The 288,358-nt window shown below is 38.2% G+C and overlaps 1 protein-coding gene across 6 annotated transcripts; it reads right to left on the bottom strand.

Annotated features, from left to right (window-relative positions):
• Positions 1 to 74,322: 74,322 nt before the first annotated feature.
• PTGER3 (prostaglandin E receptor 3) lies at positions 74,323 to 274,993 on the bottom strand. Of its 6 annotated transcripts, XM_054482787.2 has the most exons (5): positions 273,858 to 274,987; positions 240,392 to 240,571; positions 196,322 to 196,413; positions 177,052 to 177,078; positions 74,742 to 74,823 (listed from the first exon to the last, which is right to left on the bottom strand). In XM_054482787.2, the coding sequence occupies exons 1-4, from the start codon at positions 274,752 to 274,754 to the stop codon at positions 177,075 to 177,077; spliced, it is 1,173 nt and encodes a 390-aa protein (XP_054338762.1). In that variant the 5' UTR covers positions 274,755 to 274,987; the 3' UTR covers positions 74,742 to 74,823; positions 177,052 to 177,074. The 6 variants fall into 6 exon arrangements, with proteins under 6 accessions (XP_054338781.1, XP_054338782.1, XP_054338789.1 ...); XM_054482806.1 differs by lacking the exon at positions 196,322 to 196,413 and having other exon boundaries at positions 74,323 to 74,823; positions 273,858 to 274,993; XM_054482814.2 differs by lacking the exon at positions 177,052 to 177,078 and having other exon boundaries at positions 74,362 to 74,823.
• Between the last annotated feature and the right edge of the window lie 13,365 nt (positions 274,994 to 288,358).

The following is a 288,358-nucleotide window of genomic DNA, read 5'->3' as shown; positions in this document are numbered from 1 at the left end:
AAACATCCTGGTGTTGGGCCCCTTACATCAGGTATCCAGAGATTTTTTACACCTCCAGTAGAAGGAGTAAGAGCCTATGCCCATAGAATCAGCAAGAAGCAGTTTCAGAAGATGGACCTCTCCCCTTCTGCAGCCCCCTTAAGATTAAGGAGTATATAATCTCTGAGAGAAGAATGAAGGAGACCAGCAGGACTTGCTTTCTGGTCACAACCCTGCTGACCAAAACAGGATCTCACCCATATAGGATGAAGTGAAAAAAATGGCAAGAACCAGCAGATGGCAATAAAAGCAATCCCTAGCTGCCCTCATTTCTCATTAGCATATGACATTCCCACCAGCACCACGACAGTTTATAAATGCCATGACAGGCCAGAGGTGGTGGCTCACGCCTGTAATCCCAGCACTTTGGGAGGCCGAGGTGGGTGGATCATGAGGTCAGGAGATCGAGACCATCCTGGCTAACACGGTGAAAACCCATCCCTACTAAAAATGCAAAAATTAGCTGGATGTGGTGGCATGCGCCTGTAGTCCCAGCTACTCAGGAGGCTGAGGCAGGACAATCGCTTTAACCCAGGAGGCAGAGGTTGCAGTGAGCCGGCGTTGTGCCACTGCATTCCAGCCTGGGCGACAGAGCAAGACTCCATCTCAAAAAAAATAAAAATAAAAAAATAAAATAAATAAATATAAAATGCCATGACGGTGACCCAGAAGCTATGACTTTATTCCATAGCAATGGCCTGGAAATTACTGCCCCTTTCCTAGAAAGTTCTAAATAACCCATCCCTCAATTTGCATTAACCTGCCCCTTAATTTGTATGTAATTGAAAGTGGGTAGAGGTGAGTAACCATACAGTTGCCAACAACCCATACATTGCAGCCTCTGGGTGCACTGCCTATGAGTTAGCCCTACTTCACAAGGAGCAGTACCGTTTAATAAAAGATTGCTATCTAACAACACCAGTTTTCCCTGGAATTCTTTTCTGAGTGAAATCAGGAACCCTTCTGGGCTAAGCCCCAATGCTGGGGCTCACCTGTCTTGCGTCAGACCCATCAATTGATATGAAATGTAATTTATTTCAGGCAGAAAAATATTTACCCTGTTTCATTTTCCCTAGCTCCTTGGAAAAATGTGTTTTGAGTTTCAAGTGAGCAAAACTTCAATGTGTCTGCCATTTTGGGGAAGAAGTTGTAACTTGGAGTGAAGGTAGAGGGATTTATTATGAGAGCTTTGCTAGCAGACATCTCATTCTTTAAGACAAAATCAACACACAAACATAATTGGTGAGAAATACAACATAGTGGTTAATATCAGTTAGCTTTAGCATCAGAGCTTGGTTTAAAATTCAGTTATGTTTTTGACAATTGCATGACTCAGGGATGACAGATTAATCCTCGCTTATAAAATGGAGATGATAAGACCTATCTGAGGAGAATGTTGTGTGGATAAGGGAAATAATTGCTCTAGATCATTTATCCTGTTCCCATAACATACTAATAGCTGAATAAACTGTGGCTTTTATTATCACAAATAATAAAACTAACTGAAGGCACCACATTCTCTAAATAGTGCTCCCTGCTCTTTAAGAATTCAACAGGTTTACAATTTATTCATATCTCCCCTATAACTATGTGACATGTTATTAAATTGATCTAACTCTCTGAACCTATTGATGAAATGAAAACATTTAATCCTGTCCTCAATCAAGTACATGCCTAGGCCACTGTAAAGACACAAAGCTCTGAATTTCCAGGATGTAAGTGGAAGTAAGTCAGTGAACCTAAATTGTGACTCCTCTTGCTGGGAACATTCGATGACTAGAGTGAAGAGCTGTGTGCTGGCAAGAATATGGCCCTGTAAGATGCTGGGAAATTTTTCCTAAAATGGTTCCATTGACTGCAGCCTGAACTCTCCCACCCCAAAATACTCCACAACAAATCCTCTTCTCCAACCAACACTGATTTCAAAATTATGTGAAGGAAAATGCCAACAGAGTAAAATCCAGAGTGATCTTACTCAATTAATATTTTCTGGTACAAGTTAATATACTTTTTTCTCTTATAAATAAGCTGAATGGCATAAAGATAATTCAAGATGAAAAAATTACAGTAATATTTTTAGCATCATGGCAAGCAGCCAGTTCCTCCAAATTAGAAATGCAAGATAAAAGTAGAAGATATTCAGTTAAATGTGATTTTAAGATAAACTATATTTTTTTTTAAGTGAAAGGATGTTCTTAGTCAGTCTTGGCCCTTGTAGGTGGACTTAGAAAAATTGCCAGGGGCACCTCCGATGACCAGGCTCCATGTTGGATGTATATGTACAACATACACATTTAACTGGACATCGTATATTTTTATTTGTTAAATCTGGCAACTCAAATCCAAATGAACTGAATTATAATCACCTTTATAGTTACTTGTCATACTTAATTACCCTTTAAAAAATTATATTCTGGGACACCTTTCAGATATCTTCTGGTACTTGTTTATTATTTTAAAGTGATGACAAATTTGTAGATTAGAAAGTTACTGAATGTAACCACTTTTATGCTTTTTCTCCTTATGGAGTCATTATTAATATAAATTGCCATTTATATTGCTATTTATATTAATAATGACTCCATAAGGAGAAAATTAACTTGCATAAAAATAAAGCTTAATTCTTCATAGGCAAGCATGAAATAAACATGCCAGTATAGGCTTCTGGGAACCAGAGAGAGAAATTTTAACTTCATGATTGGAACCAGCTGGACATTTTAAAAAATTTTAATGACCATGACCATTTAGACACAAAGAAACTTCCAATTTCAAATCCTGGACAGTTTTTACCAATGATGTCACAACACAGTACTAATATTTGGGGCTTCAAATGAAAACTTTATCGCGTAGGGATAGATCGAAATTTGAAATTTAACCCATGCTGATTTTAGACAGTGCCAGATTCATACTATTAAAGTTTCAATACTTGTCTTACCAGATGATCTTCTGGTAGCTGATAAGAGATGAAACCTGAGAAATTCATTCCAAATCCCAGTGAGCAGTCATACGGCCCTTTCTCAGGACAGTCTGAAAAAGTTCTATAAAATTTCCCTCTCACAAGGGGACCTATTTGTTCATCTGAATTATGCAGTGTGTGAGAAAAGATTTGCTAAGATGTAGCAATTTGCTTCAACATGTGACCTTTGCTTGCCGAGGTCTCTCAAGCCTTGGGGACAATTTAAAGGCAGATAGTAATCTTGATGATCTCTGGCCCCTAAACTCCTCACAGAGAGATTCCAAATCTCTCTGCATTTCCTGTGCAGTCCCTAGTGGGACTTACTCATTGATTCAAAACGAGTAAGACTCAATTCTTGACCTCAAAAGTGTGGTAGGAACAATATGGCTGTTGTCTTGGTCATCACCATTCTCCATCCATGACTGTTGTGCTCTGCTGCCAATGCCTCACGGCCGTAAAACTGACGAAGCATCTCTAAGCCAGGATCCGCATGACTGGTTGCAGAGAGTTCATCTCTCTAGGTGGATCCTGGTAAGCAAGCCGCTGTTTGATATTTTGCAACATCCCTCTCAAGGAGCCTAGGACAAATCCCCAGTGCTGGGTCAGAAAATATTTCAATGGTTCTTATTGTGTCTCGTTGAAAAGAATCCCTCTCCTCTGATCTTGCACCCAGTGTCCCAACTGTGCTTCTGTGCATCTCCATTCTTTTTTTCACCACAGTGAGTTTCCTACTTATCCAGGGCACTCTGTCAGTCTTTTATATATTGTGACTCACTTTAGAACCTTAGATTATATTGTAAGTTTAAGTGTTTCCTTTGTTTTATCCAAAATTACTAACGTACTTATGTAAGTAACAATCTTCTGGATCTACTGTTTTGTTCATTCATCGCTCTATTTATTCAAATAATATTTTGGCTAAACAATTTCAAGCCAAACAATTTGATTTCTGCCCTCATGAATCTTGTAGCTCAGTAGCAGACACAGGGGCAGCAGAAATATCATTTTAAAAAAAACAGTATCTGTTGTCTTCTCAGTTCTCTCTAAATTTTGTTGTCCTGAAACTTCTCACACATTAAAAGAATAACATTAATTTTATTCAGAAAGAATGCAGTTCTTGCCTAGAAGAAAGGGATATTACTTGAGTTTGGGTTTCAAATTAGACTTTTAAGTACATTTAGAGCAGTTGTCCTGAAAGCTAGTTTTACTTAAGAAATAGATTTTCTGAATCCTAAAAATTTTCCTTTAAATATCAGAGACTAAAGCTTGGAAGATTGAGGAGAGCATAAACTATAGAACAGGGAGGACTGTATTCCTCAATGGAATCACTGAAGTTCCAGCCCTGTGAAGAAGACAAAAAAGTCCTTTCAGGGAGGTGTGAGGAACTGGAGAAAGATTGAAAAAGGGTAAAACCAGGTGAAGATGCTACCTGGGCCTCCTCTTGCCTCAACATGTATCATCTCCTAGGCCTTGCCTCAGAGTGGGAATCAGGAAGAAGATAGTAAGTGTGGAGAGAATGAAAGTACATTGCACCAAACCAAGTAAACAGAATGAGATGATCTAAGTTGCTGCTCGTGGAAGTGATCATCAAGATTCCCCATTCATCCTTCTTTCTGGGCATATGGCTCCCTGAAATCAGGCATGGCCCATGGGACTTCACTTTGGACAATAACATGTGAGCAGAAGTGATGCTTTTTACCTCTTAGTAGAAGCACCAAAGACACAAGATTCTGCAGGCTGTTTTCTGCTAGGCAGCCGAGAAGGACATAGACGGCACCATAACAAGATATGGAAGACTGGCAGCTTGGATTCCTCAGAATGCCGAGCAGCCATATTTGGTTTCCATCTATCCTTTCTTTATTCTATTTCTCAATTTGTACTAAGCACAAGAGGAGGAACCAAGTGGTTTTGGGTGGAAATCATGAATTCAGTTTTGAATATATGAGTGTGTGATGCCTGAGACATCGAAGAAAATATGTTAAGTATGCAGATGGACATATAAATACAGAATTCATAGGAAAGATCTATACAGACATAAATTCATATGTAGAAAGGATATATAAACCCTGTCTCCCACCCCAACCACATTTCTTTCATTAGAAAAGATATTTTGAATCCAGGAAGGATTTACCTTATGATGATCCCATTTAACTGATACTAAGTACTTAGAAAAAAACTGTAAACAAAAGACTTTACTTTCAAAACATACAAAACAGTATTTTTATTTATGCATGCATGGAGAGAAACCAAATGATATTTCCATTTATCTTTTTTAAACTTGACTATAATTCTGTTTTAGCTGCAGGTGAATCCATTTATTCCAAATAGTGATACTGAATATAAATGGAAACAAATGAACTCCATATTCCTTAATTGATTTATACCCGTATACTGTGATTTAAACAGATAAAAATAGGAACATTTAAAAATATATAAAGTAAACAAATGCTTTCCTAAAAGACCTAAACTTTAGATTCTACAGTTTATCTTTCATAAAGAGACAGCTCCAAATTATGAGAAAGTTGAGGGTAAACCAGTAAGCAAGCACCTAGGTATTTGTGTATATACAGAGGATATGGGGAAAGTGAGCACACAATGCCACAAGGCAATGTGTTTCTATTTGAAATGAAAAGAACTAAGTTGTTCCCTGGTTTTCAGCTTGCTATTAAGATGAGAGCACCATTGCCTAGTGACCTTAACCTCATCATAGAAACAAAAGAGATTCACAAAAGCAATCATGATAGTGAAGAAACGTGAATTTTAAATATTCAAGCAATGGTGTTGGGACTATGGTGGGGAAGGGAATGTCAGGAAGAGAAAGCATAGCTATTGGATGTATTAAAATAAATTTATGTGGAAAGGGTGGCGTTAGATGTGGTACATTTCCAGAAGATAGAAGATATAGGGGCAAATTTTGCTTTGAAGCAAACAAGAGCTTAACATTTTTTTTTTTGGCTTCCTAGAGTAATGTATCTCCATAGCAAAAATTTTTGAAAAATATAGAAAAGTAAAGTTTAAAAAATCACTCATAAGCTCTTCTCTGAAAGATAATCACTGTTCATATTTTGTGCACATACATATAAATATGTACATATGTTTATTCACTGGTTCATTCAGTAATTGTCTACTAGGCACTTGTGTTCCAGATGCTCCTTTAGGCAGTCCTGTAATTGATGCAATTCTCTACTATAGTACATTTAGGTTGGGTTCACTATCTTTCTACTATACTGAATATCTTTAATATAAATTTGTATGTGTGGCTCTGATTATTTGTGTAGTTAATATTCTTAAAGTAGACTTTCTGAGTCAAAAGATATTCTGAAATTACTTCCTCCCAAATGATTGATTTACTTTTTCATTAGCAGTGTAGAAAAGAATTATTTTCAACTACAATTGCAAACATCATCATATTTTTGGTTAATCTGTGCTGATGGAAGTTAAAACACATATATTTAATTTTCATTTTTTTATCAATAAGGTTGAAGATTTTTGTGTTTTTAATGAATTAGTATATCATTTACATTTAAAGTTAAATGTAGACTGAAAGTTTATATCCCACCAAATTCGTGTGTTGTAACCTAATCCCCAATGTGATGGTATTTGAAGTTGAGGCTTTTGGAAGGTGATTAGGTCATGAAAGTGAAGCCCTCACAAATGGCATTAGCACCTTTATAAAAGAGATGACAGAAGTGCCCTTGTCCCTTCCACCATGTGAGGATGCAGCAAGAAGACACTGTCTACGAACCAGGATACAGGTTCTCAGCAGACACTGAATCTGCTGGCACCTTGGTCTTGAACTTCCTAGCCTCCAGAAATGTGAAAATAAATTGCTGTTGCTTATAAACCACCCAATCTATGGTACTCTGTAATAGCAGCTCAAAGGACTAAGACAGTTAAGTAAATTTAAAGAATGTATAAAATCTTTATAAAGAAAAAAGAGAAAATAAGCTCCAAATGCTCATCACCCATCTTAAGAAAATAAATACTTTTATTACCTTTCAAACCTCTGTGCACTTTAGTATATCCTTCCCCCTCCAAAGAAAGTACTATTCTCAACTTTGAGTTTATCATTTTCTTTTCTTTTTTGAGATGGAGTCTCAGTCTGTCACCCAGGCTGGAGTGCAGTGGCACAATGGCGGCTCACTGCAATCTCCCCCTCCCGGGTTCAAATGATTCCCCTGCCTCAGTCTCCTGAGTAGCTGGGATTACAGGCACCCACCACCACACCTAGCTAATTTTGTATTTTTTAGTAGGGACAGGGTTTCACCATGTTGGCCAGGCTGCTCTTGAACTCCCAACTTCAGGTGATCTGCCCGCCTCGGCCTCCCAAAGCGCTGGGATTACAGGCATGAGCCACCGTGCCCAGCCGAGTTTATAATTTTCTTACTTTAGCATTTTACCACATACATTTCTATGTCAAATGACATAGTGCTTATTTTTGTATTTTAAAAAGCCGTATGAGTGGTCTCATACTGTACAAAAACTTTCACACATACCCCAAATCTCCTTTGTAGTCAACATTAAGAGACGTAAGCTTGTTTTTTTATATAGTTGTATTTCATTCATTTTCACTGTTAAAGTACAACGTATAATATACAGTGTTATATGGAATGTTTTTTAGCCTTTCTACCATTAATTAACATTTGAGTTGTTTCTAGTTATATTAGTCCATTTTGCATTGCTATACAGGAATACCTGAGGCTGGGTAATTTCTAAAGAAAACATGTTTATTTGGCTCATGGTTCTGCAGACTGTACAAGAAATGTGACCCCAGAATCTGCTTCCGGTAAGGGCCTCAGGAAGCTTACAATCATAGTGGAAGGTGAAAGGGGAGCAGGTGTGTCACGTGGCAAGAAAGAAAGCACGAGAGAGAGGAGGAGGTGCCAGTCTCATTTTAAACAACCAGCTCTCGTGAATAGAGTGCAAACTCACACATTACTGCAGGGAGGGCACTAAGCAATTCATGAGGGATCCACTCCCATCACCCAAACACCTCCTACTGGGCCCCACCTTCAACATTAGGAGTCACATTTCAACGTGTGATTTGGAGGAGACAGACATCCAAACTGTAACACTAGTTTTGTGATATTATAAAGTATGTTGCTTTGAATATTTTGTATGGCATTTCTATCCATATATATGTGCAAGAGTTTCTCTATGGAATAGTTGTGGGAGCTTAATCCCTGTGTCATAGAATGAGTGCATTTGTAATTTAAAAAATAAGTTGTCGTTATCATTTTATATTGATTTACATCCCCACAAAAAGACTTAAGTATTGGTACAAAGTCGTACCAATTTACATTTTTACCCAAAGACATAGATGTCTAGTTGTTTCATATCCATGCCAACACTGAGTATTTTTATTTTTATTTTTAATTTTTTTTAGAGACAGAGTCTCATTATGTTGTCCAGGCTAGAGTGCAGTGACTACTCATACACATGATCATAGTGCACAATAGCCTTGAACTCCCGGGCTCAAGTGATTTTCTTGCTTTAGCCTCTGAAGCAGCTGGAACTACAGGTGCATGCCACTGTGCCTGGCCTAACATAATATTATCAGATATTTTCAGATTTTCCAATTTGGTGCATATAAAATACTATCTCATTGTGAGTTTGTTTTGTACTTTTCAGATTACTAATGATGTTGGACATGTTTTTTGTGTGTGTGTTTGGCTAATTCCTATTTTCTCTACTTTTCCTTTTGTCTCCCCCCTCTGCTTCCATTTACGTGTTAGTTTGACATTATTGCATTATCAAGAGTACCTAACAATAGGATTACATTCCATTATTGTTATTGTTGCCTCATCTGTTGCAATAACTGGGAATCAGATGTATCTTTAAAAGCTGATAAATCAAGCAATAGAAATTAAGTGTATTTAATAATACAAAGAGCAACACTAAGAATTATAGTATTAATGACTATCGATCACACTTAACATAGTGAGTTTTATGAGAAAGTGTTTAAAATATCCAAGGAGATGTTGACTTCCATTTTATAGAAATTTTCCAGAGCATGGAACCAGATGGGATCATTTTTACATAATTTTAGAAAGTTAGCAAAATCTAACCAAAAAATAGTACTAATCAATTATTCTCTAATTATGAGCAGAGACACAAAGCTACAAAATGAGATATTAGCAAATAGATTCTTAAAAAAAAACTACATGAAAAACAGGTAGAATTTATTCCTCATATACAAAAAAATTAGTATTACAAATCCTACTTATGTAATGTATTTAACAATAGGTCAAAGGAAAAAAGCCACAAAACCAATTCAATAACATCTGAAGCCTGAGAGGAAAATGAAAGACAAGAGGCTGTGGCTCCAGCTGTGTCTGCTGACAACAGGATAAAAATGGTTGCATTGAGAGTGAGCTGCATTTTCACCAGGCAGAGCAAACTGGGAGCAAAGCTGTGTGTTTCTTGGAAATCAAAAGAGGACTCCAAGAAAAGAAGCTTTTAAGAGGACTGGCTGGAGAGTCAAAGAAGATCCATTAGCTTCTGGACCACTGAAAACCTAAGGGCTGATGGTGGGGGGTAAGTGGCCGGCAGCAGGGAGACATTTTCTGTATCTAGGATGGTATAGAAAAGACCCCCACTGGACAGATCTACAAAGAACAACTAAAGAGTCTCATGGTGGAACAGGTCAGCTCTGGACATCAGTCAAATCCAGGGGAGCCTCTTATACTGGATTGCAATTGTGTTGGGCATGTACAACTGTGTTCTTTTTCTCTAATGGCTTCTTTCTTCTGGTCAGTCTCTGGAAGGGGTGAAAGAGTGAGAAATAGTAGCCAGCAAGTGTGGAAAGAGATGTGGAAGAGAGAACGGGGAAACAGTGAAAACAATTGCATTTCCCCCACTTTCCAAATGTAAGTTATCCAGGTTAAATGTAGGCCCCACCTGACTAGGCAAAGATTTTTTCCTTTGTTGTGAGTTTGAAAAGAACTAAACATCATACTGAAGTGGAATTATTGAAATTGGATAGACCCGGGTTCAAATCTTGACTCAGTTATGTAACATCTTGTGAATTTTGACAAGTTCCTTAACTCCACTGAGTCTGTTTTTATACCCATACAGTGGATGTAGGATTGTTATGAACATTAATTGAAAAATTACATATAAAATAAGTGTCCAGCATAGTTCCTGGCACATACTAGTGCTTGAAAACTACCAATCCACTTCATCAATTTGTGTTATGCCCTGCATGGGCACATATTTGCCTTGATACTCTTCAAAATGTAGAAGTACCCACAGAAAAAAAGTCTCAGTTCAAGCACAGTATTATTAATATTCTACTGAGTACTAAGTATGGTCGTTAATAGTCTAATATGAGGAAGTCAAAACAGTCTCTGGAAAAAGTCTTTCTGCAAGCTTTTTGAAGCTTCAGGGGTTACTACAAAGACTGGAAAATCAATCTTGAACTCAGCCTTTTAATTTCTTTTCATGATTACTGTTCTCAAATGGAGAATGCAATTAAAATTAATGCTGTCTTAGTTCACTTGCTCAAAATAAACATTGATCAAATTCTATGTGAAGGGTCTGTAACATCTCTTCTATAATCATTTTAAAATATATTAACAGAGATCTGTGTATTGTAGAACAAAGGGGACTGTTTCTGGGAGACAGGAGTTCTGAGTTCTGGCTCTAGCTCTGCCGTGTTCTGTGTGACCTATGAAAAGGCACATCTTCTGTTTGAGTCTCCTTCTCCTCTGTAAAATGGGTACATTAATACTTCACAGGAGTATTTAAGGATCACACACGTCATGCATGTTAATGGCAAAAATTACAATAAACTTACAATGAAATATTATCATTGCTACCTACATTCCTGAAAAAATCTGATTAATACAAGCCTCCCAGATATCAAGATCATTGGGACTTCACACAAATATGTTATAATGCTTATTGTTATTATGGTATCAAGCGAATGTTACATGGAGTACTCAGAGGGCTAACTAGCTTACGTTATAATGAAGGTTATTTCTTTCATTTTTTGATGACAGCCAAAAAGAGAGAGATATGAAAGTAGTGTTCACATACTGCTGAACATTAAACATATTTATTAAATATTTATACCCCAAATGATCTAAAATGATCAGAAACTGAGATATGATACATATAATTTTGTACTCTTTTCCAAACAGCTTATTTTTGCTAGAGTAAAATGTCAGTCCAGGCTTATAGTTTGTCAAATGTACCATTTAGATTTACTTAATTTTTCTCCCCAGAGACTTCTCTGATGTCTCAACAAACTGTCAACCAGGAAATGGTTTACTGCTACAAACATTAACTTAGCTCTTGTCAAAACCTGTTAGCCATGACAGGAGCTCTTACACTTTTATGGAACTTCTAGATTTCAGTTTAGATGGAAATAAAAAATATTCTATTGCTATAGCATAAATCTGCCTTTAATAGCCTAAGTGTTGAATTGTGGCTATCAAAAAGAGTACACAGTGTGCATAGGGAATAATTAACATTTAAATAGAAGCATAACTATGCCAGGGATTTTTTTTATCAGCCATCACAGGGTCATAAATTTCACATTATAAAAGTTTGTCCTTCTACCAGCCTTCATTGGGCTAAACAAAATGTTCACTCTTAATTTCAGATCATGAAACCAGCAACATTTATATCTAGACTGATGCCAGAGGAGGTAAAATTTCCCTGAAGGGGGAATAGAAGTTATCTGCTACCCTGATAGAAGGACTGGCCCAACTGCATGCTCATACTTGCCATCAATAGTTACTAGATGAGAAAGAAATGAGAAATCACCTTTTTGACAGGATTTGAGACATCAAAAAGGTCCTATTTTGCTGGCTCAGAGAGCTACTATTTCAGGGATAGTAGACTTCAGAGGTAACATTTCTCAGGATTACCTAAAACAAAAAGGGTAAGAAGATGCAAAGGAAATCCTTATGAAAAGAAGCTCAAGTTTCTCTTAACAAATATTTATTTACCCATTTTTCTTCCTCTAAATATCCAGGCTAACTGTGTTTCATTCAACATTCAACAAATATTTATTGATCAACTAATAGTTTTTTTTTTAATTCTTTAAGACATTGGTGACAGAGGTGGATAAGGCACAGTCCCTATTTTTAAAGAGCACACTATGTTTGGGAAAGAAAAATGTGTAACCAAGCAATCAGGAAATAATAGGGTATGATGGAAAAGGCCTACTCAATGCTATGGGAGAACAGAAGCATGAAAAATCTATATTGCTAAAGGGTTTCAATAAATATTTCACAGAGGAACCAACATTTATTATGAGTCTTGAAGGTTAAATAAAAGATGATATTCCAGGAAAAAAGAAATTGATTGTGCAAAAGCATGGAATATTAAAAAGCACGGCACCTCCAGGAAATAAGTACGTTTGTCTGGATGACAGTTTTATTAGAAGAGATTGTCAACTGCCAACTCTCAAGATCACATGTTTGATCAAGCAAAGACAAGTTTATTTCTTACTGTAGTAAGGGAAGCCACTGACTACCTTGGCGGAGTCTTAGTGGTGTTTTGCAAGGGAAGAATCAAAATTGGCATTTGTAAGGATTTAGAGTCTACTTTAAAGCATGTCTTTCAGTGAAGTGGTCTGATTGGTACTGAAAGATGTTATAATATAATAGTGTATAATTAATGGACACAGTAAAGGGAGTACACTGAAGAGTCTTTAAGAGTAAATAATCATTTGTTGAGCCCAGCTTAATAATCTATTGTTTCGAGAAGAGGCTATTTACTTAAAGAGAATGAATTGATTTTTCAGATAAATAACTTTAGGAGATTCTGAAATAAACAGTTATTTGCAACTCCATCTTCCTGGGCAAGGATTTCCTGGAATAATTAAGTCAGGTTAATGCACAGGTTGAAAAGTTAAATTGTGTTAATATAGACAGTAAGCTGTCTGGGTGTATATGCTTTCAGTTTTCAAGAATAGAAATAGACAAAGTTTGAAACAGAATTTGAGGCTGAATCGGGCCATTTTGAAGAATTTGAAATGGGAAAAGAAAGGGAAAGGGATCAAGCTTCACCCCATGCTAAAGTGCCTTAAAAAAGTTAATTTTTATAGCAATCCTATAAGACAGTTATTATTATACCCATATTCCAGATGATGCTGAAGCTTAGGAAATTTATATTTTTAAAAATAATCCTTGCCCAGTGTCTCTTAAGGAACAGCGGAGCCAGATTTCAAACCCAGTCCTAGAAGACCCCAAATCCTTTTGCTCTTTCCCTTACATAGTGTATTTTCAGTAGACCATAATGTAAAGTAGACTACTTTCAGTAGACTGTAAAGTAGAGGTCCAAAATGAAAAGTTTTCTTTTAGAGATTGACTACTCAAGGTGTGGACCCATGGACCACCTGGTTGTTTATTAGAAATGCAGAACTTGAAGCTTTGCCCCAGAACTACTGAAACAAAATTTGCTAACAAGATCTCAGGTAATTGTTGTGCGCATTAAACTTTGAGAAGCAGTTTTAGAAAACTTTGTAGAGTTCTTGAGTTGCCATCTCCATGAGGTGAACTCTTGTTGCACAATGGAATTTTCTGCACTAGTTTCTAGCCTTGTCTTTTTTCCCTTGTCTTCCTCATCTATGACAGGAAAATGAAAGCAATAGAGACTTTGTTAGCATAATATGCTACGGAAACTCTGCTATGGAAGTATAATTAATTTAGCAAGAGTTGCTTTTCTTATAGATGTTCCTCCCTTAAGACTTTGAACACTTGCATCTACTCTTAGGTGGAAAGTAAAACCTACCGTCTAAGATGGAGCTCCTCTCCAGGACAGAACTGAGACTCTGGATTAGGTGATGAAGCAAGGAAGAATAGAAGGGAATAAAAGACCAAAGGAAAGATGGGAGGAGGAAGAAATGGGGGAAAAGACACTGGAGACCAAACTTCAAAGAGACTACTAACTATCCACCAAGAGACATTAGTAGGGACTTTTTGGGAAAACAAATGTTTTATATCATCTGAATCTATGTATGTTGGAAATAATAAGATCATAATATTTCCTTTTTGTAAATTATTTGTAGCTGCTTAGTAACTAAGTCTTTCATCACTTTCTTCATTTAGTCACTCATCAACACGTTTCTTCAATGCCTACAATATGACACTGTTCTAGGCAGTAGAGATACATTCCTTAATGAGACAGATAAAATTCATGGCTTCTTGGTTCTTATATTCTTGTGGGAAGAAGAGAGAGAGAGAATTAATATGGGGAAAATATGATTTGAGATGTCAAAATTAGAGAACTTCTCCAGGTATAGTTATAAATAGATACTAAGACTAAGAGGACAAGTAGCATTTGAAATCAGTATTTTGGTGAGGGAAGTGGACAAAACCAGGGAGGCTGCACATCTAACAGAATGATGCATCACCATGCCTTATTTCCAGTCAGTATTCAGCACTCGGATGGGCATTGCAGCTCAGATGGGAGGTGAAAAGGGAGTGTTCCTTGTACCCTGTGGGCATTTTGTGGTATTACTCAATTTCTTATCTACAGCATTCTCTTTTTAGGCTCTACACACAAGGCACTCTTAATTTTCCTGCCTTCAGATCTTGTTGCTCAACCTCTCTTGTACATTTTTTTCTGGGTGTTAAAAGTAACAAAAAATATTTGCCCAATTATCACCTAAGAAAGCCTCCCAGCAGCCCCTGGGACATTTTCTGTGTGACACATCTCTATTCTTCTTCTGTGGGACAACCTGCAGAGTGGCCTAGTTGTTCATCTGTGACTGGGTGATGTGGCCCAGTGATGTGGTAGACGTTCTAACCCACTTCCCTTAAGGCAAAGGTTTTTCACCGTGTTCACTCTAGGTGTGTGAATAATGATAATTGTGTTCTGTATAGTGTGTGACAGTTTACAAGGGCTCTAGGTGTATGAATAATGGTAACTGCTGTTTGTATAGTGTGTGACAGTTTACAAGGGCTTTCATCGCATGGTCTAATATTGTTATTTATATATTACAGCTAAGAAAATGGGTATACAAAGACAGTAAGCATCCTTCCCCAAAATCTCTATGCCCAGGAAGTAAGTGCCATATCTTCTGATTTCCAACCCGTCTGTTCTTCCCACCCTTCCAATGCTGATACTCCATCATAGTGAGTCCCTCTTCCTCTCCTTCTGCTGGCTTTTTCCTCTCCTTGTTATAGTTTGGAATTTTTTAAGGCTAAAGGAAAAGAAAAGAAAAATCAAAGAAAAGATTAAAAGCCATTCTTAATTAACTCCTTACATTATCTTACCTTACCTTTCATTTTCAGTGCCTTGTTTATAGGCATGAAATGCTTAGCCTTCTTCTATCACCATTTTAAAAAATAAAAGTAGCGTTATTAGAACCCCCTTCACAAATTGTAGACAACATTGCTAGTCCTATTGGCACTAAATAGGACTAGTTTGTGACTTTAGATCTCAAAATAAACTAGGTCTTTTTTTTAACTTGTCGTTGTTTTATATACTAGTGTTATTTGTTAAAGCCATAATTAGGAGATAATGTTTGGCTTTGAGAGGGAATCTACCCACACATATCTCTCTGAGCACAAAAGCTTCAGTAAAACTTACTTTAAATTTTATGCATTCTTACACTGAATTTTCCTGCCTTCAGGTCCCTTTGCTCAACCCCTCTTGTAGGTTTTTTTTCTTCTGGATGCTAACAACAACAAAAAAGCATGCCATATATCTGCGCAATTGTCACTAAGAAAGCCTCCTAGAAACATGACTTGCTGCCCATGGGGCATTTTCTGTGTGACACAGCTCTCTATTTAAGAAGCTTTAGCTCCAGAGCTGTGGCTCACTCCTAGAATCTCAGCATTTTGGGAGGCTGAGGAGGGCGGATCACCTGAGGTTAAGTGTTCAAGGCCAGCCTGGCCAACATGGTGAAACCTCGTCTCTACTAAAAATACAAAAATTAGCCAAGCGTGGTGGCATGTACCTGTAATCCCAGCTACTTGGTGTCTGAGGCAAAAGAATCGCTTGAACCCAGAAAGCAGAGGTTGCAGTGAGCCAACATTGCACCACTACATTCCAGCCCAGGCAACAGAGTGAGACTGTCTCAAAAAAAAAGAAAGAAAGAAAGAGAAAGAAGCTTCAAGCTTTAGTGAGACTTGACTTTCAGAGTGACCTGGTTCTTCATCTGTGATGGGTGCTCCCCTGAAAAAAAGGTCATTCAAAAAGAAATCTCTTCCTCCTCAGGAAACTTTTCTTTGATAGCTGAAGTATTGATTGTTTAGCCAATTGCTGAAACTTGAGACAAACTTCCATGAAATAAATCTAATAAAGTAGTCCACAAAAACAAATTGTGGTAAGGATGAATAAAATATTATTAGTAATCTTTTAGAGATGTTAAAGAAAACCTTTATGAGATTGTCATTACTACTCTTTTTAGTACCAACGTATTATTAATTAGAGCAAATGTTTGACTTCTCTGCAGTTGCTTCAACTTAATTTGAAAACACATTTAGTTTGGATGTTGAAAGTAAATTTAGTAATGCCTTAATATTGAATTTTTACACCGATGCTCAAGTGTATTCAGTGTATAAATCATATTTATCTGCCTCCGTAAAGTATTTAGAAAAAATTGAGGCAATAATATTGATACCTAAATGATAAGCACATGGATCTGCTTATTTGTGTTTTTTTCTTAACCATCTCATCAAGATGGAGTGCAAAGGCATGTAGCAAAGTTCTAGAAAAGAAGGTCTACATTCAAGAAAGGTTCCAGCAAATATCCTTAAAGCCATTTGAATGGAATATTTACCTTGAATAGATTACCTTCAAAAATTGTATCTTGTTTCTGTAACTGTAATAAATGGTACAACAGAGTGAAATTACCCATGAATGAAGGAAGAAAGTCTGTTTTATTTATCCTTGTGTGTATAAACCTAGGGTAGTGCCTGGCTTAGATGAGGTATTTTATATATATATATGTATCAGACTGAATGGATATATACTGATATATTGAGCTTTATTCTTTCCAACATACCCAGGAACTACTAATTATGGAAAGAGGAGTTTTCCCTACACACACATACCCGACACTCCCTTAACTTTCTAGTCCTACACTTACATTCTGTGGCCAAACACGAGCTTCACCAGCTACTGTGCTGCCAGAATCCAATGAAGATGAAGTCGAGATGGAGGTATTGCCAATATTTGAAAAGCAGATGCCCTTTGCTCTTGCTTCCACACCTTTCTCAGACCCTATAAAATCACACCAGGATTAAACTCACACGTTCACTTATATCTTTCCTATATGATCATTTTTTGCAATTTTTAAAAATTGTGACAAAATACACAAAACATACAATTTATATCAATTTTTAATATTTTTCCCATTACCTTTGATGTTCTGCCATGCTACTTTGATAGTACTGGGTGTTTTTTTTTAAATTCTGCTCCACATGTAGGGAGATTTTTCAATTTGATGGCTGAAATATTTCTTCTAGAAATTGTTAACATTTGCTTAAATAACAGCAATTTATTGTCTCAGAGTTCTGGGGGCTAGAAATCAGAGATCAAGGTGTCAGCAGGGTCCATTCCTTCTAAGGTCTATGAGGGAGAATCCATCCCATGACCCTCTCCTAGCTTCTAGTGGTTTGCTGGCAATCTTTGGCATTCCTTGGCTTCTCTTGTATTACCGTGACATCTGCCTTCATCTTCACGTGGTACTCTCCTTGTATGTGTGTCTACACCCAAAATATCCCCTTATTTCTTTGCCAGAGCAATCAGGCAAGATAAATAAATAAAAGGCATCCAAATAGAAAAAGAAATTGTCAAACTATCTCTCTTTACTAACAATATTGATCTATTACTCCACCAAGAGCCTCCTGGAACTGATAAATGACTTCACTAAAGTTTCAGGATACAAAATCAATGTACAAAAATCAATAGCATTTTTGTATGCCAATAACATTCAAGCTGAGAGCCAAATCAAGAATGCATTTCCATTTACAATAGCCCTCCCCCAAATAATATACCTAGGAATACATTAAACCAAGGAGAAGAAAGACCTCTACAAGGAGAACTACAAAACACCGCTAAAAGAAATCAAGATGACACAAACAAATAAAAAATATTCCATGCTCGTGGATTAGAAGAATTAATATTATTAAAAAGGCCATACTTACCAAACCAATCTACAGATTCAACACTATTCCTATTAAACTACCAATGTTATTGTTTACAGAGTAAACAAAATTCCTACTATTCTAAAATTCATATAGAACCGAAAAAGAGACTGGATAACCAAAGCAATCTAAGCAAAAACAAAACAAAACAACAACAACAACAAAAACAAAGCTGTAAGCATCACATTACATTCCTTGACTTCAAACTATATTATAAGGCTAAGTAGTCCAAACAGCATGATACTGGTATAAAAACAGACAAATAAACCAATGAAACAGAATAGAGAGCCTGGAAGTAAAGCTGCACACCTATAGCCATCTGATCTTTGACAAAGTTGATGAAAATATGCAATGGGGAAAGGACTCCCTATTCAATAATTGGTGATGGGATTGCTGTCTAGACATATGCAAAAGAATGAAACTGGACCCCTCTTACCATATATAAAAATTAACTCAAGACAGATTACATATTTAAACATAAGACCTCAAACTGTAAGAATCCTAGAAGAAGCTAGGCATGGTGGCTCACAACTGTAATCCCAGCACTTTGGGAGGCCGAGGTGGGTGGATCACCAGAGGTCAGGAGTTCGGCACCCACCTGGCCAACATGGTGAAACCCCATCTCTACTAGAAATACAAAAATTAGCTGGGCATGGTGGCGTATGCCTGCAATCCCAGCTACTCGGGAGGATGAGGCAGGAGAATCACTTGAACCTGGGAGGTAGAGGTTGCAGTGAATCGAGATTGTGCCACTGCACTCCAGGCTGGGTGACAGAGTAAGACTCCATCTCAAAAATAAAAAAAGAAAGAAAGAAACAAAGAAAGAAAGAATTCTAGAAGAAAACCTAGGAAGCACCCTTGTGGACATTGGCCTTAAAGCAATTTCAACAAAAACAAAAATTGACAAGTGGGATCTAAGTAAACCGAAGAGCTTCTGCACAGCAACAGAAACTAACAACAGAGTAAACAGACAACCTATAGAATGGGAGAAAATATTCACAAACTATACATCTGACAAAGGTCTAATATCCAGAATCTATAAGGAACTTAAATCAACAAGCAAAAAACAACCCCATTAAAAAGTGGGCAAAAGTCGTGAACAGACACTTCTCAAAACAAGGACATACAAGTGGCCATCAAACGTATGAAAAAGTGCTCAGCATAGCTAATCGTCAGATAAATGCAAATCAAAACCACAATGAGATACCATCTCATATCAGTCATTATAGCTATTATTATTATCTTTTTAATTATACTTTAAGTTCTGGGATACATGTGCAGAATGTGCAGGTTTGTTACAGAGGTATACATGTGCCATAGTAGTTTGCTGTACCCATCAACCCGTCATCTAGGTTTTAAGCCCCACATGCATTAGGTATTTGTCCTAATGCTCTCCCTCCCCTTGCCCCCGACCCCTGACAAGCCCCAGTGTGTGATGTTCCCCTCCCTGTGTCCATGTGTTCTCATTGTTCACCTCCCACTTGTGAGTGAGAACATGCAGTGTTTGGTTTTCTGTTTTTTTTTTCTTGAGATGGAGTATCGCTCTTTCTCCCAGGCCGGACTGCAGTGGCGCGATCTCTATCTCGGCTCACTGCAAGCTCCACCTGCCGGGTTCAAGCCATTCTCCTGCCTCAGCCTCCCGAGTAGCTGGGACTATAGGCACCCCGCACCATGCCCCGCTAATTTTTTGTATTTTTAGAAGAGATGGGGTTTCACCGTGTTAGCCAGGAAGGTCTTGATCTCCTGACCTCGTGATCCGCCCGCCTCGGCCTCCCAAAGTGCTGGGATTACAGGCGTGAGCCACTGCACCCGGCCTGGTTTTCTGTTCTTGTATTAGTTTGCTGAGAATGATGGTTTCCAGCTTCATTCATGTCCCTGTAAAGGACATGAACTCATTCTTTTTTATGGAGGCATAGTATTCCATGGTATATATGTGCCACATTGTCTTTATCCAGTTTATCGTTGATGGGCATTTGGGTTGCTTCCAAGTCTTTGCTATTGTGAACAGTGCTGCAATAAACATACATGTGCATGTGTCTTTACAGTAGAATGATGTATAATCCTTTGGGTATATACCCAGTAGTGGGATTGCTGGGTCAAACGGTATTTCTGATTCTAGATCCTTGAGGAATCGCCACTGTCTTCCTCAATGGTTGAACTAATTTACACTCCCACCAACAGTGTAAAAGCATTCCTGTTTCCCCACATCCTCTCCATTATCTGTTGTTTCCTGACCTTTTAATGATCGCCATTCTAACTGGCCTGAGATGGTCCCTCGTTGTAGTTTTGATGTGTATTTCTCTAATGACCAGTAATGATGAACTTTTTTTCATATGTTTGTTGGCTGCATAAATGTCTTCTTTTGAGAATTGTCTGTTCATATCCTTTGCCCACTTTTTGATGTGGTTGTTTGTCTTTTTCTTGTAAATTTAACTTCCTTGTAGATTCTGGATATTAGCCCTTTGTCAGATGGATAGATTGCAAAAATTTTCTCCCATTATATAGGGTCCCTGTTCACTCTGATGTTAGTTTCTTTTGCTGTGCAGAAGCTCTTTAGTTTAATTAGATCCCATTTATCAATTCTGGCTTTTGTTGACATTGCTTTTGGTGTTTTAGTCATGAAGTTTTTGCCCATGCCTAGGTCCTGAATGGTATTGCCTAGTTTTCTTCTAGGATTTTTATGGTTTCAAGTTTTATGTTTAAATCTTTAATCCATCTTGAGTCAATTTTTGTATAAGGTATAAGGACGGGGTCCAGTTTCAGTTTTCTCCATATGGCTAGCCAGTTTTCCCAGCACCATTTATTAAATAGGGTATCCTTTCCCCATTGCTTGTCTTTGTCAGGTTTGCTGAAGACCGGATGGTTGCAGATGTGTGGTATTATTTCTGAGGCCTCTGTTCTGTTCCATTGGTCTATATATCTGTTTTGGTATCACTACCATGCTGTTTTGGTTACTGTAGCCTTGTAGTATAGTTTGAAGTCAGGTAGCATGATGCCTCCAGTTTTGTTCTTTTTGCCTAGGATTGTGTTGGTTATATGGGCTCTTTTTTGGTTCCATATGAAATTTAAAGTAGATTTTTCTAGCTCTGTGAAGAAAGTCAATGGTAGCTTGATGGGAATAACATTGAATCTATAAATTACTTTGGTCAGTATGGCCATTTTCATGATATTGATTCTTCCTATCCATAAGCATGGAATGTTTTTCATTTGTTTGTGTTCTCTCTTATTTCCTTGAGCAGTGGTTTGTAGTTCTCCTTGAAGAGGGCTTTCATGTCCCTCTAAGTTGTATTCCTAGGTGTTTTATTCTCTTTGTAGCAATTGTGAATGGGAGTTCACTCATGATTTAGCTCTCTGTCTATTATTGGTGTATAGGAATGCTTGTGATTTTTGCACATTGATTTTGTATCCTGAGACTGCTGAAGTTGCTTATCAGCTTAAGGAGATTTTGGGCTGAGACCACAGGGTTTCAGAAATATACAATCATGTCATCTGCAAACAGAGACAATTTGACTTCCTCTCTTCCTATTTGAATACCTTCATTTCTTTCTCTTGCCTGATTGCCCTGGCCAGAACTTCCAATGCTATGTTGAACAGGAATGGTGAGAGAGGGCATCCTTGTCTTGTGCTGGTTTTCAGAATGAATGTTTCCAGCTTTTGCCCATTCAGTATGATATTGGCTGTGGGTTTGTCATAAATAGCTCTTATTATTTTGAGATATGTTCCATCAATACCTAGTTTATTGAGCGTTTTTAGCATAAAGAGGCGTTGAATTTTATTGAAGGCCTTTTCTGCATCTATTGAGATAATCATGTGGTTTTTGTCATTGGTTCTGTTTATGTGATGGATTACATTTATTGATTTGGGTAAGTTGAACTAACCTTGCATCCCTGGGATGAAGTCAACTTGATTGTGGTGAATAAGTTTTTTGATGTGCTGTTGGATTCTGTTTGCTAGTATTTTATTGAAGATTTTTTCATCGATATTCATTAGAGATTTTGCCCTGAAATTTTCTTTGTTTCTGTGTCTCTGCCAGGTTTTGGTATCAGGATGAGGCTGGCTTCATAAAGTGAGTTAGGGAGGAGTCCCTCTTTTTCTATTGTTTGGAATAATTTCAGAAGGAACGGTACCGGCTTCTCTTTGTACCTCTGGTAAAATTTGGCTGTGAATCTCTCCGGTCCTGGGCTTTTTTTGGTTGATAGGCTATTAATTACTTGCTTAATTTCAGAACTTGTTATTGGTCTATTCAGGGATTCGACTTCTTCCTGGTTTAGTCTTGGAAGGATGTATGTGTCCCAGACTTTATCCATTTCTTCTATATTTTCTAGTTCATTTGCATAGAAGGGTTTATAGTATTCTCTGATGGTAGTTTGTATTTCTGTGAGATCAGTGGTGATATTCCCTTTACCATTTTTTATTGTGTCTATTTAATTCTTCTCTCTTTTCTTCTTTATTAGTCTGGCTAGTGGTCTACCTATTTTGGTAATCTTTTCAAAAAACCAGCTCCTGGATTCATTGATTTTTTGAAGGGTTTTTTGTGTCTCTATCTCCTTCAGTTCTGCTCTGATTTTAGTTATTTCTTGTCTTCTGCTTGCTTTTGAATTTGTTTGCTCTTGCTTCTCTAGTTCATTTAATTGTCATGTTATGGTGTTGATTTTAGATCTTTCCAGCTTTCTGTTGTGGGCATTTAGTGCTATAAATTCCCCTCTTAAAACTGCTTTAGCTGTGTCCTAGAGATTTTGGTACATTGTGTCATTGTTCTCATTGGTTTCAAAGATCTTGTTTATTTCTGCCTTAATTTCATTGTTTACCCAGTAGTCATTCAGGAGCAGGTTGTTCAATTTCCATGTAGTTGTGCGGTTTTGAGTGAATTTCTTAATCCTGAGTTCTAATTTGATTGCACTGTGGTCTGAGAGACTGTTTGTTCTGATTTCCATTCTTTTGTATTTGCTGAGGGGTGTTTTACTTCATTATGGCTATTACTAAGAAGTCAAAAAATAACAGCTGCAGAGAAAGGGGAACACTTATCCATGTTGGTGGGAGTGAAAATTAGTTCAGCTAATGTGGAAAACAGTTTGGAGATTTCCTCAACAACTTGAAACAGAGTCACCATTCAATCCAGCAATCCCATTACTGGATATATATCCAAAGAAAATAAATCATCCTACCAACACGACACATATACTCAAATGTTTATCACAATGCTATTCACAGTAGCAAAGACATGGAATCAACTTAGGTGCCCATCAGTGGTAGACTGGAAAAATAAAATGTACATATGCATGATGGAATACATATGCAGTCATAAAAAAGAACGAAAGTGTGTCATCTGCAGCAAAATTGATGCACCTGGAGGCCATTATCCTAAGCAAATTAACAGAGGAACAGAAATTCCATCACTACATATTCCCACTTATAAGTGGGAGTTAAACATTGGGAACTTTGGTATTTATTTATTTTTTGTTATTATTATTCTTTTTTGATGGAGACTTGCTCTGTCACCAGGCTGGAGTGCAGTGGCGTGATCTCAGCTCACCACAACCTCTGCCTCCTGGGTTCAAGCAATTCTCCTGCCTCAGCCTCCCGAGTAGCTGGGACTACAGGTGCACGCCACCATGCCCAGCTAATTTTTGTATTTTTAGTAGAGACGGGGTTTCACTATGTTGGCCAGGCTGGTCTCAAACTCCTGACCTCATGATCCATTCACCTCGGCTTCCCAAAGTGCTGGGATTACAGGTGTGAGCCACCGTGCCAGGCCAACATTGGGAACTTATGGATATAAACAAGGCAATAATAGACCCTGGAGACTAATGGGGGGACAGGGGTTAAAAAAACTAACTGCTGCTTACCATGCTCACTATCTGAGTGACAGGATTACTCATGTCCCAAACTTCAGCATAATGCAATATACCCATGTAACAAACCTGCACATGTACCCTCTGAATCTAAAATAAAAGTTGAGATTATAAAAATAGAAATAAAGAAAAAAATGAAAAAAAAATTCTCCTTCTTATAAGGACACCAGCCACATTGGATTAGGGGCCTGCTCAGTCCAAATCACATCTGCAATGAACTTATTTCCAAATGAAGTCACATTCTGCGTTACTAGGAGTTAAGATTTCAACATATGAACCTAAGGGGTGGGGACAGGGACACAATTCAACCCACAGCAGAAACCAACAGTGTCTTCTGTTTGATCCATAGTCTGGTGCCCATGTTTCCAATCTCTGGTCTGTCCAGTCTTCATATTACAAAACCTACATCACGTACCTGCACCCTCACTGTAATGAAGGCTGGAAATCTAGTTTCTGGAGTTCACCTTAGGAAGATGAGACTCACAGTGTGGGATCCTAGCAGAATGTAGAGAGGTTGTTCAAAAATATGAGGATCTACAGTTCATACATATACATTATAGCTAGGTCTCAATTCCAGCCCTGCTCCTTCTGAATCTTCAGTTAGTTACTTAATCTCCCTGGTCTTCAATTTCCTCATTTTTAAAATGGGATTTTATGTGGCCTAAATGTTAAGGACTTAACATTGTGTGTGTACATAAACAGAAACTCCACAAATGCTGGATCCTTTTACTTCTGTTCAGTCCTCAGAAGCCTTAGAACTCTTCATTTCTTAAATGGTCTTCATCACATTCTCCTTTGTATTGTCTTGTGACATGTTTCTTTCTGCATTGGTATCAGAAAAGAATACATGTCAAGCTAAAAAGGCAAATGTAAGCATTCTTTATTAAGGATGCATCATAAGCTGTTTTCTTTCAGTGAATGGAGTGTTTGTTTGATGGAGAAACACACCTTTGTAAGCAAACCTTAAGATTATATTGTGACTACATGTTTCTTTCTGCACTGGTACCTTTGTTGCTTGTCATAGTTCTCCCATTGTATTGTAAGTTTCATGAGCCAGGGGCGTTGTTCTAGACTCGTACTTCTTACGTCATTTGTGGTGAAGGACTAGTTTTATATATACGTGACTAATCCTTCACCACAAATGATTTCATTCTTTTTTATGACTGTATGGTATTCTATGGTATATGTGTATTAACACATTTTTGAAGGACTACTATATACATATGGTACATGCATATACACGTAGTAGTCCTTCACCACAAGAGTTACTAGTTTTATATATGTTTTATATAATATATATTAATTTATAAAAGTAGTTGTGTATGTTATATATAAAACTAGTTATATGTGTTCTATATATTAATTATATATAGCTAGCTATATTAATGATATTATATATTTATGTTATATATTATATATAATTATATTTAAAACCAGCTATATATAATTATATATATAGCAAGTTACATATATAACTAGCTATATATGACTAATATATAATATATAGTAATATATTATATATGTAATAAATATACATATTATAAATAGTTAATTATATATAACTAGTTATATATATCATCTTCAATCTATCACAGACCAATATTTTTATAAAATATAATAAAAACAATTACTGGAAAGATGAAATTTTTTTAAAAGTCATATGAAATAGAAGCAAGCCCCAATTTTTTTATTTTATTAAATTTAACAAACATAAAATTACTCCACAAAGTGCTAAAATTGTCTAAATGCTCACCTTTAGTCTCTACCATAAACTCATTGCAGATAAGGAACCAACAGTTTCCTGACTAGCACTGGTCTGTGGACCATACTTTAATGGATATGTCCTGGACCCCTACTCCTCAGAATGTGATGCCAGGACCAGCAGTTTTAGCCTCACCTGTGAGCTTGCTATAAATGCAGCATTTTAGGCCTTACCTCAGATCTACTGAGTAAGAACTTCCTCAGTGAATTTTGAGCACTATCCTCAATCATTCTGATTCCTGAGTTCAGAGTCTCCCATAAAGCAAGTGCACAACCAAAATCTATTAAAGCTATTTGAAAGTGGAGATCCCCCAAAAGGAAATAATATGTGACTTTCAGTACATAAGACAAGGATTTTATTGGGATCCTATAAATATTTGTTGCTTAATAATTAAAGAGTTTTTACAGATCTACTCCTATTGCCCCAAAATTAATTTTTATATGAAAAGATGATTTTATATTTTCAAAGTATATTATTAAAAGTTATATTGTTAACACGTTGATATGGTTTGGTTCTGTCCCCACTCAAATCTCATCTTGAATTGTAACTCCCACAATTCCCAAATGTCATGGGAGGAAACTGGTGGAAGGTGATTAAATTATGGGGGCAGGTCTTTCCTGTGCTGTTCTCATGATAGTGAATGAGTCTTACGAGATCTGATGGTTTTAAAAATGGGAGTTTCCCTACACAAGCTCTCTCTTTGCCTGCTGCCATGCATGTAAGACGTGACTTGCTTCTCCTTGCCTTCCACCATGATTGTGAGACCTCCCCAGCCATGTGGAACTGTAAGTTCACTAAACCTCTTTCTTTTGTAAATTGCCCAGTCTTGGGTATGTCTTTATCAGTAGCATGAAAACAGACTAATACAGTAAATTGGTACCAATAAAGTGGGTGCTGCTGTAGATAACTGAAAATGTGGAAGTGACTTTGGAACTGGGTAACAGGCAGAGGCTGGAACAGTCTGGAGGGCTCAGAAGAAGACAGGCAAATGTGGGAAAGTTTGGAACTCCCTAGAGACTTGTTGAATGGCTTTGACCAAAATGCTGATAGTGATATAGACAATAAGGTCCAGGCTGAGATGGTCTCAGATGGAGATGAGGAACTTGTTGGGAACTGGAGCAAAGGTGGCTCTTGTTATGTTGCAGCAAAGAGATTGGTTGCATTTTGCCCCTGACCTAGAGATCTGTGGAACTTTGAGCTTGAGAAAGATGATTTAGGGTATCTGTCAGAAGAAATTCCTAAGCAACAAAGCAGTCAAGAGGTGACTTGGGTGCTGGTAAAAGTATTCAGTTTTAAAAAGGAAACAACATAAAAATATGGAAAATGTGCAGCCTTGCAACACGATAGAAAAGACAATCTCGTTTCTGAGGAGAAATTCTAGCAGGCTGCAGAAATTTGTGTAAGTAATGAGGAGCTGAATGTTAATTCCCAAGACAATGGGGAAAATGTCTCCAGGGCATGCCAAATGTCTTCATGGCAGCCCTTCCCATCACTGGCCTGGAAAATGTCTCCAGGGCATGCCAAAGGCCTTCATGGCAGCCCTTCCCATCACTGGCCATGAGGAAAAAATAGTTTCATGGGCCTGGCCCAGGGTCCCTCTGCTGTGTGCAGTCTAGTGATTTGGTGCCCTTCATCCCAGCCACTCCAGCCATGACTAAAAGGGGTTAAGGTACAACTTGAGCCATGGCTTCAGAGGGTGCAAGCCCCAAGCCTTGGGAGCTTCCATGTGGTGTTGACCCTGCAGATGCATGGAAGTCAAGAATTGAGGTTTGGGAACCTCTGTCTAGATTTCAGAGGATATATGGAAACACCTAGATGTCCAGGCAGAAGTTTGCTGCAGGGGCAGGGTGCTCATGAAGTACCTCTGCTAAGGCAGTGTGGAAGGGAAATGTGGGGTTGGAGCCCCCACACAGAGTCCCTACTGGGGCACTGCCTAGTGGAGCTGCAAGAAGAGGGCCACCTTCCTCCAGACCCCAGAATGGCAGATCCACAGATAGCTTGCACCGTATGCCTGGAAAAGCCACAGACACTCAATGCCAGCTCATGAAGGCAGCCAGGAGGGAGGCTGTACCCTGCAAAGCCACAGGGGCTGAGCTGCCCAAGACCATGGGAACCTACTTCCGTAAGTGTGACCTGGATCCAGGACATGGAGTCAAAGGAGATAATTTTGGAGCTTTAAAATTTGACTGCCCTGCTGGATTTCAGACTTACTTGGGGCCTGTAGCCCCTTTGTTTTGGCCAATTTCTCACATTTGGAACTGCTGTATTTACCCAATGCTATACCCCCATTGTGTCTAGAAAGTAACTAACTTGCTTTTGATTTTACAGGCTCATAGGTGCAAGGGACATACCTTGTCTCAGATGAGACTTTGAGCTGTGGACTTTTGAAATGAGTTAAGACTTTTGGGGACTGTTGGGAAGGCATGATTGGTTTTGAAATGTGAGAACATGAAATTTGGGAGGGGCCAGGGTTGAATGATATGGTTTGGCTGTGTCTCCACCCAAATCTCATTTTGAATTGTAACTCCCACAATTCCTACATGTTGTGGAAGGAAGACAGTGGGAGGTGATTGAATTATGGGGGTGGGTCTTTCCCGTGCTGTTCTTGTGATAGTAAATGTGTCTCATGACATCTGATGGTTTTTAAAATGGAAGTTTCCCTGCACAAGCTCTCTCTTTGCTTGCTGCCATCCATATAAGATGTGACTTGCTCCTCTTTGCCTTCTGCTGGGATCGTGAAGCCTCTCCAGCCATGTGGAACTGTAAGTCCATTAAACCTCTTTCTTTTGTAAACTGTCCAGTCTCAGGTATGTCTTTATTAGCAGCATAAAAAGGCACTAATACACATATGTATAGGTATATGTATGTGATTATCAATCTGTCAGTCTGTGAAGTAAATAGAGGAAGAACATTAGTCTAACAGTGGATAATTTTCCATATTTGTTTTATTAACTCAATACAAAGATGAATGGAGACAGATTCCAAAACTGCAATATATGGTAGTGAAAAGGGATTGGCTTTTAAGTCAGAAATGCCTCCATTTTAATGCTGATTTATTGTCTATTATTTACTTTTTTTCTTTGGCCAAAATGTTCTCATCTGTAAAATTGGGTGATTATTCCAGTTTTGTGGAGTTGATGTAAGTTTAAAATAGTTTATATAAGGCACAAGTGGAATACCTCTTATATTATTAGTACCCAATAAACTTTTCCTGGAAAGAGAGAAATAAATTTAGATTAAAGTGTTTATATATTATTTGATGAGGCAATTGGAAGAAGTAAAATGCATACCATGAAATTAATGACTGTAAAGTATATAAAAATTGAGTGTGGAAAAGAAATTTAATTTGGCAAAGAAATATGTAGTAGTCATTTCTTGAATACTTGTAAGCTCTGAGAAATTTAAAATGTCTGTCACTGTGAGTCACAAGTTGTAGGTGCTCAATGTTTTCCTTCTCCAAGGTAAAACTGAAAATTCTGTTTAATACAAATCTGCCTTATGTCCATGGTATCTATTTCAGTGCCTTCCTCATAAAAGATGCTGTCACAGGGTCCTTTGGGTGTCACTTCTCCAGCTGGAAACCTCTGTGGCCAGCAGCACCTCTGCTTGAGTTTTGCTTATGCCTGCTGGGCTTGTTTCGCATGCTTGACCTGGCAGGCTGTGCTTGGCTCACACCACAGGCAGCAACCTGAGATGCTGCATTTCTACACCTCTCAAGGGCAAGCCAGGTATGGTGCAGCAAAGGGTGTGTGAGTGCGGTGTCCGGCCACTGTGGACAGCCAGGCATGCTGGCTGCTGCAGCAGGGCAGGCAGCTACAGGTGCTGGCACAGGCACCAGCTTTGTATGAGGTTACAACTGGGCCAGACGTACTGTAAGCGGTTTCCATTGAGGGTACCAGTGACTGGTGAGGGGAACATGGTAGCAATCAAAAGCTTGGAGACACGAGGAACCGCCGAGCCCTCAAAAGGGTGTTACAGCATGTCACGGCCGTGCTCAGGGAGCCCTGAGGTCTGGACTCCCAGAAGGGCCACAGCTCTTCTCTCCTTCTCATCACCCTCAGAGCGGCAAATGGAAGGGCAAATGGGGGGGGGTATGTTTCAGCCTGTTTGTGTTACCACTCTTTCAGTCCCACTGCCCCGCTCCAGCCCATGGCTCCTAGCCCTGCTGCTGCTTCCCATTGCATGGGGTGGCTGCCTGGCTCTGGTGGAGGGCAGGAAGACTATAGTGTTACAGCAGCCCTGGCTGGGGAAATCCTGAGGTCTGGGCCCCCAGAAGGGTCACCACTCTTCACTACCACAGTCTGAGAGCATGTTATCCCTGCAGCTCAGCAAGCCAGCCAGGAATGTGTTACAGCTCCTTTAACTCCCTCTGTTCAGCAGGTCTTGAGTTCTTGTTCAGCACCCAGGAAGAATGAAGTTACATGGACAACTGGAGGGTCAGCAAGGTGAAGAGCAGCTTTATTGAGTGACAGAACAGCTCTCAGTGGGCAGGAGACCCAAAGTGATTAGCTTCTATCCACAGGCACGTAGTCCCAAGGAGTGTAGAGGAAACCTGAAGTGGTTAACCCCTATCCACAGGCACGTAGTCCCAACAAGTGTAGAGGAAACCCGAAGTGGTTAGCTCCTATCCACAGGCACGTAGTCCCAACAAGTGCAGAGGAGACCTAAAGTGGGAAGCTCCTATCCACAGGCAGGTAGTCCCAATAAGTGTGTGAGTCTGGCTGTATGTGGGGTTTTTATGGGCTCAGAATGAAGGATGTGCATGCTGACTAGTTCTTGGGTGGAAGGGCATGCTGATTGATCCATGAGCAGCCATGGCAGGCCTGGAAAAAGCATCATCCGATTGGCCGAAAGGCATCAAGGAAGTTCTCACTCAGGGTCTCGTACTTTACCTGGAACTGGCAGCCCAGCCCCCAGACTTTAGGCCATCCCTGGCTTGAAGGTGATGTTTCAGTGGGGACCCACCCTTGCTGCCTAGGAACCTTTCTGCCTTTTGCCACCATCAACATGCCATCCATGGTGCCCAGGCTGTCTGCACCAAGGGGCACCTGCAGGCCTGCCTTGAGCCACCCTTAGTCCCCCAGCCTCCCTCCTGTGCTCATTGGCACCCAAAGTTTCAGCCTTAGAGGTTATTTTTGGGGGGGGGGCCGAGGAAGCAGGGGGCTGGCATGTCAGCACCATCCTGAGTGTGCACACACCCAGCCAGGTCACAACAGTGCCTGGGCTTGGCTGTTGAGACACATCCATAGTGGGTGCTGGCAGCAGGGAGAGGCCAGGGAGTGGGAAAAGCACTTCCGAGCCTGCAGGGGCAGGGAGCTTCCTGGGTCCCTGGGAGCTTCCTGGGTCCCTGAGAGCACAGGGATGCCCCGGTCCAGAGCCACAGCTGAGTGACTGCAGCTGCACCCAGGAGTGTGGGCTTCCACACTGCCAACTCTGTAGGGTGTGGGGCTCCCACTGGGATCACCTGTGCCCTGCCCCTGCCAGCTCCACGGAGCATGCAGCCCTGGCTGTGACTCCCCTGCTACAGCTGGTGTCCTCACAGTGGCTGCTCCAGACAGGCCACTGCCACCATCAATGCTTTATACATTTTTTTCTAGAAGAAAGGATTAATTCTTTGTTTTCAGGGGCTATGTTTTTTTCTTCTTATTCCATGGTTCTCTCATCAGTTTCCTACAGCAGAGCTTGCCACCAATGTGCTGCTGTAGCCTAGTGAGCCACAAGTAATGTGCAAATTTCCAGAGATGTTGATCCCCCAGACTCTGGCAGCCACTCAGGGACTCTTAGCCTCTAAGGAAGTTCTTACAGCTACTGCAGCCTCTTTATGTTTATTCTAGTATTACGGTGTTCTCTCACAGAAGAGATTGGGAAACATGGGCTCATCCTATCTTTGTTCCTAACTAGAATCCTAACTTGATATACATGTTTCTCTCCTATAAAGAAGCTCTTTGAAATGAGACCTGAATCAGCTATATGTTGTCTCCACTTCCTTCCTCCTAGACAATTGCAGTGAATTTTTGGGTGAGTTTAGGTGACATTCTCAACAATCACTTCTATTATCAACTTGACGCTCATCGCTAACTAAATGTGTTTTACTTCCGTTAACTTTTCAAATATGCCATGCCACAATTTATGCTGAAAGTCACATATTGATTTCCTTTTGGGGGCGGTCTCCACTTTCAAACAGTTTTAATAGATTTTGGTTGATCACCTGCTTTATGAGATACTTGGAACCCATTGAGACAAGGGATTCGGGATGATTGAAGACAGCGCTCAAAATTCAATGAGTAAGCATGGGTAGATATTAAAAGGATTATATGTAGTGTATTAGTAAAGTTCTTCCTTATTCAATTTCCTTTCAGTTCTTAAAGAGGAAGCCACAGTTTGGTGTTGGTATGACTTTAACAACTTCTCAACCTCAAGCTATTTTCCAGTTAAGTTTTTGTTTTTGTTTTTTTAGTAGGCAACAGTTTCCAACTAGAATTAAATAGCTTGATTTGATATAGCAAATTCAAGTACATGGATATGGCAAATAATATGGAAATACCTTAAATACACAAAACACCAGTATAACAGAAAGGGCCTAAGTTGTTAATCTGAAGACCCATAATTAGAAAACAGCCTGTTGATTACTCAAACAAGTTAATTAACCTCCCATTGCCTCATTTCTTTTTCTCATTTGTAAAATAGGCATAAGAGGTAGCTATCTGAAAGAGCATTTGTTGGGGATTAAATGAAATAATGTCTATGAAAGGACTTTTTAAACTGAAAATAGTTATAAATATGTTAGCTTATCACTTATTGATACATCATAACTGGTATTTTATATTATGATTTATATCACAGTAGTTCTAAGAAAGTCCTACAAATTGCAAGATGCATGATATGAGTATGTTAAATTTTAAGAACTTGTGCATAGCAGCAATAATAATGATTTTATAAGATTTAAGAAAATCTTATAAATATTGATAACACTGGTGTCAGAATTATTTTCAAGGTTTATTATATGCCTATCTAACTGCAGAATTAGCTGAATATTACTAATGGAGACTATTTGGAATGAGCTTCACAAATTAATAAGGTCACTAGGAACTGCAGGCTGTTAAAGACCTCCTTGGGCCAAGGATGAAAGAAAATCAAATGGGACGGAAGAAAGCAGGTGGGTACTCTGAGGAGAGGTAATCAGAGAACTGTGTTCTGCAACCATCTGGACTACTTGGAGCTTCACCAATGTAACCATGGAAACTATAAGGAATATGCTCAGAAGCAGGAAAGCATAAGTACCCAGAGACTCTGTGAGCCTGTCACAGTGCAAGAGAACCAGGCTATGTGTGTTGAAGTGGTCTGCTAAAGGACACGGTGGAAAAAAGGGGGAGATTTGGACTCTCTTGGAACCTGTGGAAGAGAAAGCCAACTGGGCCACCACAGACTTGTTTACACACCAGATGCCTGATGGATCCTTTGAAGATGGATACCTCACTGTCCAGTAAATACTCCTTTACTGGAAGGAATATATATTTGAATCTCACAACTAGTCTTTTAAGTGACTTTTGACACCAGTCAGATCACACTCTAAGTGAACAAAGATCATAGGAAAGAAATATTATTATTTCTCACATCTGCAAAAGCTATAATGACAAAGGTCCCAGACCTTCCTACTACTTGTGTAAAAGTTTTGGAACTCACAAATTCAAACCTTATGTTACTAAATAGTCTACTTTTTAAAGCTTGAATGATTTTAGTCATGAATATTATTGAACTATCAATCAAACCAACTGCATCAGTAGGACATTCCTTATGGCATCAAGTTTATTTCTAGCCATAGCAAGTATACTTCTAGCTAGTGGTTCTCAGAGTGTGGGGTGGAGACTCTTGTATGTCCCCAAGATCTTTTCAGGGATTCAGTGAGGTCAAAACTATCTTAATCATCATTCTAAAATGTTATTTTTTCTTTCCTTCTTATTCCCTCATGAGTGAAGAATGACATTTTCCAGAATCTACAGGAAGTGTAATACTGTGACAGATTGAATGCAGAAGCAGATGTAAAAATCCAGTTATCTTCTATTAAGCCATAAGGGAGATTTGCAAAAATGTTTAACAATGCTATACTCCTCACTAATTTTTTTTTGTTTTGAAAAATATATTTTTTATTTAAAGATATTTACGTTAACATTAATTTATACTAACTTAATGGGTTTATTATTGTTATTTCAAATAAAAGTATCAGTTTTAATTTTTACTGTGGAGCCTAGTAATACATAATTAACACACATAACTACTTTTGGATCTTCAATACTTTTTATGAGCACATGGGGTCCTGATACCACAAAGATTGAGATCCTCAGGGATAAGCTGTTATTAAGCTGCCAGTACCCGCAGGACTAATTTTGTCTCTGGTTTGAATTTTCTGGTATTGGCTTGAAGAAAGGTAATCTATTATAACTCTATTAGCAATTTCAAACAGGTAGCAGCTGGATTAACATTTGTGAATATAAGTGTAACCTGCAGGACACCTGGAGAAGAGCCCATTTTATACCAGCTGCTGAGTTGCTCTGCCTACCCTGAGCCTCAGAACCTTCATTGCAGCTAGCCTTTGGGTATTACCTGTTAGATATCGAATTAGAGCAATGCTTGAGGAGATTTTTAGATGTGTGATTTTAAAACAATAACCAACGATTGGATGTGAAATGACTGTATCTGTAGTATGGTATGCAAACTGGAGACAGGTGATATGGTTTGGCTGTGCCCTACCCAAAATCTCATCTTGAATTATAATCTTTAAAAACCCCACAGGTCAAGGGCAGAAACAGGTGGAGGCAATTGGATCCTGGGGGTGGTTCCCCTCATGCTGTTCTCGTGATAGTGAGTCTCATGAGATCCGATGATTTTATAAGCACCTGACATTTTCCCTACTTGCACTCATTCTCTCTTTTGCTGCCCTGTGAAGAGGTGCCTTCTGCTGTGATTGTAAGTTTCCTGAGGCCTCCCCAGCCGTAAGGAACTGTGAGTCAATTAGACCAATTTTCTTTATAAATTACCCCGTCTTGGGTACTTCTTCATAGCCGTGTGGGAATGGACTAATACAACAGGTTTCTATACAATGAGGCTAGATCAAATTACAAATATCACAAATACAAGGACTGATTATATAGCAGAGCTCTGACAGTGACTTAAATCCTTCCTCGCTAGAAACTAGTGAAGTACCTAGGGAGGAGTCTCATGCAGTGATAAGGAGTTCGGGTCCTAGAGTCAGGCAGAGCTGGGTTTGAATACCGTGTCCACTACTAGTTAACAGAGTGAACTTGGGAAATTTAATGAACAAATCTGTTGAATGAGAAATAAAAATAGTTTCACTTCATGGAGTGGTTTGGGAATTAAACGAGACAATGTACAATGTGCTTCATGTACATTATTTCATGTACAGCAACTTTGAGACCTCAATGCTATTATGTTTCCATTTTACAGACAGGGAACTGGCATTTAGAACAGTCAAATAATTTTCCAAAGGTCCTGCTGTTATGTGGCGAAGCACAGATTTGCTTTTGACAACCCTAACTATAAAATACCATATTATTGTGTCTTCTCAACAACAAAAATTAGAAAGTAGCAAGTTTCTTCTTCTCTTTTCCACAAACACCCAGCAGTGTTTTAAATACACAAAATGTAGAGTTTCCTATAAAGAAGGCAAGAAAATGGCAGTAAATTCAGCATAGGGGAGAAGAGAAAGGTGCTTCTACTATTCCCCCAAGGTATGGGAAATGGCAATTTGTCTTTTATAGAGGTTTTGTAGACAACCTCTTTTTGTATACACATAACACATAAATATTCCACAAGTGTCCCTTAATATGCTCTGGGATAGGGTTGAGCATTTGTGACAGATGTAAATATCAGTTTATATAACTAAATGATAAATGATCTTAAGAAAGAGGGGAAAATGATTTCCCCATAAAAACTCACTGAAGCATTCTAGATGAAAGGACTTGAAGTAGCGAAGGCTCATCCTTCATTTACTGCCAGGTCATCATGCTGGGTACTAGACACCCTTTAGCTGAGATGTTCTGCACTCTTACTATTTTAATGGAGATGCAGAGTAGTTATGAACGTTTCTCGGATCTTACTTTTAAAGAAACAATTCTACTTAGAGCAATGTTGTTCCATTTATATACCAGACACATTTAAACAACAACAAAAATATAACTTGATGCTTTTGGAAAAAAAATGTTTATTGTAAATTATTGTAGTTTATTGCAGTGAACTAGGTATTATGCAGTTAATAATCTATGCAGTAAATTACATTATGTGGATGTACGCAGCCAGGAATTGTCTCCATTTCTGGATTGACCTACAATTACAAATAACAAATAGCAATTACAAATTGTAACCTATAGTTACAAATATGTGTTTTACATTTAATCTGTTTGGTTACCTATCACTTTTCTATTAACTAGATAACAGATAATCATCTGATATTTCCTAGAGCTACTTCCCCATCCCCTCCCCTCCCCTCCACCTTCACCCCACCTTGAACCCCCACCTTTGCATTTCAGTTGTAAATGTGGCTGCTGCATGAATTAGTAGTGAACCTGACTGGGTCATGCTTCAGCTTTGAAAGAAGAGCAATGGCTTAGGAATGAATCACAGCCATTAACCATGAGTCGGTGTCTTCTTAAGCACCGTAAAGTATAAATTTGATTTTATTTTTCCACTAGGATGGAGATAACAAATCACATCTGTCCATGTAAAAGTTGGTAGTTTTATGTTCACCTGCATGGATTGATAGGTGGAGCTATCATGTGCCTCTTTCTTATTGAGGGTTATTTCTGCTATTTGAGTTGAATGGAAATTATTCATGAATCAGAGGAAGCCAGTTGCAATAGCCTCCAACTGCAATTTTCTGTTTTGTATTCTGAGGACAGCACAGTTCAAGGCTGTGTAAATGATAGGCCGATACTCTGCATTTCTATAATACCTTTTGCCAAAGAGTAGAAAATGATCCTGCATCTCTCTTTGACTTCAATTTTAGAAGTCAGAGAAATGACACGTCATGGTATTTCTAAGATTAGGTCCAAAATTATGACTTCACTCTTGCTAGTTCATACACATATACTCCCTCTAGGGGAAAAATAACTGTCAATATATTTTCTTTATGAGTAGGTCAACTATTTTTCAAAGTCGAAACGACAAAAAAGAAAGGCTCAATATGTTATAAGTAGAATTCATCCATAAGAAGCTTTTTGATGCACAAGATATTTGACACAATACAAAATAAATACCTAGTCCTATAAAATTTCTTTGCATAATCACCTACACTGTATACCAAATGCCACATAAAAATTAGAGCATCAGCACTCTCTTCTTTCCAGAACTTTAGCTTGTCCTGATTTATTCCTGTAACATTCATTGTCTTACTCTTGATATTCCCAGAGCTTTTCATCCTCCTATTTTCATCCTCACCTCACTTTTCAGAATTGACCATCGACATCAACTTCCCAGGTTCATGGGAATGTGCCCTCTTAAACACTGCTTTGATTTTGATTCTACCTTTAGCAATGCTTTCCTTGTCATCTTGGTTAAAAAAGTCTTCCACTTCAACAGAGTCCCAGCAGTCTCTCTTTTAAGACCGGCTTCATGAAGGGTAGTCTTTTTCTATTTGATTCTGCCTTTGAAACTGGCAAAACTTACAGGAAGGAAGAGAGGAAAGAAAGAACAGAAGGGAAGTAAAGATCACATACAAATGTATCAAGTAAGTGTTTTCTGAGCTAAAATTTCTTGGGAGTTACCAAGCAGCAAAAGGAAGAGAGAGGAGAAGAAAAGGAAGAAAAAGAAAAAAAAGAAGAAGAAGAAGAGGAAGAAGAAGAAAGAAGAAGAAGGAGGAGGAGGAAGGGAGGGAGGGAAGGAAGGAAGGAAGGAAGGGACTGAGGGAGGGAGGGAGGGAAAAGGGTGGGTGGGAGGGACAGGGAGAGAGGGACAGAAAGAAAAAAATAATCAAGGGCTTAACTTAAAAAATTCAGAGGTATGAGGGTAACCTCCATCTGGTTTTGTTAATGAAACTCCAACTCCACCATCAACACTAGTATTTAATTCTAACCCACATTCTGTCAGCTACTGTTTCCTGACATGTGTGGAAATGTGGGGTCAGCTGGGAATGTTTCTCAAGTCCTCTCACTTCCCACAGATCTAGGGAGATCACAGTAGTAACTCTAGGCTTTCCTCTGAGCCTCAATGTTCTGCTGAGCCATGGCTCTTTTAACCTCAAACAAAGAGAATTCCTTCCCAGTATTCACAGTAAGTGGCTGTTGGGGACCACACTCTCAAGCATCATGCTTTATCGCTGTTTGTTAATAGAAGATAGCTTAGAAAAGTACAGACTTGTATTCAAATTCTAGGCCTGATCCTTACTATGTGATATGAGGAACATTTCTTTATCTGTAAAAGTAATAACGATAATACTTTCAAATCTTTTATGAGGTTAAAATAAGAAAAGTATGTGAATGTACCTATCAAAGCGTTTGGCATTTATTGTGTCCTAAATATGTACAACACACTTTTTCTCTCAGTAACTAAAGGACAGAGATGCCAAGTTTACTATCATTATACTGTTGATGTCTTTGGCATTCAGCTTTTATTAAACCAGTGCATTATCTTTCCATAGAAACAGAATAATCACTTCATTTTGGAGGAGGCTGAACACTTTCAAAGATGATAAGATATGGTGTATCACAGTTTCCATTCAAACATCATAAAGGGACCCCCTTGAGTCAAAATGCCTGCACCTTTCATCAGCAGATGTCTGACGCCTGTTACTCTTTTGTTAAATCAGAGAGGCATCATTTTTATCTGCTGTATACCCAGGATGAAAAGTTTAGCAATCCCAACAGAATTACTCCAGGATGTGTTTCTTGCATTTCAAGCTCATTCTTTATGGGTTTAACTGATCTGAGTTCAAGAGCTTAATATGAAAATATAACTTTTTCAATGCTAAGTAACCTAGAGAACATTTTTTTTTTCTAAATATATGATTAATCTGACCGTAATGCTGCCTCCCTGGAATCAGGCTGAGGGTGAACTAGATTGCACAAAGGGAAGAAACATAAGTAAACCTTAATATATCTCTGTCTTCCCTTTTGGGAAACTGCCAATAAATGAGATAAATAAGTCAGAGTCTTAGCAGTACAGCTCTCATTTCCATCTGTAATGACTAAACTCTTTATATCTGACAATCTCTTATTCAATAAGATTTGTCAGGAAAAGAAAGCTATTTGTGCAAGATGCCTTATTTTATTCTTCAAGTCATGAACTAGAAATAGAATGATGACAGCAAATGTTTCCGGAATTAGGTATTCATATGTGTTTGGGTTAAATAAGTAATTTCACTTCAAAGGACAAGTCATCCACTTTCATTAATTATCTTTAAATTTTATCCCTACATTTCACAATCCATGCTGTAAGCATTTGTTACATCTGCTTGAAATGTCTCTGTACCCTTAACATCTTTTTTTTCTTACCATCATGATTTTTGTATAGAATACTACATATGACTTGCCTGTACTCTCTCCATCCTGCCATGTATCCTGTACAACATTTCCAACTTCTTATTCCTAAAGCACAAGTTTGGCAAGCCTCTACCCTATAACCACACTTTTTAAAAAAGGCTTTCAATCTACAGCATTTTTCCCTCAATAGCCCGTTACACAAGCTCTTCAGTTCAACCTAACTGGTCTTCTACCCAATCATTCATAAGCATGCATTACGATTCGTGCCACTGTCAATCCTCAGACTTGGAATACTTTTTCTCCTCATTCTATTCCTTTCTAGTGAAAGTTTTTGAGGATTGGAAGAAAGTTTATTTCGGTGTTTTTCCTCAGTTATGCTGATTTGGGATTAATACTCCTAAGAAATGATGACTGATATCCAGCAAAACAATCAAGGATACTGCACGGAGGAGGGCAGTACAAGTCATAGCTTCCATTTCTGAGATTGGTTAGCCTATTGTTTGAGTATATAACATCCAGCATAGTGATCCTGGTCAGGGCAAACCTGACAGCTTAAAACAAATCAACTGTGTTGAGAGAGGGTAAGTGTCTTACTTCACTAGATAAAAAAGAGCATACATAGGTAGTGCCTTCTATTTGTTTGGCTGCCTGTACCTTATGGTGAAGGTCATCATGTTATGTGTGTTTTCCATTTGTGTGTATCGTAACTTTCCTCTCAATAAATGCTGTTCTTCAATCTGATACACAAGTGCTGTCTAGTCTTTCTCCTGCTAAGAAACAATATATTACAATTTTCTTCATAGTTCACGAACTTCTGATTTCCATTCGTACACCTTGCTCTGTAAATCAGTCTCCTTATTCCTTAATCTATCTGGTACTAGATGAGACAAGTTTAAAAATGAAATTGTTTTGAAGAGAAGTCTTTACAGCTAGCTGCCTCTGGACATTAATCCATAAATTAATATAACAATAAAGAGGTTAAGTGATCAACCTAAGTCTCTCAGCTGTGGGTACCCTTATCTCAGTTGCTCTTTTTTTTAAGAGAACTTGGGTATCTTATTCTGGGAGGGAAGCCAGGTATCATGGCTAAATAACTGTAGGTCCTGTTGTTAAATCACAGGAGTTATCTTGTTGCTGAGCACACATTTTATGGTTATTAACTTTAGCTCTCATAAAAAGATGATACCCAGGGAGACATATGCTGGGGAGGAATAGATGTAGTCATCTATTTCCCATCAGCACATTTCCTCTAAGAAGATGTTTCCTGCTTGGAATTTAATGACCAGCTATGCTGGTGTTCAAAAAGATATTATTTCTTCTCTTTCAACATCTCTCAGAGGAGCCAAGATGGCCGACTAGGAACAGCTCCGGTCTACAGCTCCCAGCGTGAGCGACGCAGAAGACGGGTGATTTCTGCATTTCCATCTGAGGTACCCTGTTCATCTCACTAGGGAGTGCCAGACAGTGGGCGCACGTCAGTGGGTGAGTGCACCCTGCGCCAGCCGAAGCAGGGGTGAGGCATTGCCTCACTCGGGAAGCGCAAGGGGTCAGGGAGTTCCCCTTCCAGGGGTGACAGATGGCACCTGGAAAATCAGGCCACTCCCACCCGAATACTGTGCTTTTCCGACGGGTTTAGGAAACGGTGCCCCAGGAGAGTATAGCCCACACCTGGCTCAGAGGGTCCTACGCCCACGGAGTCTCGCTGATTGCTAGCACAGCAGTCTGAGATCAAACAGCAAGTCGGCAGCGAGGCTGGGGGAGGGGCGCCCGCCATTGCCCAGGCTCCCTTAGGTAAACAAAGCAGCCGGGAAGCTCGAACTGGGTGGAGCCCACCACAGCTCAAGGAGGCCTGCCTGCCTCTGTAGGCTCCACCTCTCGGGGCAGGGCACAGACAAACAAAAAGACAGCAGTAACCTCTGCAGACTTAAATGTCCCTGTCTGACAGCTTTGAGGAGAGCAGTGGTTCTCCCAGCACGCAGCTGGAGATCTGAGAACGGGCAGACTGCCTCCTCAAGTGGGTCCCTGACCCCTGACCCCCGAGCAGCCTAACTGGGAGGCACCCCCCAGCAGGGGCAGACTGACACCTCACACGGCCGGCCAGGTACTCCAACAGACCTGCAGCTGAGGGTCCTGTCTGTTAGAAGGAAAACTAACAGAAAGGACATCCACACCAAAAACCCATCTGTACATCACCATCATCAAAGACCAAAAGTAGATAAAACCACAAAGATGGGGAAAAAACAGAGCAGAAAAACTGGAAACTCTAAAAAGCAGAGTCCTCTCCTCCTCCAAAGGAACGCAGTTCCTCACCAGCAACGGAACAAAGCTGGACGGAGAATGACTTTGACGAGCTGAGAGAAGAAGGCTTCAGACGATCAAATTACTCCGAGCTACGGGAGGATATTCAAACCAAAGGCAAAGAAGTTGAAAACTTTGAAAAAAATTTAGAAGAATGTATAACTAGAATAACCAATACAGAGAAGTGCTTCAAGGAGCTGATGGAGCTGAAAACCAAGGCTCGAGAACTACGTGAAGAATGCAGAAGCCTCAGGAGCCGATGCGATCAAATGGAAGAAAGGGTATCAGCCCTGGAAGATGAAATGAATGAAATGAAGCGAGAAGGGAAGTATAGAGAAAAAAGAATAAAAAGAAACGAGCAAAGCCTCCAAGAAATGTGGGACTATGTGAAAAGACCAAATCTACATCTGATTGGTGTACCTGAAAGTGACGGGGAGAATGGAAACAAGTTGGAAAACACTCTGCAGGATATTATCCAGGAGAACTTCCCCAATCTAGCAAGGCAGGCCAACATTCAGATTCAGGAAATACAGAGAACGCCACAAAGATACTCCTCGAGAAGAGCAACTCCAAGACACATAATTGTCAGATTCACCAAAGTTGAAATGAAGGAAAAAATGTTAAGGGCAGCCAGAGAGAAAGGTCGGGTTACCATCAAAGGGAAGCCCATCAGACTAACAGCGGATCTCTCGGCAGAAACCCTACAAGCCAGAAGAGAGTGGGGGCCAATATTCAACATTCTCAACATCTCTCATTCATTCATTCATTCAATACTATTGTGTCTGCACTGTGCTAAACTCCAGAAATATAGCATTCGACAGACAGACAAAATCTTCTGTCAAAGGCCATATATTCTTAATTTGAACACTATTTAGTCACAATAAATAGTGGCATATACAATTATAGGAAAGTATAGGGAATAATGGGAGCACCTAGTAGGAAAACGTAATCTGAATCTGGGGGAAGGCAGGACATCAACGAGGGCTTCCTGGAAGAAGTAACACCTTAGTTAAGTTCTGAAACCTAAAATGCGATAATCTGAGTGAATTGAGAATCTGAGGGTGTGGGCATATGGAGAAAGAGGAAGGACAAAGGTTCAGGGCCAAGAAAGAGCATGTCATTCAAGGAATGAAAAGTTTTCATTGTGAGTAGAATGTGGGGTGGATGGGAAGACTGTGGGCAGAGATTGCAACAGACCCCACATAATGAACAATTTTGAGGCTATTTTAAGGAGTATGAACCTTATTTTGAGGACAAGAATGAGGTATTGAAGGTCCTTAAACTTGGTCTGACATGATCGTATTTGCATTATCAGAAAGATTTTGCTCTTTATACTTTTTTCTTTCCTAACATATTCAAGATATGTGTTATGGAATATATCAAGACAGACTGAATTTTTAAATTTGATTATACTGTGGAAAAGTTTGGAAACAGCACAATAAGCTCTAATGAAAGATACAAAAATCACAAATCATGAATTGGGCACATGGCATCTAAGGCACAGTAAATATGACAGTGGCCTCCTAATAACTGTTCAGAAAACACTGCTGATTTATTTCCCTTCACAGTGATATCATATACATCATATCTATGAGATTTGTTGTTGGATTAAGCAAGAAAAGGAGTCACTTCACATCACCCTGATGAATTATATCTTTTGATTGCAAGTGACAGAAATGAAACTCAATTTAGCTTAGGTATAAAAGGGAATTTATCATTCCCTCTGTTGGAAAGGCTGGAGTGATCGGAAGCAGATTCAAGTTATCTCTCTGCTTGTTGGCTTTATTTTCTCAAGCATTGTTATCCACGGGTAAGTAGGGATAACTTCTGGCTTCTCTGGTATGTTAGATTAAATTATGCAGAAGCAGACCTTGAAAGGAATTTATTAGGAAGTGTTTCTGGGAAAATCTGGTGAGGGAGTAGAGATGGGGGCAGAGAAGGAAAGGCAGACAAACTAAGGTGCACAGGTGTGAAATCAAGCGAATCCCCTTGGCTCAATCCCCCAGGAGGACTCCGAAATGGAGATTTCCCCTCGCCTTGTCCTGATAACCAAATGCTAGTTATTAGTTAAGAGCTGCTTCTAGGGAATCATAAATTTCTAAGATCTTTCAGCTAAATATGTGCACATACAAAGTGAATCTCACATCCTGAGGGCAATCCTCCAACCAAGAGGTGCAGGTGTATGAAAATGGTAAAGAGATTTATAAGAAAGTGGGTGAGGTATGAACACCATCTACTACATCTTCTCTTCCTTCCTACCACACTATCTTACTCTTACCTATCTCTCTCAAAAAAAAGACTCAAGTCTTCTAGACTCAAGTCTGATTGTCAAGCCTTAAGTTACACTCACCCTGTAAGTGTATATCATTTTATATCACTATGACACAAAGTAATGATAAAATATTTTGTCTGATCAAGTTTAGGTCATGTGTCTATATGAAAACCAGAGTAAGAGTGTACCTTAGTAGAAACACAGGGAAAGAAATACTAGGCAAACAGATACCATAGATATTTACTAAGCTTCCCATCCCACAAGTCTTATATGTTATCCTAAAACACTATAGAACTAGCTCCCTGAAGGCAAATTGCCAGGAAGGCTAAGTCCAAAGTAGTGCTGTATTAGTTTGGGCCCTTTGTTGCACAAACAAAAAAAGTCTATAATTAGATCTGGTTAACTTAGGTAGAGAAAGCATTCATAGCTCACAGAAATCTAGGAAGCATGGAGGATTAGGATTGGCAGGAATTGAGAGAGATCTTAACAGCCAATTTGCTGAAACAAGAATGATCAGATGGTGCAGTCACCACCACATACCTATGTACCTGCAATCACCAATAACAGAACCTCCATTGCAGGGCACTTGCTAACATGCCAGGGCCCGCACAGCACCTGGACACTTGTCTTCATGACACCAGATATTCTCCTCCTCTGTAGCTCTAACTGACCTATGTTCACAATAAATATATCTTGAATATATTTTATTTACATTCTCCTATGAGTTGGACAGAGGGACATGTGATCTAGAAGGCAGCACTAAATCTGTCTACCAGTTCACAATCTGGCATTCTCAAATTGAGAAAAACATTTTAGAACTCATAACAAATGCATTTTTTTTATTCTAGCTACCCTTTTTCCTGGCTTATAGAATTATGACTCTAGGGTCAGTGCAGTGTATGAAGAGGCAATAATTGGTGCTTGATGTACCCAAATCATTGAGGAAACAATACATTATGTGTTTTCTTTCTTGGGCATTTGTTTTACAGACCAATGAACCTATCTAGAGTTCTAAGCCAAAGAAAATGACAAGTGTACGTTGCCTACCTTTAGTACACATCACAGAACTTTCTTGAAACACAAAACCCTTTGTCTTCCTGGAGGGAATGAGAAAATCACAGCTTGCTCAACTAGTCTGGTCCTTGGCACAATTGTGGAAGTGAAATTGGGTTCAAGAGCCGTAGTCTCCCCTTTGTGTATTATTCTCTCTCTTCTCTGGTGCCTTCATTGACTACTTTTCTTTTGACTGCCTCTTAAATGTAAGACTTCCTATGATTTTCTTCTTGGATCCCCTTAATTCTACTCTGCCCATGTCATCACATCCCCAATGATGCTTTCACTAACATTTTCAGCCATTCAACTCACAAATCTCTATGCCCAGACCTGGGCTTCTAGATTTCCACATCATGTCACAGCACTGCTATTCACCTACTTTCCCAGGCCAGAGACCTGCATGTCATCTTTGATAGCATCAGCCCTCTTACCAAATTCTTGAACAGTCTTAAATTGAAGGAGCATACACCTAAAATGGTCTTAGGTTTTTTTTAGAATCTCTGCATTCAAGGGTGCTAAATTACATCTCCTTTTCTTCCCCTGAAGACCACCTTGGGAAGGTTCTCTACCTCTTGGTTGTTTGTAAACCATAGTACTGAACAAGTTAAAACTTCACATCCGAAATCCTGTCTGTTGGTTGTCACTCTTCCTCTGACACTGTTCTTAGAAGCACATGTGAATTCTTCAGAGTTCGGTTGCCTGATATGAGAGCTATGGCTTAGCTTAGTCTTTTGTTTGTTTCTTTCTTTTAAATAATTAATTGACAAATAAAAATTGTACATATTCAAAGTATGCAACATGACGATTTGATATATGTAAACACTGTGTGAGTGTTAATTACCATAGTCAAATTAACACATCTATCACTACCCATAGTTACCATTGTTTGTGTTTTTTTTGGAGGGAGGGTGAAGACACTTAAAATCTGCCTTCTTAACAAATTTCAAGTTAAACAATAGAGTATTATTAACTATGGTCACCATGTTATATATTAGATCCTCAGAATTTACTGCATTTATAACTGGAAATTTGTAGCCTTTGACCAAAAACTCATTTTCTCTTCCCCCCAAATCCTTGTCAACCACTCTGCTTCTGTAAGTTTGAGTTTTAAATTCCACATACAGATGAGATCATACAGTTTTTGTCTTTCTGTGTCTGGCTTATTTTGCCCAGTCTTTCTTTTGGCCCCTACCCCTTATCCTTCATCCCAGCCTTTAATTTCCTGTGCCTGCACAGTCTCTTGCTGCTTGTTCAGCTGACGCTGGAGGTAAGAAGACTTGTTGGAAAGTTACTATAATAGTCCAGAAAAAGAGAGGACCTGAACTCATGAACAATAGGGGACATAATAATGGCAAAAGTAACAGTAATAGCTATTACTTTGGCCTCTCTCCTGTATGCCAGGCACTTTATTACATCCCTTCTTCTTCCGATAGTAGTTCTGCAAAGTAGGGGTCATTTTCCACTTTTCAAAGATGAAACTCAAGGAGGTTATATGTTTTTCTAAAGGATCTTATATTTAATAGGTGGCAAAATTAAAATTAAAATTTATTTCTAAAATTTTTCCTTCTTTCAGTTCCTACATTTCATTACAATACAGATTCCTGGGGGCAATGCTTAATCCTATACTTAAATCAGGATCTTTAGAGAAACATCCTGAAAACGTATATTTTTAACAAATATTTTATGTGATTATTTTGATCAGGTCAATTTGGGAAAATTAGCCTCAAATTAATATTGAAACTCCTTAGCCTAGGCCTGCAGAACCTGGCTCCTGACTATGTCTCCAGAACCTCTCCTTCCAGTTCCTAACACCAGTGGAATGTTCCAGCAATTCCAGTCCTCTCACTGTTCCCTGGAAACACTATGCATTTCAATGCCTCCAGCTCTTGGATGTACTGGTCCCTCTTTGGTGAATACTTTCTTTGGCACTTGGCCTTTAAGGTCCTGCTCCATCATAGTAGTCCCCATGAAGCCTCTGGCCAATGTTGGGCTTCTTTTCCTAACTATTCTAGAAGAGTTGCTCACTCCTTCCTCTCTGCTTCTCCCGTATCCATACCTACATCACCTATTACAATTGCACAGTGTATTACAATGTATACATTTAAATATTTGCTTCTCCCAATAGGTTGCATGAGAGTCTTATACTCCAAAGAGCCTACTACAATTAGTGCAGTTTTTAAGAAATGTGCCAGACTTTTGCCTTCCCTACTGCTGTTGGTGGGGATAGTCTGCTGCTGTCATTTTGCTTTTGTTTACATTTATCTCTGCATTTATGTGTATATCTTTTCATATAACTTCTAAGCATGTAGGCAGGAAACAGAAATTTGAACAAAAAGAGGTAAAGGTGGAAAAGAATGTAAATAGGTATTTAGAAAGAAAATACCAAAGAAAATATCCTTGTTTTTCATGACTGGTTTCAGTTTTCTTCAGTTTTCTGAAATAGGTGAGGTTACCTGCTGAGATATAATAGAAGGAGATTGGGGGAGGGGATAAAGAAGAGTGGTAAAGAACTGACATAGATGCTTATGAAAATCAGAGAAAAAAGCTGTCCCAAACTAGGTGGAGAACATAGATTTTTCCTGAGATGGTGACGTTTTCTTCAGAAGTTCTTGGAATTCCAGGTGTAGGAATGGAGAAGACAGGTACAAGGACTGACCCCAGAGTTGGTGTCTGCTGAGTGGGTGTGAGGAGAGGGGGGTGGTGCTTGGGAAATGATGATGTTGATGGGAGGCATGTTCAGGTGAGCATGCAAAGAGAGATGGAATAAGGACAACAGCACATGGCTAGGGTAAAGTAAAAGCACCAATGAGCATTTCTGAGTTACTGAAAGTATGGGGAGCTTTAGAAGAGAGGACATTTGTGTCAGGTTCCTAGTGCTGCTTTAGCAAATTACTACAAACTTAGTGGGTTAAAACAACAGAAATTTATTCTCTTACAGTTTGGGAGACTAGAAGTTTGAAGAGTTTACGGGGCTAAAATCAAGGTGTCTCCATGGCTAGTTCCTTCTGGGGGATCCAGGGAGAATCTGTCTTTCATCTTCTAACTTCTGGTGTCTACATCACTCCAATCTGCTTCCATCATCACATTGCTGTTTCCTCTTCTTTAGTAGTAGCTATCTTATAAGGATGCCTGTCACTATGTTACTGGTCCCACCTGGATAATCCATGATGACTTCCCTATCTCAACATCCTTAACTTAATTATATCTTCAACTTTTTTTTTTTTTTTCTGTATAAGGTAATATAGGTTCCAGGGTTTAGGATGTGAATATTTTGGGGGACAGGGGTGCTTTATTCAACCTACCACAACATTGTATGCAGATTGTGGGTTATTTTTGTTAAACTTTCAATAGTGGAGCGGTTCCCAGTGAAAACAAGGTCCGAAGTGTAGTCATGAGTGGGAGTGAATGAAGGTCATTGAGTCAATCAAGAAAGCAAATAACTAGAATATCAGATGAGCCATTTTTTAGGACACTGAAGCCACCAGGATATGGAGCATGCTTGGGATGCATTGAGACAGTGGGTAGTAACTTGCCCCAGGTCACAGTTTGTGGGGGGGGGGGTAGAACTGATTACCTTTATTATTTTTATCAAATATTCTACTTTAATCTCTGGGATATCTGTAAAAGAAAAGAAGACAAAGAGAAGAAGGCAGTCTCTTTGCTGTCTGTGCCAGAGCAAGCTTGATTATATTCTCCATTTGTATCCCTTCCACCACCCACTTTCCCACCTCCAGATCTATTCTCAGTCCTTCTCTGCCCTCTCAGTGCCCAGCAGGCCAATCTCTACCACTTAGATCTCCCAGAGTCTCCTGTCCTCTGGCTTCTAATTGGGCTTACTCATGGGAGGCCTCCTGCAGGAGTCAGAAGGGATAAGTATTGGTGTAGTTACCTACCTACCCCCTTCTCCAGCCCTGACTACTGTGGTTCTGCCAGAGACTAAGTATTTCTACATACAAAACTCCCTTGTGGTAAAGCCGCTTTCACAACTCCAGGTGTTTCTGGCCTCTGGTAACTCTTTTCCCTTGTTAGCTTTATCAGGCCCAGCTTCCTCCTCATTGCTTGATTCTGGGTGTTTCACCATCCGTTGTTGGTTTCCTTGACCCTGTCAATCTCTCTATAAATGATCTTATTTACACTGCCTTCCGTTAAGCCCTTCTGAATGTTTGATCTATTCTCTGCTGAGATTCTGACTAGTATAGTGTGGTATAATTCTAGCCCTTCACAATATTTTCCTTTACAAATTATCATTATAATTTGGTATTGCTTCAGAAGTCCCTTAGGTCTCCATTCTTTTGGTTAGGAAGTTAACTTAAAAAAGAAATCTCAATTTGTTTATCACTCTTGATAATGTTTTTTGTTGCTTGTATAATTTCAGCTTGTCTTCAATTACAACTAACAGAAAACATTACCAAGAGTGAATAAGCAAACTGTAGTTTATTTTTAATGACATAATAAGGACAAGTTATACCATTAGGTGCTGACATTGGTTCATTGCCTTTATATTATCAAGGCTTTGGCTATGACCTCTATGATTCTTCGGTTTTCCTTCATGGATACAAAATGGCTACTAGAACTCCAGGCTTCATATCTGTATTCCAGACATGAAACAAAGGAAAATATGGCACCACCCACATTTATCCCATTATGTTTTCAGAAAAGCAGTTGCTTTCCCAGAAGTATTCTCTCTTCAAAAGACATCTACTTGTGCCATATGTATCAGAATTGGCATGACCAGCCACCCCTAGATGCAAGAGACTGGGAAAGAATCAAATTTAACTTTTCCTATAAAGGATATGGGCAAGGGAAAAGAAGTTTGGAAACAGAAGTTAATTAAGCAGGGATGTCATCGACACTATCTTTCCACATAACCTTAGCAAAGCATTTAAGAGCATGCATTCTTTTTTTTTTTTTTTTTTTTTTTTTGAGACAGAGTCTTGCTTTGTCACCCAGGCTGGAGTGCAGTGGCGCGATCTCAGCTCACTGCAAGCTCCCCGTCCCGGGTTCACACCATTCTCCTGCCTCAGCCTCCCAAGTAGCTAGGACTACAGGTGCCCACCACCACGCCCGGCTAATATTTTGCATTTTCAGTAGAGGTGGGGTTTCACCGTGTTAGCCAGGATGGTCTTGAAGGAGCATGCATTTTAAAGTCAGAGTGCTGAGTTCCAACCCTAGTCTACAATATTCTATCTGTGTGAATTTGGGAAATTACTTACCCTCTCAACGCTTCAGTTTCCTCAACTGCAAATGGAGATAACAAAGTTATTTTTCTATAAGGGTTATTATTATGACCAAATGAGTTAATATGTGCAGCATTTAGAACAGTGCTTGGCACCTGGCGAGCACTACGTAAGTTTTTATGTAATTTTAGCATTGTTCCTACCAAAGCACACAAAGAGGAGGCCACAAGAAATAGAAAAAGTGGGGGCCAATAAGAAATAACATGAACAAAGTTTAGGCAAATTGTGAAGTTGAAAATATTCTCTCCTTTTCTCTTCTCTTTCCCTTCCATTCCTAATCATAACCTTCCAAGGCTTACACAACCACCCAGATTTCTATCCCCGTCTTGCCATGCAGAACTTGCTACCAAGCTTACTGCATGCATTTGCATTGCACCCAACAATCAGTCCACAGATATTTTTAGGTTATTACTTTGTTTCAGGGGCTGGGAAAGAATCATGAGTAAAACAGCTGTGGCTCTGTCATGGTGTTTCTTACAGTGCAGTTGGAAAGATGATATTAAAACATAGTTAGACAGAGAATTAATTGGTATTTGATACAGGCAAAACCAGAGATTTTAAGTACCCTTTGAGAGCATCCTAATCTTAGGAGCCAGAGAACACTTGTCTGAGGAAATGAGACTTATGCTAAGACCCAAAGGTGAGGGAATTAGCCAGGTAGAGAGGTGGGGTTGGGACAGAGGAGTAGAGAGTTTCAGTAGAGGAGAAGGCATAAAAACCTAGAGGTTAGTGTGTGTGAGAAGCTCTGGACCTATCTCTCCCTCTTCTACTTCATCAAGAATGTCTTTCCAGTCTGTCTCACTCCCTCTGAACTGCTACTAGTTAATAGTTGACTGTGAGTTATTTGGTGAAACTCTAACTGCTCAGGACATTTATGAACCTCAGAATTTTCTCTTCCCAGTTTCTTGGAGGAAAAAAAAGACGCTGATGAGCTATCCATACTAAAGTGTTAAATATTTCTAAGTCTTGATATACTCTGCTTTCAGTTTATTGATATTTGAACAAGAAACTTCTAGGTACATCAATGTTTGCTTCATAAAGGGAGACTTTGATAAGTGGGAATTTCAGCTTTTTAGGAATTTATTTTGTTGTAGGGAGTTGATGGGGATAAGACCAGATTATTTATGTGATGCAATAAAAACCACATTGTCTGAAGGTAAACTTGTAATTATCTCAAGCATGTTGGCACTAATAATGACATGAAGAACTTTATGATTTAGTGTTAATTGGAACATAATCATTCATTATTCATTAATACAATTAAAGATTTATAATATTTACTTTTTATGAGAATCAAAACTTTGAAATACTATTTAGAAAATAAGAATGGAAATGGGTTTTAATTTTCAAGACTAGACAACAGTGAATACAAAAACATAATTTTTATTATTTTTCTCATTGCTGAGCTGTGCCTTAACCTATAGTCAGCTCTTTCAGCAAAGCAATTGCTTTCTGAGTTGTGTTGTCCCTTCTTTACTCCAGAGCTCCCATGTGGCTGGCAAGTGTAGGGAATGCTGATATCTGTGACTTCTATTTCTTTCTGAGGGAGAAAGATAAATTTTAAATTTTGTAATGTTACATCTAATCGTAAATAAGCAGAGGATGCAAAAGCCACATTTATGAGGATCTAAGGATTAAGGGGACTCTTGAGTGTTGTAAATAGTCAATGCAGATTCTTCAAGATGACTTTATTAAATTAACATAGAATGCAGAAGCACTTGTCAATATCACACAAGGTATCAGATTGGATTAATGAAAAATTAATTTGTTCTCCACTTCACATCGGCTTCACAAATTTGAAACTCCTTCAAATGATTGTCTTCTTTGTGTTATTTACAGCTAAGCATTCATAGTTATTCTAGCTCCCCTCCAGGCTGATAGCTCTGACTTCTCATTCATGAGTTATATCCCATTGTTTCTCCTCTACCACAGTTATCTGCATTTCCCATGATATATGTATATATTTATGTGTACCTTGCCTTATTCCAGAATAACTGACACACTTCAATATATTGGACACATTACATACTAGATTTTATGATAACTTTTGATTGCTCAGAGGCTGTTAAAAACTTTCAATATTTTCACTTGAAAAAGGTAAATATTCAGATTTTTTAAAAAGTTTTTGGTTCTTGCAAACTATACAACCTATTTAATAAGCTGGTTATATCTGATGCAGAGGTGTAAGTCTGGTTAAATTTCAAAAGTCTACAGCTATTACTAGGGAAACCACGGTCTCTTTTGTCAATTAGCTCTTGGGGTAAAAGTTAGCTTCCTGAGGAACCTCTAATTGGTAACTCCTTGTCCTAGAAAGTCTGTCAGAGATGTGAATGTGTATCCAATGGCCATTACCTCTCTTGTGGCAGTCGACGCTAGCTACATGCAACAGAAATTCATTTCTCCAAGTGCGAATAACAGAAGATGTTGAGACTTTCAACTTGGGAGTAACTGGTATTCCATAGTTACTGATTTAAATGGGTTTAATTTTAAAAGCAAATAGAGAAAAATTGCAAGGGACATTTTAACTGCTAGTGACCAAAAGCTGCATACAAACTTCAGCTTTCAAATATTAAATGATGATAGTCCAACATTTTATTAAAGCAGAATAAGAAAATTCAAAATTAAAACATTACTAAATCGTAACTCAGTGTTTGTATTTAAAATTATTATAGTGTATGTGTCAATTTGTAGTAAGTACCACATAAATGGCAATACCCAAATTGTATACTATTATTTCCGTCTCCTCATTATCCACATCAGAGAAAAGTGTTATTGATACTATTTGTTCATCTTTTACATAAAAAATGTATTGAGCTTATAACATGACCAGAAACTATCTGAGGCATTGTTGGTACAGAACATAGTCTCTGTCCTGAAGAATTTACTGAAGTCAAGTGGTATAATCAGCCAAAAAACTCAGAATTTACATAATCAGAAAAGAAAAGTTACTAAATAAATAAAGAGAAAAAACAACAACCACAACAATCATAACCAAAACAACATTTAACCAAAACAACAAACACTGGAAAGAAGGTTAATATAATTTCAAAAGTTACTCAATAATACTTAAAATGTTGAGTTGACACCCAAAAAAAAAGAGACATGCGAAAAAGAAAGTATGGCTCATATATAGAAAAAAAAATGTCAGTAGAAACTGTTCTTGAATAAGTCCAGATTTGGACTTACTAGAAAAAGACTTCAAATAATCTATTGTAAATATGCTCAAAGAACTAAAAGAAGCCATGTATTTTAAAAAAAGGAAAGTATGATATAAGAATATCTCACTAAATAGAGAATATCAATAAAGAGACAGAAATTATATATACAATACTACACATTACATATATCTATCTATCTATAAAGTTTAAAACCACAGTAATTAAAAGAGAATACTCAGCAGAGAAGCTCAAAAACAGACTTAAGATAGCACCCTCCCCTCCAAAAAAAAGGAAACCGTAAAATCGAAGATAGATCAATTGAGATGGCCCAGTCTGGGGTACAGGGAAAAGATAATCAAGAATAATCAACAGAGACCTGTGCACACCATCAAGCTTACCAACATACACTCAGAGGGAGTTTCTGAAGAAGAAGAAGGAGAGAGAAAGGGGTAGAAAGAATATTTGAAAAATTAATGGCTGAAAACTTCATCCAGTTTGGTGAAAAACATTGATCCAGGAAGCTTAAAAATTCAAAGGTGAGAACCGTAATAAGATCTGTTTCTAGACATGTTATAATCAAACTATTGAAAGACAAAGAATCCTGAAAACAGCAGAGGGAAATATCTTATCACATACAAGGGATCCTCAATAAGATTAAAACTGATTTCCATCAGAAACCATAATGATCAGAGGGCAGTGGGATGATATATTTAAACTGCTAAAGGAAAAAGACTATCACCCAAGAATTCTATATTCAAATATCCTTCAAAACTGAAGGATAAATTAAAACATTCTCAGAGAAATGAAAACTAAGATAGGTTGTTGTTAGCAGACTTGTCCTACAAGAAATATTAAGGGAAGTCCTTTAGGCTGAAATAAAATGACAGTAGACATTAACTTGAATCCACATGAGGAAAGAAATAGTACTCATAAAGGAAACAATATGGTAGTTAAAAGACAACTGTATAACACAATAATTATAAAACATGTTTAAAGGCATATTATATATAAAGATACAATTTGCATAACAATAACACAGAGAACAAAAACAAATGGATGCATATTGGACCAAAGTTTTCATATACTGTTGCAATTAAGTTGGTACTAATCCAAATGATGTTGTTTTAAATTAAGATGCTAATTGCAGTCCCCAGGCAACCACTGAGAAAATAACACCAAAATATATAATTAAAGAAACTGATAGAATTAAAATAGTACTGATATGGTTTGGCTGTGTCCTCAACCAAATCTCACCTTGAATTCCCACATGTTGTGTGAGGGACTTGGTGGGAGGTAGTTGAATCATGGAGGCAGGTCTTTCCCATGCTGTTCTCATAAAAGTGAGTAAGTCTCACGAGATCTGATGGTTATTATAAGGGGGAGTTTTCCTGCACAAGCTCTCTTTGCTTGCTGCCATCCATGTAAGACGTAACTTCCTCCTCCTTGCCTTCCACCATGATTCTGAGGCTTCCCCAGCCACGTGGAACATAAGTACAATTAAACCTCTTTCTTTTGTAAGTTGCCCAGTCTTGGGTATGTCTTTATCAGCAGCATAAAAACAGACTAATATAGAAAATTGCTACCAGTAGAGTGGGAAGCTGGTGAAAAGACACCCGAAAATGTGGAAGCAACTTTGGAACTGGGTAACAGGCAGAAGTTGGAATAGTTTGGAGGGTTCAGAAAAAGGCAGAAAAATATGGGAAAGTTTGGAACTCCTTAGAGACTTATTGAATGGCTTTGACTAAAAGCCTGCTAGCGATATGGACAATAAAGTCCAGGCTGAAGTGGTCTCAGATGAAGATGAGTGACTTGTTGGGAACTGGAGCAAAGGTGACCCTTGTTATGTTTTAGCAAAGAGACTGGCAGCATTTTGCCCCTGCTCTAGAGATTTGGGGAACTTTGAAGTTGAGAGATGATTTAGGGTATCTGACGGAAGAAATTTCTAAGCAGCAAAGCATTCTAAAGGTGACTTGGGTGCTGTTAAAGGCATTCAGTTTTATAAGGGAAGCAGAGCATAAGAGTTCAGAAAATTTGCAGCCTGACAATGTAATAGAAAGGAAAATCCATTTTCTGAGGAGAAATTCAAGCTGCTTGCAGAAATTTGCATAAGTAATAAGGAGCCAAATGTTAATCCCCAAGACAAGGGGGAAAATGTATCCAGGGCATGTCAGAAGTTTTCACAGCAGCCCCTTCAAAGCACAGGCATGAGTGTGGTGACCTAAGAGAAAATGATTTCGTGCACCCAGGGTCCCTGTGCTGTGTGCAGTCTAGGAACTTGGTGCCCTGGGTCCCAGCCACTCCAGCCATGACTAAAAGGGGGCAAGGTACAGCTTGGACTATTGCTTCAGAGGGTAGACACCCTTAGTCTTGGATGCTTACATGTGACATTGAGCCTGCAGGTGCATGGAAGTCAAGAATTGAGGTTTGGGAACCTAGATATCAGATGTGTGGAAATGCCTGGATGTCCAGACAAAGTTTGCTGCAGGGGTAGGGCCCTCATGAATCTCTGCTAGGACAGTGCAAAAGTGTAATGTGGACAGTGCAAAAGACTCTGTGGAGCCCCCACACAGAGTCCCTACTGGGGCACTGCCTAATGGAGCTGTGAGAAGAGGGCCACCATCCTCCAGACCCCAGAAAGGTAGGTCCACTGACGGCTTTCACCATGCACCTAGAAAAGCCACAGACACTCAATGTCAGCCCATGAAAGCAGCCAGGAGTGGAGCTATACCCAGCAAAGCCACAAGGGCAGAGCTGCCCAAGACCATGGGAACCCACCTCTTACATCAGTGTGATCTGGATGTAAGGTATGGAGTCAAAGGAAATCATTTAGGAGCTTTAAGATTTGACTGCCCTGCTGGATTTTGGTACCTGTAGCCCCCTTTTTTTGGCCAATATCTCCCATTTGCAATAGCTGTATTTATCCAATGCCTGTACCCCCATTGTATCTAGGAAGTAACTAACTTGCTTTTGATTTTACAGGTTCATAGATGGAAGGGACTTGCCTTGTCTCAGATGAGACTTTGGACTGTGGACTTTTGAGTTAATTCTGAAATGAGTTAAGACTTTGGGGGACTGTTAGGAAGGTATGATTGGTTTTGAAATGTGAGGACATGAGATTTGGGAGGGGCCAGGGCCAAATGATATGGTTTGGCTCTATGTCCCCACCCAAATCTCATCTTTAATTCCCATATATTGTAGGAGGTACCTGGTGGGAGGTAATTGAATCATGGGGGCAGGTCTTTCTCATGCTGTTCTTGTGATAGTGAATAAGTCTCATGAGATCTGATGGTTATTAAAAGGGGGAGTTTTCCTGCACACCTCTCTTTGCTTGCTGCCATCCACGTAAGATGTGACTTGCTCCTCCTTGCCTTATGCCATGATTGTGAACCTTCCCCAGCCATGTAGAACTGAAAGCCCAATTAAACCTCTTTCTTTTGTAAATTGCCCCGTCTTGAGTATGTCTTTATCAGCAGTGTGAAAACGGACTAATACAGGTAAAGTGGAAAATGTCTATTTAACACAAAAGAAGGGCAGAACAGATTAGAAGAACAAGAAAAGTATAAGATATATAGAAAAAAAGTAAAATGGCAGATATAAATCCTACCTTATGAGTAATTATATTAAATGTAAAGGAATTAAATACTCTAGTCAAAAGCAGAAGTTGGCAAAATGAATTAATAAAACATGGTCTTACTACATATTGTCTAGAAAAGACACATAATCAGACTCAGCAAAAGTATAGAGTAATATCACTTTTGAAAGAGATGGAAATATATTAAAATATCAGCAACACAAATTCTACAATATACAAAAATGTAATGCCTCATAACTAGTAAAGATAGTTATATACTAGGGAAGTCACCAGTTCAAAACAATAGCAATTATTGGACAAAAACTCATACAATTATATCAGTATATAAAGAATAAATTACAAAATTCAACAGTAGTTCATGATTTTTTAAAACACAACTGGCAAGAGTAGAAAACTTGATTACAAAGATAAAAGATTTCTACCAAAAAACCTGCATCACATCTTTATTTATTCAGATTATAAATATTTATTTTATATCCACATTTATCAGATACTTGTCTTAAGCATTGTGATATAGCAATAAAAAGAATCAAGACCTTGTTGTCATGGAGCTTGCAGTCTACTGGTTAAACATTTCTTAAATATTTGTTACTATTTAGAAGAATTCTCATTGAAGTCAAAAACAAGGATGCCTACTCCTGCTCTTCAACCAATTAGAAAACATAAGAGAAAAAATATCCTACTAAAAATTGTCCAAAATTATGAATTTCATTGGAATTGATCAATATAACAATTGCATGAATTTTGTGGGGGCAATTTAAAAATATTATTAAAGGTCATGTAAAAATCTGAATAAATGGAGATTTATGCCATGTATATGGAAGACTCAATATCATAAAAATGTAATTATTTTTCATTGAACATGAGAAGAGAATTCTAAAATTAATATGGAAGACTGAAGGAGTAAGAAAAGTCAAGACTCATTTGAATGAGGGCTGGGCTGCTAGATACCAAGATTTATTACAATGTTATAAAAGTTAAAATAGTTATATGTTAGTATAGTAATAGAGATATGTAATGGAGTAGAGAATCCCATAATACATAAATATATAAAGATTTGATAGAAACGATGCTATAAAACAGCAAAAAAAATGGTGCTGGTGAAAAAAAAATAACTAGCTTGTCTCAATTGAACAAAATAAGAAAGTAAGAAAATGGTGTTGGAATTAATGGATTTCCATTAAAACAGTGAAATTGGCCCCACTTTCACCCAAAACACAAAAATTAACATCAGAGAAATAAAAAACTTAACTACAAAAAATTATTAGAAGAAAATGTGGGAGAATATATGCTACCATATGGTTGGAAAGGTATTTTTAAATAAGGCACAAAAGCACTAGCCATGTAAGAAATATTGATAAATATGGCAAAATTAAAATGTAAAAATTTGTATTTCAAAAGATAAGATAAAGGTAAAAAAACAGTTACAGGTCTGAGAGTGGATATTTGCAATATATACATAACAAATAATTATTACCCAGAATGTGTAGTAAACTGCAAATCAATTTTTTAAAAGAAACACTTACATTTACCAAACAATATTACTTTTTTCCCCTTCATCCAGGGTTTCTCTAAACATCTGAATTAGAAGAAATCATTCTTAGACTCTTAAATTCAGGTTTTTAAACACGTTTCTTAAACATCAGTCATTGACTGTTTATCCTGCTGCTTAGAATATGGAAACTGTGTATCTTTTTATTATGGGCAAATGCAAGAAAAATGCTTATTTTAATTAAGGTAGATCTAGATCCTTCCTGTCAGAAGATTTATCGGGTACATAAATATATCTTACATATGTTGTAGTTAACTTAATTGTCTGCATCTCAGTACTGTTATCCTCCTGCCACTGGGTTTAATTACATTGCATTATGACTTGTAATTAAACAGAACAAAACATCATTACATGATTAGTTGGTTTTATAAGGCCTTGAAACCTTTTGCTAAGAGCTCTTGTTTGTATTACAGCTATTTCCACTATGATCAATGTTCATAAAATTATTTCTAATCTGTGAATTGTCAGGTATACAGTTGCAAATTGCTTGATATTTGAGCTCAAAATCCACGAATGTGCTTTGATCTGGTTGGGCAAAAACCTTCTACTCATGTAAATGAACACCATTTTGTATCAATCTTATTTTAAAATTTGTTCTATTCCAAATGGGAGTACTGAAAGTCTTAAAGTAACAAATGGTAAACTCATTTTGACTAAACAGTATTTATTATACAATTAACATAAAAAGAAGTTGCCATTTAGAAGCAGCTGAGTTGTGTCTTTCAATGAATCTTGATTCTGCCAGCGCATGCATCTTGTACACCTTTCCATGATGCCATGAGCAGTGGCATGAGGGTGAAAATAGATTGAAAGGTGCTTAAGCTATACCTGTGACCATAATCCAACATTTATATAATTGTGAAGTACTGTACACATCTTTCGGTAAAACCACCACGCAGTTGTATGCCTAGACTTCTTGCACTGACATTTTATTCCTCCCTCCAACTTTTTTTTTTTTTTTTTGAGACGGAGTCTCGCTCTGTCGCCCAGGCTGGAGTGCAGTGGCCTGATTTCGGTTCACGGCAAGCTCCGCCTCCCGGGTTCACGCCATTCTCCTGCCTCAGCCTCCCGAGTAGCTGGGTCTACAGGCGCCCACCACCGTGCCTGGCTAATTTTTTGTATTTTTAGTAGAGACGGGGTTTCACCGTGTTAGCCAGGATGGTCTCGATCTACCGACTTCGTGATCCGCCCACCTCGGCCTCCCAAAGTGCTGGGATTACAGGCGTGAGCCACTGCGCTCGGCCCCTTCCTCCAACTTGACGGTCATACTTTCAAGCTGTCCTACTATCAAACCCTGCTTTTTTTCAGAGGCAGTGTATGCCAATATATTGACATACACTACTTAATCCCAGGAACTATTTTACATATGCTGTGTCATTTAAATCTCACAACAACCTTGTAGGTAGGCTATTACAGTCTTACAGACAAACAAACTGACTCAGAATCTGATAAATTTTTTTGCTTAATAGAAGCTGGCTAGAAAGTGACACATCTGCTATTTAAATCTAGTTGTTTCTAATTCCAAAGCTATTAACCATTTTTTTCCCTACTGTTTTGACTTTTATGAGGTTGTTTGTTGTTGAAATTAAGTGACAAACTCATATCTATTACATGAACACTGAGGTTAATTGCAGGGTGGCTTCATCCAGCCAGTGTAACTCCATGTGTCTATAAACCCCCCGTCAAGGAATGGTGAGGATGAAACTTTAAGATCCCCCCTTCATCTAGGAGTTGAGAAGGGTAGATAAGATTCTTGGATACTAGATATTTAAGAACTTTCTCAGATGAAAGGAAGCTGGGAACAAAGTAAGAAAGAATACCTTTTAGGATTCACAAAATTATGAGAAGTCAGGCACATACGGTAAGTCAGCTTTTTAATGTATTTGCTCCTTTTCTTATTCATTGACCTGTGAAAGGAAAATATCTTGGACCTCCAAGATCACTAAGGAAAACTCAAGCTGGATATTGCTTAGGGCAAACCTGCCTCCCATTCTATTCAAAGTCACAGAGCATTACAAGAAGCGTATTATTATTATGCTTAAGTCAGAATATTAAAAGAGGAGCCCCAAAATATCTCTTTAGGTTCATCCCGCTTAATTCACTTTGACTTTAGGCAGGATTTGCAATGAATTTTCTATTCACAAGATAAATTTCTAATGATTGTGCTCCCCATCCTGTAAAATAAAAATATTTCTCTTTAAACTTTTATTTTGAAATAATTTTAGATTTACAGAAGAGTTGCAAAAGTAGTACAGAGTTTTTACATACCCTTCATCCAGTGTCCCCAAATGTTAACATTTTATATAAGCATGGCATATTTATCAAAACTAAGAAATTAACATCAGTACATTCCTATCAACTAAGCTTCAGACTGTTAAAATTTTATCTGTTTTTCTACTCATGTTCTTTTTCTGTTTCAGTATCCAACTGAGAACACCACATACACCTAGTCATCATGTCTCTTCAGTCAGAGGACACAGCATTTAATGTTGAATAGTAATAATGCCAAAGATGTGGAAGACTCATGCAAGGTTGTTGTGGGTGGAAGAGAAAGCATATTAATCAACTTCTTAAAATTTCATAGCTAAAAAAGAATTTGAGTCTTTCCAGGAGGAAACAATATTGGAAGAACCCCAGGAGTCTGTCTTCCCAATTGCCCTGTTTTCTACTTCTCCTAAGGATGAGATGAGGTGAGTATCACTGTGGTGCAAGACAGTAGCCTCTTGCTCCCTCTCTAACATGTCCTCAAGCAGTGCTTGCTTTCCTCTGCTTACTCCTCTGTGCAGTAAACTCACTACAGAAGAGCATTTTTAGCTCTGCAAAGGGAAGCCCACAGTCCTCCAGCGGCTCTCCCTGTAAGTAGAAGGATGAGTCAGTTCATATTAGGTAGTACAGAGGTTTAGGGTTAAAAGCTAATATTTTGAGACTCACAATTCCACGTTTTTTTGTGTTTATTTTCATACTAGTTAAAATGTAAAAAGATCAAGGGGTATAATTAGCACCTGCAGAACCTCCAGCAGAGATTGCCATCTAGGCTCTGCCATCTAGGCTAGGCTTTTTTGGTATAATGTTATAAAAGGTAACCTAAATTGTTGAAAACTGTTTTCTTTTAAAGACATAATTAAGAAACGTTTCTGTAAAATAAAGCACTAATATATTATCAGAATTCTTTATGCAACAATTTAGTAACCATATTGTATATACATGTATATTCTGACTAATACACTTTTATATGTACTTATGTGTCTATGTACATACACATACATAAACTTATGTGTGTATATATGTACTATGTATGCATATACACATGCATATACACATATGTACATATATATACATACACATAGATGCTTATATACAAATATACACACATATGCAAATATATACATATATATTTTTTATCCCATGAGTCATATATATTGGATAGGGTAGGTTGTACTATGATAACAAACTGAAAATCTCAGCAGCTTAACACAATATAACCTTATTTTCTACTCAAATTAGGTAACTATTTTTGGTTGACATGGGACTCAACTCTAGAGTCAGTCAGAAACCCAGGCCAACAGGGGCTTTACTATGTGGTAGCTGCAACATTTAGAACACGAAACTGTCTCGATCACCAAAAGAAAGCCTGGATAATTGAACACGAGATATCCACAATCACAGCCACACATATTAAAAGTAATGGAAAAAAAACCACAATTACTTTTGCACCAACCTAATAATTTTCATTTACAATTTATTGGCTAGATCTAGTCACAATACTTTATTCAGTTTCATGGAAGACAGTAATCACATCCTCTAGGTATACAGAAGAGGAGAATAAAATATTGGTAAAAAATATGTATAGCTATTTGGGAAAAAAACTACCTATTTGAAATGAAACTATTTTCCTTTGTGCATAAGTCAGGGTAAGTAACACCAGTAGCTATAACAAACAACTTTTAAATTCCAGTGACTTGAAAAATGCTTGCTATGTTAATTATGTTTATTATGTTTGCTCATTTGATGACATAATGCAGTTGGCAGGAGATCCCTGCTCTAAACAGTCAGATTGGGACTTTAAAGCCTAACATTTTATGACATAATAAACACTGGAAAATGACAACAATAAAGAAGTGACAGTATTTTTCCTGTAGATTCAGCAAGTAAGGTGATTCAACTACTTTGTCCTTTAACAAATTAAGTGAGTAGCACTCTGAAGGGGATTGCTCAGCCACTAATCCCCTCAGTGCTGAAGTACTGTGATTTTTTTTTTTTTTTTTTTTTTGGGTAGAAAATAGCAGACTGATTCATAAACAGTTTTCTGGAAGAATAACGTAGTCATTCTGGCTTATCTAAGTTCTGGCAAGACCTGTTATAAAAAGAGTACTTTAGAGGAGTTTTGTAAGAAAAATTTATTTCCTTAGCTTTCCTTCCTTATCTTCTATCTCTCTTGCCTTGTACTTAGTGCTAAACATTTCAGGTAGTCGAACACATTTGCTGCCGACTGCAGCTGAGGAATTCTCATACCTCTTGTGTCCTTAATATATAATATCCAATTCCTCAGCATGAACAGCTTGAAGTTTGGGGCTATTTGTTCTCCCTTTTCTTAAATAAACAAACAAAAGAAAACCTAACCCAGTAGTTTCAAAACTTGAAAATAACTTGTAGATTGAAAAAAAACTAAGATCCACGAAACTTCAACCAGGATTTATTTGAAATTATGTGGGACCATTTAAATATTCCACAGAACTAAGAAAAATATGTACAAATTTCTTTCAAAGTTACATTATCCTCAAGGTAAGAGTTGTTTGGAGAGATTCCTGGTCTCGTGTGAGAAATTCTTGGTATCCATTCTGGTCCAGCCATCAGTTATCTTTCTGACCTTGAGTGAGAATTGTCTATTAGATCATTCTCAGCCCTTTCAGCTGTAATGGTTTGTAAGGTGTTGACTAAACTGGCTGCAGCAACCTCTATAGTGTCCTTAAGGCTCCTAAGTTTTCACTGTGTAACCAGAACCATGCATCTGAAATAGTTGACTAGCAATCTGGATCTGTATTTTTATTAACTCTACAGTTGGTTGAGTTTAATTGCTGTGCCAATGTTCCATGTTTAAAATCACCTGATGGCAGGCCCTTGGTTCACCTCATTCTCAGTGCTATGTATTCACCTCTTTGTAGTTAATTGCAAGATAGAAAGTAGAATAACTGAATAGGAACAAAACCTGAGAACTCCATTTTATAGAGTATTTATACAAATAATCTATGTCTAGGCAGAAGAAAAGATATCCAGAAACATTAATCCTCTAGCTGAAGTAAATAGGGCATTATAATTACAATGATAAAAAACAAAGGCAATGGCAGAATGGAATAACAACCATCTATCAATTCTGGGAACAAAAAGTGCAACACCTGACCAGTTCAAGCATTTGGTATCACATGACCTGATGTCTGACTATATTAGTTAAACCTAATAAGACAGATACACTTTAATGGCAAAGATGGTTTGTTCTGTTTTTCTGGTATATTCACCAGTATCAACTAATTATGGATTGAGAGCACATTATTCAACTTCTCCAAATCTATTTAAAGCCTCTGTAAAATTACTGGGTTTGCATTCGATGTCCTTAAAAGTTCCTTTTAGCACTAATCATCCAGTCCATTTCTCATTCTTTGATACTTATGTCATCAGAGTCTTGGGAGCAGACAGCTTTTCACGTCTTCCATTCAATACAGTATCTCTACATAGAACCAACAGTCTTTGTTCATTCGTGTTTTAACAGCATGCTACTGGGATTATGATCTTATGTTTTGATTTCTTCTTCCTGACTTCTGCATGCATTTATGTAATATTTTTTAGCTGAATAACTTACAGTGGTAGATTCTGGATCAGCTTTCTTATTCCCCGACTATGGTTCCTAGTTCCAGTTTTATGTAAAAAGGTTAGAATGAATCATGAGCAAGTTGGTGCTTTTGTTTGCAACTTGGGAGCTCTGACTCTAAGATGTCTGGGTTTGGAGCACTTAAAGACAGTTGCACACATTAGAACATGTTTTTGAGGGCATGAATTGTTTACCAGAATGCTTGATTTATTCTCCTCTCTTCACATTGTTTCAGAAAAGTGTTGCATATCTCCTTTACCCTGTGTGATTAAATAAGTGAATGACTGTGTTCATGATGAGGTGGAATATAAACAGGTACAATGCTTCCCTGGGGTATCATTCTTAGGTGCAACTTGTGAAATCTTTAGCTGTCTTAATTCCAGGAGAAAAGACAAAGGCACATTTAAGTGATAAATGTGTTGTTATAAGGCAAGATCACATACTAGCATCACATAAAGCCTTTGTATGACGTCTGGTTGTTCAGGCATATATGACACATTGAGTACAGATGATTGAGCACAGCAATTGTGTGAAATCAGATTAATATGTCCCAAAGTATCCATTATAGAACTATCTCAGGAGGAAGACCATCATTTTAATGACCAGGAGTAGAGGTAAATAAAGGTCAAGTAAGAATGGAGCATATCTGAATTGCAGCTCTCTTGACAGAAATTTACTATGATTACCATAAACTTTCTATCTTGTTTTCATAACATTTACCCCTCCTTATTTTATGTCTTATTGTCACCACTCCTCCCAATAACACAACTATAAAGTTATTTTTCACCTTGGATTTGACTCTATACAAATCCTCTGAGCATTTTCATCTTGAGTGCTGAGAGGGTGTGTTTTCTTAAGGTTGTACTAGATAATGCCATCTTGCTACTATGTAGAGCAGAAACTTTCAAGAACAAAGAATAGCTTTTTAGGAAAGGCTTAATCAGTTGTGTTTCTTAAACTGGGTGATGTACTTAGGATCACTCCATGAGATTAGAAGCCAGTCTCCTGCTCAGCAAAGCTCAAAATGACATGGGAGCAATGTAGCACTATCCACTGTTAAGGTACAACTGACCTTTCTATTGCTCTTGTGTTACAAAAATGAGGGACATTATTTTAATTTAAATGTCAACATTCAAACTTGAAATGACATAGTAAGCATAAATATTCACCATGATATACATCAGAGTCCTTGACTCAAGGGCAGTAGATAATATTTTCCACATTATCTTGACCTTCTGGGTATATAATATCAATCAAATATATTTAACAGAAAAAATTCCTAAGCCATTATGTTTGGTTTTCAGGTTCATAAAGAGGAGAATGATGGTACTGAATTTTGCCTGAGTCTGGGTAATTCCCTAGCCTCATGGGAAGCTGTGTTTTGCCTGAATCCATTATTTTTTGTTCATTCTACTATACATGTCATACTTACTATACTCCGGGATCTGGGGATGTGGGGTGAATAAAGCATGTTAATTCAGGTCGTAGTCAATTCCTAAACACTGTAGATTGATGTATTCTGAAATGCCTCAGTGCATTCATTCATGAAAAAATATTTATTCTGTCCTAACTACCTACAAGGAAACAGGTGCGTGATATACATCAGTGAAGTGAATAAAGATTTTAAACCCTTATGGAGTATACAGTTGATATGGTTTGGCTCTGTGTCTCCACCTAAATCTCATCTTGAATTGTACTCCCATAATTCCCATGTGTTGTGAGAAGGACCCAGTGGTAGATAATTTGAGTCATGGGGGTTGTTTCTCCCACACTGTTCTCATGGTAGTGAATAAATCTTGCGAGATCTGATGGTTTTATCAGAGGATTCTGCTTTTGTATCCTCCTAATTTTTTTCTTGCTGCTGCCATGTAAGAAGTGCCTTTCACATCCTGCTATGATTCTGAGGCCTCCCCAGACATGTGGAACTATAAGTCCAATTGAACCTCTTTTTCTTCCCAGTCTTGCATATGTCTTCATCAGCAATATGAAAACAGACTAATACAGTAAATTGGTACTAGTAGAATGGGGCATTGCTGAAAAGATACCCAAAAATGTGGAAGCAACTTTGGAACTGGGTATCAGGCAGAGGTTGGAACAATTTGGGGGGCTCAGAAGAAGACAGAAAAATGTGGGAAAGTTTGGAACTTCCTAGAGACTTGTTGAATGGCTTTGACAAAAATGCTGATAGTGATATGAATGATAAGGTCTAGGCTGAGGTGATCTCAGATGGAGATGAGGGACTTGTTGGGAACTGGAGCAAAGATGACTCTTGTTGTGTTTTAGCAAAGAGACTGGCAGCATTTTGCCCCTGCCTTAGAGATTCATGGAACTTTGAACTAGAGAGAGATGATTTAAGGTATCTGTTGGAAGAAATTTCTAAGCAGCAAAGCATTTAGGAGGTGACTTGGGTGCTGTTAAAAGCATTCCATTTTAAAAGGGAAACAGAACATAAAAGTTCAGAAAATTTGCAGTCTGATGATGCAGTAGAAAAGAAAAACCCATTTTTTTGAGGAGAAATTAAAGCTGTCTGCAGAAATTTACATAAGTAACAAGGAGCTGAATGTTAATCCCTAAGACACTGTGGAAAATATCTCCAGGGCATGTCATAGGTCTTCACAGCAGCCCCTCCCATCACAGATCCAGAAGCCTGGGAGGTAAAAATGGTTTTGTGAGCCAGGCCCAGGGTCCCTGTGCTGTGTGCAGCCTAGGGACTTGGTGCCCTGCATCCAAGACACTCTAACCATTGCTAAAAGGGGACAAGGTATAGCTCGGCTCATGGTTTCAGAGGGTGCAAGCCCCCAAACCTTGGCAGCTTCCATCTGATGTTGAGCCTTCAGGTGCACAGAAGTTAAGAATTGAGGTTTGGGGACCTCCACCCAGATTTCAGAAGATGTATGGAAATGCCTGGATGCCCAGGCAAAAGTTTGCTGCAGGGGTGGGGCCCTTATGGAGAAACTCTGCAAGGGCAGTGCAGAAGGGAAATGTGGTGTCAGAGCCCCCACACAGAGTCCCTACTGGAGCACTGCCTAGTGGGGCTGTGGGAAGAGGGCCACCATTCTCCAGACCCCAGAATGGTAGATCCAATGACAGCTTGCACTGTGTGCCTGGAAAAACCACAGACACTCAACTCCAGCCACCCATGAAAGCAGCCAGAAGAGGGTCTATACCCTGCAAAGCCACTGAGGCAGAGCTGCCCAAGGTTATGAGAACCTACTTCTTGCATCAGCGTGACCTGGATGTGAGACATGGAGTCAAAGGAGATCATTTTGGAGCTTTAGAATTTGACTGCCCCACTGGATTTTGGACTTGCATGGGCCCTGTAACTCCCATTTGGAATGACTGTATTTACCCAATACCTGTACCTCTGTTGTATCTAGGAAGTAACTAGCTTGTTTTTGATTTTACGGGCTTGTAGGCAGAAGGGACTTGCCTTGTCTCAGATGAGACTTTGGACTGTGGACTTTTGGGTTAATGCTGAAATGAGTTAAGAGTTTGGCAGACTGTTGGGAAGGCATGATTGGTTTTGAAACGTGAGGACATAAGATTTGGAGGGGCCAGGGATAGAATGATATGGTTTTGCTCTGTGTCCCCACCCAAATCTCATCTTGAATTATACTTGCATAATTTCCATGTGTTGTGGTAGGGACCCGGTGGGAGATCATTTGAATTTTGGGGGTGGTTTCCCTCATACTGTTCTCATGGCGGTGAATAGGTCTCACAGGATCTGATGGTTTTATCAGGGGTTTCTGCTTTTGCATCCTTCTCATCTTTTTCTTGCCACCTACATGTAAGAAGTGCCTTTCACCTCCTGCCGTGATTCTGAGGCCTCCCCAGCCACGTGGAACTGTATATCCAATTAAACTTCTTTTTCTTCCCAGCCTTGGGTATGTCTTTATCAGCAGCATGAAAATGGACTAATACAACAGTTTACTGGGGAAAAACAAAGAATAAACAGAAAATGTAATTTTAAAATTTTATTAAGTGCTAGAAGGCAATAGATGTATTTTTTTTTTTTTTTTTTTAAAAAGCAAAGGAGCATGGTAAGGGGACTCAGGAGTATGGCACTGAGGGAGCAGTGAAGAGGGCCACATACAGTTTACAGTATTAAGTGGGGTTGTCAGGGTAAACCTCTATGAGAAGAATACATTTAAGTGAAGAGTTGAAGGAAGTGAGTCAGTTCGTATGCATACTTGGGAGAAGGTCCAGAGGAGGGAATAGCCAGATCCATTGCCCTAAGGTAGAAGAATGCCTACCATGTTTAAGGAGCAACAAGGATGGCCAGTGTGGATAGAGTGAATTGATTCCTAACATAAACATGTGAATGTCTTCTAATACCCAACTCAGTCTCTGAGGGTTGAAAGATTGGGTTCAATTAGCCTACAACATGATGAAAAAGGAACCATAAATATTGAGCATCTAATATATGCCAGACACCTTACATGTTTCCTCATTTCATCTTTATATTAATGTATTGAGGCAGTTATTATAATCACCATTTTACAAACTGGGATAATAACATGTAGGTAAGTTATATGATGAGACCAGTGTCACAAAGCTGTGAAGTAGTGAAGATGGATTCGTAGGATTCCTTCAAATCCTAGGCTTTTTGGCTGCAACATCCAACCTCACTAGTGTTCATTGTGTTGAAGTTCAATTTCTAAACAAAGTAAACTGAAAATATCTAAGGATTACTAAAACTCAGCTCCAGGGATAGCAAACAGTTGGCTACTAGGTCAAGTGACTGGGGCTCCCTGTTGTTTTCTCTCTCTTACCCATTTTCCAGCATTGCTTTTCCTGTTTACAGGAAGAGAAGTTATTGAAGGTGACCTCTGTACAGATCACAGACATCATTAGTTGCAGACAAGTCTTTAAAATGACCCTCCAAAGAAAGTCACATGACAAGTCTCCTGTATGCTAAATAGTGTTCCCTTCAGGGCACATTCCTGAGGAGTCATCTGATAGCACCTGCCTCCTTCTCCTCCCAGCATGTAACTGCTACGGGTCATCTGATAGCACCTGCCTCCTTCTCCTCCCAGCATGTAACTGCTACGGGTATTCTGGGAGCAGTCAGCTGGGGTACCCAAATAACAGCCATTGCCAGCAGCCCCCTCAGCCAGCTGCAACCAAAGGTTGAAATCTACCTATAATAATATCATATTTTAACCCTACATGCAGCTTTTAGCATAAACTGCAGATGTTTATTCTATGAAATTTCAATTTTGACCAGTGTGAAATTTGTAATCCTTTCTTCCCTAAAGATATACGTTATCTGTTTTCTGTTAAATCCTTTTGTTACCTGTGCTTGACCATCTCTGTAATTGCACTAGATAATAATAATAAATTGAGATTACAGTTTTCTGCACACACGTGCATCATACACACACGCTTATTTACTTACTCATGCTCTATCTTGTTTCACGTAAAACACATAAAAATGTCTGTGTACATATAAGGTGACAAGATTAAAGCTGAATCCACTGACTAAATAGTTGAGGTTTGAAGAGGAAAGCAATGGCAAGTATATTGGTAGGAAAGGTAAAAAGAATTAAAATCAGTTTTTTGGAGATCATGGTATAGACAGGCTCTCATGCCCACACAGTTAACTTCCTAGCATGAATTTGTGCTACTGTGTAAAAGAGGTGAAAAAGCTAGTAACATGGAAAAAATTGGACCTCCTTGTGTTCAGTCTTAGCAGAGTGTTACCAACAAAACCAACACAAATCCAACTCTGATTAGACCTTTGTATTAGTCTGCTTTCATGCTGCTGATAAAGACATCCCCAAGACAGGGCAATTTACAAAATAAAGAGGTTTACTGGACTTACAGTTCCACATGGCTGGGGAAGCCTCACAATCATGGCAGAAGGCAAGGAGGAACAAGTCACATTTTACATGGATGGCAGCAGGCAAAGAGAGCTTGTGCAGGGAACTCTTGTTTTTAAAACCATCAGATCTCATGAGACTTACTATCATGAGAACAGCATAGGAAAGACTTGCCCCCATGATTCAATCGCCTCCCACTGGGTTCCTCCTACAACATGTAGGAGTTGGAGAGGAGATTTGGGTGAGGACACAGCCAAACCATATAAACCTTCAAAAAGAATGAATTCAAATTCCATCCCCTATTGTGTGATGAACCAGACACTGAGAAGCTCTCCAGTGGTAGCACAATTAGATTGTGGCTAATGTATTACAAATATACCTTTTGAATGTATTCCTGGCTGTCATGAAAATAAGAAAATAAGCAGCTCTTGACAGACAATAGTCTTTGTTCTTGGAACTACTTTATGTCTGAGTATCTACTGTAGTGTCACAGATTATTATCCTTCAGGGACCTTGGAGGAGCTACTACTCTTTCTTATGGAGAGTCCATAAGATTTTTCCCCTGTTAGGTAAGGTGTCATTTATTTCTTGGTGCTTTCACAATTTTTTATTTTGTCTTTAGTTATCTTCTTATTTTGATGTGTAAACTTTATAGTTTTAATAGTATGATCATGTAAGAGAAAAAATGGTATTTATGAATTTCAATCGTTCCTTTAATTCAGGCTTGTTTGTTTAAAAAAACAAATAATTGAAATATTTGAAGATTAAAACAGAAACTCAAAATTTTATTAATTTAAGGAGGAAAGAATTCAAAATTGAAGTCCCAAATAAATCATTGTGTATACAAAGATTTAATACAAAGCTTTAATTACAAGGCTTTATTAGCTAGCTAGTTAAATGATATTAAGCTTGTGGCTGGTAAATTAAAAGAAAATAAGAATCAATTTTACTTGAAAATAAAAGCTTTTGGAAAAAGGTATGAAGCAAGAAGTTTATCTACTCCCTCTTATATTGGACATTTGCAAGAATGATTTTAATTATTTAGTAAATCCAGACATTAAGAATTTGTAGTAAAGAGTATACACTGAAGCTATGGGTATTCTGGGAGCAGTCAGCTGAGGCACCCAAATAACAGCTGTTGCCAGCTAATAGAAATATACTTACTATTAAAACAAGCAAACAAACAAAGAAATTTGGGAAAAATCAGGCACAAACCACCAAAATGATTTATTTCTTTTAATTGTGATGTAGGCTGACAGAATGAAAATTAATAATCATAAAATTTTTAAGTGAAATTATTAGCCTTTTGCATTTTTTGTTGCACAGAACCCTAATCCAAGGGCATTTACTTTTCAAGCCAGATAGGATTTTGCCAGTTTCCCAAGCTAACTCCCTGATGATACAAAAATAAACTAATGAATGGCTCAGAGTTTAAGAGCCTTTCTCCAAGACAATTTGTCTTATTGAAATAATTGGGTGGCCCAGAACTCTGAAGAATGCTTGTCATTTTTCAAATAAAATTACTCATATTTTTGGACAGTTTTAAACTGTTCATTTGCACTATTTTTCTGTCTAATATGACATACCATTTGGAATCTAAATTTTGTTTTTATGTTATAATTTTGCTTTAGAGAAAAAATATATATTGCATACAAATATGGACTGGGTATGTTTATTGCAAGCTATTTTTTCTTCCATATTTGTTATTATGAGTAAAAACTTCTATGATTCTTAATACATTGCATTTTCTTGTAAAAAATTTATTCTTCAATATGTAATACTTACACTTGGATGTTACCATCCTTCTTGGGCTATTATTATCAAATATTAAAATATTACTTTCATTTAAAGAACTTCAGTAAGAAGAGAATGAAATTCAGGGCTTTGCACATGAAGCCAAGCAGATGCCTGTGTTTAAAAATAATAAACATAATGAAAAATTTCAGTTGAAATCTAAATAAATCTATGCATTTGCATGTGCCTTTATTTCTCTAGTCTATGTTAAGAGAAAAGCCAAATAGAAAGATAGGAAAACAAAACAAACAAAAAACCCTCTGACCCATATATTACAGTTTTAAAAGGTGCATTCACTAGATCTCAATATTTAAGAAGGCATTGCTTCTTAAACTTCCAGAGGAATTTGTATGTTAACACCAATTTTGTGTGTGGAGATGATGTATTAATATGATCTGGTATGTCTTAGAAATGTTTCTCTTTTTTTAAACTGATTATGACACCCACCCATTTCAATAAATTAGCATTATCATCTCAACCAAATCGTCTTGCAGTGACATCAGATTCTCTTATTAATGCATGAGCTATGTTTGAAAAGTAATTAGAATTAATATTTCTGTTTCCTATCATCCAAATTAGCATTAACTGCACACATAACATTTTGTTTACAGCTCAACAGACATGTAATAATCCTAGTAAAGACATGGATAGGAAAGGTCCAGAGGAAGGGAAGAGATAATATGTATGCTGAAAGGAGGGAAACCCCAGTTGAACTTAAAACTAATTTATGGAATGTGATCATATTTGACAAACAGTTTGTCCATAACGGCAGGAAACTTCTACTATTTTTTTTTTTTTTTTTTGAGATGGAGTCTTGCTCTGTCATCCAGGCTGGAGTGCAGTGGTGTGATCACAGCTCACTGCAACCTCTGCCTCCCAGGTTCAAGCGATTCTCCTGCCTCAGCCTCCTGAGTAGCTGGGACTATAGGTGCTTGCCACCACGCCTGGCTAATTTTTTGTATTTTTAGTAGAGAGAGGGTTTCACCGTGTTAGCCAGCATGGTCTTGATCTCCTGACCTTCTGATCCATATCCCAAAATGCTTGGAATTACAGGCGTGAGCCACCGTGCCCAGCCAGACACTTTTACTTTTAATACCTTTTTGCATAAGTGTCAATGCTTCACAAACAAGGGATGTTCCATGAAGAAATCTGTGTGGTGGTAGCAGGGATGAGGTGTGGTTAGAGATGGAGATTTGGGAAAATGGAAAGTATAGTAAACTGCCTGTTTCCCAGGCTGTTTCCAAGAACAAAATCTGAACTGTAGGGAGAGAAAGGGTTATGGAAATAGAGATAGAGATCGAGATAGAGATAGAGATCGAGATAGAGATAGAGATAGGTAGAGCTAGAGCTAGAGCTAGATGTAGACGTAGAGCTAGAACTAGAGCTAGAGATAGAGATGAGGTGGAGATATAAGTATAGCTAGAGCTAGAGGTAGAACTAGAGGTAGAGCTAGAGATAGAGATGAAGTAGAGGTAGAGACAGAAGTAGAGCTAGAGCTGGTACCAGTACTAGAGGTGGAGGTAGGGATAGAGCTAGACATAGAGGTAGAGGTAGAGGTAGAGGTGGAGCTAGAGGTAGAGATAGAGTTAGGGATAGGGGTAGAGCTAGAGCTATAACTAGAGATAGAGCTAGAGGTAGAGGTAGATGTAGAGATAGAGATGAAGGAAGAGGAAAGGGAATAGAGATTTTTATGAGAACACATTGTATTTAATAAATATCAAAAAGAATCATTATCTAGAATATATTTTTAAACACTCACAAATCATTAAGCAATTGACATAAAACCCAAGAGATTATCAATGTTATAAACAGACCATACACAGAAAAAGAAGATAAAATGATTAATAGGACTTGTAAAGCTCCTCAACCTCACATTTCATTCAGTAAAATATATAATAGAGTAACAATAAAGTACTATTTCACATTGACAATGATATGGTTTGGCTCTGTGTCCCCACCCAAATCTCACCTTTAATTTTAGTTCCCATAATTCCTATTTATAATAGGAGGACTTGGTGGGAGGTAATTTAATCATGGGGGCAGTTACACTCACGCTCTTCTCATGATGGTGAGTTCATTCTCACAAGATCTGATGGTTTTATAAGGGGCTTTTTCTCCTTTTGCTTGGCATTTCTCTCTCCTGCCACCATGTGCAGAAGGACGTGTTTCCTTCCCCTTCCACCATGATTGTAAGTTTCGTTAAACCTTCCCAGCCACGCAGAACTGTGAGTCAATTAATCTTCTTGTCTTTACAAACTACCCAGTTTTGGGTATTTCTTCATAGCAGCATGAAAACAAATGAATACAGTGAAGGATGTAGAAAATTAAAACATCATAGATGTTGATGTAGATATACTTGGGGAAAACTCTCATATATGTGGGCATAAGAAGATGCACATGCTCTTTGACCTGGCACTTCCAATCCTAGATATTTCTTTTAGAGAAAATCAGGCAGATGGGAGCAGGCAAACATGTATGAATGTAATTTTTATTTTTATTTTTGCAGTGCTCCTTGTCATGAGAGTGGAAATCATTTTCCCTTGGCGGGAGATTGTACAAACAAATTATGCTTTATTCAAATTATGGAATACTCTATAGCAGTTAAAATTAACAGTTTAGAGCTCCATGTTTCAATGTGGATAAATCTCAAGAAACATAATTTTCAATAAAAAAATGCAAATTATACATATGAAAATGTATATGCAAATATAAATTCACAAAACAATAGGACATAAGTTTAATTGATGTATGTAGATATAGTAAAAGCACAAAAACATGTATGGAAACAGGACATAACAGCTTCTGGATAACAGTTATATTTGGGGGTGGGCTTGGGGGAAGAAGTAAAAGAGAATAGGTTGGGAGGTGGGGTGTTTCTGTGATTTTTTTTTTCTTTTACAAAAAGAGGGTCATGGAACTTCCAGTGATGTGATCCTGGCAGAAAGGCAGGTTTTAATTTCCCCAAAATTCCTCCTGGAAAACAAACAAATCAATTAGGATAGCCAATAATAAATGCACTGTTAATATCTTAAATAAAAATCAAAGGCAATACTCATAAATTTCAGATTATGAAGAGGAGTGGTAAATCACTTACAGCAGTATAACAAGAACAAGAATGAAGTTGTGTGGCAGTAATAGTGAAAAATGAATAGGGACAACCTATGTATGCCACAAACTTGGGGTATAAAAAATTTTTCTACAAACATCTACTAAAAGAAGAAGATCCTATTTTCCTTGGGTGGAAAAGTGGGAAGACGTGTGAGAATGCCCAGTGAAACTGGGAAAAGTCCTCAGAATCTTCAATTTGCAGATAAGATTAAAAAACTGCTTGCAGACATAAAAAATCATGGTTCTAGGCTAATTTCAATTTATAGTTAAATGACCACAGAGTTAAGCCACTAGCTAATTTCCATTTAGTGTTAAAAGACATAATAAAGAATTAGAGAAATCCAGAATGGGAGGCATTCTATAGAACAACTAAACTAATTTCTATAAGTCAATGGCTGGAGGAAAAGGGAGCAGAGGAAGAACTATTCTAAATTACAAGTGCCCTAAAAAACAAACATATCAAAATGTGGACCTTGTTTAGATTTTAATTCAAATAAGCCAGAAAACACATTTTTGAGAAAATCCATACATTTGATTAAGACCAGGTATGAGATTATGCTGAAGAAACATTATGAGTGATAATAATATTGTGGTTTTGTAGTGGGCCATAATTTTTAGAGTTATACTGAATTATGAAGGGGTAAAATAATACCATCTGATATTTGCTGAAAAATACTTCAAATAAGAAAAAGAAAAAATGTGTTTTAAATAGGTTAAGTGATCCCAAATTACAGTAATCTAAACAGTGTGGTACTGACATAAGGGCAGACGTATGGATCAATAGAATAGAGGTCCCAGATAAACCCCTGTGCACGCACTCAATCAATCTTTGACAAGAGTGCCAAAACCATACAATGGGCTTAAAGGGTAGTCCTATCAATAAATGGTGTTGAGAAAACTGGATATCCACATGTAAAAGAATGAAGTCGGATCCTTACTTTACACAATATACAAAAATAAACTCAAAATGAATTAAAGACCTAGGCATAAGACCTTAAAATATAAAACTATAAGAAGAACACAGGAGAAAAATTTTATAACAGTGGATTTGGCAATGTTTTCTTGGATATGACACCAAAACCACAGGCAACAAAAGCAAAAATAGACAAATGAGAGTACATCAAGCTTAAAGCCTTTTGCACATGAAAGGAAGCAATCAGTAGAGTGAAAAAGTAACCTACGAGATGGGAGAAAATATTTCCAAATCATATATCTGATAAGGAGTTAGATTCAGAATATATAAAGAATGCCTCTAATTTAACAACAAGCAAATAGCCCAGTTAAAAAAATGGGTAAAATCCTCAAAGAGGTATTTCTCCAAAGATTTATAAATGGCTAACAAGTGACAAGATATTTAATGTCACTAACCATTAGAGAAACGCAAATCAGAACTATAATGAGATATCACCCATTAAGATGGTGATATGGTTTGGCTCTGTGTCCCCACCCAAATCTCATGTCAAATTGTAATCCCTACATGTCAGAGGAGGGGCCTGGTGGGAGATGATTGGCTCATGGGGGCAGATTTCCCCCTTGCTGTTAGTGTGTTCTCATGAGATCTGATGGTTTAAAGTTGTGTGGCACACTTCCCCCTTCGCTCTGTCTCTATCCTGCTGCACCATGGTAAAATGTGCTTGCTTCCCCTTTGCATTCTGCCATAATTGTAAATTTCCTGAGGCCTCCAAAACATGCTTCTGTACAGCCTAGGGAACTGTGAGTCAAACCTCTTTTCTTCAATTACCCAGTCTCAGGTAGTTCTCTATAGCAGTGTGAGAATGGACTAATACACATGGCCACTGTCATAAAACAGAAAATAGCCAGTGGTATTGAAATGTGGAGAAATTGCAATTCTTGTGCACTGTCAATGGGAATTGACAATGCAGCCACTATGAAAAACAGTATAGAGTTTCCTCAGGAAACTAAAAATGCGATTACCATATGATCCAGAAATCCCACTCTGGGTACATATCCAGTAGAATTGAAGACAGACTCTTGATGACATATTTTCATATCCATGTTCATTACAGCATTATTCACAATACCAAAGAGGTGAAAGCAACCCAAATGTCCACTGACATATAAATGGATACAGAGAATGGAGTATATACATACCGTGGAATATTACTTAGCTTAAAAAGAGAAGGAAATTCTGTCATGTGCTATAACATTGATGAACCCTGAAGACATTATGCTAAGTAAAATAAGCCCAGTCACAAAGAGACCAACACTGTATGATTCCACCTGTATAAGGCATCTAAATTGGTCCAACTCATAGAAAGCAGAATTGTGGATGTCAGGGGCTATGAGGAAGCGGAAATAGAGAGTTGTTTTTCAATGGGTATAGAGTTTCAGTTTTGCAAAATGAAAAACTTTTAGAGATCTATTGCACAACAATGTGACTATTGTTAACACTATTGAACTATACACTTAGAAATGGTCAAGATGCTAATTTTTATGTTAAACATGTTATGTTAAAATGTTTCTACCATAATTTTAAAAATAAATAAGTTCTGCGAATGCGACAAAATATTGATAATTGTTTTATCTTGGTGATTGGTGTATCTAGTACTACTTTAGTGTCCATATCAAAATTTTTTTTGATTTTTAGGGAAAAAGAAATCTGAAACAATTATGTCAGAGTATTAGTATCTGTTCATTCAGGGAAGGGAGCAAATGGGTGTTTTCTGTATGTTTGGAATATCTCATCATTGATAAAATCCAAAAGTAATAGCAGTAGACAATTGGCAACATAGAACGTTAAGTTTACCCAGTTTGAATCTATGGGTCATAATTCTCAATTATCTGGAGAGACAATCATATTAACTAGTCTAGTGAGACCAGTGGAGATTATATAATCCAAATAGAGTTGTACTGGGGAAGTGGGGTCAGTTCTGAGAGGAGCGATATGAGCTTTTAGAGTTTTCAAAAAAATGTTTACTATAGATTAAAAGGACAAGAAGGATTTTCATGGTAGATAAAAAGTTTGGTAATATGGCCTGGATGTTTCATAGCTTGATGTCACTATCTAGTTGTGCCACTAAGAGATCCAGAGACTCTTATGCTAGTTTTTTCACTTCTCTGAAAGAGAAAAAAATGCTTGTAGACTTCCAAGGTGTCTATCACTATACTCTGATAGCTGAAGATTATAAATAATATTTTTATTTAGGAACTGTTAACAAAGTTGTCAGTTATCTTTATGACCTAGCCAAGATAACTCATTAGCTTTTATACAATGTGATTATTGAAGACATAAAAAAGCTACAAAAAATTAGCTGGGTGTGGTGGCAGGGGCCTGTAATCTCAGCTACTTGGGAGGCTGAGGCAGGAGAATCACTTGAGCTGCTGAGGTGGAAGTTGCAGTGAGTCGATATTGTGCCATTGCACTCCAGCCTGGGCAGCAAAAGCAAAACTCCATCTCAAAAAAAAAAAAAAAAAATGCAGACATTGATAGTAACATCAGCATCAAAACAGAATTGCTTTTCCCCAATTCAAATAGGTCACAAATGATGATCAAAAACCTAACTAAAGCAAAACAATCAATTACTGAAGAAATTTGCTCTGTAACTTTATACCAACTCTTTATTATGGGTTTTTTTTCCATTTTTTTAAGGTTAGAAGGTGTTTCAGAATGTGACTTAATAAGAATTTCTTAAAAGCTTAGATTTTTTACTTTTTATTTTGAAATAGTTGTGGATTCATAATTTGCAAAATGGATAGTTCTTGGGTACCCTTCACTCACTTTCTCTCAATGGTTACATCTTATATTAACTATAGTACAATGTCAAAACTGGAAAATTGACATTGGTACAATGTGGTGTATAGTTCTGTGCCATTTTTTCGTATGTATGCATTCCTGTAACAACCGCTAGAAGCAAGATACAGAATTCTTCCACCACCACAGAGATTTGTTGGTGTTAATATTTTACCAATTTATGTCAAATGTAGAAAACTTGTCTTCTTTTAAGTCTCTGTACCTATCTTCCCAACCCATTTATAATATAGTTGTCTTAAATGTTTTCGCTACATACATTTAGATTCATATTGGAAAATATTGTACTTTTAGCTTTGACTACTAAACTAAATTTAGAACACACAAGAGAAGGAACGTCTTTTGTATTTACTTATATTTGTTGTTCTTGATGTTTTAAGATTCCTTCTCTAAGGGGTTTCTTTAACCATTGTTTTAATATGTGGCTTGTGACAAATTCTCTTAATTTTCATTAATCTGAAAATGCATTTATTTTCATTTCTGAAGGAAAATGTTGCCAGATACAAAATCTGGGTTTGACAGTTCTTTTCTTTCAGGACTTGAAAATTGTTGTACCATTTCCTTCTGATCATTGTGATTTCTGATGAGAAATCTACTGTCATTCAAATTGTTTTTCCCCCTGATATTTCAGGTGTCATTTATTTCTTGGTGCTTTCAAGATTTTTTTGTTCTTAGTTTTCTTTTTGTTTTGATGTGGATTAGCATGGATTTCTTGTGTTTGGATTTCACTCTTATTTATGTATTTATGTATGTATTTATTTATTTAGAGACAGAGTCTCACTCTGTCACCCGAGCTAGAGTGCAGTGGCGTGATCTTGGCTCACTGCAAGCTCCGCCTCCCGAGTTCACGCCATTCTCCTGCCTCAGCCTCCTGGGTAGCTGGGACTACAGGCGCCTGCCACCACGCCTGGCTAATTTTTTGTATTTTTAGTAGAGACGGGGTTTCACTGTGTTAGCCAGGATGGTCTTGATTTCCCGAACTTGTGATCCACCCACCTCAGCTTCCCAAAGGAAAATATTTTCTTAACTGCAATTTTAATATAACCTAAACTATATATTCTTGGCGCTTGTTCACAAATAATTCATGACTACAGTTGGCAATAGTAATAGAAACATACTCATCACTCACAACACATAAATTCAGGCCAGTTTACTGGGGATAATTTCTGCTTATGTATTATCTTTGTTGCTTTATTAAACAAAATTTTATATTTTTACTACAATATGCTTAGAGAAAAGATAGTCATAAAATACAGTGAATGTCTCAAGAACCACTGATATATTTGCTCAGCCGATTTGGAACTCTGTGACCCTAGAAAGTTCACTTACTCTCTTTATAGTTCACATCTTAATTGGTAAAATGGGATGATAGAGGCAATGACCTACTGAGCTCAGGGATTAATACAAAACACAGATTCTTTTTGTTTGTTTTTGGCACAACATAGCTTTTGCTTATTTCATTGCTCTTTAGTATCACCTATAGAAAGTACACAGAAAAAGGAAACAACGTTGAAACAAATGCATCACTTTTAAACTTTAGTTCCTAAATGTACCAGTAATTATAATTGAGGTGTGAACTGCAGTCACTTTTTCTAAGACGAACTTTCTAAATTTCTATTATTCTCTGAAAACCTCGTTTCTGTTGGTATAGTTTTCCTATTATTAATAAAGACATTTGATTCTGAGTTTTAGCAAACAACCTGACATAGTGAAAGGGGAGAGTGTCCTGGAAAAAGCAGGGACCATGGAATTAGGAAACTGATATTTACCACTGACTCTGGGCCAGTTTATTAAATCTCTTCAATCCTCAGATTTCTTATCTTTCAGAAAATTGGGACCAACAAAATATACCCTAAAAAGATTATAATGAGAATTTGAACTACATTACTGGTCAGATGAAAATGACATAAAACATTTTTATCAATATGCCCTGGAGTCCAGGACCTGTGTTCTTTCTCTGAGTACCTGAGTAAGCTCCTACCAACATTTGGTTTTTCAGTAGTAAAATAGAGGTAATATCTGTTTCAACTACCTCACAGAGTTATTCATTGAACAAAAAGCAATAAAATTACTTTTATTTATTGCAAAATGCTATAGAAATAATTAGTGTTCACTAAGGTTTTATGGAAGTTTAAAAATTATTAGTTTTTTAATATTTGAATAGACTTGCTTAGGTTGAAACTTCAATAAGGTGTTAGGTATCAGACACGCAGAGTTCAATGATCTGCCTTGTGTTTTTCTCCACTGCTTTCTCATTTTGCTACTAAGGGCAAGCACCAGAGTTGGCCTGTGTCAGAATTGAGAATGAGGAGTGGGCTGCCTTTGCTGCTTCTCACTGTCCCCCACTTTCTCTGCAGTGCCCACTGTGAGATGCTCCTATTCTCATGCTGAATTTCATCCTTTTGCTCATTACTTCCATAAATTATTCCTTAGAAAGAGCAAAGAATGAATTAAATAATTAATTTGAGCATTTGCATAACAATACAAAACTATCCTTTTTAGAGATTTGCCACATGATTTTAGTTTTGTGAAAAATATTAGAGTCATGTATCTATTTAATCAGCATTTTCCATTCAGTGTCTTTATGGTGCCTAGTCTGTCATATTCTCATTAGTTTTCTTTTTTTCAATTCGTCAATGGCTTCACCTGTGTGCCTTACAATTATTTAGCTCCGTTTTTATCAACTTCAAGAAGATTTGCTTATATTGCAAGATTTACAATTTTAATTGGCACTATATGTAGTTGGCACTGGAATTTTATTGTATTATTAGGTATTTACAGTATCTGGCAATCAGAAAGAAACAGATAAAAATGCTTTGACATAATGGGCAAAAACACAGACTAGTGATTAATTCATCAGTGAACGTATCTGTGTTATTAAGACCTTGCATTCTTACACAACTGCCAATTGCAGGAACTCATAAGAAAGGCAGAAGGAGGCTAGCTATGACTCTATTTAAAAAGTACTACTATTATTATTCCCATTTTACACATGAGAAACTGAACCTTATCCATGTTGAGGAAGTTGCCAAGAAAGATGTTTTGTATGGCAGAATCAGGACTTGAATCTGTATCGGTTTGACTTTCCGAGTTCTTCAGACATCATAGAACTTACTATTTGGTAATGTGTTTTTGAGGAAGAGCAAAGAAAGAAGAAATGAGTCAAGATAATAAAACTGTTAATTAAGTGTACAATTATGTGACCTAGACTATGCGTTTTTCATGAATTCAGAAAGAGTATAGGACTGTAGTATTAGAGTGGGTTGGGGGGAGTGGGCGCTGGGTTTGCAGATCATTTGGTAATGTCCTCATTATTTGGATGAGGAAACTGAAGTCAAGACAAGTAAAGTGATTGCCCCAAACTGACAAAAATGGCTCTTACAACTAGAACTCCTACTTTTTTCTGAGATAAATTTGTAACTAATTAAAAATAATATATATTCTAATTGTGAGATTAGAAATTTTTAATAATGTACAACAGGCACTCAAATAATATTTTATTCAATGTCATTTTATTCAACTTCATTTCATTATAACATTGATGAGAAAAAAATGTGATTCCCCATCGGGGCTACTGTCTGTGTGGAGTTTGCACATTGTTCTGTCCAGGATGGGTTTCTGCTTGGCTACCTGAGCGGCCAGGAAGGACTTTGGCCACCTGTGACCAAGAACTGAAATAATAGGGTAAATAATTATCTTACTTGTTTGTATTAATCTTTCTTAAATGAATGTATAGCTTACATTTATCTCAAGGTTTAAGATTAGAAGGGTTTTGTTTTTTAGTTAGAAGTTTGGTGACATTTTTGTAAGCAGAAATACGCCCTAAGAATTTATCTTTTTTTATATTAATTAGCCTATGGTAAAATTGACTTCAATAGTCATCATTTCACTTGAAGTTACAGTTTTCAAGAACCTACCAATAATGTTACGTGAGACCTTATTGTACATCATAAAGTTTTTCAAACTGGAGAAGAAAAGACCATGAAAGAGAACAGAGACTTAGTACTATGGTGACATGGAAGAGGCAAAGAAAAAAGTAGAATGATTCACCCATTAAACCTGCCTATATGGAAATTTATATAAGGCACTGTTGGGTCCTGTAGCTAAGGAATTATTAAGTAGCTTACACAGTCTGTTAGGGAACAGAGACACTTCTACAAAGAATACTATAATGGAGTAAGGACAATTTAAAAGGAAAATCAAAGAGTGGTATGGCCACTAGGAGTGGGAAGTTATTAATTCAGCCTAAGGCATACCCACTGATCTTATAATGCTTCACAGAAGTGATAATTAAGTTTACTGGGCATCTGAGGGGCAGGGAGCTATTCCAACTAGAAAGAACTGCAAAGGGATAACGTATTATAAAGCAAATATGTTAAAGGAATAGCAAGAAATTCAAAGAGGTCCTAAATACTTATGCAAAAGCCTCAGAGATGCGTTTTGAAGAATTTTTGGCTTGTGAAAATTGTAGAATCATTCTGACCACAAAGGTTTTGCTCATTTCTAATTTTGCTTAAGTCTAAAATCCTTCAGAATACATTTCTAATTTTCTGGTGTTAGCATTAGCAGCCTCCACATTAACATTCAAAGTTTAATAATCGGCACAACCTGTAAGTGTTGACCACCCGTGACTAACTGCTGCATCACCTTGGCTATATTTTGCTTTTATGCCTTTGAAGAAATGTGTAGACTTTGCTAGGCTACTTACTTTTCAGTTATAAAGGGAAACATTCACATTTTACTCCATAAATTTGCACAATCATTGTGTGTCAATCAAACATAAATAAAACTTAAAGAGAAAAGAATCCATTAGAATTAACTGAAAGAGAAAAGAATCCATTAGAATTAACTGAAATATCACTGACTAAATGTGAGCAGATGCAATGAGAATCTTCATGGTTCCATTAGCAAAAAAACAAAAACAAAAACAAACTTCTCTGTATGGTATCTGCAGCTTGCTGTGTGTTTCTCTCTCAGAATATTTATCATTCATAAAACTTACTTAGTGTTTTTTTTTTTGTACAGAAAGCAAACTCTCATTTCTTAACATTTTTATGCTTCTGTGGAACTCTTTGGCTGTTAAAGTTTACATAAGAACTTCTATTTCATAATAGCTTACTGTTTGGTCCCTTCCCTCCTTGGATCTCAGGATAGACTAGGTCTAGAGGGGAGGGATGACATCTTAACCATCTAGTATTTCCAGTATCTAGCACTTAGTAGTTGTTTAATCAATGAAAAGTGGATGATTGAGAATAAATGAATAAAACTGTTGTGAAAGCCTCATTAATCTGAGGATCTATATATTGTCCAGGGTGGGCCTGGTAAGAAGTAAAATTTAGTGTCTAAGAGAGATTACCTGAAATATTGGAATTTTAGAGAACCAAAATTAGCACATCTTTTTTTCACCCACTCCTGAATTTATGAAATGAGATACATAAAACAAATGGAGATTTAAACATACTAAATAAAAAAATATTAATAGTAACTGGTAAGTTCTTTGGAGATCATGACTTACATCTGTTGTCAAAATAGTTTACAGATACTTCATCCCAGGGTTAGGCAGATTTATCTCCAAGTCATCAGCTTAGCTGGACACTGCAGGGCTATTATGTGATAGGCAATAGAAATATTGTGCTGAAAAAGTCCTGCTTTCATACTGTTGAAGTGAAGTGAATGGATAATTTCGATATAGTGTAATGGTGAACTATAGGGAATTAAGGGAGGACAGGGGAGAGTCTCATAGCTTTGACTTAGAAGGCTCAAGGAATGAAATATCCAAGATGTGTTTTGAAGGAAGGATAAGAGCTGTCTAATAAAGAAGGGAATGTTCTAGACCAGAAAACCAAACCAAAGAAAACAAACATGAAGTGTTTGAGGAACAAAGCTTTTTGTTTTTAATGATCAGAGGGTAGAAGATGAATGGAGGGAGAGAAGACAAGGAGGAGGAAAAGAGGAAAGAAGGGAGTAAGAATGAGACAGGAAAGCTTACTGAGGATGGATCAGGAAGGGCTTTGCAAGCAATTTTATGTACTATCCACTGGACCCTCTCCTAAGGGAACAAACAGTGGATAACTGAATGGTTCTTAGCAGGAGGACGGCACAATAGATCTTTCACTGTGTGAAACACTAAGAAAGATTGCCAAATAAACATATAGGAGGCTTGAACTCCAGGGGAGGCAGGAAAGTTGGAGAGAGGTCAACAGATCGGAGACACTTGTAGGATGTAAAGTCAAGAGGATTGGTGGTAGGTTATTTAAAGAAGGGGGCGGCCGATGCCCAGGTTCTCTGTCTTAGAGAAAGAGATGATGGGCCATAACATGAGCTACAGTTGCGTCTACTTGCTATGGATTTATTTGCTAAAAGAGGATTTTTTTTTTCTCAGTCTCAGCTGGAACAAATGCTCTCCCATGTTCATCTTTGCCCAAGATGTGATCCGGAACAGTTCAATACAATTAGCAACTTCAGTTCAGATCATTGGCAGGATTGAAATAGCAAAGTGTGATATCACCTACAAATTAAGATGTATTACTAAGCATCCTCAGGGTGCTTTGGATCTGTATGATTAGCTTCCCCATTGATCATGTGTTCAGGCCAAATTTCACTGTCCTGTCTTCAGAGAATACAGATGACTAATAATCCAGATGTAGCTGGTTAGAGGATTCTACTGCTAGAAGAAAATTTTGACTCTACTAAAGCCAACTCTCTTCAAAATCATAGATCATGAAAAAATCTTTAAAGCTATTTAGGACAATGTTTTCAACCCTGGATCAAGATCCGTTCGTGAGTTATGAAGTCACTTATGTGGGTTGCATCTTGCTTGCTTGTCTTAAAAACTGAACTAGAATGTAATAGACTAGAATAGAAAATATCAAAGCACATCACATATATAACAAATGGATTTTTTTTTGTGAAACAAGCATGGATGGGATCAGAGAAGAAAGGCATTTTGGTAGCAATAACAACCTGAATGAAGGTGGAAAGGTAGGAAAACATAAAGAATGTGTGGAGAATATCAAGTAGCTCATGATGGCTATGGTGAGTATAGATGTAGATGATTTGTGGAAGATAAAATTGGATAATCACTAAAAACCCATATTATATTGGGACATGAAAAACAACTCAGGAATTAGTATGTCATTCAGTAGGCAATGGAGAATCATGGAAGGTTCCTGAGCAGGGAATCTACATGATGGAAAGTTTAATATGAGAGCAGTGGGGAGGATCATTCTTTACAGAAATCAGGTAGCAGTTGTAGCAATAATCCAGACACAGGGAACTAAAAATCTACATGTCAAATTTCTTCCTACCTCAGAGCTTTACACATGCCATTCTCTTTGCCTGGGTCACTCTCTACCACAGCTTTTACCACCTTATTCTAGCTATTTACTTCTAGTTTGTTTTATATTAGTCAAATTTTTTATCTAAGAGAAATTTTCTGACCTCCCCAAGACTCCTATTATGTATATCACTCTTTTGATCAGGTAATTAATGTGTTGTTATTTCATGTCTGTGTCCTCTGCTAGAATGCAATGTCCATAAGCAGAAGGAGTCTGTCTTGTTTACAGCAGTTATCTCTAGCAATTAGGGTGCCTTGCACACTGTTGACTAATAACTTTTTGCTGAATAAATGAAGGAGCTGTGACAGTTACCATAGAAAAAAATTAAACATGGAGGACATTGGAAAGGAAAATCAGCATGACTCAGGGATTTACTGGGTCTTACACCAAGGGAATGGAAAAGCCAGAGATTCAGTCATTCCTCTGTAAACAAACATTTGTTCCACATACACTGTGTGTAAGGCACTGGTGCTGGGCCCTGGGAACATGGAGATGAGTAAGACATAGTTCCCTCAAATCGAGATGCTCACAGTTGGCAATCAGCAAATTCTTATATAATCCTTACTATAAGCCAAGTACTTTTTTGTTTAAAGCACTTTATATACATTAATTGGACAACAACTGTATGAGGCAGATACTATTATCATTCCCATTTTATAGGTAAGTTTTGTAGAAATTACGCCAGGGAGAGATTAAATAACTTGCCTAAGTTCACACTGGTAACTGTCAGAGCTGGGATTTGGTTGCTTTTTCCTAACTACTAAGCTGTATTGCTTCTTTGATTTTCGCAAAGTGGCATGATAATAGATAGTTCAGAATACCTGGTCCAGAGGTAGCCCAGAAAAGAAAGTGGCCATCTATCCAGAAGGGAGAGTCAAGGAAGGGGACGTGACAGTGTCATGTGCAAAGAGTGATAGGGAAAACATTCTAGGTGATAACATTTCAAGGCAAGAAAATATGAAAAAACATGATGTTTTGGGAGATCTACAATCCGTTTAGAATTTCTGAAGAATTCCTGAAGGGAGAGGACAACAGATAAACCTACTGGTGAGGTCAGCAGGAGAGGTTTGTCTACCACCCTAAGGCATTGAGACCTAATTCCAAAGGTTGTCAAGAACATAGGAATATCATAAGCAGTAGGGGTGTGGTGAAGTGGGATATGATCCAAAATCAGACTTGCTGATTAGGAATACCACCCCAGCAGTAGTGAGGAAGGATAGGTTTAGAGTGTGAGCTGGAACTAGAGAGACAGATTAGGAGGTGACTGCAATCAGCCAGGCAAGAGATTATGAGGGACCCATTTAAGGAATTAATAGTGGACACAGAAAGGATTTAAGAGCACTGCAGAACTTGGAGAGTCACTGGATGTTGGGAATAGAAAGGAAGCAAGCTAAGGATCTCTTCAAGGTTCTTGACTTATACAATCAGGCCACAAAAAGATAGGTGGGACAACAGAGATGAAAGATGGTAAGTTATTTTTGGAGCATGTTTCATTAGAGATAGGCTGACTTCCTGGGTAAAAAGTCCCGTACTTGGCAATGTGGAGTCTTTACTTACTAAGAAGTTTGAAGCTCGCAAGTGTTAGTGGAAGTCGTGGATGTGTTGAAGACATGGCGGGAAAGGACAAATCCAAGAACCAATGGAAAGGCTGAGCACAGAACCTTGAAGGACCAATCACAGTAGGGGTGGGAAGAAGAGGAGCCTGAAGAGAAGAGCAGAGATTGCATGACTAGAGAGGCAGGAAGACACTCATCTAGAGCCGCATCAGAGAAACAAAGATGCCACACCTTTCCTGGACTGTCATCTGGGAAATTCCTACTCATTTCTTCTTCAAAGTTCAACTCAAGCACTTCCTTCTCTGGGCAGCTTTCCTTGACTTCCCCCTTCCATGTAAAAGCCTGTTTCCCTTTGCTGCCAACTGCTACTTGTGTACAACTTGAACTTTAAAGAAAGCACCCCTTCATATCCTTCTGTCTGAATGCCTGTCTTAATGCTTGGCTGTAAGCACCTTGGGGGTTCCATATCACATTGCTCACCAGAGGGCTTGGCCTGTAGAAGATGCCTAATACATATTTGCTGAGTGAAGCCCTGTAGGAAACATTGAGTATCATTAAGACTTCCTCAGAAGAGCCACTGCAAAATCTGTGCCAACTGTTAATGCTTCTAGAACACAGACTTACTTTCAGTTTTCCAAATAACCCATGTTGGTCTCAATGGAAGCCTTCCTATTAATTACCTTCTGAAGTCCTAATCTTGCTTCAGAGGCCAATTACATCTTCCATGGGTATATTTTCACTACCAACCCAGAGATCAAACCACCATCAAAGCCCCCGAGTCCTGAATTAATCACCCTTCTATACAAACTGTCTTATGCATTTTTTTAATTGCACAGACCAATGATATGCTTATCTCTGTGTCTTACATCAGGATGACCAGACTATGAGCTTTTCGATTAAAAGACAAATGTCTTGAAGATCTGTGGCTCCAGCAGTTATCACAGCAGCCAAGCATTTGGTAAAACCTTGGGAAATGGAAGAGGAATTAGATGGTGCCTTGATTTCTGGCCGTCAAACGGGCCACTGTCAGAGGGCACTGGCAGCTCTAGCAGGCTGAGATTGCTTGAGGTGTTCCCACAGCCTGAATCATAGGCCATTTGTGATGGAACTATAATTCCAACCTGGACTTCTGCATTTTTCCCAGGCAGCGGGATAGGAGGTACATGCTCTTACTTCTGGATCAGCTTCTCTGCTCCGAATGCCTTACTGGATTTTAAACTATCCTCTCTGTCTCCATGCTAAATTACAGCCTGTTCTCCTTACCACATCAGAGGTGTGTCTAAGAAACAGCTCTGCTCAAAGCATGTTATACAAGGTTGTTCACAATTGCCTCAACCTGCTTTACAGTTGTATATCTGCCACCAGTCCTGGTTCACCACCACACTGTCAACACAAAACTCTCTGCTGTTTCCTGAATAGACCACGGACGCCCCCATACTAGTGCTCTTAGCTCAGGCTGTTTCCTCTTCTGCAAATTCCCTTCTCCACCTCTAAGAGTTCTAACTTGTCATGCAAGGCTCTTGTATTATCTACTTGATAAAGAGTTCTCTAATCATCCAGGTAGAGTTCTTCTCTCTGCATTACGTTGCAGGCTTTTAAGAATGTACCTTTATTATGACACTTATCACACTATTCATATTTATTTGTTTGCTTATTCCTCTTCCATAGTTTAATATTCTCACTTTGAGGGCAAATATTAAAACCTTCAAGGAAATCTACAGGCTGTTTACTTGCAATTAAAAATGTCTGGGCCAGGTGCGGTGGCTCACACCTGTAATCCCAGCATGTTGGGAGGCCAAGGGGGGGCAGATCACTTGAGGTCAGGAGTTCGAGACCAGCCTGGCCAACATGGTGAAGCCCCATCTCTACTAAAAATACAAAAACAAATTAGCCAGGTGTGGTGGCAGGTGCCTGTAGTCCCAGCTACTTGGGAGGCTGAAGTAGGAGAATCGCTTGAACCTGGGAGGCAGAGGTTGCAGTGAGCCGAGATGGTGCCATTGCACTCCAGCCTGGGTGACAGAGTGAGACTTCATCTAAAAAGAAGAGAAAAAAAAGTCTGGAAAGATAAAAGTCCTGACATGGTCAGTAAATACGTCCACAAGGCCAGGCTAGATCTTAAGGAAGCTCTCCTACTTGGAGTCACAAGACAGAAACTTGCAGGTACATTATTTACAGATTAACAAAATCCTTCAGAGGCTCAAGTTTATCTATGCTTAGATTGCAAACAGACAGCATTTGATTCACAGTCCTGTCTTCCTCATCCACAATAGACATTACTAAAAACCATGAGAGGCAGGAGTCTGTAGGCCTTCCAGATTAATTTTATTTGCTGTTTTGGCCTATAAGATAAAAGTCAAACTCCTAAGCAAAACATACAGGGTTATTATACCTTAGATATACCATGCTGTTGTATATCCCAGGCTTTTGCATACACTGTTCCCACTGCCTCCAATCTGTGTACCTTTGCCCAGTCCTGTTTTTCCTATCAACAATTTAGTTCATCTAGTATACTCCTATGTCACCTTTACAATTCCACTCAAACCTCACCTCCTCTGTGATTCCCACCTTCACTTTCATGAGAAGACTTGGGCTTTTCCTCTCTATGCTCATGGTGTTTCTGAATACTTCTGCTACTTATAAATCACTTATAATTGTCTATTTCCTTATTGTTTTCCCTTTGAGACTGTAGTTGTTGATTGTAGGTTCTGTGTCTTATCTCCATAGCTTTAGAATATGACACAGTGTCTGTTTATTATTTACAAGCTGACACTGAGTTCCCCTGGAGGTGGGCACAAAGTAATGTACAAATAGAACATAGAAATCCAAACAGATGTCATTAGGGAAGCTTGTGTGCAGGTAGAAAGATCACAGCCACTAAGATTGTGCTCTGGATAATAATGCCTTATCTCCAGAGAGGCAGGACTGTCTGAGTGAAAGGAAACTCTTCCTAGGAAGGATCTAGAAAATCATGAAGACTTCTAGAACAAGAATGAAAATGGAAACCAAAATAAAAATGGAAGCCCTATTCTATAAAATGGAACATCAGTGGAAACTCATGCATGAGTTCCAATCATCATCAGAAGAATGAACCTCAAAAGTTCATAAATCTTGAATTATAGCTGCTCTGTAACCATACAGGAAAGAAAAAATACCATGCCACAGTGGGAGGTTGTTGGAGCCCCAGGAAGTGGCTCAGGAGATTGGGTGGTAGACAAGACTGAATGGGCCCAGCTGTAAGAAGCGGGTGTATTAGGCCATTCATGCTTCCCAGAAGCCGGTTCCCCAGAAGCCAAGCAGATGCCAGTGCCATGTTTTAAAGCCTGCTGAACCATAAGCCAATTAAACCTCTTTTTTTAAATAAATGAGCCAGTCTCACGTATTACAGCCTGCAGTACATTCCAGTGCCATGCTTGTACATGCTTTACTCATAATGGAAGGCAAAACAGAAGGCACTTCATATGGTGAAAGCAAGAGCAAGATAGAGTGTATGTGTGTCGGGGCAGGGGTGGTGTCACACTTTACAACAACCAAATTTTGCAAGAACTCACTCACTATCATGAGAACTGCACCAAGTCCTGGGGATCTGCCTCCATGCATGACCAAAACACCTCCCATCAGGCCCCATCTCCAACATTGGGGATTACAATTCAACATGAGATTTGGGCATGGACAAATATCCAAACGATATCATTCCACCCCTCTTCTCCACCCCTAAATCTCACATCCTTCTCATGCTGCGAAATACAATCATGCCTTCTCAATAGTACCCCCAAATCTTAACTTGCTCTTGCATTAATTCAAAAGTTCCAAGTCTGAAGTCTAAGTCCAAAGTTTTATCTGAAGGTAAGTTCCTTCCACCTATAAGCCTGTAAAGTCAAAACAATGTATTTACTTCCAAGATACAATGTGAGTACAAGCATTGGGTAAACATTCCCATTCCAAAGGGGGAAAATTGTCCAAAAGAAAAAGGCTACAGGCTCTATGCAAGTGTGAAACCCAGCAGGGAAGTCAATAAATCTTCTAGCTCCAAAATAGTCTCCTTTGACTCCATGCCCTACATGCTGGACACAGCAGTGCAAGGTGTGAGATCCCAAGGCCTTTGGCAGCTCTGGTCTGTAGCTTTGCAGGGTTCGGTCCCTGTGGCTGCTCTCATGGGTTAGAGTTGCATGTCTGTGGCTCTTCTACACTGAGGGTGCAAACTGCCAGTGCTTCTTCCATTCTTGGGTCTGGAGGATGGTGGCCCTCTTCCCACAGCTGCACTAGGCAATGCCCTAGTGGAGATTCTATGTGGGGACTCCTATGCCACATTTCCTCTCTGCACTACTTGAATAGAGGTTCTCTGTGAGGGCTCGCCCTGATAAGCAGCTTGGACATCCAAGCTTTTCTATATGTACCCTGAAATCTAGGTGGAGGGTGCCAAGCCTCCACCACTCTTGCACTCTGTATACCTGCAGGCTTAACACCATGTGGAAGCCACCAACACTTATGGCTTGCACCCTCTGGAGCTGCTTCCTGAGCTACTCCTGGGCCCGTTTGAGCCATGGCTAGTGCTGGAGCAGCCAGGATGCAAGAAGCATTGTCCTGAGGTTGTGCAGGGCAGCAGAGCCCTGGGCCTGGCCCACAAAATCATTCTTCCTTCCTAGGTCTTTGATCCTGTGATGGGCTGTCTCAAATGTCTCTGAAATGCTTTCAAAATTGTTTTCCTATTATCTCGGCTGTTAGCACTTGGCTCCCTTTTATTTATGCAAATTTCTCTAGCAAGTGGTTTCTCTGCAGGCTGCTTGGATTCCTCTCCAGAAAAACGCTTTTTCTTTCCCTGCCACATAGCTAGGCTGAGAAATCTTCTAAACATTTATGCTCTGCTTTCCTTCTAAATATAAATTCAATTTTAAGTCATTTCTTTGCTCTGGTATCTGAACATAGGCTGTTAGAAGAACTCAGACCACATCTTGAACAATTTGCTGCTTAGAAATGTCTTCCTTCAATCTAGATACCGTAGGTTGTCACTCTCAAGTTCAAACTTCCACAGGTTCCTAAGGCATGGATACAATACAGCCAAATTCTTTGCTAAGGAATAACAAGGGTGACCTTTGCTCCAGGTCCCAATAATTCCTCATTTCAGTCTGAAATCTCCTCAGCCTGGATTTTGTTGTCCATATTACTATCGGCATTTTGGTTACAACCATTTAATGGGTTTCTAAAAATTTGCAAAGTTTATCTCAACTTCCTGTCTTCTTCTGAGATGCCAAAACCCTTCTAACATCTGCCTGTCACCTAGTTCCAAAGCTGCTTCCACATTTTTGGGTATCTATCTTTATAGAAATGCCTCACTTCTAAATATCAATTTTCTGTATTAGGCCGTTGTTGCATTACTCTAATGAAATACCTGAGACTGGGTAATTTATTTTAAAAAAAGATTCAGTTGGTCCACGCTTCTGCAGGTCACACAAGCATGGTTCTGGCATCTGTTTGGCTTCTGGGGAGGCCTCAGGGAGCTTTTACTCATGGTGGAAGATGAAGTGGGAGAAGGCACTTCACATAACAAAAGCAAGAGCAAGAGAGACAGTAGTGGGTGGGTAGGTGCCACACTTTACGGCAACCAGATCTCATGAGAACTTGCTCACCATCATGAGGACAGCACCAAGCCATGATGGATCTGCCCGGATGAACCAAACACCTCCCATCAGGCCCCATCTCCAACACTGGAGATTACAATTCAACATGAAATTTGAGCAGGGACAAATATCCAAACTATATAACTGGAGAAGCCTCTGCCAAAGTTTTGAGATAGGGCTGACAGCAGAGACTGTGTCCATGTCAGTATCCCTCGCATTGAGTTCATAACAAATGCTCAAGAAACGCTTGTTGAATTGTTAAGTCACGATTTTTTTCACCATGGGCCCCTTGGTGAGAGAACTGAAACCAATCATTAGTCCCAAATCATTTGAGAAGGGTAGAGGAAAGCAAAAATGAGGAGAGCCCGAAGCCATACTAAGAATTTTAATGTGAATGCAAACCTTATTACCTAATGAGCTAGAGGCATCATTAGATGCAGAAATATCAACCTTCCTCTATCCTGAGCTGGACTTACAATTTTTTTTTAATCTTAGGGCTTTTATAACCTGAAATGGGTACAACTACTAAATCCATACCTAGGGTCATTCAATTTTCAAGGTGCTATTTTGGCTTACCAAAAGTTAAATTATGCTCTCTCCTCCCACATTCCATTTGAGAAGTCTATCTGTCAGATTAAGATACTTTCATCAAGGTCACTAGACTGCTTGTCAAAAGTCTTTTAATGTCAGTCACTCCAAGAATTATAAATAGCTTTGGCCTCAAACACGATTGTGTTGAGAGAAGGGAGGGAAAAAAAGGAAAGGAAATGTGACAGTTGACTTTTTAAAAGCCATTGACATATTAAAACTTTGAATTGCTTTTTAAATTTTTCTTTCCCATGAGTTTGAGGTTTATTGGACACATTGATCTGAATGGGCATGGGCCCCTTTTGAGAAAGTTGTAGGAGATGGTTGGTATTTTTCTTGGTTTGTATGTTCATATTGTTCTTAATGAAATGGTTAGGGGTATTTCTCTTGAAGAACTATTAATAGTCTATATTTTTAAATCTTGTAAACAATTGTGCATAACTGATAGTGTTTCCCTCTGTAATAGTTACATATAAGCTTTGTGTCAAAATTTTGCTTGACTTCTTACTAGAGTGAGACATTTTTCAAACTGAATAAAAATAATGACCATTACTGAACACTGACTATGTTCCAGGTACTGGACTAAGCACTGAGCATACACCTATTGCTCGCTACTTATAATAACAAATGAATAAAATTCTACCTTTGGTCTCCATTTACAGATGACAGAAGTGAGACTTGGAGAAATTAAGTAAGATGACCAAAAGTTAACTCAGACCTCATTCTATTTGATGCCAAAGTTTGTGTAGCATATACGACATCTAGACCACAAACTCCAATATACATGAAATAGCCCCTTTTTTATAAAATTAACTAAAATTGTTCTCATAGTCTATTTTGCTAGAGTGGTAGAGAATTCAATTGCAGTCACTACTGGGACTTGCCACACCATAGAGTTGTGCTGAATTCCTAAAGTTAGTTATAGGGAGTGCCACATCATCCGAGATGTAGTCATTGGTCCATGGTCCACTGGGTACCATTGAGAATCTCTCTGTTCCAGACTGTGTGATCCTTTCCACTAACACATAGCACCTCTCTGGGGTGGTATTTTGCTACTGAGAAATGCCTGCGCTCTTGAGTTTGACCCTCTTTTTGGTTCAGGAGACATAGCTCCCTCTTCCCAAGCTTCTGAAAGTATTCTCTCTATCCTGCATCCTCAGGATAATAGTGGCATAGTTTTTTCAAGAAGTTCTCATATGACCAAAAAAAAAAAAATCTCTTTTAAGTGTCTTTTGGTTTTCCACCCTGTAAAAATCCTAGAGGCAGAGCAGTTCTAAAATTCCAGTTGAGAGGTAGGAAAATATAGGAAGAATAAATAAGCTAATATTCCACAAATTATTCTGCTATGTGCCTTCTTTCTTTGGGTTTACCAGATATAGTTTGGTCTGAATAGGTATGGTCCATTGATGGAACATAATGAGCTTTGATTATTGTGTCTTTTCTTTGCAAATCAATTTTCTAGCACCCACTGCCAGAAATGGTTGTATTTCTTAGAAACCATGGTTTATTTTTATTTCATGGACATGGTGAGTCATATAACAGACTACATTTCCCTTTCTGCAGGTTTTTTGGAGACATTTTGATCAGATATGTGTCTGTGTACTCTGATATTCTTACAACATATTTTCTAGACTAAATTGTATAAAATTTAGAGAGATTTGTTTTGTTTATTTTATTTTAATTTTCATAGGTATTTTTTGGGAACAGGTGGTGTTTGGTTACATGAGTAAGTTCTTTAGTGGTGATTTGTGAGGTGGTGTTTTTTTTTTTTTTTTTTTTTGAGACAGAGTCTCGCCCTGTCACCCAGGCTGGAGTGTAATGGCACTATCTCGGCTCACTGCAACCTCCGCCTCCCGAGTTCAAGAGATTCTCCTGCCTCAGCCTCCTGAGTAGCTGGGATTACAGGCACGCACCACCACGCCTGGCTAATTTTTTGTATCTTTAGTAGAGACAGGGTTTCACCATGTTGGCCAGGCTAGGGTTTTGGTGCTTTTAAAATACTTTGTATTATTATATATGTCAGGACCTGGGAGGGGAGATACGTAATGAAAGTGGTCTCTTGTTTGGTCTCTTCTTAAAATTTTAACCTTTCTGTTTTGAAAACATCTAGTTTCCAGATTTTTATGTTTCATAAAGAAATATGGCATTATTACTAATAATAGTACTTGTTTTAGACCTGATGTTACAAATACCAAAAAACAAACAAACAAACAAACAAAACTTTGTGTCTCTTTAAGTATTTGTTTTTCTTCAATGGAATTTGGGGAAGAAGGTTGCAGGTCAGACCAAGGAAGTGGAGCTGGGGCCAAACTGCAGCAAGCAGAGCTCAATGCAGATCTGCATGTACTCACACTTCCTCAGCCTCTAGGCAGCACGGCAGACCTGAACTTCCCCACCCTTCAGGACCAGAGAGAATTGAATTTATTTCTACTTAAGTTCCAGTAGGTTGCCATGCTCTCTGTGGGCACTCAATAAATATTGACTCAATTGCGTGTTGCCATGGGTTATCTTCCTTCCTGTCTTTTCCCTCCCCAGCTCCTCTGGCTGGTTCCTTGGGTTTTTAAAAGTTATATACATTTTTTTCAGTGTTTCATTTGTTTTTATGTCATTGGTTTTCAGTGTTAGGCCTCTCTGTGTTATAAATATTACTTCTTTGTGTTTGTTTTCTCTGTCTGGTTTTTGCCTCACAACTTGTCTCTGAATCTGTCCTTCTTTGTTTTCTTTCTTTGAGACTCTTTCTGTTTCTATATTCCTCATTTCTATCTCTTTCTGTCTCTCCCTCTGTCTCTGTCTCTCTCTCTGAAACTTCCCCATACCCCTTTCTATACTTCTGTTTGTTCCCTTCCAGAGCTGTCATCAAATCATTGCATTTTCCCAGGAGAAATTGAACACACTAACAGATTTGTATAAGCGCTCAGAATAATTCATTTTATGGTTTTTTTTTTTTTTTTTTTTTTTTTTTTTTTGCTTTGAAACAGCAGTTTCAGTCCCTAAATATAGCAACTTGGGAAAAGTAGATCAGTGTCTATGTTGACCATAATACATTCTAAATCATACAGAGTGATTGAATCAGCTCTCCTTTGGGTTTTCTATTTGCCTTCTGCCCAGACAGGATTGCATTCCTCTGCGCATTCTGACACAAATGCAGTGACATTTCACCAGGCAACTATTAGCCTAGAGGGAATACTCAGCTTCTCCCTTCCCCTAGTGTTTTAAACCTCATTCCAATAATTTGGCCTAAGATGTTGGCACAGAAATACTGGTTGCAAAAAGTCCTTGGAGACTGATGCTGACTTTCTGCCTTCTATGTCTCAATTTTAAGGACAAAAATGAGACATGGGTTTGCAATTGCTTTCCTTCAGCCACTTTCTGGTTAAGACCTGAAGGGTGTGATCAACCTCCCTGGGGTTTGACAGGTTACTCTCCTGCTGTTGACATTAAAATTAATTCTCTAAACATCATTTGTGCCTAGAAAGGTAACAAACTAATCAGTACTTAAGCAAGTATATGGAAGATTGAACTTTTAAAGTGGCATGGATAGACTGTAAAAAAGGCCTGTGTCCTTGTTTTAGGAGAAGAATACAATTTCTTTTTTCTTCTTCTTTTTATTTTTTAAATTTATTTTAGGTTTAGAGGTACATGTGTAGGTTTGTTATACAGGTAAATTGCACATCACAGAGGTTTGGCGGACAGATTATTTCATCATCCAAATAATCAACAGAGTACCTGTTAGGGAATTTTTCAAATCTCTCCTTCCTCCCACCCTCCAACCTCAAGTAGGACACAGTGCCTGATGTTACTTTCTTTACGGTCATGTGTACTCAATGTTTAGCTCCCACTTATAAGTTAGGATGTGGCATTTGGGTTTCTTTTTCTGCATTAGTTTGCTTAGGATTATGGCCTCCAGCTTTATCCATATTGCTGTAAAGGACATGATCTAGTTCTTTTTATGGCTGTGTAGTATTCCATGTTGTATATCCATCCATGGGCATTTAGGTTGATTCCATGTCTTTGCTACTGTATGTAGTGCTACAATAGACATACGCACACTTGAGTCTTTATGGTAGAATGATTTATATTCCTTTGGGCACATACTCAATATGGGATTGCTGGGTTGAATGATAATTCTGTTTTAAGTTCTTTGGGGAATCACTGCAGTGCTTTCCACAATGGCTGAACTAATTTACATTCCCACCAGCAGTGTATAAACGTTTCCTTTTCTCCACAACCTTGCCAGTATCTGTTGTTTTTTGACATTTTAGTAAGACCCATTCTGACTGGTATAGATGGTATTTCATTGTGGTTTTGATTTGCCTTTCTCTGCTAGTTAGTGATGTTGAACATTTTATAATATGCTTGTTGGCCATGTGTATGTCTTCTTTTGAATAGAGTCTGTTCATGTCCTTTGCCTACTTTTCAATGGGGTTATTTGTTTTTTGCTTATTAATGTGTTTAAGTTCCCTATATATTCTGGATATCAGACCTTTGTTAGATGTGTAGTTTGCAAACATTTTCTCCCATTCTCTAAGTTGTCTGTTTAGTCAATTGATAGTTTCTTTTGCTGTGAGAAACTATCAATTGAGTAAACAGATAGACTAGAGAATGGGAGAAAATATTTGTCCAGTTTTGTTTTTGTTGCAATTGTTTTTGGTGTTTTCATAAACTATTTGCCAGAGCCTATGTCCAGAATGATGTTTCCTAGGTTATCTTCCAGGGTTTTCATGTTGTGGGTTTTACATTAAAGCCTTTAATCCATCTTGAGTTGATTTTTGCATATGATATAAAGAACGGGTCCACCTTCAATCATCTGCATATGGCTAGCAAGTTATCCCAGCACCATTTATTGAATAGGGAGTCCTTTCCCCATTACTTGTTTTTGTCAACTTTGTCAAAAACAAGATGCCTGTAGGTCTGTGGCTTTACTTCTGGGCTTTCTATTCTGTTCTATTGGTCTATGTGTCTGTTTTTGTATCAGCACCCTGCCCTTTTGATTACTGTAGCCCTGTAGTGTAGTTTGAAGTCGGGTAACATGATGCCTTCAGCTTTGTACTTTTTGCTTAGAATGGCCTTGGCCATTCAAGCTCTTTTTTGGTTCCATATGAATTTTGAAACAATTTTTTCCAATTCTGTGAATAATTTCATTGGTAGTTTGATAGAAATTGCATTGAATCTGTAAATTGCTTTGGGAAGTGTGATCATTTTAACAATATTGATTCTCCCTATCCACAAGCATGGAATGTTTTTACATTTGTTTGTGTCTTCTCTGATTTCTTTGAGCAGTGTTTTGTAATTCTCATTATGGAGATTTTTCACTCTCTGGTTAGCTGTATTCCTAGATATTTTATTCTTTTTGTGGTGTTGTGAATGGGATTGCATTCTTGATTTGGCTCTCAGCTTGGACATTGTTGGTGTATAGAAATGCTACTGATTTCTGTACATTGACTTTGTATCCTGAAACTTTGCTGAAGTTTTTTTTATCAGATCTAAGAGCTCTTGGGCAGAGACTATGGGTTTTTTTAGATATAGAATCATATGATCTACAAACTGATATAGTTTGACTTCTCTTCCTATTTGGATGCCTTATATTTCTTTATCTTGCCTGACTGCTCTGTCTAGGACTTCCAGTACTATCTTAAATAGGGGTGGTGAGAGTAGATATCTTTGTCTTGTTCTGGTTCTCAAGGGAATGCTTCCAGCTTTTGCCCATTGAATATGGTGTTGGCTATGCGTTTGTCATAGATGGCTTTTATTTTGAAATATGTTCCTCCAATGCCAAGTTTGTTGAGGGTTTTTAGCATGAAGGGATGCTGACTTTTATTGGAGAGCTTTTTTGTACCTATTAAGATGATCATGTTATTTTTGTTTTTAGCTCTGTTTATGTGGTAAATCACATTTTTAAATTTGTGTATGTTTAACTAACCTTGCATCCCAGGGATAAAGCCTACTACATCATGGTGGATTAAGTTTTGTTGTGCTGCTGGATTTGATTTGCTAGTATTTCATTAAAGATTTTTGTATCTATGTTCATCAAGGACACTGGCCTGAAGTTTTCTTTTTTTGTTGTATGTCTGCCAGGTTTTGGTATTAGGATCATGTTGGCCTCATAGAATGAGTTAGGGAGGAGTTCCTCCCCCTCAGTTTTTTGGAATAGTTCAATAGAATTGGTACCAGTTCTTCATTACAAACCTATGGATGTCATAGGTTTGTAAGTCTGGTGGAATTCGGCTGTGAATCCATCTGGTTCTGGGCTTCTTCTGGTTGGTAGGCTTTTTATTACTGATTCAATTTCCAAACATGTTATTGGTCTGTTCAGGGATTCAGTTTCTTCCTGGTTCAATCGTGGGAGGTTATATGTTTCCAGGAATTCATCCATTTCTTCTAGATTTTCTAGTTTGTATGCATAGAGGTGTTCATAGTAATCTTTGAGGTGTTTTTGTGTTTCCGTGGGATCAGTGGTAAAGTACCCCTGGTCATTTCTGATTGTGTTTATTTGAATCTTCTTTCCTTTTTTCTTTATTAGTCTAGCTCATGGTCTGTCTTAATAATTTTTTCAAAAGACCAATTCCTGGAGTCATTGATCTTTTATGTATTTTATTTTGCATCTCAATTTCCTTTCATTTTGCTCTAATTTTGGTTATTTCTTGTCCTTTGCTGGCTTGGGGTTGGTTTGCTCTTGTTTCTCTAGTTTCTCTAATTGTGATGGTAGTTATTAATCTGAGATATTTCTAACATTTTTATATGAGCATTTAATGCCATAAACTCCCCCCTTAACACTTCCTTAGCTATGTCCCAGAGACTCTGGTATATTGTATCTTTGTTCTTATTACTTTCAAAGAATTTCTTCATCTCTGCCTTCCTTTCATTATTTACACAAAAGTCATTCAGAAGCAGGTTGTTTAATTTCCATTCAATTGTATTGTTTTGAGTGATTTTCTTAGTATTGATTTCTATTTTTATTGTGCTGTAGTCCGTGACTGTATTTGGTATGATTTCTGTTTGTTTTTTAGTTTGCTGAGAATTGCTTTACATCCTATTGAGTGGTTGATTTTAGAGTATGTGCTATGTGCAGATAGGAAGAATGTATATTCTGTTTTGGGGTATAGTGTTCTGTAGATGTCTGTTTAGTCCATTTGGTCAAATGTTGTGTGCACGTCTTGAATATCTTTGTTAGTATTTTTGCCTCAATGATATGGTTAATATGGTCATGGAGTGTTAAAATCTCCTAGTATTGTTGTGTGGTATCTAAATCTCTTCACAGGTCTGTAAGTACTTGCTTTATGAATTTGGGTGCACCTGTGTTGGGATATATATGTAGGATAATAAGATCTTCTTGTTGGATTGAACTCTTTATAATTATGTAATGCCCTTCTGTCCTTCTTTTTGTTTTTTGTTTTGTTTTGTTTCGAGACAGAGTCTCACTCTGTCACCCAGGCTGGAGTGCAGTGGCATGATCTCAGCTCACTGCAACCTCTGCCTCCCAGGTTCAAGCTATTCTTGTGCCTCAGCTGCCTGAGTAGCTGGGATTACAAGCATGAGCCACAGAATCTGGATAATTTTTGTATTTTTAGTAGAGATGGAGTTTTACCATTTTGGCCAGGCTGGTGTCGAACTCCCAAACTCTAATGATCATCCCACCTTGGCCTCCTAAAGTACTGGGATTATAGGGGTGAGCCACCACGTCTAGACTCCCTCTTTGTTTTTTGATCATTATTGGTTTGGTGTCTATTTTGTCTGAAATTAAAATAGTTACCCCTGCTATTTTCTGTTTTCCATTTGCTTGGTAAATTTTTCTCTGTTCCTTTACTTTGAATCTATGGGTGTCATTGTCTGTGAGATGGATATCTTGAAGACAGCATACAGTTGGATCTTGCTTTCTTATTCACCTTGTCACTCTGTGCCTTTTAATTGAGGTATTTATTCTGTTTGCATTTAAGGTTAACATTGATATGTGTGGCCAGGCGCAGTAGCTCACGCTTGCAATCCCAGCACTTTGGGAGGCCGAGTGGGTGGATCATGAGGTCAAGAGATTGAGACCATCCTAGCCAACATGGTGGAACCTTGTCTCTACTAAAAATATAAAAGTTAGCTGGGCATGGTGGTACATACCCGCAGTCCCAGCTACTTGGGAGGCTGAGGCAGGAGAATACTTGAACCTGGGAGGCAGAAGTTGAAGTGAGCCAAGACTGCACCACTGCACTCCAGCCTGGTGACAGTGAGATTTCTTCTCAAAAAAAAAAATTGATATGTGTAGGTTTTATCCTGTAATCATATTGTTGGCTGGTTATTATGCAGACTTGATTGTGTGGTTGCTTTATAGTGTCAATGACCTATATACTCAAGTGTGCTTTTGTGGTGGCTGGTGACAGTCTTTCCTTTCCATATTTAGCACTCCCTTAATGACCGTGCAAGGCAGTAACAAATTCCCTTAGCATTTGTTTGTCTGAAAATGATATTATTTCTCCTTTGCTTATGAAACTAGTTTGGCTGGATATGAAATTCTTGGTTGGAATTTCTTTTTTTTTTTTTTTAAGAATGCTGAAGCTGGGTGAGGTAGCTCACGCCTGTAAACCTAGCACTTTAGGAGGCCGAGGTGGGTGAATCACCTGTGGTCAGGAGTTCGAGACCAGCCTGGCCAACATGGTGAAACCCCATCTCTACTAAAAATAAAAAAATTAGCCAGGCATGATGGTGGGCACCTGTAATCCCAGCTATTCAGGAGGCTGACGCAGGAGAATCTTTTGAACCCAGGAGGCAGAGGTTGCAGTGAGCTGAGATCGTGCCACTTCACTCCAGCCTGAGTGAAAGAGCAAGACTCTGTCAAAAAAAAAAAGAAAAAAAAAAAGAATGCTGAATATAGGCCCCCAAGGCTCTTCTGGCTTGTAGAGTTTCTGCTGAAAGTTCCACTGTTAGCTTGATAGGGTTCCCTTTGTAGGTGACCTGCCCCTTCTCTCTAGCTGCCTTTAACATTTTTTCCTTCATTTCAATGTTGGAGAATCTGACGACTATGTGTCTTGGGGATGGTTGTCTTGTATAGTGTCTTGTAGGGGTTCTCTGCATTTTCTGGATTTAAATGTTGGCCTCTCTAGTGAGATTGGGAAAATTTTTATGGATGATAACCTCAAATATGTTTTCCAAGTTGCTTGCTTTCTTTCCCTTTCCTTGGGATGCCAATGAATTATAGATTTGGTCTCTTGGTCTCTTTACATAATCCCATATTTCTCAGAGGTTTTATCCATTCTTTATTGTTTTTGCTTTATTTTTGTCTGACGGAGTTATTTCGGAGAAGCAGTCTCTCAAGCTCTGAGATTCTTTCCTTAGCTTGGTTGATGCAGCTGTTAATACTGGTTGTATTATGAAATTCTTAAAGTGAGTTTCTCAACTCTATTAGTTCAGTTTGATTCTTTCTTAAAATGGCCATTTTATCTTTCATCTCCTGTATTTTTTTATTATATTCTTTAGATTCCATGGATTAGGATTCAACTTTATCCTGAATATCAATGATCTTCATTTCTATCCATATTCTGAATGCTAGTTCTGACATTTTGGTCATCGCAGCCTGGTTAACAACCTTTGCTGGGGAACTAGTGTGGTCATTTGGAGGTAAGAAGACATTTTTGCCTTTTTTGTTGTTGTTGTTGTTGCCAGAGTTCCTGCACTGTTTTTGTCTCATCGATGTGGGCTGATGTTTCTTCAGTCTTTGAAGTTGCAATCCTTTGGATGGGCTTTTTGGTTTTATCTTTTTTGGTGCCCTTGAGGGTTTGATTGTGGTTCTCGGTGGGATTAGACAACTGGCTTCAATTATAGTCTGCTCCTGGGTCTTAGAGGAGACCCCTCCAATTACTGTCTCCATGACTGTGTTTCTTTTGTTGGGTGTTCTTGTCCACAGGACTTCCTTAGGCAGAGGATGCAGTTAGCAGACAAGCCATTTCCTTGCTGGGTTGGCCCTAATATGTTGTTTGAGTGCTTCTCAGGGAAACACAAGGTTGCACCTGTCTACAGAGTTTAGGCAAAAGCAGAACCACTGAGCTGGAAGCTCTAGCAGGTGTGGCCCATCTTGCTATGAGAGGCAGGGGTAGGTGGAGTTGCCCACCCTGCCATCTGGGTGTTTCCAGGGCAACAGGAAACTGCACCCCCAACAGATTTAGACAGAAGTGGAACCTCTGAATTGGAAACTCTGGCAAGCATTACCCACTTGGCTTCCAGTGATAGGGGTTGGTAGGGTCACCCATCTTGCCATCTCAGTGTTTCTCAGGACAATGGCAGGCTTTGCCTGCTAGCTGAGTTCAGGCAGAAGAGGGTTTTCTGGGCTTGAAGATCTAGCAGGCATTGTCCGCCTTGGCTACCATTGGCGTGGGTGTGTGGTGTCACCCACCCTACCATCTGGGTATTTCTCAGGACAACAGAATGCTGCACCCTTGGCTGAGTTTACATAGAAGTGGGACTGTTGGGCTGGAAGCTCTAGCAGGCATTGTCTACCTGGTTATCAGTGGTGGGGGTGGGTGGGATCACTTGTTCTGCCATCTGGGTGCTTCCTGAGACAGCAGGAGGCTATGGCTGCTGGCCAAGTTCAGGCAGAAGCAGCACCACTGGGCTGGAAGCTGGTACTGGGCCCTGTCCAATGAGATGAGGATAGATCAATCTTATTTCTCCCAGACACTGCAAATGTGGCCTCTATTGGAGCTATGGTGCCAGTGTTGGTCTGCTTTGGGGCCAAAGGCTTGCAGAGGCCCTCTTGGACTCAAGAGTTGCCTCCACAAAATGACCAGGTGGCTCTCTACCTCAGTTTATTATCACAGATGGGAGTGTGGGGGGCCAGAGGGATTCTTCCATTCCCAGTCTTACATCGGTCCCTGTGGAGAGTGCAAATCTTTTAGGGAGCTCTCACTCACTCACCCTTTACCATGTGGGAGAGGTTCTCCTGGTTTCACACTAAGCCAAGATAGGCTGGTTTCCAGCTTTGCTTCTCTCTGCTCTGTGTCCCCTGCTGCCTTAATGGATCCCAACATGGTTTCTCAGATATTTGGCCTGCAGGGTCAGTGTTCACTAGCCCTTTTGTTTCCTCTCTGAGAGCAGCACATCTGAGCTGCTTCTAGTCTATCATCTTGGACCCTCTAATCTCTTTTTCTTTGAGCTCTCATTATTGAGGGCCTTACTTGTTCCAACCACTTTATGCAAAATATCTCAATCCTTATAGCAACTCTAAAAGTTAGTATGATGATACCCATTTTGTAGATGAGGAAACTGAAGCTAAGAGAAGTTAAATAACTTGACAGAGGTCATACAAAATAGCATAGTTGAAACTTGTTGAACATGAGTATTTCCTGAGGGCAGTTTTTATGCCTAGCAAAAAACCTATTTAATGTAATTTTGGTGCAAAATTAGTGTTCAATTTATTTAAACTCTTGTTCTTCTTAAGCTTTTATGTTAGTTTATAAATCTTATTAACACATTCATAAATATAGCAAATTTTATAATTACTTTGAAGGAAGATTTCACAACTTAATTAAATTCCTTAAATATTTAAGCACATTTATTAATGTAATATATTTCTATTTTCTTTTTAAGTGTACCAATTAGGCGACCTAAGAAACTTCCCAAGAACTTAAGTCACTCTTATAAGCCTAATAAATTAAATTTATAGGTATGATGAACCTGAAGTTCTCTTAAATGTTCCAAGTAAGATTCTAATCTGAAATTACAAGCCTAAAGCAATTACTCACCCATTTTAGCTTGGAATTACAATGTTGACCTGTTATTATAAAAAGTCCAATTTTCTTAAATAATACTAGTAACTAAAATTCTAATAGGCACATATTTCTAAATAAAAACATTTTAGAGTTGTGACTTTGACATTTTCATGCTCTATAATACTAAATGTTGCCATCATTAAAAGATCAGAACATGGCCAGGCACGTTGGCTCATGCCTGTAATCCCAGCACTTTGGGAGGCCAAGGTGGGTGGGTTACTTGAGGTCAGGTGTTCAAGACCAGCCTGGCAAACATGGTGAAACCTTGTCTCTACTAAAAATGCAAAAATTAGCCAGGCTTTGTGGCACATGCCTGCAATTCCAGCTACTTGGGAGGCTGAGGCAAGAGAATCACTTGAACCCAGGAGGCGAAGGTTGCAGTGAGTGGAGGAGGCGAAGGTTGCAGTGAACAGAAATTGCTCCACTGCACTCCAGCCTGGGTGACACAGCAAGACTCCATCTCAAAAAAAAAAAAAAAAAAAGGATTTTGAGACACTTATGTGTAATGCTGTTGTGTAGGACACCCTGATTCTTATTTATCTGTCTCAGTGTCCTCTGAATTAGACAAAATTCTGATAGCCTCCAAGATATCCACCCCCTGGTATACACAAGCTGTATGATCATCTCCCCGTGAGTGAGCAGCATGGGTTATAACTCCCATGATTATGTTACATTATATTGCCAAAGGTATTTTCCAGATACAATGTAGTTTCCTAGTCAATTGATTTTGAGTTAATTAAAAAGGAAAAGTTCCTGGGTGGGTTTGATTTAATCTGGCAAAACCTTAAAAGAAAGCAAGAGCAACAGCAGCAGCAGCATCACCACTTTCCTGCTGACCTTAGAAGATGATCTCAAGTCTCAAACGAGACCACAGCCCCGGCTGACACTTTCATTTCAGCCTAGTGAGACCCTGAGCTGAAGACCAAGCTAATGCATACCCAGATTCCTGCACAGAAATTGTAAGATAGTAAAGCTGTGTTGCTTTAAATCACTAAATTTGTGGTGATTTGTTAGGAAGCAATAGAAAATTAATACACTCTCTAACTGGGGTGGTCTTATCATCTGTGTCCCTTAAATTCAGTGTATACATGTGTAATTCTGTCCACTTACAGAGATTGGAAACCCCATACAGGTTGCTATCGAATTTTGCATCATTTTCTGGCTGAGATATTTAGGTGTCTTTCTATGTAAAGGAACTCCATCACGTTCCTAGATTATTGTAAATAGGAACATGAGGGGAATCCTCTATATTTGTTGTATGCTTCCTTTATTTGGGACACAACTATTCTAGATATTAAAATCACATCCCATTGAATTCTGTATATTTTTGGCACTTTGTCTAACTATTCCAAGATCATTTTCCTGAAAATGCAAGAGCCAAAATTTGTCTGATTCTAAACAGTTAGACTCTTTTTACTTCTTTTAGTGACCAGGAATAAGTTTTTGAGTTTTGAAATAATATTGATATTTTTATTGTTCCATTTCATTCTGAGAGCATTCTAAAACTTCTCTGGTTTGGACTTCTGAGGTTCTCTGTGGTTGCTCTGAAGCAATAGTAGCTGTATTCTAACATCATTACTCATTCCATCCATAAAAAATGTGTAATACTCCATCAAATGATTTTTAAGTCCATCTGTGCATTTATTCATTAAACTTTTCTTTTAACAGTACAATGCTAATTAACCCATGTATGTACATAACACTCCAAGAAAGATACAAAGAATATAATATACCATTTCTGTTCCATAAGACTTTATGATCTAGTTGGAAACAAGATATAGATGCAAAAAATTTTGCATACAAAATAATATGGGTTAAGTGATACATATATTATGTCATATGACTGATACAAAATGTAAGTAGAGATGAGAGTAAGTTTAAAAACTTCATGGAACAAGAGTGTTTAAGCTCATCCACTTATTCATTCAACAAGCATGAATTTAGAAACTTTAATGCATCGGGCACTGTGCTAGGCTCTGAGGGCCCAAGAATAAGGTGCAGTCACTCCCTTCATCAAGCTTACAGTCTAGCTGAGGAAACAAAAAAAAAAGGGAAAAGAAAAGAATAAAGATATACAATATGATAAATGCTATTACAGTGTTGTGTACAACATGCAATGCAAGCCAAATGGAGAGGGAAATAATGCTGGCAATGAGGATGGGAGGAAGCGTATGGCAAAGGAGCTTTCAAAGGGGGTATTCTTGCTGTCCTTTTGTGACCATTTCTTGTGCTCCAAGAATGGCCCTAAGCACTTTTATACTAATAAACCTCATATGATCCTCACAACAACTTCATGTGATCAGAGATTTCTAAAGACTCTATTTGTCTCCCCCATACCCACCCACCAAATTCATATGTTGAAACCCTAATCCCCAGTGTGATGATATTTGGAGATATAGCTTTGGGAGATAACTGGGTCATGAAGGTGGGACCCACATAATGGGATTAATACCCATTTAAGAAGAGACAAGAGAGAGCTTGCTTCCCTTCTCTGTTTTCTCCATCATTTGAGGATACAATGAGAAGACTGACACGTGCAAACCAAAAAGAGGGCACTCACCAGACACTGAATCTGCTGGCACCCTGATCCTGAACTTACCGGCCTCCAGAACGGTGAGAAACAAATTTCTGTTATTTAAGCCACCTAGTCTGTGGTATCTTGTTATAGCTTCCCAAATTGACCAAAACAGGGATACAACACCAATGGGGATTAGTTCCTAAAGAAGAGACTGAAACCATCGGACCACAAACTCATCATCCCTCTGCCTGGGACACCATCTCCCAGATACCACAAGGCTCACTTCCTCATTCATTTATGTTTCCATCTAAATGTCTTCTTATCAGAAAAGCCTTCCTTGATCAATCTGTCAAAAACACAACCTCTCTCCTCTCTCTCTTCTCTTCACTCCCACATCATTCTCTGCATCTTTACTCTGCTTTAGTTTTCATCATGGCAATTATTAGACATTTTCTATCTCCCCTAACTAGAATAAGGCTCTCATGAGGACAGGAATTTTTGTACTGTTCTTTATCTCCAGGGCTAAGCACAGATCCTGGCACACACTGGATGCTCAATAAATATGGCTGAATTCATGAATGAATGAATGAAGTGACTTGCCAAGGTCATACTGTTGGTATATGGCAGAGGTGGTCCTTGGATCAAGATCTGTTTGACCACATTGCCCCAGTTCTTAAATACTTCTCCTCACTGTTTAGAAGGAAGAATAAGTTAACACTAGAGACAGAATAAGTTGCAACATAGGGGATGTGAGAAGGAGGGTCCTGAAGATGAAACCAGGGAAATAGTTTGGGATCAATAATGAAACATCTGGAAGTCTTGGAAGAGAAGTCTATAATTTTTCCTTTAGGCATGAAGAAAAAGCTTACTGAGTGGAGTTATGAGCCCCTCAAAGTACTAATGGTGAGGGCTTGAGAACAGCTGAGAGGGGAAAGGACATTTATATGGACTCTAATAACACTTTGGATCTTGTTGCATTTCCATTGAAATTCTACAGAATACTGCTATCTCAAGGGGACTAAGTGGATAATTTAGTAAATATATTCCTTCCTGGCACTTTTCATGCATGACTTGGTATAGTCTGTTAAAGGCTTTAGCTTTAGGTTATGGTCTGCTTTGATCTCCAAGCTCTTTTGCTGATTTTCTGCATGTTGCTGGTTATGCTTATTACAGTTCTTTCTCTTCCTTCAACCCAAATGTGTGTAATTTGTCCTGTTGCTAACATTCCTGCCTCCCCCATTTTTGGTGGAATGAGGAAGGCTCAGGTTTCTAAATCTATAGTTTTTGATATTTTTTTATGGCATGGGAAATAACTGAAATCTGCTTCTTTTCAGTGCAATTCTAGGTTCTAATATGATAGATTTGTTTATTGCTCCTATATATACTTATTTTTCAACAAAGTCTCTAAATAATTTTTCTCTGTATATAAATTTCAAATTCTTGACATCTTCTCTGTGGTGCATTAGAGAATATAAAGCAGATTTTAAAAATCTGTTTTGCTTGTGAGCTGGCTGATTTATATTAGCTATTATGTTCTAGCTGGGTGGTTATGCTGTTTCTTAATATTCCAAAACTCATATTAAGACCCAAACTGCAGACCAGTATGTAAACAAAAGCAAAGAGTAGAAACATATTTTCTTTCTTCCATTATGTTTGGATATAAGATTCTATTTAGATCTTTCTGAGTAACTCAAAATAGGTATGGGTAAAGGCAGCTTCATATGTGTTTGTTCCTGACTGGAAAGCAATGAAGCAATAACACTGTTTCTGTCTTTCATTTTGGTGTTAAAGCATGCAAAGCTGTGGGAGTTGACTATTTGAAAATCAGCATAAGAGTACCATGTACACTAGCAAGCTTTCTCCTGGCTTTTCTCCAAGCTGAGTTTCCAGGAGCAGAGAACAGACCCAACAAACCCTCTTAGCAGATGTAGCTAGCAGTTATGGTTGTGTTGCAGTAGGCACCTCACAGTCATGAAGGGGCATCAAAGTGATGGCCTTTTATGAATTCAGGCAGATCCAAAGACTCTGAAAAACCACCATTTAAAAGGATAAATAATAGGCTTCTGGAGACAATTAAAAAGGAGGTTAGGGAAGTTCAGGAACATCAAAATGTTATCTATGTAGATCCTGTTTTTTTCAGTCTCCCAGGTATTTTAAAAATTGCATATATTTAAGGTGTACAACATGATGTTTTGATATACATTTGCATAGTAAAATAATTACTACATTCAAGCAAATTAATGTATCTATCATTTCACATAGTTACCTTTGTGTGTGTTTTAAGAGCCCATAAAATCTGTCTTAGCAAATTTCCAGTATACAATATCATTAACCATAGTCCCCATGCTATAATTTAGATCTCTAGACTTATTTATCCTACATAACAGCAACTATGTTCCCTTTAACCTACTTTCTCCCTGTTCTCCATCCCTTCTCAGGCTTTTAAATTCATCTGAGATGTGAAAAAAAAGCACAACCTATGCTAAGAAACTAGGCTTTGGTTTGTGAATTTCGGGATTTTTTTTCTGATGGAAAAGACTGTGGGGCGTAGGATGTAGTTGTGCTGTTGTTTAGCCATAGATTTGTGCAAATTAGAAAAAGATGTCTGTTTCTTTGGGATTCGCCTTCCCTCTCCTCTGCCTGGCACCCTCGTGGTATGAATAATGTGCATAACAATTTGCAGCAGCAGCCCTGAGATAGGGTGGGCCATAGTGCACAGCAGGAGTGTAGTAGGTTTTTTAGAAAAGAAAGTGCGTAAGAACAGCTGAATTTATGCGGTGTTAAAGATTTCCTCCCTTTTCATGCCCCATTGGCTTAGATTTACCTACTATACCTAGATATATGCTAACTAGCTCTTTAGCGACAGGCAAATTAACCCCTCAAATCTAAATCAGCACCAGTACCTCAATCGGATTTCCACTTAAGATTGTGCTCTGTTGGGAGGCCGAGGCGGGTGGATCACGAGTTCAGGAGATCAAGACCATCCTGGCTAACACGGTGAAACCCCGTCTCTACTAAAAATACAAAAAATTAGCCGGGTGTGGTAGCGGGTGCCTGTAGTCCCAGCTACTCAGGAGGCTGAGGCAGGAGAATGGCGTGAACCCGGGAGGCAGAGCTTGCAGTGAGCCGAGATCATGGCACTGCGCTCCAGCCTGGGTGACAGAGCGAGACTCCATCTCAAAAAAAAAAAAAGATTGTGCTCTGTTTTTGTTGGCTCATATTTTATTTAATTTATGTTAATGATAAATATAATTTTGATTTCCCTGTTGGACAAGTTTAGCATAAAATGCAAAGGCAACCTAAAATTACATATAAATATTAACATGACTCGCATTCAGAGAAAATTAAATGACCAAAAGAAAAATAAAATAAGAATCATGATGACAATTGGACAGTATATCAATGTTCAGATTAGGTTTCTACACTAGGCTAGTGTTTAATTCTTTTCATATGGCTTATGATCTATAGTTTTCTTCTTGCAGTGATCAATATGTTAGATAATTGCTGATATGACATCTAGGTAAAACCTTGAGCTGAGGAGAACCATCAGATCACTGACTTCTCTTGAAAGCCCCACGTGTCTGTGAGGACTTGTTCTTAGGCTTCTTCCCTTGGGTCAGTTTACTTTTTTTTACTGTTAGGAGCCACTTCCCATCTTGCTTAATTAATATAATTGCTCTTCTCCTGTCCTTCATCTCCAGATGTTACTCTTGACCCTTTCTGAGTTACTTATTTAACTGAAGTACATTAAACATGCATGAACACTTCATGTCTTTCAGAAACTTTATTTGGCATTTCCATGTTGTACCACTTCAATTCAGCTCAATTCAGTGATTACGGCTTAGTCTTTTATACACAGACCACTAGACAAGGTCCTGCAGAAACACAGAGTGAAGGAAGCATAGACCCTCCACTCAGTGAGCATTCAACAGACAGCAACAAAAGTGATAATAACAACTGCCATTTATTTAACAACACTTATTTTGTTTCAGGGCTCTATATCATTTTCTCTTTTAACCCTTATTTCTGACACCCCTGTAACATAAGTATTCTTATCATTTTACCACTGACAACACTGAGGCTTATAGAATTAAGTGATCCTCTTAAGATCAGAAAGCCAATAAGTGATGTGAAATTTGAAATGACCCCAAAATCTATCTTCTAACCTCTGTAAACTAGTGGAGGATGATTTTAAAAAAAAAGTGGACATCAAAACAACTATAATACAAAATACTGGTCCATTAACTTATGCTACAATCTACCTTAAGTATCACCCCTTCCAAATTCTCTCTTGTGTATGTTATCTCGGTAAACGGCACAATCATCCACTCAGCTGCATGGTTCGTCTAACTTTATCCTAACCAGTTACTTTGTCTTATCAGTTTTAGCACTTAAATATTTATCTCCACAAACACTATGTTTTCTTACTGTAACAGCCTGTTCTCACACACAGCCCTCCCTGACCTATCCTTCATGGTGCTATAAGGGAAATTGGTTTTTATCATGTTTATATTAAAAACCTTTTAATCACTCTTCTTAGGACAAAGTCCAAACTCCTTAGGCTGGCATAAAAAGCCCTTCAAGATATGGCTATGGTTTTTCCCTCTGGTTTTATCTCTAGAGTTACCTGCAGGAGCACCCAGTTATATATTCATAGGAATTTTTGTTTGTTTTGTTCCTTAAGTACCTTAAACATAATAAGCCCTCTTACTTTCTTCATACCTATTGACATGCTGTCCTCTCTGGAACCTGATTCTTGAGTGCAGTTGCTTTTACTCAACGTGCAAAACTCTGCTTCACCTTCTCCAGGCTGGGTTTTCCTAAATCACTCACTACCTGGCTGTATTAAGTGGCACTCCTTTGGATTTCAACTGTAACCTTCAATTCCACTGTCATAAAACTCACCCCATTCTGTGTCAACCAGCAGTGCCTTTGTTGTCTCTGGCCTTAGACCACGACCTTCCAGCAGCAGGGACTATCGTTCATCAGCATCACTATCAAACAATCATAAGGATTGTTTAATGAAAAAATAAAGACACAATAATTTCCAAGTTATTTCTATTTGATTTTGGAATGCATTTCCTGAATTCCCATTTGGTGTAAACACACCCACTCACAAACTGCAGATGCCACCCTCAGACGTACAGTCAGATATTAATGAAGCAGCTAGAAACATTTCAATGAATTTTAAAGGCTCAACACTCCTAGCACTGCTCTGTTTCTCAGTTCTTGCTATTCTATTCTCTCCCTCATTCACTATAATTGATAAAAGTCTATCTTAAGAAAAAAAAAGAAAAATTTCTCCATTTTTAAAATAGGAGGATATCAATGATCTTTACTGCTGCCCCAAGGGTATAGAAATGGTCAGTGTCATATAATACACCCATTTGTGGTTTTAGATCAGATACCCTCCAGGGCAGGAACTGTGTTCTTGATACAGTCTGCTTATTTTAGAGCTTGCAGGCTTGCATAGCATTCTTCTTCTCTAACAACAATTATAAAAATAGCATGGACTTTCTTGTAATCTTAGTCATAAGCTAAGGAAGGAAAGATTACAAAATTCTGCCAATTTAAGATGATTGATGGAGACCTTAAAAGGTCCTAATAAATGCTTTATATAATATGGAAAACCATGTATGAGACACATGTGCCACGAGTCTTAGGAAAAGACATTTCAAATTGCACTTAGAGGTAGTAATGCTGTACGGAAACAAAATCTTTACTATGAAATCTCACTCAGCTGAAAGGGGAAATCCACAACACGGCTGAGTTAATGTTGAAAGGGCTTCCTAGACCAGCTACTTACCTCTTTATAATTATCTAGGAATAAATACTTTGGAGCACCTATTATGTAACCTCTTGTGAAAAATACACAGAGGTGAGGTTGTAAAATATGGAGTTTCAGGGGAAAAAAAGCTTTGGAGGAAGACAGACCTGCATTTCAAACCCAGTTCTATCACTTATGAGCTATCATTATTGCTCATAATGAATGTGATTATGTTGATAATCATATTTGATATCAAATATGATTTGATATGTTGATAATCAATTTGATATGTTGATAATCATATGTTGATAATACGTTTGGGCATATTCATTAACCTCTCTGAGCTTGAGTTTCCGCATGTAAAATGTTGACGATAACCCTACCTCACAGGTTCCTTCTAAGGTTTAAACAAGATAAGGTGTTCAAAGTGCTCAGCACAGTGCTTGGCACAGAATGAATAGTAAATGGTGACTGCCATCTGTTGACATGTATTTAACACAGCTGGCACCAGGTATGACTAGTGTCAAATGAGAAGCATATACAGAAAAACTGTTAGGAATGAAAGTGTGCTTATAGTGTTCATAGATAGATTGTACTAGCTATCCAAGGAGCAACATATCCTCATCCCCTGTCTTCTTCCTCTACAAATTGTAACCTCCTTAGGAGGTGGCTCACACCTGTAATCCCAGCACTTTGGGAGGCTGAGGTGGGTGGATCACTTGAGGTCAGGAGTTTGAGACCAGCCTGGCCAACATGGTGAAACCCCGTCTCTACTAAAAATACAAAAATTAGCTGGGTGTGGTGGGGCATGCCTGTAGTCCCAGCTACTCGGGAGGCTGAGGCAGGAGAATTGCTTGAACCTAGGAGGCAGAAGTTGCAGAGTTGCAGTGAGCCAAGATTGTGCCACTGCACTCCAGCCTAGGTGACAGAGCAAGACTCCTTCTCAAAAAAAAAAAGAAAAGAAAAAGAAAAAGAGTAGGAACATTTCTTACTTCACCTTCATATCTTCCTAGCACATAAAATAATACTGCATCCACAGCAGAACCTGTAATACATATTAAATAATATCTGATCTATGTGCTTTCTGTGAGTAGGTGATTGCCTCTTGGAAAGCAGAAACAATGTCCAACTAAAAAAAAAGTTTCATTATTATTGAGTACAAACTAGAACTAAACAAGGAACAAATAGAATCTAGTTGACCAGCTTTTCTCAGATCCTCATTCTCCTCATGCAATATGCCATAACTGTGTGGTTTGAGGTTAGAAGCTGATAATTTACCCACTATGTGCCAGGCACCTTGTACCACCTAGCCTAATTTCCTAATAATCCATGTGGGGTAGATACTGGTATCTCCATGGTACAGATGAGAAGCTGATGCTTAAAGAGTCTGAAACACTTGCCTAAAGTCATGCAGCTAAGTGCCAGTGCTCAGATTTAATTCTAGAACAGCCTGCTGCCTCCTGCCACAGGACACTGCCTCTTGTTTCAGCTATAGGACTGTGGCATGGAGAAAGACATCAGGATAAGGCCAATGTGCTGGGAATGGTAGTAGGGTCTTTCTTCTGCACATCTTTCCTTGTGATTCCTGAGGAGCTGAGGAGTCTACATCATCAGGACTTTCCCCAGCATCTACCTTATCCAACTAGGTGACAAGATCACAGACAAACCATTGTTTAAGTTAAATTCTAGCTTTTAAGTTCATATGTCAGTGTTCATGCAGAAATGTGAAATGCCTTTTACATGAGTAAGAACTCTTCCCTGAATAGTCAGGACTTTTCTGTGAATTTATAGGATTTTATTACACAAAGTATTAAAATAAGTCAGGAAAAAATTCCTTTGAAAACTACTGCCAAGATGAACGTATGCAAATGTTCCAAAGTCTATTGCTGCTAGGAATAACAGCAACAGAGAAAATTCATTTGTTGGTTGCTTCCTTGATATTTTAATTACATCTTCTATATCCTCCATACCCCATTCAACATTTTCTTAAATCCTACAATATTTATTAAAAATAAAATAAAAAATTTAATCTACACGTAACAGCCTTATTACAAAACAATTATTAAATGTCAAGAACCACAATTTGGTTTTGGTCGGAATGAAAAATAATATTTTAAAGTGTCTGATAGGCGGGACGTGGTGGCTCACGCCAGTAATCCCAGCTCTTTGGGAGGCCGAGGTGGGTGGATCACCTAAATTCAGGATTTCTAGACCAGCCTGGCCAACATAGTGAAACCCCATCTCTACTAAAAATACAAAAAATTAGCCGGGCGTGGTGGTGGGCGCCTGTAATCCCAGCTACTTGGGAGGCTGAGGCAGGAGAATCACTTGAACCTGGTGGGCGGAGGTTGCAGTGAGCTGAGATCATGCCATTGCACTCCAGTCTGGGAAACAAGAATGAAACTTCATCTCAAAAAAAAAAAAAAAAAAAAAAAAGAGTGCCTGATAAATTTGTTTTCTTATGAAGTTTTGTAACAATCATCATTTTAACTCTGTTAACTACCAAACAGCCTTTTGAGCCTGCAAGTCTGCCAGAAAACTACATTGAATGCCTAGTCTTCTACATGACCTTGAATAGTTTATTATATTTCAGAACACTTTGGTTGTCTGGTATGAAGCGTATTTGGTTTTCTTCTACTCTTGCTGAAGGCAAACTCATTTTTTTTTTCCAAAAAGTATGTTACATAATTATTCAACTCCTGGAAGAAAATTAGAATATTTTTAGTGAAGTGCTATTATGGATAACAATTCCTGTGGAATTGATCAAGTCTCACCTTTAGGCAAAAGTATATTTAGTTTACTGTTTGCTTCTTGAAAGTCCCCTCCCTACTCATCCCACCCTATCTCCAGTAGAGGTATGTGAATCCTTATAACAGTCTTAAGGAGTAGATGTTAATTCCATTGTATAGGAGATAAAACTAACACCCAGGGAGTTTAAGTATTGTGCCTGAAATCACACAAAGCTGAATGGCAAAGTTGGGGGGTTAAACCACCTATATCTGACACCAAAATCCAATCTTTTCACCTACAGCATGACTTTCTTAGTATTCCCTTAGTTTTCTCTCAAAGGTTTTCTCTTGACATCTCACTGAGTGGTGGGCTGTTTGATGATTCAAATATAACGGAGTTCTAAGGATATCAATCCCTGCTGTCACTAAATGACTCTCGATTATTGATTTCAATTGATTATTGATTTCAATTGATTATTGACATCTCAATACTGAGTTCCCCCCAGCACCAGGAGCAAGAGCATAGCATTTAACAAAAGAAATGACAAATAGGAGAAATTACAAATAATATTTAAGCCACAATTTTTACTCATTCTTTTCTTATTTTCTCAAAATATTTGACAAGTGATAGTCCACACTCTTTGTGTATCAAGCTTTCTGGACATTTATAAGGCAATGAGTTGCTGGTCATGAATAGCAACTCAAACAGTCCAAGCTTCATGTGGTTAGTATTCTGCCAGCTTGAGGAAACTTGTCTTTGGCCACAAATAAGAGAAAAGTAGTCCGAAAATTTAAGTGGCTGCCTATGATTACTCATTGCCTTTGAATAGTGGTTACTTCTCATGGTATACAACTACAAAATCATTTACATAAAATCCAGTGTAAGGGCTGATTAAATCAGCATCACTTTGTAAACCAAGTGAACAGACACAAAGCTGAAATTCAGACTCCAGATCCTGCAAAATATAAAAATAAATAAAGATGCTTTAGAATGCTTGGCTCAGTCCCCGATGTGAGATTTCACAAAAACAAGTTTCTGTTTCACAGAAACAACCCATAGCATACTTGCTGAAGAAATTTCAGAGAACAAGAAAGGAATTTGGTCTGACATAATTTTAGGTACAGAAGTGTGATGTTAAGGTAACAGCATAAGCTCTTGTTTTGATTGTATCTGTTATCACATGTAAGAACTATGGTTTCAAAGCTTAGGCTAAGGTGGTTGCAAAAGAGGTTTAAGCGGTGGACAAGCAGTTGTACTAGACCAGGAGAACCAAAGAAAACTTTTTCACAGATCCCTAGTGGTCGGTGGCAATGTCTCTGACAACCTGGAGTAAGATTAGGAAGAAGAGTGCTGCGGTGCATATGTTCATGTTGTCTGGTGTAAGATTCCAGCTACTCTTTCTGGGAAAGACTGCCCTTTGCAGTGAAATGATAACATTCCTAAAATTTTAGGAGTTAAAATATCTTTTCTTCAAAATGATGAAGACAGTAGGATGCATGTATTTTCTCTTTTTTTTTTTAAATGTACTTACTTAATTAAATTACTAGTTGGCTACTGTTAAGAGTTAACTTGTGTCCCCACAACAGATATTGAAGTCCTAATCCATAGTATCTATGAATGTGGCCTTATTTGGAAATAGTGGTTTTGCAAATGATGAAGTTTCGAGGAGGACATTAGGGTGGGCCTTAATTCAAGACTGGTGTCCTTATCAAAGGGGGGACATTTGGACACAGAGACAGATGTATACAAAGAGGAAGATGATGTGAACACACAGGGATAATGCCATCTACAGGCCAAGAAATACCTAGGAATGCCAGAAAACTACCGGAAGCTAAGAGAAGCATGGAACAGATTATCCTTCCCAGTCCTCAGTAGAGACCAGCCATGCTGACTCCTTGATCTCAAACTTCCAGCCTCTGGAGCTGTGAGACAGTAAATTTCCATTCAGCCTCCCAGCTTGTGGTAAATTGTTACAGCAGCCCTAGGAAGCTAATACAGCCTTCTTAGGTCAAATTCTTATTTTTGTTTTTATTTGTTTTGCTTTTTGAAATTCTACTAGTTCTTAAAATCACAGGGTCCGAAAACCCTTATCAGGGGTGGCCGTAAGGTCCCATCCAACCCTAAGATTTTATGATATTTTACACTGCAACACCTCTTTTCTAATTTTTTGACTAGGCGTTAGTGTTCCTCCAGGACTGGAGCTTTTCAGACTCTCCTTGACATAGCAGAGTACAAACAAGCACAACATTTAGGTGTTTCAGACCCAAACCCGAGAAAATATCCCACAATATGGCTTGATAGTCTAAATGCGGATGCTGGATTTCTTTCCCTGTAGTTTGAGTAGGAGTAAAACTCTAGGCACTCCTTGTATAGGATGTAAAAGTTAGATGTGCCTCCACCCATGGATCCGATGAGGAACGGTGTTTCTCAGAAGCTTAGGGATATGTGCCTGAGGCCTGTGGATGCCGCTTCCTTTTTATATTTGTATCATCAAACAGCCCACCACTCAGTGGTCTTGAGAGCCCATTCTCCTTTCCTTTCTCCTCCCAGGCAAGCTACATAAGAGGAGGTTAGGGACAGTGAGTTATGTTTTAGCTGATTATGCTAGAATGCACTGGTGTCACGTTTCCATTGCTTGAGGGGGTTGAAGTGTTCTTTAGCTTGAAGAAAATCTAACCGGGAATCCATCCACTCATTTATTCATTTGTGAATTCACTCAATGAATAGTAAAAGAGAGGAGTTCTAAGGATATCAATCCCTGCTGTCACCAAATGACTCTATAACTACAATAACCACTAAGTGATGAGAACCTCTACCCTCGTTGAATAGAGGAGAACACATGGGATCAAATAATTGAACCACAGCTGATGGTCCTGGAGCTGATGAATGTCAGCAACTTGACCTCAGTTCTTTATGACTCCCACATGTCTGCTCTTTCCACTTTATCAAGCTGCCTGCCCGTACAACCCACCAAACTGGTATATATCGTAGTATCATAAGACATGTCTCCCCTTCAGGAGCTCATTTCTTCCAGTCCTCTTTGCCTCCAGCCAAGGTCCATCACTTCACAAAAACCTGGTTAAAAGCTCATCTGCTCCAGGAATGTTTCCTGGTTTCCACCTTTACTCAGTTAACCCTTCAGCACCTAGAACTTAAATTGTGAAATAACTGGTTGTTTGTTTGTTTTGCATTTATTGAGATGCTGTGCTGTTATTGACTTCAACGTGTTTTTGTTTGATTTGTATCTACCTAAAATATCATTAGTTCTTCAAAGAAAAAAGCTGCATTTCCCTTGATTTCCCTTGTTTCTAGTCCCAACCTTTCTGCCAAGGAGCTATACTACTTAATCTATTTGAACATATCACTTAAAGTATTTGAACATGTGGTCCTCACTGATAAAAATAAAAGTGGGGGTTGGAGAGTGGGTAATTGGGAAGAGGGTCTCTATGGATATTTTTTACCTTAATAGTGTGATTTAGTGTCTCCTATGCATCCCAGTCCTTTGCTGGCTCTGGGAATTTTCCATTTGAGGCTTGTTTCCCAGAATCCTCATGTGAGGGGAACTGTGGTCTTGTCAAGGAGGACTTCTCCCACATCCCCACTGGGCAACCCAGGCCAATTCTACTGAGTATGGACTTGGGCAACACACACTGATGTCCATCTTGGTCTTCCTGTTTTTCTCCTTTCCCCTTTTCCTTGGTATTCAGCCATAAATACAACTCCAGACCAAGATGGTAGATTCTTCTCCACAGCCTGCTCATCTCTACAGACATCACTCCTTCTTCCTAAAATGCTCGTATACTCCCTGCCCTTTGGTTAATTCCTACTCCTCTAAGACTTCATTATTCCTCATCTCCTCTCAAATGCCTTCCTTGACACCAGTCTTCCATCAGTGCTGCTGCTACAACTTGTTAAAATATTTACCCCTCTGCACTGTAACTGCATCATGCAGAAAGAACATAGTATAGTGGTTATGAGCACAGTCTCTTGGTTACAGACTGCTCAGGCTGATAATCATCACTGTGCCACTTACTAGCTATGTACCTTGGACAAGTTAGTTCTTTCTCTGTTCCTCAGTTTTCTCCTCTGTAAAATGAGGATAATAATAGTATTTATATTCTGGAGTTTTTTGAGGCTTAAGTAAGTTAATGCATAAAAGCACATAAAATAGTGAACATATTACCTAGTTAATAATATACAGTGATATAATCTCATGTTCCTTTTTCTCTCTAAAATCTCAAATAAGGAGATACAATTTTCTTATAACATCAAAGTTGCAATGTCTTAAGATCTCTGTTTTATGTTCCTCTTTCTTAACTATTGCCTCTTTCATCATTCACCTCCCATCTGAGCATCCTCTCTTTCCTATAATTGCCTGGTGTAATAATACTCACCTACCTTAGCCTGATGCTTGAAGAATGCTCCAAGAAATGGACTATTCTCATGTAAAAGCAAAGGATTGGATTTGTTGCTGAAAGATTAAAAGGCATAATATATGTGAAAATGCTCCAGGTAGAATCTGTCTCAGGAACAGCTTGTGAATTCATTAGAGGAATGTTTATTAAACATCAGTTCTGTTCCTAGCATTATGTTACTGGGTGCTGGGGATTCAGTCCATGCTTTCCTACTGTTTACTGTCTAGTGGGGAATAGAGACAATCACACATACAGTTGTGATACAATGTAATGAGTTGTGTAGGAGGGAGAAAAAAACACTATGGTAACTTGGGGTGCATATGTATAATTCACTCCAGGAACAGGAGAAGGCTTCCCAAAGGAAATGGCACCCAGACTGAGTCTCAAAGCATAAATAAAAATTGATCAGCCTTGGAAGAGGAGAAGAATATCCCAGGCTAACAGGAAATCTCATGAGAGAAGACATAGAAGCGTGAATCACTAATGTGTTTTGAAGCAATTGCAAGGAGTAATGAGGGAGTGAGGGGTTAGAGGAGATTGGTATGAGCCAGATTATATGGTGCTTTTATGCTTCTGCTTGGATTTTACTCTGCAGGATTTTACTCTTAAGGATCTTTTCAAGAGTTTTAGGGAGGGAACACATAGAACTACATTTGGGTTTTATACTAGTAGCCATGTGAAGAGTAAGTTGCAGGGGACTAGAGTAGAAACAGAAATCAGTTTGTAAGGTTGTTACAATAACCCCCATAAAAATCCTAAGTACTGGAACTAAGGGACATAAGCAAATAAAAAGGCTGGTGAAGAGATTAGTAGAGAAAATAGATAAAAGTTCACACCAATTGTCATAGAGTGTAATTGTACTATATCCTGCAATGACTCAGTATTAGACTTTTCAATACTTCACTAGACTTTCTAGATGCAATGACTGTAATGGTAGGAATTTTGAATATGTCAGAAGCAACCTGTGAGTTAAAAGCATTCTGAAAACACCTCAGCCACACTTCTGTGACACTAGCATTTCCCATAGAGGTGCAAACTTGGACTGAAAAACCTAAAGCTACCAATTTTCTTCCTTATTTTCTTCAGCATGTTGTTGTTTTGATACAAAGCTTGTTTCAGATTGCCTTTACTTTTGTCTTTATTTTTGTCTTATTTTACTAAATGATTTAACTTTAATTTATTATCTTAAAGACGACTGCCCCTATTTCTTTGCTGGGTGACTGCAAAGCCCCCAGCTCCTATCATGACCATGTTTCCTACTCTGTCAGTGGTCAGGCTGTTGGAGTTGGGGAGAAGGGGTGTTCTCTACTATGTATACGATAGGGCTGGACCTTGAAGGACAGCTGCTTTGTATTCTCATTCTGAGTGTCAGCCTCTTTTACATGCAGGAAAAAATGATAGAGTGCTTCTGGCTCTGAGTGATGGGAAATGTAGATTGAACTCCTAGAGACTATTTCAGTATGCTTTTATATCTCTTTTGTTGGCAATTTTATATCATAGTTATATTAATATACAAATGATGAACTTAGAGAGGAAAGAGGTTGTAAACACAGTGTGTTGAGCATTTCTTTAAAGATCCTATTTCTTTCCTGTCCAAGGCGAGATACAAAATGTAATGTATGCAGCTTGGCACATCCATTAAGACAGGTATGGCCTTTCAGCTCTATATTTCATTTTGAAGGCAGAAGAGGAATGAGAGAAGAAAGCACAGCCTTCTGTAGGGCACCCCCATTATACAGAACTTAGTGTACTCTATGAAGAATGTCACACATGCACTGGGAGGTGATCATAATGCATGAACAAATTTATCTTGGATAAACCTCTCCAAGCCCAAGTTACAAAGCAGTGAGGGTCAGGACTTGATTTTTCTGCTATTTGATTATTTATTGCAAGTATGTATGATGGACCAGTAGGAGGAAACAGATAGGAGTGTCTTAGACATACTTCAAGGGTATGGCCCAGAAATTATTATTTAGTGAGGTTCAAATGGACTTCTCCTGGGAGAAACCATGCCGTATGTGATAAGACCGATGTCCAAGCCCATAGGAAAAACAGGAAGAGAAAACCCCTTAGTCTCCTGGCTGATCCCCAGAGATCTCATTCTGAGTTCAGAGGTTTAAGTGGTAGGCCTGAAACTTGGGACACTGGTGTATGTGGACTAAAGTTAACTGCTTTTGGAGTGGGTCAGGCTTCTGTCTTGTTCCGCAAATGCTCGCAAATCTAAAGCTGTCCCTAAATTCGCAGAATGGGACTAGAGGAGCTGTAAGAAAACGCGTCATCATCAGCTGTTATGTGGAGGTTGGACATGAAGAACAGGAATTATGAAATATGTTGGTTTCAACCAAGAGTTTATTTGGGCTTCCCTGGATATTGTGTTGGTAAAAAGAGAGATTATGTCCATTAACATACTACCACGAAATTAAGTTGTATTATAGTAGAAATAAGAAATCAGAGGAATTCATTGTCAATTGATGTTGTGCCAACTCCCAAAATAGTTATTTGCATTAACTGATTTATCCACCTTTTTGGAACACCAATTATGTGCCAGATGCTGCACTGGCACCATGATTATTGTGAAGAGCAAAGGCAGTGCCTACCTTCAAAGAATTTACAGTTTAAGGAATATGTGAGTATAACTATGTAATCTAGGAGATTCTGAGACAGGTGTTTGCTTCAAAAGGAAAAGCTTTTGAAAAATCATGAAGGCAACTGTGTACCTACCACATACAGCATTGGTAATGTTTAGGAAATGAGACAAAAAAGTCAGTCTTCTGTTTACTTTATCCCAAACATAATTTTGGATTTTAAACATAAGATGGAATAAGGATTTCACTACAAAAAGGATAGGGGAAAATAAAGAGAAAAACCAATTTATTAAACTTCAAAAATATCAACCTAAATCAAAGCTCAGGGCAGAGATTTGAGGAGAGAATAGAGACTCAAACAGCTTCTCTGTACCTTCCCCTACCTCAACCAGGAGTTAACCAAAATAAGATGATATCCGAAATATCAGTTATTACTGACAGTAAAGGTATAGACCCTCCACCAGAAAAAAATATATTTTCACAGAAGAAAACCTTCCTTAAAAAAGGAAGAAAAGATACCTATAAGTCAATTTTTAAAAATAACAATAATTACTGCCACCACAATAATAATAATAAAGAAATGTCCAAATAGGGAGAATAAGACAAAGTTATCAGTAGAATTTGCACCACTGAAAAGGCAGTAAGACTCTGCAGTTTTATTTCAGCTGCCTCCACAGGGTAGTAGACCAGGGAAACCTGAGGGAAGAGGTTGTCAGGTGCCATGAAGTTCTACATGATTCCATGAGGTTCACCAACCTCTGCTGAAAAGGTACCACATGTCTGGCAACTGGCCATAGGCAGTAGGTGGTACAAAGATGAATGAGTCACTATCTGTATCTTGAAGACATAAGAAAAACAACACTCAATTTCATGGAGAAGCAGACAGGTGCTCAGCTACAACAGTAAAGGCCACACTGTGATAAGTGCTAGAATCAAGACAGAAAGCCCAAAAATCTAACAGATTTGGAGAGAAAAGAGAGAGCAGTCTTTCCTGATGATTAGAAATACTTCACAGAAGAGGGTGGAAAACAGTGTTGAGTTCCAGAAAGAGAGGAAAGGCATCAAAGGAATGGCACAGGATAGGAAAGTACAACAGATATTCAGAAAACACCAGAAAGTTCTGTGTAGTTGGTTAGGGCAGGAGGCAGAGCTGACTTATGTACTGGACAACTTATTTACCAAATCAAAGATTTGGAACTGAAATCCACTAGGAAGTGGCAGTCAGTGAATCAGAGAGGGGGATATTGAGCCTAAGAAAAGAGAAACACTCATAATACCTGTAGTGGGTTGAATGCTGGCCCCCCAAAAGATATGCCTCATGTCCTAATTCCCAGAACCTGTAAAAGTTAGCTTATTTGGAAAAAGAATCTTTGCATATATAATAGTTAAGATCTTGAGATGAAAAGATCATCTAGGATTATTCAGCTGGGTCCAAAATCCAGTCACAAGTGCCCTTATAAAGAAAGCAGTGGGAGATTTGAGACAGACACAGAGGGGAAGGTGTTGGGAAGACGAAGGCAGAGATTGAAGTATTGTGACTACAAGCCAAGGAACACCACGGAATGCCAACAGCCAGCAGAAGCTGGAAGACGCAAGGAATGAATTCTCTTCTAGAGCCTTCAGAGGGGGTGTGACCCCCACTGTCACGTTAATTTTAGGCTTCTGGTCTCCAGAACTGGAAGAAAATAGTTTTGGGTGGTTTTAAGTCACCAGAGTTATGGTAGTTTATTACAACAGCCCTGGAAAAGCAACACAACACCTCAAAACTAATCATTATAAGTGAGATAGTAATGACTAACATAGATATAATGCCTTTTGATTTACAAATCTTTGTACAGATAATTTTATTTTATTCTCATGACAAGACAATGAGGTAGCAATTATGGTTTCTTTTTTCCATTTATTGTTGAGGAACCTGGGCTTCAAAGAAATAAAATCACCTTCTTTAGTTAATTCAAACTTCTATCTCTAACTCTAACTCCCTGTTTTCACTACTAACCCATGCTTCTTTGGTAATGAATCAGTCCTCACAGCTATCACTTTTCCCACTCATACATGGTTGACAGCTTTAAATGGCATCCAAGAGGCTTTTGCAGGCCCAGACTGGGGAATAAACCAGAGGAGGAGGGAAAAAGAGAGAGGGAACCAAAAGGGATCACAATTAGGGTATTCTAAATAAGGATAAAAACAGCCTTTTTCCAATTATCCTGAGTTTCAGCTACTGACCCTTGTAATACTGGGTAAGATTTCAAACTCCTTGAATCTCAGTTTTCTCTTCTGTAAGATGAGCATAAAAATTCTTCCCTCGGTTGGTTTAAAGATTAGATGAGTGATATGGTTTGGCTGTGTTCCCAGCCAAAACTCATCTTGAATTATAACTCCCATAATTGCCATGTGTTGTGGGAAGAACCCAGTGGGAGGTGATTGAATTATGAGGGTGGATCTTTCCTGCATTGTTCCTGTGATAGTGAATGAGTCTCATGAGATCTGATGGTTTTAAAAACTGGAGTTTCCCTGCACACATGCTCTCTTTGCCTGCCCGCCATCAATGTAAGATGTGAATTGCTCCTCCTTGCCTTCTGCCATGATTCTGAGGCCTCCCTAGCCACATGGAACTGTAAGACCAATTAAATCTCTTTATTTTGTAAATTTCCCAGTCTCTATGTCTTTATCAGCAGTCTGTCTTGATCAGTAGTGTGAAAACAGACTAATACAGTAAATTGGTACCAGTAGAGGTGCTGAAAAGATACCTGAAAATGTAGAAGTGACTTTGCAACTGGGTAACAGGTGGAGAGGTTGGAACAGTTTGGAGGACTCCGAAGAAGACAGAAAATGTGGAATAGTGTGGAACTTCCTAGAGACTTGTTAAATGGCTTTGAGAAAAACACTGATAGTGATATGAACAATAAGGTCCAGGCTGAGGTGGTCTCAGATGAGATGAGGAACTTTTTGGGAACTGGAGAAAAGGTGACTTGTTAAGTTTCAGCAAAGAGACTGGCTACATTTTTCCCCTGCCCTAGAGATTTGTGGAACTTTGAACTTGAGGAAGATGATTTAGGGTATCTGGTGGAAGAAATTTCTAAGCAGCAAAGTATTCAAGATGTGACTTGGGTGCTGTTAAAGGCATTCAGTTTTATAAGGGAAGCAGAGCATAAAAGTTCAGAAAAGTTGCAGCCTGACAATGCAGTAGAAAAGAAAATCCCATTTTCTGAGAAGAAATTCAAGTTGGCTGCAGAAATTTGTATAAGTAGTGAGGAGTGAATGTTAATCCCCAAGATGATGGGGAAAATGTCTGCAAAGCATCTCAGAGGTCTTCACAGCAGCCCCTCTCATCACAGGCCTGGAGGCCTAGGAGGAAAACATGGTTTCCTGGGTTGGGCCCAAAGTCCCTGTGCTGTGTGCAACTTAGGGACTTGGTGCCCTGTGTCTCAGCTGTTCCAGTTGTGGCTTAAAAGGGCTAACATAGAGCTCAGGCTGTGGTTTCAGAGGGTACAAGCTCCAAGCCTTAGCAGCTTCCACATGGTGTTGAGTCTGGGAGTGCACAGAGGTCAAGAATTGGGGTTTGTGAACCTCTGCCTAGATTTCAGATGTATGGAAACACCTGGATGCCCAGGCAGAAGTTTGCTGCAGGGGTGGGGCCTTCATGGAGAACCTTCTGCAGTGCAGAAGGGAAACGTGGGGTCGGAGCACCCACACAGTGTCCCTACTGGGACACTGCCTAGTGGAGCTGTAAGAAGATGACCACTGTCTTCCACACCCCAGAAAAATAACTCCACTGACAGCCTGCACCATGCACCTGGAAAAGCCTCAGACACTCAACGCCAGCCCATGAAAGCAGCTGGGAGGGAAGCTGTACCCTGCAGATCCACAGGGGCAAAGCTGCCCAAGTCTATGGGAACCCACCTCTTGCATCATGGTGACCTGAATGTGAGACATGGAGTCAAAGGATATCACTTAGGAGCTTTAATATTTGACTGCCCTGCTGGATTTTGGACTTGTATGGGGCCTGTGACCTCTTTGTTTGGCCAATTTGTTTCATTGGGAGTGGCTGTATCTACCCAATGCCTGTACCCCCATTGTATCTAGGAAGCAACTAACTTGCTTTTGATTTTACAGGCTCATAGGATCATTGTCTCATTGTCTCAGATGAGACATTGGACTGTGGACTTTTCAGTTAATGCTGAAATGAGTTAAGACTTTGGGGGACCGTTGGGAAGGCATGATTGGTTTTGAAATGTGAGAACAAGAGATTTGGGAGGGGCCAGGAGTGGAATGACATGATTTGATTGTGTCCCCACTCAAATCTCATCTTGAATTGTAACTCCCACAATTCCCTCATGTCATGGGAAGAACCTGGTGGGAGGTGATTGAATTATGGGGGTGGCTCTTTCCTGTGCTGTTCTCATGATAGTAAATGAATCTCATGAGATCTGATGGGTTTAAAAATAGGAGTTCCCTGTACAAGCTCTCTCTTTGCCTGCCACCATCGATGTAAGATATCACTTGCTCCTCCTTGCCTTCCACCATGATTCTGAGGCCTCCGCCGCCATGTGGAACTGTGAGTCCCATTAAGCCTCTTTCTTTTGTAAATTTCCCAGTCTCAGTTATGTGTTTATCAGCAGTGTGAAAGCAGACTAATACAATGAGCTATGTATTTTTTCAAAACTTTGAAAACTGTAAGGACAATGCAAAATGTGAGTTATAATTATGAGAGTAAAGGGAAATGGTGCAGAAGAGAGGTACAGATGTAACAGTATATTAGTATCACCTGGGGAACTTTAAAAAGTCATGGATGCCTACATTCTACCACAGAATTATTAAATCAGAATCTCTAGGAGTAGGCCTCAAGCATCATTATTTTTAAAAAGCATCCCAAATCAGTCATATAACTGCAGCCAGTTTTTGAGAACTCCTGCAGGAGTGGGAAAAAATGAGCTCTGGCGTCAATTGATCTAGGCATAAATTCCATATAGTAATTTTATAATTTGTACGTTGTAAATTGTGTGATCTTGGGCAAATTACTTTCAAATAGGAATAATAATACTTGACTCATAATGCTGTTGTGAGGATTGAATTAAATGTGTATAAAAGTGGGATAGTAAGTTCAAGTTAGTTTGGTTTTCCCCATTCTGTTCATATCTATAAGCCATTGGAAAGACAAAAGGAAAGAAGGGAGAGGGAGAGAGTTAGCATTTGACACATACATGCATTTCCACAAATTGGCTCCAAATTGCATTTTCTTAATTTGAGGTAAGTTCATGTACAAATGTAGCTTTTGCATTATGAATGCAGATGTTAGCAAATGCAATCATCATATAGAACTATTTTCTCATAAAATTAATAGGTTCCCAGGGGTTACATAATTCAGATTAACTGTAAAACCAAGTGTTTCCTCATTAATCAGTGCCTCAGGGAAGTGACAAGTGTTTCCCGTCTTAGCAAGTTGTATTAGATTAGAGTCACAAGACATCAGTTCACTAAATATGAGGTGCCTATAATGACCAAATGTCACTCACCAATAGTAGAAAAGTTCAAATATTGGTAACAATATGGTAACAGCTTTTGCTGTTGTTTCGGTTTTAGCTATGGAAAATCACCTCTACATTGCAAGGCATTTCAGGGTCCAAACTAGCATTTTCATCTTCATTCCTTAGTCTGAAATGGGTTGGGTTACAGGATGAAGGGCATACACTAGCTTATGCAATATCTTCAGAATATTAGAGATAAGGGGATAATGAGAATTACAAGAACAGTGGCACCAGCTGGTGGCTGTTAGCGTCATAGATAACAGAGAAAAAGAATGGACAAGCTCTACTATCAATCAGGACATGATGCGAAAGCCAGAAGCCTTCAAAGAACCATTTGCCATTCAAAAAGCAGCTCTTGGTATGCTACTGGCCTAGTGGTAATTGAGCCTGCTCATGGCACATCAAGTAATTGTGTGACTGGGCTGCTCATGATGAGCTCTTTACTGTCAGATCTTGCAAGTCAGTAGTTTGGGCAGGCACATCAGTAACACATCATAAAATGAATGGTACATTTGCGATCAGGCATGAGCATGTCCAGTGGGAGTAACTAAATTACACAAATTGGCAGATAAGTCCCATATATTACTTAACTTGTTAAACCAATGTGTCTCCCTCAGGTCACACCTGAGACCTCACAGAGAGTTCCCATAACCAGCTATCAGGGGACGAAAAACCCAGGTCTGTTTCAGAGATGGTTGGCTCAATATTTCATATGAGCTGAAAGTGGACTGCTTGTGCAACACAGCTCCACCCAGGGTGGCCAGGAAAGAGAGTAGTGAGGGGAAATTCTCACTACTGTGGGCAGAGCTTCAAGAAGTACATCCATCAGGTCATCAGCTTGTGTAGACAGTGTGAGTGGAGCAGGTTCACTGTTGATTCTCTGACCGTATCGTCTCTCCCTTCAGTTCATGCAAGATAGGCTTCCAATATTCGGCACTTGCATTCCTTTCATTCTCTGATTAATTATACCCCACTTTGTCTACTTGTGCAATAGGCTGGAAGTGTTGGAAATGAGTACCTCCCAGGGTGTGGAATACAGAGAGGCAAGGTGGGGTGCCCCCGAGGAGACAATTATTTTATAACAAAGATTGTAGAGAATTCCCAGCGTATCATGACGATAAACATCTGAATGATTTTTTGGTCAATTTTTCTGCTCTTTTAGAATCATCTACACAATTCCATTATTGCCAGAACCTGAGGCAGAGATTTCCCAGTGCTCTAATCTGGATGCCATTGCTCTTAGGAGCAGCTCTCAGCCAATGACTGACCCACCAGGACAGGAGGCGGTGTACTGCTACCCCAGCTTCTTCTCCCCTGGAGCAGGATGTATCTGATGCTTGTGTCTGTACTGGCTCCCAGAGTTTCCTCAGTAGGATTGAGCTCCAGGTACACTAAGTGATAACTGACTCAATAGTGCACCCATTATTGGCTATTTTCCCTTCCTATTTCACTTTCCCACTCCCCTGTTGGACTTTCCTCCACCATCTAAATAACCTATTTGTATTCAGATCCTTGTCTCAAGATCTGCTTCTATGTGAACCCAATTAAGTCAGGTATCTATAAGGATAGTAAATGCACATGTCTTTTGCCCCAAGATATCCACTTCCAGGAATTTATCCTAAAGTTATACTCACAAATATGCCCCAAATGCATGATCTTTATAATAATAGTAGTAAACATCATTAAGTCCTTACTATATACTAGGCATTAGAGATTTTTTTCATGTCATATCTCACTTAATACTCAGAAAGCCCTATGCAATTACAATTACATATCCATTTTTATGTAAGAGAAAAGTGAGGCATACAGAGGTTGACCAACTTAAGAGTATAGGAGCTAGTAGTGCAGAGCTAGGACTCAAAACCTGGAAATCTGCTTTCAAGGCCCATCCACTCACTCTCTGTATAAGCATGCACATGAGGAGGCTTATTTCTGCATTGTTTACTACATCTGGAAACAATCCAAATGTCAATAGGAGGATGGTTACATAAATTATGGGATGTCATGTAATAAAATATTTAGAGCTACTATAAATAAAGCTTATATACTAATATAGAAAGAAGTCCAAGATATTAAGTGAAAAATGCAAGGTGCAGAACACCAAATTACACAGGCTTCCAATCTTGCAAAGCCCAAAGAGCTATGTGTATGTGTATATTTCTGTGTGTGTTAACCATCACAGGTAATAGTTGTTCCCTTAGGAGAAGCCTGTGCATTGAGCATGAGAGGGAGACATAATTTACACTGAAAGCCATTTTTTATTGTTTTAATATAAGTATATATTACTCTTTCAAAAAGCCATATGAAAAATATTGTGTAATCAAGCTATATATGAATTTACATGGAAGAATTCATTCTTCCTGGAAGAGTCTCAGAAGGCCCCATAAAAGGACATACTGTGTGAGTAAATGCAGAAGACCTCTCCCAGCAGCAGTATTTTTGAAGCTCCTCAAGTGTGAGTTCACAAGATGCTGGGTAACTGTACAGTTTGTTGTGTAGAGTTGGCAGGAAATGAGGCTAGGAAGGTTGAGATAAGATAATTTGTAGATACATTAACTCACAGCTGAAGTGAAATACCCAGGCCTGTCAATAGTTACTTGACAAAAATATTTTTCTGTGGAGTCTTTATAATATCTTTGAAGGCCACGTGTGCCACATGGGATATTACAAGAAAGGAAAATAAAAAATGTTTCAAGAAGGCTTCCTATAAAGAGTATTAGCTTTCTTCACTCTCGCTCACTTCAGAGGGTTAAGAATCAGAAAGAACTGATTTGAAATGCTTACTTAATCACTTACCCACTATGGGTTCAATGTATTCATCTGTAAAACACATATTATAAGAATACGACCTTCGTAAAATTAATGTAAGGATCAATTGAGATAATTCATGCAAAGCAGTTACTATAATACATTGCTTGGGATTAGCCGGCACTCAGTAATCATTACATGTTACTATTGCTAATAAGTGCTGACAAATAGCAACTGCAACATGATCACAACCTTACTGATATCGTAAGGAACTGAAAACAGTGAACGGAAAGTACTTCTCTAGGAAAATGAAGGTCTACAGTTTTACTCCAAAAGAAAACCCCACGCTCAAAATGATCTCATTGGCTTTCTCTGAAGCAAAACCCCAAATGACATCCAGGTTCTGCCCAAAGCCACAAGGCTGCCTGACAGCTGTGGAATCTGTCAACCTCAACATACGTGCCATAATCTCTGGTCCACCAATTACGCCCAGGTTGGTGAACCATGACTGATGGTGTTTGTGACTTTATTTTTTATTTTATTTTATTTTTCTAGAAATGGAGTCTCACTCTGTCAGTCATCCAGGCTGGAGTGCAGTGACATGATTATGGCTCACTGCAGCCTCAAATGTCTGGGCTCAAGTGATTCTCTCACCTCAGTCTCCCAAGTGACTGGGATTACAGGTATGAGCCACTGACTGTAGCTTTGAATGAATACCTTAAAAAATTCAGAATATTAATTTCGCCTAGGAAAATACAATGATCTAAAAACTGTTCAACCTAACTTTATGTTAAAAAATTATCTCAACCATTCTTTCTGCTGAAGATGCTTGCAAAGAGGCAACATTTACAAAACAGAATAAACAAATTAAGCAAGCATTGGTTAGAAAAAATGTCAATGAGCCACGTTCTGGTTGTAAAATTCTGATTAACTGGTCAGGGCCATGGCTCACGCCTGTAATCCCAGCACTTTGGGAGGCCAAGGCAGGCGGATCACGAGGTCAGGAGTTTGAGACCAGCCTGACCAACATGGTGAAACCCCGTCTCTACTAAAAAATACAAAAATTATCCAGGCATGGTGGCATGCCTGTAATCCCAGCTACTCAGGAGGTTGAGGGAGGAGACTCACTTGAACCTGGGAGGCAGAGGTTGCAGTAAGCTGAGACTGCGCCACTGCACTCCAGCCTGGGTGACAGAGCGAGAGTCCATCTCAAAAAAAAAAAAAAAAAAAAAAATTCTAATTAACCATAACAAATGCCACACATACACATGAATGATGTTACTGGTGTCAAATTGATCATTCTAGATTGAGAACAAAAAGTGCTTAATCTGAACAAAGTATCACACTGGTTGACCTGCAGAGAGACGAGCAAACAAACTCAATTAGAGACTCTTTTCTTCATACCTCATTGTCAGACATTTTTTTGTACTCAGTCATACTAATGCATGAAATTTCTCCCCTTACAGTTACAGTGACATTTTTGTTTTCCAAACCAAAAACTGGAGCACATGTTCTGATAAGATCAAATATTCTTACGGGAACAACAGAACACGTTGTCTTAAAGAAAAATTTTCTCCCCAAGTTCTAGAAGTCTGGTAGTACCCAGGTGACAGTTATAGATAGGTTTTTTGTCTGTTCATACTGATCTTGTCCCTCTAAAAATGGCAAGTATTAACCTTTAAATTAAAAGTACTCAGAAAGTGTGAGTTCTCTGAAGACAGGGAAAAAAGTGGGAGAAGACAAAAAATGTAGGATGGCAGAAACTGACGGCATCTTTTTAAGAGGAGGGGAACTAGGAAGACAGGAACTTATAAAATGAAGGTTTTTAGCCAATTCTATTAAAAGCTTAGACAAGGTTAGATTTCATGAGACTGAAAAACTCAGAGGAAATCATGTTACGACATAACTAGAAATAAAATTTTATTTGTTTGTTTTGAACTCCACAATGAACAAAAAGACCCCAGATGATAAATGTTTATAATCATTTTTCACTTTCAGCACATTGCCTTCATCTTTTATTAAAAATTTCAGGGAGAAAAAGAAATCCACATTTTGTTGCAGACCTATAAAATTTTTTGTACTTTCATGATCCCAAATATTCACCATCATGATCAAAGAAAAAAAATCACTCCCCAGAAAATAGCTGATAATGACATCAAAAATTACTCTCATGTTTCATTGAGATCTAAGCATTTTGTGCTGACTCATAGAAATATTGGTGGACCTGCATGGCCATGGATCAAAGAACTTGAAGTTATCGTAACTGGGTGTTCTTAAGTACATAACGTCATTACAAAATGTTACAAAATTATATGAAATTTTCCCATCTTCTCAAAGTCTACACAGCTTTGAACTCTGATTGCAGGATCTAGGATACCATTCATTTTCTCCTCAATCTAAAGCCTAACTCTTCCCATCTTACATATGAAAAGCAAAATAGAGAATGTTTCTGATCTATGATCTTTGAAAAATACTGTAACATAATCAACAGCTCATTTCTTGAACTGGTTCAAGTGAAATTTCATATATGTTTGTATTTGTTGTGGCTCAGTTCAGTGGGATGATAACGGAAGTGATGTATTCAATGACCAGTTTATGTTAAATTAAAGGGTTTGTTTATCATTGCTTTTCTTTCTTTCCCACTGACTATCATATACACATAACAGAAGGGGTTGGAACCACTATTTTAAATCTCAAAATGAAAGGTACATGTAGAGAATTTCAGAGCTACAAGATTGAAAAAGGCCACGTCCTCAACATCATGGAAAGAACATATAAGCCCTGTATTACTTACACTCAGTCTGAAACATGCAAAAACCCTTCTATTTTGTCATGTTTTTGTTTTTATTTTCTAGCCTCTATAGATTTATGTTCCAGCATCTTTGTTGAAGAGATGATCTTTCACCATTGAATTGCTTTGGCACTTTTATTGAAAATCAGTTGACCATGTAAGTGTGAGACTATTTCTTAATTCCTATTCAGTTTCACTGATCTATATGTCTATCTTTATATCAGTATTACAATACTTTTTATTCAACTTTAGCTTCATAATAAATTTTGGAGTCAAGTAGTATAAGTCCTTTAATTTGGCTTCTTTTTTGAAAAATTGTTTTGGCTACTCTAGTTTTTTGATATTTTCTTATGAATTTTATAATCAGCTTATAGAAAATGCCTGCTGGGATTTTGTTTGAAATTGCCTTGAATTATAGATAAGTTTTGAGGGATTTCCATCTTAGCAATATTTAATTTTTCATCTTGTGAACACAATATATGTCTCCACTTATTTAGGCCTCCTTTAAATATTTCTCAGCAATGTTTTGTAGCTTTCAGTGTACCATTTTTTTGTGAATCTTTTATGAAATTTATTCCTATTAATATTTCATATTTTTGACGCTATTATAAATGGTATTGTCTTCTAAATCTAAATTTTTAGTGGTTCATTGCTAGCAAACAGAAATGAAATTGATTTGTAAATTTTAACCATGTATTCTACAGCCTTGCTACATTCACTGGTTAGTTCTAGCAGGTTTTTAAAAATTCTTGAGGACTTTTTACATAGATGATGAAGTTGTGAATAGAAAGTTCATTTTTAAATGCCTGATCTGTATTCCTTTTATTTCTTATTCTTGCCTTATTATCCTGACTGGAATCTCCAGTAAATGTGAACTGAAGGAGACAGCTTTGCCTCATTCTCAGACTTGAGAAGAAGACATTCAGTTTTTTACCACTGTGTATGATATTAAGCCACAGAATATTATTCATGCCTTTTATTAGGAAAAAGAAGTTCCCTTTAATTCCCAGTTTGCCAAGAGATTTTATAGGGGAATAAATATAGATTTTTTTCAATGTTTTTTCTTCATGTATTCAAAAATCATGTGGTTTTTCTTCTTGAGTCTGTTAATATGATGAAGTACCTTGATTTTTGAATGTTAAACAACCTTGTTTTTCTGGAATAACTCCACTTAGTCATGATTTGTTATGCTTTATGTATATTATTGGATTTGGTTAACTAATTTAACAAAAACGTCTGTGTCTATTTTCATGAAAGATAATGTTACGTAGTTTGCACTCTTGTAATGTCTTTTTTGAGTTTTGGTATCAGAGTAATGTCAGCTTTATAGAATGAGCTGGAAAGTATTCTATGGTCTTCAATATTTTGTTTACTTGACTGCTAGTTTGGCCTTTCTTATAGCATATATAAGTATATATAGTATATATATATACTACATATAATATACATAATATCTGTATTCTAATATTATGTGTGTGTGAGGGAAATGGATGAATGTGGCTATGAGGAAATGAGAACAGTACATCTGTTTGGGGATGAATCATTTGAAGGATGAGTTGTGTTTGCTGAATATTCGGAGTTAATGGAAGCCATTGTTCCTCTGTTACCTATAAATTGCAGTAGACATCTAGTCATGAAATTGCTAGGATTTGATTGCAATAACATGTGTAAATCATTTGGCACATTGCTGGAACGGAGTTGGATCTCAGTAAATGGTTGTCATATTTTCTTATAATTATCAATGTAATTCCTGCCATCAATGACATCATCATAACTATTTTCATAATTTCTACCATTTAATAATAAAAATATGAGCATTTCACAAACCAATTTATAGCTGTTTGTCATTAAAAAACATCACATCTCAGGCCCCTTACTCTTCTCATAAAACTTGTCACAGGACTCCCAAGGCTGGGATTCTATAAAAGAGCAGTCTGTGATCATATCTCTGATAGGATTTGATGGGCTTCCTGATCCAAATTAATCTACTCAACTGAGGTGCAATACCTAGAGAATCAATCATCCTCTGCTTCAGCTGAGACTGTTTTTAAGTTTGTTAATATATTAAATAATAGCTTTCTAAGCATTAGTTAACTGGGATGATTTATATCAAGTAGATGCAACTTGAAGAAAATGAGAGAGGTGGCTCTGAGGAGTAAAGTAAGGTAATGATCACAGGGGGCACTGAAAATGGATGCAATTGAATAAATACTGGAATCAAGATTAGGAGACCTGTGTTTAAGCCCTAGTTTAGACATTTATTAGCTGTGTTCAGTCATTCAGTCAAAAATTTATTAAGCGCCAAATATATGCCAGGAACCTATGCTAGGCGTAAGTCACAAGTGGTAAACAGGACACTTACGGTACCTGGGACTTACTGACCTTGCTTTAACCTCTTTGGGACTTCTGTTTATTCTATCTACCTCATAAGCTTGGCATGAGAAGCATTTACATAAAAGTACGTTGTAATCTGCTTTATTAGAAAAAAATCAAGAACTGCATAGATTATTCCCATGGGTATGTGAGCTTCAAACTTAGATTTTTTTAAATTGTCATTTTCTGTTACAATCAATGTCCCCCTCACTAGGCTATGAATTCTGAGGAGAGTGGTCTTATATATCTCTTTCATGGAATGTGTTAAATTATCTATGCCTATTGAATAAATGAATGAATGAACACATTAATGCATGGAGAGTTTGGAAAGGAAAGATACTGGCTAAGAATCACAAAGACCTTAAAAGAGATCATGAAAATGATGATGACGAAACAACTGAGAAAGAAGAGATGAGGATGCAAACAGAGCATACTGGTTAAGGTCACTGAATTTGAAGTCAGATTGTTATCTGTTTAGATAGTTTGGAGAGCCTGACTGTCTTCTGCCTATTGGATAACAATCTTAAAGTCACAATAAACTTTACTTGACGGTTGAGGAATTCCCAAATGTGTTAGCAGTCATTAAGTGACTCAAATATAATTGTCCATTTGGCCAATTTCAACCAAAATTTAAAGCTATCTCAAAACCATTTTCTGAATAGGGTGTCCTTTCCCCACTGCTTGTTTTTGTTGGTCTTGTCAGAGATTAGATGATCGTAGATGTGCAGCTTTTTTTCTGAGTTTTCTGTTTCATTGGTCTATGTGTCTGTTTCTCAGAATTGGCCTTGGCAAAAAATTTTTGGCTAAGTCCCCATAAGTAATTGCAACAAAAACAAAAAGTGACAAGTGAGACCTAATTAAACTAAAGTTTCTGTGCAGCAAAACAAACTATCAACTGAGTAAACAGACAACTACAAAATGGGAGAAAATATTTGCAAACTGTGCATCTAACTAAGGTCTAATATTCAGAATCTATAAGGAACTTAAATCAACAAGCAAAAAACAAATAACCCAATTTAAAAAAATGAGTAAAGACCATGAACAGACCTTCTCAAAAGAAGACATACAAGCAACCAACAAACATATGAAAAAATGCTTACCACCACTAATCATCAGATAAATGAAAATCAAAACCACAGTGAGATACCATCTCACACCAGTCAGAATGGCTATTAAAAAGTCAAAAACAACAGTTGCTCCTGAGACTGCAGAGAAAAGGGGAACAATTATACACTGTGAGTGGGAATGTAAATTAGTTCAACCACCATGGAAAGCAGTTGAGAGATTTCTCAAAGAACTTTAAACAGAGCTACAATTTGACCCAGCACTCCCATTACTGGGTGCATACTCAAAGGAAAATAAATCATTCTACCAAAAAGACATATGCACTCATATGTTCATCTCCATGCTATTCACAACAGCAAAGACATAGAATCAACCAAGGTGCCCATCAGTGGTGGACTGGATTCAGAAAATGTGATACATATATACCATAGGATACTACACAGCCATAAAAAAGAACAAAAATCATTTCCTTTGCAGCAAATGTTTGCAGCTTGAGGTCACAATCCTAAGAGAATTAACACAGGAACAGAAAACTAAATACTATATGTTCTCACTTGTAAGTGGGACATTGAGTACACATGGACATAAATGTGGGAACAATAGATACTGCAGATAACTGGGCGTGGGGGAGGAGGAGAATGTGGGTTGGAAAACTACCTATTGGGTACTATGCTCACTACCTGATTGCAATATACCCATATAAAAAATCTGCATATATAATCTAAAGTAAAAGTTGAAAAAATTTTTTAAAAAGCTAACTTAATTTGTTTAGATATTAATATGACTTTTAAATTCACAAATGACACATAATTATACATATTTATGGGATACAATGTGATGTTTCAACACATGTATACATGATATACTAGTCAAATTGCGGTAATTACCTTACCCATCACTATAAACATTTATCATTTCTTTGTGACAACATTTAAAATCTTCTCTCTTCTAGTTATCTTGAAATATACACTACATTGTTATTTGCTAGAGTCACTCTACTGTGTAATAGAACACCAAAACTTATTCTTCCTTTCTAATTGTAACTTTGTACACATTGACCAGTCTTTCCTGGTCCTTCCACAACCCCTGCTTTCCCCCTCTCTCCTCAGCCTCTGGTAACTGGTATTTCAGATTCTGCTTTCAGAGTCAGCTTTTTTAGATTCCACATATGAGGGATCATGTGCTGTTTGTCTTTTTGTGCCTGTTTAATTTCACTTAATATAATGTCCTTCAGGTTCAACTGTGTTGCTTCAAATAACAGGATTTCATTCTGTTTTATGGCTACATAGTATTTTATTGTGTGTGTGTGTGTGTGTGTGTGTGTGTGTATATATATATAATCAATTCCATAGAATGGCATTTATGCTGATTCTGTATCTTGGCTATTGCAAATAGCACTGCAATAAACATGAGTGTACATGTCTCTCTGACATACTGATTTCACTTTCTTTGGATATATACCCAGTAAAGAGATTGCTGGATTATATGACAGATCTATTTTTATTTTTTTTGAGGAACCTCCAAATTGTTTTCCATGATGGCTGTACTAATTTACATTTCCACCAACCACGTATAAGAGCTCTTTTTTCTCTGCCAGCATTTGTTATTTTTTGCCTTTTTGATAATAGCCATTCTAACTGCAGTGTGGTGACATCTCATTGTAGTCTAATTTGCAATTTCCTGATAATTAGTAAAGTTGAATATTTTTACATACATCTGTCAGCCATTTGGATTTTCTTCCAATAACTATCTACTTTCTTCTTTTGCCAATTTTAAAAATGGAATTATTTGAGTTCTTTTGCTATTGAGTTATTTGAGTTCCTTATATAATCTGGATATTAATGCCTTGTCAGGTGTATAGTTTGCAAGTCAGGTGTATAGTTTGCAAATACTTCTCCCGTAGTAACTAAACAGCTTGGTACTGACATAAAACCACACATAGGCCAATGGAACAGAATAGAGAATCCCAAAATAAATCCATGCATTTACAGCCAACTGAATTTCAACAAAGTCACCAACAACACAATACATACCGGGGAAAGGATAGTCTGTTCAATAAATGGTTCTGGAAAAACTGAATATCCACATGCAGAATAATTAGACTAGACCTCTATCTCTCCATCATATACAAAAATCAATTCTAGATAGATTAAATACTTAAACGTAAAATCTGAAGATATGAAACTACTAGAAGAAGACAGGAGAAATGCTTCATGAAATTGGGCAGGGCAAGAATTTTTTTGAATAAGGTCTGAAAAAGCACAGGTGAGCAACAAAATCAAAAATACACAAATGAGATTACATCAAACCAAAAACCTTCTTCACAGTCAAGGAAACAATCAATAAAGTGGAGACTACCTACAAAGTCAATCTAATTTGGAAGCTGTTCACTTTTTTCCCAAACAAGAATCTACCTTTTCTCTAGAGCATCTTAATCAAGGCAATGATCATTCCGGACTTGAGTCACAGAAAATAGGGTTCAGAATTCTCAAATTCAGACCTGGTTATCCTTCTAACTTGCTGTACGATCTTGAGCAAGCCTCTTCACAATCTGGGCCTTTCTCTACTCACCAAAACCCAGAAAACATTAGAATGGGTGATCCTGTAGCTCCTGACAGCACCAACATGTTGAATTTTGAACATGAACAAATAGCTTTCCAATTTGTTATGTATTTCTATTGAAGTTCCTGAAGCAAATGATGATTGCTAATATATAGGTAGCTCTCCCTATATACTAGATACATGGTATATAAATGCCTAAGAAAAATGAAGCAGAGAATTAGGACAATTTGCTATTACATTAAGCCTGCAATATCCATTTCAATGAAATAGTTATAGTTTCTTGGACACGTATTCAGAGATACAAATAGAGGCTCTAGTTTGCAGTAAGAAGTAGAGCCATGAATGACAGAGCCTGGGACTCCTGCCTGGGCTTATTTGAAATGACACTACATTCTGTTCAATTAGGCCATCTGTAAAGCATGGGTTCTATATTTCTTTTATCCCTCTGCCCCTGCCAGGCCCATTGCAATTTATTTCTCTAATAATGTAAACCACCACCCAACTTTGTCCAGCAATTTAGTCTGTTGGGATCTAACCCAATCCAAATAGACCCTGAGTTTTGAAATAATGAAGAAGTAATAATTTTGTCAGTTCTTTCCTTTCTTAAAAGGAAATTTCTCTCTGTATATTTAGATGGAGGTGTTTTGGATTATGCCACAAAGAGTCTGTTCCCTGATATTTTCTAGTTCTCAGAACTCATCATGAAATATCTTTCCTTTCCAGTGACCTGAGAGGAGTTGAAAAATCTGGGAACACAGCTGGTCAGTAAATACAGAATAGAAAGCATATCTTACAAAGCATATTTACCTAGAGAAAACTCCATTTAGATTTTAAGCACCAATCTAATACATCTCATTGTATGTATTTAAATGTATTGAATGTTATTTCAATTCAGGTAGCAAATATTGTGATGACTAACCCACAGTGACTAAAATTCAGTCAGTTAAGTGGGCATTTGTAATCTCTGCTTCTCCTGAAGAAAAATCTCTTTTTCACTTTGAGTTTTACTACAACTGGAGGATAAAAGAGGATGAATATAAGATATGGCCATTGCTTACTGAATCTGTATTTAATGGAATTACTATTCTATACTCTGTGCAGTAGAGAGGAAAATCATTAGAAGCCAGAATAATTTCAGGGAGAGTTCCATTTGTATTGCCCTAGGCTTTCATAAGAAAAAGAATTGCAGAGGATTGAGGTGAGCAACCAGTTATTACAATTGTAAAGAAATCATTGGTAAGAAATAATCTTACCAAAAGTATTGAGTTCCACTAGCCTAAGGTAAGATATCTTGCCAATTATAAAGGAGCTCTGGGTTTTACTGGGGCAAGCTTGGCTCACAGTCATTTTCTTGTCTTTTGCAAATACTCTGTTGATTCTGATATTTCCTGGGGCTGAGTTTGAGGCCCAATTAATGCTGACAATTGTCTCAATTTGTCTATTATATGTAGAAACTGTCACAAACTTTTCAGAAGAATATGGGTGACAAGGTGAAATGGAGAATATAAGTGACAAGGTGAAATGAATATTCAAGAAACAAATTAAGTGTCTCTAAAGAAACTTGAGGTTGGAGATTCATTCTCTACTCTAGACTAAACTCATCTTTCATGCCCTTCCAGACTTTCGGTTACTTCTTTCTTGTTAAAACGGCACCCTTTCAATAGGCTGGAGAAATGAAGAACTGGAGAGATTTCTAGCCCTTGTGTAACTCAGCTGTTCAGGACTTCACTTCAAGGTCCTACTGGGATTGAGCAGGGTTCCAAAATAATTTTGACCAGGGTTTCACTTTTTTAGGGTTCTGCTTACTAAAAGAAATCTCAGAAACCAATTTGAATAAAGTTATTAATGATTAATTAAGGTTTTCACTTTGTTTCCTCTCTAGATTATGTTTGCATGTTGACATATGGTATCAGTGTCTATAGCCCAAAGTATAAGTAATATGGGAACTTTAGATATAGCTACAAAGCTGGAGATTGAGATTATTTGATTAAGAAAGCCATTTCAACAACACTAGTCAAGATGGGCAGACACTTGTGAAAGAGCATAGTGTGTCCTAAGAACAAAGTAAATGTTTCTGTTTTCCCTTCTGAAACACGATCCTTAATTTGACATCAGTTGTTCATATTTTATTAGTGACTACGAAATGTGGTTAGATGAAGAAGGGCAAGAAGCACTAAAGAGGAAATCAAGAATCCTGACAATTTTTGTATGTTGTTGTCTCTATGCATATTCTATGCAAGGCTAACTCTTACTCTTACAAATAAACTAATTACAGACAAGACTACTCAAGAAGCTGGTAAAGTTTAGATACATGCAGTGCTATCACTGTTAAAATTCTTCATGTACTTTATATTTGTTCACACATATCATCATTTACATTGTAAATAAACATAATAAGTGCTCAATATGATTTTTGAAAAATGAGTGAAAAAGAGCAACTTTGCTAAGAATCTATTATGTTGTATGTACTATTCTGAGTACCAGCAATAAATAAAATTAGGAAAGTCTTCACCCTCAAGGAGCTTACAATCTAGTAGCAGAGATAGATATGTACTCAGAGAAACACAAGTGTATATCACTTAATGTAAAATGGGAAAACCGACAAGCGGCTGCCCATTTTTCAGTGTTGCTGCAAAGGGTGGGTCTTCTCTGGCCTCCCTGAGTGCCTCGCTTTCCCCATCTTGCCTTAGGCAATGCTTTCCTTTTTCTCTCTCTGCAAACCAGTTGAATGAATGGTAAAAATCACTGTTTATCTTCTCTGTAAAGTTTTAATTAATGGAAAAAAGGATTTGTGAGGCTAGACATAGGCTGTAGCAAATCTGCTGTGCTTTGTGGGTCTTTCTGTATTGTTCTGTCATAATAAGGTGAACTCAGAATAGAACATGGGCTTAGGACACCCCTAAACCTGCTTTTCAAGATGGCCAAGCAAACTGGTCAGTTATAAACTTTGCTTCAGGTCCCTAAGAAAAAAACAAACCAACAAAAACTGGATTAAGTTTCCCTCTTGTCTCTTGTATGTCCTTGGGAGCTTGACCTTGTAACCAGGTGGCAGTACTTTCTCTTGGTCTCTGCCATCACAATGGCAGCCCGGGTTCAAGGGTTAATTCCTGGCTTGGAAAATGAGTCCTTTATCTTCTGTCTATGTATTTATATGTATTATGTGTGTTATATTTATATATGAAAGAGCTTTGATTGATTGGCTTAAAAATAAGTGCTAAATCAAATATTTTGTCAGAAAAGTAAAACTTGTAATGCCTTTTAGTTCATGTGACTTAAGTAATCTTTGGGAAATAAAGACAGTTTTAAAATAAAGACAATTTTGTTGGTAAAATTAAAATTTTTTCAAAAATGTAAACATTAAGTCTAAATTATACAGGTCAGATATTAAGTTTGCTAAATGCTTTAAGGTCATAAACTGCTTCTTTGGCTTTTAAAAATTGTTCAATTTAGCCTTCCTTGGAGATATCAGATTCTAGATAAGGCCTGGGGACATGTGAAACAAGCATAGCTTCTAGCTATGCAAAGAAGGTTATAAAGAAAGATATTTTATATAAGAAAGGATCTTCTAGGTAAATTCTTGTCCTAAAGCAAAATGACTGGTTGTTTAACAAGAGGAAGCTTTATGACAAGTCAGAAAGTCCAAGCATGTTGTAGATGGTCTGTGTGAGTCATGAAAGAATTTATGAAAAGGAATTTATGCAAGAAACATTGTATAATTAATTTAAAGGTGATTGGCCTCCTAAATGCTTCATAAAATGCCACTATGACTCTTACTATACAATTTCCTTGCTTTATAGCTAGGTAAGGCCTGGGACATGTGGAGTTAGCCATGCCCCCTAGCTGTGCTGGAAAAAGCCAGCCCTTATCTGCACTTCTGTCTGGGTCCTAGGCTCCACACTAGTACATAATTAAAACCCCTTACTTACCAAGGCTTTCACCAAAAAAAAAAAAGTTGCTAAGAGTTAATACCATAACATGTATCTGAGACTACTAAAAAAAAAATCAGTTCTACACACAAGGCATGTAAAAAAGTAAAATGTGTTTTTTGTAAAAAAATTATAAGAAGTCTTGGGAATATGAATTTTTCTGCCTAGATTAAAGGGTTAAAAGATTGTTTTAAGTTAGAATAAAGCTGAAGTGTTATGGAAGTTGTGGAAGGTTTGTGAAAAATTAATTGTAAAAGAAATCCTGTGTGTGAACACACTGGCTAAAGTTAAAGGGGTATTATTTCATTTTTTCTGTATATTGAGCATTGGAATAAAAGCATAACAAGGTTTTCTTAGAGCAAAAACCTGCTTATGATCTGACCTGTAAGAAAAATTGTAAAGGATTATAAAAGGTTTATTAAAATTTTACCTATGGTCAAACTGATTTAGATTGAATATATTTGTCTATAAGGTTTTATTGAATATATTTGCCTATTGGGTTTAACATCAATAATGAACGAACACAACAGTGACATTTGGCTTACTTGGTATAAAAATCATACAAGAAGCATTGTCAAATATAAAATGGTGCTTGGTTTTTTTGGGGCTCTATTTGCATAAATGTGTTATTGGTATGTGTTCCAAAATTATGGGAAACTCCTGTAATTCTGATATGGCTTAATGTATGTTATTAATAGTTATAATTGTTATGTGAAATTGCTATATGCCACAGAAGTAATCAAATTTCCATATAAATTGTGGCTTTAATAGTGGCTGTCCTAAGACTTTTTATCATCCACAGACAATTTTTGTCCTGTTTTAATCTAACTCTTTGGAAGACGGTTTTATAGTCAACTGTACAACTCTAACAGGTGTTCTTAAATGCGGGTTTCTGATAACTTTGGAGATTATTACGTTAGGATAGAGAAAAATCTTTCAGAACACTCTTGGAAAGCTGAAATGTTCATGAATATTAAACAGAAGTTAACTGCATGGACTAAACTAATAGAAGTCTAAAGTAATCTTTTTAATTTTCCTTAAAACATTACTGATCCTTTGTTTTGTTATTCAGAGTTAGGAAAACTTTTCTTTTGAGCTATTTGTAGCTTGTAGCAATTGAATAAAGTATACTCCTATGAACAAAATTTGGAGCATATTTGTTTCTCTCTACCTGATTTGTCCAGAATTTGGAAACTATCTGTGAATATTCTTAATTTATGGCAACAAAGTTGTGTGCATGACTGCAGTAAGAATCTGTTTTCTTTTGCAACAGGACACAATTACAGAAATTGGTTATTTTACCAAGCCTTTTACTGGAATGGCATGCTTTTCTTTAAGAAATCAAATTTGACTTGTAGAGCCAATAAAAGCCCCTTGGGGAACTGGCCTCACACCTTGACTACACCGTCCCTGTACGAGGTTCCTGACCTGTGGTAAGTAAACAACGTCACAGGACCAGGAGCCCAAAGTTATCTTGGGACCTCAAAAGGAGAGGAATTTACCCACCTTGTAGGTATCTGAGGGTGCAAACCCATGGCAGGGCTTGGCTTTTTTAAAAAAAGTCTTATCTAAGATTTTTTCTATGGAACAGAGTTCCACTAAAGCCAATTTTTAAAAAGCTTATGGCAAATATTTATTCTTGCTGTACTTTATACAAATAATCAGCCAAATATAATAAAGCAAATCAATCTTACCGTGATTTGTCTTTAGTAAAAACGGGAGACTGGAGAGAGAAATTATGTTCCAAGAACTACGGTATACTTGTTATTAAATTTTAGTCTCATCAGTTATTTTTAAATGTGTTTCTGCAATTTAGGCTAACCCTGCTTATTCTTGTGAGCCAGCCAGTGATCTCTGACTGCTGCTCAGAACAAACAAGAGGGATGGGTAATGTAAAAATCTGTATGAGTATTCTAATTGTGGGCACATTAGAATCAGCTAACAGCCCCATATTAGCTTAGTTCCAACAGTTGCCCCATTCATGGAAAGCCTTCTAATTTTGCTTTCTTGAGAAAATTCTACTTCTTTTGCTTTATTCTTGTGGAACATATTGCTATTGTACTCTTTTTGTAGGAATTCAGGAGAAACTTACTAAACATTTTCTTAAATTAAACTGCTCTAAATTAAATGGCTGCTCTGTCTATGGAGTAGCCATTTTTTTTTCCTTTACTTTCCTAATAAACTTGCTTTCACTTTAATCCACGAACTTACCCTGAATTATTTCTTGCATGAGATCCAAGAACCCTCTCTTGGGGTCTGAATCCTGTACCCTTTCCTGTAACAATATGGCTAGCCAAAGATGAACTGAGACAAATTTGGTATAATTCCTAGTTCAGTTATCTGTCTGTTTTAACCTAACCTTATTGTGATGGTTAATATTGACTGTCAACATGATTGGATTGAAGGATGCAAAGTATTGTTTCTATCACCCAGTCTGGAGTGCAGTGTCACGATTTCCACTCACTGCAAACTCCACCTCTTAGATTCAAACAATTCTCCTGCCTCAGCCTCCCGAGTAACTGGGATTACAGGTGCCTGCCACCATGCCTGGCTAATTTTTGTATTTTTAGTAGAGATGGAGTTTCACCATTTTAGCCAGTCTGGTCTCGAACTCTTGACCTCAGTTGATCCACCTGCCTCAGCATACCAAGGTGCTGGAATCACAGGTGTAAGCCACCACACTCGGCTAAGCACTCATTCTTAGTATAACTTTAATACATTTTAAAATAAGCTATGTACATGTGTCACTACCAATATCTTATGCTTTGAACATTTGAACATTTGTGTATCCTGTAATACAATAATTGCACTGCTAAATATATTCTTGAAAATCATACATGTGTAACAAAAGGATATACAATATTAACCATTGTAGCATTGTAAGTAATAGATAAACTTATAAAGAAGCTAATGTCCATCAAAAAGAGAGTAGACAAATCATTTTTGATGTAGTCACCTAATGGAATAAAATTTAATTCTGCAAAAAATTAATGAACTACATACAGCTTCATGCAAAAATAAGAGTAAATCTTCAAATGTTCAAGAACAAACTAAACAACATAATATTTATAAATAAATACATATGTTGTAAATACACGAAAAATAAGGAAATTATAACAAATGAAATTTATCTTAAGTGGGATTTTGTTAGTGGAAGCAAGAGGAGGAGAGAGGTAAAAGTGAAGGTAGATGAAACAGTTATGGCAATGTTCTAGGATGTAAGTCAGTAATGGGTTCATAGGCATTCATTTCATTATTGAACTTTATAAAATATATGTTACATTCTTTAGTGAATATTAAATATTGCACTAAAAAAGAGTGAATGTAAGTAGAAATCTCAATATTGCGTTTTCGAACCACAATGTATCCCCTGGGGCTACACAGAGACTACCAAATTAGGCAAAGGACGTCACTGATACTTTTCTAGTAGGGAAATAAAATGCTCATATTTCTGTTTTAAAAAGAAAATATTTTTATCAACATTGTAGAGGAGAGACAATCCATGTGAGAGATGTTGAGGTTCTGACCCAACATAGTGGTTGTAGGGACAAATTATATGAGGTGGAGTATTTAAGAACTATTTAAGAGATAGAACCTACAGGAGTTGATGATATGTAAGAGAAGTGACAACTGTTTAAGATGACTTTTAATTTTCTAGCTTGAACAACAAATGCCATTATCCAAAATAGAGAAGACAGTAAAAAAGAAAGCATACCTATGGAATACCATGATAGAGAGGATAGCATTATATATCGGAGAGTCTGAAGCACCTACATAACATAAAAATGAACTTGTTCAGCCACATTTAGAAATATTTTCTGGATCTCAGGAGAATGGCAGGCTCTGGAAATAAAGATCTAAATATCATCAACTCATCAGTAACTAAGACCACAGAAGTAGATGAGATCATTCAAAAAAGAGCATATCAAGTAAAAAAGGAGAAGAGAGCTATGCTAGATTCCTAGAGGTCATTCACCATAAAGGAGACTCTGGAGAAACTCTCAGGGGGGTAGAAGAGAACAGGAAAATATGAAAAAGTCAAGTGGCCAATGACGTTAACTGTCCCAGATACATCAAGTAAAATAGAAATTGTAACTGAAACACAGAGGGGCTATGCAAAACCCAAACCTCTAAACCAAGCACCTTAGCTTCTTGTATTTACCCTATACACTGATTTAATGATTTTTAAGTTGTGCCTTGGAGTGTGCTAGGGCTAATTCTAATGGTTAGATGGATATTATTTTTCATTCCACAAATACTGAGCAACTTTTATCTACCAGGTACTATGTAAATAAAGTACTGTTTAAAGATTATGGCTTTAAAAATAAATTATGAAACATTTCTGTTAACAACGAAGAAATCCATTCATCATATATATATATTTATATATATGTATACATAATATTTATATGTGTGTAAGAGATATCAGTAGGGCTGAAAACTACTGCCTTGTATAGAAATTCCAAATTATAAATCATGTTAATGAGGTTAAAATACCTTTGATTACAAAAAAAAGTGGGTGGGGAGGAAGAAATGAAGAGGAAGCTGGGCAAAGTGGCTCATGCTTACAATCCCAACTCTTTGGAAGCCAAGGGGGGAAAGATCACTTCAGCCCAGGAGTTTGAGACCAGCATGGGCAATATAGTGAGACCCCCATCTATACAAAAAATAAAAAATTAGCCAGGCATGGTGGCATGTGCTTATAGTCACAGCTACTCAGGGGACCAAGGTTGGAGGATCACTTGAGCCTGAGAGATTGAGGCTGCATTGAGCCATGACAGTGCCACTACACTTTAGCCTGGGTGACAGAACGGAACCCCGTCTCAAAACAAAACAAAACAAAACAAAAAATGAAGGATATGCACAAGAGACTTTCTATTCTTGGGAAAAGGAATTGGAAACTGGAGAAACTTAAATATTTTTCTTCAAATGCTTCTGTATTGTTTGACTTGCTACAATTAGCATGCATTACTAATAATTATAATTTAAAAACAACTACTCAGTAGAAAATTTCAGAAATTCACATTGCTTCATTAGCCTGTTTTTCCATCCTAGGAATTTACAGATACACACACACACACACACTATATATATAAAATACACACACACACATATATATACACACACATATATACACACACACACACACATATATATATATACACACACACACACACACACACATATAAACACACATATTCATAACCCAGGAACTAGGGAACCCAAATCTAACACTTGACTTAAACAAAATTTCTGCTTGTTACTTTGAACTAAGTCTTCCAGATCAGAGATTTTTCAGAACTCCGTTTCTCAGGAGAGCTGCAAACTAGAGTTTTGTAAATTGACCTTGTGTGTATTATTCTCTTCTGTCATAGAAAACATATGACTTCTGTGGCATTTTTAAATGACTAATCCAAAGTTATGAAATAAAACAGCTCTAAAGACAAATAAATACAGCTGTGTTTTGATTCCACACTTTTCCTATGACATTAACCCTCAAAAGGGTTTTCCCCATTTACCTTCAAACTGTAAAAACTGTAGAGTTCTTGTCTATCATTCAGCAGTAACATCTTCGTTATTGGGCTAATCTTAAAATCTTGTGGCTAGCTTTTGCAGTTGATTTCATAATTTAAATACATTCATGTAAAACATCAGATGTGTAGATGGAGAGAATAGAAAAATAAAGTACTTAAAAATAAAATGGGTAATGACTGAAACACTTAGTAAAATATTGACTAAATAATTAACTTTGTTACTGGTCACCCTGGTTAATCAAATACTTTGTAATACACAGCACTCTGTGTACAAAATGACATTGCTTTTACCCTAAAACAGGTCTCTCTGAGCAGTGTTTATATTCATGAGCTGGAAAACAGGTGAAAAGATAATCCCCTACCAAATTCCCAGAAGTTCCCAGGGAACAGCTCTTATCTCTGTTACCCTTTAAGTTACTGATGAACGATGGAGAAATAAACAATAGTTTTAACTTGCAATTTTATCTCCAATGTTTTATTTATTCCCAAAGCCTCCAGTGGAGAAAAAGTATTTGCAGGGAAACCTCTACAGTGAGAGAGATAAATGAGTTAAATGGAAATGAAATATGGACAAATATTCTGTTTGAAGAACAAAGTAAATTAACTATTCTGAGTAACTCAAGGTAGAAGAAACCATTCTGAACTATATTACTCAAAAAATATAAGCTCTCTTATCAGCTTAAAATTGCTTCCTCTTATATTGTTCTGTTTTATGTCTCTTGATTTTCAGACCTAAATTACATTTATATCAAAAGATGAAGCTAACAGGCTAAATTACATTTATATCAAAAGGTGAAGCTTACTTAGTTCCAAACTAAGTAAAGTGTTATTTCATGTTCCCGAAGTATTTCAAACAATAACAATAGATTTTGGCTTCATGGCTCCTAAAATTGAGGTCATATATTTGCAACAGAGCTGTGTGGGACTGGGAACAAGAGGTGACTGAAGTTGGGGCATGGGTAAAGCAGACTCTGTTCTACTGACCCAGACTCCCCAGTGGCAGGGCTCAGTCACCCTGTGGCTAACAACAACCACCTCAAAAATTCCCTGCTGTTTTGTACAAAGCCTGTTATTATCTTGTCCTTACCTGAGTTTTAGTTTCTTCTCCCTCATACCTAAATCATAACTGACATTATAATTCCCACTCCTGGGTATCACTCTCCATCTCCTTACACTGTACTCATACACTCACATTCTTTCCAGTTTCCTGAGAAAATTTGGTATCCTCTTGTATTAGTCCATTTACGTACTGCTGATAAAGACATACCTGAGTCTGGGAAGAAAAAGAGGTTTAATTGGACTTAACAGTTTCACATGGCTAGGGGGGCATCAGAATCACAATGGGAGGCAAAAGACACTTCTTACATGGCAGTGGCAAGAGAAAACGAGCAAGGTACAAAAGCAGAAACCACTGATAAACCCATCAGATCTCATGATACTTATTCACTACCACGAGAACAGCATGAGGGAAACCGCCCCATGGTTCAACTTTTCTCACCTGGTCCCTCCCGCAGAACACGGGAATTATGGGAGTACAATTAAAGATGAGATTTGGTTGGGGACAAAGAGCCAAACCATATCATTCCTCCCCTGGCCCCTCCAAATCTCATGTTCTCACATTTCAAAACCAATCGTGCCTTCCCAACAGTTCCCCTAAGTCTTAACCCATTTCAGCATTAACCCAAAAGTCCACAGTCCAAAGTCTCATCTAAGACAAGGCAAGCACCTTCGGCCTACAAGCCTGTAAAATCAAAAGCAAGCTAGTTACTTTCTAGATACAATGGGGATATAGGTATTGGGTAAATACAGCCATTCTAAATGGGAGAAATTAGCAAAAACAAAGGGGTTTCAGAGCCCATGCAAGTCTGAAATCAGCAGGGCAATTTTAAAGCTCCAAAATGATCTCCTTTGACTCTATGTCTCACATCCAGGTCACCCTGATGCAAGAGGTGTGTTCCCATGGTCTTGGGCAGCTCTGCCCCTGTGGCTTTGCAGGGTACAGCCCCCCTCCTGGCTGCTGTCACAGGCTGGCATTGAATGTCTGCAGCTTTTCTAGGTGCACAGTCCAAGCTGTCAGTGGATTTACCATTCTGCGGTCTGGAGGACGGCTGCCCTCTTCTTACAACTCCACTAGGCAGTGTGTGGGGGCTCAGACTCCACATTTCACTTCTGCACTGCCCTAACAAAGGCTCTCCATGAGGGCCCTGCCCCTGCAGCAAACTTTTGCCTGGGCATCCAGGCATTTCTATATATCCTCTGAAATCTAGGTGGAGGTTCTCAAACCTGAATTCCTGACTTCTGTGCACCTGCAGGCTCAACACCACGTGGAAGCTGCCAAGGTTTGGGGCTTGCACCACCTGCAACCATGGGCCAAGCTGTATGTTGGCCCCTTTTAGCAATGGCTGGAACAGCTTGGATGCAGGGCACCAAGTTCCTGGGCTGCTCACAGCATGGGAACCCTGACCCTGGCCCACAAAACCGTTTTTTCCTCCTAGGCTTCCTGGTCTGTGATGGGAGGGGCTGCCACAAAGACCTATGACATGCCCTGGGTACATTTTCCCCATTGTCTTGGGGATTAACATTCAGCTCCTTGCTACTTATACAAATATCTGCAGCCAGCTTGAATTTCTCCTCAAAAAAATGGATTTTTCTTTTCACTGCATTGTCAGGCTGCAACTTTTCTGAACTTTTATGCTGTTTCCCTTTTAAAACAGAATGCTTTAAACAGCACCCAAGTCATGTCTTGAATGCTTTGCTGCTTAGAAATTTCTTCCACCAGATACCTTAAATCATCCCTCTCAAGTTCAAAGTTCCACAAATTTCTAGGGCAGGGGCAAAATGCCACCAGTTTCTTTGCTAAAACATAACAAGGATCACCTTTACTGTGATTCCCAAGAAGTTCCTCATCTCCACCTGAGACCACATCAGCCTGGACCTTATCATTCATATCACTATCGCATTTTTGTCAAAGCCATTCATCAAGTCTCTAGGAGGTTCCAAACTTTCCCACATTTTCTTGTCTTCTGAGCCCTCCAAACTGTTCCAACCTTTGCCTGTTACCCAGTTCCAAAGTCGCTTCCACATTTTTGGGTATCTTTTCAGCAATACCACACTCTACTGGTACCAATTTACTGTATTAGTCCATTTTCATGCTGCTGATAAAGACATATCTGAGACTGGGAAGAAAAAAGAGGTTTAATTGGATTTACAGTGCTACCCATGTAGCACGATTCTGAGGAGGCCTCAGAATCATGACAGGAGGTGAAATGTGCTTCTTACATGGTGGCGGCAAGCGAAAATGAGGAAGATGCAAAAGCAAAAACCCCTGATAAAATCATCAGATCTTATGAGACTTATTCACTGCCAGGAGAGCAGTATGGGGGAAACTGCACCCATGATTTATATTATCTCCCACCTCGTCCCTCCCACAACACGTGGGAATTATGGGAGTACAAGTCAAGATGAGATTTGGGTGGGGACACAGAGCCAAACCATGTCACCTCACTCTTTCAACTATGCCCCAATTCTCAGGGAAGCTTGCTGAATTCTACCCTTCCTCAAGACTTAGTTCAAATATCTCCTCTGGAAAGAATTTCTAAATTTCCCTTCTGTACACATATACACATAGAGATATAAAAACATACACACGAACACATACACACAACTGTAGACTGAAGGCAGAGTCAGGGGTTCTTTCAGTAACTATACTAAATTATATCAGTATCGTATGTTATATTTTAATATTATGTCTATTGTGTTATAATTATTTAATTATGTACCTGTCTCTTCTATAACTAGACCATGAGCTCCTAAAGGGCAGAGCTGTGTCTTCTCTGTATCTTACTTATTTGTATAAAGTAATACCTGGTATTTAGTAATGGCTTAATAATTGCTTGATTGAAGAGTGAATGAAGTTATTATTCTTTAAGACATATCAGTTTCCCTTGCCTCTGTGAACTCTTGCAGATTCATCTAAGACAGGAATAAACTCTGTCCTCTCTGAGTTCTCATAACACTTTTTTCTTGCTTGTGACTGACTGCTATCACTGAGTTTCCTAGATTTAATTCCATTTCCTCTACCCTATCATAAAAAGGTCACAAAAAAGATCATACCTTCTTTTAATATCTTTTCCCTCAAAGTCACTGTGCTTTGTAAAAAGTAAGTTCTTCTTAATGTTTGCTGATATCATTTAATATATTTCCCAAATATTTTCCCCAAATAAACATCATTAAACAATGCAAAGTTTTTATGCAGCACAGAGATGATCTCAGATTCATTTTTATTTGCCTAGGCTCAGCGCATAGGACGTACCAAATAAGCAGTTGCTGGGAACATGAAGGGAGAAAGTGACTACTTCAGAAGCAGAAGACCCTTGTCTTTGTTCATCTGTTGGCAACAATTTGTCCTTTGGCGAACACTGGGAGTGAAAGCAGTTATAATCACCTAGTTTTAATAGCTAGAGTCACTCTATACTTTTTCTTCCAATGCCTAGCTATCCTTAGAAATAATGACTTTGGAAGGGGTGATGGAAGTTTTTTTAACTCAGAAATTGGAGAAACATTAACTTTTTAATTTACTACCCTGTCCCCTAAATGATGACAGTACTGCCAGGCATTGGAAATAGGTGAGGCAGACTCTTTCATGGAAATTGATTGAAAAGTTGAAGTATGCTCTAAGTGCTGAAGTAAATATGCACATGGAAGAATAGGATGGCTCCTGTCCCTGAGAATAAAATCTTCAAATATCTCATTTTTCTCACAATTATAATAATAGCTCCATTTATTGACAATGTATATACGCCAGCCTTGTGCTAATCTCTTCACAATATATTCTTATTTAATTATCTTGACAGTATTGTAAACCAAAAATTACAAAACTAAACTCGTAATTACCTGGAAAAGGGAACAAATTAGAGCACACACTAAACTACCCACAAGGCAAAATAATCTCAACCAACAACTCCAACCAAGACTTTGACAAGTCACCCAACAACATTATAACAACATTAGGCTACCGCATATTGTTCCTTTCTTTTTTTTCCACAGTCATGTGTCTCTGAGTATACACATGAATAATATGCATCATCACGAAGATGCCTCAGCATAAATAAAACACATGTCTCAAAGTGACTGGCTCCCTTTCAGGAATTCAGCTACTTCTGCTAAGGAAATTTAGTTTGGCAACACTAGCTTATTTTAATCTTCTATATCCTCTGACTCTGTAGTTTCTCATTAACTCTGTGCTTGGGAAACTCAGTTTCTCACTGCATAGTTTCCATATCAGTGAAAGTGGCCTGTCCATCACTAACATAGATTTAAAAATACTAAACTATAAATATGCTCATGGATCAACTGTGGGGAAAATTAGGATGTCTCCATTGATACATAAATACAGGCCACACACACAACATTACTTTCCAGAGATTTGCCTACCTCAATGTGAAGATATAAATGAGTGTGATAGTTATGTAAGATGATTTATCAGTTCAATTATGAAAAGCATGCTTTCTAAAACACTGTCCAGATCACCTTCCCTGACAGAAGCAGCCATAACAACAGAAACAATAAAATTTCCACAAAAAACAGTTGGCCAAGTTTATTACAAGACATAATGTCAGCCGTCGAAATGATGGCTTCCTCTAATTGACCTTGTTTAACCTAGCAGCTCTAAACTTTCCCTTTTGACCCTTCAAGATAAATGTTGATCACCAGCTCTAAACAGACCCATTTTGTACAAAGCATTGTTGAAGTTACATGTGGTTTATATTCTGGAGATAGAAAAAGAGAAATAAGTCCATAGTGAGCCCACCAAGATGCCTTGATCCTAAAGTCAAGTGCAAGAAAGTATCTAGTAGACTTGAGGCAAAGAATCAAATCTATGTTTGGGAAGAAGCACGTTAAAGTAAGAAATAATTCATAAGAGGTCATAGGAGCTGTTTTCAGAAAGTTCTCATTGTCAATGACATCAGCAGTGCTTTTTTCTTATACATTTATAATATACAAGCAAATCTAAATATTCTTTAACCTCCTCTAATTTTCATCTAGTCAGTATTATTTAGACTAAGCAGAGGTATTTCTTCCTTCCTTCTGCCTACTCTTTCTTCTCAGTTTTTATTTATATCAGAAATAGCAATAAATATATCAATATACTATCTGGCATGTTTTAGCCATGAATAGAAGCTGAGGTTGTGCCTTATTGGGAGAGTCTACCTAAATTGATCTGATTTTCAATATTCTGCATGACAACTCAGTATGTAAGTTCACATTCCTTTTGCAATATTTTGGTTTGCTTTTATTGTTTACTTTTGCTTTTACTTAACACAATATTTTACAAATAATTGGGATACTTTAAAAATACTTCTATTGAGGCATTGTGTTGGTACTAAGGATACAAATATATATATATATATATGTTCCGCTTTCTACCTTTTAGGCATTCAGAATATGCATTCAAAGATATTCTCAGTGGTCTTGACAAGTACAGAGATCCATGGGATCAAAGAGATGGGGATGGGTGGAGATTTCCAAGAAATTTGAAGGAGTCTTGGTAAAACAGAGTACAGTAGAACTAGGTCTTAGATTTTTACCAAGATGAAAGGAATGGGAAGTAAGCTGGGAAAAGGGAATAGCAAGAAATTACAAAAATGCATGGTCTTTTCAGAGGAAGGTAAAAAGTTCAGCAAGGTTAGGACTAACTCTGTAAGAGCACCAAGTTTTTGGAGAATGGACCAATACGTAACAAGTTTCTAGAAGTATGAAAAACTTCTAGTATGAAAAAAGGACATCACAAAAATTCATGTGAAATAATACAAAGTGGATCTCAGAACTCTAGATAATATGAGCTCTAAACTGTGTTTTCAAAGTGTGGTCCTTGGATCAGCATCATTAACATCTGTTGGGAACTTGCTTGAATGCAAACCCTTGGGCTCCAGCCTAGGATGAAACCAAGCACTGTGTGCTTTGCCAAGCCCTCCAGGTGATTTTAGTGCACACTACAGCCATAGTTGTAGAGGTAGAAAGTGCACTTTCCAGGTGTGAGGAATAGTACACACAAAAATGTAGAGGCTGGAGTGAGAGTAGTAGTGGCATGCAGGGAGCAGGCATAGCAATGTTTTATTCATTAATTATTTCAGTTATTAATTCATCATTTAATGAAACAATTTAACTAACAAGTATAGAATGGGGATTTTAATCCCGTAGTACAATTCCAAAAGTCAAAAAAGTGTAATGTCTGGATACTTTACATAGTGAAGAAAAAAAATGACTGTAAAGGGAAGATCAGACTGAGGATCTGACAGACATTTTAAATTGCAATGGCCTGTAAAATGGAAGAGGCTTTGTATGTTCTTCAATTGGACAGCAACATAAATAAAACAGGATTTTAGGAAGTTGGCAGTAAGACTATGTAACACAAGAGAACCAAGGTGGCTTAGATAAATTTTAGGTGTTCTTCACTGTAAATTCATACTTCTCTGTAGTGGAATCTGTATTATTTGGAAGGTATCAGGAAAGACCTCACCCCCGAAGTATATCTACTTTATCCTTAGCATAATGCTTTAAATTTCACCATTGCAGAGTCATTCTTTTGAGTTTTTTCATCAGTTCCCTAGGAGAGTAAATACTGTATCAATTAAAATCCAGTAAAGAAGGAAATTGACAACTGGCTGAAAGCAGTATTTCAGTAGGAGGGGAAGGGAATGAAGGGACAAGAGCAGAAGAAAAAAAGCATCAAAAAGGGGAAGAAGTTCCTGCCCAAAATATATTTTTCCCAATTTTTACACTTGAATAGGGCTCCTTTGGCCCAAAACAAGGTTGGCGCCATTTAAAGACACAAGGAAATTAGGATCAGATCTAGAAATTTGTCTCAGAGTAAGATAGAGGCGAATGTTATGATTATAAGCATAGTGAATTTTGGGTGAGGAAGGGATAACTGGTGGAAATTACTTGAGGCAGTTGAAAATTTGGAATGAAAATTGCTGTAAGCTGATGTAGTTTTTATTTTGTGTTGCCAAAGATGTTTATAATACAGTGTTTTTGTAAAACATTTAACATCCTCAATAAACCATTTAATGGACATCATTTATTTGGCGGGCACTAGGTGTGGGGTTAAATTGAATGTGATGGCCAGCCAGCTGTTGGATGTGCAGGTGGGAGGTCTGAACAGGACAGAGACTTGGGAATCATCAGCATGTGGACATGAATTTAAGCCACATAATCCATAAAGTATGCTATGCAAAGTGGACCAAGATAAATCCCTGAGGAAAATCAAAAGGAACAGTTAGGTGAAGAAGATCCTGAGAATTTGGAATTTGGATGTACTTGAAACTGCCTTTTAGGTATCATTAGTCCCAAGGAAACTTGTGAGTTAGTCATTTGAAGTGGTCAGTCTCACATAGAATATCTGTCTATATAGTTCTGCGACTCTCTATATCCCTTTTAAAAACATACTGTTTCTGTATCATCTTACAACCATTTATTTAATGGTTAATTAAATATAAAACATGAAAATAAAGTATCCTTTTAAAGAAATAAAAGTTTATCATTGTTTATTATGTTTATGCATCATCTGAAGCAATTGTCTCATTTTGCTTTTAAGCATATTTCACTTTTATTAAAAAAAAGAAAGGTAGTTTTATAGTTTGATTCCCACCAAATGGGTAAGAGTTCTTATTTAGAGTATTGGCCTTTATTTTGAGATGAAATATGACATTTTGGAGTCGAACTCAAATTCTACAACTGAAAGACTCTACAGTCCAAATTATAAGATGTCTATTTTGAAATACTGTTTACAATCCCCTCTTTAAAGAACAGAGTGTGTGTTTTGGCGGGGTAGGGGGGCACGGGTGTCAATGTCAATTTTAGCAAAAGTCTTATTTTAAAAGCCAAATCAATCCTAAGCCAAAAGAACAAAGCTGGAGGCATCACGCTACCTAACTTCAAACTCTACTACAAGGTTACAGTAACCAAAACAGCATGGTACTGGTACCAAAACAGAGATATTGATCAATGGAACAGAACAGAGCCCTCAGAAATAATGTCACATATCTACAACCATCTGATCTTTGACAAACCTGACACAAACAAGCAATGGGGAAAGGATTCCCTATTTAATAAATGGTGCTGGGAAAACTGGCTGGCCTTATGTAGAAAGCTGAAACTGGATCCTTTCCTTACACCTTATACAAAAATCAATACAAGATGGATTAAAGACTTAAATGTTAGACCTAAAACATAAAAACCCTAGAAGAAAACCTAGGCATTACCATTCAGGACATAGGCATGGGCAAGGACTTCATGTCTAAAACACCAAAAGCAATGGCAACAAAAGCCAAAATTGACAAATGGGATCTAATTAAACTAAAGAGCTTCTGCACAGCAAAGGAAACTACCATCAGAGTGAACAGGCAACCTACAAAATTGGAGAAAATTTTCGCAACCTACTCATCTGACAAAGGGCTAATATCCAGAATCTACAATGAACTCCAACAAATTTACAAGAAAAAAACAAACAAACCCATCAAAAAGTGAGTGAAGGACATGAACAGACACTTCTCAAAAGAAGACATTTATGCAGCCAAAAAACACATGAAAAAATGCTCACCATCACTGGCCATCAGAGAAATGCAAATCAAAACCACAATGAGATACCATCTCACACCAGTTAGAATGGCAATCATTCAAAAGTCAGGAAACAACAGGTGCTGGAGAGGATGTGGAGAAATAGGAACACTTTTACACTGTTGGTGGGACTGTAAACTAGTTCAACCATTGTGGAAGTCAGTGTGGCGATTCCTCAGGGATCTAGAACTAGAAATTCCATTTGACCCAGCCATCCCATTACTGGGTATATACCCAAAGGACTATAAATCATGCTGCTATAAAGACACATGCACACGTATGTTTATTGCAGCATTGTTCACAATAGCAAAGACTTGGAACCAACCCAAATGTCCAACAATGATAGACTGGATTAAGAAAATGTGGCACATATACACCATGGAATACTATGCAGCCATAAAAAATGATGAGTTCATGTCCTTTGTAGGGACATGGATGAAATTGGAAATCATCATTCTCAGTAAACTATCGCAAGAACAAAAAACCAAACACCGCATATTCTCACTCATAGGTGGTAATTGAACAATGAGAACACATGGACACAGGAAGGGGAACATCACACTTCGGGGACTGTTGTGGGGTGGGGGGAGGGGGGAGGGATAGCATTGGGAGATATACCTAATGCTAGATGACGAGTCGGTGGGTGCAGCGCACCAGCATGGCACATGTATACATATGTAACTTACCTGCATGTTGCGCACATGTACCATAGAGCCTAAAGTATAATAATAATAATAATAAAAAGAAAAAATAAAAGAAAGTACCTCTAATTTAGAAATAAGGTATGATAACATGTTATTTAACCATGCTAGGGTTTAGCTACAGATGAAATTATGTATATAAAGCTACTGTCTCCACCAGAAAAAAAAAAAAAAAAAAGCTTCATGCTATAGAAATAAAAATAGAAAACCAGAACTTAGAAGAGGATCAGGAAGCTAATACATCAAATTCAGTGCCCAAGGGTCAATACCCAAACATCACACTTGAGCCTGAGTACCAGTCTAGACAGGGAAAAATCAAATCACTATGGAGTTTTTCAGTACAATGAACTCAAATATAATTTGTAAAGTTACCTTTACTAAAATTATAATGATTCATAAAATTTACTATAATGGTTCTCACTGAAAAAGAATTTAAATATTTTGGAAAGTACTTAATGATAATGCTGTATCTTAAAAAACATTTTCCATTTTCATTTCCTGAATTCATTAATATTATCTAAGAAATTTCAAACATTTTCAAACATCTGGTCTATTAGTCTGTTTTCAGGTTGCTGATAAAGACATACCTGAGACTGGGAAGAAAATGTGGTTTAATTGGACTTACAGTTGCACATGGCTGGGGAGTCTTCAGAATCGTGGCAGGAGGTGAAAGGCACTTCTTACATGATGGTGGCAAGAGAAAAATGAGGAAGAAGCAAAAGTGGAAACCCCTGATAAACCCATCAGATCTCATGAGATTTATTCACTATCACAAGAATAGCACAGGAAAGACCAGCCCCCATGATTCAATTATCTCACATTAAGCTCCTTCCACAACAGATGGGAATTCTGGAAGATACAAGTCAAGATTTGGGTAGGGACATGGCCAAACCTTATGGAAAATTCCACCCCGGCTCCTCCAAATCTCATGTCCTCATATTTCAAAACCAATCATGCCTTCCCAACTGTCCCCCAAAGTCTTAACTCATTTCAGCATTAACCCAAAAGTCCACAATTCAAAGTCTCATCTGAGACAAGACAAGTCCCTTCCCCCTGTGAGCCTGTAAAACCAAAGGCAACTAGTTACTTCCTAGATACAATAGGGGTACAAGTATTAGGTAAATACAGCCATTCCAAATGGGAGAAATTGGCCAAAACAAAGGAGTTTCGGAAACCGTGCAAGTCCAAAATCCAGTGGGGCAGTCACATTTTAAAGCTCCAAAATGATCTCTTTTGACTCCATGTCCCACATCAAGGTCAGGCTGATGCAAGAGGTAAGTTCCCATGGTCTTGGGCAGCTCCACTTCTGTGGCTTTACAGGGTACAGCCTCCCTTCCAGCTGCTTTCATGAGCTACTGTTGAGTGTCTGCAGCTTTTCCAGGACCATGGTGCAAGCTGTCAGTGGATCTACCGTTGTGGAGTCTGGAGGAAGGTGGCCCTCTTCTTACAGCTCCACTAGGCAGTGCCCCAGCAGGGCCCCTGTGTGGGGGCTCTGACCCCACATTTCCCTTCTGCACTTCCCTAGTAGAGGTTCTCCATCAGGGCTCCGCCCCTGCAGCAAACTTTTGCCTGGGCATCCAGGGATTTCCGTACATCCTCTGAAATCTAGGTGGAGGTTCCCAAACCTCAATTCTTGACTTCTGTACACCCACAGGCTCAACACCATGTGGAAGCTGCCAAGGCTTAGGGCTTCCACCCTCTGAAGCCACAGACTGAGCTGTACATTGGTCCCTTTTATCCACAGCTGGAGTGGCTGGGACACAGGACACCAAGTCCCTAGGCTGCATACAACACAGGGACTGTGGGTCTGGCTGATGAAATCAGTTTTTCCTCCTGGGCCTCTGGGCCTGTGATAGGAGGGGCTGCCATGAAGATCTCTCACATAGCCTGGAGACATTTTCCCCATTGTCTTGGGGATTAACATTCGGCTCCTTGCTACTTATGCGAATTTCTGTAGCTGGCTTGAATTTCTCTCCAGAAAATGGATTTTTCTTTTCTATCACATAGTCAGGCTGCAAATTTTCCAAACTTTTAAGCTCTGCTTCTCTTATACAACTGAATGGCTTTTAACAGTATCCAAGTCACCTCTTGAATGCTTTGATGCTTAGAAATGTCTTCTGCCAGATACCCTAAGTCACCTTTCTCAAGTTCAAAGTTTCACAAATCTCTAGGGCAGGGGCAAAATGCCACCAGTTTCTTTGCTAAAACATAACAAGAGTTACCTTTACTCCAGTTCCCAACAACTTCCTCACCTCCACCTGAGACCACCTCAGCCTGGACCTTATTTTCCATATTGCTATCAATATTTGGGGCAAAGCCATCCATCAAGTCTCTAGGAAGTTTCAAACTTTCCCACATTTTTCTGACTTCTTCTGAGTCCTCCAAACTGTTCCAATCTCTGCCTGTTACCTAGTTCCAAAGTTGCTTCCACATTTTCAAGTATCTTTTCAGCAATGCCCCACTCTACTGGTACCACTTTACTGTATTAGTCTGTTTTTATGCTGCTGATAAAGACATACCCGAGACTGGGAAGAAAAAGAAGTTTAATTTGACTTACAGCTCCACATGGCTGGGGAGGGCTTGGAATCATGGCAGGAGGTGAAAGACACTTCTTACATGGTGGGAGGAAGAGAAAAATGTGGAAGAAGCAAAAGCAGAAGCCACTGATAAACCCATCAGATCTTGTGAGACTTATTTACCATCATGAGGATAGCACCGGAAAAACTTGCCCCATGATTCAATTACCTCCCCCTGGGTCCCTCCCACAACACATGGGAATTCTGGGAGATACAATTCAAGTTGATATTTGAGTGGGGACACAGACAAACCATATCACCTGGGTATTACTTAGTTGTTTGTTTGTCATTTTCTTAACAGTCATGTTATAGGATCTTGCATTTGGGTCTTAGATTCATGTTTCTAACTCATGGTCACATGATCATCTTTAATTTAGTAGTAACTATCTTGAGCCTATCCTACAAAATGGGCAGGTTAAAAAAATGTAAAGATAAGTGATTCAGCATTTCCAGAAGGGAGCGAGTTATTTGCCAGCAAGATAGATGGAAGAATAAAATTGGTTGCTTCTTTTTTCAACACACTTGATAGATACTTGCAAGAGCATAGGGTTATTAATTAAATGTCTACTTCAATGACAGTGCATATCTAATGCAATACTCACATATAAAGAGTTGTCAAGTCTAAAAACTCCTCTAACTTGTAATGATTTTCTGTTTTATGATTATCTTTCTATAGAATTTGAATCTCTGAATTTTAAGGGGAAGTTTTTGTGTTTTTTGCCATTGAATACTTATAAAATGGCTAAACCACTGCTTTCATAATTTGGTAGTATTTAAACTCTTCTGTTTTGCCTAAGACCTTTTTTGTTTAGGCATAAAATGAAAATTGGAAATCACCATTCTTATGTCATTATATAAATCTATGATTACTATAGTTGACCTCATCTCCTTGTGATTCAATTACATTTTGTCACTATTATAATAACCATGAAATGTATTTTTTCAGCCCCTGAAAATATGTCTTATGTGTATGACTTACTGGATACCTCTGCTTTGATATTCCACAGATATCTCAAACCTCAGTATGTTTTTAACTGAGCCTTTCCCAAGCCATCTCCTCCTCATTTAATGTTACCAAAATCTCATCATTCACCCAAGCCAGGAATTAAGAGTTACTAGAATTTTCCTCTTCCTCCCTTCTCAAAAGAAATCAGTCAGGAGTCATGATGAGTCTATTTCTGAAATATCACTGGAATCTGTTTTTTCTTCTCTACTCCTACTAGCACTGCCTTAATTCAGAATCACTTGCCAGAATTACCGAAATAGCTTCCTCAATATTATATCTGTGCTTCTGACATTGCCTCACAAATTCTTTCTTTATAATGCTACTAGCATTACGTTTTAAAATTAAAATTTAATCACGACTGTCCTCCTTAAAAATCCTCAAATTTATAAGAACCCAAACTCCTTACTATGACTTACAAGACTGTGATGATGACAGCTCCTATGTACAAAATGCCCTTCTGTCTTTTCATAATAATAGAATTACAGCTGGGAAGGGGTTATCTAGCCAACCACCTTATGTTACAATCCCCATAACCCAGCAACCAGGAGAGGTCATGTGAATAGTTCTCAGCAATGGCAGGACAGCAGGAGTGAAGTGCGCCGCTTACTGGTTCAGACCTTAAAGTGTAAGTCTTGGGCACAGCCACCCAGGCATGATCACACAGACGAGAGCCTTGAGATGAATGGAGTCTGATCCAGGAATCACTTTGTGGAAGAGAGTTGCTGGTGGACCTGTAGCACCAACCCTGAACTATTCCTTGAGAGAGAAATAAACTTTTGTTGTGTTTGTGCTATTATATCTTGAGGCATTTTTTAACCATAATTTAGCCCATCTCAATACAAAACCTTTTATAATTCAATCCTTAATTACCTTTCCAACTTCATGTTTTACTAATTTTCAATTCCTCATTTGTATGCTAAGCTCCAGCCTTACCAGACTATTTAAAATTCCATAGATAAGCAAGGCTTACTCTTGCATTTATACCTTTGTTCCTGCTGTTCTGTCCACAGGGTTATACCGTCTTCTTTAAGGCTGGGTCAAGCATCACTACTCTCGAAAATTTCTCTTGTTTTGGGTGGATTGTGCACACTGCCCTCACCCCACCATTTATGTGTTGAAGGCCTAACTCTCAGTATCTTAGAATGTGACTGTACTTGCAGATAGGGCCTTTAAATAAGTAATTAGGTTAAATTAGGTCTTCAAGGTGGGCCTTAATCCAATTTGACTGGTATCCTTATAAGAAAAGGAAAGTTGAACATGCAGAGAGACACAAGGGATGTGCAGGCACAGGACACAAAGAGAAGGTGTTCACCTGCTAGCCAAAAAGAGAAGCCACAAACAAAACTAAACCTGCCAACATGTTGATTTTAGACTTTTCACCTCCAGGACTGTGGGAATATACATTTCGATTAAGTCACCCAGTCTGTGGGTATTTTGTTATGGCAGCTCTAGTAAACTAATATACTCCTCGAGGCAGGATGTTTTCTTCTCTGAAATGTCATAGCATCCTGAGCATACCCCATTTATCAAATATCTTTGCTATTTTTCAATCCGTGATTTACTTGTCTGTCTCCTCAACTAGTCTGTCAGTCTTTCAGGGAAAGTGACTCTGTCTACAAATCTGCTGCCTTAACTCCTGACAGTATGTTTGGAAATTCATAACAAATGGATAAATGTTCATTAGAATGGATTAATTTCTTCTCCACAACTTTCAACTTACCAGCAAGCAAATAAGCAAGTAGTTTGAGTTTTTATTTGTTGTCTACTTTCTTTACATATATGGCCAGGGTGACAATCATGTAGCCTGATTTTCATACACGATTTCATCATTGGAGATTGACTTGCCGTTTTTCATATTGTTTCATGGATATTTTTAAAGGTATAGTTTCTATACCTTTGCAGATTTACTAAAGTCCAGAAGATAAAGATGAATTTTATAGCAGGAACAAGATCTTCTGTCAGTAAGGTTGGTTGTGATGTTGCAGTGGACTGCTTTTGGTATTTTGTCAACATTACAATAGCCCTCTTTTTCCAAGAATTACTCCCAAACCAAGCAGTTGGTTTAACCCAGTCTCTATGTCATACTTGGTTGGACAAGAGTGGTCACTAGATACAAGTTTAACTAATAATGTTTTTTTCCACAAATTTTGAATTGAGAGTGAGGGAAACTAGTTTTGATCTCTTCTGAGTGGCTGAAACTGAGAATTGTTGGGTAATTATCGCATTGAGATGGAGAGATATTTGAATGAAGACAGAGACATATCCTAAATACAGATGTGAAAAGGGGGAGAGAGAGAGAGAGAGAGAGAGAGAGAGACAGCAGTGATACCAGTTAATTTTCATTTTCTCATTTCAGTTCCTTATGAGGTCTATGGCACTCCTTGCTCTTGGGTTCCATGACATTTTTATATCAAATTTCATTTGGTTTAAGCTGGAATGAATTTCTGTCATTTGCAATAAACAAGAGTACTTACTTAAATCAGTTAGATAGTATAGTTGACATATGTAATTTTGAATCACTCAAGTCATTCTTCCTTGATGCTAGTAATAATGATTCAGTCATCTTTTTTGGAGCCACTTTCTTCTATTCTAGTCTATAAAGTTCATTAGGGTCAAGCCTAGTGCAAGGTAATAGCTCAAGAAGGGACATAGAGATATATGACCTAAACTATGTCAATAACTCTATCAGCAATATTTGCTGGAACTTCTGAGAAATTGTGAGAAGTCAAAGCAATTTTTTTCCCACTGAAATTTCTCAAATAGTAAAGACTACAGCTTGAAGCTCCTGGTTGCCATGTTACCACCATGAAAAGAGTACCTTTGAGAATGAAACCAGTATAGAAGAAGTCAGGGCAAAAGACAGAAAAACCCAGATTCTTCACACGTCATTTGAGCACCAAGGTCCATGCATTTCTGAAGTCCTAGACTTTTCGGTTATTTCATCAATAAATGTCATTTTTTAAATCTGAATTTTGGTGTTGTTTGAAGCAAAAAGTCCAGGTAAACATGGATAGCATATCTTTATATGTCTTTGAGCTGGTGAAGTTTTATTATGTATACCTAACACCAAATTGAATGCCTAACCATGTATCTGAAATAAGTGGATGCTCAAGAACTTTCTGCTGAGACTGAACGAAGATGAAAAATGCTACCTATTGTGCCTTTTGTTGATATGTCTTTTTATAGCCTTACTTCTTCATCAGAAGTACTAAATCTGTGCTCTATAATCAGTGGATTTTCATCAGAGAAATTAGGTAAAAAGGGTTTTGAGTCCTTGCCACCAGAGCCAATCACAATATTTGCCTCCCAAAGGCCAAATCCTAAGTAGATTTTCCCTCTTCATTGTAGTATCTCCATTCTAAAGAGAACTTCTCATCCAAACCAGTGCAGTAGCCTCCTGAGAAGTCTCCAAGTCTCCAGATTGTTTCTACTCTAATCTGTTGGGGAGCTTAAATAACTTGATTAAAGTCCTATAGTTAGCTAGTGGCTGAGGAACTATTCGAACCCACAGTGGCTTGATTGACTTCAAAATCTTTGCTTAATCTCCCTACTGTTATACATATTGCATCACTTCATGATATAATTCTTATATTTTCTGAGTTGAAAAACAAACTAAACACGATCTCTTCAAACTTGGAGAGACGAGTAACAGTGAGACAAAAGCTGATCCAAGAAAATGCACCGAAACACACCTGTGTTGTTCTTATAGCTTTGCAGTTTTGTGAAAAGGAACACAGGAGATTTTGCTCTCATTTAGAACTGTCAGTCATGGCTTTTGCTTGAAAATGCCTGCTTTCAAATTCACACTGTGTCTCTGTCTACCAAGCGTATGTCTATTCATATGAAATCCAGAGAAAGTAACTCTACTAGACTGAACTGGGATGCATTCCAAGGACTCGGAGTCATGGGATAACAGATCTTATACAACCTAATAGGACTTGATTTGGCACAGGTAAAGTTTTTTTTATGAAAATTTACTTTCTCATATATTGGTGAGACTGAACAGATCTAGCTATATATTGCTTAAATTTGCTTCATGTCAAGTTAAGAAGAAAATACTCATAAAGCAGCCATTCCTTCTTAACAGAGAAAAGCTGTTTTTATCTTTTGAAATACTAGTTTAAGGAAGTGCATCAGTAAAACCTTTAACTTTTTAAAAAAATCTCATTTTATGATGTAAATTGAAAGCATATTTCTTATTTTGGAGAAGGCATTACTGATGTGCATAAACTCAATAGGGTTCTTCATACTCTAACCTAAAATTTTTGCCTAGGGCCGATTTTTGTGATTTCCTCAGAAACCAGAGAATGCAAAATAGTATTGAAGTAAGATGGAGGTTGATTCAGTATTGCAAAGTTAAATATTTTAAGTGCACAGCTAACATTGGAAAGGGCCTTATGCAAAGGAGATTCTGAAATTCCTTTTAGTAATTTCATGACTTCCATCGAAATGGTAGCCAATATAGGATGAGAGAGAAAATAAGAGGACTCTTGGGATTGTGTTGATATCTGCTTTCCCTAGTCCCCTCAGAGGTGAAGTCCCTGAGGTCCCTCACTTGCAGAGTCAGATATCTCTGGATTTAAGTCCCAGCCCCACCACATATCACTTTTATGAATTTACACAAGTTACTTTGTTTTCTCCGTTATTTATCATACACTTGCCTAGCAATTTCCTGAGCCAGGCCCCATTTGAAGCTCTTTATACTCTTGGAAAGCTGAAAACTTGAGCACTATCTCACTCCCAGTTTACAAATGAAGTGGGTCACAGACAGAGTTAAGAAAATTTCCCCAAATAGATGATAACAGAATCGGTAAGAACCAGAAGACAGACCCAGGAAACTTGGTTCTACAGTGCATGCTCTTTACCACTACTTAACCTGCCATGTTAAACTATGGCAAGTAATAAAACAATCTTGCTTCCTCCTGCTGTGGTGAGGTTTCATTGAGATAATCTGCATAAAACATCTTACACAATTTAACAGGCAGGCATATAGTAAGCCAGTCTGCAGAGTCTGGAATTAGTTAGCCCATTGCTGTAAAGCTGGTGTATCTGGTGGGTGCTGGGTGTTCATGGACCCACCACACCAAAATGATCTCCAATAGTCCACTCAACTGGCACAGTTTGCCTACCAGGACTTCTGCTATAGGTTTTCTATTTGACACTTCTATTTCCAATTGGACTGTGGCCCAGAACTAACCTTCAGTTCATTTGGCTGGGGTCCTGACCATTTGCATTCCAGGGATCAGATATGCATGCTCACAGGTCTTATGTTCCCTGTTCTGCTATACTTTATTTTCACTGGTTGATTTGCCCCTGCATGTCCTTGAGCAGGCTTATATAATCCAGGTGCAGTAACTATGTAAGTAGGTTTTCAGTGACCTGGGATAGCATGGTACATTAGAAAAGGAATAAATTCAAGAGTTCCAGGACTAGGTTTGTATCTCAGCCTCAGCACTGTGCTCTTGGGGAAGTCAATGATCTGCTCTATGCCTTAGTTTTCCTCATCAGTAAAAATAGGGACAAAAATTCTTACTCTCAGGGTCATTGTTAAAATTAAACATGGTAACCTCTGTGGATATATCTAACACCATGCTTAAGCTAAAGTAGGTGATACAGTTTGGCTGTGTCCCCACCCAAATTTCAACTTGAATTGTATCTCCCAGAATTCCCACATGTCGTGGGAGGGACCCAGTGGGAGGTGATTGAATCATGGGGGCTGGTCTTTCCCGTGCTAGCCTCATGATAGTCAATAAGCCTCACAAGATATGATGGGTTTATCAGGGGTTTCTGCTTTTGCTTCCTCCTCATCTTCTCTTGCTACCACGATGTAAGAAGTGCCTTTCAGCTCCCACCATAATTCTGACATCTCCTCAGCCATGCGGAACTGTAAGTCCAATTAAACCTCTTTTTCTTCTCAGTCTTGGTTGGGTATGTCTTTTTCAGCAGTGTAAAAATGGACTAATACAGTAGGTGTGCAACAACGTTTTCTTTCTTTCTTTTTCTGAAAGTAAAGGAGAGCTCCATATGTCTGGAAAAATAATTCAAATTAACCTTCACATCGGACAATGCACAAACCCAGGCTTTCCCACTACTGTAGATTTTGGTTGCTGAGTTTCAGGTTACATTGCTGAGACATTAATGCTGTTGGGGTCTGAATTTCTTGAATCATTGTTGAGTACTGGCAACTAAAATAAACAATGTGATATGGTTTAGAAACTTTGTTACGTTCTATACACTTGTTTATCTATGTGTACATGTTCTAAAAGTGTTTACATATATGTGCTATGGTTTGTTTTGTTTTGATAGGATGTATGGGTGTTTGTGGCTGGGAATCCTAAGAAACAAAATGTAAGAAAATAAATTATTTGTAGTAATCAAAACATAATTAAGTGCTAGAGAGCACAGTCATGGATTTCATCATGGCTTTTAGCATAGTGAGTGTGATGAAATGGTAGAGGTTTCCTGTAATGCCTTAGAAAAAGCCTGTATCACACTTCACTGCATAGGGACAGTAACTGCTATCATATAAAACCAACACTCTGCAAAAGTAGACATGAGCCTTTGAGATTTATATGTTGCCACTGATATGCTTTGGCTGTATCCCCACCCAAATCTCCACTTGAATTATACATGGTAGGGACCCAGTGGGAGGTAATTGAATCATGGGGGTAGTTACCTCCATGCTGGTCTTGTGATAGTGAGTGAGGTCTCATGAGATCTGATGGTTTTATAAGGGACTTTTTCCCACCCGCTTCGCTCTGCAATTCTCCTTCCTGCCACCATGTGAATAAGGATGTGTTTGCTTCCCCTTCCACCATAATAGTAAGTTTCCTGAGGCTTCCCCCGCTCTGCGGAACTGTGAGTCAATTAAACCTCTTTCCTTTATAATTTACCCAGTCTCCGGCAGATCTTTACAGCAGGCTGCAAACTAACTAATACAGTCACTAATTTGAAAATGGCTGAATACCAATTTGCAGTCATAATGGAAGTGGAGAGGCATAATCTAATCACTGAGACTTCAGTCTCACGTGCATAATAACTCCATATGCCATTAGTTTAGCAAGTGTGTTTGATTTCATGTACTTCATTACTTGTACAAGATATTTTTTTAATTATACAGAAACAGATGGGCATGTTTCACTGAAGCAGATTTTGCAATAACTGAAAAGAAAAATGACCAGAGTCATTTCATCTGAATTGTGAATAGTTTCTCAAATGGGTGTACATTCTTGGCTTGATGAAGATTATGAGTTCTTGCTTTAAGTGACTGAAAGTTTAATTGAATATTCTGATCTTGGTCAAATTGGGATCTATTGAATGGAATTCGGGAAATCTTCATCATAGTGACTGCATTTTCAGGATGATATTGCAACTGTAGGTATATTACAAAACATCACAAATTTTCTTTTCATTTTCTTATTAGTCTGAAGCATATGCATCAGGTTCAATTCTCCAGTCTTGAGTAAAAGTATCAGAAAAGGCTCCTTGTAGCTTATTGTCATTAAGGAAACAGATTTCCTGAAGAGATCTCTACCCTGGTCTCTGGGATAAAGGAAGAACAGGGAATGTCAGTGAAAAACTATACAGGTGAAGTGCCAGCCCATGTTTGACATCCATTCAAATATTAGCTTAAGATATAATAATATGGCCGGGCACGGTGACTCACGCCTGTAATTCCAGCACTTTGGGAGGCCGAGGTGGGTGGATCACCTGAGGTTGGGAGTTCAAGACCATCCTGACCAACATGGAGAAACCCTGTCTCTACTAAAATTGCAAAATTAGCCGAGTGTGGTGGCATATGCCTGTAATCCCAGCTACTCGGGAGGCTGAGGCAGGAGAACTGCTGGAACCCAGGAGGCAGAGGTTGTGGTGAGCTGAGATTATGCTGTTGCACTCCAGCCTGGACAACAAGAGTCAAACTCCATTTCAAAAAAAACAAAACAAACAAACAAAAACAAAATAATACTAGGAAGTATCTTTAATGGGGATATTCCAACTCTTTGTCATTCTTTGCTGCAACTCAGCCTGTTCTCTCTAAATGTTTCTGACTAGATAGAGCTCAGGTGCTGTCTTACAGGAAGGACCACAGCCTATCTGTGAGCTGCACTGCTTCTGCCAACCCTACTCTCTCTGTGGATGAGTCTCTTCCACAGATGTTCCCTCTAGATAGATGTCATAAAGAAAAAGAAAGGATGAATTAGAGCAAGCTTCTCAAAAGTTCTGGCTAGTATTAAAATATTTTCTTTGAGTTAAATATTGGACTGGATTCAAATACAGTTTGCATTTTATTCACAGAGCTTCTCCATTCTCTCCTCCATTGTCTCTTCAGGCGTGGGGTAAAGGAGTGTTGGGAAAAGTTTACACAGCGGAAGGGAGTTACATACAAAAACACATCTACGGATAAATATACAAAAGATTTGTTTCTTATAAAACAATAGGAACAATCTAAGTTTCTGAGGTTAAGGTCTCCTCCCTTAAGAAGTTTAGTATTTCATAATTTTCTGTGTACAAAATGCAGTTTCACATTGCCTGTGCCCTAAATTGCTTTCTGAGGTTGAATGATAGAAATCATCAAGCAACATTAAATTAATTCCACATCTCTAAGTTGTCCAAAGGGATTAAGCTCCTCCTCTTAAAGTGTCCCATAGCACCAGAGAATACTTGAGACACTGAACAGGAAAGGAAGAATATTCTAGACAGAAGGAGTAGCAAGTTTAGACTTGGAGTCAAGAAATGTAAAATAGTTCAAAAGAGTACAGTTCAAGGGAAAGAGAAATAATGAAGTTAGACAAATGGTAAAGGTCATGATGGATTTTGTAAGCCTTGTGAAAGAGTTTGGAAAGCAATGAAATGCATCATTAACTACAAAGAAAAAAACATCAAGGACGTTTTTACTGAGACATAACTTGCCAAATGATTTTATGGACACTCGAGGCATTCTAGTTTGTGTTGCTCAGATATTTCATCTATAGAGAGAGATACTGACACTGGCACAGGTAGGTGAAGGTCTAGATACTCTAGGGTAGCACTGTTCAATACAACTTTCTATCCTGTCCAATATGATTACCAGTAGTTATATGTGGCTACCAAGAACTTGAAATGTAGCTAGCATAATGGTAATTTAATGTAAGGCAGTGGATAGTGGAGGAAAACAGAAATAGGCTTGCTGGGGATTAGACGCTGGGAATATGGGCAGAACTCCAAAACCACCTCTGCAAATCCAGATCAACATTAAGAATATAGCAAAGTTCAGTTAATGTGGGACATAACAAATCTAAAGAGTAAATGTGTCAAAGTCCAGAGGCAAATTCCCAGCACATACTGGCAGGAGTTAAGGAGTGAAGGAAGACACAAAGAAGGGTCAGGAAAATTTTAACTTGATTTGTTAGAGTTATTTCAGAAGGTACAGAGTGTGATCTCCATGGATTAACTTTCAGTGGTCTTAAACAAGAAACAGATTGAAGTAAACAACTTATTGCATTTGGAGGGATTAACCAACCAAGAGGAAAACAAAGTTAAGGACATCCTGAGTGCCTTACTTCTTGCGCATCTAGAACAATCAGCTGTCTAATAGTTAATATTTTCTACCCCAAACTCAAAGCCATTTATAAATAAATTTTTGCCAGAACTATGAAAGATTCTTTTAAAATAAACAGACTCTAAAATAATTCAGGCAACTGATTACAAAGAATGGAGGCATTCCAGTAGGACTAATTCCTTCACCTCACTGGGTCACAAGTTCCTCATAAGTAAATGACAGGGTGGGTTTGCTCACCTTTCAGGGGAAAAAGGAGCAAGCTGTATTGGCAATCCACTACTTTCAAACAAAATCAGACTAAAAACATATAAGAAAGTCAAATATGCAAGAGATAATATATTTTAGAGTGGAGATTCTGTTCTACAGAGAGCTAAAACTGATTTAAATTTCATAAATATGCCTCTCCTTTTAGATATAATACCCAATAAATTCTAGCATTTCATGCTATTCTTCTTCTTCTTTTTTTTTTATACGAAGTCTTGCTCTGTTGCCCAGGACGATCTTGGCTCACTGCAACCTCCACCTCCCAGGTTCAAGCGATTCTCTCACCTCAGCCTCCTGAGTAGCTCGGACTACAGGAGCCCACCACCACGCCTGGCTAATTTTCATTTTTGTTGTTGTTGTTTTGTAGAGATGGGGTTTCACCATGTTGACCAGGCTGGTCTAAAACCCCTGACCTCAAGTAATCTGCCTGCCTCAGCCTCCAAAGTGCTGGAATTACAGGCATAAGCCACTGTGCCAGGCCCATTTCATGCTATTCTTTAAACTTACTTGCTTCCTTTGTAAATGAAGACACTATTAATCAGTTTAATTTTAATGTGTCCAATAGAAACTAAATGTTAACCATCGATTGCATGCTTAATTACTTTTACCTTTGTCTTAACTCTATTGTTCCTTACCTAACTCTTTATAACTAGTTTCTGCATTTTTACATCTTCATTTTCCACCCATTTTTGAATAAAAAAGAAAATAACAATAAAGTATTAAAATTATTTTTAACACCATTGTTCAAGAAAACTTAGAGATACTGTATAACCTATAGAAAGAAATCATAAGAAACAAACACTTGTTTGCTGATTACAAACCTCTAAATTTGGTGTTGGAAAGGTCATGTAAGAGTTTCAGTGCATAATTCACAAAAACACAGATGTATTAAAAGAGCAATGTATCAAAGTCAAGAGCAATTTCTTCTGTTCCCTGTACTTCAATATCTTTGCCTTTTAGTTTGGATTTCTAGGATATTTGCATATGATGGGGAAACATGCTAGTATACCTTCAGCAGGGAAATATATGGAGTAGAAGAAGGAGATTGATTGGGCAGCACTGGTAAAGAAAAGGAAAAGAATAACAATATTAATTGAGCACTACCCAGGTACCTAAAGATGCACTTAATTAACTCACATATTCCTCACAGCAATTCCTTCACTCATTACACAAATATTTCCTTAGCACCTCCAATGTGCCAGGCACTGCCCTTGGTAGATTCAAGGACAGACAAGACAAAGCCTGTCTCTGCCCTTGGGAAACACATATTCTAATATAGAAAACAAAAAGGTAGACAGACAAACAGAAACAAATTACTAAATAGGACAGGCACCATGAAGGAAACAAATGAGCTGAGATAGTAAATAATAGAGAAATCTACTGTAGATAGGAATATCAAGAAAAAAATGCTTCCAGAAAGTACTTAAGCTGTTAACCAAAGGAAGAAACAGAGCTGTAGCATGCAAGAGGTAGGGAAAAAAGTGGGATAGCATGTGCAAAGAACCTGGGGCAGGAAAGATCTTTATGTCTGCTGAGTAATGAGTGGGCTGGTGGGGGCAAGAGGAGAAGTATTAGGAGCATGTGTGGTGGTCTAGCTGAGAAATTAGTTTTGCCTGAATTAGGAGTTTTAGAGATGGAGAGAAGTGAATAGTACAAGATATATTTGAAGGTAGAGTCAACAGTACTTGCCACATTTACTTATTAATATTCTCACATAACAGATGAGAAATGGACTGAAAGATTCAGAATTAATTAAAGTTCTTGTAGTAAGCAACTTCATGATGGGGTTATGAACCCTGCCTTCCTTAAAGCCCCTCCTACTACATCACACTTCCTAGCTTTGTTAATTCAAGGTTAATGTAGGTTTTAGAGAGTCCTAAAAGTGGAAGTTTTTTGCCAGTCTGATGATGTTGAATTAGAATGTGTTTTAATAACCTGAACAAATTACAGATTTTCCATTCACAAACCCATAACCTTATGTCACTGAGGAGGGCACCAAATTCTACAAACACCCTTTACGTATTTCTTCTGGACCAAATGTTAAAATACTCTTGCATTTCTTCCAGAGACGCATTGCATTACCAGCATGCATATGAAAAAATTTCTGTTGACTAAAGCAGCAGTCTTGGCAATTCTGAACCATGTACTATTCTTACCATAAGTCTAAATTGGGTAGTTCGAGTGACCAACCAGTTTGTTCAGCTTTGCTAAAAATATGCCCATGTTTGCCCAAATGACCTGGCTTGCTGGTAATCTCCCACCTTTCCAAGTCAATCAACACATGGAAAGTGCCCAAGCAGGGATTAAAGAGTCACAAACTCAGCTGGAGGAGCTTGCTTTTTTAAAACACAGCGCTCCTGTAGTTATTTTCTTCATTGTTATTCTGTCTTTACTGTTGAGATTCTGGTGTATACATTAATGCTGCTCACCAGTACCTCCACTTCTTCTCTGTTCAGCACACGATAGGTTTGTACGTGCCCACAATGTGCAGTTGCCCTCTGTATCTGGGGGTTCTGCAAACTGCAGATTAACTAACCACAGATCAAAATATTGAGAAAAGAAAATAATAAAAAATAACAATATGACAATAAAAATAATACAAATAAAAAGGTGATACAGTATAATCACTATTTATACAACATTTACATTGTATTAGGTATTATAAATAATCCAGAGATTATTTAAAATGTGCAGGAGGATGTGCATAGGTTATATGCAAATACTACTCTAATTTATATAAGGGATTTGAGCATCCTGGGATTTTGGTATGGGGGAGGTGGTCATGTAACTAATCCCCTGTGGATACCGAGGAACAACCATAATTCTTTAGGTTGGCATCACATAATACTCACTCCGGCTGTAGTTAAGAGCTGCCATACAATTCTTTCCTTCTGTGTGCTGTGGAGTCTAGTGACACTTGAAGCCTCCAATAGCCTGAGTTCTGATGAGGGCAATGTGCTGCCAAGTCCCCACAGCTGATCCGCAACAGACATGTTATATGGGGGCAAAGACCTTTTGTCATTTTTAAATGCTAAGACTTGGGGATTTGTTGTTGTTGCTGCTGCTGCTACTATATATCCTAATCTTTGTGACTGGGATAGGTTCTTTCACATTCTTGATAGGAAGGAAAATACGAACTTTCAATTTAAGGAAATATGACAAACAGTACAGTTGGCAGAAAGTGAAGAGGTTTGGATTCAAATGCAACTAGTTTTAATACTATCTTTGCAACTTACTTGCTTTCTGAGTCTTCTTTTTCTCATCTGAAAAAGAGTAATAACAGTATAAGTTTGCTATAATTTAATATGCGAAGTTCCTAGCAGGATGCTAAACCACAGATGATGTTCAATGAAAGTAGCTATTTCTGTGAGGGGTAATGGTAAATAGACTAAAAGTGTAGCAAAAGATAAACCACACAGGCATGGCTGAATCTGAAGAGACTATAGAAATGGGGAACACTGTCATTCATGCCCTCGGTTCTGCCTACCAAGCATCTCCTAGTCATAGGCATGCCTTTCTGTCTCTCCTGTGTTCAACTCATGCTTTCCCTGTCCCATTCCCACTCCTCTGTCACACGCTGCTCCAAGGAAAGTATATAGAAATCACTCACTAAGATAGCTGCATTTTAACAGGAATTAAGTTAAAGGGCTAAAGCTCCAACTTAGTATTTTAGGCCTTAGGTGGAAAAAGGCAGTGGATATCTCTCACCTGAACCCAGGCTGGCCAAGAGTATCCGTCTAGCTTAATTATGTCCACTTGTTAGGTCCACTAACCTAGGCAGGTCTATTGGAGCAGTCTTTATAAAAGACTTTTATGAGGCTTCATTTTGTGAAGTTGTCCAGATCTGCTGGAAAGACTACCATTATAGTTTGGTAGGATCTTCTGTGGGGTCAGGATTGGGGACTGGCAGTACTAGTGCTGTATGTCGACATTACTCTTAAAAATGTTCAGACAGTCTTAACATAGTCTCCTCATATTAATCCTCACAGCAATCCTGCAAATGGGCATTAAGATCTTTGTCATAGATGATGGAACAGAAGCTTAAAGCTTTTAAATCATTTACCCAAATTCACGTATATGATAGGTGGAAGAGTCTATATTCCAAAACCAGTACCTCTGATTTCAAGTCTAATATCCTTTTTTCCCCTTTCACTATTACAGTTTTCTCTGTGTGAGGAAGCAAGTTCAATAGTGTCTCTTGACGGCATTTTGCTATCATGTAATACAAATATTTCTTTTTTGTTGTTACGTAGTTGGGAGTTTGAAATTCTGTTTTCTACATTCAACAACTAAAAGGAAGAAAAAACACATGACAGTTAAAAAAAAGAAACTACAAATATACTATTGAAAATGAAATTAAAGTAAGTTATTCTATATTGTCATGTTTTCTGGCTAAAATAATACCCACAGTTTCAGAGAATTTTAATCTCTGCCTATATGAAAAAAGAGAGAAGAGAATAGGGAAGGAAGCTAAGATTTTAGTCTCATTATTTCTTTAAGAAACTATAATTATTTTCTTATGGCTAACATAATTTCTAAGATCAATCTATTTGCAGTCAGTTGTAAACATTGAAAATAGTTTGAAACTTTACAGTGGAAATACATAATTTGTAGCCAGACAAACTTGAGTTTGAATTCTAATAACACCACATAAATCTATAGGCCTTGAGGAAGTAAGTTAATTAAGCCATAAATTAGAGATGAGCCTCAAGCTTCTTATCTCTGAAATGAAAGTTTATAATAACAATCTCATAGAAAGGTGGTGACTGTTACATGACATGGTGGATATAAAGCACTTATAGATTATAAGCTTTAAAAAAGTTTACTTCCCTTTTCTCTTTGCATCAGATAGATTCTCATCATTTTAGAAATAACAGGATTCTTATTCCCAAGTAATGCACAGTCAAGTGGATTTTATTCACTTAGTAAGTATTCAAAGAGAGAAAGTGGGAGACAGAGAAGAAAGATGGAGGAAAGGAAGAAGGGAAGGAAGACAAGGAGGAAGGGAGAGAGGGGAAAAATCCTAAGAAAAACAATACTAAAATCAGATGGAGACATGTTCCTTCTCTGCATGATCTAACATTGTTCTGTTACTAGAGACTGGAAGCACTTGGAGTTATCCATCCTGCCCTTGTCCTCTTTCCCCAGTAGAAATACAGGAAATAAAAAAACTTTTATAACACTTCTGATAATATCACTAGAAATTGGTCATTAGTTCTCAAAGAAGAACTTCTTGCTTGAAATATATTTGGCCCTATTTGATTTTATCATTCATTCAAGGGTGGAATTGTTACAGAAATATATTCTAGGGCCACTAATCCCATCACTATGCACAATTATACATTTATTTTTTAGACAACCGACCAGATTCCTAATGTAAACCTGAAAGACCTAAAGAAATTTTTCAACACCCAGTCTAGGATTGATCTTAACTGGACTTTGGCTGTCTATGGCATCTCAAGTAGCTATTTCCAACTTCACTGTAGAGGAGAGCAATTACAAGTTTGGGCAGCTATCTCCACCATGAGAAAGAGTTAATTTTTTGTACAATTTTGAAGTCTGAGTGAAGTTGAAATGTGAATTCATTACAGGATATTGTGAATGTTAAGTGGATCATACGAATGCAGTTCCCTCTATATTTCCTATAATGATTTGTATATACTCTAAGTAATTACAGGCATTTATATTTATAATTAGCCTTTTGGGGGAACCATTTTAGGAAAATGATTTGTTTAGCTGTGTACCAGATTAGTATCAGCCGGGTGTTTGTCAAATACCACCGTAACTGGGAAAACACAGCAAGAAGTGTTGATACAAAAAGAACTTTAGAAATATGCTTAAAGTTTCATTTTTTTTCCAAAAATAGTTGCATCACTTCTTAGAACACAAGTACATGTCTTTCAAACACTATTTTTTTATTTAAAAAGTGGGGCATGGGTACACAAATACAGTGATGAAAAAGTACAATCAATGGAATTTTACTGGCACAATGTAAAGGTCAGGATAAGACTAACAATACATGCATTAGAAACAATACTGAACAATGTTCTGAATGATCATGAACTGCCTTTAGAGGCTTCCAAAGCACCAAGATGAATTGGTGCCAACAACTGGACTATGGAGTCAAGAGACCAGCACAGGCAGTTGACCCAAACTCAAGATGAAACTTTTATAAATAAATATAGGCCGGGTGCGGTGGCTCACAGCTGTAATCCTGGCACTTTGGGAAGCAGAAGTGGGCAGATCACTTGAGGCCAGGGGTTCGAGAACAGCCTGGCCAACATGGTGAAACCCCATCTTGACTAAAAAATACAAAAATTAGCCAGGTGTGGTGGCCCATGCCTGTAATCCCAGCTACTTTTTACTCCATTCATCTGTAGATGGTCATCTAGGTTCATTCTGTATCTTGACTACTGTGAATAGCACTATAATAAACATGGGTGTGCAGATGTATCATCACCATACTGATTTCATTTTCTTTGATATATGCCCAGTAATGAGCTTGCTAGATCAAATGGTAGTCTATTTCTAGTTTTTAAAGGAAACTTTATACTGTTTTCCATAATGGCTGTATTACCTTATATTTCCACCAATCGTGTGTAAGAGTTCCCTTTCTTTTGCCAGCATGTTTGTCTTTTTGAAAAAAGCTATTTTAACTGCGGTGAGGTGATATCATTGTGGTTTTGATGAGCATTCCTCAGGTGATTAGTGAAGTTTTGCATTTTTTAATCTATCTGTTGGTTATTTGTATGTACTCCTGTGAAAAAATGTCTATTCAGTTCTTTTGCCATTTTTTATCTGATTTTTTGGGTTTTGGCCGTTGAGTTGTTTGAGTTTTTTATATAATCAGGGTATTAACTTATTATCAGATGCATAGTTTACAAATATTTCTCTCATTCTGTAGATTTTCTTTTCACTTCATTGATTATTTCCTTTGCTGTACAGAAGCTTTTTAGTTTTATGTAATCTCATTTGTCTATTTTAGCTTTTGTTGCCAGGGCTTTTGAAGTTTTATTCAAAAAACCTTTTCCCAGTTCCAGTTCATGAAGCATTTCCTCTATCTTTTGCTGTAGTAGTTTCATAGTTTGGATCTTATGTTTAAGTCTTTAATCCATTTAGAGTTGATTTTTGTGTATTGTGAGAGATGGGGGTCTAGTTTCATGCCTCTGCATGTGGCTATCCATTTTTTTCAGCACCATTTATTGAAGAGATTGTCCTTTCCCCAATGTGTTTTCTTGGCATCTTTGTCAAAAATCAGTTGGCTGTAAATGCATGAATTTATTTCTTGGTTCTCTGTTCCATTGATCTATGTGTCTATTTTTATGCCAGTATTATTCTGTGTTGGTTACTAGAGCTTTGTAGTATATTTTGAAGTCAGATAGTGTGATGCATCTAGCTTTGTCTTTTTTGCTCAGAATTGCTGTGGCTATCTGGGTCTTCTGTGGTTCCATATAAATTTTAAAATTGTTTTTTCTATTTCTGTGAGGAATGTCACCAGTATTTTGATAAGAATTGCATTGAATCTGTAGATTGGGGTAATATGGAAATTTTAATGATTGTTTTCTCCAATCCATGAACATAGAATATCTTTCAATTTATTTGTGTCCTCTTCAATTTTTTTTTCTTTTTTTGAGATGGAGTCTCACTCTGTTGCCCAGGCTGCTGGAGTGCCATGGCAAGATCTCAGCTCACTGCAACCTCCACCTCCCTGCTCAAATGATTCCATGATTCTCCTGCTCAGCTTCCCGAGTAGCTGGGATTACAGGTACCCACCGCCATGCTTGACTAATTTTTGTACTTTTAGTAGAGATGGGGTTTCACCATATTGGCGAGGCTGATTTTGAACTCCTGACCTCGAATGATCCGCCTGCCTCAGCTTCCCAAAGTGCTGAGATTACAGGCGTGAGCCACCATGCCCGGCCCCTCTTCAATTTTTTTCATCTATGTTTTATAGATTTCTTAATTGTAGCCAGGGCTGACGTGTCATTGAGATTTTTATTCAATTTTTTAAACACTTTAAGTCCCACAGACAACATCATGTCAGGTCTTTATGATTTTGGAGTTTAGATTTGGTTTCCTCCCTCTACGAACCCTTCTTGTTATAAATTGATTTTGTCACCCCCTTTCAAATTCATATATTGAAGTCCTAATTCCTGGTACCTAATGCGACCTTATTTGAAAATAAGGTCATTGTAGATAGAATTAGTTAAGATGAGGTAGGATAGGCCCCTAAATCAATATGACTGGTGTTCTTTAAAAAGTGGGAACACACACATTCAGGGAGAACACTATGTGAACCTTAAGACATAGATGGGTATGCATCTACAAACCAAGAAACTCCAAAGCTTGCTGGCAGAAGCTATAAGAAAGGGACGGAGCGGGTTTTCCCCTCACAGCTCATGGAAGAAACCAACAGTGCCAACACCTTGATCCTGGACTTCCAGCCTCCAGAACTGTGAGGTAATAAATTTCTGTTGCTTAAACCACTCAGCATGTGGTATTTCATGATGGCAACCCTAAGAAACTAACACTAATACGCTTTCTTCACAGTTGCGTCAGAAAATTGTCTCATTAGCTGATTAGTGACTCCGTTTTTATTTCTGCTTTTGTACATTGAGTGGGAATATTTGCATATCATTGATGCCAGAATCTATCCTTCAAAATGATGGCCATTTTAAAAATGGATAATATCTTTAAGCATTGCCTTGACCTTCCAAAAGGTGAAAAAAAGGGAGGCTTGGTAAGGAGGACAAGATCTGTTAAACTTGCCATTAAAAATATTATAGCAGATCTCTGGATACATTCCAGTATTAAAACACATTTGACAGAAATGTGAGCCTCAACCATACTACCAATGTTGTTCTATCAATGTCTTTAAGATGGGAGCAAAGAAGCAAGAGGATCAAGGAGGAAAATAATAAAGAATCCTTGCTATCAAGCAGAAAGGGGATTGGCCTTGATCAGTGGGAAAGTTAAAAAGGGTCACAAAATTAAACTGCTCCTTAAAAAATAGAAAAGGAGATAATGAAGTCAAGGGAAAAGCAACAGTTAGTATCTGGATTTAATTCATGCCTTCTTAGTCCTAGGAGAATTTGGGCCAGGAGAATTTCCTAATCAGTGGCTACACTCCCCACTGCTAGCTCTCTGGGCCACATTTGACAAATGTAGATCTGAAACTTTAGTATGGATGAGAATCACCAGAGGGCTTCTAAAACACAGATTGCTGTCCTCTCTTCCCACTCCACCCCATAGTTGCCAATTTATAGGTCTGGAGTGGGGTCCCAATAACTTGCATTTTTAACAAGTTCCCAGATAATGCTGATGCTGCTGATCTGGGGGCAATACTTTAAGAACCACTGGACTATATCAATGTCAAACCTGCCTGATGAGAAGAATCACCTGGAAGGTTTAAAAAAATGCAAAATCCTCGGCCCCATGCCAGACTTTCTGACTCAACCTCCAGGGAAGGGCCTAGAATTTTCTATTTCAACAATCCCTGCCTGATTAATAGGATTAGGCGAGTTTGGAAAATGCTACACCAAATCTCTATAAATTCCCTTTTTTTTAGCATCTGTCATTTTTCCACTTGCTTCCAGTGAATTTTGCAATATGGCAGTAGCTATGTGATGAGCTAAGAGTAGCACAAGTACTAGGTTCTGTACCTTGAATTTCCTAATCCCGTTGGCTGACCACAGTACCCTGCTTTTTCTTTTTATGAACAGGTGCCTTGGGAGATAGTCTTCCTTAATCCCAACTGGCCCTGGTATCATGATGTTGCCCAGAGGCCACTCTGAAACAGACTCAGATGATGTAGCCTTCACTGGTAATTCTTTGCTTATCTTTCACTCTTTCTTATCATACAACATGCGTATTTTGCTCTGAATATTAATGGTGGCTCTAGCCTCAGGCTGTTTCCTCTTAACTTTGAAAGTATTTCCGTGTGAGTTATGCTCTGCAAGTTTTATTTCAAAAGCACTTTCTCTTTATTTGGCAGGAATATTCTTGCTGGCACTTACAGAGGAAATCCCATTGGTTCAGCAGATGGCTAATGATAATTGAAGTTAACTCTTTAGAGAACAATTAGAAATTTCCAAAAGAATTGTAGTAAAATTGCTTAGGGCCCTATCATGCCCATCTGCTGCTTTTGAGAACACATAATTCCTATCTCTTAGATCCAAATTCCAGCTACAAACTCAAAGTTGAGGCATCCTGTAGATGGCTTTCTTTGGACCATCTTTGCCTTCTGGGGATTTGTAGTGATTCTAAATACAGTGACCTGACACAGTTTAGCTCTAATTTTTGCAGCAGCACTGCAAGTAGATGTTACTCTATTTTACAAATAAGAAAACTGAGGCTAAGCAACATCAGATATAGAGTCTTGAAGATTATACAACTGCCTAGTATCAGTCAGGATTCAAACCCACAGCTACCCAACTTACAAGCCTGAGCTGCTCCTCCAAGACGACTCTATTCTACTTTCGAAGAAATGCGGGGTCAGGTTTGAGAGCAACATTTTCATTTGTTATTTTTCCTGGAGTTTCCAAGATTGTGTTTAAATTCTACCAAGTGAGAAAACATTACAACAATCATCCTTAGTTTTGTTTGCTATCTCAACAGGACTCTGTGTGCTTTGATTCTAAATGTAAAATTAGCTCTGTCTGTTACAGGAAAGCCATCAACTGGGCAGTGTATTAGTTTGTTCCCTCACTGCCAACAAAGACATACCTGAGACTGGGCAATCTATAAAAAAAAAAAAGAGGTTCAATTGACTCACAGTTCCATATGTCTGGGGAAGCCTCACACTTCCTGGTGGAAGGTGAATGAGGAGCAAAGTCATGTCTTACATGGTGGCAGGCAAGAGAGTGTGTGCAAGGGAACTCCCCTTTATAAAACTATCAGATCTCATGAGACTTATTCACCATCATGAGAACAGAACAGGAAAGACCTGCCCCCATGATTCGATTACCTCCCCTCAGGTCCCTCCCACAACACGTGGGAATTATGGGAGCTACAATTCAAGATGAGATTTGGGTGGGGACACAGCCAGATCATATCATTCCACTCTTGACCCCTCCCAAATCTATGCCCTCACATTTCAAAACCAATCATGCGTTCCCAACACTCCCCCAAAGTCTTAACTCATTTCAGCATTAACTCAGAAGTCTGCAGTCCAAAGTCTTATCTGAGACAAGGCAAGTCTCTTGCCTGTAAAATCAAAACCAAGTTAGTTACTTCCTAGATACAATGGGGGTACAGGCATTTGGTAAATACAGCTATTCCACATGGGAGAAATTGGCCAAAATGAAGGGGCTACAGGCCCCATGCAAGTATGAATTTCAGTGAGGGAGTCAAATCTTAAAGCTCCAGAATGATCTCCTTTGACTCCATGTCTCACATCCAGGTCACGCCAATGCAAAAGGTGGGTTCTCATAATCTGGGACAGCTCTGTCCCTCTGGCTTTGCAGGGTACATCCCCCCTCCTGACTGATTTCATGGGCTGGCATTGAGTATCTAAGGCTTTTCCAGGCACACTGCACAAGCCTTTGGCAGATCCACATTCTGGGGTCTGCAGGTTGGCAGCCCTCCTCCCATGGCTGTACTAGGCAGTGTCTCAGTGGGGACTCTGCATGGGAGTTCCAACCTCACATCTCCCCTCCATACTGCCCTAGCAGAGGCTCTCCATGAGGGCCCTGACCCTGCAGCCAATCTCTGGATATCCAGGCATCCGCGCACATCCTCTAAAATCCAGGACGAACTGCCCAAACTTCAATTCCTGGCCTCTGTGTACCTGCAGGCCCAACACCATGTGGAAGCTGCCAAGGCCCAGGGCCTGCACCCTCCGAAGCCACTGCCTGAACGGTAACTTGGCTCCCTCTAGCCGTGGCTGGAGCAGCTGCAGGGCGCCAAGCCCCTAGGCTGCACACAGCAGGGGGGCCCAGGAATCCACTTTTTCCCTCCTAAGCCTCCAGGCCTGCGATGGAGGGGCTGACAGGAAGGTGTCCAACATGCCCTGGAGACATTTTTTCCATTGTCTTGGTGATTCACATTGGGCTCCTGTTTACTTATGCAAATTCCTGATGCAGGCTTGAATTTCTCTCCAGAAAATGGGTTTTTCTTTTCTATTGCATGGTCAGGCTGCAAATTTTCCAAACTTTAATGCTTCACTTCCTCTTGAACGTTTTGCTACCTAGAAATTTCTTCCACCAGATATCCCAAAGCATCTCTCTCAAGTTCAAAGTTCCACATATATCTAGGGCAGCGGCTAAAAGCCGTCACTCTCTTTGCTAAAGCACAGCAAGAGTCACCTTTGTTCCAGTTCCCAACAAGTTCCTTATCTCCATCTGAGACCATGTCAGCCTGGACTTCATTGTCCACATCACTATCAGCATTTTGCTCCAAGCCATTCATTCAACAAGTCTCTAGGAACTTCCATACTTTCCCACATCTTTCTGTCCTCTAAGCCCTCCAATTCTCTAGGAAGTTCCAAACTTTCCCACATTTTCCTATCTTCTGAGCCCTGCACACTGTTTCAACCTCTACCTATCACACAGTTCCAAAGTTGTTTCCACATTCTCAGGTGCCCTTTACAGCAACACTCAATTTACTGTATCAGTCTGTTTCCATGCTTCCAACAAAAACATAGCTAAAACGGGCAATCTATAAAGGAAAGAGGGTCAATTGACTCACAGCTCCACATAGCTGAGGAGCCCTCACAATCATGGCAGAAGGTGAATGAGGAGCAAAGTCATGTCTTACATAGCAGCAGGAAAGACAGCATGTGCAGGGGAACTCCCCTTTATAAAACCATCAGCTCTTGTGAGATGTATTCACTATTACGAGAACAGACAGGAAAGACCCACCCCATGATTCAATTACTTCCCAGTGGGTCCCTCCCATGACAGGTGGGAATTATGGGAGCCACAATTCAAGATGAGATTTGGGTAGGGACACAGCCAAACCATATCAAGCGGTTATTCAGATAATGTGACTAATTATCGGTTTTAAGTAACAAAAGGATGGTTTCAGTCTTGAATTATCTTGAATTATTATTTTTGCTCAAACTTTCATAGTTGATTGTTGCATATCTTCTTTCTGTTCTTTCTTTCTCCAGCAAGAATTTGTTTGTACCAGCTCTATGCCATACACTGTGATAGACACACCAGATGTGGAAGTGAGAAATATGGTTCCCATCTTGGATAGCAAAGAAGATGGACAAATAAACCAACAAATTAAACACAGAAAAATGTTTTCTAAAGGAAAGAGGTTTCTTGAAGGAAGTGGAACTTCAGTTGAAATATGAAAGGTGAGTGAGGGTTAGTCACATAGAGAAAGGGAGAAAGGAGTATCCGATGTAGATAGAACAGCATATGAAAAGCACAGAGACATGAGAGAGCAGGTAGGCATTGCTGTAAATCCAGGTGGATGTAAAAAAAAAAATCAGAACCTTGCAGGAACTAGGTTGTAGAAAGCTCTGTGGACTAAGTTTAGTTGTTTTAACTTTATCCTGAAAGTCACAGGAAAATATTAAAGATGTTTAAAAAAGAAAAAAAAACAGATTTTCATTTTATTAACAAAACGTAACTCTGGCAGCAGGTGTGGAAAATGGATGGAGGGGCCAAGTCCAGCAGAAAGACACCTGTTACTGAAGCAATGCGGATGGGAAATGATGGAGACCTAGATGTAGACCATGCCAGCAAAGACGGAGGTGCAGAATTGAGTAATACTTGTAGAACTAATGTAACTTACGGGATGATTAGATACATAGAAAGGAGATTAACTCAATCCTTTATTTTTCTTCCTTTTTCAAAAGGTTTTTTTTAAGACTATATTACTGTCTTTTCCCCATTCCCTCCATACTTAGTGTGACAGTTAGCTAATTTTATTTGAATACCTATTTCTTATTCTTTACCAGCACCACCAAGCAGCAGCATCTCCCTACCACCACCACAACAAGCAGCAAGTGTTTATGGAGCACCTCTTACTAAATTATCCTTTGTCCTGTTTTGTGACAAATTTACATTCCTCTCTGCTTTACTTTTGCTTTATCCTGTATTTTTCATTGTTCTGTGGTTTAGTGTGTATTTTCTTCTGCTCTTCCAGGACCGTAGGATTTCAGAGCTTGTTACTTAAGTTTTCAGGTTTTTGATATGTACTTGGAATTTGATTTTTTACTACTTTCTCAAAGTAATGCTCCACAAATATTTCTTATGTAATTCCAATGCATCTAAAGAGATTTAGCATTTGAGTTTTATGTTAAATCAATAAACTGATTAAAGCCATAATTAGCAATCACCAACTTTTATCTGGAAATAAACTGAAAACTGTTATTCATTTACTAAGGCTCTGGTGTACTTATTTCTGTAAAGAGAACACTATACTTTGCTCAAAGAAGTAATAAAATTTATATTTTTCTCCTGTTCTCATCTGTGCAAATTATGTTCATTTTATTGTACAGGCTATATATCTTCTGCAATACCTTCATCTACCTGCAGGTGTAAAGTTAAAATTCAGCTCTTCTGCCAAGGTAAGAAATTAAATAGCTGGCTAAAATAAGTTATTTCAGTGTATACTTCTCAGGTGATGGATTCACCAAAATCTCACATATCACCACTAAAGAACTTACTCATGTAACCAAATAACACCTGTTCCCCCAAAACCTATAGAAATAAAAAATTTTAAAAAATGAATATAAAAAAAGAAGTTATTTAATATGCATGCTTATATTTATCTATTTTTTTCATTGTTTACATTTTTTCTTTATTTCTTCTTAAAAAAAAAACAGGATGCATGCACAAAACGTGCGAGTTTGTTACATAGGTGTACATGTGCCATGGTGGTTTGCTGCACCTATTGACCCATCCTCTAAGCTCCCTCTCCTCACCCCTGACCCCCCAACAGGCCCTGGTGTGTGTTGTTTCCTTCTCTGTGTCCATGTGTTCTCAATGTTCAGCTCCAACTTATGAGTGAGAACATGTGGAGTTTGGTTTTCTGTTCCTGTGTTAATTTGCTGAGGATGATGGCTTCCAGTTTCATTCATGTCCCTGCAAAGGACGTGATCTCATTCCCTTTTATGACTGCATAGTATTCCATGGTATATATGAACCACATTTTCTTTATCCAGTCTATCACTGATGGGCATTTGTGTTGGTTCCATGTCTTTGCTATTTTAAATAGTGCTGCAATAAACATACATGTTCATGTGTCTTTATAGTAGAATGATTTCTATTTTGGGGGTATATACCCAGTAATAGGATTACTGGGTCAAATGGTATTTCTGGTTCTAGATCCTTGAGGAATCGCTATACTGTCTTCCACAATGATTGAATTAATGTACATTTTTTCTTAACAGCAGTCATGCCATGTTAAAAAAAATACAGATGTTTTCTTCAAGAAGTCTAAAAAAAGACTTCCTTGTACTACTTAAATAAGACTGACCAAACTGGCATAATATCAAAAAAGAAATGTAAATAGAGAATCAGCTGCCAACTAAATGCCACCATTACTCACAGTGTGATATCACCTACTTGTCTTAGGCATCATTCATTTATATTACAGTCTGGTCCACTGAGACTATTCATCACATTTTTATTGAGCAATTTCTATGTGCTTAGTACTGACTGTGCTAGGCTCTATAGGTTCTCTGTAGGTGCTTTAAGTCCTGCCCACAATAGCTTACAATGTGGTTGAGTATTTAAATAAAAATACAGAAATTTTTAAAAATATATCTTGTACAAATTATTTTAAAGTAAAAAAAATTCAGATAATGAAAATAAAGCTGTAGAAAATCTAGGATGAGCCTAGAAATATTTTGTATTAATAAAATAGTCAGTAAAAGCCTGGATTAATGAAAAATATGAGGACAGATATTTTTAGGATGGCAATTAAACACTTCTGTAGTCATAACTAAAAATATAATGAGAAGCGTATATTTTATACAGATCCTTAAGATACCTGCACAGTGACAATTATCTTAAGAAAAGATTTCTTTGAAATGTGCTTCCAATTACTAAGGATGTTGAAAAACTTTTTCTCTTAGTTTATTTGATTTCCTTATAACTTTTATTTCATTATTTATTTAATTTTTGAATATTTTTCTTATAGATACTAAAAACACAGACCCAAGTCAACTCTGTCTGAATTTTCATATATCCTGTGGATATATTTTATTATGTAAAAGATAATGACTCTACTTTTCTCTTCCCTCCTTGGGAGAACTTAGATAAATATACCTTCTGACGGAAGCCAAAGCTTCTAAACACAATGTTCTCTGTTCTCTTACCTATCCCTGGCTAACAGATATCGGCATGGCTTGGCATGCCTGTTCACATTACCCTGGTCCAACCTCTCTTGGGAACAGCACAGCTGAGTTTTTTCTTTATTTGTTTGTTTGTTTTCTTTTACGCTGGGTTGCACTAATGCTGAATGAAAGCACTAATGCTGCAATACGACGGGGGCTGGGTAGGCAGCAGTTCATTTCTTCCAATGCAAAAGCTGTAAGTTTAAAAGTACGTGGAATATATTATATGTATAGTCAGGACTCATGTCTATACAGCCCACTTAAAGCATATTAATGTTATATGTTTGTTTCACATATGTATCCCACAGAACTTTACAGTAGTTACTATAATTACAATAAAACTGTAGATCAAGCATCAGTTCTTCACAAGTAACTTTTTTTTGGCAAAGTTCTTAAGGATCTTACTTTATTTTGAGGGTTAATTCTATCTTTACTATAACCTCGTTGCATAATGACGAGAATTTGTGTTTATTGAAAATAACGAAAATGAAGACGAAGGTACTTGTTAAAAACCAGTGTTTTGCTGAATTACAACCCAGAGTATTTGAGTACACATATAACATAATGTAACATTATTTTCAATGAATTTAGTACACAATGGATACATTTGTCTAGATTGTAAACAAAAATGTTCTCTGTACCTGCTCAATTTTGCTGTGAAACTAAAACTACTCTAAAAACTAAAGTCTATTTTTTAAAGTATCATATATATACTGATATGTATATATAGATATATAGTTTCTCTACATCAGATTTTAAACTAATTGGACAAAGATAATTTCTCATTGTATGAGAAATTATCTTTACCAAATAGTCATTATTTTTCTAACTTTTCTAATTATTTTGTTACTTATTACTTTAACAAAAAAAACCTTTAATAAACATGCTATGTAAAACATCATGTGGGCTGGGCATGGTGGCTCACACCTGTAATCCCAGAACTTTGGGGGGTTGAGGCGAGTGGATCACTTAAGGTTAGGAGTTCGAGACCAGCCTGGCCAACATGGTGAAACCCCATCTCTACTAAAAATACAAAAATTAGCTGGGAGTGGTGGTGGGTGCCTGTAATCCCAGCTACTCAGGAGGCTGAGGCAGGAGAATTGCTTGCACTGGGGAGGCCAAAGTTGCAGTGACCCGAGATCGCACCATTGCACTCCAGCCTGGGCAACAGAGTGAGACTCTGTCTTAAAAACAAACAAACAAAAAGCACTTCTTGTGATTATTCTCCCTGGATGTAGACATTTTTAAACCAGGAAAGTTTAACGTGAAATGACAACAACCACTAACATGAACAACAACATAAAAACAAAAAGCTATCATGTTCACTTATGTTAATCTTGTACATAAATGTTACCTTTGCTGATAATTTACTTAATTAGTAACATCTTTCTAGGTGTCAAACACTACACTAGTGCCAAGAGACCTATGGAAAAAAATTAAGAAACGAGTCCCCTCCACCATGAGTTACAGTTTTGTCACATGGGAAGAGACATATACAATGAAAATATTCAAGGAATAGTACAATACAATAGTTAAAATTAGTACTATGTAACTTCAAAGTTGCAGACAGAGGTAAGGAAGAAACAAAAATACTTAAAGTATTCAAGGCCTAAGGACAAGGTGAGATCTGAACATGTGGGAGGTGGGTAGGTTTTGCATGGACAAAAATTATCGTGAGGTCTTAAAAACAAGAATAGCATCCAAAGGATGGTTGGGGTTGATTCCATTCATGACATTTAAACCCACACAGTTAGGAAGCCAGTATATAGTTGAAATTGAGATTCATATTAAATAGGTAGAAATAAGTCTGGGTAAAGAATCAATCATAGTAAATACTTTCTGAGGATCTATCGTGTAACACTCGTTTTATGTACGTTATTACAATTACCCTACAGGTAAGTACTATTATCTTCAATTATAGATTAATTTATTGAGATGCAATTAAGTTTCTCAGAGTCACAGAGCTTGTGAGTGGCACACCCAGATTTAAATCCAAGTTTGATTCCAAAACTCATGCTTCTGTTACCACATCACTTTGTCTTGTAAACAGAATATCATTGCAGCAAATCTTTCATCCCATTGTGCTGTAAGAAGGAACAGTACACCTGGAATTTTAAAAACTTGAACCTGAATTTGAATTCTTAATTATGTTAGGTATGAAAAATCGGTTAAGCCCTCTATAAACTGTACCATCTTTTGTAAAAATAAAATAGTGAATAGATGACAGCTAGTCACAGAGGTGAATGAGGAACAGATAGAAGTAACAGAAAAATGGGCATTCTTCTGATGTTGGCAAATACTATGTACTCAATAAAATTCACTGAATTGAAACCGAAGTAAAGGGATTGTGTACAGCATCAGCTTTGTGCTAGTTAAGACCATTTTAAGTATAGATTTGGAAGAAAATAGTTATAGTTTATAGCTAATTCACAACTGTTTCTGCTATTTAAGAAGGACTCTACTATTGAGTCATTATAGTTGGCAGAAACGATATGTAGTCACAGCATATGATACTACGGCAAAACTTCTGATACCATATTTTCATCGCTTCCCAAGATGTCCTATAGGTGACAGCATGGCCTTTAGCATGGTACCTACAGAGGAGACACTCAGTAAATATGTGGTGAATTAAGTAAATGAGGGGACAGAAGAAAGGGAGGAAGAGAAAAAAAAGGACAAGAAGAAGAAAGGCTGCTTGAATTTAAAAGCAGGTAACAGCATATCAGTTGAAAACTATTAGATGACTCAAGTATATCTTTTAAAAGGCCATAAAGTTTTTATTTTAATACAGATAAAATAGATTCTTCATTTTATAAAAATGTGATAAAATTTGTTATTCAACAACTATGTTATTTATTAATTTTGCCTTTGTATATGCTGCCAGCAAAGAAATATTAAGAAATCCTGACTTGGTCACGGTGAATCCGAAGGCCTACCTGGATTTTTTTTATCACTCTAACTACGCAGCTAATCATTCAACCTCAAATTTGTTTTTTATGACACTCCAAAGATGCCCTTAGCTGCATCACTCCTTTGTTGTCAAAAGCTTAGAAATAACAATTAAGCAGATTCCTGAGTTACTAAATAACACATAACTAGAATTGAGACTTAGGAACTTTTAGTTCCATGCTAAGCCCACAGGGACACAACATCTGTAAAACATTAATCATAATTGGGCACAAATATTTTTTGTCACAATTCCCTCCTGCCCTCATTTGCTTTTATATCTCATTAAGTTCATATCCTATTAATTGAATTATTGCTCTCAATATGTTGACTTTTCACCATCATAAGCTTATACCGATTTTTCAAACTCATATTGTAAAAGCAAGCTATCATGAAATGTAAAGATGTCCACTTTGGTTAAGATTCACGTAAAGGTTTGAAGTTGGAGAAAACTCCTGGAACACAGGTCTTTCTTTTCATCACTTTTCCTCCAATCATCATCTGTGAAATTCTTCCCAACTTCTTAAATGCATATTCAAAATCCCATCCAAGAAACCAATCTAATATTCAGAGGCATGGATAATAATAATAAAGTTGATCTCCATGGGTATTACTGACAAAACAATCATTAAAATAAAAAGATAAAAATGAAGAAATAATCCAAATCAAAATATATAATTCTCCTTCTCAGGTGGGAAGAAATACATAAATTCAGGGAAGCAGGAATTGCAATAAAATGTCCAACTCCGTTCTTTCATTATCTGTTAGAATAGAGAGAGAAAGATGCAATAAGCATGGATGGGGATTTTTTTTAATTTTGTGTATGGTGTGAGGAGTAAAATATAAGTAATAAATTTGTTTTAAACGTTTAAAACATTCTCATTTGAAGTAATTACATGTGTTTTATTTTTAAAAAAGCAATCGTAGGCACAATAAATGGTCAAATAATCTTGTTGTAAAAACAAGTTTCAATTAGTATATAACTCTAGTCTAAAAAGAAATAAGGAAGAATAGAAGCTGAAATAGCCAGGAAATAGAATATTTTCCTATCAAAACATCAAAGTAGGCCAGATGCGGTGGCTCATGCCTGTAATCCCAGCACTCTGGGAGGCCGAGGTGAGTGGATCATGAGGTCAAGAGATCAAGACCATCCTGGTTAACATGGTGAAACCCCGTCTCTACTAATACAAAAATTAGCTGGGTGTGGTGGTGTGCGCCTGTAGTCCCAGCTACTTGGGAGGCTGAGGCAGGAGAACCGCTTGAATCTGGGAGGCGGAGGTTGCAGTGAGCCGAGATCATGCCACTGCACTGCAGCCTGTTGATGGAGCAAGACTCTGTCTCAAAAATAAATAAATAGATAAATAAATAAAATATTGTTTATTTTTTTAAGATAGTACACAGTGCCAATTAGTATAAAGCAAATTTTATCACACATGGTTGATGAAATTTTAAATCTAATTATTTTAGGAAACAGTCTGACTACATGTATCTTTAAAGAACATTAAATATTACATATTACTTATTCCATAAAGTCTCCTTATGGTAAAATATATATATATATATATATATATATATATAAACAGTTTTTAAAAACCTCTGCCTTTCAGTACTTGGGTAATGATACAGTAACATTTTCATCAATGTGGCAAATTTGACCACAAAATTGACCATATGTTTAAGTACACTACAGTGTATTATTTAGATAGCCTATTACATAAATATTAAAATGGCTATACAAAGAACTTGCAAATAGTCTGAGAAATGCTTACTTTATGCTAAATAAAATGAGAACAAGATTAAAAAATGTATATCATAATATTAACATAAGTGTGTAAAACAAAATTAAAAAACTGTAGGAAAAAAAGAATAGAAAAACATACACTAATATGATACTGAATTTTTACTGACTAGTGAGACTAAAGTTTAGTAAGCTACATTTCTTTCTAATTTTCATCATTTTCCGAAGTTTCCATAGAAAACAGGGCTTATTTTTGTAACTGAGCAAAAGTATAATAAGATTTACTTTAAAAAATTAAAAATGGAGTTAGAGTGAACCTACCAAAAAAGAGATGGAAACAAGGGATCTCTCTTCATTTCCCTTCATTTGTTTTCTAGGGGAATCTGTATTAATAGCAAAACAGTACCCAGTGTGCACGTGTGTGTGTGTGTGTGTGTGTGTGTGTGTGTGTTATATACATAGATAGATAGATAGATAGGTAGATAGATAGATAGATAGATAGATAGATAGATAGATAGATAGATGTGGGGAAGGATATAGGATTATAAATGTGAGTTGAGTAAAAATTGTATTGACCTCATGATTTTTAAGCTATTTTCCAGAATCAACCAGCTTGTTCTTATCCTGTAAGTGGCACACTATATATCTCTATTGAAAAAACGCATTCATCTCTTCCTCTGAAAAACAGGAGATTATCTCTCAGTTCCCTCAACCATGAGGATAAATGTCTAAAGAAATTGAGCTGCTTGAATGTTCATATCCATTATAACAACTTGTACTGGGCAGAGGAGTTACTGTACCTGACATTACCCAGAGAATAAAATAAGCATGCTTTTTCACTAAAATGAAGAGTTCAACTCATTTGATAAGTCAACTGTGCTATCTCTGCAAAAATAAACCTTTTCACAGTCTTTCTTAAAAAGAAAAAAATCACACAATGCTATAATACCCAGCAGACTTTCCATTCAATTAGCCATTAATAGAAATACTAAAAAGAGGTGCTTGAGAGAAGAAACTAAAGCTCAAAATTTGATATGGCCAATCATACATGACATTTGGGATTAAGTTCTGCCTTTTAGAGTACTCATTCATTGAAGTACATGTTTTATTCAAAATAGATCTAATAAAAAATGTGACTAAGAGTATGCTAGCCATATGAGCCATATGGTGAACACGCTGGATTCTGATACCTAATTAAAATAGGAGTAGCTTAGCCTTAACATACTCCTGGAAACTGTCCTTACTATGAAAAAATCAGTGACTTACAGATTCTTTCATGGCAAGAGACTTGATCAGTCACAAGATCAGACTCGAGCCAGTTTCAAAAAACTCTTGGCTGGAGAAACTTAAGTAAAGTATTAAAAACAACAACTCCTCTAAGGAATCTAGTACTCTTAATCAGACATATATGTTTAATTTGCATTTTAATTCTCAGAGATGCTCTGCCTTTGTAGCATCAACTCCGATTAGAACAGAGAGATGGGGGAAGGCTATGCTGTAAATCCCAGCAGTTTCTAAATCTCACCTTTCCAAATGGTCACTCCGCATCAAGGTTGAGGAACACTGGCAGGGTAAGGAGGTGGAGCTGGATGCATAGTTGTTTGTGTGGTACCTGATCTGTGAACAGACAGAGGATTTCACAGGACACTTCCTTGAGTATTTTTAAAGAAAAGCAAAACCAAAACCTGCATATCAAGGTCACATTGGCTATGATCAATAAGGATGTTTTAGATATTACCTTCCTAGGACCATCTCATTTCTACTTCCGTGCTTTGACTCACACTTATTTCCTCCTACACTTACACATCAAATTCCACTTGTGGGCAGAGACCATGTCTGATATGACTGGGGAAGTTATCACAGCACTTGTTAAATGCTGAATAAGAACTCATTGACCTCAAGTAATTGGTGAAGGGAAATCTAATTCAACCACCCTCCAGCTGATTATTTTTTGTGATTTCCCATTGCTCTGGGATAAAGACTAGAATTCTTAACATGACATCAAAGGCTGTTTTATCTGGCCTCGGGATGCAATTTCAGCCTCTTTTCAAACTTTTTGCCTTTTGATCTTACGCTTTCAGGCTACACCAGCCATCTTCGAACATTATGAACAGTGTCATTCTCCTTTATACCTCAGGGCCTTTGTACTTGCACTTTCTTCTGCCTGCAGTATGCTTTCATTTCTTCATCACCTGGCTAACTTCTACTCATCTGATAGATCTCAACTTAGGGAATCACTTTGTTGGAGAACATCCTGTTGACTAGGACTTGTCCCCCACTATATGACATCTACTATTTTTTCTTTCAGGAACTCATGTTGTATGAAACGTATAGTTATGTGTGTAATTATTTATTGAATATGTGTTATTGTACCTAAGCTATAAGCTTCATGAGAGCAGGAACCGTGCCTGGTTTTGCTTACCACTGAGTCTCCAGCAGCTACCACGGTGCCTGGCACAGAAATCATGGTGGATAAGCATTTGTGGCCTGAGTGGACACTGCTGCACAGCCAGTCCTGAGGCCCATCCCTCAACAGCATTCTCCATATTACACATCTCCTAAATTCATTGGATGTCACAGCCGAAAAACGATTCCTTTTTTTATAGATTTCTCAGTAATTGTCTTATAAGAAAAAGACAGAATAAAATGACTTCATCATAAAAATTTGTTACAAGAGAAAGGAGAAAGAAATAAAATCCAGTGTTTCTTCAGTCTTTTTTAATTGGCTTTCTAAAGTTTTTTTTTTTTCTCAAAAGTTTAATTAAGATTATCTTAAACAGCGCGGCCATCTTAAGTGGCATGGCATTATACAAGCTGTCCAGACAGACATATAGTTTTCCAATCCTTAACTGTGTTAAGCAAATGGATGATTTCCGTTTTAGGTAGGCAGTGCTGTGTGAAGAATCATAAAATGCCATGTTTTCTTTGCAGCAAAAATTACACTTTGACTGATACCTATTCCACAGCAAACAGAAAAAGTTTAGTGGCAATTTGCACAGAAATTTTATGGTTCTGGAAGAGTGGTCAGACTTGGAGGAGAAAGGAGAACAGGTTTTTGGGGATTTTTAAAATTTTTTTTCTGCAAGACTTTCAAAGCCCCCTTTGTACTCCTATGTGAGAAGATTCTCCAACTGCTAAAGAACGATCTGGTTATTATAAGTTCTCACCTTAGCTGACCACTAGGTTCCTCTTCCTGCTATTATGCTGCTTGGTTCTTATTTAGAGGCCTGCTTTAACAAAGGAAATGCCCTTGGGCTTGCATTATTTGTTGGCTAAACTTTAGAAGCAGACTACAGCTGTAGGAATTTCGATATCACATACCTGTACAATGTCAAATAGTGGGAGATTAAAAAAAAAAAACCTGAAAGAAGAGGTACTGCAAGGTAGTTTGTCAAAAGCCAAGAGTTCTGAAGCACATGTTTCCCTAGTGGCACTGTCTGTGGAGCACAGAGGATTTTTAGGGCTGTGAAACTAATCTATGATTCCATAATAGTGGACATGTCATTATACATTTTTCCAAACCCATGGAATGTACAACAGCAAGAGTGAACCCTAATGTAAACTATGGACTTTGGGTAATAATGTGGTGTCATTGTAGATTCATCAATTGCAACAAACATACCACTCTGGTAGGGGAAATTGATAATGGAGGAGGCTACGCATATGTGGGGACAGAGGGTCTGTGAAAAATCTCTGTACTTCTCAATTCTGCTATGGACTGCTCCAAAAAATAAATTCCATTTTAAAAAATTATTGTATATTGGAGATTACATATGATTTGATCTACTAATAGCCTTGTTACTACTGTTTCTGACCCAAGTTTTCCTTCTCTTTAACATGTCCTTCATATTGTTTCCAAGGCAAATCTTGGCAAATCATAAATATCTATGAAAGTTTCCCATTTCTAAAAGATAAAGACTACCATATGTCAGGTGATGCCAAGCCCCTTTGCTTTTAATTTCATTTCATGCTTAAACCTTTAATACACTGATCTTCATTCACACCAAATATGGCGTGTCCTGAAATCATAAGGATGAGCAGGTGCTGATGAGCCTCTCTTAGACATATCAGCTCTTGTAGCCATAAAGATTTTCCTTTATGCTCCCTAGGATCTTCCCGCCTGAAATAAATCTTGTTCTTCTTTCAACTAAACTTGGAGCTCTGTTGTGTTCTTCCCAAATTGCCAAGTATATAAGATATCCAATCTTCCAGCAAAGTTTACCCTCCCTCTGGATGTGAGAGCCCAAAGATTTCAATTTAGACAGCTTTATTTACTAAGCTGTGTTACAGGATATTTTAAAATAATTCAGTTAAGGTGGTGCAGGCTATTTAATTGTGTATTTGGAGGGAGGGTCGGTGTTGATCTTCCAATTTGAATTTAACTCTTGGGCCAAATTATTTTCCTATGGCAATTCTGAAAGATGATTGATGTGTGAATGGGGACGTCACAGACACCAAATGGAGACTCCAGAAACATAGCTCATTTGTTTGGCCTTCTGCTATTGCTCGTTTGTGAACCCTGTGGCCATTTTTGGTTTAGCTGACCATGCCTGATGCCTGCATTCACAGAGCCATGCTGCCTCTGTGGGCTGAACACTATGCTAGTTTGTCTACGAGATTCCTTCCAAAATGACCCAGCTGTACCACAGGGTTATAGCTACTTTCCATCATGTCGTTAATAGTTATTTCTGCTCACCCACACCAGCTCACTAATTTATCCGCATCCACTGCTTGATCCTGAATAACTGAGGACTATGATGGTCTGTGCTGTCACCTTCAGAATTTTGAGGCCAGATTTGTAACATGGCATAAAGCTAGCTAGATTTTGAAGGAAAAAGAGAAAACTATCCTAGAATTCCCTCTCTTCACCTCTGATTACTTGAGTCCCTGTTACAGGTCATCCCACTCCCATAGCTATCCCCTCCCTCTTCCAACTTCCTGACCACTGGCTCCTTTCCATCCACTTTCAGATATGTGGAGGCTTCCCTTGTCTTGGGAAACCAATACACACAAACACCTGTGCTTGACTGTCTCGACTCCTTCCTACAATTGCGGTTGAATGTTTTGCCTTCCTTTAACACCAGATTCTTTAAGTGACATGCAGTCTCAGTTGCTCCTAATTCCTCTCCTTTTAGCTCCCTCCTAAACAACTGACCAGAATTAGAAGGTCCTCTCCCTTTGTCAGAAACTGTTCAAACACTTTACAAATAATAATTCATTTAATTATTTGTAATTGGTACTCTTATCATCTTCACTTGAGATATGCAGAAACTGAGGCATAGATAGGTAAACTAACTTGCCTAAGGTCACCTCCAGATGAGTGGCAGAGTGTGAATTCAAATGCCAGCAGTCTAGTTCCAGAACACATGTCCTAACCACACTCTACTGCCTCACTCCCTCCAAATTCTATAATTGGTTTTCATTCCTGTGCTAATAAAACTAGTCTCTTAGAAACTTTTGGTATATGCTCTCATCTTTGATTGTAGTACTTAGGCTAGATATACCTGTATTGCATATTAAGTTCTAGTATTTACAAACCTCCCCCCTCTTTTTATGCAAGTATAATTAAACTTCATTAAGCTGGAATGAACACATTATTCTGGTAAGGGTAGAACTAAATTTTATATTGTTCATGACATAAAATAGGGTTAATTGGTCAAATTAATAAGCAAAACATGTAAAGTAGTAGGAGCAGCATTTGACCTACTCAAGGGGGAAAATATAGATAATTTTAGAAATGCAAATCCAGGCTTCTGATATCAGAGGAGTCTTTCCTGATCCGGATAATAATATGTATAATGCACTTCTTGATTCCTGTCTTGCAGGAGTGTGTACTCTAGTTGGGAAGCAATTGAAATAACAAGAAATAATAGAAAATGGCACATAGTCACACTCCAGAGCATAGGATGGTGATGTTCACCATCATTTACTTTGTTAGAATTTGCAGAGTATATTCTGAGCACTGGCAAGTTCTTCTTAGGCACCATGCCAGCTGCCACCAAGAGGATAGTGATCCCTGTGGGCATAAACAAAACTGCACATTTTAAAGCTAAAAGGAGTCTTGGAGATGATGTAATCTAACTCTCTTATTTACAGATGAGGATATGAAGCCACATTTTTTTACAGTCACAAAGCTAGCTTGCAGCAAAGTCCTATCTGGAATCTAGCTTCCCCTTTCTGCTCTATCACTAGGCCCAATAATATATTTGTAGATTTAATCCACGCATAAATACCCTAAAACATACCTTATTCAGCAAATGCTTGTTTCTTAAAAAAATAAAAGTGTGGATAACTGAGCAGGGTTAAAAAACTAAAACATGTGAGCTAGCCAATTATATTACTCAGTGAGCCCCACAAGAGCAGAGATTTTCACATTTCTGTTTGTTGATGGACCCTCAGTGAGTAAACCAGAGTCAGCCACAACGTGGTTTAATTACTATGTGGTGTTTGAATGAATGATTTCTTCTACATGTTTTTATATACAATGTCTATAAGTGAGTAGATATTATTTCTATTTTATAGGTGAAAAAAAAATTAAAGCTGAGTGAAGTTGACTTGCTCAAATTTAGACCTAGAACCAGAACTAGAAACCAGGCTTTTGGTGCCTAATTCATGATTTAGTTGTAAAAAGATTGCTTTCATAAAAAAATTAATTAGTTATTCTGTACAGAGAATACAGACAGATTTGTCACTTCAGCAGAATTCTGAGGAAATGGGTACAGCTGACACGTTATCTACTGTCATTATTTACTTGCTGGTCTTTTGGGTGTGAGCCATCATTTCTAGTCCGGGGCCTGCTATATCACACTAACAACAAAAATAAACGGTTTCCCCTTCTTACTTTTCAAAGTTTCCTTCCTTTCTTATCTTTCCTCTCAGAATTCAAACTGTCTAGAGAAACAAAGTGGGTAGGCCAGGGACCGTCCTTCCAATGAATGTTCTCACACCCCTTCATGAGACTCTGATCAACTCAAATTATATTAAAAGACTCTAATGCCTTACAACTGTCTCCTCAATTTAATTTCATCTTTTGGAATTTTTACAGCCTCACTATCCAAAGAGATTTTACAGTTACTTGGCTTTGTAACTTCTAGCACTGCTTTCTGAATCTTCATCTTTTAAGGGGGTTCTATGTTTTTCTCTTTCTAAAACATCAAAATATATTCTTAAGATAATAGACCTTAAATGCAGTTATACTGGTCTCTTTACAATAGTACAGATTGTGGAAGTCTTAAGAATTCAGAGAAAGGGGAAATATAAAAGTAATTGAGGGGAGTTGAGGTTTCATAAGGAGGTGCAGAGCATGAAAAGAAGAACTGGAAGGGAGGCGGGGAAGTCTTGAACAAAGACAGGACTGAATGAGCAAGAGTGGAAGGCAGCAAGCAAATACAGCTGGTTATTGTGGATGTTTCACTTTTGGACTAAGATTGGATAGGGCTGGATGGCAATTGGAGAAATAGAACTGTTACCACTTTCAAATAAGTGGGGACTTTGACATAGTTTGGGGGGAATGATAGCCAAAAACCCTAGGCAGGAAGAAGGGTAAATTAGAACATATTGTCCAGCTGGAATCCTGGATCCACCAGTTATTAGCTGCATGACCTTGGGCAAGTTACTGCAACTTGCTGGGCCTCAGTTCCTTCTTGGTGGAATGGGAATAAAGGTTGTAACTACCCCTATAAGATTGTTGGCGGGATTAAAGAGTTAATGCAGGCCGCCCATTATGTCTGTAATCCCAGTGCTTTGGGAGACCTAGGCAGGAGGATTCCTGGAGCCCAGGAATTTGAGGGAGCCCAGGAATACGAGCCATGATTGCACCAATGCACTCCAGCTTGAGTGACAGATCAAGACCCTGACTCTTAAATTTTTAAAAAAGGGGTTAATGTATATAAAGCACTTAGAACAGAATCTGATGCAATGACACAAAGTAAGCACTCAGAAGATATTATCTATTCCTATTTCAGCCATAATGGACAGGCCATTTATTATGCTAGCCTCACCTACAGGTTCTTGTAAGGGAAATTCCCTGGCCCACAACTTCTGAAGGGGCAACTACAGGTCATCTATTTTGTGCAAAGATTCTGTATATTTTAGGCATACCTGATTGGACAAGGTGTGCAAGCTCAAGCCATAGGTTAGCCACTGACCTATGACTTTGCCAGTCAAGGAACAGTGACCTTAAAAGAGACTTCCTTTCTTGAGAATGTCAAGAAAATGAGGAAGATTAGTATCAGGAACAGAGCCATGAGGAAGAAGATGATTAAGCTAAGGAATTATATTGACAATACAGAGAAAGAATAGGCAACTGTTAATAGAAACATAATTATGACAAGTAGAAAATAACTGGGTCCAATAATGGTGGACAATAGGCAAGAGATTCCATTTACTCCAGTTGTTGATTTTTGGGATGTTAATCTACTCTCCAATTCCAGCCTACACACTCCAAGCCATAATGTTTTCTTTTTCTTTCTCCTTTTTTTCTTTTCTTTTCTTTCTCTCTCTCTTTCTTTCTTTCTTTCAGACAGTCTATCTCTGTCACCTAGGCTGGAGTGCAGTGGCACAATCACAGCTCATTACAACCTGACATCCTGGGCTCTCCCACCTCAGCCTTCCAAGTAGCTGGGACTACAGGCATGCATCACCACACCCTGCTAATGTTTTTATTTTTTGTAGAGATAGGATCTCACTATGTTGTTTAGGCTGGTCTCTAACTCCTGAGCTCAAGTGATCCTCCCACCTTAACCTCCCAAAGTGTTGGGATTACAGGCATGAGCCACTGTGCATGGCCCATAATGCTGTTTCTATTACAATAAACCTCCTCTTGCTTAAGCTAACATAAGTGGTGATCTATTTCCTATGGCCCAAAGAACGTAAATAACCAACCAATGCAAACACCTTAGATGATGAGTTTGGGTATCCGACCCTTGCTTTAGTGATCCCTGGTACCCATCAGTCAATTGACTCATGGCCCTCCAGTGCACCCTCCATGCTGCCCCCACAGTTATCCTCATTCAGAATGGGCTCCCATTCTTTTTGACATATGCACAAACTAATTTTCTTTCAAGGGCAAGTTCAAATTCCACTTTCTCCATGAATACCTGGGGACTATACTAGACAGAGGTGGATCCAGGTTTTGTGGCAGCTGAAGAGTATAAAACTTTCTTTAATAAAATGAATATAAAACTATGTCCCTAGGAAAAGGCCTGTGCAAGTGAGAGACTTTGAAACTTCAGCTTCATTCACTTCCCTGTACATCTACTTCTGATACCAGGTTAAGAGGGACTTTTTCTCCATGAAATTATTCTACCAGGTATATTTTACAATAGTGTGTGTAATCACACAGACCTGCTCCATAAATAAGCTCAGTCTTACACCTGCTGCCTCCCACTTTGGGAATATCGTTTGTGATTGGACTGCAGTATTCCACCCCCCTGGGCTGTTGGGAAGAAATTCCTGATGTCTGACAGATCTACTGTCAGATTTGGGAGGGAAAACATCGATCAGTATATGACACTACTCCTGCTCATCCAGCCTCTAGCATATGCCACCTAATATTGGCAGCTAAGCCATTCTCCACACAATTGTTTCTAAAGACAGCCTGCTCATTACACACATATATACACAGACATCCCAACATATATGTTTTGTAAAATTGCTTCTTATTTTTCTATTATCCTTAAAATAAAGACAAACAACTATTTCATGGGCCACAAGTCTCCTGTCATGTTTCCACCATCATTCCTCTCTGTCTCCGACTCCATGTTAGCAGAGCTAAAAAATTTACTGTCCATTTGTGGACATCTATGCAAGGGAGCAGTCAATAAACATTAGGAGTAGTTAACTCTGCTTTTTAAATTCCACTGTTTTTTCACTTCCTCCTTCCCCATTCACCCTTGGCTCAGTTGAAGGTCTCAGTAAAGACTCATAAAGAGGTGATTGATTTGTTAATTGGCTTAATTTAATCATTGCACAGTGTAAACATATATCAACACATCACAACATACCCCATAAATACAGAACATATACAGTGATTATTTGTCAATTAAAAATAAAATAAATCACAAATTTCTAAAAAGAGGCTAAACAACTAAGTGAATAAGGAGCTTTATGAGGGTGAAGCTTTGAAGAATAAAAAAAGGAGGCTCCCCAGACTGATTAGAAGCACAGTAGAGACAGGACAGCCACCTAGAGAAACAGATCAGAGACAGCCTGAAGGGACCTGTGGAAATGCAAAACCATAGCCCAGAGAGAGACCTGTCAGGTGACGGCCAGAACCTAATGACTCCCTGGAATCATCAGAGTGCTCGAGAGGGACTGCATTTCATGAAGTCACCCAGGATGTGCTTGAGTTTTTTTAATTAATCTGAAAAAAAAAAAAAACCAGAACTTTCTATGGCTAGAATTGGGGATATTTGGAAACATCCAGAGTCAGTTATTGAATCTCAGTACCACTTGATTATCAGTTCCATTGAGGCAGGGTTCAAATCTACCTTGTTTCTGCTCTATGCCCACATATCACAGTGCCTCTCCCATAGTACGATCTCATTAAATATTTAGTGAATGAATGGATAATATTTTCAACAAGACTCAAGCTCTTTGAAATCAGAGACCGTATCATAAATGTTTTGTAACTCTAAAGAACCCAGCACAATGCCTGACACTGAGTGACACTAGTTATGATTTGCTGTCTGATTTAGAAGGCTCTTTATATGTCAAAGGGAGATATTTTTTCTTTAAGCCTGGTGATAACCACGCACACCTGGTCAAATTCACATCCTGCCTTATCTTTTATGTGCTCCCAGCTCTGTAAAGGTAAAATAAGCAAAAGGAAGAACAATTATTGGTATCAAAAATACAGTAATCTACAGACAAACCCTTCCCTGAACTATCTTTGTCACTTCCTGATTCATTGAATTTGGTCAGTTCATTCCACAAGTAGAGCCTCCTGGCTCTCAGAACCATGAGGAAACAGCCATATCCCTGGAAGTAGACTTTAACCAGAGGCTGCTTCCTGAAAGGTCCTAGTCCCCAGGGATTTATTGCCATGGAAAGCCTGAACTGGCCGGAGGACGAACTGTACACATAATCATTGGGTTGAGTATAGAAAATGTTGTTACTAGATAAAGAGTTCTGTATGGTTTAGCTGTTGTGACTATCTGCTATGTTGCTAATCAATATAAATAGTAACATTATTAAAGTTCATTAAGGCTGGGTGTGGTGGCTTATGCCTGTAATCCCGGCACTTTGGGAGGCCAATATATGTGAATTACCTGAGGTCAGGGGTTTGAGACCAGCCTGACCAACGTGGTGAAACCCTGTCTCTACTAAAAATACAAAAATTACCCGAGTGTGGTGGCACACACCTGTAATCCCAGCTACTTGGAAGGCTGAGGCACAAGAATCGCTTGAACCAGAGAGATGGAGATTGCAGTGAGCCAAGATCATACCACTGCACTCCAGCCTAGGCAATAGACTGAGACTCTGCCTTAAAAAAAAAAAAATTCATTAAATTAACAAAATTATTCTAACTATTCAAAATTGCTCTACTAATAAAACAATAAGGGTAACTATGCAAAGCCAAGGTGGGAGGATCACTTGAGGCCAGGAATTTGAGACCAGCCTGGGCAACACAGCAAGATCTGTCCCTACCAAAAAAAAAAAATGTTTTAAATTAGTCAGGTATGCTGGTGTGAGCCTATAGTCCCAGCTACTCAGGAGGCTGAGGTGGGAGGATGAGAGGAGCCCCTGTGCCCAGGAGTTAGAAGATGCAGTGAACTATGATTGTACCACTGCACTCCAGCCTGAGCAACACTGTGAGACCCTGTCCCTAGAAATAAAATTAAAAAAAATTTTTAAGTCAATGAGGAAAGCCCAAGAACTCACCTCTTAGTTAATAATTTAAAGGAAAAAAATAAGAAAAAGATGTATTTTTCAAAGACAGTTAAGAATAAAGTTACACAATTCAGAAAAATTAAAGAGATATTTTAGTGAAACAACAAAAATGCTCTCTAAATCTTCAAAAACTTCCTAATACATTTTCTTGAATTGGTGATAATATTGTCTTCCATCCCCTCCCCACTCTCATGGAAACCCTTCCATCACGATAGCCCTTGGGAAATGGGAGAGCTAATGCCAACTTCAGCAGCAGGAGGAAACCTTTGCAAGGAAGAGCCTTTGCAGACGAAATCCTTCTCGTGCTGGAAGAGGAGACAGCATAGAAAGAGGAGTAGGAGATAACATCCTTACTTCTCCATTACAATGGCCTCAGAGTCAAAATCCAGAAGCAGGAGAAAGAACAGAAACATTACAGAGAAAGAAGAAATGGTCACAAGCTGTTTAGTACACAGACTCATGAGGTGTCACCGCATGCATGTGTGGACATGAAGGAGAAAGCCAATTATGATTCCCTGACTCTCCTCCAGCCTCCCTGAAGTCTCCCTGGGGCTTATGGAAGGCAGTGGAAAGCTGAACACCATAGAGACTGCCATGAAGTTGCTATTGTTGGAGGCCGAAAGAGTGAGGGTCGCGATCAACTCAGTGTACCACTGGAGGCTATATGAGTAAACAGCACACTGTTTCTCATAAATGCAGAATGTTGGCAAACTGACAAACTGTGTATGCCACCCAGAAGGACTGCAGGAGGGCAGTCACAATCCAGGCACTAGTGTTTCTTGTGATTAGGCAAATCTGAAGCCTGTTAGTAATAACGTGAACCTGTGATCAATTAAGCAGCTGACCAGTCATTACCTCCTCCTCCCTGCTCTTTCTACCCAATAAATACAAAGGGCTGCCTTTGCTCGCTAGAAGCAGGGAGCTCTCTTCTTCCCCTGGACCCTTCCTTAAAATAGTTACTTTTGTCTTAAGTTTTCATTTCTATGTTTGTCACTTTGTTCAGTCTTTTAATGACGGTCTCAGGCAGTAACAGTAGTGATGGTCTCAAGTAGTAGCAGTGGCAGTCTGTCACAGCTATGATTAGGGCTAAGATGACATTGTCAGAGGCATTTGAACCAGAGCAACTCTGAAATCTACTGGGCTGCATTCCCAGACGGTTAGGCATTCTAAGTCACAGGATGAGATAGGAGATCAGTGCAAGATACAGGTCATAAAGATCTTGCTGTTAAAACAGCTTACAGTAAAGAAGCTGGCCAAAACCCACCAAAACCAAGATGGCGACGAGAGTGATCTCAGGTCATCCTCACTGCTACCCTCCCACCAGCACCATCACAGTTTACAAATGCCACGGCAACAACAGGAAGTTACCCTATATGGTCTAAAAAGGGGAGACACGAATACTCAGCCCCTTGTTTAGCATATCATCAAGAAATAACCATAAAAATGGGCCACAAGCAACTCTCGGGGCTGCTCTTTCTATGGATTAGCCATTTTTTATTCCTTTACTTTCTCAATAAACTTGCTTTCACTTTACTCTGTAGACTCACCCTGAAGTCTTTCTTGCCTGAGATCCAAGAACCGTCTTTTGAGATCTGGATCGTGACCCCTTTCCTGTAACGCCATGGCAGAGACAGCAGTTCCTATGAGGGGACGAGCCTAAGGCAATGGACTGGAGGAAGGAAGTGGCTGTGCCTCAAGGGTCTTCTGTGCCACTGAGATGACAGTGGGGTCAAGTCAAGGAAGCAGGACCACAAGGCTAGAACATGTTGACGAAACTGTTCCCAGGTTTCACCAGCACTGAAATCGATGGTGGATGCCAGGCAAGACAACAATTGATTCTGGGGATTTCAGGAGGACTCAAAGGGCAGGATCAGGACCTGCTTTTGACAAGCTACCTCCCTTCACTTACCTGCGTTATCACAAGGGTATGTGAGCTTTCTCCTTTATACCAAGATGCCATCTTGGCTGAGGGAAGGGCGTGCTGGGAGAAACCATGAAAGACAACATTTGCCTCAAAGAGACTGAATTAACCCAAAATGAGAAAATAATGGATTGATAAAATATCTTCAACTGCAAAATCAAGAACCCATCTCCTACTCTTCTACCTCCTGGCTCCTGCTCCAGCCAGCAAAGACCAAACATCTGTGAGAGTTTTGTTCTATCTAGAAAAATTTTAAACAGATATCTTTAAGCACCTAAAATTGTATTAATTTTACAAAATATTTACTGTAATTGTATTACAGCCTAGTTGTACACTATATAATTTTCACCCTGGCCATTAGCAAAAACAGAGACTCTAAGAGCCAAACAGATATCAATGGCCTTAAACAAATATGGTTATGGTTCTCCCATTTTTAAATCTGTAAATATGATCCTTTTCTTTTCCAGTTTGATGTATTATAAAGGTGACCAGGAAGGAAACGGAAACCATGTCAAATAAAAACAGGCCATTCTAATTCCACACAAGTTAAGAATATATGTCTAAAGACAAATTAAGTCTGACAAAACGTGTAAGTTATGTTTTGTTGTATAATCAGTAATAGGAGTCAATCAAGGGTCTCATTGCAATTTTATCTACAGTTTTTTACAAGGTAAATTACAAGAAATATAGCTCAGATAAAAAGAAAATATTAAATGCACTCTTCTAGTATATTACCACATCAATAGTTGAGGAGGATTAAATAAGATTAAAGACTATCATAAATATGGTAATTGCACTAAGTAGTTCCATGATAAATCAATCCTTATTCTCCAAGTAAGAGCTGATTTGATTGATCTCTATGCACTTCAGTGTTCTGGAGGATTTCCTAGTCCCTGAAGCTGCAGGTGTGTTCACCGTCTGGGGCAAAACACTTAACACAGCTGAGAAGTGATTTGTTCCCTGTGGTCCCAGCTGTGCATAGGCATAACCACAATCACCCAATACAATCAAATTAAATCACAGCTAGTGTGACACTGCCCTAAGAATAACGATTGGATACTAGCAGAAGCTGTCAAGGGTCTTTTATACATCCGATAAACAAATTTAACTGAGTAGTGAAGGTCAATTCAATTTAGCACTCATTGATTACATATCTTTCATGTGTAAGACACTGTGCTAGGCATTAAAAGAAAACTTTCACTCCTCACCAATAAAAATGTTTTATTGTTAAACAGCTCTCATTATGTAGTGTAAATTGTATGTAGTTAGTGATTATGAAGCGTCTAAATTCACAATGCATTCTCATTTCTCTCAGTGATAGGAGTATCAAAATAAAAATGACTAAAGCCCCATTAGTCACAATATGACCATTTGGAATCTGGATCTTACATAAAAGTGTTTAAAAACTCAGTTGTTTAATTTTAAATATGAAGTAATACAGCAAATTACTTATCATTCAGCTTCTCTTATTCTTAATAATGTAGTAACTGTGATCTTCAAGCAAAACCTTGATAAATTCTTTCACATAAAATAACCCATAGGAAGTTTTAAAAGTCATGCGATAAGGGTACATAAAATAAGGAACCATTCTTGGACTATGGCAGAGGCTTCCAATTGCTTCCTAGCTTCCACTCTCCTCTCTTTCTACCAGAGCCCTGATTATGAGGTGGGTACCAACTAAAACACTGCATTTCCAGACTCTCTCCCAGTTGGCTGTGGCAACATGACCAAATTCCAGCCAATTATTTGTGAGCAGAAGTGATGAGACTTCTACAAAGTCTCCTTAAAGGAAAGAGGCACACCCTTCTTTATTTATTCCTTCCTCCTTCCTGCTGACCAGAAGGCAAAATAATGGCTGGAGCTCAAGCAGCTATACTGGATTATGAGGATGTGCACTAAGAATGACAGCTAGAAATAGCTCCGATCTCTGATAACCAGGAAGTAGCCAGATCAGCCCTGGACTATCTACATCCAGAATTTATATAAGTAGGAAAGAGATACCCATCTGTGTTCTTTTAATCATTGTTTTATTTATTTATTTATTTTTTCTGAAGCTGACCAAAACCTAACATAGTGATAAAGTCATCCCATCAGCCAGAATAAATTCTGAGCAGTTATCAAGAGAAAACTTAAAGTAATGTGAAGAGAAGCCACGCTTATAAGGAAACCAAGAACTTTCATTATAGCTAGCCTAAAATGAAGTTAATTACCTAAAATGTTCTGTCACCAAGGCTTTGGGAGTTAACATGAGGAGGCTGGTTTTATTGTGTATCATGCCCAGAAGTTCCATGATAATTTCAAATTGTTTGCATGTAATTTCCCCCCCAAAACTTGTACAATATTTTGACATTCTTAAAGAGGAGAGGTGACACAGTATCATACTACTGTGTAATAAAAATCTGCTCTGCCCTTATACTGGGTTTACAATACAGATAGTGGCACTGGAAAGAACTCAGAACTGAAATCAGAATGCTTGAAGCTTAAGACACTACAGACCTGGAAAGTTGCTTAAATTTTATAAAGCTTGGTTTTCTTATCTATAATATAAGGATAATGATAACAGCAGCTCCATTTTCTACACAAGGAAGTTCGAATAATCAAATAAAATAAATGTATGTCAAAGTGTTATTGTTGTTACTAAAATCATTTTGGTGCTCACTTACGTTTCACTGGGAGAGGCACTCTGTTTTCAGTTTTCTGGAATAAGTACCTTTTAAAAGGGACTCTTTTTTGCTTGCATTATCTTATTTTCTCTACCTTCTCACTTTTATGGTTCTGCAGAACAATTTTATTTTTATGACGTCTGAATTTTCATGAGCTACATGTATGCAAATATTTTTAGCTAAAAGAATATTATTGAGAATTTGTATTTGGCTAACTCATAACTGCTTATTTTGAAACTAGCTGAGAAGCACTTGGACTGAGACTGAAAATAAAAATAAATTTATTAACAAATTATAGAAGGCTGTGCAGTTAGAATGTGTCACTTACTGATTGAAATCCAAGTGCTATATGCAGTAAAATTTCTTCAACCCAGAATCAAGCATCCAGACATTTCACATAGCAGCATTTACTTTGATAGCATTGATCAATTACCAATGGTAGTAAAAATGCCCCTGTACTTACAAAATATTGAAGTGCCTTCTGAATTATCAAAAACATATTACCAGTCAATGGAACCTACACACACACACACACACACACACGCATATATATTTTCTTTTTTTGTTGTTTTGTTTTGTTTCTTTTTTTTTAATTTATTATTATTATACTTTAGGTTTTAGGGTACATGTGCGCAATGTGCAGGTTAGTTACATATGTATACATGTGCCATACTGGTGCACTGCACCCACTAACTCGTCATCTAGCATTAGGTATATCTCCCAATGCCATCCCTCCCCCCTCTCCCCACCCCACAACAGTCCCCAGAGTGTGATGATCCCCTTCCTGTGTCCATGTGTTCTCATTGTTCAATTCCCACCTATGAGTGAGAATATGCAGTGTTTGGTTTTTTGTTCTTGTGATAGTTTACTGGGAATGATGATTTCTAATTTCATCCATGTCCCTACAAAGGACATGAACTCTTCATTTTTTATGGCTGCATAGTATTCCATGGTGTATATGTGCCACATTTTCTTAATCCAGTCTATCATTGTTGGACATTTGGCTTGGTTCCAAGTCTTTGCTATTGTGAATAATGCCACAATAAACATACGTGTGCATGTGTCTTTATAGCAGCATGATTTATAGTCCTTTGGGTATATACCCAGTAATGGGATGGCTGGGTCAAATGGTATTTCTAGTTCTAGATCCCTGAGGAATCGCCACACTGACTTCCACAAGGGTTGAACTAGTTTACAGTCCCACCAACAGTGTAAAAGTGTTCCTATTTCTCCACATCCTCTCCAGCACCTGTTGTTTCCTGACTTTTTAATGATCGCCATTCTAACGGGTGTGAGATGGTATCTCATTGTGGTTTTGGTTTCTCTGATGACCAGTGATGGTGAGCATTTTTTCATGTGTTTTTTGGCTGCATAAATGTCCTTTTGAGAAGTGTCTGTTCATGTCCTTCACCCACTTTTTGATGGGGTTGTTTGTTTTTTTCTTGTAAATTAGTTTGAGTTCATTGTAGATTCTGGATATTAGCCCTTCGTCAGATGAGTAGGTTGTGAAAATTTTCTCCCATTGTGTAGGTTGCCTGTTCACTCTGATGGTAGTTTCTTTTGCTGTGCAGAAGCTCTTTAGTTTAATTAGATCCCATTTGTCAATTTTGGCTTTTGTTGCCATTGCTTTTGGTGTTTTAGACATGAAGTCCTTGCCCATGCCTATGTCCTGAATGGTAATGCCTAGGTTTTCTTCTAGGGTTTTTATGGTTTTAGGTCTAACGTTTAAGTCTTTAATCAATCTTGAATTGATTTTTGTATAAGGTGTAAGGAAGGAATCCAGTTTCAGCTTTCTACATATGGCTAGCCAGTTTTCCCAGCACCATTTATTAAATAGGGAATCCTTTCCCCATTGCTTGTTTTTCTCAGGTTTGTCAAAGATCAGATAGTTGTAGATATGTGGCGTTATTTCTGAGGGCTATCTTCTGTTCCATTGATCTATATCTCTGTTTTGGTACCAGTACCATGCTGTTTTGGTTACTGTAGCCTTATAGTATAGTTTGAAGTCAGGTAGTGTGATGCCTCCAGCTTTGTTCTTTTGGCTTAGGATTGACTTGGCGATGCGGGCTCTTTTTTGGTTCCATATGAATTTTGAAGTAGTTTTTTCCAATTCTGTGAAGAAAGTCATTGGTAGTGTGATGGGGATGGCATTGAATCTGTAAATTACCTTGGGCAGTATGGCCATTTTCACAATATTGATTCTTCCTACCCATGAGCATGCAATGTTCTTCCATTTGTTTGTATCCTCTTTTATTTCCTCGAGCAGTGGTTTGTAGTTCTCCTTGAAGAGGTCCTTCACATCCCTTGTAAGTTGGATTCCTAGGTATTTTATTCTCTTTGAAGCAATTGTGAATGGGAGTTCACTCATGATTTGGCTCTCTGTTTGTCTGTTTTTGGTGTATAAGAATGCTTGTGATTTTTGTACATTGATTTTGTATCCTGAGACTTTGCTGAAGTTGCTTATCAGCTTAAGGAGATTTTGGGCTGAGACGATGGGGTTTTCTAGATATACAATCATGTCATCTGCAAACAGGGACAATTTGACTTCCTCTTTTCCTAATTGAATACCCTTTATTTCCTTCTCCTGCCTAATTGCCCTGGCCAGAACTTCCAACACTATGTTGAATAGGAGTGGTGAGAGAGGGCATCCCTGTCTTGTGCCAGTTTTCAAAGGGAATGCTTCCAGTTTTTGCCCATTCAGTATGATATTGGCTGTGGGTATGTCATACATAGCTCTTATTATTTTGAGATACATCCCATCAATACCTAATTTATTGAGAGTTTTTAGCATGAAGGGTTGTTGAATTTTGTCAAAGGTCTTTTGTGCATCTATTGAGATAATCACGTGGTTTTTGTCTTTGGTTCTGTTTATATGCTGGATTACATTTATTGATTTGTGTATATTGAACCAGCCTTGCATCCCAGGGATGAAGCCCACTTGATCATGGTGGATAAGCTTTTTGATGTGCTGCTGGATTTGGTTTGCCAGTATTTTATTGAGGATTTTTGCATCAGTGTTCATCAAGGATATTGGTCTAAAATTCTTTTTTTTGGTTGTGTCTCTGCCCAGCTTTGGTATCAGGATGATGCTGGCCTCATAAAATGAGTTAGGGAGGATTCCCTCTTTTTCTATTGATTGGAATAGTTTCAGAAGGAATGGTACCAGTTCCTCCTTGTACCTCTGGTAGAATTCGGCTGTGAATCCATCTGGTCCTGGACTTTTTTTGCTTGGTAAGCTATTGATTATTGCCACAATTTCAGCTCCTGTTATTGGTCTATTCAGAGATTCAACTTCTTCCTGGTTTAGTCTTGGCAGAGTGTATGTGTCGAGGAATTTATCCATTTCTTCTAGATTTTCTAGTTTATTTGCGTAGAGGTGTTTGTAGTATTCTCTGATGGTAGTTTGTATTTCTGTGGGATCGGTGGTGATATCCCCTTTATCATTTTTTATTGCATCTATTTGATTCTTCTCTCTTTTCTTCTTTATTAATCTTGCTAGCGGTCTATCAATTTTGTTGATCCTTTCAAAAAACCAGCTCCTGGATTCATTGATCTTTTGAAGGGTTTTTTGTGTCTCTATTTCCTTCATTTCTGCTCTGATTTTAGTTATTTCTTGCCTTCTGCTAGCTTTTGAATGTGTTTGCTCTTGCTTTTCTAGTTCTTTTAATTGTGATGTTAGGGTGTCAATTTTGGATCTTTCCTGCTTTCTCTTGTGGGCATTTAGTGCTATAAATTTCCCTCTACACACTGCTTTGAATGCATCCCAGAGATTCTGGTATGTTGTGTCTTGGTTCTCGTTGGTACATCTTTATTTCTGCCTTCATTTCGTTATGTACCCAGTAGTCATTCAGGAGCAGATTGTTCAGTTTCCATGTAGTTGAGCAGTTTTGAGTGAGATTCTTAATCCTGAGTTCTAGCTTGATTGCACTGTGATCTGAGAGATAGTTTGTTATTTCTGTTCTTTTACATTTACTGAGGAGAGCTTTACTTCCAACTATGTGGTCAATTTTGGAATAGGTGTGGTGTGGTGCTGAAAAAAATGTATATTCTGTTGATTTGGGGTGGAGAGTTCTGTAGATGTCTATTAGGTCTGCTTGGTGCAGAGCTGAGTTCAATTCCTGGGTATCCTTGTTAACTTTCTGTCTCGTTGATCTGTTTAATGTTGACAGTGGGGTGTTAAAGTCTCCCATTATTAATGTGTGGGAGTCTAAGTCTCTTTGTAGGTCACTCAGGACTTGCTTTATGAATCTGGGTGCTCTTGTATTGGGTGCATATATATTTAGGATAGTTAGCTCTTCTTGTTGAATTGATCCCTTTACCATTATGTAATGGCCTTCTTTGTCTCTTTTGATCTTTGTTGGTTTAAAGTCTGTTTTATAAGAGACTAGGATTGCAACCCCTGCCTTTTTTTGCTTTCCAATTGCTTGGTAGATCTTCCTCCATCCTTTTATTTTGAGCCTATGTGTGTCTCTGCACGTGAGATGTGTTTCCTGAATACAGCACACTGATGATTCTTGACTCTTTATCCAATTTGCCAGTCTGTGTCTTTTAATTGGAGCATTTAGCCAATTTACATTTAAAGTTAATATTGTTATGTGTGAATTTGATCCTGTCATTATGATGTTAGCTGGTTATTTTGCTCGTTAGTTGATGCAGTCTCTTCCTAGTCTCGATGGTCTTTACATTTTGGCATGATTTTGCAGCGGCTGGTACCGGTTGTTCCTTTCCATGTTTAGTGCTTCCTTCAGGAGCTCTTGTAGGGCAGGCCTGGTGGTGACAAAATCTCTCAGCATTTGCTTGTCTGTAAAGTATTTTATTTCTCCTTCAGTTATGAAGCTTAGTTTGGTTGGATATGAAATTCTGGGTTGAAAATTCTTTTCTTTAAGAATGTTGAATATTGGCCCCCACTCTCTTCTGGCTTGTAGAGTTTCTGCCGAGAGATCCGCTGTTAGTCTGAGGGGCTTCCCTTTGAGGGAAACCCGACCTTTCTCTCTGGCTGCCCTTAACATTTTTTCCTTCATTTCAGCTTTGGTGAATCTGACAATTATGTGTCTTGGAGTTGCTCTTCTCGAGGAGTATCTTTGTGGCGTTCTCTGTATTTCCTGAATCTGAATGTTGGCCTGCCTTGCTAGATTGGGGAAGTTCTCCTGGATAATATCCTGCAGAGTGTTTTCCAACTTGGTTCCATTCTCCCCGTCACTTTCAGGTACACCAATCAGACGTAGATTTGGTCTTTTCACATAGTCCCATATTTCTTGGAGGCTTTGCTCATTTCTTTTTATTCTTTTTTCTCTAAACTTCCCTTCTCGCTTCATTTCATTCATTTCATCTTCCATCGCTGATACCCTTTCTTCCATTTGATCGCATCAGCTCCTGAGGCTTCTGCATTCTTCACGTAGTTCTTGAGCCTTGGTTTTCAGCTCCATTGGCTCCTTTAAGCACTTCTCTGTATTGGTTATTCCAGTTATACATTCTTCTAAATTTTTTTCAAAGTTTTCAACTTCTTTGCCTTTGGTTTGAATATCCTCCCGTAGCTCGGAGTAATTTGATCATCTGAAGCCTTCTTCTCTCAGCTCGTCAAAGTCATACTCCATCCAGCTTTGATCCGTTGCTGGTGAGGAACTGCGTTCCTTTGGAGGAGGAGAGGTGCTCTGCTTTTTAGAGTTTCCAGTTTTTCTGCTCTGTTTTTCCCCCATCTTTGTGGTTTTATCTACTTTTGGTCTTTGATGATGGTGATGTACAGATGGCTTTTTGGTGTGGATGTCCTTTCTGTTTGTTAGTTTTCCTTCTAACAGACAGGACCCTCAGCTGCAGGTCTGTTGGAGTACCTGGCAGGCCGTGTGAGGTGTCAGTCTGCCCCTGCTGGTGGGTGCCTCCAAGTTAGGCTGCTCATGGGTCAGGGGTCAGGGACCCACTTGAGGAGGCAGTCTGCCCGTTCTCAGATCTCCAGCTGCGTGCTGGGAGAACCACTGCTCTCTTCAAAGCTGTCAGACAGGGACATTTAAGTCTGCAGAGGTTACTGCTGTCTTTTTGTTTGTCTGTGCCCTGCCCCCAGAGGTGGAGCCTACAGAGGCAGGCAGGCCTCCTTGAGCTGTGGTGGGCTCCACCCAGTTTGAGCTTCCCAGCTGCTTTGTTTACCTAAGGGAGCCTGGGCAATGGCGGGCGCCCTTCCCCCAGCCTTGCTGCCGCCTTGCAGTTTGATCTCAGACTGCAGTGCTAGCAATCAGCGAGACTCCGTGGGCGTAGGACCCTCTGAGCCAGGTGTGGGATATTAATCTCCTGGTGCGCCATTTTATAAGCCCGTCGGAAAAGCGCAGTATTTGGGTGGGAGTGACCTGATTTTCCAGGTGCCGTCTGTCACCCCTTTCTTTGACTAGGAAAGGGAACTCCCTGACCCCTTGCACTTCCTGAGTGAGGCAATGCCTCGCCCTTCCTTGGCTTGTGCACGGTGCGCGCACCCACTGACCTGCGCCCACTGTCTGGCACTCCCTAGTGAGATGAACCCGGTACCTCAGATGGAAATGCAGAAATCACCCGTCTTCTGCATTGCTCACGCTGGGAGCTGTAGACCGGAGCTGTTCCTATTCGGCCATCTTGGCTCCACCTCGCATATATATTTTCACATATATACATGTATTTTTAAAAATATATATGTGAAAATATATACATACATGTATGGATGTGTGTATATACACATCAAGCTTCTGGGCATGATATACAATACATGTATGTATGTGTACATATGTGAAAATATATATACACATACAGCTGGGCGTGGTGGCTCATGCCTGTAATCCCAGCACTTTGGGAAGCCGAGGTGGGCAGATCACGAGGTCAGGAGATCAAGACCATCCTGGCTAACATGGTGAAACCCCATCTCTACTAAAAATACAAAAAAAAATTAGCCAGGCGTGGTGGCGGGCACCTGTAGTCCCAGCTACTTGGGAGGCTGAGGCAGGAGAATCACTTGAACCCGGGAGGCGGAGCTTGCAGTGAGCCGAGATGGTGCCACTGCACTCCAACCTGGGTGACAGAACAAGACTCCATCTCACAAAAAAATATATATATACACACATATATGTAAAATACATATTATGTATACATATAATATACATATATACACATACATGCATTTTATATACATGTATGTACACATATACACACATGTATGTACATATATATATTTGAGACAGGGTCTTGCTCTGTTGCCCAGGCTGGAGTGCAGTGGCATAACCACAGCCTCCCAAGTACCTGGTACTACAAGTGCACACTACCACACCTGGCTAATTTTTTTGTTTGTAGAGATCGGGTTTCACGGTGTTGCTCAAGCTGTTCTTGAATTTCTGGGCTCAAGTGATTCTCCCACCTCAGCTTCCCAAAGTGCTGAGATTACAGGTATGAGCAACTGCACCTGCCTGGAACTAAAATATTTAACTAACTGATATGTACCACGCCACAATCATATAAATGGAGATTAATATTAATAGCAATAAAAACACTACATTATCTGTGTTTACCTGGAGCAGAATGAAAAATGCTACAATTCCATTTCACAAATAGTAAAGGTAAGATTTAATTTCTTGCTCAAAAGAAAGCAGGTTATTTGAATTTATTGTTGAGAACTGCCTTCTGAATGTCATTCACTTCATAGGCTTCCTTCCAATGTGCATCTCATTGACCTTGGGCTTCCATTTGATTAATAATAAAAGTCACCTTAACCTTAAACTCCACTCAATTCTTCTCTCTCAGACACTCACACACATACGATTAGAACTCCCGCACTCCAATACAATCTAGAAAAATGAGACACTCTACAAGGACATATACTCAGGGCTTGGCCCTACCCTCACACTTTTGACAGTCCAAGGAAACGTGGGGAAAGAGGAGCTGGCCTGTGGACATTACACTTTGGTTTTACTGCTCCTTTCTTGGAAACCCCACTCACTCTCTGCCCACAATCCCCGAGGCTGACTGGTGAGACATTTCCTCTCTTATCCTCTCCTCTCCAAACCCTCAGTCTTCCCTTATAAGCCTGCCTTCTTTCTTTAATTTTCCACTACTACTTTCATTACACTCTCTGAGCCAGAATGCTAGGGTATAGAGAATATATGTGGAGTGAGACAGGGAGGGAAGTTTTCTAGGGAATGAGCACACAGAGACCCTGACACCAGTCCTTTCTGGGAACTGCAGGGAGATGCATTCCATGCCTCAGTCTCTGAGGTGGGCCCAGAAGAGAATTTTGAAATGGGCTACAATAGCTTCAGGTGTCTGTCTTCTCTTGAGATTTGCTCCCTCCCAGCCCTTCGTGTCTTTCCCAGGTTTTTCCAAAGAAATCCTAACTCTAACTCATCATTAAGGCTTAACTGTTCTATGTCCCATTCCTCTATGGCCTTACTAAGTGGCTAGAGGTAATGGAAATAATTATTTATGAGATATGAGAGAATGACAGTGATTTACTGTGTTATTACTCAGATAATGCATTTACTTTCTAAGAAGGGCCTTTTGTGTTCTTGCTCAAAGAAATGAAAATTCTTAGATTGTAGGTCTTATGGTGGATCCTATAGGGTTAGGAAAGCTTTTGGAAACCCTTTAAATAATAAAAATAGCCTACATTTAATTGGTTATACTAAATATCAAGCACTTTTCTAAAAGCTTTACACATTTTAGCTCATTTGATGTTCATAGTAATCCCAGAGGAAAGTACTAATACCTTTACAAATGAAAATACTGAGCCCTGAGGAGGGTGAGTAATTTACCCTCAGTCATACTGCTAGTAAGAAATGAACTGGGGTTTGAAACCAAGTAGTCTGGCTCCAGAATCCCTGCTCTTTATTCATCCAGATAGCTGTAAAAAACAGCATCAAGGCTGAAATTAGTCTGGGAGTCAGAAGGCCTGAGTTCTAGACCTGGCTCTGCCTCTAAGGAGCTATGCAACTTTGAGCAAGCCACTTAAACTCTCTCAGTTGAACTGAATTTGTGGTTGATATCCTTGTTTTTTTGGAAGCAGAACGATTTCTTTAAATGAAATCCTAATTAAAAGCCTGATATACACAACAGATAAAAAAGAGATATCGAGCCTAGACTGCTGTTATAGTTGCCCACATGTTGTTCAAAATTGAACCCTTCACCCCTTACTAAAGACAGCGCTTTGTTGAACCAGTTGTACTCCTTTTGACTCAATGATCTCTACTGCTTCTTTCAGCTACAGGACCCTATGTAACCAATTGTGTAGACACACCTAGCAGCTTCATGTCTCAAAATGTGCTCTTTTCTCTACCATGCACTCAGGTGGAAACAGCCTAGTGTTAGAGACAGAAAAGAGGCAACACTTGAGCAACCAAGGACATCAATGTCATCATTTTACTTGATTTCCTTCAGGGCTCAACCAAATATAAGATGCTAATTAAAGCCTCACCCTACACTATGTATTTCCCTCTGAGAAGCAGAGATGAGAAATGCAGTTTCTAAGCACTTAGCACAGTGACTACCATCTTCGAAGCATTTGATGAAAGGTCATCCATGCTAATTTGAATACTATAGCAACAGTATAACTAAGACCCAAAACATTTATAACAACAACATTGCTCTGGGTAGAACTTTTTGAGATTAATTTCATTAGATACTTGAAAATAAATTCAATTAACCTTGTTTTCTTCTTCAATAAAATTAGACATGAGGTCCCTCAACGTTAAATTCCCCCCTCTTCTAACAAGCATATCTAGATATAGATCTGGATATACTTACTTTCTTCCCACTTCCAGATATTCTCTTATGAATCTCACTTCTCTTTTTCTGCATAGTGGAACACATACATGTTTAAACCATTTGTTTTTCAGTATTACTGTCCTACATTTGTTACATATCCCCCACTAAGAAAGCAGAATGTATCACAGATGGTGTCCTTGTTAAAGGGAAAACTTCTAGAGAGACAGTGCAAGACTCCTGGGTCTTTGGTTTGCTTTGTAAAGTGCATGTGTATACATGGGACATGGGTGAATATGTCTCTGCGATAGAGCTTATGACACCCTAAAAGCTAGAGGAATCATGCTATACTCATTTTCTGAGAAATTCACCAAGTATTGAAAAGTGAACTGGTCTTGGGCAGAAGTCTACATTTTGTACAGTTAGGCTAAAATGTCTAACCATGTTAGGCTCTCCTTTTGCAGCAGCCCATTAACAAAACTGAGGTGTAGGTGAAGAGTGTTAATAACAAGAAGCTCTGTAGTCTCTGGAGAGCTCAGAAGAAAGACTTTCAGGAATGACTGGGAGGCTGCTCAGGTGTGCTTTGGAGTTTTCCAGTCTTTGAGATGTGTTACTTGCATTCTTTGCTCCTCAAGGGCATTTGCATCCTCACTGTGGTAAGTATAATAATAAGCAAAAATTAGAAGCTGAATGCAAACCGAGTGAGTGAAGGAATAAGGGGTGCAGTGAACAGTAAGAAGAATTGATGGAGAAACTGCAGTCTAGTGATATGAACACATGGCAGGAAGCAAAAAGAATTTCTAAATATGAACAGATCAAAATCCTGTTCAACTTCCTTGCGCCTCAAAAGGAGGTGGTCAGAAGTTTTCTTCAAAGGCTCTTGGTTCTTGGAAGGAAAGTGTTTTTTCACTCTTTATCAGCCTCTGACTTCATAGCTGTGTTACCAAAAGGGCTGGGAGCAAGGATGTGGGTTTAGACCCTGCGGCCAAAGGCTGCTCTGCTCTTTGCCAATTGCTCTGCTCCTGCCAACCACAGCTACCCTTCTCTCTTCTAGCCTGGCCGCTCACCTCTCAGCCTGGCCATTCTCCAGCTAGGGCCATTGTAGACATCTGAATTAATAAAAAACTGTCTTCCCTTCACATCACCTCAGAAACTTAATATAAGAATGTAAGAAGTGTTGCACCCACTAAGACTGGTAGTTCATTCAATTTAATATTCTCTCCAATGCTGACACCAAGGGATCTTTACTGGGATGGAAAAAGAGGCATTCTGAATAGCAAGCATGCCAAAAGTTTGGATGCCATTATCTCTAATTTCAGTCCCTAATTATAGTTAACTATTTACGGAAACATGTAGTGTATGCTGTATCTATCAATGTGGTAAGTCTGTAAGCCTTATTTTTTTTTTTTTTTTTTGAGACAGAGTTTCACTCTTGTCGCCCAGCCTGCAGTGCAGTGGCGCGATCTCGGCCCACTGCAACCTCCGCCTCCCGGGTTCAAGTGATTCTCCTGCCTCAGCCTCTGGAGTAGCTGGGACTACAAGTGTGCACTACTACGCCTGGCTAATTTTTGTATTTTTAGTAGAGACAGGGTTTCCCCATGTTGGCCAACATATTCTTTGTCTCCTGACCTTGCGATCTGCCCCCTTCAGCCTCCTAAAGTGCTGGGATTACAGGCGTGAGCCACTGCGACCAGCCAAACCTTAATTTTTATAAACTAAAACCTCTTCTGGGGCATTATTGCATTTTTTTTTATTTGTACTATTTTGTTTGGTCATTTAAATCAATTTAATAAGTATTTCTATGTCTACTGTGTATCTATAATTCAAAGCCTTCACATTCTTGGAAGCTGAAGGTCTGGGGATGAGAGGAAGTTGGAGGGGCTGGGAAACTAAGATTAAAATGATGTGTCTTTCATTCAAGAAGGTAAACATCAAGTGGGGGAGCTAGAATCACACACAGCTCACTGTAATATAAGTAGAGCAGTGAGAAGTAATCACCGAGGCATAAGTGAGGTGCTTATGGATGTACAAAAGAGGGAATCAGTAATTCTGAATCAGGCATAAGGAAACAATTTTTAGGGTAGGTGTCATTTGAGCTGGGCTTTAATGAATGAGCAGAATTTTCTTCATTGAAATTAACATTTAAGCAAAGTAAACACTAGAAACAGAATTGTGAATGTGCATAATGTGTTTGGGGAGAGGATTCAAAAAAGGCTGGTATCAGCGTTGCCAGAAAAAAATTGGAATGGTAGATTGGGATTGGTTTACTGAGAGCTTTGAACAAGTTAAACCTTTTGGGCTTTGTACAGTGAGCACTGGGAAAGTAGTAAAGGACTCTCTAAGTCTCTGCTCTTGAAATAGATAGTCGAGGACACTCTACTATCTCCACTATTCAAATGAAAAAACTGAGCTTAGAAGCAGTAAGAAACTCATCTAAAGAAAGTATAAAAGTGATATTTGAGCTGAAGTTTCACTCTAGCGTCCAAATACTACACCTAGTCTTAGTCTTTCTTTAAAAAGATTTTAGAATTATTTTAATTGACAAGTAAAAATTATAGTAATAACATGATGTTTTGATATATGTCTTAATCTCAATTTAATTATTTATAAAATAGGAATAATAACACTCCCTAGCTAACTAAAAATTTGATCAAATAAAACTACAGATGCTAAAATGCCTTAGAAAGTATAAAATACTTTTATAAGTGTTGACTATTAATATTATTTTATGTTTATCACTATTCAACTAATATAACTCCTAAATATATTTCTGGAAAGGAAATTAGTGTTATTTGATGTTAATATTGTCTATAAATGATTGCGTTCCTACGGGGCTTTATATATACATATTATCTCATTTCCTTGCTATCTTGTGAAACAGGTGTTGTTATCTCCAACTTATAGATGAGTAAACAGAGGCTGAAAGAGATTAAAACCTACTCAGTTACACAGCTGGTAAGTCAAGAACCATACTTCAAATTTATGTCTTTAAATCCCCAAATCCCTTCCATAAGGCTACTTATTGCCTTCCTTATTGATGATGCTATAAACCTTGGAGTTTACAGTGGCACACTGAAATGACGTCTTCAGGGAACGATTAATGATGCCAGAAATTTCAGCATTTCCAACAAAGATATGAGTGTCTGGTTTTGTGCTTTAAAAGAGATGTAACTCTTTCTAACCCTGTTAAGAATCAGGTTGAATAGGTAAGTGGTAATTAGGCTTGACTTACCTAAAAAAAATTACCCATTCTATCCTACTCTCTGAGACAAAATAATGTCTTTAAGAATAATTTTACTGTTGATTTAAAAAAGATTTTAAAAAACTTCCCTGTTTACGTAATGGTATTGGTTCCTTATAATTATTTTAAACTTTAAAATCTTCCCTAAACATTTACTGAATCATTTGTTTCTATGTTTTTTTGTTTTTGTTTTTGAGAAGGAGTCTCGCTCTGTCACCCAGGCTGGAGTGCAGTGGCGCGGCTCACTGCAAGCTCCGCCTCCCGGGTTCACGCCATTCTCCTGCCTCAGCCTCCGGAGTAGCTGGGACTACAGGCGCCCGCCACCGCGCCCGGCCTTTTTTTGTATTTTTAGTAGAGACGGGGTTTCACCATGTTAGCCAGGATGATCTCGATCTCCTGACCTCGTGATCCGCCCGCCTCGGCCTCCGAAAGTGCTGGGATTACAGGCATGAGCCACCGCACCTGGCCTGTTTCTATGTTTTAAAGTATATTTCTCAGCTGGGCGTGGTAGCTTATGCCTATAATCCCAGCACTTTGGGAAGCCGAGGAGGGCAAATCAATTGAGGTTGGGAGTTCGAGTCCAGACTGGCAAACATGATAAAACCCTGTCTCTACTAAAAATACAAAAATTAGCTGAGCGTGGTGGTGCATGCCTGTAATCCCAGCTACTTGGGAGGCTGAAGCAGGAGAATAGCTTGAACCTGGGAGGTGAAGGATGCAGTGAGCAGAGATTGCACCTGCATTCCAGCCTGGGTGACAGAGGGAGACTCTCCCAAAAAATAAAAATAAAATAAGTAAATAAATAAGGTATACGTCTCTTCTCTTGGTTATGAAACTTAAAAATATATACATAACAGGTTGGATAATATTGTATAAAAATTTGGTGATTGTTATTCATGATAGATTTATTCTTCTGAAATATGTGTATATTTTACACATAGCAAAAAATGATCAGAATAGATAATAAGCAGAGTTTGATCAAATTCATATTGTTGGCAGACTTTCATATTCAATGAAGTCAATCCAATAATCCAATTATAATTGTTATTAATGACCACCAGATATTCTGATTTAATTATTGGAAAGTAATTGCTGTAGTTCTTTTTAAAAAAACAGTTTTGCTGTTTTATGAGTAAAGTTTTCCAAAAATGTTGTAAACGGATAAAGTGAACATAGAAATCTTGAAATTCTGGCTTTGAGATTAGGGTCAACAACAATGCATTTAGTGACACATAAAGCAGAATATAAGCCACATCTGAAGAGGTTGAAAGCAGAATATTAAGCTCAGCAGCTATATTCAGACAAATCTTTCTCTTTTACACCAATTCCAATATTGTAGCCATAGTATGACTGTTTTGAGACATAGAATCATAAAATCCTGAGTTGGAAGAAGGCTTAAAGAAGATATTTGTATTCCATCCATCTACAGCAAACTCTCTAGTGGTTTTCTGGTATTTGCTTGAATATTTGAAGTGACAGGAAACTCATTATTGCTTAAGGTCGGCCCTGCCACCTTAGGGCACATTGGTTTAGCACTTTTCTAGATTAAGTCAGACTCTTTCTCTCTGTAGCTTCTTAGTCTGCCCTTCAGGGCATATGAAATAAATCCCTATTTAATGTGACACTCCTTCATGCATTTGAGAGAATGTCACCATGGTTCTTAGATGCAGTCAGGTTTGAAGGGAAATTTACGAAGACAAATATTTGAAAGAATATTAATCAAAACCATAACAATGATTAAGTTTGAGTGGTAAAGTATAGGGAATTTTTCTTTGGTCCTCGTGCTTTCCTGTATTGCTTAAATTTTATACATGAATATATATTCTAATTATAATGAAAGAAAATGTAGAGCTATTTACACTTTGGGAAAGATATTTAAGTCCTAAACGCAATCAGTGAAAACTGAGACTTCACTTTGAAGTATGAGAGAATCTGAAATCTGAAATCTGCAAGGGATAAACCTCAATGTCCCCACAACCTACACCCACATGATAGAAGCTCATTAAAAATGTGAATATGACTAAATAAATCAACAAATCATTCATTTAATCGGTGGTCAAAATCTACTTGGAGACAGTCATTACTTGGGAAGTAACAGTTCCACTAAGAACCAAGTTGTTACTGCTATGAATCCAAGTACTAAGAGGAAAAGAATCACTTCCATCTTAATTCAAATTGATTTAATGCCCCTTTTAATTGTGTATTTCTCAAATACATCACAGTCTGGAAATTCTCTGGTAGTTCTGTTTGTGACTTTACAGCTAGAGATGAACTGAGGTACTCAGAAATAAATTACTGTTCTGCTTGAATCTCGATACATCTATGAAAATTTTGCACAGGGAACGACGATGGTGCTTATTATGATGATGGTGGATAAGTACCATATTTAAAACCTGGCGTGTGGCCGGGCGCGGTGGCTCATGCCTGTAATCCCAGCACTTTGGGAGGCCGAGGCGGGTGGATCACGAGGTCAGGAGATCGAGACCATCCTGGCTAACACGGTGAAACCCCTTCTCTACTAAAAAACAAAAAATTAGCCGGGCGTGGTGGCGGGCGCCTGTAGTCCCAGCTACTTGGGTTGAATTCATTCAAATAAATGTCAGTTGAACCCAGAGATGCCTGAGAACTGTTGACTATTGTCACACTTAAATTGAAATATTCAAAAGACAATGTACAAAATAAGACTGAAGATAAACATCAAGATGTACAAATTTTTCAACTTTATATATCAATGGATAGGTTGCGTTCTGAATTCATTTAGTGATAATAATAGAATTAGAGTTTGGAGACACTGAGATTTTGTTTCCTTGAACAAAATGTTTTGCACAGTTCTAATCAGTCTGATCAGATCTGTGGAAATCAGAGAGCAGTCAGTTGAAGAGAAAACTGATGAATGAATAAAATATCAAATGCATCAAATAGATTTCACCTGTTAGCAGAAAGGGATGGAAAACTCAGGAACAGAGGGCAAGAATTTTTCTTTCTGAAAGACAAAATGTGCTCCGCTCAAACTGCATTGTATTTTCCCAGAAGAAGCTAAAGCAAATTTCAAAATTAAGCAGGGAGAGATGATAATCAGAATAGTTTCACTGATGACAAATAGTCTGCCCTAGGTCCTGAATTTTCTACAGTCTCTTAGGAGTTCCTCTGTAACTAGGAAGCACAAGTACCTTCTGCTTTTCAGTAAGCATTCTCCCAAATTACATGTCAGAGAGGACGGGTAAAAGGAAAAATTAAAAAAGACACAGAAGCCAATAGGGCCAAAAGAGATGTATCCTTAGTAACCCAAATTGTAATTAAACTCTTGGCTTTAGCAAAAACCACAGGCCTGTGTGGAAGTAGAAGTGCAGTTTTTCCGTACAACCATCTGCTGCCAGGAAACCAATAGTCTCTCCACTGCAGAAGTGGTCCTGGATCAAACAAGGAAGGATCTAAATGTTTGCAGTCACGTGCACACGCCTGGATTGGACATATGGACCTTCACATTTTTTGCTGAGAATCTTGTTTGCTTAATCTAATCAGCACTCTTAGAAATGCTGCCTCACAACTGCTCCCCAAAATTATTTCTGGTGGTTTGAAAATGTCCAGACATTGATAATAGAGTCAAAACCTTTCTTCCATGGGGTTTTAGACAAACCCTCAAAGATAAACTTGAAGCTTCTGAAACTAATCACAGTAGTAATTATTTGCCCAGGGATAACACAATGATTATATTCTAACCCCAAATCAGGTGTGAACCCCAGCTTTATTTCTCATTAACTCTTGTGTATTTGGTCAAGTGACTTATCTTCCACGAACCCCAGTTTCCTTATCTGGAAAGTGCTGATAACACCTACCTGCTGTCATTGACATGAGAATTTGATAACATACGAAAAGTGCAGGTGCTCATAAAATGGTATCTGCCACTATGGTCGTTATCACCAGTTCAAATTTCTTTACAACGTTGTTAGTGTTCGTGTGTCCCTGAAAGCATTCTCTTTCCATTTCTAGGAGTTTGGTTACTTAACATCCTTTACTATAAAGAAGCTCATTTTAAAGCAGATGCGGTCAAAATGAGTGAATAATTCAAGAAGGATGAAGACATGGGATCTAGACAAAGGGATATCAATTAAAAAAAAAAGAGGCAAAAAGATGAATAGCAGAGAAAACCAGAAAAATGTTAGACTCCCAAAGTGGGTAAAGATTATCAGATAGGTTTGGGCACTTGGAAGACTGTTAAGATTTAGCCATTGTCCCAAAGCAAACTTAAGCAAATTCAAAACTTGATGAGTTCATAACTCTAAAAAAAAAGAGAAATGTATTCAAGAAAAGAAACATAATCACAGTACTACTGATTCAGCAGTGAAGGATATTTTCATTATCATGAAAATGCAAACATTGAATGTTGATTTAATGAAAGTCAGTTATAACTATAATGGGAGAATGGGTGAGGAGAGAGCTAAATCCAGCAAAATAGAAAATCAGCATATAATGTCTATAAAGTTGATTAAGTGTGAGATAACAATATATTATTTAAAATTATGGTGGCATATGCTAGAAAAAACATTGAAAAAATAAGCTGAAAGGAGTAGCCACTGGAAAGCAGGTGGTATAGGGGTAGGGTTAGAATGGGGACTGTGGGTTTCATGCCTGATAAGCCTTTCAGCACTATTTGACTTTTTAAAGAGATGCACATAATATTTTAATGAAAATTTATGAAAAAACTTAGGAAAAGAAATACACATTTGAGGTATAACAGATATCTTTCTTGCTCCTTCACACACACACAAACAAGCACAAGTGTATAAAAATCTATGTAACTTACTCTTTGTTACAAGAGTTCCTTAGCCATAAATAAATAAATACCCATCATTTAACAACTAAAGGCATAAGATTTAGTAGTTAGGATGAAGAGTAAAGCAAAAGGAGGCAGAAAATCTTAACAAATGGAAGACATGGTACCTGTATTCAAGGATTTTGCAATTTGGTTGAGAAAAGAAATCAGTCTCATTCAGGAGAAAGAGTGGGAACTTGAAATTTCTTTTTGGAGGAAAAAAGAATCTACACTTTTGAGTCTTGCTATTTTTGTCTCCTAGTGGTTTCCTGTGAGCTGTTTTCCAGGACTCAGAAGAAAAAAGCTTGTCTGTGTTTAGCTGACAAGACCACCTTCATGACATTTCCAGAGAGAAAGGAGAATCATGGCTTTTCAGTGAGAAGATACCACATAGAAATATCATCCCTTTATTTTACAGATGAGGTACTAAGCCTAAAAGAAGCTGTGTATTTTTCCCAAGTTTGCACATCCTGTCTGTGATAAGAACCAGTTTTCTAACATCACTTGTGTGTTCTGGTGAATGTGTGATTGCCCAATACTAAACTGGGAAGGCTGTAGTAAACATGAGATGAGAACAATCATAATTAATTTTCTAATATTGTTCCATTAATGAAATGAAGATAACAAAGTAACACTAACCACTTGTACAGCACTTTCAGGTGTCTTTACTGGGTGCAAATCCTCATACCTCTAATCCCAGCACTTTGGGAGGCTAAGACAGGAGGATTGCTTGAGGTCGGGAGTTTAAGACCAGCCTGGGCAACATAGTAAGACCTGTTTCTAGAAACAATAAAAAATAAAAAAATAAGCCTAGTGAGATGTTGCATGCCTGTAGTCCCAGCCACTGGGGAGGCTGAGGTGGGAGGATCACTTAAGCCCAGGAGGCTGAGGCTGCAATGAGTTATGATCACACCATAGCACTCCAGCCTTTGAGACAGAGTAAGACCCTATCTCTTAAAAAAAAAAAAAAGTGTCTGTATTTTCATTATCTCATTTAATTGTAACAATCTTACGCTGATAAGAAAATTCAAGTTGATTCAGAGGGGTTTAATGAATTGTCAAGGGCAAATAACCAGTAAATAACAAATTAAATAATTGGACCAAGGTGTTCTGGCTCCTTGTCCAATGTAGAACATTTTCTCTTTCATTATGACACACAAAACTTTAGAGAGCATTTTTGTAAAATGACTGTATTTAAAATATACTTTAAAATATTTTAAATTACATATGGCCAAAATAAATGAATTAGTTCAGCTTTGAATTATTAATAGTCTGAATGAATAGTCATAGGGATATTCAAAATGGTCATGGTGTGAGAAAATCTGGGACAGGGATAAGAGTCATGCATATCTAATTAGAGCTGCCCAACATTTAAGGCAGTGATTACACTTCGTGACATGCCAATATTATTTCTCCAAAATATTTCAAGTAAAAACCCATTTTGTCTCCTTAATTCTTAAAATAAAAATGTTGGGCAAAAAATTTAAATGGTCAGGAAATGTTGAAACTAACAAAGGACAATTGCTTTTCCTCTCAAAACAGCTCTTCCTGGATCTTCTAAGAAGAAGACTCCAACTCACGGACCACTGCTGACTCATTAAAATCAACCTGTAATGTCATGCACATACTGTGTATCTGTCCAATTCATGCACATACATCCAGAATGTAGGATGCTTCGGTATCAAAGAGCTGTTTATGATTGACAAATACTTCAATGCTCTAAGATTCCATTTTCATCTTCTTTAATAAGGAAAGACAAATGCAAAAATACATGTCATTAATTGCTCTGCATTTTTCCCTCCAGAGAAATGCAAACCATAAACATCAGTAAGACAATCTACTAATAGCTTTAAAGGTTGGCTTAAATCATTATTAATTATACATTTGTAAGACGGTCTGTGACTGCATGCCTTGCTTTCTTATTCAAAGGTTCAATCAATAAGGTCATCCCTGCCACTTGCACTCTGAATGGCAATGCACAAATTTAGTGCCTGTAGAAGTATAAATAGCTATGTGTCTACATATATATCCTAGTATCACAAAGTTACATTTTAACCATGTAGCTTGATTCTGTATAGGAGATTACATTTTTCCAGGGAGGTGGGTAGATGACTTTTTTTATTGATTTTTTAAATCGCTACATTATAAATCTCTCTTGTTGGGCCAGCACAAGGCAAAACTAAAACAACCTCTTTATTGTAAGGCAAATGCGTCATTGGATAACTTGTAATATTTATTTTAAATGGGTCTTTCACTTTTCAACCTGTTTTGGGGTGAGTAACCTATATTGCTCCTCTCCGATTGAATTGTGTTATTTCTTATCATCACATGATAGTAATTTTTAGAAAAAAATGATTGCAGTTCCTTATAATAATTCTACCTCCAATTACATTGATTTACTGTTATGGACATATAGTTAGATGTCAAGGAATTTTGGCATTCACCGGGAAGTAATTACATTGACTTAGTTCCAGTTTTAGGTTTGAGCTTCCTAATCAAACATGGAAAGTTTTGCAGTTCCTTAAATCATAGAGATTCTTACAGAAGGATTTCTTAACCTATAGGCATAAATGCTGAAGAGGTCTATAGATAGACTTCGGCAGGTCTGTACAATTTCTGACACTGTGCGAAAATCCTCTGCACTTTTTGTGGGAGTACCACATACCTATCATCAGTTTCTCAGAAGGGTCGTTGATCCTAAAATGATTAAGAGCCAGTGTTCTTTCTAATTAAATATAACCTAAAACGGCCTCAATTGTGGATTTCAGAATTATTTTCTCTCAATGTTCTTTGCAAAATCAGATTCAAACAACCTTGTATGTTATATTCAAAGCCTTCTTTTTAAAAATTGCATAAGAATATTATGCATGAACACTGATTATCCATAGTCTTTTGTTACTTGGCCTCAGAAACTTACAGTTAACAGATTAGCTCCCTCATTCTAATTGTATTTTTTTATCAGATTTTGATTTTCAGTTTGATACATAAACCCATCTTCCCATTTTATACAAACAATAGGTTTCAGTAGTGTCAGTTATAGAGATCATGACTTGAACTCTATTATCAAAATGTATGATAATAACTCTAGACCCGAGGAATTGAAGACTGGCATGAACTCAGAAAGGCACAGGCTCGTCAAGAGGCATTGCCCAATATTTGTCCTTTGATAAAAATCATCTTTCAGATAAAATGAAGCTTCTGCAGCTTTGTTATACAGACTAAATATGCAAACATCTAATTTAAGGAAATAGTTTGTTAAATTAGTTTTCTCCTTCTGAGAGAATTGTCTGGAAATGTGTACTTAAAGATGTAGAATTATAACAGATTTTTTTTTTTTGAGATGGAGTCTTGCTCTGTCGCCCAGGCTGGAGTGCAGTGGTGCAATCTCGGCTCACTGCAAGCTCCGCCTCCCGGATTCACGTCATTCTCCTGCCTCAGCCTCCCGAGTAGCTGGGACTACAGGCGCCTGCCACCACGCCCAGCTAGTTTTTTGTATTTTTAGTAGAGAGGGGGTTTCACCGTGTTAGACAGGATGGTCTTGATCTCCTGACCTCGTGATCTGCCTGCCTCGGCCTCCCAAAGTACTGGGATTACAGGCGTGAGCCACCGCGCCCAGCCTGTAACAGATTTTTTAAAGGTCTTTGGAGACAAAGACTCACTTTAGGTATCACTTTGAGAGACATACAAACCCTAAGTCCTTTTATCAAAAAGAAAATAGAGATTGGAGTCATCAATAGAAAGATGATACTTTCTAAGAAATTGTGCCTAATCATCTGTGAATAGGTTTATGTGATTATGGAAGCTGATCAGGGCCTGTGGTGATCCAGGCATTGTTGTAGTGGCAGCACCACATTTTTGTGCAGTCAGACACAAACTGGCATTCTAGTACCTGCTGCTTCAGGAAATGCCAGAACAGTGCCTATGTGGACCAAGGCCCCACAGATGGCCTCACCCCTCAAACCCTTGCGTACATAGCACCTGTTTAGTGGCCCTGGCCCTTGCTTTTAAGGAGTGGTTCCAATTGAGGGCAATTATGTCCCCCATAGTACATTTGGAAATGTCTGTGAATATTTTTGATTGTCACACTAGAGAGGTATTGCTGGCATCTCATGGGTAGAAGTCAGGGACATTGGGCGATAACCTACAATGCATAAGACAGCCCTTACGACAAAGAATTACCTGTCCCATGTGTCAATAGTGCCAAGGTTGAGAAACCCTGCCCTAAAGCCATGCCATTTTGACGACCCTGAGAGGTTATATAGATAGGTTCTATGTAGAGCCACACTACCCACAGGGCCACTAAAGTTTAGTCCATTTGACAGATTTGGAAACTGTAATGCTTTGGACAGAGTGAAGTGAAAAAATATCCTACGACGTCCTTCCTTTACAGGTTAACACCTATTCCTTTCCCCAAAATGAGGATTAAATGTCACCTTCTACAGGAATACTTCCCATGTTAGCATCACGTTTCCATGTATTCTCATGATACCATGTGCTTACTCTAATTGCAGCTCTGATTATTTCCTGTTCCCCTACCAAGTTATAAATTCATTGAGAGCTTGCTGTTTTTATTAATTCTTGGGTCTTTGTACCTACCAGAGCTTGGCACATAATAGGTATGCAATAAATATCTGTTGAAGGAAAGAGCAAGCCTGGAGAAGTGACTTAAATTCTCCATGACAAACATCCAACCAGAATGGATTTACCCAAGGCTAGTACTAGCAAGCACACCGACCCCAAGAACATTTGGCCCCATGCCCTCTGAGGACATGAAACTGGGGAATGTCTCACCCCATAGCCTGTAGGTTTACCAGCATGATGGTGGAAATTTCGGGTGAGCCATAGCCATAGTAGTCATAATGACTTTTAAATTTTATTTATGTATTTATTTTAATAATAATAATTGTACATATTCACAGGGTACAGAGCGATGTTTCGATACATATAATGTATAATGATCAGATGAGGGTAATTAGCACATCAACATCATCTCAAACATTGATCATTTCTTTCTGTTGGGAACATTCAATAGCCTCCTTCTAGCTATTTGTAACTGTATATTAGCATTAACTGTAGTCATCCTACAGGAGTATAGAACACTAGAACTTATTTCTATTATCTCTCTTATCTAGCTATGATTTTTGTATACTTTAACAAATCTCTGCCTATCCTGAAATGCTAAAGAATCAAGATTGTAGAGACAATAAGATCTGGTCCTAGGCCTAGACCCCCACATGGGAGGAACCAGGGACAGAATTCTCCTTGGATACCTTTTCTCAGGAAGAAAGAGGGATACTTTTAATGAGCTTGACTTTGCAGTCTACATTCGACAGAGCTTCTCCCTTCATTGAAGAAGGAAGACCAATAGTGACCTCAATAAGTACATGAACAAATAGCTGGGGAGCCCAGTATTCATAATCACCAATACTCAGCTCACACCAGTACTCAGGCACAAGTCAATTAAAGGGTTGTACTATGAGCAAGGACAATTCTTATTTTGGCTGCCTGTAGATTACACCAAAATCCACAAGAAAGGGGAATAACTAAGCTTAGAATAATTTATAAATGCACTTTGTGTTAAGAACAATAATCTTGAGATTATAAAACAAAGAAACATCATGTTGAAGATGGGAAAAGAGCAACTCTCAGATTTATATTAAATCAACAATAATTTGTTGTGTACATGATTATGGAATATAAAACAAAATGATCTAATTTTTCCAGATAGCATGGGGCTGTTGCATTACATTGTGCTATTATTTGACAAAGCACATCAAACAGGATTTCAGCAAAATACTTAACATAGTTATAGGTAAAGTATTCCTGACATGAGTTGACATCAGGAAGAAAACTCAGGGACATTTCAGAACATTCAACTTTATTTTCCATTGACAAACACGACATAAATAACACACATTTATTAAATACACAGACTAGCCATAACTTGAATGCCAGCAAAAGTCTAATGTACTTTTCATACGCTCTTTCATTTTTTGTCTCCACAGTATTGAAGACCAGCCTTTAAAACATACTAGAAAATACATTTAAATACACTGATGATAACTACCCATAAAACTTTACATAGAGGTGATAAAAGAGACTTTTCCATTTAATCAAGTATATAGAGATGGATGCTGAGGAGGAGAGGTGAAGAACACTATGCTTTCAATACTGATCTTTGCAATATGGATTAAAGTGCCAATGATTTCAGCTCCTCCTTAGGCACACCATGTAAATAGTACTTACATTCATTTGTTACAAACAGATCAAAATAATCAGTGCCTATTTTAATTGGTTTGCTTAAACAGGCTTATACTATTTGTACAAAAACATTTGATAAGGAGAGCAAGAAGGCAAACTATTTTTTTCTCTTTCAAGGAAGAGTTGGGAAGGAAGAGAGTTCAGCAGTCAATAATGGCCTGAGTGAACTTATCATTTGCTTTGACAGACAAGACCCCTGGCCACTCAGTAGTACTACTGATGCTCAAGTGTTCAAAGATAAATGCAGTCAGTCCCTTCCTCTCTTTGCTTCCAGGGCCTGGTGCAAAATGATGAAGGATAACAGGTAGAAAATGGACAGGTTTTCCATCATATCTTTTTCTATGTTCTCTGCCCCACCCACATGAGTATCCTTTCAAAAGTAGAATATTGAAGTGTATTAGTAAATCATATGCATTTCCCTCTGCTTAACATTACAACTTTGATTTCTACAGACATGGAAAACTGTATGAGAAATCTATATTTGAATTACTATTAAAGTTTAATGATTGGCTGTTTTTGCCTAGACGTTTGGCTTACTTTAATTAAAGGATCAAAATATTCTAATTCTAAAGCATTTAACAATAGTATTGAAGAGATGCACGAATGTTAATAACTTGAGAAATAGAATCACTCCAAAATGCTCAAAAAAGCATGAAAAGGCTGACTTGTTTCTGATGGTGATCTCTTTCCTTCTTATCTTTACTCCCATAATAAATTCTTCAACAAAGCAGACTTACTACACAACAGATTCTGATCTGTTTCACATATTAGGCTACTGGCACTTTAAAAATATGAAGTTTTTTTTATTATACTTTAAGTTTTAGGGTACATGTAAAAAAATGAAGTTATTACCTCTCCTCTTAAAAACAGCCTCACCAACAGAAATTATGTCTGTTACTTTCTTTCTGTGAAAGAATGGATAAGCACAGCAGAGTCAAGGGGACTAGGAGAAAACAGTGTAGTTTCAAATGAAGAAATATGTAATCTAGTAGATATCTGAGTTGCCTATTACATGAAACTGATTGATACAAAGCTTCTGAAAATAAGATAATTTTTATTCTCAGTAAAGAAAATGTGTGACATATAAATGAATATGATGCATACCTGATTGAATTGTATTTCTAGAGAATCATAATGCACTCGGCTTATGGTATCATAATGTAATGGTATATGACTAAACTTATATAAATTATAACCCTTAAATAGAATCTACATTTTAGGAATTATAAAACAGAGAATATATCAAATAAAATATTTTCCCTAATTCTTTTATCATCATCACCACCTAGTTAGTTTCCTTACAATACTGAACTGATGTCAGCTTCTTAACAAATACGTATGTGAGTTTAGGTTGGTTATTAAATTTTGTAAATTGGCTCGATCATAACCTATGTCATGAAACATCACAGACATCTGTCACTTTGTGTCAGCACTTTTTTGCAACTCAGAAAAGTCTTATGGACTGAGTCACAGTTGCACAATTCTGCACATTTTTTAGACCTCAGTTTTAACAGATTTTGAGATATGTAAACATATAAAACAAGGAATAAACAAGCAGCTGTGAAAATTTGTCATTGTTGATGGTTTGTACTTGTTATATAGATAAAAAATAGAAATTTTAATTCTTCAAATTAAGCTTTTTATGTGTTTGTAATAATAAATACTCTGTAGTCTCCCTATGTCATTCAGCAACTAGAATCCTGTGTATTGCAGGAGAAGCTTTTGGGGTTAAATTATGAAAATAAATAGATATTATGCATGTCTAACATTTCAAAGAACAAAAGTTTTCTATTTTCTTTTTCTGAGTTGATCTCAACCAAAAGAACTATTAAGTGATTGCTGATGTGGAGAAGGTTGAAAGCTGACCAATAATTTGGAGTCAAAAAGAACAAAATTATAAAAAGCATTGAATAAATAAAAAGCCTAATCTACTTGAAAATCCAATATTAGAATACTGCCACAGAGTGACCCCCTTATTAAAATACTCTTTGCCAGTTTTTAGTTTGTCTGTCACTCGCTGCCAGTGTGCTCACAGGATTTTTCATAGTTAACTTACATGAGGTTTTGCAATTATTTTCTGCAACATGGTCAAGCTATTTATTTTATTCATAAAATAAAGAAATGTAAGTAGAAATATATGTATACCTTATATTTCAGACTAGTTTAAATCTGGCATGATTGAACACTTACATTTATCTACAATATCTTGGGATACATACAGCACTAGGTTAATTTGGTAAATATCGAGATAACTCATTTTTGTTTCTTCAACTTCAAGATATTTATAAGACATTCATCATACCTATTTTATTTGAAAAGGAAACTGCTCTCATTAAGTAACGTGATCATTCTCCTCTATGACTCAGCATAGTATATAAATTAATTGTTTGGAACATCAACACTACTTGGTAAAATTGACACTTGCTAATTTTACATATATTTCTACATTTCATTCGCTTACTTCTTCCACCATGGTTTTCTTGGCCTTTAATTGTCTTTTATCCCATACTTCAAAGTTCAGGAACTGTCATAATCTACACATGCATGTTTCCTGATTAGACATACGTATGGACAAACTAAGTATACACGAGTGAACTTGAAAGCCAATAAAATTGAACTTAGACACGTCTTTCTGCTGTGACTACATATATCCTCTAACCACTGGTCTAGTCTCTGTACATCTCTGAAATCTAACCTCAACCATCATGAAAAGGCTGAAATCATTTGGGATTTTCATTTCTTATCAGGTTTCTCCGGACTAACGAATGCCTAGACAATAAAACTCCTATGCCATTTATATAATTTCTTTCTTTCCCACCTCCCTTTCAAGCTTGTTAGAAAAACACAAAAGCTGCCATTCATCCCCTTCTAAAATATATCCCCTGGGTAGGAATTTATTTTGCACTTAAGAATAAGTTTCAGGCTTTTTGCCTTTCTGCATTTTTGCGGTTGTGATGAAAAGTGATATTCTTTTGATAGTAATGTCCACTATCATTTGGAAGTATCAGTCTCCTAAATTATTAGTATAAATAAACACTTTGTTGTACAGTAGTATGACACTACACCCTTGAAGATAAATTCATACTTCTGTAATTAAATAAGCAGAAATAATTCACTTTATCAGCCTGATGGACTGTAATGGCATGAAGCACTTCAATCATATGGTATGTGCCTTGCCAATGTGTACTGTCCTGGCAAACTTCTGCTCATTGAGTCACTGAATAAATATTTATTAGACAATTTCTATATTCCAGGTGCTATACTAGATGCTAGAAGGAATAACCTAATCATGCCCATGCCACTCAAATTCACACTGCCTCTGTGTCTATCTGACTAGAACTTAGGGTAACAGGACCACTCAAGAGGTAAAGCCTCTTTATTATGTGATTTAAGTGCACTTTTGAAAAAAAGTAGGTAGTTTTGTCTTATACCCAATGAGGTGACCTATGGGATAATCCAATTCTACGGCATAGAGAGATTTTAGTATAGTCTATTTATCACCTTTTCCAAAATTCAGATTAGTAGAACCATAATTAATTACATAAGCACTCTCAGCAGATTTTGTCTCCAAATTCAATTTGACATGGTCATTTAAAATGATTAATCCTGATTGGCATAGGCTGGTGTATATATCAATCTGACAGACATATTGTACCTATCGAAATTAATTCTTTACCAAATGACCACTAAACACACACACAAATATGCAGTTACTACAAGAAGTATAAATAAATCTCAAGCTTTTAAAAAACTAGAAAAGCAGTGCAAGAAACCGCAAATGAAAATCTTCACAATAAAATGTTAATGGGTTTACAAAATGAATGCACCAAAGAATATGACAAGCTTTGTATAGGCGTAACTACAGGATTACTATGTTTGGTGGGGAGATATTTTTAAGAAGTGCAATTCCCAAAACTTAGTGTAGTGATCTACTTGTGCACAGATATGTCAAGCTTAGCTATTGAGGTTTGTATTCATGTAGACTGTAGGAAAAACATTTTAGCAATAAATATTTAGATAGAGCCACTTTGAGGAGCAGGCAGAAGAGCTGTGAAGGGTCGATGTTATTAATTTTCTTATATAAATAGGCCAAAATATGGAAAGTATTCACTGAATCTTCAAAATATTTATTTGTTTTGGAATCAGTATGGAATTTAAAGAGTCAAAGACTGGGGAACACTTTTGGTGAAAAATCAAGGGAAATATATATTCAGAGTACCTATAGTTAGTGCTCAACTCGGTCCTTACATAGCATTCTGAAAAACCACTTCATGACTCTCATAGGTCAGTTTCATGAATCTTCCTTAGGCTCGTAGAAATGTAAAATATATTCAAAAGAAAGAATAATTAGCAATTTGGGTAGTCACAAACTCCATATTTCAAACAAATGGAATTGGTTCTTATTCAGATAAACAGTAAACCTAATTATCAATCCAACTAAACTTAAACTTTGTTAGGTTAGGAGCTAATTTGCTATATTGAGCAATATTTGAATAACAGTATCGATGAATATTATAAATACATTATACATTTTTTAACTGTAATTAAACTTTTTTTAATGTAAGGAGGAAAAAAGTGACAGAAAGCGAGAGAGGCAATGAAAGAGAACACAGCAATGTCTGAATAAAAACAAACTGCTATCCCTTGTCTTCAATGATATATGTGGTTAAATTCCTCATGTATTCAGTGTACTGGAATATTAACTATCCTCGCTCCCCAATAGACCAAGATCATCTATAAAAAATGTTTTCATCACATAATTAATCACATATTCAGCTACAAATGGCAGACTCAACAAAAACACTAGACGGTTATTAATATATTTTCCTTTGTTTGTGTTTCACTACTTTTGGCACATAGGGATTTTCTATGCTTCTAAGACAATTTAGCTTTATATCAAAAATTCCACTTCAATGCATAAACAGTGGCATGCCAGAGATGCCTAAATTCACAGTAAGGTTTAGCGATATTTGTTACCAAAAGCTGTGCACATGCAAGTTAAGTGTTTTCTTTCATGCTTCTGTCTGTATTATTTCATTAGATAATGAGATAGGCTGCCCTTTCTGTCCATCATTAGAGCAGCTGGAGACAGCATTTGCTACCTGGCAAAACTTTCGAAGAAGGATCTTTCTTAACAGCAGGTAAACCCAAGGATCCAAGATCTGGTTCAGTGAAGCCAGGCGAACAGCTATTAAGAAGAAGTTGCATTCTTTCTGCTTCTCCGTGTGTGTCTTGCAGTGCTCAACTGATGTCTGATTGAAGATCATTTTCAACATCATTATCTAAGAAAAGGGGACAAATAATTGTTTCAAAGATTAGTAAGGTCATATGCATCTCCTCTACACTGTACTTTGCACACAGTCGGTTTTCAATAAATTGGTTGTTGAATTGAAATGATTAATTCAAGCAACATTTATACTCGGATAACACAGTCCTGAATTATACAAGACATTCCTAGGTATTTTCCCACATTTGTGGCTATTTAACATGATGTAGCTTTTTAAAACATGCATGTCTTCAGGCTCTTGGTTCTTGGAATTTAAGAAGCTTGAAAATAACACATCTCAAAATGAGCCAAAGTCATGTTTGTTGCAGAAAACACCACAAGTTCACCCAAATGAGAGCCAACACTTCAACAATAACAAAAACATCTTAATCTTAAATTTCCAGTAGTTCTAATTTAAAAAATTACTGCAGAAAAAGTAGAAGCAAGAAAGGAGGAAATATTATTATTATTATTATTATTATTATTATTATTATTATTGCCACTAGCATTTTCAGAATCCTTACTGTTTAGCAAACATGGTGCCAAGTTCTTCATATGCATTTAATAAACAGCATAAGACAGGTAGTATTACCACTTCCTTCTGGATGAGCCAGACTAATAAAATATAATGTACAGTATTTTACTTTTCTTTGCCCCCACCCAGTATACACTACAATGTAAACTCCATGATAGCAGGAATTTGGGACTATTTTTTCCCCAAGTGCCTAGATCAATATATAGCAGATAGCAGATGTACAATAAGTATTTGTGAGAGAACAAATTTTTATATTTGAAGGAATATATTATACAACATATAAATGACAGTATATGAGTTATATGTATTTGTGTGAGAACAAATTTTTATATTTGAAGAAATATACAACACACAAATGACAGTATGTTATATAATATGTATTTATATTTGAATTAAAAAGATGTTCTTATGCATATGAAAAATGTTCAAAATTATTAGTCATCAGAAAACATTCAAATTACAACAAAATGCAAAGCCATTTTACACTGTCTAGATCGATCAAAATGAAGAAATGTGACTATACTGTTCCTGAGGATGTGGAATAAGGTGAGGACTGTTTTACACACTACTAGCGGGTGTGTAAACTGGAACAACCTAGAAAACAAATTAGCACGCCAGGCGCGGTGGTCACACATGTAATCCCAGGACTTTGGGAGGCCGAGGCAGGTGCATCACCTGAGGTCGGGAGTTCGAGACCAGCCTGACCAACTCGGAGAAACCCTGTCTCTACTAAAAATACAAAATTAGCCGGGTGTCATGGCACATGTCTATAATCCCAGCTACTCGGGAGGCTGAGGCAGGAGAATCGCTTGAACCCGGGAGGTGGAGGTTGCAGTGAGCCAGGATCGTGCCATTGCACTCCAGCCTGGGCAACAAGAGCGAAACTCCATCTCAAAAAAAAAAAAAAAAAAAAAAAGAAAGAAAACAAATTGGCATTATTTCACCTGCTATTTCCCAGCTATGTAACTCCTAGGAATATACTGTCTAGAATTCCTGCACCAAGAGTAATGTATATGACTGTTTCATAACAGCATTGTTCATAATAGCAAAAAAACCAGGAACAACTCAAACATGGGTTCACAATCCCAAGCAAAGAAATGAGCGGACTTTGTAACTGGCTCCCATTCTAGACCTATACAGCTATTGAGTACTTGACATGTAGCCAAAGCACACTGAAATGTTAGAATATGTTGATTCCATAATGGAATAATAATATTTCTATATATTGTGTTAAATAAACATATATTATTCAAATTAATGTCACTTGTTTCTTTTGACTTTTTAAAAATGCAGCTACTAGAAAACTTTAAATTATATGTGGCTTGTGGTTTTTTTTTGCTCACAGTACATTTCTATTGAACCTAATCTCTCTCTCTCGAGGCTTACACTTATCTGTACGTTCCGCCCTCAGGTCACATAACTTAAATTGGATTCAACATCCCTGAGCATCCAAAACATCCCTAACCACTTAACCACAATTCCAGTGACGGCACTTTGTTACACTCACCCTGGCTCAACATTTCAGAGTCTGTGAACTCTTCTTTTCCTCATCCTCTGCAATGCCTTTTGCTCTTGCTTCACTCTCATCCTTGTCCAGATCTTCCTCTCATTTGAATTGTGGTAATAACAGACACCCAGATGGTACATGTACAGACTGAATGTGTGTGCCTCCCTTCAATTTATATGTGGAAGCCCCAACCCTTTATGTGATGGTATTAGGAGGTGAGGCCTTTGGGAAGTAATTAGGTTTAGATGAGGTCATGAGGGTGGAGCGCCTATAATGGGATTATTATCCTTATAAGAAGAGGGAGAAGAACCCACAGGTCTCTCCTTCAGCCATGTGGGGCACAGCAAGAAGACAGCAGTCTACAAGCCAGGAAAAGGGCCCTCACCAGAAACTGAATCTGGGGGCACCTTGATCTTAGAATCTTCAGCTTCCCGAATGGTGAGAAATAAATGTGTGCTGTTTAAGCCATCAGGTTTACAGCTTTGTTATGGCAGCCTAAGCAGACTAAGACAGTGTATACAGATATCTGCCCATCACAGGTGCAGCTTCCAATCCCAGCTGTGATCAAATCCTCTCCAACTAGAAAATCATCAATGTCTTCCCATTGTCCATCGAAAGAAATTTAACTCTGGTATTCAAAGCCCTCTACAATACTGTCCAAACTATTCTTTCCAGTTTTGTCTCCCACTAATTGCCTATACAGACTCCAAACTCTAGCTGTAGTCCATTGGTCTAGAAGATCCTTTTATTCTTTCCTCCCTCTTGGCCTTTATTCTTTCTGTTTTCTACCCCTGGAACACTTTTAATCCTCGTCATTTCTACTTCTGAGACTTCCATGTCTTTCAGAACTATCTCAGTCGTTCCTGATTATTCCAAACCACTGGCCTCTGAAGGCCTACAACTCTGTGTGTGTGTGTGTGTGTGTGTGTGTGTGTGTGTGTGTGTGATATAACCACATATTTGTAGTAGACAGACAGATAGACAATACTAGCAGGCATCCACATGTCCCTCAAAAACTTGGACGTATGGGGGAAGTAAAGGTGGGTCTCTAAGATTTAAAGTGGACATAACATCAACACATAGGAACCCGGCTCCAAGGTTACTGAACTTGACTGCAAGCAATTGAACAAAGTATTGACATATCTGAAATCGATTTGCTTTGGGAAAAAGGATACTTAACCATCAGGTTTGAGTATTTTCTACTCTTGTTGGCAAAATTGACTACTATTGTGAGATAAAAGATGTAATTGTCTATATTAGCTTGAAGTAAGTAAATACTTGATTCTTTTAATTCCCCGTCTTCTGTGTCTTTTTCCACTAAGCTGATAATGACTGGTCCCAGTGTTGATAAGTCAACAGGAAAAGAAAGCTGAGTCATAGAATTTCTGGTATTGCCAATTCTGCTCATGTATACTCAATTTTATTTCAAAAATACAAGTATATAACAAAAAAGCAGGTAGAGCAGGTTAAGCAGACAGACAAGAGAGAGAGGAAATAATACACCAAAATTCTTACAAGACTGTGTGACACTGGTCTCCAGCCATTTCCCTTTTGTCTTATTTAGTCACAGTTTTTATTCTTAAACAAATCCCTGGCAAAAGGGATGGGAATTTCCAGTTTTGGCTTATAAGGCAAACTTATGCTCTGGAGCTTGACTCATATTTTGTTTTTTGAGACAGTGTCTCATTCTGTCACCAAGGTTTGAGTGCAGTGGCACAATCATAGCTCACTGTAGTCCTGAACTCCTGGGCTCAAATGATCCTCCTGCCTCAGCCTCCCGAGATGCTGGGATTACAGGTATATGCCACCACACTCAACTAATATTTTTATTTTTTGTAGCGACGGGGTCTCACTATGTTAACTAGGCTGATCTCAAACTTCTGGCTTCAAGCAATCCTCTTGTGTAATTTCTTTCACAGGAATTTTTCCAAATGATTTATCCAATAAAAGCAAATAGTAGCTATACAATAAATAAATGGTCAGAGGAGCATTATATATACCAGCAAGAAATTGCAAATGCATACATCGCTAACATCAGGTGTAAAGTTTAATAAAACAGTAATTCACAAATAGTATATATAAGTATTAAGTGAAAAAAACAGAATATAAGATACTTTATATATAAAGTTTTGTTATTATATTATTTAAAATAGGCAGACTTGTGGAAGGCAATGGAATTATTGCTATTTAACAATAATTTACTTTTAAACAATATAATTTAATTTTAAAATTGTATGTACACAGGCCAGGTGCGGTGGCTCGTGCCTGTAATCCCAGCACTTTGGGAGGTTGAGGCAGATGGATCCCCTGAACCCAGGAGTTCTAGACCAGCCTGGGCAACATGGTGAAACCTTGTCTCTACTAAAAACAAAAAAATTAGCCGGGCATGATGGTGTGTGCCTGTAATCCTAGCTACTTGGGAGGCTGAGGCAGGAGAATCACTTGAACCTAGGAGGAGGATGTTGCAGTGAGCCAAGATAGCACCACTGCACTCCAGCCTGGATGTCAGAGCGAGACTTGGGCTCAAAAAAAAAAAAAAATTATATGTATATAAAAACATTTCAAATGATGTTAATGAAAGTCTTTTATTTAAAGAAAGCAGAAAGTTATTATTCCCTTCTTTGATAAATATGGACAATTATACACCGAATTTACTTAAAATAAATATATTTACATCAATATATTCTGATGCTGGCTGGCTTATCATCCTATGAGCCAAATACTACCTCCCATCATAGTAGGCAGAATAATGCCCCTCCCGCCACACACAAAGATATCCATTTCTCGGTCCCTGGAATCTGTGAATACATTACCACACAAGACAAAAAGTACTCTGCAGATGTGATTAAGGTAAAGGACCCAGACGTGAAGAGATAATCCTAGATTATCTGGGTGGACCCAATGTAAAAACAAGGGTCCTAAAAATCAGAGAACTTTTCCCAGCTGTGGCCAGAGGGAGACATGACTATAGAAGAATGGTCAGAGATACACAGCATCTCTGGCTTTGAAGACGGAGGAAGGGATCCAGGAGGTAAGGAATGAGGATGACCTCCTCTAAAAACTGAAAAAGGCAAGGAAACACTTTTCTCTCAGAGACTTAAAAAGTAATGCAGCCCTGTGGCACCTTAACTTTAGCCCAGTGAGATCTATCAGACTTCTAACCTACAGAACAGTTAGAGAAATGTGTGTTGCTCTTAAGCCACCATGATATGGTTTAGCTCTGGGTCCCCGCCCAAATCTCATGTCAAATTCTAATCCTCAGTGTTGGAGAAGGGGCCTGGTGGGAGGTGACTGGATCATGGAGGCAGACTTCCCCCTTGCTGTCCTTATAATATTGAGTGACTTCTCATGAGATACGCTTGTTTAAAAATGTGTAGCACTTTCCTCTCTGTTCTCTCTCCTGCTCCGCCATGTGAAGATGTGTCTGCTTCCCCTTCACCTTCCACCGTGATCACAAGTTTCTTGAGGCCTCCCCAGCCATGCTTCCTGTACAGCCAGCAGAACCATGTGCTTTTGAGACAGTCTTGCTCTGTTCCCGAGGCTGGAATGCAGTGGTGCAATCTTGGCTCACTGCAAACTTCACTTCCCAGGTTCAAGCCGTTCTTGTGCCTCAGACTCCCAAGTAGCTGAGATCACAGTCATGTGACACCAGGCCTGGCTAATTTATGTATTTTTAGTAGAGATGGGGTTTCACCGTATTGGCCAGGCTGGTCTCCAACTCCTGGGCTCAGGGAATCCACCCGTCTCGACCTTCCAAAGTGCTGGGATTACAGGCGTGAGTCACCACCGCCTGGCCTCAGGTAGTTCTTTACAGTAAGTCTCAGGTGGACTAATACAGCCACCAAGCTTACAATAATTTGCTACAGCAGCAGTAGAAAACAAATATGCCCACACACTGAGCTCTCAACCAATGTTAAGAGGAATGGAAGGAATGAGCTTGAAAACGATTTTCTCATTCTCATAGATAAAATAGCCTAGGAAGCTTCTTTAAATTTTTTACTTTCCTAGGAAACTTAAAAATAAATGAATAAAGTAAAAGTAAACTTCATTCTAACTCCTGTCCAAATTATCTCAATTTCTAAATTTACAACATGCAAAACCGAATGCCTGTTATTCTAGTGGCATCAATGTGTTTGACTAAAAGGTATAAAATTAATATTTTCAACTCAGTTGGCTTTATGAAAAAAAACTTATTAATCCCTTTCCCCTCTTTTTAAAAACTATTAGAAAAGTTTTGCTTATCTTTTTTCGGTCCTTTACCCCACCCAATAGTTAAATATATTTGACCACTTACCATCCTCCAGAAAGTGTTCTGGGCCTGGTCTAGAATTATCTAAAAACTCAAATTATGTTTTTATTTTCTCTATAAAATAAAGAATTGGATTTCTCTAACTTTTTATGATCAGGAAAATTCACAAAATTACTTATTAAAATGATACGTCAGTCATTTTACACAGTCCTCCTTGATTATTTGAAAATTAATTTTTGTGAGGCTAATAATTTAAAATTATTGTTATGAGGCAAATATAGGTTTCGTATGCCTTACATTGTTTAGTACACTGTAATTTCCTATTGAGAATGCAATGATTATGAAGTTATAAAATCAAGCTCTATAAGCAGTAGCTGGCACATGAGGAGAGACATTAGCTTTCCCCAGAAATCATGAGATGTGCAATATAGAGATAATTGGAATTAGAAGCAGTGAGCATGCTACTGTCATTTCCAAATGGCAGCAGAGATGAAAGTGGGGCTCCAAATTCTTCATCCAATTTTGAACATAAATTCAAATTAGCATCCATCTGTTGAGTCTTTATATTTAAGCAGTGATTATAATTTTTGTGTATGTGTTTGCAAATATTTTTCAGACTGTTTAGACTTTGAGAGAAAACCTTAGGCATGAATATGTAGATTTCTGGTAGAATTAATTATTCCTATTAGTCCAATTCTATGTCATGCAAGGGAGAGGGGCCAAAGAAAAAGCAGGATGCTCAGCTAACAGAGAGGCTGTTTACTGGTTTTAGCAAACACACATATACCCTGCACTATTTCTTCTTTCAAACAGCCTCATATAACAAATGATCTGGTCAAGGGAGTGGTGAGACCAATTCTAGCTGAACAGAGCTGCAGCTCTTCTGTCCGCCCCTTCCCTAGGTTCCACGTGACTCTCCCAGGCCCTCTAGCAGAGCTCTCCCTTGGTTATCAGCAGTAATAGAGAGCTCTTTATGCACTTGAGATAACCAGGAACACAACTACATCAGTGACCTCTAAATTTGCCATCCCTGCCTACTGTCAAGTACAATCACCTTGTTCCATCCTAAAGGAAAAAAATGATTTACCCTTTCCCCAGTGATAACATTCTTTTAAGTGTTCAAAGCATTAACCAGGGAGGCTGTCTTTAATATTCTATCCTTGGATTTTATTCTGTTGCAGCAGGATTTATAATCACACACTTAAAAATCTTTAGTACTTCACTTATTAGTTTAAAAGTGCCTTGGGTTGTAGGCCGCACATATCTAGTAAAGATGATAAATGAGGAAACCCAGAAAAATTAATTTCTGGGGGAGGAAATAAATTGGTTAGCTGCCCTTAGGCTCAATTCTGGGGTGTTTCTGCATTTCCAGTTTATTCCTAATGCAAGTGTTTAAGAGAAGTTTCCTCACAAGCCACTTTTTATCTGTGATGTTTTGTTTTCCATAATTCTCTGTTGTTAGGCTATGGGAGAATAACCTGCTCTACTGGAAATTCCCCCCTATAATTTGATAAGTGTATTTCATCATAATACACTAAAACCAGTCTGGGCCCTTTAAAGTAGTTAATTACATAATTTGAAGGATTTGCATGGGAAGAAGCTTCACTGTGGAATAAGAAACAATTGTTGTCTCTCCAATCTAGTTACAACTGTTCTCCAGTTGTCAAATCATCTCTGGATCCTAGACTACTGTTTCAAAAGCTTTCCCTGCCTTATTTAAACTGAAAACATTACAAATAAACAGCTCATAAACATTAAAAAAATTACTAGAATTTGTGCCATTTCATCTTTACTACGTAATTTTATAAGATTTTTTAAAACAACAATGGATTAAGAATCAAGTAAATTATATTGCTGGTTTTGCCATCATTTACATCTTTAGAAAAGTCATTTATCTCTGAACTTTATTAAATTTACTACTAAGCAGTGGGGCTGGACTGGATGGCCTCTGCATACACTTCTACAGTTTTTTTCTGATGACTTTTGGGGCAAAGCTGGAAAATGAAAGGATTTCATTTGGCAAATAATTAAAACCTACAGGAAATAGGTGTGAAACAAAAGTCAAAATTCCTCTTCAGAAAAAAACTCCAAGGGGCAAATGGAGGAAAGAGAAAAATTACAAAGTTAGAAGACAGTGTATGAGAACAAGGGACTAGATTCATAAAGCTTTGGTGTATGTCAGCAGTGTGTGTGTGTGTGTGTGTGTGTAGTGGGGTGGGGGTATTTTTATTAAAAGAAATAGCAGATTCTGGTAAACATACTGACCAAGAGTTAAAGAACTTCCATAAGTCTGACTCAATTCTGCTTCTAGTTTGGGGACTAGTTACCTAATTTTGGTTCTTAACTTCTTCCTTCTCTAAAACATGATTCACACACACTTACTGTGTATTGTCTCCATCTAGTAGAGCAGTTGCAAAAATTAAAATGTGATAAGAATAATGAATACCTTCAATTTATATAGCATACCTCTTCCCATGCCTCAGGCACTCAGACTATTGCAGATACTTCCAAAACAAAATGCCGCGACATTCACAAACAGAACAAAAAATGCTTAGGGGAATACTACAAAGAAATAAATGCATTGTGTCTATATTCCTTGAATTTCTAGCTAATAAAGTAGTTTTAGAAAACTCACCTCAAATTTGCACTTTAAAAATGTTTAGTAATGCAGAATCATTATTCAGTTACTGGATATGGAAAATCAAAATTATAAAGAAGCCAGCAGCCCGCTACCACACTATTTGCTACATAAAATATTTCCCTTTCAAGTAGTATAAATTGTAAATTCTGTATGACTTGGCTCAGAATAGCTCAAGACATATGTCTAGATAAATGTTTATCTTTCTATTAGAACAGTCACAGAATGTCAATATCTAAGTAAGTATTCAAATTCTGGCTGAAAGGGGGAAGGCAAAATCTATTCTATAGGATTCATTTCTTGGATTATAGATGATGGATTAGCTGGGTGACACACAAGTTAGAAGAGTTCTCTTTACTATATTTCAAACACCTATATCTCAGGTGTCAAAAGAAAGTCTAGATAATATGTCATTGTCAAGGCTTAAAGTACATTAATCCTTAAAAATGCTTAGATTTCAGAGTTTTTTCCTCCCAAAATATAGTTTCATTTAAACCCCAAATGTTCCATTTTATTTTCATCCATTCAGAGAATCAGAGTATTAGTGACAATTAAAAACAACTAAACACCTAAAGGAAAAAAATCAGAGATGTGAATTAATTGTGTGTGCAGAGATAGTCACCTCCATATAAAAATAGAAAATTAGAAAAACCTAGATGACTGACAATAGATCTCTGTTTAAACTATGTACCATCCTTCATATGCATAATTTATATCTATTCTAATGCTGACATTTAAAATCATGCTGTTGAATATTAGTAACATGAATAATATTTAGTAACATGAAGAAATGTTCAGAATGTGAAAAGTGAAAATAAATGTTGCACAGTATAATCCAAACTTTAAAAAATAACTGTGCTTATTTATAGTAAAATATGCCAGAAGTAGTTTTCTCTGGGTGAGAATTATGGCAATATCTATTTTCTTCTCTGTATTTTTTTCCCAAATTCTTTACAATACACATGCTATTTTTTACACTTTAAAAAGCATTAAATTTAGAGTAGCCGGTGACTTAGCTATAAACAATCATCTATCCATGTATTGGTAAAGTGTTAGTGTTGCAATCCTAGAACTGTAAGGTGGTCATTTTAGGATGAATTCTTAAGAGGCCAATGTGTGCATAATTTAACAAGAGGTAAGCAGTCTGACACTCTATAATTGATCAAAACATTTAGCTTGATCAACAAATTAATTATGGCTTACTAAATTTAGTGATAAATTATTGGCCTCAGTGATGGACCTCATGGACAATACAGCCATGACATACAAAAGAATCCCTTCCTGTGCCACAGTCGGTACACAATGCAGGGTGATAAATATGGTTCTAATCTGATATGATAAATTCTTATTAAACTTTGCGGTATGCCAAAATGACACTACCTGTTAAACCTATTAAGACTTCATCTCACAGAAGAATCCAAAATAGATGCATCTTATATTCAGGATAGACACCGGGTGAATATGAGCAGATTGGGGTGTCCTTAAATGTATGCTCCCCAATCCTAATTCATTCTCTAGTCAGTGCTCTCTCTCTCTCTCTCTTACACACACACACAAACACACATATACACAGGCACACACACACACATACACACACAAATGAACAGAATCTGTTTAATGAACAGAATCTGTTTAGGTGGCTTCCCACCTTCTTGCCACCAACTTCAGCATCTGCAGCCATCCACTCTTTCCTTCCTCTTATTTGACTGGAAGAGGCGTCCTGTCTGTCTAAGGCATACCCTCTGTCTAGCCCCTGGATCTTATCCATCCTGAATTTCAGAGACCATATACTCTCAAGTGTTCCCTTCCTCTTTTAGAGTTAACTTCTCCCACTTTTGGCATTTTCTCATTCACATTTTAACATGTCCAAATTTTTGCCACCTTGAGAAAATAAAACCTGCTGTGGAATTCTCACCTACCTACATATAGACTGCTCCAGAAGTTAGAGCCAAATTTCCCAAAAGAGGTGTCTACCCTCCTTATCTTTAAACTTATTCCAAAACCTGCTACAGCCTGACCTCTGTGTTCACAAATCCTCAGACAGGGCTGTTCCCAAGGCCATCAATAAGGTTGCAGAATCAACGCCACAGTCTTACTTATCTGTAACATCAGACCTAATTGAGTGTAGCTGTCTCTTGAAACATTCTCTTCCCTAATATTCGGGTCACCATTTGTTCTGATTTTATTACTAATTTTCCTGCTACCTTTCTGGGTATTCCTCTACAGTCCCCTTTATATGCTCCTGTTTCTCTCTCTCTCAAAATATGTTAGCATTTCTGAATTCTATCTTAGACAGCCTCCTCTCCTTACTGTGGATAAACTGACTATGTGTGGTTTTTCATCTCGATGGCCATTTATGTGCTATAGGCCATACCTTTTCTCTGAGCTCCAAATGGATTAGTTTAGCTGCTATTGCCTGGCTTTGTTTAAATGTCTTACATCAAATTCAACATTTTCAAAATGAAAATTCTTATCTTTTTCCTCAAAGATGTTTCTACATTAATCTTCCCTATCACAGTAAATCCCCATCTCTAAAACAGAAACCTGGGAGTTACCCTTGATTCATTTTTCTGTGTGTCTTTCTCTATGTCTCTCTGTCTCTCTCCACATTCCACCACATTCACCATATTCCTTACATCCAATCAATCACGGAGTCTCCAATTAACCTCTTATGGTTTTTTTTAATCTATCACTTCTCCCATTTACACCCCCAATTGACCATAAACTGAGGCCTCCATAATCTCTTGTCTGAACTATCACAATCATCTATGACATGATTTGTTGGCCTCCATCTGGCCTGGCCCATGCTGCTGCTTAGAAAAGATGCTTGTAAAATGAAATTTTAATCTTGTTATTCCACCTTGAAAAGTCCTTCATTCATACACATTGCCCTGTGTATAAAGTCCAAACACTTAAACTCAAAGCTCCTCTTTACTTGGTGAGTACCTGTTGTGTTCTCTAGCCTAAGTTCCCACCATTTCTTACCCTCATGCATCAATATTCCAATTACCCTGAACTTCTTGCAGGTCTTTAAAAGTGACAGTTCTTTCTTGCTTTTGAGGCTTTACAAATGTGGATCTCTAAGTCTTAAAACTCTCATCCTCTTTTTCTTTACTTGAAAAATTCTGACTTATTTCATGTGTGGTCTTGAAACATCAATTTATTTGATATTTCCTTTGACAAAAGCAAGCCTTAATACAATCTTCATATGGATTCCCATAATTCTCTACTTCTCTACATTTTATCTTGCTGCTTGTTTTTAATTGTTGGTCTTTCTCAATAATCGAAAATTGTTACAAGGGTAGGGATCAATTCTATCCTATATTCTAGGTATATCACAGCAAGGGCCAAGCCCAACAGATTAATAAATAGTTTTTGAATTAACAAATAAGTGAATGAGAGCAAGGGTACAGTGCATCCTGCCCATTTGGGGGCAGAGATTCTAGAGTTTTCATCTAATGGATAAATCTACCAACATTCAGCCCTTTTCAAGACTCCAGACCTGCCCTTCTTTCTTTCCTTCTTTCCTTCTTCCCTTCCTTCCTTCCTTTTTTTCCTTCCTTCCTTCTTGTTATTATAATTAGCCAGGATAACAGTTTCAAACTAGGTGCTAATGGACTATAAGCACATTTTCTTATCACTCATGATTTTAAGTGGAACGTTCTGGTGTTCAGATGACAGCCAGTAGTAACCCTCAAGCTGGTAAGTTGGGGTTATAGAATGAAAGGAGAACCAAGTATTTAAAATAAAATATATTGAATCTATAAGAAGATATTCTATTAACTATTTATCTAATAACATTTATTAAAAATATAGCCCAAGAAAAAAAAGAAGGTATTATGCATATTAACACAGTCTTTAATGAGGATACCATCAAATTTTTAATACTTAGTATCAAAAGTCCTTTTATTACTGTAAAAGTGTTATATATGATTCTAGCACTCCTTGCTTATAGAAGTTTTGCCCAAAAATATAAGACCATATCTTATGCTTAACAACTGAAGAAGAAGAATAACAAAATAAAAACTAATGCTTATATAATACTTACTATAAGAGACTATGCTTACCCGTGAGGTGAGTGGGTTGCAGGAATGTCTTCAATGCTGCTACTGGGTAGCCCCAAGAGGAGAGAAAGTCACCAGAAATATTTGGTTGCAACTTTTTCCCTTCCTTCACAAGAGCCAAGCAGTAAAATTGTAGGTTAAACCCAGTTAACATGGCTCTCTTTGGAAAGGTTGAGGCATTGAAGGCCAAACTTCCTGTCATGACTAGGAAATCACAGACTGTTCTTAACGTTAAAGAGTGTCACACAATGCTATCGTGTGACACTTTCAGCTCCTCAAGTTGTGAATCTAGCATTGTGTGATTACTCCCCCCTTGCTTATACTGTAATAAATATTTAAAATACCCCTCAGAATCTGAGATAATACATCAGTAACAGTTTAATTCAGCACTTGCAAAATTCCCTGCCAGGGTTAGGCTTGTACTCAGTATTGGCATCAGGAACTTCCTAACATTATATTCATTCATTTTCTTTTTCCCAACACAAAACACACCCCTGGCTAAATTTACCAGCTTTCTTTACAGCTAACTCTTGTCCTGTTGACTGTAAATAGGAACTGAGTAATACTCACAGTCCCTGACCTATATAAGTGCTATGTAGGTACTACTTGCTGTTTTGTTATTATTTGAATGTTATGTATTACAAACGGAAGCAACGCATAGGTGGCAGCTGAAAACCAGCAAGTGCCATGCGATATTTATATTACTCATTGTAAACTTTAGTTTCCAAAACTTCTGAAAAAAATGTTTCTTTTGTTTTTCAGGAAATCAGACTTTAAAAACTCACTTAAATAATGGTTAGTACTTACAATTTTATACCAGGTTTGAAGGAAGTTTGAATAAGACACAATTTGTATTGTATGCAATGCAGGAAAATGGAAAATTATAATGTGTTCATCTTCTATGTTTACCCCCTTAGGCTGCTTTTGTCTCCTCTATTGATTTATTTGGATTAATATGATATTATTACTAATATTATGTTATTTAGATTAATACTATATTATTATTTACTTTGCTGTGGGACTTTGGTCATGGACATGGCTGTTGGACATGGCTTCAAAAATATGTTACTATTATAATGTTTCTAAGAATAAATTAGATAAACGGTAAAAATGGACCCCCATCTTTTATTATTAATATCCCAATTTCAGATAACTTTTTCTCTGTATTCTGGGTTGGTCCAACAGCAAAGTAAATAATAAGAACAAGAAGGAAGCAAATATGAGGAAGAAACCTGTTCCTACCACGACTCAAATGCCTAACTCCTATGAGGATCACAGGCTCCCAGGCTCCTGTAAAAAGATAAACAGATCCCAACACCATTGACTCCCTCTCTCCTTAACGTGTGAACCCAGTGAAAGCAATTCTTACTGTACTACTTACCATTCTAGGGAGGACCTTAAACAAGTAATAATAAAACAGTTCCTACAACTATCATAGGGAAAATGCTTTTGGTGAATTCATCTAAAATCCTATATTTGATGTAAGTTTCTTTTGTTATTTTTTTTTAAGAGACAGGGTTTCTCTGTCACCAAGGCTGGAGTGCAGTAATGCCATCATAATTTACTCACTGTAGCCTCAAATTCCTGGGTTCAAGGGTTCCTCCCTAGTAGCTAGTACTACAGGCATGTGCCACCATGCCGGGTTAATTTTTTTCTTTTTAAATTTTTGTAGAGACAGGCATCTCCCTACATTGCTCAGGCTAGTCTCGAACTCCTAGCCTCAAGTGATTCTCCTGCTTTGGCCTCTCAAAGCACTGGAATTAAAAACAAAAGATTTTATGTCACCTCACCAAGGCGAAGTAGATATTTTCAGGAATGGTTTTGCAGGAATTGGCAAATAGATCTATTGAGACTTGGAACTATCCGGTTCCCCATCCCATTTAACCAGAACAGGTCTGTTTTCATCTATTTCTCTAAAGAGATGTGTTGACATAGTCCCCCCCGGTTAAAACAATTGGAAAATCATCAGCCTAATGCAGTACTATCCAAGAGAGATGTAATTCAAGCCACAAATCTGCAGCACATGTATGCTTTTGCATTTTCCAGTAGCCAGATTTTTTTTAAAAAGTAAAAGGAAACATTTTGAATTTTAATTTACCCGATATATCTGAAATGTTACATCAGCATGTAGTGAACATAAAAATTATTAATGCAATATTTTACGTTTTACTTTTTTGTATTTAATCTTAAAACTCTGCTGTGTAGTTTACATTTAAAGTATCTCAATTTGGATTAATCACATTTCAAGAGGCAAATAACCATATGTGGCTAGTGGCTACTGTGCTGTATAGATGAAAGTTTAGTGCTTTATTCTTTTTGAGGGTTTCCTACCTTTATTCTGTCAATTAAACTGTGTAGGTATCATCACTGCAGTGTCCACTATTGGTCACCTACCCAGGGTCCATTCTTCCATCTCCCCTGCTCATCGACATAGTTATTTTCACTGGATCCTATGTGCTTCAGGGCTGACCCCATCCCTAGCTACAAGAATGTGCCGGGGTTAGGGATGATCATGTGACCCCATACTAGCTAATGAGATCCAACAGTTTCCTCATTTTTAAGAGAAAGTCATAGAAAAATACAGCTTCTCTCTCCTGCTGGAAGTTAACCAGGAAGCACGTACTAGCAACTCTGCTACCACTTACGGGGAACAAGCCGTAGGATGAGGCCAAGACTGTACTGCGAAAGAGAGATGGGGCAAATCTTGGTCCTAGATGATGATGCTGAGCTTTTGGATTAACCAACTCTGAAGGCTGCCCTAATTTTGGATTTCAGTTATGTTTTTTATTCCCAAACCACTATATTACATCATCTCTAATAGTGACTGAGGGCAACAAAAATATAGTGACACTCTGGAGCAACTTTTGAAGGATTATGTTTTTTCCTTTGTTTTTTATTTTTTACTATGTTTCCCTATTGTCGCTGAAATTCCTCATGTTTAATTTTTATCCCCAGGGCACCTTTCCAAACATCGCTTTCATTTTTTCCATCTTTGAACACCAGGCATTAGAGCAACTGTTTTCTTGTGCTCCTTCCCATTGCTTCCAATTAACTTCTCTCTTCCATTATAAAAACAATGTTGTCTCTCTTACAGTTGTCTACCCTAAAGGTATGTTTAAATCTTCTCTAGAATTTTTATTACTAACAGCAAAGTGGAAACAATAAAAGTAAAGAATAAAGAAAAATATGTACTATTATCTTAAATACTAACAAATTTTACTGTATTAATACTACCCATGACTCATTAGATTCAAGTTGGATTAGTGGCTTTAGAATGAAGAAGATTTGAGTTTGATTCACTCAACACTATTTATCATCTGTGGCCTTAAAGCAAGTTGCTTACTCAACAGTGAAAAAGTAAAATAAAATAAAACAAAAAACAGGAACTAATGTCACCTACATTTCAAGATTTATGTGAAGATTAAAAACCATCTAATGTATGCAAAACTCTTAAAGCTAGGATTTATACCTTGATCTTCTTATTCCTATTCTAGTGCCCTTTTCACTTAATTACACTTCCCTTCTTCATTCATTTCACAATCACTTATTGAGTGATTTCTTTGGGCCAGGAAGATTTATTGACAAACAAGGCAAGATCTCTGATTTTAAGCACTTTATGATTTAAATTGAATCAGACAAATAGAGGGAGACCATAAAGCTTAGTGGTTAATTACATAGGCAATAAAATCAGACAAATCTGGATTTGACCCCAAGAAAGTTACTTTACATCTCAAAACCAGTTTCCTCTTCCGAAAACGAAGATTACAGTATCCCCTCAAGTTGTCATCAATAGAACAAAATGAAATTATATCTGTGAAATGCAATGTGCATGAATTATAAAATAAGCATTTGTCTATTGTGGCCAATCATCCTCATTGTCATAATTATAACTGCGCATAATTAAGTGTAAAGGTATGCACAGGCACTATGGAGTAAAGAGGAGGGGCATTTAAATCAGTTTCTATGGTCGGGCGTGGTGGCTCACACCTGTAATCCCAGTACTTTGGGAGGCCTAGGCAGGAGGATCACTTGAGGTCAGGAATTCGAGACCAGCCTGGCCAACATGGTGAAACCCCATCTGTACTAAACATACAAAAATTATCTGGGTGTGGTGGCGCACACCTGTAATCCCAGTTGCTCCGGAGGCTGAGGCAGGAGAATCACTTGAACCTGGGAGGTGGAGGTTGCACTGAGCCAAGATCACGCTACTGCACTCCAGCCTGGGCAACAGAGTGAGACTCCATCTCAAATAATAATAATAATAATAATAATAATAACAACAACAACAACAATATAAGTAAATAAATAAATAAGTTTCTAGGTTCAGAGAAACCCCTGTCTCCCAAAACAGCAGATGCTTTGCAGGTATTTGAGACAAAGTCCATATTTCTGAGTGTGAAATTGTGTGAATCATTATAAGAGCGGCAAACTGATTTTTATCACTGAAGTTAAGGATGCTGGGGTAGGGATGGAAAAAAATGGTACAGTGGTAAATGTGGCCAAATCCAAGATCTTGAGGATTAAACTAAGGAATCTGAAGCCTTTTAATCTGGGTGAGAGGCTACTATAGTAACATGCCTGAATTCTATGTTAGAGAGTCACCGTGGTCACACTGAGGTTCTCTAAGGCTCTTTCTCTTTTCCCTAATTACAAGAAAAAAGATGAAAGTAAGTTTGCAAGAATCCCAATTGCACTGTATCATACTGGAGGCTTTAGAACTGTCAAAACAAAGTTTCTAATTTTGACTGTAGTCAAACACTTTCCCACCAAGCAAAGAGAACTCAATATACAGTTTCATTTGTTTTATAAATAGTTTAGTGAAAAGAATAATATATGTGACTTGTACTAGCTGAAAAATGTTTGCCTAGTAAAACTTTATCACTGGATGTGAATGTTCCAAGCCTAAAAGACACACAGAAGTAAATAAAATTGATGCCACACCTTTACAAAAAACACTTCCTAAATTGCCAGTATCATGGTGAATGGAATCATTTTACAAGTTACTGTCAGACAAGTGAAAGCTCCTGTCACCTTCTACGGGATTTTTCAGAATATGCTCCCTAGATACTCAAGCTCCTACAAAGGTCAATCAGTTGATGAATCAATAGCTATTCTACAGGAAATCTTCATCACCATAATTATCTGACCCAGACAATTTCAGTGATTTTTTTTTTTACTATTCTCAATCAATTTGTTCTTTTTTGTACAATATTTTCAATGAAGTGATTTGAAAATATTTTTATAAACTAATAAGAAAGAGAGAAAAACGTGACACATAGCATTATAGTGTACAAAGCCTAAGATCTACCAATTACTAGGAATATGATTAGGGAAAGTTATCAAATCTTTTCTGTCTTATTATTTGCAACTGAAACACGGGAATGAAAAGTAACAAACTCAAAAATTGTTGTGTCGATTAAATTAGATAATATATGGAAAGGGTAATTGTCAAGTATGTACCTGCACATAACAGGCATTCAGTAAATAGAAGTCCTTTTATTTTTTGTGGCTCTCTTCAGTATGCGCTCCACCAGTCTCACTGCCACCCCAATTTCCCAACAGATATGTGGCAGGAAAACACACACACACACACACACACACACACACGTGCACACACACACACGTGCACAAGGCTTCAAAAATATGTTACTATTATAATGTTTCTATGAATAAATTAGATAGATGGTAAAAATGAACCCCCACCTTTTATTATTAATATCCCAATTTTGGATAACTGTTTCTCTGTATTCTGGGTGGGAGAGAAATCCCAGCACATATGTCATAAACCAAGTGCTGGAGGTGCCTGAGCCTTCATCCTTTGTTATAGCGTGGGGGTAAATAACCCAAGCTACAGCAGTCAGGCTGGCAACAGAAGTTTGAATTTTACAAGCATAACACAAAGAAGAAGGGGGTTTTTAGACATTGGATTCATCACAGCGGCATGCAGCAAACATTTTTCCAGCAGGACTTTGGCTGTGCAGCCTGAAGTGCATCATCAAGAACATCCTGGGTCTTGCCTGTTTTCCAAACCTGACCTGCCAGATTTCTCTGGACTCTGTGAGCTCCTGAAATCCTTCTACATATGCTCTTTGCACTTGGAGTCACAGTTGTTTGTTTGCAACCCGGAACCATGTCTAAGGAGGAGGGTAGAATTCTGAAGTCAGAAGGTATTCCATGCTTCCTGATATTGATCTGTAGCAAAATTTAATTAGAAATAGATGCTAGAGAAAAGAATTTTAAAATGTTCCCTAATGTCTTTTATAGAGCAAAAGCTAATATTAAGAAATTTACTTTTGGATCCAGGCAAATCCGTAGTCTATTCTTGGAGAAAATTACTACCATTAAATAAATTCAAAAGTCTGCCACCCAGCATGTTGGCCGTTAGCACAGCTACTGATTTATAAAGAAAAAGCTCGTTGCCAGAATAACATAAAACCCAGACTACAACTCATCCTTTATGGAAAAATCAAGAAAGAACTTCTTTTTTCTTCTCTAGTCATCTCACTATGGTGCTAATGGAGTATTTGTGAGATTTTCGTCTTATAATGCCACCTGTCATTATATCCTTACTTCTGGAAAATTCTCTGAGCCTGAATCTTTCCTCGTAGCTTAGAAAACTCATACTAGTCTTTGAAAATGCAACTTTGTCATCTATGACTGTTTCTTGTGTTTATAAAACAAAACAATAGAAAAAATCTATGATGTCTAAACAGTGCTTCAAGATGATGTATTCAGTAAAATATTGTATTATTATAAAAGCAAAATTAAAACCTCACATGTAGACCACAAATATAAACTTATTAACTTGAAGCTTTGAAAAAAGAACACAAGACCTAGCCAAAGAGCTGCAAAGCTATGGCTTAGGCTGGTTCCTTAGGAGCAGAGCCTGAAGTGGGGATTCTGATACATAGCAAGAAGCTGAAGTTAGAGGCTCAGAAAGAGACAGTGCTGGCTTCAATCTTCTGTAAGGCCACCTCTACTCTTCACACTCCTGCAATTTATGTGAATCAAGCAATTCCCCCTACCTTTTTATATTTATTTATTTGCTTAAGCTAGTTTGCATTAGTTTTCGATCACTTGCAGCCAAACAATCCTGATTTTAAAAGTAGGGAGTATTAATTTGAGAACTGCTCTCCGTTTAGGAGAAAAAGAGGCCAACAATAACCAGAGCCCGTTTAAAAAGAACAATGACAACAAAAAGTTTCTTCTGAGACCTAGCCTGGAAATCAGCATGCTCCAGATCTTCTGGGGATCACGAATCTTATGACATTCTATTATTTTATAAGCAAACGTTGCTGACTTCTGTGTCTCTGTGTGACTGTTCTGATTCATGTCTCAGAAAAAAGGAAATAACATCTATTAGATCAAATTTACCTCCTAATTCTATCTCTTCCTAGTTGCGTAACCTTAGAGCAGTCACTTCCTTCTTGGGGAGCCAAATGGAAAGCCATCTGTAGATAGCTGGCCACCTCAAAACCAAAGGCCTGGAGAGGAAGAGAGAGGTCCTATTTCTTGTCAGAGTCATAGGACACGGATTACAGAAATTTCAAAATGTCTGGTAAACTCTGTCTCCAAAACACTATGTCAACATGGGTACTTCTCCACTCCAATCCCAGTTGTCACCGCCTCTTACCTGGATGACTTCAACAGCCTTCTACCTGGTGTCCCTGCTCCCACACATACCTTTCTGCAATCCAGCTCCACATAGCTGCCAGAAGGATGCTTCAGGCTTTATTCTGGCACACTGCTTCATTTTCTTAATGGTATTTATCACAATCACTAGACTTCTAGTTTATTTATTGCCTCTCTCCTTCTACTAGAATGCTAATTCCCTGAGAGCATGAAACCAGCCTAATTCACTGCTGTATTTCCAGCACCTAGAACTGTGTCTGACACATTGTATGGGCTCAATAAACAAATATTGATTGCATGCATGGATAAATGAATTCTGAATGGTTCTCAGCTTTGTTTCTTTATTGAAAATTAAAGATGGAAAATGCTGCTGCTTTTTTTTTTTTGAGTCAATTTCAAGTTTCTCCAGGAAATCATTTTAAAGACAACGCATTCCTTGAGAACAAGGGTCACGTCATTGTAGCACTACCTCACACACAATCAGTATTCAATAAGTGTCTGCTAAATAAATTATAAATCATGGCTCCTCCCTCTGCCGTGGTCAAGGTATTTTTTTGTTATTTTTCTGCTTATAAACTTAGTAGAACTCCTCATTACCTAATAATATAATGCTGCATTAGTAATACTACTCTGTATAACTAGTTATTGGTATAGTATTTTTATCTTTGAAAATTAAAAACAACTTTAAAAATGAAAGGTGTCTTTAAGTAAATTTAGTATTGTTATGATGTGTCTGTATCTGGATTCTTTATAGTAAAATAAAAATAAACGTAGTATTGTTCTAACTAATCCAAGAGCTAGTATTAGCACCGAAGGGTGGAAGCAAAAGGGAGGACAGATTCTGACTCAGTCAATATAAGGGAAATGAATTTTTCTAATAGAAAGAACAGCTCAAGATGAATTGGGGTATTCTAAGGCATCATGGCATGGAGGAAACATGGACAAATGAATTCCAAATGGTTCTCAGCTTTGTTTCTTTATTGAAAATTTATTGGCCTTTCAATCCCAGCCTGTCTACTTAATAGCTTTGCTACCTTGAACAAATCACTCAATTCCTCTCAGCTTTAGTTTTCTCATCATAATAACTTTGGCGACAAAAATGCCTATCTCACAGGGTTATTGCAAGAAATTAAAAAAAAAAAGTATGTGTGAGAAAGAGCCTGGCACAATCTTGGCTCTAAGAAAATTCCTAGAGCTCTTGAAAGGTAAAAAATTTCCTATTATTAAGGGTGTTCAACAAAGTGTAAACAAAGCTGAAACAATTTCACTAAGAATATTCTAGAAAGATATCAAATATTAGATGAGTTGTTTTCCTAAACGAGCTTTGTGAATTCAGGTTTTATAATACACACTCTCTTATTTTACAAATATAGAACACTATAGAAAATCAATACAACTTGCCCAAAATGAAATACAAATTCTCATTCCTAATCTTAAGCAATCTACTTATGTGTTTCTCCCTTTCCCTTCAGTCTCTATTTGACTATATCTATAGTTTTTGACATTCTCAAATGTACTTCTACAAAAACAGATCTGCTTACCATTCCCAGCACATCCGGTTCAATATTTTCCATGGTGCATCTGCACAGATCCACTGCCGCTTCCCCTCTCTCACCGATTCTAGGCCAAGCTACTTCCCACTCTTCTTTTAAAGCAACATTTGAGGAAGAAAGTTTTTCTTTACATTAATGTCTCTACATCTCCATCTATCCTCAGTACTCGAGGGCTCTGATGCTCTACCCATCTAATCCATTAGGCCACCTTAAGTGGTCTTAAAACACAAAGCAGATCAAATCATTCCCCTACAGCTTTCAGTTGTTTTTCATTGTACTTGTGGTAGAAATCTAAACTCCCAAACAAAAATGACAAGGTTGTGAATTATCTGGCCCTGCCTCCCTCCCTAGCTGGCCTTGCAGGCAATCTCTTTTTCACTCACTCTAATCCATCCATCTGGCCTTCTTTCAGTTCCTCCATTGCTTCCAGTGTATTCCTACACTGACACCTTCACATACTGCTCTTTCTTCCTTGAAGTCTTATCTTGTAAGACTCGTCATACATGACCTTTTTCCCAGAGATGCCCTCCCTAATCCCAATGCATCAATAGGAGATCTTCTTTGACATTCTCTCAAAGTACCTTTCTCTTGCCTTCATAAAGTGCTCGTTTTTGATGTATAAAAAGGTATGCCAGCATCCATCTGCACTTCTCTGGTCAAGTGGGCAGAGCAAATTACATTGGAGCAGAAGTTTCAGAAGAATTACTTATTTTGGTAAATTTGGAATCACTAGCTTTACATATGGGAAACTGTGTGGTATAACAAAGGAAAACCCACACAACACTCTGTGGTATAGACTGCTGGTCACTTGGGAAGAGGTAGATGGTGCTTAAGGGGAACCAGGGCCTTCTGGTCAAAGAGGAGATAAAGAAACTGAACCTCTTCTCTCAAGATTTGAAGCCAAAAAACTTGGAGCAGAGTGGATTTGGCCACATTCACTACAGGGAAAAGACATACAAGCCTTAAAAGAAAACTTAGAGAAAGGGAAAAACTGGGTGTGGTGGTGCACACCTAATAGTACAACTATGCAGAGGCTGATGCTGGAGGATCACTTGAGCCCAATAGTTCAAGGCTGCAGTGAGCTATGATCACACCACTGTACTATAGCCTGGGTGACAGAGAAAGACCCTATCTCAAAATAAAATAAATTAATTAAAAATAAAAAATAAAAGAAAGGGGCCAGGTGTGGTGGCTCACGCCTGTAATCCCAGCCCTTTGGGAGGCCGAGGTGGGTGGATCACAAGGTCAGGAGATCGAGACCATCCTGGCTAACATGGTGAAACCCCGTCTCTACTGAAAATACAAAAATTAGCCGGGCGTCGTGGTGGGCTCCTGTAGTCCCAGCTACTGGGGAGGCTGAGGCAGGAGAATGGCGTGAACCCGGGAGGCGGAGCTTGCAGTGAGCCGAGATCACGCTACTGCACTCCAGCCTGGGTGACAGAGCGAGACTTTGTCTCAAAAAAAAAAAAAAAGGGAAAGACACATTTGTCAGGAGATAATCTGAGTACCACCCAGAGCCTAATGACCCCAGAGGTAAGGCTGATTCTAGAGCAGCGTGTGGCCTGAGGTCAGCAGCCCTTTGAGTCCATGTACTCACTCTGGCAGTGTTTGTGCTCTGGAGAATTGCAGCTGAGCATTACAGCTGGAGTCATAGGTGTGAATTAATGTGCTCCCTAATTATGGAGTCCAAGCACAGACCCAGTACTGCTGGGGCAAAGCGTGTTCCATTAGGGCCATCACGCTGCACTGGACCAGCCCTGTCCTGCCCACATGAGGCCAGTCTCATGTGTGGTAGTAAGGGCAAGCACAGTAAGACCTATCAGACTAGTTACATTTGCTTATTGGAAAGACTGATGATCTACTGTCTATCTACCTTAGCAGACTGAAAGCTACGTGAAGGAAGATAACATTCCATTTGGTTTACCATCGAGGCTACCACGTAGAGCTGCACAGATTGTGTACTGCTCAACTCCAAAGATTGTCATTATCTTACAATATAATGTGAATAGCACTCTCTCGAGCAACATAACTGCTCAACCTGTATAGCTAAATGAATCCGTGCTGCCCACCACTGTATTACCAGAGTGACGAGAGTGGCAGGCACATAACAAGCTCTCAATAAATATAGAATCACTGGATAAAAGAATGTGTGATCTATTTTGTCCATTTGCATACATTTCTATGCTTTTTCCTAAAAAGTCTTTATGTATTTTCCCCCATATATCTGAAATAGTATGTCCATAGGGACCATTTAATTTATTTAGAACTACAGGAAGTGAGAACTGAAAGGAGGATTAGAGTCATTAATCGTTTTATCTTACCGATTAGAAAAGGAAAGTCCAGCAAGATAAAGTGACTTAGATCACATGGCAAGGCCATGACCGGATCCAGGTCTCTTGCCATCCAGTGCCTTGTTCTCTCTGTGGCACTCACTTGCTTTTTAAATAACTTTCTTCTGTTCTTCTTATGAAGCAGAGAGGAGTCCTCACAAGTCGGGGGTCACTTAATCACTGATGCTACTCTGTGGCTGAGGAGCTGGCTGTTGAGGCATTCTTCTATTTGGGGAAATATGAAAGTGTGTGATCTGCCAGAAGCTCTGACTCGAATAAGGTTGTTGGTAGCAAGATGTTACCAATGAAATTTCATATATCAAACAGCAATTAGTGCTCCACTTTACTGTCTTGTGAATTTCTCAGAATGAATCTTACCTTTTACAATCACTCTTTCATCATTTTCAACATTAATTACACACTTCTTTTTTCCAAATTTTTATGAATCACAACAGCAGCATATTCTCAACCATAGAAAATGACATTTATTATGTGCACAGAAAGAGAGACAGAAAGATATACAAATCAAATTTACTTTCAGGATATAACAAAAAATTAGTGGAAAGTATATGTTTTAAATTACACTTAATATTTGGGGACCAATTATTGCTTGAAATAAATAGGCTTCCAGTTCCAACATGGCCTTTTGTTTTTGTATTACCAAGAGTTTTTAAACAGTAATGGTATCTGGTGGAGAATTTATCTTGTATTTATATTGCACAACTTTTGCCTAAATTAGTAGGCATTTTCTTTTTTCCAATATAAAGTGGGAATACTCAAGCCTCCTCTTCCATTTCTGCTACCATTTTTCATTTTAGATCGATGATCCTTCAAATATCTATCATAAAATTAGTTCGCTAAAATAATATTTGGATTTTAAGTAAGCACCCACATAAGTCACTGAAAAGTCCTCCTTATAAATGTGGTCCCAGAGAATATCTGGGAAGGCCACTGGATAGGAAAATAACACATTGTGCTATTTGCAGGCTGCAAATAATATTAATGTGTTGTCAGGACCTGGTCAAACTGTGTGAAGCAGTTTACAACTCTATGATTCACACACTTTGGTCTGACTTAAGGCTTGTGTAAATTCAATTCTGGGCTGTCAGTCAGCAGCAGAGGTTCTGTTCAGTCCCAACATTTCTAATTGCCTGTGAAAAGATGAAGACAACTGAGGGAGAGACTCTCTCAAGAAGTTTGCAGAATGACTTGATCCTAGACAACAGTTAGATGCACAATTAGTTCAACTCAAGATTCCATTGAGAATAGGTTTGTGCACATATAGGATAACAGGAAGAAGACCCTGACTGGAAAGAGCTCACGTGAGAAGCTGTGGGTGCTAGCAAGACCCACATTTAACTCCAACACAGAGGAATGACTGTTCAGGTGGGGAGGGGAACTGCTCACTGCAGATGAGTCCTCACCTTCTCAGGGCCATAGAGCAGAAAAGAGCATTCCAGACCTGTGACAGAAGTCTTCAGGACACAAGGTACTAGCTCCTCCCTCAGGTGTAAGGGAAAGGGGAAATGTGATCAGTGTGTTTTGGAGTTAGAGAGCTAACTAGAAGCTGTAAAAGGGAACAGATTACAGGGCTGAGAGAATGCGGAGGAGGGATGGTGGCAGGAGGCGGGAAGGAGGGATGAATTACAATATCTTATAAAAATTTAGGCACCCTGTAATCCCAGCACTTTGGGAGGCTGAGGCGGGCGGATCACGAGGTCAGGACATAGAGACCATCCTGGCTAACGCAGTGAAACCCTGTCTCTATTAAAAATACAAAAAAATTAGCCAGGCATGGTGGTGGGCGCCTGTAGTCCCAGCTACTCGGGAGGCTGAGGCAGGAGAATGGCATGAACCTGGGAGGCAGAGCTTGCAGTGAGTGGAGATTGCGCCACCGCACTCCAGCCTGGGTGACAGAACAACTCTGTCTCAAAAACAAAAACAAAAACAAAAACAAAAACAAAATTAGGCACAGTTTGTTTACCATTTTTCTTTCTGTTTCTGAAAGTTGCATTCTCTACCACATTTTTTTCCCCAATGAACTATAACTAATCAAGCTGTGAAACACTGCTTGCCTCTTTTCTCCAGTTTGCTAGGTGAAAGGTCTATCTCAACACAAGAGTCAACATTACTATCCAGTAAAACATCACAGTGGTATTCCTCATATGGAAGGAATATTCCCAGCTTGCTAAAAGGACTCAGTAATAAAGTATTTTCATAGTACTGTATACTACCCCATTATTTTCACATATGTTAATCTTGTTGGTTTTCATTATAATACTGTGAAATGAGCTGGGTAGGCATTTTTGTTTAAGAAAGAAAGAAAGAAAGAGAGAGAAAGAGAAAGAGAAAGAAAGAAAGAAGGAAAGAAAGAGAGAGAGAAAGAAGAAAAAAGAGAAAGAAGGAAGGAAAGAAAGAAACAAAGAAAGAAAGAAAGAAAGAAGAAAAAAAGAGAAAGAAAGAAAGAAGGAAGGAAAGAAAGAAAGAAACAAAGAAAAAAAGAAAGAAAAAGAAGGAAAGGAAGGAAGGAAGGGAAGAAAGAAAGAGAAAGAAAAGAAAGGAAAAGAAAAGAAAAGAGAGAGGAGGAGGGGGAGGGGAGGGGAGGGAAGGGAAGGGAAAGGAAAGGAAAGGAAAGGAAGGGAAGGGTTCATAAAAATATCAAATGAATTATCTAAGGCCAAAAAGTAATTGCTTATTTACATGGGACCAGACCCTGTCTTCTGATTTGGTTGCTCAAGTATTCAATCAAGGCCAGGGCGGTGGCTCATGCCTGTAATGCCACAGCACTTTGGGAGGCAGAGGCGAGAGGATCACAGGAGGACAGGAGTTTGAGACCAAACTGCCCAACATGGTGAAATCCCATCTCTAGTAAAAAAAAAAAATACAAAAATTAGCAGGGCATGTAGTGGTGCACGCCTGTAACCCCAGCTACTCGGGAGGCTGAGGCACGAGAGTCGCTTGAACCCAGGAGGCAGAAGTTGCAGTGAGCCCGAGATCATGCCAATGCACTCCAGCCTGGACAACAGCGAGACTTTGTCTTAAAAGAAAAAAGAAAGTATTCAGTCAATAAGCACGTATTGGGCAGACCTTATGTGGCAAGTAATTATGATAGTTCCTAGGAAAAAAATAATGTGCAAGACAGACACTGTACTTGACCTTGGCAGAATTAAAAGAGCAGAAAGCCAATAAACCAATGTCTCCAATGAAGTGTGACTCAGACTGTGAAAGGGAAATGCGGGGTATCATGAGATCAGGGCACCCAATCACGGCCTAGAGAGGATGAAGGAAGGCTTCGCTAGAAAATGGCTTCTGACTTGAGATCTTAGCCAATCCAAGAGAGGTGAGTGCTTGGCAGATATTGCTGAATGGCTGAGGGGTAAAGTGGCAATGAAAAATGGAGAAAGAAGTGTTCTGTGTAAAGATAGCAGGGTGCAGGAATTCACAGAGAGTTTCCATGTTGTATGTATCTCAGTCATATGCTTCCCAACTGTCATTTCTGTATAAGAATCAATTACAGATGTTCCTCAACTTACAACAGGGTTACGTCTGGGTAAACTCACTGTCAGTTGAAAATGTTGTAAGTTGAATATATTGTAAGGTCAAAGATGCGTTTAATACGTTTAATACACCTAACATACTGAACATCATAGCTTAGCCTTGCCTACCTTAAACATGCTCAGAACACTTACATTAGCCTACAGGTGGGCAAAATCATCTGGCAACACAGTCCACTGTGGAGTATTGGTTGCTTATCTTGTGTTTGCATGGCTGACTGGGAGCTGTGTATGCATCACCAAAGAGTATCATACTGCATATCACTAGCCCAATAAAAGATCGCCATTCCAAATTCCAAGTACAGTTTCTACTGAATGTGCATTCCTTTCACACCATCATGAAGTTGAAAAAGCGTAGGTCGGAGACTGTCTGTACTATGTTTACAGTAAAATGTTGCCATACACTTAGGGGACAAGATATAAGAAGAACCCCCCCCCCAAAAATAAGGCTCCTTCATTGGTTACCATCCTTATGAAAGTTGGAATTTTCTAGGGAAAAGGAGGACTTGAGAGATTGTCTAATGATTCTCAAGAAGCACAGCTGGCAGGAGTTGAAATACAAACTTCCTTCCTGTCTTTTTGTAAAGCAATTGGAAAAAATGGGAGAGTAAGAATTTGACATGTTACAGTTGTAGATCTTAGTGTTGTGAGGCATGAATGAGATAAATATGGAACACTGGCAGGTTGCAAAAATGTTACACAGATGTACAGTATTTTAGGAGGGACTTCCCTGCATTTCTTTCCTGCAATGCAAGGGCAGAACTAAAAACTGAAACTTAGCACCCAGTATCCCTCACCTACCACCCCTCTGCACCGTCAGATGAATCATAGTCTGTTACAGATGCCTGTGGTGCATATTCCTGAGTGTTAGTCCCAGAAAACTAAACCTATGGAAACTTTTATAATTTAGTTGTTGACCTTCACAGCTTGTTCAAAAGAGAAGGGCCAGTGACTCACAATTATATTTCAACTTCAGACCATGTGAATTTCTTCAAAGATGATGGCTTAAGAAGTGTTTAATTCTTGGCTCTTTCTGATAAACTCAAAAGAGTGAAGTCCTCATCTTGTCATTCAGGGACTAACCATCTAAATTTGTTTTCTTGAACATTTTTAAAACATCATTCCCATTGATCTAGTGTGCACCCTTTGTTCTCATTGGGCTGGGTTTTGGGACACACTTGCTCTCAGTCATGAAGTCATGAAGTGAGGTTATGCCAATTCATCTTCCTGCAAATCTCCTCTGGCAAATTCAGATTGACTTTTTTCTGAGAGCCAAAGGCATTAATTACATCCTATCTTGTATTATAGTTCTTTAAATATTTCACTCATACATGTGGAAATTCTGCTTTTCTGAACAGATTATAACATTAATCCGTTTTATAATCATAGAATATTTTGTTGACCTTCACACCTTTTTCAAAAGAGAAAAATTATAGAATATTTTTCCTACAATGTGGATTCATATGTTTAATCACTTTCTCTGAAGCAACATCCTGAATATGGCAGAAAGAGGCAGAAGAGATTAGCAATTGAATAATACTTTTATATGCTGTAAAACAATATTATTTCTGAAAATAATTCATCATACATATCTACCACATGTGGCATATTAAAGGCAAATTTCACTTGTCAAAATACATCAGTGATTCCTTAACTAAAACGAAAAAAAATTACAACTACATTGTGAAATATCTTCTTGAACTGAAACATCTCTGTATTTGTGGATACTGAGCAGGGAATTCAGTGGTTCAAGATTAAAGGCAAAAGTTTCTAAGGCTTCTTTTATCCAGTTCCAAGATTGATGATGAGAAACTGTTTGTTGCTCATACCCCACTTTTCACAATGTTCATAGCTGGCTTTATATTTACTGTTTTTGAGATAGCTTACAGTATTAGCCACATTCTACCTGTTTGGGAGTGCCAAGTTATAAAAGTAGAAAGTACTTATAGCTTCCTTTGAACAAAATCCTAAGGTTATTCCCATTTCTGGAAATTTAGCTATCAGGTCAAACAACTGAGCTATGGTGAGCATCATTCATAAAATATAAAACAATAATGATAAAAATCAAATAGATTGCATTGCTGGATCAACTGGCTGATTGCAACAGAATGACAATGGGGTGCCTTACATAAGCAGTAACTAAAAACTGTAGATCATCTATCATGGCGACATCATTTCCCACTGTACTCTCTTAATTTCACATTTTATATTGTATTTTGCAGTTTCTGAGAAAAAGAAAAAGGAAACAAAGCTTTTGTTTAAGGATATATAAACCTCTATTTAAGTATTTATGTAGTGTGAACTTGTAGCTGTTGGGACATTTTCTTATTATGGTGTTTCTGTCCTACCAAGTTTTCTTGCAGTAACAACTGAATATTTATTATAGTCATGATAGTCTTCCAGGATATACTCAGGGTCCTTTCAAGTAGGAAGTTTGGACAATTAGAATAGTATCCTATACCCAACTTAACAAATGCTAACAGGAAATCTATATTACACTCATAGTTAGAAAAAACAGCATTAATTTCTCATTTGAACACTAATATGCTGAAAATTCAATTCACTAAATTCTAGTGTTTTTATTCTTACAATTCTCTATTAAGAAAGCAGCTTTGCCAGTTTCTTTTCTTTGAAATAATTCCAACTTTGTACAGTAAATCTTTTTGAAGATATTTGGAGATTTTTTTTTTTTTGAGATGGAGTCTTGCTCTGTCACCTGTGCTGGAGTGCAGTGGCATGATCTCAGCTCACGGCAACCTCTGTCTCCCCAGCCTAAGTAATTCTCCTGCATCAGCCTCCCAAGTAACTGAGATTACAGGCGCATGCCACCATGCCCCGCTAATTTTTGTATCTTTAGTAGAGGCGAGGTTTGGCCATGTTGGAAGGCTGGTCTTGAACTGCTGACCTCAAATGATCCACTCACCTCGGCCTCCCAAAGTGCTGGGATTACAGGCGTAAGCCACCGCGCCCAGCCGATGGAACCATTTTCTTTAAAAAGTTCCCATTTCTCCTAGGCCGGGCACGGCGGCTCATGCCTGTAATCCCAGCACTTTGGGTGGCCGAGGCGGGTGGATCACCTCAGGTCAGGAGTTCGAGACCAGCCTGGCCAACATGGTGAAACCCCATCTCTACTAAAAATACAAAAATTAGCCAGGTGTGGTGGCAGGCGCCTGTAATCCCAGTGACTCCAAAGGCTGAGGCAGTAGAATCACTTGCACCTGGGAGGTGGATGCTGCAGAGAGCTGAGATCTCACCACTACACTCCAGCCTGGGTGACAGAGTGAGACTCTGTCTCAAAAAAAAAAAAAAAAAAAATTCTCCTTTTTGATATGATCACATGTTGAATTTATTTTGTTTAATTTTTTATAATTGAATTAATAAAGTGCCCAGTAAAATGCTATAAATCAATAAGTATTATCCGAATGAAAATAAATCGAAATTAAGTAAGACTAGTTTCAAATACAGTCTTTCTTGAAAGAGTGAGTTTGGCCATCCTAAATTACAGTTTTCAAGATTGATCTACTTTCTTTCTGAGGCCACCATACTTTTGGTACTAGAATTAAAGTGTCTAAATCAAAAACACACTACATGGTTTCGCTTTGACTTAAAAACAAAATACACAAACAATAAATTATAAGTCTGATTAACTGTATGGGTATTTTGTTCAATTGATTTAACTGCATTTTTTTCCCCTAGGATATAAATCATGTGATACAGCAAACTCAAAGATGTGGGACTCAAATGACACTTGTGAAAAATTCAGATACCCTGTTTGCCTTTAAAGTTATATTAATTACCACACTTTAGTAAAGCGTTTACTATTTAGAACTCTTTCTTCCTTCATAGTTGGCCACCTGTACACTCCATTCCTCAGCCATAAAAGTAAATACCGTATATCTAAAACTGGTGCTGGTTTTGATAAGCCATAGTGATGACATCAGCCTGAGTTCCAACTCCTGGAATAAAGAACTGTGACCATACAGCGACTTGTGGGCAGTTAGGTCTCAACATAACTCTCCTTGTCCCCTCATGTCACTGATTTGGAGCCAAGGTTTGTGCTTCAATCTACCAAACCAGGTGAAAGAAATTACATTTCTATTTTCAAACGCAAGGGATTTAAAAGCATACATGGCGCACAAAAAACTCAACGTACTTAATGCCTAATGCCACTGAACTGCCCACATAATATGGTTAAAATACTGAACTGTATGTAATATATTTTACCACAATTAGGAAAAAAAAAACTGTGTTCACGTGTTTCAAAGGTTTTCCACAATTGTATAATACATATAGTTGGTTATACCTTTGTAACAGTGACCAAATCGCTCTTTCTGCAACATCTATTAACCCAGACTCCCCAGGGCCTAAGTAAGCATCCATTCTTCAGGAATCAGTAAACGGCACTTACACACGGACATTTCTAGCTAAAAGTAACACAGACAAAAAATCTCAAAAATATCATGTGAGGGCAGGTGTTAGGCAAAGAGCCTCTGCAAACATCCCTTGCTCCTCTGCACTGCTCTGGTGTGAGGAACTAGGACATGGAGAAACCTCTACCTCCTATCTCAGGATTAGCGAACCCTGCTTGAGTGCTACAAGGGTAAGTAAATGCTGGCCTTAAGCAGCTGCTGAGCTTCCGGATCCCACAGACTGTCGTTCGGGCACTTCCTAGAGGGTCAAGCACCATGGCGAAGGGCTGAGGAGGCAACTCGCATCTTTCATTCTCCTGCCTCATCAAGAATGAACCTTGAAGGCACCCATAGGTCGCGCAGTGTTTCAGAAGCTGCAGGAGGGCTGTGACTGTATGGGGTTGCAGACTGAAAATCTCATTAACGTGAAAGAGGAATTTGAAATTAAAAAAAAAAAACCCACAATATCAGGCTACAGTTATCATAGCAATTCTGCTTTTAATGCACTCAGGACAAACCTCTATCTCTGCATATATGTCATTTCAATGACACATCCTGTCTTCTCCCCGACTAGAATGTGAGCAGCCCTGTGATCTCTATGTACTCATAACCAGTGCCTAATGCGAATCCTGGCTCTTGGAAGGCGCTCAGCTAGTAAGTGAGGAGCTCAGCTCTGAAGCTGTAACCAAGACAGCGCGGGCAGGAGGAAAGGACACTCCAGCGCTCTGCGGTTGCAAACACACCCCAGCAGGTGCTGCCACTTAGCAAAGTCTTAGGTTCCCGCTTACTCGCACACGCATCCTGACTTCCCCCAACCCGGGAACTACCTACCAGTAGCGGAGACCAGCAGACCGACAGCACGCACATGATCCCCATGAGCTGAATGGCCGTCTCGGTCGTGATGCGGCCCCACTGGGCACTGGACTGAGATGCCGTGGCCTTGGCCCGGCAGCGGGACACCAGGGCCTTAATGGTGGCCAGGTTGCAGGAAAAGGTGACTGTCAGCGCCAAGAGCCCCAGGAAGGCAAAGGCAGAGGCGAAGAAAAGGTTGCCCCAGTTATGCGAAGAGCTAGTCCCGTTGCCCCCTCGCCCGGTGCTGATGAAGCACCACGTCCCGGGCCACTGGACGGTGTACTGGCCCACGCCCAGCACCGGCAGCAGGGCGAAGGCGAGCACGGCCAGCCACACGCCGAGCAGCACAGCGCGGGTGGCACGCGTCTTCATGTGGCTCGCATACCAGTGCGGCGCCCTGATGGCCAGCGCCCGCTCGACGGCCATGGCGCTGGCGATGAACAACGAGGAGAGCCCGAAAACAGTCATGGTCAGCCCGAAGAAGGTGCAGAGCCGCCCCGACGGGTCGAGGTGCTCCCAACGCTGCTTGGACAGGTACACGACGATGACCACCGGGGTGGTGAGAAGCTGCCCGACCAGGTCGGTGAGCGCCAGCCAGCCGATGCACAGCAGGAAGGACTTCTTGCGCTTACTCTCCCGGCGCCGGTAGCTGCGCGACACGAGCAGCATGGCCAGTGCATTGCCCACGAAACCGGTGAGCAGCATGGTGATCGGGAAGGCCACGGACACCGATCCGCAATCCTCGCCGGACCCTGGAGGGCGCGTGAGGTTGCCCCGAGCACCAGCGGAACGCTCGGGCGCCCACATGCCTGTGTAGGAGTAGTTGAGGCGGGTGCAGAAGGGGGCATCCCCTCCGTAGCCCCGGGTCTCCTTCATGTTGGCTTCGAGGTGAGGAGAGGATGGCGTCCAGAGAGCCGCAGTGGGAGGGGGCAGACGCGGCGCGGGCGGCGGCGGAGGTCGGCGTCTACCGCGGCTGAGGCTGGGCTGCCCTCCATGGTGCGGGGCGCAGCCGCCGCCCTACTCCGCTACTGGGACCGCGGCCGCGGCGGCGCCAGGGCTCACTGGCCCCGGAGGGAGCCACGCCTTCCTCTCCGGGAAACCTCTGGCTCAGAGGCGCGCGGAGGTGCCGAGTCCCCTCTATAAGGCCGAGGGGGCGGGGCTCCCGTGGGTGTGGACAGAACCGAGGTGGGAGGAGGGTGCAAAGCAACTGAGTGCCTCTCTTGGCTGTTGCCTATCCTGATCGCCTGGGTTGGGAAGCCCCAGACGGGCTCCTTTGAAACGCCCTGCTCCTGGCCGGATCGGGAGCCCACTGGGCGCCTCCTCCAGTTCTCTGCCAAAGTGTCGGTGGGCGGCAAGCAGCTAATAAGTCGCAGTGGACTTGCGGACACCAGGCAAACTGCCGAGGCGCACCCGAGCGCTCGTCCTCCTGCTTCTTCAACCACAAACGCTCCTACAGGGACGGGATCCTTCTCCTGAAGTCCTTTAGTAACGCTGGTAAAGTGAAAATCGCCTGTCCTTAAGCAATCCACACAAGCCTTTGCATAGCTGACCGTTAACTTTTTTCCTTTCTGCTTTGGGACTCTAGAGTGATTATAAAAAAGGCCAAGGTGTCCTGTCCCCTGGGGTGCCGCTGAAAACTATAAAATTACTAGACAGTGCCTGTAGACTTAAGGGAATAGACACAGGGAAACAAATACATCGGATGGTTGAATTCCAAGACCAAGAAATCCCAACTACTACCCCTCGCCTAATCCTGCCCGCTCCCCTCCCCACCACCCAACAAAAAGGTCAGCTATGGCAAAAGTGGCTACAGGAAGGTGGCATCAATTTGCATATCTGAGGTAGTGAAATCAACTGCTCCCAGCCTATGGGAGTGAGAGGGGAGCAGAGGAGAAGGGTATTCCTTACAAAGCCTCCAACCATCCTTCTTATCTTCACACAATAAGAACTAGAAAAGGTATTTAGATGTTATGAAGGCCTTAATCTATATGGAAACTTTGCCTTTGAAATAATAAACATTGAATGAAAATAGGCATACTTGCTTGCCTCGTAACATCTTTCAGTAAGCCAATATTTTATGTACTTCTCACAAGCATTTTCTCATTTTATCACAGAAATCCTCCAAGGTACTATTGCTATTATTATTTCCCTTAAAGGTGGGGTAACTGAGGCCCCATGAAGTTAAAGAATGTTCCTGAAGTCTCTCAGCAATTCTCAAGTCCCATCTTATTTGAAGCATGTATTCCTGACATGGGTCCCATAACTGCTCTCAGCAGATGAATATTAACGGTGAGATCGTTTTCCCCTAATCTTGGGAAAGGCTTGTGTTTTTTGTTTTGTTTTTTGCCTTTTTACACTAAGAAATGAAAAGATTTTAAAAAGTAATTGCAAAGTTCATTTTTCCTCATATTTAAGAAATTAGACTTAATCATATAGCACTCTAAAGACCATTATTTTGATTGATTGACACAGATCGACTTTCAGAACAAGACCAATCAGTTTTGCCTTTCCTAGCTTAGCTGATGTTCTGTATGGGTGTTCTTAACTTTTAAATTACTGTTAAGAGGTAAGAATGGGATATGTCCCTCTGCATGCTTTCTTTATGTGCTGTTGTCTTGATTCTGTATGAGAGTTTGAAAAAAATATCACGGTAACATTATACGTTTTTTAAAGAAGGAAAAACAAGAATGCAACTTAAACTCCATTTTAATAAGATGCATTAATCACAACATGAATTTCATTTTGTGTTTTGCTGTCATTTAAAAATGTTTTGCACTTTTGCGTTTTATTGACTAAAATGTCATGTTTACAATGGGAAAAACAGCTAGGAAGGGTGAAATGGTTTGATTCTAAAATCTTCCCCAAACTTTTGTCTTATTATTTTGAATTAATTTCAAACCTGTATTTGGGATAGTATTTTTCTAGCCTAATATCATTTGAAAATAAAATAATATTTGAGGTTATTGTTAGACAAAGCTTTATCCAAAGCATTTGGATGAAAGTGGCTATCAAGTTTATACCGTCTACAGTTAGTAAAATTCTAGTGTAATTCAATATTTAAAATTTAAGACCATATCACCATTCACACAGCAAAGGAAGCAAGGCTTATCTTTTTCCAGTTACATCAAAAACTATTCTCATTTTTATTCACAAATATTTGACTTCCTTGAAACTTTTACTTCTCCCACTGAAGTGCTTGCTGTAGCCAATTGGACTTGATAAGCATGGTAAGCGTCGGGGCATGTATTAGTAAAGAATTTTTAGCCTCTTACTAACCTCTACGCCAATGAACAAAATGTGTTGCATTTCAGATAATTTTGGTAACATTTCTCTTCTTTCAGCATTTTGCTTCATCCTATATTGTCTGCCTTTAGCTATTCACCTTGTAAACAAGTGACTGTGAGGTTTTGTGGAGTAACAGTCTGAAGCTGGCAGTTGGATTCTGGTTGGTACTTTCTGGTCAGTTACTAAGGATATAGTGTGAATTGTGTTGGTCTGAAACAACACCACCCTCTAGTGACCAAAAGGCTAATAACATGCTTTATGCTGTTTTAAAGAGAATTTCCAAAGGGCCAATGGATGCTTTGCTTAGGGAATCTCTGATTTCTTTCCTAGAGATCTACCTATCAGTACATAATTGTGGTCACTTTGTTTTCCTTTGAGGTTACAAATTGGCAACTTTGTTTAGCAGTCAATAAACCAGTAGAGGATTAAACTGAAAGACCAGATATTCATGTTTTTTTTTTAATTTAAGGTATGTATTCACCTATTATGTTTTCAATGAAATTCTACCCTGGACATGTTTTAAATTCACAGATTACTTAATTGTACCCTTCTTGTACCTTACAGCTTAAAATGTATAATGTATGTCAATATTTAGCTAGTGATGAATTTATTTTGCTATTTACTTCTATTAAACATCTATTTAAAAATCTTAAATATGGATACAAAATAAGATTAATAACTAGTCACATGATCAGCCCTTGATTGCCTCACTATGGATGGAAAATATCTGAAAGTCTTTCTTCATGGAGCCAACCAGTAATTTTAGTTTATATTTTAGTCATTCATTCATTCAATAACTATTCATTGAGCACCCAATCTATGTCAGACACTGTTTCAGTCACTAGGGATACAAAAGCAATACGTAACAGTCCCTGTATTTATGGGGTTTATATTTTAGTGCAAAATTACTGATTCTAAGTGCCAAATAACAGAAGAAAGAACACTGATCCCATGGCTTTTGTCTTCTCAGAATGATTGCCATGGAAGTACAGTGCAATGTAGACTTAACATTTAAACATCAATCAACGTAATTACTGTATCAAAATAAAAGCAATGCCTAGGAGTCTTTGCTAGATCAAAGAGTCGCTTGCTATGATTGCCTTTTCTCCTGTCTTTTCTTTCTATTCTTTACATGCCTGTTATTTTTTTATTGAAAACTGGACATTGTAATATATTGTAATGACTCTGGAGTCTACCGGGATTTTTTCCCTGAGTATTATCGATTTTATGTTTGTTTGTTCTGTTTGACAGTTAACTTGTCCGGATTCAAACTGCCAATATTGCCTCCCCTGGGGCATGCTGCTATTGATATCTCTGCTTCATTCTCATGGTTTTCCATGCTCTTTTAGCTTGGCTTCCTAGAGATTGATTTCTCTATGCCTGTGTAATTTGTTGGTCAGTTAGCAATGGAGATCACCTTCTGTGTGGGTTCCTCGATTCTAGGGATTCTCCTCTTATTTCCAGCTACTCTGCCAGCTTAGGGCTATTCCCTGACATTTCAAGTTTCTGAAGCTTCAGCTTTCTCCCACCCAAAGTACACACAGCACAGGGAGGAATACATCCCCTTAAGTAAAGCATCAAAGTAGATGTATTCTTGAATAATGGTTTTTCTTTTTTTTTTTTTTTTAGACAGAGTCTCACTCTGTTGCCCAGGTTGGATGCAGGAGCGCAATCTTGGCTCCCTGCACAGCTTCCCAGATTCTCGCCATTCTCCTGCCTCAGCCTCCCAAGTAGCTGGGACTACAGGCGCCCACCACCACGCCTGGTTAATTTTTTGTATTTTTAGTAGAGACAGGGTTTCACCATGTTAGCCAGGATGGCCTCAATCTCCTAACCTCATGATTCTCCCACTTCGACCTCCCAAAGTGCTGGGACTAGATTTCTATCTGGGTTTTGCTTGCTTTTTCCTCAGGCTTCATGGGGTCTCCTTCACTCATGCAGAGTTTTGCTGTGAGACATGAATTTGGATAGTTCTATCTCATTTCTTCTCTGATTCTCATTACCAAGATTTCCTACTTAAATTTGCAGTGGCTTTTCAAGCCTTAACTCCAGTCTCTGGAACTTTTTGCCAGTAAGGCTGTGATTTTTTTTTTTTCTATCAGTATTTCCCATAGCCATAGTCATGAAGAATGGGCAGGATCCTCGATCCCAAAAACCAGTAAGTCATAATTTTTACTCCTTTCATTTGCAGGTCTTTTTTTCTCTTCTATGATTTCTGTATGCTTTTCAATGCCTTCCAATGTAATAGTTTAATAAAATTCAAATACTTGTTTTTACAAATTTAACCATATTTTACTATTGTTATATGCAGGGCAGCGTGATACTGGAATAAAGATAGGCATGCTATGGTTTAAATGTGTCTTCTCCAAAATTCGTGTTGAAACTTAATGGCTACTGTGATGGTATTAAGAGGTGACGCCTTTAAGAGGTGGTTGGGCTATGAGGACATCTCTTGAGGGAATGGGATTAGCTGCTCTTATAAAGCAGCTTGACAGAGGGAGTTTGGTCCCTTTGTTGTCATCCTGACATGTGAGGACAGGGCAAGAAGGCCTTCACCAGAGACCAGATGATGGCGCCTTGCTTTCGAATATCCCCAACATCCAAAACATTGAGAAATAAATTTATATTCTTTATAAATTACCCAGTTGTAGTATTGTTATAGTAGCACAAAACAAACTAAGACACTGATCTATAGATCAATGAAAGAGTATTATAGAGAGCATCATATATACACATATAGAGATATAGATATGTGTACACATATGCAGACATTCAACAGATTTCTGTCAAAAGTGTTAAGGTGATTCAAGAGAACAGTCTTTTTAACAAGGGGTGCTGGAAAAAGCAGATAGCTGTATGGATATAAAAATGAACATAGATCTTACACCACAAAACAAAATAGATAATAGACTTAAATGTACCTGTTAAAACTATAAACCTCTGAGATTAAAAGAGGATTTTTCCTTGTGACCTCTTTTCTCCTCTATCATTACTGCAAGTACTCCTGCAGCTTTGTTGTTGCCGTTGTTGTATTGAACGTGTGACTATCTCTTTCAGTTAGTAGGCACAGAAATTCTATTGTTTTATTTGTTTGTTTGTTTTAATGAGACAGTCTCACTCTGTCACCCATGCTAACGTGGCCTAATGGTGATGGATGGAGTGGGGAAACCCAGGAAGGTTGCTTTGTACAATTCCCCTTCCCCTGGGCATGGGGCAGGACCCCTGGGGAATGAGGGTCTTCCAGGGAGAAGGGAGAGAGTGACCTTGCTAGGTTTTATGGCTATATTTGGGAGAGGGGAGTTCTAGTTTCTATGACCTGCCTTGGGGAAAACAAATTCTGGTTTCTGTGACTCACTTTGCGGGAGAAAAGGTCACAGGAACCAGGAGGGAAGGACAAAGACTAGGCTTCTGAGACTTTCCAGTCTCCTCTGGGTCAGAGTAGTCCACATGCCAAGGTGCCATACTTTGGGGTTTAATGAGCCCTGACAGCAGGTCCTTGCAGATTTCGCAGGCAACCTGTGATCTAAGTAATTGACTTTCAGTCTCCCAATTTCAGAGGACTTTAGCAAAGCCTGGTTGAAATGGCCAAGTGTTAGAAGAATCTCTTCAAAGTTGAAATTCATCAAGTTCTTCAGCTGAGGATGTAAGAATCCCAGATGTAAGGTTAGCAAGAGTTAGGACTTCTGGAGTCTTCCCCGCACGCCCTGGCTCTTGAGTATCAACAGGCCAGAAGCTCACAGTATCTGATCCTCCTGTGGCTCAGCAGGGATGTTTCAGAGCAGCATGTTCAGAATGAAACTGGCACACTTAATCAAGCCTCAAGGGCCTTTTGAAGTCATGTGTGGCCCACACTGGCCTCATGAGAACACCGGTGCTCCATGACCCAATGGGTTCAGGACTAGGTAGAGGGAAACTCCAACCCTGAAAACATCCCCCTGCTGTCTAGACCAGCCTGCCCCGTGGCCAAGGGCAGTGAGAACCCCGGCCACCCCTTGGGTTGCACCCCTGCAAGTGCTAGAATTTTGCCCTTCCTGGGCAGAAAAGCTCCACATTTGGCTCAGGACATAACTGGAAAGAAATGCCCACCATGTTTTTCACTGTGGGGCATGAAAATACAGGGAGGCGGGAGCCTGATGTGTCTGCGGCCACCCAGCTGGAGGCGGATGGGCTGCGCTTCTCAGGTTGCTTTGAGGAATGTTCCTTTAGTGGGGAGGGAGTGCCTTTCCTGAAGAAGTCCTTGGGATGGACATGCTGATCTTGAATGATTCTTAAGAAGTACAGGTTTCCCAAGACCCAGAGAAGACAGCAAGCCTGTGTTCCCAGCCAGCGCTGGTGGCAGCTGGGTTCCGGCAGGTGGAGCCGACGTGGTCTGGAGCCCGCAGCCACACGCTGGCAAGTCCTCAGGCGGTTTTCAAGGGTGGGTTCCAGCCACGCAAGTCCTACACACTCCTGCCTAGGTGGCATGGCACCACGGGAAGGACAGCCTGAGGGGGTGGATGGATAAGGACCCTCCTTGCCTGCTCCCTACAGGCTGTGTGCTGCAGGCCACTTTCAATGACCTACGTTCCCAAAACCATCAGGTCCCAACTTTGCTGGCACACGGTGTCAACTGGGGTGTCCCGCGGGGTGGGTGAGGGGTGCCAGGGACTCCTCTGGCCTTGTACCCAGACCCCCACCACTGTCCTTAGGGTCCCTGCACTCAGCGGCTATTCTGGGGCCAGGCACTCTGGTACTCCCCGTGGTGCACATGCCGGATGCTGTGAGAAAATCTGGCCAGTCTGGGAAGCATTAATAGGACTCACCTTGTTTTCCTTTCTCAGGTACCTCTCCTCCACAGGCTTACATTCAATTTACTGAAAAATGCTGCTTGATAAATTTTGTCTAGTTTGTTACAGGTTGAAGGGTAAATCTTGGCCTGAAGCAGAAGTCCTCTGCTCTTTTTTTCTCTGAATTGTTTGATCTGCCAGTATTTTCCTGTATTCTTGAAAGCTTAATTGACTTAATTTTCTCTAATGTAGGCTTTCAAAGTCACACAATTCCAAGCACTGCTTTAGCTCAATCTCACAGGTGTTGACAAATTTTCTTTTCTTTTTTCTTTCTTTTATTTTTTGAGACAGAGTCTCACTCTGTCACAGAGGCTGGAGTGCAATGGTGCGAACTCGGCTCACTGAAACCTCCACCTCCCGGGTTCAAGGGATTCTCCTGCCTCAGCCTCCCGAGTAGCTGGGACTACAGCGCGTGCCACCACGCCTGGCTTTTTTGTATTTTTAGTAGAGACGGGGTTCCACCGTGTTAGCCACGATGGTCTCGATCTCCTGACCTCGTGATCCATCCGCCTCGGTCTCTCAAAGTGCTGGGATTACAGGCGTGAGCCACCGCACCCGGCCTGATAAATTGTATTTTCATTAAAAAAAAAAAAAAATCCCACATTTGCTGACCCATGGGGATGTTTAATTTCAAACTTTTACTTTTCCCATTCTCTTATTTCCAAACTGAAAATACATATTACAAATACACAATTGGTTCTGTCAATTTATCTTAACCCCGTCTGATACTCTGGATTAATTGGAGTGTATAATCCACCTCTAGGTACAAGAGTTTAACTGGCTTGCTGTTTTGTCATTCTTTATCTCTTAAAAAACTAATTTGTATTAATCATTTTCATTACTCCATTTTCCTCCACTGTTATACCTTTATTATTCTCTTAGTGGTTATGGAGATTAAAATATGGTTCCATGATTTATTAGAGTCTACTTAAATAGTACTTTTACCATTTACTGAGGAATGAATCTCACAACAGCTCAAATTACCTACTTCCACTTCTTTTATTTTCACATTTTAAACTTCTTAAAACACTATTGGTCTCTGTCATGTAGTTACCCTAAAATTTAGTGCTGTTTTGATCATATAAATTTGTAATAACTTTAATTTGCTTAAGTAACACTTCTTACTCTTCCCTTCCCATCCAGTAGAGTTCTTTCTGATCTATTCTCCAAGCAGTGGCCAATTTGTATTAAAACTAGGTCACTTCAAACTGTTTACTATTTTTCAACTGTTCTTCGCATAACCATGTAAATTCCCTTCTATAGCTTACAAGGCTTGTATGACAGGTCCTCTAACTCTACAACTCTGTCTTAGACCATTTTTTTCCCAAGCCATTTACTGGCTTATCATATCCAGGAGCAGACTTAGCCCCCCGGCACTGAACTCTTAAGAATTCAGTTACCAAGTATAATTTGCCTGACCCCAAGGTCTTATATTTACTGTCCTAAGAGCAGTATACACCAACCCCTTTTATATCCTTCACAGTAGCAATCGGAATTGTTCTCCTTGCTTCAATCAAGGTATCTAACGTTAGTTCACTACCTAGCATGCAGTAACGTAATTCATTAGTATGTTTAAATGTTCATACTGTGAATTCTAATTTTTCAGATACTCTCAAATTACCCTCTAAAAGGGCTGTGCTAACTTATCCTCTAATTAAAAAAATTAAGGATTTTACAAAAATAGATCATACTGATTCAAATAGCCCCAGCAAATATAATCAAAAGGGCACTAAGCAATACCAGAATGCAGTGGTGCTTAAAATGCATGTTCAATGTTTAATATTAAGTGTTAAATATGTCTTTGGAGTCCTTGAACAAGACTTTCTTTTGCATCTACATTAACAGATGAATAGTCTCCAAATGTAGAGAAAACATAGTGTAGGTTTGCTAATTTCCAATGGCTTCACCAAAATTACAGGTTAAACATTTTATGTCTCTCTCTTATCAGTCATCAGTGCTTCAAAACGTAGTTTTTCACAGTCAGGTACCTGCCTTAGACTTTATGATATGCAATACTTTATGGGAGGCCTGAATTTGAACACATTTTCATTATCACTAATATGAGGAAAAAACACAAAACTTAATTTTCATTATTCTGTTTTTTCTTCCTTCTTAGCACTCTTCTATCCTAAGATTTTAGTGCCACAGGTACTATGGGTGCAGCCTGAGAATACTGATGTAGTTTCTTCTGGGAGAATTAACTATGTTCTCCTTAACCTTTCCCTTTTGTGATTCTAAGGAATCAATAATAACAAACAGGAGACATAGTTGTTGAGTGTGATATAGGGCAACACAATCTTGTGTCACAGTTGCTGATACCACATTAAAATTCTTAGGCTCTAATACATTATTCAAATTATAAGAATACAGATAATTTGTTTTCCCTGATCAGAATTCTGATACATGGAAATAATTGCTGAAAAAGCAACATTTTTGACAGGTTCACAGTCAACAGCTAGATTAGAGGTAACAGTGTCACTAAGAGTTAATATGAGGATAGACCATAATTAACTGAATTTGCTTCATCCAAACTGAACACATCCAAACACTGAAGTGTTTTGACTTTTAGGTATTTTCACAGAAATAGCTCATTTACAGTTAGTGTTATGTATATAAGCCAAAATAAATGTCCAAACAATTTATCAGTAAAAATCTACTTTACTGGTCTAGTTATCAAGCAATAATGTATTTTACATTTTCTTGTTTGAAAGCTTTTTAACTATACTTACAAAATTCGGTTATACCTAGTACATGATATGCCTGTTCATAGTATTTTAACCTAACAAAGCATTTTGAACTCTATCATCTGCTCCTCCAAGTTCGGTACATTACTTTTTGATTTGTTGCTTATTTTGCCAATGATGCATCCCAATGCACTTACTTCAGGATCATACATTTATAGGGAACTCAATTTACCAATCCATAGTGAAGTTCCTTAGGTTAATATTTTTGCAGAGGATCACGCAGCATGTTAGGAAGAAAGCCAATAGTTGACCCCAAGTCTTACTTCCAGCATAGTAATTTTTTGTGCTTCTGTCCTTGGTGATATACAAATAATCTAATTTCAAAATGTATGCCAGTGAGGCTGCTCTTTCTCAACCTATCTTAGTTGTGTGTAATAAAATATAAGTTGGTATACTTTAAGTAGAAAATGGAGGACAATAAAGTTTATTTACATGTTCTACCCTCTACTGAAGTATGGCTGGACAGATAACTTCAAAGTTTTTTCAGCTTATGAAGAAATGGCCTTCTTGGACTTAAGAAACAGAAAAAAGCTGGGCATGGTGGTTCACGCCTATAATCCCAGCACTTTGGGAGGCTGGAGGAAGATCACTTAAGGTTAGGAGTTTAAGACCAGCCTGGCCAACATAGTGAGACCCTGTCTCTAAAATAAAGATTTAAAAAGAAAAGAGAATAAAAGTTTCTCCTGACACAAGTTTAATGACGGTCACAATGGTCTTACAAAGCTTTAACTTCAGAATAAAAACTCCTTTCACAATCAAAGAATGCTTTCCAGCGAAGAACATTTATTTTATCAGTAATGAGGAAAAAATACAACTGATCAAAACCTCTTTGAGAAAGGTAACAGATATTGACCCTCATCAAACATTTGAGTGCTTGCTATAATGACAAACACTATGCTAAGGGAGAGGGATACTGGGGAAGGAGAAACTTTTAGGAGTTTCACCCAATTCCCACTGAAAGGGAAGAGGCATCAGGATGGCATCCTAGTGTTCTGAATTGAGTCATGAAGGCTAAATGAAAAAAGAAATGGTAGTGGGGTATGTGTAGGGTATCCCAGGTATAAGAAACTTGTACTAAGACGAAAGCCTATTAGTAGTTCAGCATAGTTAATGCAGCTAGTGTATAGGTTCTGTGCACGTAAGTAGGCTAGAATTGGGAGGTGGGGGTAGTGTGAGTCCTGAAAAAAACCCCTGAACTTTTTACTATATGCATAAGGATTGTAGTTAAATTCTGAAAGCCATGAAAAGGCACTGAAAGGGTTTAAACAAAGAAGTAACATGAAATGAAATGCTCGTTAGTTAAGAGCACTCTAGCATCAGTGATGAAAGCATCAATGCTTGGTGAAAAAAATTCATTTAGCAAATATGACTGAAATCCTACTAAATGCCAAATGACCATTTAGGAGGAAACTACAATATCCTAGCCTACAAACCAAAGCAGTGGTAGTGTTCACAAAAAGGAAATCTAAGAGGATTATCAAGTTACTGATAATGATGTTTATCAATATGAAATACAACATGATACAGGTTTGGTGAATAGAGGATTTAGGAAGAATTTAAATACCGTAAAATTGGCTGTCTGACATGTGAAGGGAGATACAGGCCAGGCGTAGTGGCTCACACCTATAATCCTAGCACTTTGGGAGGCCAAGACAGGAAGACTGCTTGAGTCCAGGAATTCGAGACCAGCCTGCGCAACACTGCAAGACCCATCTTGACAAAAAAAATAATAATAATAAATTAAAGGGAGATACACAGGAGGCAGCTAGATACATGGATCTGGTGCTCTAGAAAGAGTAAGTGGGAAATAGGCATCTGAGAATATATACACACACATGCACATATATATGTATATATGTATATACACATATATGTATATATGTGCATGTGTGTGTATATATGAGAAATATCTGTAAACATGCAGAAGGGATAAAAACTGCCAATATTTGCTATATACATATATGCTACATTATTTATAATAATTCCCACAAGGTAGAAACGGTCATTTTCATTTTATAGGTGTTAACAACTTAGGCATAAAGAATGTCTCGAGTCACTCAGTTACCATGAACTAAAAATTGAAGTCAGCGGAAGAACCAGATAGTAACCAAGTATCAGTCACAACTCTACCACTGCATCACACCCATTAAAGTAAACTTTAGTTCCTATTACTTTTAGGTTAGAGGTACTTAGCCTTTGTGATAACCTCACCAATAACAGGTCACAGATGTTTCATTTTAGGGTAGGTGCAAAATCCCACTGTTCTGTGTTCAACACTTAGGTATTTAAATTATCAATATTCTGTAGTCAGTATTCACTGTGGTCCAGTTTAATTCCGACAGCATTAATAAAAAGTTCCCTGTCCTTCTCCGAGGTTTCCCACAGCCATGGTATTTTTAGTTCCCTAAAAACATCAAAAGTTCAGTGTTGCAAAGAGAATAACCTTAGCTTGCCTTATTATCTATAAATTTGTCCTTCAAGACTGCAAGTCAACTCATTCAGAGTTTGCCTCTTTATTCAAGCAAAACTGTTCTATCAGAGGCTTTATCTCTAACCTGAAGAACAACAGGCCCTCTATATTCATGGGTTCTGTATCCAGCATCCATGGATTCAACAACTGCAAATTAAAAATATTCAGGGGAAAAGAAAACCCTACAAAGTCCCAAAGACAATACTTGAATTTGCCACATGGTGTTATGCTGAATCTACGTGAAGTAATGTATGGCACTGTATTAGGGTTACTCTAGAGATGATTTAAAGTATATGAGAGGATATACATAGGTTACATGCAAATACCATGCTGTTTTACATAAGGGACTCAAGCACCCTTGAAATTTTGTTATCTGTGGGTGATCCTGGAACTAATTCCCCACAGACACTTAAGTACAACTGTATTTTATAAGAGCTTTTCTCGCACTAAATTGAGGTTAAGGGGAGGAGTTGTCCTATACATTTTTAGCTTCGAATTTAGGTATTTTTCTTTGAAAAAAATTGTATAGCTTTCCTCAAAATCTTTTTAGATACATTTTAATCATGCATTGAAGTATTTCGAATTTACCAAGTTAATGTTAACATTTTTCTTATACCAGCACCTTTTATTTTGCTAAACAAATATTTAAGAACTATTACTACATGTTTATTATTTATATCTGTAATGTTACAACACCCTTATTCAAGCAGCCAGGTAGTTCAATGTGGCTGAGGGAAAAAAAAAACACCCATTAAATGTTTACTGTTCACTCTCAATGACTATAAACTTGGCTGTAATGCAATCTGGACCCATCCCTCCTCATACTGTAATTAACTGTGGAGGCTCTCATTTAATATTGAAGGCACCCCCCACTGCCTTGTCATGGCTCTAGACCCCATGTTTTCTCCTATTTGATACCTCTCCAAAAATTCTTCCCTCCCTCTCTCCATCTACTTTCCCCTCTAACAGAGAATAAAGGCTTGTCAAAGGTCACAAAAGCCAATATGAAAAATAAGTAACAAGTATAAAATAAATATAACTGAGTATATATATAAAAGAAATGGAGACAAATCTTTCTTATAGAAAAATTCCAAATACTGTGTAGATACCTAACCCCAAAAGGATGTGGAACTTAATTCCCCCGTCTTACTATGA

This window comes from Pongo pygmaeus, chromosome 1, assembly GCF_028885625.2.
Source record: "Pongo pygmaeus isolate AG05252 chromosome 1, NHGRI_mPonPyg2-v2.0_pri, whole genome shotgun sequence".
Classification (NCBI taxonomy): Eukaryota; Metazoa; Chordata; class Mammalia; order Primates; family Hominidae; genus Pongo; species Pongo pygmaeus.
This window is presented reverse-complemented; position numbering and strand designations above follow the sequence as displayed.

What these genes read in the sequence shown, in the direction of transcription:
- PTGER3 (XM_054482780.1), bottom strand. Translation starts at nt 274,754, where the DNA reads ATGAAGGAGACCCGGGGCTACGGAGGGGATGCCCCCTTCTGCACCCGC. An exon ending in TCTGCTGGTCTCCGCTACTG is followed by an intron (nt 240,572 to 273,857) that starts GTAGGTAGTTCC and finishes CCCTTTTCTTAG; the next exon opens with ATAATGATGTTGAAAATGAT. An exon ending in AAAGAAGACTCAGAAAGCAA is followed by an intron (nt 176,347 to 177,051) that starts GTAAGTTGCAAA and finishes ATCTGTGGTTAG; the next exon opens with TTAATCTGCAGTTTGCAGAA.